Source organism: Gopherus evgoodei, chromosome 7 (assembly GCF_007399415.2).
Source record: "Gopherus evgoodei ecotype Sinaloan lineage chromosome 7, rGopEvg1_v1.p, whole genome shotgun sequence".
Classification (NCBI taxonomy): domain Eukaryota; kingdom Metazoa; phylum Chordata; order Testudines; family Testudinidae; genus Gopherus; species Gopherus evgoodei.
In genome coordinates, this window is record NC_044328.1 from 112232283 (window position 1) to 112520640 (window position 288358).

General features: G+C 43.7%; 8 protein-coding genes and 1 non-coding gene across 20 annotated transcripts; 5 read left to right on the top strand and 4 right to left on the bottom strand.

The window, feature by feature from the left end:
• Positions 1 to 1228: 1228 nt before the first annotated feature.
• PLXND1 (plexin D1) lies at positions 1229 to 131446 on the top strand. The gene is made up of 36 exons (XM_030569990.1): positions 1229 to 4015; positions 34536 to 34712; positions 38583 to 38714; positions 40932 to 41032; positions 41841 to 41970; positions 44238 to 44412; positions 45925 to 46033; positions 47895 to 47997; positions 58597 to 58701; positions 61915 to 62004; positions 63330 to 63423; positions 67047 to 67210; positions 69358 to 69509; positions 70747 to 70846; positions 77676 to 77815; positions 79146 to 79313; positions 81818 to 81908; positions 82335 to 82610; positions 83631 to 83780; positions 90320 to 90434; positions 91496 to 91603; positions 92525 to 92637; positions 94061 to 94168; positions 95140 to 95270; positions 96208 to 96406; positions 105721 to 105867; positions 108130 to 108286; positions 109980 to 110083; positions 111700 to 111763; positions 114697 to 114731; positions 116909 to 117013; positions 117846 to 118009; positions 119892 to 120039; positions 124698 to 124838; positions 127253 to 127327; positions 128833 to 131446. The coding sequence occupies exons 1-36, from the start codon at positions 2711 to 2713 to the stop codon at positions 128947 to 128949; spliced, it is 5793 nt and encodes a 1930-aa protein (XP_030425850.1). The 5' UTR covers positions 1229 to 2710; the 3' UTR covers positions 128950 to 131446.
• A 3700-nt stretch (positions 131447 to 135146) lies between these two features.
• Positions 135147 to 141195, bottom strand: LOC115654234 (protein B4). The gene is made up of 5 exons (XM_030568178.1): positions 141180 to 141195; positions 138365 to 138648; positions 137501 to 137639; positions 135989 to 136047; positions 135147 to 135611 (listed from the first exon to the last, which is right to left on the bottom strand). Exons 1-5 carry the CDS (start codon positions 141193 to 141195, stop codon positions 135147 to 135149), a joined length of 963 nt encoding a protein of 320 aa, XP_030424038.1.
• Positions 141196 to 148246: 7051 nt separating this feature from the next.
• On the bottom strand, positions 148247 to 153561 carry RHO (rhodopsin). Its single transcript, XM_030570330.1, has 5 exons — positions 153201 to 153561; positions 151504 to 151672; positions 151182 to 151347; positions 149444 to 149683; positions 148247 to 148369 (listed from the first exon to the last, which is right to left on the bottom strand). The coding sequence occupies exons 1-5, from the start codon at positions 153559 to 153561 to the stop codon at positions 148247 to 148249; spliced, it is 1059 nt and encodes a 352-aa protein (XP_030426190.1).
• A 7574-nt stretch (positions 153562 to 161135) lies between these two features.
• IFT122 (intraflagellar transport 122) lies at positions 161136 to 211270 on the bottom strand. 5 transcript variants are annotated; one of them, XM_030568342.1, is made up of 30 exons: positions 210549 to 210628; positions 208937 to 209003; positions 208152 to 208236; positions 207528 to 207606; positions 206438 to 206514; positions 205850 to 205916; positions 202321 to 202467; positions 200970 to 201137; positions 199226 to 199301; positions 197962 to 198153; positions 194588 to 194726; positions 193308 to 193510; positions 192676 to 192813; positions 190414 to 190578; positions 189323 to 189520; positions 188028 to 188168; positions 185000 to 185053; positions 180588 to 180749; positions 177502 to 177668; positions 176244 to 176415; positions 172289 to 172391; positions 170854 to 170994; positions 169710 to 169807; positions 168998 to 169098; positions 167603 to 167768; positions 166476 to 166587; positions 165609 to 165737; positions 164532 to 164611; positions 162454 to 162618; positions 161136 to 161697 (listed from the first exon to the last, which is right to left on the bottom strand). In XM_030568342.1, the coding sequence occupies exons 1-30, from the start codon at positions 210587 to 210589 to the stop codon at positions 161608 to 161610; spliced, it is 3723 nt and encodes a 1240-aa protein (XP_030424202.1). In that variant the 5' UTR covers positions 210590 to 210628; the 3' UTR covers positions 161136 to 161607. The 5 variants fall into 5 exon arrangements, 3 of the variants coding, with proteins under 3 accessions (XP_030424202.1, XP_030424200.1, XP_030424201.1); XM_030568340.1 differs by lacking the exons at positions 200970 to 201137; positions 210549 to 210628 and adding an exon at positions 211184 to 211269; XM_030568341.1 differs by lacking the exon at positions 200970 to 201137.
• A 77-nt stretch (positions 211271 to 211347) lies between these two features.
• MBD4 (methyl-CpG binding domain 4, DNA glycosylase) lies at positions 211348 to 220121 on the top strand. 4 transcript variants are annotated; one of them, XM_030568346.1, is made up of 8 exons: positions 211348 to 211572; positions 213538 to 213798; positions 214398 to 215287; positions 215875 to 215949; positions 216773 to 216907; positions 217234 to 217383; positions 217883 to 217986; positions 219804 to 220121. In XM_030568346.1, exons 2-8 carry the CDS (start codon positions 213551 to 213553, stop codon positions 219879 to 219881), a joined length of 1680 nt encoding a protein of 559 aa, XP_030424206.1. In that variant the 5' UTR covers positions 211348 to 211572; positions 213538 to 213550; the 3' UTR covers positions 219882 to 220121. The 4 variants fall into 4 exon arrangements, with proteins under 4 accessions (XP_030424206.1, XP_030424204.1, XP_030424203.1 ...); XM_030568344.1 differs by having other exon boundaries at positions 211348 to 211557; XM_030568343.1 differs by lacking the exon at positions 211348 to 211572 and adding an exon at positions 211587 to 211723.
• Positions 220122 to 223366: 3245 nt separating this feature from the next.
• EFCAB12 (EF-hand calcium binding domain 12) lies at positions 223367 to 244167 on the top strand. 3 transcript variants are annotated; one of them, XM_030570921.1, is made up of 9 exons: positions 223367 to 223523; positions 224510 to 225128; positions 226138 to 226332; positions 234147 to 234309; positions 236260 to 236489; positions 237562 to 237775; positions 238366 to 238531; positions 239735 to 239830; positions 240721 to 244167. In XM_030570921.1, the coding sequence occupies exons 2-9, from the start codon at positions 224616 to 224618 to the stop codon at positions 240965 to 240967; spliced, it is 1824 nt and encodes a 607-aa protein (XP_030426781.1). In that variant the 5' UTR covers positions 223367 to 223523; positions 224510 to 224615; the 3' UTR covers positions 240968 to 244167. The 3 variants fall into 3 exon arrangements, 2 of the variants coding, with proteins under 2 accessions (XP_030426781.1, XP_030426782.1); XM_030570922.1 differs by having other exon boundaries at positions 224603 to 225128; XR_004001395.1 differs by lacking the exon at positions 240721 to 244167 and having other exon boundaries at positions 223367 to 225128; positions 238366 to 239064; positions 239735 to 239822.
• A 549-nt stretch (positions 244168 to 244716) lies between these two features.
• RPL32 (ribosomal protein L32) lies at positions 244717 to 249321 on the top strand. Of its 2 annotated transcripts, none has more exons than XM_030568264.1 (4): positions 244717 to 244820; positions 246172 to 246272; positions 246573 to 246754; positions 249135 to 249321. In XM_030568264.1, the coding sequence occupies exons 2-4, from the start codon at positions 246177 to 246179 to the stop codon at positions 249262 to 249264; spliced, it is 408 nt and encodes a 135-aa protein (XP_030424124.1). In that variant the 5' UTR covers positions 244717 to 244820; positions 246172 to 246176; the 3' UTR covers positions 249265 to 249321. The 2 variants fall into 2 exon arrangements, with proteins under 2 accessions (XP_030424124.1, XP_030424125.1); XM_030568265.1 differs by lacking the exon at positions 244717 to 244820 and adding an exon at positions 245486 to 245581.
• LOC115655682 lies at positions 245966 to 246105 on the top strand. The gene has a single exon (XR_004001468.1). It is a non-coding gene; the product is annotated as a small nucleolar RNA SNORA7 (small nucleolar RNA).
• Positions 249322 to 250262: 941 nt separating the features above from the next.
• Positions 250263 to 284351, bottom strand: LOC115654261 (cullin-associated NEDD8-dissociated protein 1-like). 2 transcript variants are annotated; one of them, XM_030568262.1, is made up of 15 exons: positions 284094 to 284351; positions 279328 to 279471; positions 273426 to 273580; positions 271419 to 271542; positions 270507 to 270763; positions 269762 to 269867; positions 268807 to 268958; positions 265525 to 265817; positions 262315 to 262456; positions 259507 to 261009; positions 257683 to 257778; positions 256770 to 256939; positions 256375 to 256539; positions 253218 to 253325; positions 250263 to 251860 (listed from the first exon to the last, which is right to left on the bottom strand). In XM_030568262.1, exons 1-15 carry the CDS (start codon positions 284159 to 284161, stop codon positions 251633 to 251635), a joined length of 3711 nt encoding a protein of 1236 aa, XP_030424122.1. In that variant the 5' UTR covers positions 284162 to 284351; the 3' UTR covers positions 250263 to 251632. The 2 variants fall into 2 exon arrangements, with proteins under 2 accessions (XP_030424122.1, XP_030424123.1); XM_030568263.1 differs by lacking the exons at positions 271419 to 271542; positions 273426 to 273580.
• Between the last annotated feature and the right edge of the window lie 4007 nt (positions 284352 to 288358).

A 288358-nucleotide genomic window follows, 5' to 3' on the forward strand; every position in this document is an offset into this window, starting at 1 on the left:
CAGGACTGACCCTTGGGGCACTCCACTTGAAACCGGCTGCCAACTAGATATGGAGCCATTGACCACTACCCGTTGAGCCCGACAATATAGCCAGCTTTCTATCCACCTTAAAGTCCATTCATCCAGCCCATACTTCTTTAACTTGCTGGCAAGAATACTGTGGGGGACCGTACCAAAAGCTTTGCTAAAGTCAAGGAATAACACATCCACTGCTTTCCCCTCATCCATAGACCCAGTTATCTCCTCATAGAAGGCAATTAGGTTAATCAGGCATGACTTGCTCTTGGTGAATCTGTGCTGACTGTTCCTGATCACTTTCCTCTCCTCTAAGTGCTTCAGAATTGATTCCTTGAGGACCCGCTCCATGATTTTTCCAGGGACTGAGATGAGGCTGACTGGCCTGTAGTTCCCCAGATGCTCCTTCTTCCTTTTTTTAAAGATGGGCACTACATTAGCCTTTTTCCAGTCATCCGGGACCTCCCCCATTCGCCATGAGTTTTCAACGATAATGGCCAATGGCTCTGCAATCACATCCGCTAACTCCTTTAGCACCTTCGGATGCAGCGCATCCGGCCCCATGGATTGTGCTCGTCCAGTTTTTCTAAATAGTCCCAAACCACTTCTTTCTCCAGAGAGGGCTGGTCACTTTCTCCCCATACTGTGCTGCCCAGTGCAGCAGTCTGTGAACTGATCTTGTTTGTGAAGACAGAGGTAAAAAAATCATTGAGTACATTAGCTTTTTCCACATCCTCTGTCACTAGGTTGCCTCCCTCATTCAATAAGGGGCCCACACTTTCCTTGACTTTCTTCTTGTTGCTAACATACCTGAAGAAACCCTTCTTGATACTCTTAACATCTCTTGCTAGCTGCAACTCCAAGTGTGATTTGGCCTTCCTGATTTCACTCCTGCATGCCTGAGCAATATTTTTATACTCCTCCCTGGTCATTTGTCCAATCTTCCACTTCTTGTAAGCTTCTTTTTTGTGTTTAAGATCAGCAAGGATTTCACTGTTAAGCCAAGCTGGTCGCCTGCCATATTTACTATTCTTTCTACACATCGGGATGGTTTTTTTCTGCAAACTCAATAAGGATTCTTTAAAATACAGCCAGCTCTCCTGGACTCCTTTCCCCCTCATGTTATTTTCCCAGAGGATCCTGCCCATCAGTTCCCTGAGAGAGTCAAAGTCTGCTTTTCTGAAGTCCAGGGTCCGTATTCTGCTGCTCTCCTTTCTTCCTTGTGTCAGGATCTTGAACTCAACCATCTCACAGTCACTGCCTCCCAGGTTCTGCATGGGCGTTATGTCAGTTTCACTATATTGGTTTAACTTCACACTCTAGCTAATAGTGGTTTAACTTTCCTGTGTAGAAAAGCCCCCTGAAGGAGAGGGAGAATCACCGACCTGCATAATTTACTGAGTGATGTCTCACTATGGTGCCCAGTCCAAATAAACCAAGCACAAGGTGCCTAATGGAGCTCAAAGAACATGCACAATCATAATTTGAACACCTGCACAATCTACTGGGAGCAGCAACTCACAGAAGCAGAGCTTATTTTGTGGGTGAAGGTGGAAGAGTACCACCCCAATCTGATCCCTGCTGAGCTCTCATTCCTAGGTCCTCTTGGATAGGATTCAAGAACATTATCATAGCAGTGTCAGGGAATCCTGTACTGGTGCTTCCTGGGCTATACTTGCTCTGGGAATAAACAGATTTCAGTCTCTGGGGATGTCAGCCTTTCTTGAGCACATTAAAAAAAGAGCAGCCCAATGCAAACACATCTCCATTGGAATAGATGGAACTAAAACAAGCAGTGCATGGCGCCAGTGACTGAAATACAGTGGCACTGGGAGAGATTCCCCCCCCCCACATACTTGGAATACTTGTCCACTTAATTTATTCCTGACCCCCAAACCCCAGACAGTCTGACCTCCTCTTCTTTGTTATCCTTTCTTGTACAACTCTCTTTATGGAGAGAGAAATACTTCAAGAGCAGTGAGAGTTAACCTATTCTGACTGTTGGGGGTGGGGGACAATGGATGGGAGGGGTTGGCTGAAATTAATGTTGTTTGGTTAGTGCTATTTTTACTTTTGGTTGCAGTCTTGCTTTATGTCCGGAGGAGAAAAGTTCTTATCTCGCCTCTCCCCTTTAGTCCCATATTCTGATTAGAAACATGAAAAAACCACAAACACAAGAGTTATTTGTTAGAAGAGGAGCTGCTATCAAGGAACAAGGGCTGCCTCTTTGTGTGGTTGGCTGGTGTAAGGCTTGCCTTCCAGCTTTTGGAAAATATCTTTAACTTAATCACATTCACATGACAAACCCTAAATTAAAAAAAAAAAGAAACCCGTGAGTAATGCAGAAAGGAGAGAAGCGAAAGAGAAGTCTGAGAGCAGCGGATCGCTTCACAGGCAGCGCGGAGCTGTCAGAGAGAGAGAGAGGGGAGGGTGCAGCCTTCGCAGAGACGAGATCGGGGGGCAGTTTAACCCCATCCGATCTCCGGGCTGGCGAGGAGAGAGGCAGGGAGAGGAAGGTCCAGTAACCAGGCCAGGGCTGCGGATCGCAACGAAAGCTCAGGACTTCCCTCCTGGCGTCACTCAGTGCTGAGGCGTGTTGGCTTCGCAGGAAGCAGGTTTTCCTCCCCTGGCTTTGCAAAGCCCCCTTTTCCGTGGAGCCTCATGCACTCTGCAGAGCAGCAGTCCAGGCGGCAGGATGGCTCCCTGGGAGAGAGGCGCTAAGGTGCTGGCCCCCCTCCTGCTGCTGCTCGCCCTCCTCGGCGGCCCCAGCGCCGGCCTGGAGGTGCAGCACAAGTTCCTCTCGCCCACCTTGACCAACAACTTCGCCCTGGATGGGCTGGGCAGCAAGATCTACCTGGCGGCTGTCAACAGGCTCTACCAGCTCTCCGGCCCCAACCTGACGCTGGAGGTGGAGGAGCAGGTGGGCCCGGTGCCGGATAACCCCCTGTGCCACGCGCCCCAGCTGCCCCAGGCCTCCTGCGAGCACCCCAAGGTGCTGACCAACAACTACAACAAGATCCTGCAGCCGGACCCGGAGCAGGGCATCGTGGTGGTGTGCGGCTCCATCTACCAGGGCTTCTGCCAGCTGCGCAGCATGGCCAACATCTCCGCCGTGGCCGTGAGCTTCCCGCCGGGCGGTGCCGGCGGCGGGGGGGAGCCGGTGACCGTCTTCCCCAGCATGCTCAACATCGCGGCCAACCACCCCAACGCCTCCACCGTGGGGCTGGTGCTGCGGCCCGCCGGGCCGGCGGGTGGCGGGCGGCCGGACACGCGGCTGCTGGTGGGGGCGACCTACACGGGCTTCGGCAGCCCCTTTTTCCCGCGCAACCAGAGCCTGGAGGACCATCGCTTCGAGAACACGCCCGAGATCGCCATCCGCGCCCTCAACGCCCGCGGCGACCTGGCCAAGCTCTTCACCTTCGACCTCAACCCCTCGGACGACAACATCTTCAAGATCAAGCAGGGGGCCAAGGCCCGCCACAAGCTCAGCTTCGTGCGGGCCTTCCTGCAGCCCGCCCCCCCGCCGCGGGGCCCCGGCGGCGCCGCCTACGCCTACCTGGCCCTCAACAGTGAGGCCAACGCCGGCGACAAGGAGAGCCACTCGCACAGCCTGCTGGCCCGCATCTGCCTGGCCGAGCCCGGCCGCAACGCCAGCGCCGGCGAGACCAAGAAGCTGACCGAGTCCTACATCCAGCTGGGGCTGCAGTGCGGGGCCGGCTTCACCCGCCTGGTCTCCGTCTTCCCGGCCACCGCCGCCCTGCAGCTGGGACCCCCGGCGGCGCCGCAGCCCCAGGAGCTGCTCTTCGGGGTCTTCGAGAGAGCCGCCCCGCCGGGGGCCCGCCAGCTCTCGGCGCTCTGCGCCTTCCGCTTCGCCGACATCGAGCGGAGTATCCGGCAGGCCAGGAACTCGTGCTTCGTGGAGCCGGACTCCGGGCTGGTGACCGTGCTGGACAGCGTGGTGCAGGGCACCGGGCCGGCCTGCGAGAAGAGGAACATCCAGGTAGGGGGCTGCGGCTCGGGAGGGGGGACCCCCTCCGGTCGGAGGTTGGCTCCCTTTAGTGGGGAACCCCTCTGCGAACGGAGAGAGGAACCTCCCTCCAAGAGTGATGCTGAAGATCGGTGGGGGGGATCTCCGGTGGGAAGGAGATGCCCCTCTAATGTTGTGGCTGGTAGGGGTGAGAATAGAGGGAGTCCAGGAGAGCAGAGTTCCAGCAGCAGGGGAACCACTGAGAAATGTTCCTAAGGTGCCCCAGATGATGATGCTGCAGCTCAGTTTTCTTGGATTGGGGACACAAGCTTCTGGAGCGAGAGAAACTGGAAGGTTCCCTTGCAGGGCTGCTGTGCAGGGAGCAGGTTTGCCCCTATGGAGGACCAGAGTGCAGAGTTGGGGACCTCCCACTGGGGAGAACCCTAACCCTGATAAAGTGCAGCTCAGGGGAGCACATTTTGAAGTGGAGGGCACAGTAACCACCTGTTGGGGGAGAAATGTCAAGTAATCCCTGTGATACTGCACTTCGGTGGAACCAAAGAAGTAGATTTTACATTAGAGAAACCACATGCTGGGAGAAACCTGGCTGTTTAGTAGGTGAGAGACTGTAAGGCAACCTAGAGCTCTGCAGGACTGGGCTCAGCACACCCCAGAAAGACTGTGTGGCGAGTCCCTTCTGATATCAAACACTACATGGAATGGAATGCTTGGCTGGGGCTGGACTCTCCATGGTCCCAAAGTTCTTACTCAGGCAAAACTCCATTAAAGTCAACGTAAGGACTTTAGGATTAGATCTCAAGTTTGGATTAATAATAACCTTGGACCTTCATAACTAGCCGAGTAAGCAATAACAATCCCCTAGGCTGAAGGGGTTGAGAATCTAAGGATCATGGAAGTTAGAGCTGGAAAAGATGTATTAATTCGTCTCTCAGGATTGTTCCTGTGAGTCTATTCTCCAGTGCTTTATCTGATCCAGTTTTAAACATCTCAAGTGATACGGTTTTCACACCACTGTGTATCTGACAGAAGCTTCCTTGGCATAAATGCCAATTAGAGATGGGATTCAGTCAGAAGCTTGGATTTGAGAAGCACTGGACTTTGGGATGGTGGTGGTTGGAATCAGAACCAAGAGCCAAATCTGAATGAAGGTCAAAATCAGTTGCAAAGCTCCACTAACTTCAGTGGTGCAGATCAGGCTGTTTCTTTAATGGTCTGTCCTAAACTGCAGCACCTGAAACCCCATCAGACTTTGGGTTTGTGTGGTGGGTGAGGAGAGGGTGTCAGCAGCCAAACCCAGATCTCTCTCCAAGGTTTGCAGTTGAATAAGCCAAAAATCTGCCTGGGACTGACGTGGGTGTCAGAATTTGTATGTGTATTCTGCACTTCCAGGACCATCTCTACTCAAATCCAACTCCTAGCCTTCTCTGATGAGTGATTCTGGTTTACTTATACTAGACAGTACTTAGGAGGTTGGGGAAAACATGCTGAGCACAGTAAGCTTTTTTTCACAAGGATTTATATTCATGCAGTACCCATGTATAAATTTAGGTCCATTGTGAAAGTCAATTGGATTCCTACTTGGTTTACTATGAAGTCAAACATGCAGTGGTTTTCACACACATATATAACCGCCCCCTCTTTTATCAAGGAGTGTCTTTATTCCCACGTCCCCTGTTCCCAGTGAACCAGTGGTGACTCACAGACTTTCTTTTTCTCTTTCCTTTTGGTTGTTGCTCTCTGTACAGATGTGGAGGGAAGGCAGTGTGTTCGGTTGTAACTGTTCTCTTCTCACGTCCCTCTGTGTATTCCTGCAGCAGGACAGTGCAATATGTGTACAGTGCATGGAGAGGGGACACAGGCTGCATTGTTTCATTGCATTTGGGGTGCAAGTTTGACATTGTCACAATTTGTTACCAAGTGGACATAAATGTTAATAGAGACAAGGTGGGAGGGTATCTTTTATTGGACCAACTTCTGATGAAAGAAGAGACAGGATTTTGAGCTTCACAGAGCTCTTCTTCGGGGCTGGAAATTAACATCTCTGTCCACTTTATTTTAAGTGGTTTCTCGCAACATGTGTTTACCCCATATGCTTAACAATCTGTCCCACCTTGTAGTTAGCTTTTTTACCTGTTCTAGTTCTGAAGGTGAGCTCTGTGAAGCTGGAAAGTGTGTCCCTCCCATCAACAAAAGTTGTTCCATTAAAAGATGTTACCTCACCTGCCGTGTCTCTCTCTCATCCTGGGACCAACATGGCAACAACAACACTGAAATATAAATTTTGGTGCCAGATAAAGATGCCTATATCCCCCTTTAGTAAAAGTCACAAACTATTAAACGATGGAGCTGCTTTAGCACTATATCTTTTTTTCTTCCTCTGGAAAAGAGGCACAACTCAGCTCCATCAAAGATTATAAAAACATCTGTTTGATTTCACAGGCAAGACAGAGCACTTGGGTTTGGGCTTCCGTGCTTTACAGTGGCAATGATAGAAAAGTTTCCTACAGTAACCAGTGTGTCTGGCAACGGCAGCCCCACACTATGTTAAAATAGGTAGCCTTAATGGAATAGTTCACAGATCAGCTTTAGGGAAGTTGAATTGTTTTCCTCTGTGGCAAAGTACTAGCTGCCAGACATCAGGAAATCTGGTAACCATTGTGGCTTTTACGTTAATGCCACAAAAAGACTCAGTGCATTAAATCGTGTGGGTCCAGTCCTGAGGCAGTCTCAGCTCCCAGTGAAGTCAGAGGGAGTTGAGGGCCTGAGTTTCAGAGTTGCTGAACACACCTCCACTTTCGATGATTTCGGCTGATGTGCTGGGTGCTCAGCATCCCTTAAGTCAGGCCCTCAGCACTTTGCAGGGGCACACCCGGAGTAATCACTGCAGGATTAGGCACTGTGGCTGAGATTCTCCAAGTGTACTAGGGAATTAGGTGCCCAACTTCCATTGAAACTCAGTGTCAACAAGGCACCTAACTTCCTCAGCCTCCTTTGAAAATACCAGCCTGTGTGAACAGTATAGGTTTTTCTAACTTACAGTCACTTGGGGGCAACAATTAACAACAATGAATAAGCCATCATTTATCAGCACTTAAAATATCTAGTCTTTTTCTTCTCTAAAGCACTTTATAGATATTAATGCCTCCTCTCGATGGTCTGTGAGGCAATTGTGTAAGTATATGTATTGCTATTCATAGCGTGGGGGAACTGAAGCAGAGATGATGAGACTTGCCCTAGTCTGCAGATGGAGTCAGTGTCAGAGCAAGGATGAAAACTAGGGTTTATAGTGTAAAGCAAGTGACTTCTCTGTAGGGACTGACAAGATCAATCCTTTCTTTTTTTTTTTTTGGTAATTACTTTTTGTATTGATTCAATGATTGCAGAAATGAATGCTGTATTCAGGATCTTATCTATACGCAGTGATGACTAGGAAGATTGTCATTTCTATAATGAAAGCATATTAAGAATGGGTGTGTCATTAGAAGTGTTGTTAAACAGTGATGTATGTGGCACTGAGGGGTGGATGCCACAAAGTTCTGAGTCTCCTCTGCTTCCATTGAAGTCAGTGGGAGTTGAATGGACTCAGCACCTTACAGGATCAAACTCTTAGAAAATGTATATTTACACAAGGGGAGCAGTGTAAGTTAGTGATTATTATAGCATAGGGTTGGGAGTCAGGAGAACCGGCTTCTAATCCTGACTCTGACTTTCTGTATATCCTTGAGCAAGTCGCTTCCCTGTGCCTCAGTAAATTGATCTATAAAATGATCTTCCTGTCGTTACTGAGCCTACCTCATTGGGTATTAAGGATTATGGTTGTGAAGGTGCTTTGTGTTCCGTGCATGGAAGGTTCAGCAATACATAAATGCAACATACTATTAACATTTCTTCCTGCTTAATATTTGTTCATTTCCCATTCACTTGAAGTGCGAATCTCTAGAAACCTAGAAACGTTGATCTAGTCAGCTGGAAGCCTTCTTACCTGCCATTTAGTTGGAAGACGAGCTTTTCAATTCCCCCTCTTTTTCTTAATCATTAGAATTGCCAACAAGTTAACAAGCTGCTTTTATTTCCAACTCCCAGAGCAACTGTATCAAGATGAGGATTGTAATATAATGTTTCTTTGCACTGAAAAAAAATCTAACACCAATTTCCACTTTCGAGACAATGAAATATTCTAATACATTTTACGTCCCCGCCCTGGGAACACAGCAGGAAAATATATTACAGCAGCAGCTGGCATGGTGTTTTAGCTAAGAGTCTATCCATGTTTCTATTATAAGCTCCACTTTTCAGCAGTTAGTGGGTTCCCAGGTTTTGTTGGTGTTTTTTCCCCCCCACATATAACTCAAATGAGTTAAAGTATTTTTTTTTTAAAAGTGGTTTTGTAGATTAGGCTGTTGGTTTTTTTTAAAAACGAGTTTGAAAAAATATGAAATGACTGGCTGATTCATTACAAACACAGGTTAGGCTAAAGAGATTCTATATTACAGAACATGTAATGAGTAGCGTTATGGGGGCTGTTGTTTGGAAAGAAATCAAGGAACTCATCCTGCAACCCTTACTCATATGACTAATCCTTTTGAAGTCAGTGGGACTCATGGAGGTAAAGACTGCTTGTGTGTGAAGTGGATTGCATGATCAGGCCCTTAGTCTGTACATTCTTTTGGGGCAGGGACTGTGCTTGTCTGTAAAGCACCATGCACACCTATAGTGCTGTAGAAATAATAATGAATAAATAATATATGTTTGGGGAACAGATGTATTGCCCAGAGAGAAAAATAGACAGGTCCAGTGTGGGTAGGTGTTGCATATGCTTCCTCGACAGAGTACCTCAAATCTTAATAGCAGATCTTTGGTTATTTGTTATTAATATGTTATTTATGTTTTCAGTGTGTGCTCCCTGCTGTACAATGTGTTGAGGCCTTTATTTAGCACAGTGCTTTTCTTTAAGCCCCTGAATAGTTCCATTGACTTATTAAGCACAAGTTTAAGTGCTCTGCTGAATTGGGGTCTAAATGGCCAGACAAAATGCCTATGCAGATTCTCTAGATAAGCAGAGGAAGATTAACAGAGTTTTGCTATTATGTGTTTTGTTAATGAAAGGTTCTGTAAAAGCACTTATGAAAGAGGTGGGTTAAGACTGGTAGGTTTAGTGGAAAATATGTGTGTTAAGGAGGGATTTTGGAACAGAGAGAAAGTGGTTATTTTTTGCACCAAAGGCTAGTGGTGAAGTTCCAGGTTTGCCTCTCCTGAGCAGAGATTACCTGTCTATAACAACATGTCTCAGACTGCCCCCTGTGAAGTGCTAGAATGGGACCACCAATGTATTTTCATCACATGTAACCTCAACAGGATTTGAATCCATGTCTCCAAAGATGATGATGATGATGAATATATGTGCTCTCTTGAATGGGTACCTTCCAGGGTGGGGTGCTGTCAGAGCTTAGTACACACAGTTAAGTGTAAATGGGTCTATTGCTATATGGGATCAGATTCTGATCTCAGATACGCTGGTGTTAGACCTGAGAAACCCCAGTGGATTTACTCCATATTTACACCATTGTAACAGGTCAGATTCTGGACTCTCAAGTTTGATGCACCCTTAAACCTCATGCCATATGCCTGGTATGCCTTTTAATATCCTTTTTGAAAGATAATTAATTAAGGACCCAATCCTCCACTGTGCAGAGTACTTGTAATTTCACATGGATTTGAGTTGAGGGCACTCAGTAATTCCCAGGAGATGCTCTGCACCTTGGATGATCAAACCCAAAAAAGGAAATTAATGCCATGATATTCTGTTGTGGTGTGGCCAAGTGACACCACACAAGGGTCAGGTTGGCCTTAAAGCTGGTTTAATTGGCCTGCTGAGAATTGCCCTAGTACAGTGGTTCTCAAACTTTTGTACTGGTGACCCCTTTCACATAGCAGGCCGCTGAGTGTGACCCCTCCTTATAAATTAAAAACACATTTTTATGTATTTAACACCATTCTAAATGCTGGAGGCAAAGCAGGGTTTGGGGTGGAGGCTTTCAGCTCGTGACCCCTCCCCCATGTAATAGCCTCATGACCTCCTGAGGGGTCCCAACCTCTAGTTTGAGAACCGCTGCCCTAGTACAAGGGGAATCATCCAGAAGGGTACAGCCAATGTATGAGCTCTTATGTCACTCTCTATCTGTGATCCTGTCATAGCAGGGGGAAGGACATATGGCTGGGATACCTGTGTCCCACATTCACTCCTGGTTTTGTTTCAAGCCCAAGGGGCTGGAAGGAGGACTACTAGGCGGTCTGGCAGCACTCCCTGGATTGAAGTGGTTTCCATCATATATAGGTGTAACCCTTCTGCCCCTCTGAGTTGGCAGCAACAAGGGCCGGGTTCAGTATCCAGGGGTTCCGTTTCAGTAACACAATGCATTACCGGCTCGAGCCCCCACCCAGTGACCTGGGACACTCACATACCACACCCCCCTGGGTGCCTCTAGGAGGCAATACTTCCCCTCTCGCAAGCACGGAGTCTGAGTGTAGCAAAATCTTTTTAATAAAGGAAGGAATTAATGCGGCATCCCATTGGAGAAACACCACAAACAGGGTTATAACACAAACCATAAACAAAATCCCACCTCCAAGTACTTTTGGCACTGTCCTTTTTCCCCTTAGGGTTTTAAGTCCAATCACCCCAAAGTCCAACAACCCAAAAGTCTCTGGTCAATGCCACCCCAGAGTTCGAGAGTTCATCTGTAGAGGTCCCTCCCCCCAGCCTGGATAGAAAGGGGCACCTTACGTGGTCCAGGGCCAACTGCCCTGCCTCTCCGTGGGTTCTGCTTCCGCCTTCTCCACGAACTGCTCCGCTTCACCAGCCGCTCCACGCTGCTCCTCCAGCCGTCCTCAGAAACTGCTCCGCTCCACCAGCTGCTCTGCTCCATGAGCTGCTCCGGTTCTCTCTGCAAACTGCTCGGCTCCGCTCGCTCTGTGGGCCGCTCCACCTGTCCCACAGCTACTCTGCTCTGTCAGCCACTCTGCTGCCACCAGCTGTCCCATGATCCGCTCCAGCCGTCCCCACAAACTGCTCCACTCCACTCCACCAGCAGCTCTGTTCCACAGTACAGCTTTGGGCTCCCCACTAGTTAGCACCGTACTCAGTGCTCTCAGCTCAGTGATTTTAGCTTTTAGTGATTTTCAGCTCTTAGTGATTCCAGCTCATAGTAGGGGAGCCCCAGTGCTAGTGCACCATTAGCCCAAAGTGATTTCAGCTCACCAACCTGTATTTAAATTCTTGAGGGAATAAAAAAAATCAACTCTGACATTCCACAGTGGAGAGAGGACGAGGTGCAACTGGTGCTTCTGGCTCCACAAGGAGACTGCACCACCAGGCACAAATACCTGTCCCCAACCTCTCTCAATTCTCTGGGTTTTGGAACCCATGTCCCATGTCTAGCCAGTACCACCCAACTGAGGGTGAGCAATTTGTCACCAAGCAATCCCACATCTTGGGAGTCTGGGATAGGGTGGGCGTGCCTATGCAAATACACTCTCTGAACCTCTTTCCACCAGATGTCCGTGTAGGGCTTATCCTGACTCTGCTTACATAGGGTTTACAGTTTGGTTCAATGGCTCTCAGCACCCCCACTATAAAAATTGTTGTAATGCCACCGTTCAAGCCCCTGGGGGCTGTTTGCAGCAAAAGGAAATAGAGCAGTCTGGAGGCTGCTCTAATTCAGTCCTCATCACAGCAGGAGCAGGATTAGGGGAGTGCAGATGTGAACATTAAGCCATCTTTGTGCACCCACTTGTATTCAGCATGCTGCAGTCATCACTAAGGATCTGTCCCTAAACCATGAGGAGAAATAAATGTTAAAATAAAATTAAATATCTAATGCACATACAGAACAGGGGAATGGGGATTGAAACACCAATCTAAACCCAATTCTGTTGTGGGGACCTCAGGGATTTCTGATTTACTGTATTTTACATGCTGAAATACTTAGGCATAGTGGCATGAGATAATAATGGAGTTTCAGCATTAACTCTGAATTTTCTGGCTCTTGTGGCTTTATGTCAGACTCTGCATGTTAGCTGAACAGTATATTTTGTGGTTTAATGATCAGATAGCCATCAATGAGTTTTATGATAATGAGTTGTTAAATAAAATGTACTGCTTGGGTGAATTGTATAAACCATTTCACTATGTGTATATGTGGGTTTAGAAATGTTGTCTAAAACCAGTAAGAAAATGTTCCAAAACTAAAACTTGTATCCACATGGGAGTATGACAAAGCATCTACTTACTGACCAAACATACTGTAGCGTCTCAGTAGGACTGGGTTTTAAAGGAAGTTTGTTACTTTAAAGTACTAGTTTATACTAATTCAGAAACTCCAAACATGAAAATAAATCTCCTCTATCCTTACATCTATTCAAACAAATCCAGAGGACTAGCCACAAAAAGGAAACTTCAAATTTACACTTAATTTATACATTAAAAATAAAGCAAGTTCCTGTAATACATTTTAGTTTTATATAATCTGATGCTTTTGGAGGTTGCTAGCACTATCTGAAGCTGCAAAATATGGCAGTGTTCCAAAACTGCAGGATGTCATTATATCACATTAATCTTTTTTTCTTACTTTGATTATGAATATGGTTTTACAGAGAAAATAAAAGTCAGTGGAGCTCTGTACTTGTGTAGATCTGATTGTAAGATCAGGACTTAGCTGTCCAGATCAAAGCCCTGGCTCCAACCTGCATTGTTCTTTGGAGAAGTTCAGACTTGAATCCAGATCTGGATGCAATGTCCTAGACCCATCTCTAGTAAACAATTGGTAACAGTGGGCAGTTAGAGTAAAACACATCTATGCAATGATGAAAAACCTGTTAACAAGCTATGTGAAATTCACTGATCTTATCTAAAAGGGGTTCATGTTGCTTGGGTTCTTTCCAGCTGGTCTCAAACCACCCAAGAATGCCTCTTGTGCCCACACCTGCTTCAAGTTTCAAGTCCAAATGAACCCCAGATTGCAATGGGAAATTCAGTCTAAGTCAGTGAGGTTCACCTGGCTTCACACCAAAACCAGAAGTTTTGCCTGATTAAGAGCTTGTCAACATGGTGGATTCACAGGGTAGTTAGCACAAAATAGCTAGGGTTTAAATTTAAAGCTATTCTGCACTAACTCCCCATGCGGACACTCTTATTCTGCATTAAGAGTGCCTTTTTGTGGATTAGGTTAATCCACTTCCAGCTCTCTTAGGGACTTTTTAAAATCCTACTAGGCATCAGTCCAGGTCTTTAGGTGCCTAAACACCTATGCTGTTCTGGCCCAATAGCTTGTTGGAAAGGGTTATCAGAGACGTTAAAGCATAAAGCCTTGGCTGAGGTAATTTAATGACAACATTGAACAAGCAAGCACAAGAGAGACATGAAAACAGTTAATTAAAAATACCTGAAACCCATCACACTTACCTACTGGTACATGCTCCCAGGTAATAGTATAGTCAATAGTATTGATAGCATGTGGCTACAAGTAATGGTTCAAACCTTTAGAATGGCACACCTGGATAATTTGCTCACAGTTCTTCCAGCTGCATGCACAGCTGCACTAATTGTGTGCACAAATGAGCAGTCCGACATGTCATTTGTGCATGCAGTTACTGCATTAAGGATAGTATCAAACAATAGTAAAAGTTCTTGACACTGAGAAAAGAAAATGTTCAGCAGAAAAGAGCACGTGGCTAATGCCTGTATACTTTATTCCCTATGGGTCTTTGAAATGGTTTTTGTAGAAGGGGGTGGAAGAACAGTAATTAACATGTTGCATTTCTGTAGCTCTGTCCACCCATAAATCAAGGTGCAATTAACAAACATTCACAAATTAAGTCTCACAGCACCCACCTGAGTGGGTAAGAATTAATACCCTCATTTTACAGATGGGGAATCTGAGGCTCTGAAAGGCAAAGTGACTTGCCCATTGTCACAAAGTGAGTGAGTTGCAGAGTCAGGAATAGAACCCAAGAATCCTTACCGCTCAGTCATTTGTTCTACCACTAGACAATGCCTGTATAGCAATCACACTATAAATAATCCAGGATGCTGAGCAAAGTGTCAGGAGGGGAAGTTAGCCATGAAGTTAGCAGTAGAGTTGCTAATTTGCAAGTGTCGTCTGCTTTGCTGTTCCTCCCCATTTCTAGGTTGGTAATGATTGCAGCTCCCTGTTTTCATTACAAGTTGGGAAGTAACAGCTTAGAGCAAGTGGAGGAGGCAGCACACTGGCTGAAATGATCCCTCACTAAGGGAGGCCCTAGAATTTATTGACATTTTTCAGCAGAAAGAACAGTATTAATATCCAGCAGCTGTATAACAGTTCTGCTGGCAGCCCCCATTCTGACAGGGTGAGGTTGAGCAGAATCTCTGGGGCGCCTGCTTTAGAAGAGGCTGATCTCAGGCTGAATCTAGATGAGGCTGTTTTAGATGTGACAAGCTGATCAGAAAGGCTGATAGCGCTATTCCTGATAATCGTGTCTCATTACTCTTGTTCTGTCCATAATAATGCTCAGTTGGGGGAATATGCCATCATTTCTCACGCAAATCTCTGTCTACAATGGAGCCCAGAGGCACAGAGCACTGTAGGAGCTATGAGTAATCAGGCCACCTTTTCTTGAAACACAGTGGGCCAGCAATGGCCACAAGTTCAATGATAGTCGTGAGTGGTTTGAACAGGAATGAAGCTGCCATTTCCAGCTTTCTTTCCTGCCTCCCAACATTTTTATAATGTACAGCTTTTCAGGAGAAGGGGAAATAGAGTAATTACACACAGACATAGTCCCCGAAGCTTTACCCATGTAGTGAGGCAAATTCACACCTGCTGGATCTCCACTGCATTTAATGGAGATGCATGAGGCTGGCCCAGGATGTCTATCATGGCACCTATGCTCCCCTCACATGTTAAAAAAAACAACCACCACCTCTCCATGGCTGCTGCAGATCTGGTGTTTGAGAATAACTCATTCTGGATCATGGAGTTTTCAGCAGTGCAACAGGGACTGGGGCTGTGGCAAGGGATAAAGATGGAAAACAGGGATGCCCATGAAAACCTGTGCCAAACCCCACTGATACCTGGTGAACTGCACAGAGGGCCTCTCCCTCCATGCTCCTCTTAGCCCCACTCTGAGCAATGGTATTAGTGGCAGTGCTGTCACTGGGCCCTAAGCTTTGGCTGTGCTCTTTGACCCATCTGATCAGGGTTACAGAGTGTGGAAGGGCTGTTAACCTTCCTCTCTCTTACATGGATATTGGTTCACATAGAGGGAGAAACATGCTCCACAAAACAGCCGTTCCCTGAGTCCTCCCTGGGTCTCTGCCTCCTTGTATTTCAGTGGGGTGCTTTAGGCATATAGAGCTTCTCTGGGGAACAAGGGCAGAGTTATGGAACAGATGGGGAATAGTCTGCACATTCTTACATCTTTTCTATATCCAGGTGTCTTTTGCAGTATTGTTCCTCTGTGCACTACACAGTGAAGGGGATTATAGGGTCCATGTGATTTATTATTAGTCACACATGTTATTCCAATAGCTACTTAATATACTTCCAGAAACTTAGACCATGCACTGATAAACACATCAAGACTCTCCATGAGCTGAAAGGGTACTGTATTTTAGAGGTGGGCCAAGGAAGCATGATCAGATCAGATTTAGTCTACAAATCCAGGTTCAGATTTAAGCCCCAGCAAGTCTTGAATTACATGCCACCAAAATCTCACCAGCTATTGTTATGGCAGTGTGGGCCAAAGTGCAGAACAGTTGCTCTTGAAAGGTGGAAATCATGCACTATGAGTCCAGTTGTTCGATCGAAACTGCAAGTCACTCTTATGCAGTATGTTAACAAGATCTGCACTGAAATAATTGCTCTCTGTTAAAACTCTCTTTGCTGTTAAGTTTGAAAGTTTTGGGGAGAATCTGAAAGTTAACGTTACCTCCTATGCACCTCATGATGCTAATTTGTTTTTATTTTAATTGTGGTTTGGTACCACTACAACAACATCCAGTGGATTTCAGTATATTTACTAGATCTTTCCAGACACTCTTGGAAACATCTGTTTTCACAAAACTTAGAGACGGCAGGACAATGTGTGTACTGAGAAAGTAGAGAAATAAAGGACTTTACATCATCATGACTTGGTAAAATAGATCTCCAACTGCTGAATCCAGTGAAGTCAGTGTTTTTTCCTTGATTTGGATTTATATAACTACAGAGCTAATCAGCCTTGTTACTCCTGACAGTCTGGAGAATGTCATTTGTCTTGTACAGATGCCTTCTGTAAGAGAGAAAAGAAGAGTAATGTAGTGGATTGAGGGCAGGCCTGGTAGCTATGTATTCTTGAGTTCTAATCCTGGTGGCTTTTCTTATTCATTGTGGCCCTAGTTAAGCCATTTAATCTCTCTGTCTCAGTTTTCTCAATATTTAACATGCGGTTAATATCACTTACCTTAGAGGTGTGTTAAGATAGAGGTGTTAGAACTGAGTCAATGGGAGTTGCCCCAAAGTAAGTTAAGCAGGGTTTGGCCCTTAAAGTGCAGGGTTTGACCTTTTGAGCGCATTCAGTTATACTCTACCAAGTGACTTTATAGAAGAGGCATAATCGGATTTCATGTTTCTTGTCTCAGTGATTTACATATCAAGTGTGTGCGCAACTGTATGATGGGGTAACTTGTGATGATATGGGACAGGGCTCAACAGGGCTCACTTCCAGTTTGTGTCTTATGTTCCTAAAAGCACATGCTTCAAAGTTTCAGCCAGCCACCTGGAGTGGTCAGGAAGAGAGTGCCCCTCCCCGAGTGTATTCTGTTTTTTGTTATTGTGGGATGGCCATGGCTGAAGATGGGATGTTGGAGAAGGACGGCTAGAGCTCTGAGGTGGCACTGAGTAGTTTCTGTCTCAGATGCTTGGCTGGTTCTTGCTCACATAGTCAAGGTCTAACTGATTGTCATATGTTGGGTTGGGAAGGAATTTTCCCCCAGGATGGATTAGTAATGACCTTGGTATGGGAGTTGCCTTTCTCTGTTGCATGTGAGTGTGGTTCGCTTGCCAGGATTATCTGGGTATATCACACTTAATCATTTCCCTGCCATTGTGGGGGCCTCAGTTGTGAGGGCCTTGGGCACTAGTACACCTTGGTCCCTCCTATTCTCTGCCAGTAGCAGTCTAGTCTCCTGTTAGCTGTAATACTTTGGTTGAATTTCGTTTGTTGGGTTTAGTGTGTGGGTGTGGGGTGCTGTTTGTGATCTATATACAGGAGGTCAGGCTAGATGATCTGGTGGTCTCTTCTGACCTTAAACTCTGTGACTCAGCAAGTAAAAAAATTGTAGGGATAAAGTGAGAAAGGTCAAAAGCCATGTAGAGTTGGACCTTGCAAAGGGAATTAAAATAGTAAAAGATTCTATAGCCATATAAATAAGAAGAAGACAAAGAAAGAAGAAGTGGGACCACTAAACACTGAGGATGGAGTGGAGGTTAAGGATAATCTAGGCATGGCCCAATATCTAAACAAATACTTTGCCTCAGTCTTTAATGAGGCTAATGAGGAGCTTAGGGATAATGGTAGGATGACAAATGGTAATGAGGATATGGAGGTAGATATTACCACATCCGAGGTAAAAGCTAAACTCGAACAGATTAATGGGATGAAATCGGAGGGCCCAGATAATCTTCATACAAGAATATTAAGGGAACTGGCACATGAAATTGCAAACCCATTAGCAAGAATTTTTAATGAATCAGTAAACTCAGGGGTTGTTCCATACGACTGGAGAATTGCTAACATAGTTCCAATTTTTAAGAAAGGGAAAAAAAGTGATCTGCGTAACTATAGGCCTGTTAGTTTAACATCTGTAGTATGCAAGGTCTTAGAAAATTTTTTGAAGGAGAAAAGGACATTGAGGTCAATGGTAATTGGGACAAAATACAATGTGGTTTTACAAAAGGTAGATCGTGCCAAACCAACCTGATCTCCTTCTTTGAGAAGGTAACAGAGTTTTTAGACAAAGGAAACACAGTGGATCTAATTTACCTCGATTTCAGTAAGGCATTTGATACGGTTCCACATGGGGAATTATCAGTTAAACTGAAAAAGATGGGGATCAATATGACAATTGAGAGGTGGATAAGGAACTGGTTAAAGAGGAGACTACAATGGGTCATACTGAAAGGTGAACTGTCAGGCTGGAAGGAGGTTACTAGTGGAGTTCCTCAGGGATCGGTTTTGGGTTTTGGGAAAAGTACATGGTCATGCATTTAGGGATTAATAACAAGAATTTTGGTTATAAATTGAGGACACATCAGTTGGAAGTAACAGAGGAGGAGAAGGACCTTGGAGTATTGGTTGATCACAGGATGACTATGAGCTGCCAATGTGATATGGCTGTTAAAAAAGCTAATGCGGTTTTAGGATGCATTAGGCAGGGTATTTCCAGCAAAGATAAGGAGGTGTTAGTGCCATTATACAAGGCACTGGTGAGACCTCATCTGGAATACTGTGTGCAGTTCTGGTCTCCTATGTTTAAGGATCAATTCAAACTGAGAAGGGCTACTAGGATGATCCGAGGAATGCAAAACCTGTCTTGAAGACTGAAAGAGCTTGGCTTGTTTAGCCTAACCAAAAGAAGGCTGAGGGGAGATATGATTGCTCTTTATAAATATATCAGAGGAATAAATATCAGGGAGAGAGAGGAATTACTTAAGCTTAGTGCCAATGTGGACACAAGAACAAATGGATATAAACTGGACACTAGGAAGTTTAGACTTGAAATTAAATGAAGGTTTCTAACCATTAAAGGAATGAAGTTCTGGAACAGTCTTCCGAGTGGAGTAGTGAGGGCAAAAGACATATCTGGCTTCAAGACTAAGCTTGATAAGTTTATGGAGGGGGTGGCATGATGGGATAGCCTAATTTTGACAATTAATTGATCTTTGATGATTAGCAGGTAAATAGTCCCGATGATCTGTGATGGGATGTTAGATGGGGGTGGGATCTGAGTTGCAACAGAGAATTCTTTCCTGGATGCTGGCTAGTGAGTCTTGCCCACATGCTCAGGGTTTAACTGATTGCCATATTTGGGGTCGGGAAGGAATTTTCCTCCAGGGAAGATTGGCAGAGGCCCTGGAGGTTTTTCGCCTTCCTCTGGAGCATGGGGCACAGTTCACTTGCTGGAGAATTCTCTGCACCTTGAGGTCTTTAAACCATTATTTGAGGTCTTCAGTAACTCAGACATAGGTTAGGGGTTTGTTACAGGAGTGGGTGGATGAGATTCTGTGGCCTACATTGTGCAGGAGGTCAGACTAGATGGCCATAATGGTCCCTTCTGACCTTAAGTCTATGAATCTATGAATTTTTTCCCCTATCAGACCTGACAACTCCCCTGGGATCTGAAAGTAAAGCTGAGTGGTTTCCTTCTTGGACATCAACACCCGTAGTAAAAGTTCTTCACAGCTAACTATGTCCTCAGTGACACTTGTGCAGTACAGTTGTCTTTAATTGGTTTGCACCGGGGGAACTATTGGAATTCAATAAAGAAAAAGGACTAGAATGCTCGTTCTCCATAACTTTGTTGTTCTACAGGGCTGATAAGTAAAATGCCTCTTTGTTACTAGACTAAGCAGATTTGACTAAGCATGTGCAAAGAATGGCTCTGTTAAGTAAGAAGGTGCTATTTGTTAATGGCCATTTTTTAGAGCAGACCCACACTGAAATGCCTCCAAAGCACTTTGAAGATGTGAAGTGCAAAGTATTACTAGTAGTGTATAAAGAAAATAACCTCTGAAGATTGAGGAGCCAAATTTATTGTCAATCCACAATTCCTGCCTCTGGGAAGGAGTTAGAATATTTTGAAATCTGTTGCCAAAGCCAAAGCTAAACATAAATGAGAAACACAGCTTGAGTGGTGCAGGAGGGACTCTCCTGAGGAAATAGCAGCTAACAAAATATAGTCTGAACAGATCAGACGTCTTATTCAAAACAATTTTAAGAAGGACATTTTAGTATAGCTTTCAAAACTAGTGTGAATACCCTTGGAATGAGGCACTCTTGGACTGATATATTCTCTGCTTCCAGGAGAACACAGGCAGAAGAACAGCATTTCCAAGAGGGGTGATTTTTAAAGGACATACAGGACCTCATTGCTTAAATATACACTATTTTGGCTAGGATGGTCCCTTTGGAGCCTGTTATTCTTTAGTCCTTCATTTTGCCCATTCTTCAGGGATTTGATTGTATAATCTAGGCGTATTAAATTTAACACAGGATGAAGACTAACATAATAAGCTTGACCACTCTTCCTAGCAGCATGAAGGATGTGGAGTTTCTGTAAAGGGCAGGCATTTTAAAAATTTTTTCCAGCATTAATAACTTCGCTACTTCATTACATATAGATGACGTCCATTCCCCCAGCTCCTTTGCAACATAAAACACCTGCCCTGACAACACCCTTGGACCTTAGCAGTACTCAGAGAGGGGGGAACTCGTGTAATGTTGCAGTTGCAGTCCACGTTTGAGTGGGGGAGTAGGGGGGCATATGAGTTTCATGGTAACTCGGGGAGAGAGCTGTGCAGAACAGGTCCCATAATTCTCTCAAATTAACATTCACCTCTCTTTACGTTTGGTCTTTGGATCATGTTTTTCTCCTTCAAGGGAAATAATGAAAGACCTTTCTTTTAAAGAAACAGAAATTCAGATAAATGGTGGTCATGTGTTAACACAGAGCTTCTGTGCTAGCGCCATACTCAGGCCTGCTTTGAACACTCTCTTTTGAAATTCAGGCACCTACAGTGTCAGAGCTTGTCGCTGGCTTTTAACCACATGACTCCCCTTAACTTTAAGAGGAGTTGCTTTGCTAAAATCCTCCAGAACCAGTGGAAGTATCTGGGTTAGCGTGCATCCCTGTTAAGATAACTCTAGAGTCACCTATAAAGTGTTTGAGACTTGTGCGATTGATGGGTATTTGGGATTCTAACCAATTCCCATGAGAAAAGGTGGAGGAGACTGTCTTGCATTAGAGAAATAATGTAAGGTTGGTGGTGTGAAAGGCTTTGTTCTTCCTTCTCAGGCATCAGTAGGCCTCCTCATGCCTTTATGTTTTAAATACAAAACGCCTTTAATAGAAAGGCCTCCTGGTTGGTGGATTTCTGCAACCTTGGTACTTTATTCATTTAAGCTATTGCAGTTTGGGTTATTCCTGTGCCCTAACCCTACTGCGCCAGCTCTTGGACATTTTGGGTGGTTTTCATATAATCGTTGCACTTGTTTCCGTTGTCTCACTGCACTCTCCAGTTCAACTCATGTACTATAACATCTTGAACAAGATTGATGGGATCTGCCATTTTCCACTGTGACACCCAAGAGTTTACGGACATTTTCTGTCCCAGCTTTGGGTTCCTTCCTAGATGAAATCAGTATTTTGGACAGTAGGAGATAAAATCATTCCCTGTTTTAGAACAGTCAATAGACAGTATCTAGAGGTCTCTACGCACTGAAAACTTCTGGCCTCATGTGATCAAGCATTCTCCTGGTTCTCCAGTGTTAGTCTGAGTGCCAAATCCAGACACTTAGGGTATGTCTGTCTACACAGCAAAGAAAAACCCCCAGCTCAGGCTTGCAGAGCTGGGGTAGTGGGGCTGTTTCATTGCTGGGTACACTTCTGGGCTTGGGTTGGAGCCCGTGCTTTGGGACCCTCCCACCCCGCAGGGTCTCAGAGCCCAGGCTCCAGCCCAAGCCCAAGCCCAAGCCCAGAAATTTACACAGCAGTGAAACAGCTCTGCAGACCAAGTCTGCTGGCATGGACCAGCCATGCATTTTTCTTTGCTGTGTAGACATATCCTAAGGGTGGATGCTGCTGTTACTGAAGTCAACAAAGTTGCAGCTGCTTAATCTGGTGTGAAATTGGCTATGAGAGATATTTAGAGATTGCCTTTGATTTTTCTCTACGTAGAAATCTTGCTTCCAGGATATCTTGTTGGTTTAGGGGCGTGGATGGGCTCTGGTCATGAGTGCAGGTTCTGGCCCTGAATCCTAGTTCAAGGCATGGCAATTTGTCTAAGGTACGTATCTGGCCTCCATTGCCATAGTGTCCGAGCACCTCCCAGTCTTTAAAGTATTTACCATTATAACACCCTAGTGAGGTAAGGGAGTGCCATTATCCCCATTTTATGAATGGTAAACAGAGGCACAGAGAGGCTAAGTGACTTGCCCAGAGTCACAAAGGAAGTGTGTGGTAGAGTAGGGAATTGAACCCAGGTCTCCTGAATCCCAGCTAACCAGTGGACCATCTTTCCTCACTTGGTGAGGCAATTTAAATATCATTTTCACCCAGTGCATTCCCTGATTACTTTGGGGGCACTCTCATGGTTTGCTATGAGTGCTGAGCAATAAAGACAGCCTATTAGTTTTGGCAACTTTATTAATTATTCTTCAAACAAACAGTTCTTAAGCATTGTTTCTTTTGTCAGCAAATACTGAAAGTCTATAAATGGCAAAACTACCCCCTAGATGTGGGTATTCCAGAGCTGATCACAGAAGGCCTTCTGCAATCTTGCCTCTTTTATTGTCCAAAGAGTCATCATTCACTACTAAAATACTTTGATTGGAAAAAATAATTGCTGGTGACTTATTCAACTCTAGAATGTTTTGCATCCCTCTACAAATACCTAACTGAGATTGCTGCTGCTCACTCTAAACTTTGCTCTCTGTTTGCTCGGCTTACATCTAAGGTCCATATCCTGAAATCCTCCCTCAGTTTTAGTCAGGCAACCTCCCATCGAAACCATTAAGAAAGAACTTCAGAGTTTAGCCTAAAATGAATGTGAGTCAAAAGAGGGAAAGAAGGTTTTATCAGTGGAGAAGAAGCTCTCAAGAAAAAGAAAACTGAAGAGAGAGGAGAAAGAAAGAAATCCTAAGCTTGAGAAGCTCTATGGAAGCTGAAGGGTCCGTTTTCAGTATCAGGATTACATGAGTCCGTTATGGCAGATGGAAAGGGTTGGTGAACCGATGTAGTGGTTATTCTTCCCTTTCAACTGATGCTTCTATTCTGCTTGATGTCACTGGTTTTGGTACAGTGAATGCTCATTTGTAAACAAAATGATGAGTCATCAGGGTCTGACAGAGGAAATCTGTTAATGATTTTTCATTAGCAATTACATCCATTCAGTGAGCCTTTAGCTCTCCTGACTTGGGTCTGGAAACTCCCAGTTTAAATGACTATGGCACTCTTGCTTCTCAGTGGGGAGGTCTGCTCAGTCCAGGTTTTATTCGAAGTGTGTGTGTGGGGGGAACCCTGTTTGTTTTACATACAGAGGTGGCCAGCTGAGGACACTGGTGTTTTCTGCATTAAAAATGTCTAGAATTTCACTGAAAAAACTCACAGGCCCAGTGATGTTCCTGGCAAAGCTGGTCATTGTTCCAGAACCTTGATCCTGTTCTGTTCTCTTTTGCACTGCTCCAGTTGTGCAGAAATGGCCAAAACTCTGGCTTATGCAGCCAACAGGGGTTGATTCTCTTTCCATAATGGAATCCTGGGGGTTAAAGCCGGCACAGCTGGTTTTATGCTACCTACCCCCACAACATTCAGGATCATTACCAGCCAGCATGAGTTTTGGTTTAGCCCCCAGCTGCCTCTGGAACTGGTGGGGCAGAAAAAAGTATTCTAGTTTCACCTCTGCTCCCTTCTCAAGTCTTAGCCAAGCTGCGTGCCGGACACGCCCAAGCAGGTGGGCCATTCATTCTAGCACAAGCACAGCTGGCACAATAAGATAAATCCCATCAGTCTAAAAAAGATGTGGCAGTATTTGATGCTTTGGGTTTACGTGTTCAAAACTCCACATCATAAGCCATTGTGAAACAAAATGCTGGAGGCTACGGGCCCAATTCTGACTTCACCATCATCTGTATTAAACAGGAGTCACTCTGCTGAAGACAGTAGAGTTACACACTAGTGTAAAACCTGTGTATATGAGATTAGAATCAGGCTTAAAAAGTCCATTAAGATTCCTGAGATCAGAGTCAGACCTAAATCTATTGAGCTGTAAGTGCTGGAGACAAAACTGTTTAAAACAAACCAATTACGGATATGAAGCATGGAGTGACTACTCCCAAAATCTCTCTGGATCCAACTGTGGGTATTTTTTTTTATTTTTTTTTTAGGTTTTAAACCACCTGTCTTTCAATCTGCCAACTTTCCAGCAGTCGGCATTGCAGCAATTTAGCAAATGTGGCTTTAGACCATTCATTAATTGGATGTTATGGCATTTTTTTGGATTAATGTTTAACTAGAATTAACCCCTTGTTCTCCATCTGGAACAACTATGAGATGATAAAAATTGAGGGCAGTTCTCTTTATTGGGAAGAGTGAGTATTGGCGAGGGTCTTTTCCTTGGGGATTTATAGCAGTACTTAGCAGAATGGTTTTAACCAAGGTAGAAATCAGCAATTGAGATTTCATGCAGTTTCATTTACATTCCCTCCTGCTTCCCTAGAGCTACTGACCTATCCCCTACAGCTCTTTCAGTATTAAAACTTGCATCCTAGAAGCATTGTTTCATGTTTCTCTGAACAGTAACAGCATAGACTTGAGCAGAGATCAGTTGTTTCAAAAGGCATGAAATAAACACAAATGTTTATTAAAATGATCGTAACAGCTTCTCATAGGCAGTCGTATTTATTATTTGGACACTGAGTTGCAATTCTGGATCAGATCTCAGTTGGTGTAAATTGGCATAACTCCATTGACATCAATGGAATTATGCTGATTTAAACCAGCCAAGGATCTGGTTCACTGGTAGGCGTGCAAACACCCCCCCTCCCCCCACAAAAGACTATGATGATTGAGACTTGACCCATGGAGAGAAGTGATCCAGCTGGAATTGACAGTGGACAGTTATTTATTATTGATTGATTATTTGTATTATGGGAGTACCTAGGGACCCCAATCATAGTCCAGGACCAAACTGTGCTAGGTGCTGTATGAACATACACACAAAAACACAGAAAGACAGTCCCAGGCCCAAGGAGCTTAAAATTCAAGCATTTGTCTACACTTTCAGCTGGGGTGTAATTTCCAGCTCGAGGAGACGTACTCATGCGAGCTGTCATTGAACTAGCACGCTAAAAATAGAGCATAGCTGCAGTGGCAGGAAGGGCTAGCTGCCCTAAATACATACCTGTTCGAGATGCTAAGTGAGTTCTAAGGCAGCTAGCCCCTACTGCTGCTAGCGCTGCTGGGCTATTTTAATCATGCTAGCTTGATGAGAGGTAGTACAGTCTGTCTCCTGGAGCTGGGAATCACAGCCCCAGCTCAAAGTGTAGACATATTCTTAGTGTGAACTGGGCACAAGTTCCATTTAACGTCCTTTTAGAGGAAATTTGTTGTTCTTGTGAAAGAGTGGGGGTTGGTTATTTTCTGTTCACCGATTCTTGAAGAAATTCAGTTTTTTATCAGCGGTTTTCAGCCTGAGCGGAAATCAACGTCATAAATGCATCAAATGGTTGAGAGGACATGGTGACTTGTCTTCAGACCAAAACTGGTGGGATGTTACACCAGCTTTCTGATAATGCTTCCTTGTGCTGCAGCGCTATAATCAGAGTGGCTGGTTAGATTGCCATAGCCTACACATAAAACTTAGGTCGACCCTTCACTTAGGCTGTGAAAAATTCATCCCACTGAAAGATGTAGTTAAGATGACCTAACCTCCTGTGTAGTCACCGCTAGGTTGACGGAAGAATTTCCCATTGACCTAGCTACAGCCTCTTCAGGGGGTGGGTTTACGACAGCAACAGAAAACCTTCTTCCATCAAGGTCGCAAGTGTCTGCACTACAACACTCCAGCTGTGCCATCATAGCGATTGTAGTGTAGACGCACCCTGAGCAGTATAGTCCTCTTCTGAGGATTACATTTTCATCCAGACGTCCTAAAAGCCTGATTTCTGACAGCTCAGGTTGCAACACTCCAGAAGATAAACACTTGATTGTGTGTAAAAAATGCTAGCCTTACTGAGAGCCCTCCATAATGAATAGACTGGTCCTGGGAAGAACTCTGTGGCTGGGTCTGGGTTTGCTGTAAACAGAGGAGAGCTTGTGTTTTTTGTTTTTGTAATGTGGCTGACTCTGCCCGCAAGTATCTCTCATTTTGCCCATTTTGCTTTACTATCTACAACTCCTAGAAGAAGAGTATTTCCCTGGAGTGTATTTTTTAGCTTGAATTCATAGTCCTCTGTTCTCCCTAGACGAGTCTCAAATTATTTGGAATGTTCTGTCTGCATATCATAGCTCTTCCTGAGTTATACCTAAACGTTAATAAAAGCTAATGGTTTACATTAAGAAAGGCCAGAGATAAAGTGAGGGCCCTTTTATCACAGAATTAATGGCCTGAAAATGTCGGTTGTGTAGGGGCAACTGCCAAATATTGAGCCTCTGAAGATGATTGTAAGTCCCACAAATCAACAAGTTGGAGCGGATTATCTGATGTTAGCTGTGTCATTTTCCCAGGACTCCAGGCATGTTAGAAGCCAGCAGTTTAATCCACTCTGATAAGATGCATGAGGGAGTTAGACACTGTGTCCACTTACTGTTCCACTATAATGCTTTCAGAGGCAAAGGAAGAAGAAGCTTTGCTAAAGCAGAAGCATGCAGCCTGGTTTTGATTCATAAACCCCGGCATTTCAAGTTGCACAAGAACTATTTTTAAGGTCACAAACACAGGAAACAAAAATCAGTACATTTCATGGGTTTCCTGAGTGTTGCCTTACCAATCCTCTTCCTCCCTCTGTTTCCAGCAGACTTCCTTCCGAAGCTGACATCCTGCAATCTAGCTTCTCATTCAGAGCTCTTGGGGATGAAATAACTGTGATGGAAACTCTGGTAAATCATTTTTCAGTTCATGGCCGATTTTAAGGCTGAGATAAAGAAGAACTGAATTTATGACATATAATAGCTTGTAGTTTTAGATGAGTTAGGATTTTACATCTTTTATCTTTCTTTTTGAGATCATACTCAAGAGCCAATCTAACTAAACCTCCTCTTAGGCTTTATTTAGGACTTGAGTCAATTTGTACCATTTGTGAATAATAGTGAAAATACCTATTGTAAAAGCCCTGCTGGACAGAATGTATGTGTGTTATACCTCTGTCCTCAACTGGATCGAAACAGAGCTGCTTAGCTGGGCATGTATCATAGGTCCCATACTGTTAACTGATAGTGGAGATTTTCCTTTAGTTCAAGTAGCAGAGTGCTGTATTTTGGAGCTGAAGGATCCAAGTTCTATCCATACTACTCCTGTGAATGTCTGAGTGGCCCTGGTGTGTAGCAGAGACACTGATGAAATACAAATGGTCACAGATTTGTTATGATAGGTAAAAGATAAAATATTGAAGATATTGAAACAAATTCTGTGTTCAGGGCCCCTACCGTCTAGTCACTCTTATGTAACTGAGAGTAGAATTTGGCCCATGCTGTACCTAAAATCACTTTTATCCCTGTATTCATGACTTAAGTGTTTGCATGAGTGTGATTCAAGTTGCTAAAGTAATATTTCAATGCATGCTGAGACGGATGTAACTTGAACACTTCCAGTTTACCATAAAATAACAAAGCTAAAGTACATCTTGGTATTGCACTTTACAGACTGAAAAACAGAAAGGATGACCCCACCCTAGAATCCAAGTGAGGGGAACACTTCCTGTCCTTGATGGCTTCCCTTTGGAGGAGATGATGTAATCTGAAGAAAGGTGTTTTAGGGAGGAAGGATGTGTGCAAATCCAAATAAACTTCTGTCTATATTAGAATGGCCACATCCTGTTTACCATTAACCATTTGGCAACTATCTTAGCTCAGCAACTTACGATTTACAAAGATGTAGACACAGAAGAGAAAGGACCTTCCACTCTGCTCTGCAATGTGCAAGAGAAAAGACTGAAATCCTTCTAACTGGGAGTGGGTGATCTTTGCAAGAATAGAGATACCTATGATATTAGTGGACTGTTTCTCTGAAGAGGTGTGTGTCTGATTCCTTTTGGGACTTTGGTCAAATCACTTAATTGCTCGGTGCCTCAGTTTCCCCATCTGTAAAATGAGAGGATTACCACACTTCTGTGTAATAAGCTCTGGGTAGTTAATATTTGTAAAGAGCTTTGAGGATGAAAAATCTAAGGATAATTACTATCACTATGACAAATACATGTATCTGATGAGATATATTTTGGTAAAAGTTTGGCTGAACATAGAAAGGACTATTAAATAGGAAAAATGAATGGCTTGTCATATTCTCTGCATATTAAAAGGGAATTGTGTTGTCTAGTTTCAGGGAGAAATATAAACACTTTTTAGGAGATTGGGCTGAGATTATTTTTAACAGAACGTAATGGTGTAAAAATGCAAAATACATTCAGCAAAATCATTCATATTTGCAGCACTTCATCCCTTCGGCTTGGTTGCTCGCAAACTGCACCATAACTCTGAGTATATGTTGCCCCCTTTTTGGCACATGCTCCAGCAGAAAAGTTTTTCAGATCAGGCTTTGTTACTTCCTGTCTGATGTGACCAACAAAGCTAGTGAACCCATGGTGTCTGCCAGTGGGGGAGGGAGAACCAAGTATCATGTTGGTTTTCTTGGACAAAATTTAGTCTGTAGCTTGTGGCCATAAACTTGTGTTTGAACAGCAATGTGGAGATGAATGCTAGAAGATGTTTGCAAGCCTTTTACTCTGGACAGCAAATTAAGATTTCCCTGGATTATTCAAGAAGGGAATATGCTCCTGTGAGTGACATGTGCATGGACAAGACTGCAGGTCTTTGCCATAGAATTGCTAAAAGTATCTCTAAGCAAGAGTCTGCTCTGCAATCATGAGGTGCAACTGCAGAAGCTGGAGCTGACATACCTGAGCTAGCTGTAATCTAGCTATCTGGGGTCTTGAAGCAGTGAAGCAACAGCGGGCTGTACAGACTTGACTCGAACCGTGGATAATTACTCACAGGCTAGCCCACACGGGAGCTAATACTGCTGCAGATTCACTGCTCTGGTACCTGAACCAACAAGATTATGTCTACACAAGCTGCAGTCACAGTGTAGACATACCCTACGATTATGGCAGCGATGACACCAACTGTACAGGTGACACGTCTGCTCAGGATTCCTGACCTGGCACTTGGAATGATCAAAGAACAGACTGCTCCTGAGTCCCTAGAGAATCCATTCCAGCCTAGTGGGTGCTGTGCTACCTATGCCCTACTGCACAGCTATACATGGGAAGCACTAGATCTGTGACTGTAGATTCCAGTTGTGTAGCAGTGGGTGTAGGAGCTGTAGAGGTTACTGCAGGGCTGAGGCAGCTGCCACAGAGGGCACTTTTGCCTCTCCCTTCCCTGGAGAGAGTATTCCTTCCCTCCCTAGCTCCACATAGGTTGTAAATCCTCCAGGATTGTCCTGGAGTCTCCAGGACTTAAAGATTAATCTTTAATTAAAGGTTATGTCATGTGATGAAACCTCCAGGAATACATCCAACCAAAGTTGGCAACCCTAGCTCCACAGAGACCCCAGCCCACACAGCCTAGTTACTCAGCATGATAGGCTCAGGATTTGGCTGCTAGCATCTAGAGATGGGCCCAGAAGCAAAGCAAGATTGGGAATTTGAATTCCTCCAAAGTTGGAGGGTAACCAGACCCAGGGATCTGGTTTGGGCCCATTTCTGTTAATAAAGCCAAAGGAACTAATCTACAGTAAAGATACACTCTTCAGGCAGGAATGTTCCTAAGCAGGCTGATTGTCAACTTTTGCTATGTGGCACAAGCAGCTCCTTACACTGGCACTAAGGATTTCGTAATAAAATAATGGTAATAACCTGTCAAAGCAGCAAAGTGTAATGCACTTGTAAAGTTGCTTTTTTCTTTCACCCAGCATATTGCGGCTATTGAGGTTCATGTGTGTATAGAGTTCCATTCAGATTTGAGACCCCGATAGATAGCACTGAATGAGCTGCAGATTGTTAGGCCCAAAGCAGTATGCTAATAAGAGAGAGGTATCTTCAGACCCCTGCATTTGGTCTGTTTAAATCAGCACCACCTGATATTATTCTGGAGTTGTTTGCATTTAGGCCTCAGTTCAGTAAGGTAGTTAAACACATGTCCAGCTTTAAATATGTAAGTAACCCTATTGAAGTCAATGGGACTTTTCCCAAGCTTAAAGTTAGCCACGTGCTTAAGTACCTTGCAGAATTGGGACCTTGATTTCGTCTTCTTTTAGGCTACTGTAGTAGCTGGAGGTCACCCCCATACACCCTTCCTGCTGTTGTTATGGTTGGACATATATATAGCCACATAACAGTGAGCGGCAGAGGTGGGATTTCAGTGGCTTCTTGCGTCAAGATGAGCAATGGAAATGACACCACAGATGACATTATAATGTCTGTAGAAACATACCATTCATTCAAAAGGCTTTAGGTGCAGCCAGGGCATTGCATAAAAGCCTCTGTGGGGGAGTCTCCAGGTAAATTTTTAACAGCGTTGCTGTTGTGACATTTGAATGCTGTCAAATCCATCCATCTTGTCAGGGAAGAAATAGTAAGGAGAATCACTCAGGAGTCAGAGAGAAAAAGGCCATACATCTTGGACATGTGTTGGAGGAATCAGGCAATCTGTGCAAGCCCTGCCAGGCCTCCAAATACTGGTACTGTGTGGCAGAGAAAGAGCCTCTGAGGGCAACGTTAGTGAAGCTGGGGGAATTTGGCTGTGTTGGCTTGCTCTACAGATGGGTCCAGGTGGCCAAATTCCAATTAGGCAAAAACAAAACCATTTTTTGGAGCCAATTGTTCTCTGCCTTTGCTCATCTTATTGTTATTTGAGTGTAAAGCACTAACAAATCAGAATGGAAGCATTCCACACCCACTTTGCACAGCTGTAATCAGTGACACAAGGTGCAAAACAAGGAAAAATCAGGCCCAGTTTTAGTTTCCAATTAATCTGAACCACCAAATTTTTGTCTTTGTGGAAAAGGGTGTTTTGGTCCATCTCTGGTTTGCACAGATCTGTTCTTAACCTATTGCAGATTCAGCCCCTTGGCCTTTACTCCGCTCGAGTGTTGCTTTTAGTGTAAGGTTCAACCAGACTTGAAAGGTCAAAGTGAAACTCCATTGAAAATGCCACCCTTGTCAGTGAAACCACAGTTCAGCGTGGTTTCTGCATGGAGCTATAATGAGGGGATTCCCAGACTCCGAACTCGAGGGAGTTGGCCTGATGCTAGACTTGGGTGTTGGGCCCTTGCTTGCCAAAAGTTTTGTAATCCTGGCAGCTAAGGTTTTGTAGCAAAAGCTGTAACATGGGCAAGTCTCTCCTGGTTTAGGGATGTCCAGCTCAAAGCTTTAGACAAGGGTGGGGAAGTGTGGGTCATGTAAGTGACCAGACAGCAAGTGTGAAAAATCGGGACAGGGAGTGGGGGGTAATAGGAGCCTATATAAGAAAAAGACCCAAAAATCGGGACTGTCCCTATAAAATTGGGACATCTGGTCACCCTAGGGTTGTGTTTCACAAGGTGTCATGAAGAGGTGGAATTCCCCCCTGCCTTAGGCTAGCTATGGTGGGCAGTGCACTCACGTCACTGACTCACCGCTCTCCAATTATCAAACCCTGTGTATGGTGCTGGCCACCCCACCCCAGCATTGTTTTGGGCATCAGGAAGGACTACATTGTGGCTGCTCATGTCCACGTGCACAATGGCAGAGGGAGAGTGCAGGGGAGTCGTTTTCCAATCCTTTGCAAACCCATGAAATGTTGCCAACTCTTGTGTTATTTCTGGTTTTACTGAAAGCCCCAGCTCCTGGAGTCATGCTATGTTAGGTGAATCATAGCTACTTTTTTTTTTTAATTGAAAGTTTCTACCCATTGTGGTTGTGGAGAAAAAGTTAAAAACATTAATCCACAAAGGCTTTTGAACCAGGAGGTAAATATAATGACCCAAATTTATTATTTCTAAGTCAGTCTCATGATTTTTTTAGAGATTGACTTATAGTTTTGGAATGCTTAGGTCTGGCAATATTCCGCTTGCAAGGGGTAGCTAGTTCTTGGACTACCTGAGCACTGGGGATGGCAGGCAAGGCAGCGTGAGGCAATCCATGCCCCAGATGGGACATGGCTGAGGGGCAAGAAGCATGGCTAGTGGCCTGGCCATCCCTTTCTGCAACTGTACACACCTGTACTGTCAGCGCAGGAGGCAGGGGCATGCTTTGTGCCCTTTGAGAGGATGTAGCAGCTCCTGTGTGTTCTCCCCAGGGTCCCTGGAGCAGATCCACCTGCCTCACCACGTAGGTGCTGACTCCATGGGTGCACTGGGGCTGGAGCACCCATGGGGAAAAATTAGTGGGTGCTCTGCACCCACCAGCAGCCAAGCTCTCCTCTCCCACCCCGCCCCACCTCCTCTGCCTACCTCCCAGTGTTTCCCACCCAGCTGCCACCAAACAGCTGTTTGGCACTGTTAGCACACTCTGGGATGCGGGGAGGAGCGGGAACATGGCACGCTCAGGGGAAGAGATGGGGAAGAGACAGGGGTGGGGATTTGGGGAAGGAATTGAAATATTGGCAGGGAGGGGGCAGAGCTGGGGTGGGGACTTTGGGGAAGGAGTTGGAATGGGGGCGGGGAAGAGGTGGGACAGGGGCAGGGCCTCATGGAAGGGGTGGAGCGGGACCAGGGGCAGAGCGGGGATCGAGCACCCATGTGAAAGAGGGGAAGTCGGCGCCTGTGCAGTCTCTCCCTCTGCCACTAACCAGGCCATGCGCTCTGTCCCCAAACCTCATTCTAGCCATAAAGTCATATTGCCTGGAGCCATTCAGAGGGATAGAGAGCAGTGACAAGGAACCCAGTCTCTGACCTGGATTGTCTCAGATCCCTCTGTGACCCAGCCTGTCCTCCAGTTCATTATGTGCTCCTTCAGCACTGCTTCAATGCCAGCCACCCCCTCCTCCCCACTCAGTATCCCTGAGCCAAGAAGTTCCAAAGCTGATTCCTCTCCTTGCAGGGCTTTTTGCCATGTTGTGGTTAGGCAGCCACCCCAGCCAGGCAGCATGTGGGGGTTGATGAGAAGTAGCTGAGTTGTGTAAGACTCTTAAACTACGTGGATGGATTTCCCACACACACAGTTTAAAGCAGCAAGTCTCTCTGGCCTGTGGGACAGCAAAACAAAGAGGATCTCTAAAGATCATAGAGGATAACAAGCTTTGCAGACAAAGTACAAGGGAAGTTAATTTTTTGTAAAAGTATTTTTCAATCTAACTATTGTTAGCTGCCTGTTCTCTCTGGACTCAGACGAAGGAGGATGCTAGAAAATTCCTTGCCCAGGGCTCTAATATCCCCTTGGGCTGCCATAGGGCTACCAGGAACCCTTAAGATTTAAAATCTTCACTCCCTCTGCTCTGATCTAATTTTGTGATTCCAGTATCCTGCGGCCTGTCTGTGCCACTGTAGCCTTGGGCCCAATCCAGCTTCTGACACCCATACTGACAATGATCAGCACCTTACTCCAAAGATAGTCAATGGGCCATTCATGGAGTGATGTACTGCTAAACATGATTAGGGGTATCAGAATCCAGCCTATTAAAATCGGTGTAAACTTTGCCCTTGACTTCAGTAGGAGCAGGATTGGGCCCTGAGTTTACAGCCCTCAATCTCAGCAAAGTTTGCTCATCTGAAAATGCTATTCAGGGTCACTCTGTTTAAAAACAATCATGGCTACCCTTTCATTGTAAAGAAAAAGAGAGAGAATTGCAATTGCTTGCCAGCTGTCTTCAGGTCTGAATGATTCAATACATTCCACAATGGCAAACCCCAGGGTTCAACAATGCCTAACCTGGAGTTACAAATGAGTATAGATGCTCAAGCCCTAAATTAACAAACCTTGGGTCTGGTAACTTGAGTTCTGCTAACCCTGGGCTTACATTGTAGTATAAACATACCCTCAGGAACAAATCCTGTGAGCTGCGGGAGGGATGTGAGAGGTCTCAAAGGCCATGGAACTAATATCCCAATCATGCAAAGGCTGGACAGGGAACTCTGCTCTCTTGAGTACCTTGGGGCTCTCTCCACATTATTGCCACAGGGGATTGCATAGTAGGTTCAGGAATAAGGCTCTGGCAAGTGGATGTAGGGAATGCAGAGGCCTTAGGCACTTGTGGAGACCTGAAGCTGTAGTAATGATCTCCAAGCGACTCTGTTGGTGCCCTGCAGTGTGGGCAGAAGGATTCTCTTCCCTCAGCTCCTATGATGCCCTATAGCGCAAAGCTCTCTTTCTTGAGCCTGTGCAGTGGTCAGGATTTGGCCCACAGCAAGCAGATCTAATGAGTAAGAAGGTGCCACTATTACAGCCATTTTCTCAATTGTAACTACTCACTAATATTTCCTATTTACTATCTAATGGTAAGGCATAGAACCGTCAATGGGTTGTTTTGTTCAAAGGGTATATTCTCAGTGACAAGTATTTTATTTTGTTGCCATACTTTGACATTAATGTTTCTTTTCAGCTTCAGCCAGAGCAATTAGACTGTGGAGCAGCCCATCTCCAGCACCCTTTGGCCATCCTGCAACCCATAAAGGCAACACCAATGTTCAAATACCAGGGCCTCACTTCAGTGGCTGTTTCCAGTGTCAATAATTACACCGTTGTGTTTCTGGGCACAGCGAATGGAAGACTCCTAAAGGTAAAATTAGCATGTTACTAGAGAGATAAGAATGAAGCACTGAAGGGAGTTGATGGCTCAGGGATGGGTGGTGGGGTTCGGAGCCTTTCACCTCTCGCACCATTGGTTTGTATAGTACCCAGGATGGCAGTAACTGAAAGCTTTTTCTGTACCACCTCACAGTGTGTAGTTCTGCAGGCCTCCCAAAATAAGCGGGGATGGGTTGGCTCATTTCTTGGATGGGTGACTACTAGGTTGCTCCTAGATGCAACAGGAAGTGATTTCAATGATTCACCCCACATAATAATATGGGGCAGTGTGCTACTGGAAGTGTCTTCTTTCAGATGAGGCATAAAACAGAGTTTCTGACCCCTTGTGGTCATTAAATATCTCATGACATTTTTCATAAGAATAGGGTTGTTACTACTTGTGTCCTGGTTAAATGCCAACTTGAACTTGCACGCTGCCTACCTAAACTCCCCTGGCAATTTCAGCTGGATACATTTGCTTCCCATCCTACAAATGTTATGTCACATCATTGTGCGCGGTTAACTAGCTGATATATTCCACCCCAGAGCTGGCTGCAGGGAAATTGGGAGATTCAGGTAATGTGGGCAAATGGTGATACCGGGGTGAAAGGCACTAGAAAAGTGCTGTTAGTGTTGATCATCTCAGAACTGTTTGGTAGCCTGTGTGAAACAAGTTGTCAGCCCCAGTCAGGGGCGGCTTCAGGCACCAGCATGCCAAGCGCGTGCTTGGGGTGGCAAGCCATGGGGGGCACTCTGCCGGTCGCAGCGAGGGTGGCAGGCAGGCTGCCTTCCGTGGCATCGGAGGGTCCGCTGGTCCCGTGGCTTCAGCGGACCTCCCACAGGCTACCGCCGAATTCGTGGGACCGGGGACCTCCCGCAGGCAAGTCACGGAGGGCAGCCTGTCTGCCGTGCTTGGGGCGGCAAAATGCCTAGAGCCGCCCCTGGTCCCAGTCCGGTTTGCAGTAGAGAGATGTCCCTCTTGCTCAAACCAGCGTCACATGGCACCTTTGTTGGCAGCCTCAGCAGCGAGAGAGGACTACTGGACCCTGAGAAGTGGCCCTTCCCATGCAGGGCTGAGGCACGTTAACATAGCAATGTGAAGGAAGTGTGCACTGGTGCTGCCCACGCTGTAACTGCAGTGAGAATAAAGAGTTCAGTCATTCGGACTTTCAGTACAACCCACTTATCCATTACTGTATTCACAGTAATAGAAAAAAAATCATTTCACAAGCTCTCTCTGAGCACAGGCCTTCATTCTGCAATAAAGAAGTAGCTGGATGTTACTTTAATCTATACAATGATATACGTTGCCTGGTAATTGGCATCTGTTAATCAGTACATATTTAAGGCTACAATGTGATTGTGTTGTATTTACCGTAATATACTGTAGAAACAAAAGACTGCAGCTGAAATGCTATTTTACAGCATTTTTTATTAGCAGTGTCCTAATAAATTCTTCCCTTGATTTGATGGTTTTTAAAAGCTCCTTATAGACTGAAGAATCACTGAGTGATCATTCCCCAGTGCTAAACTCTGAAGCAGGTGTGAATCCATGCATATAATATTGTGTCTCTGTTGAAACAATGCACTAAAGGCAATGTGGGGCAATGCACTAGCCTCCATCAAGAGCCAAGGTGCAGGGCCAAGGTTTCAATATCCTCAATGCTTAGTGTTTGCCAAGGGAAGGTTTACGTTCCAGCCAATCACAGCAGTTCACTGAAGTCCCTGCCTCAGTAAGCCCATAGAGTAGAAAAAGACCATCTAGGAGAGACATGGCTGGAATCTGCTTTATCTCAGCCCGGAGCTAATAGTACATCATTTGGAATATTGGATCAAAATACTTGGAGAAGAGAAAATGAATCCAATTTCTCTCATTGCTTCCAAGTGCTCCTGGCAGAAAAGTGGGAAAGAGCTCAGAGAAGCTCTCTGGTTTCATTTTTGCCTAGAGGGGGAGGTAATCCAACAGGGTGGTAGGTAATTGACGTCATAGCCAGGTGCACAGGGCAAGGGTGAAAACACATCCCACATGCAGCTCCCGTTCACACAGTATTAACAGTTCTGCTTCCATTATCGTTTCAGAGAAAGCAGCCTTATCTGTTGAATGTCCATTAGAGAGAGGCTCCTGACTACCCGGGATAATTTGCTCAGATAGCTATAATTTAATTCTGCAACACAGCTGCGTAACCAGAAGCCTTTTTACCTTCAGGGCTCTTTGTTACTTGGCATGGCATACAGAATACTTTGTGCGGGTTATAATTCAGATCTTTGCTGTCCAAGAAAAGACGGCAGGAGGGCAGAAGTAGTGTTGGACCAGCTCCCCCAGCAGTGTTGATGGCTGCCAGTCACATGGGGAATCAAACACACTGCAGGATGGCATATCATAGGGACCATTATCTGTGCCACAATCAAGAGAGTTGTTACTGGAAAAATAATGCTTTCAAAGCTGCTGAGCTTACAGTGTAGTGTAAAGCATGGCAGAGCCTAGCACCCTCCCTGGGGATACAGGGATTTTCTGCTGAGTCATCTTGATGTCAGGTGCTGGAACCTAGTACACAGATGCAGAGGTATTTTTGCTGAATTACTCAGAAGTTAGACCAGGTTAGGTCTAATCAGCTCCAGTCCAAAAGCATAAGAGCTCCCTATGGCTGTATCTACACTATCCTTTTCCCTGAAAATTTCCCTCTGTTGCTAACACCAGCATAGCTGCAATAGGGGAAGCTCTAGACTAGGTAGCTAGTCTGCTGTCCATCAGCATTATTACCACCATGTCACCGAGCCCTGCGCTGAGGGTTACACAATGGTAACACTGTTTGCAGCCTTGTCTGTACTGGGTCTCCTGCCAATGCTTTCATTGGTGGAGCTACGCCAGTGCGTAGCATTGGTGGGAATTTTTTAAGGGCAAAAAGGCGAGTGTAGCAAGGCCTGTGAGGCATCAGGACCCACAGAGAGAGATATCTTGTGAAGAAAAACACTAGCAACAGCCAAGCTTATAGGAGCAGGGGGAAAATTAGCTGGAAGAGAGGAAGGATGGTGTGTGGTTAAGGCACCGCAACTGGGAGTCAGGAGATGTGGGTTAAGTTCCTGTCTATAGACTTCTGGTTTGACTTCAGGAAGTCATTAATCTTCCTTGACCCCATGTGTAAAATGGAGATGATAATATTTCTTCTCTTCCATGTTTCTTATCTATTTAGTTAGTAGATTGCAATGTATATGTACAATATCTAGCATAATGGGGCTTCAACTGGAGTTGGGCCTCTGAATGCTGCTGTCATACAAATAACACTTTTCTGAGCATAATTGATTCAATAAAGATTTGGAAATAAAATAATTTTCCAATATGATGATGGTGATAATAATGATAACAATGAATTTGCCCGTATATGTCTGAAGACCTAATTTTGAATTTATTTATACTGGTTTAAATCAGGAGTAACTCCATTGAGATGATCTGAATTAGACTGACATAATACCAGTGTGAGATCGGAATTAGGTCCTGTAAGTCATTTCGGTGGCAGGATTCTTCACCCTTTCATGGCAGAAAAAGGGAGTTCCATGCAACTTGCTAAGTAGGAGTCTTTGGCCTGAGACATTAAAAATGGAGATCATGTCACCAACCAATATTTCACTTCCCCTCACAAGTGTTCTGTGTTCCAGGCAGAATTGCTTCCCTCCACCCCATTGGTGGCTGCATTTCAGTAGTGCTGTGTTTGTGCAGTTTATGAAGCATTTTGGGATTAAAGCTGATGTGAAAATATAAGGCATTATTGGTCACCATTTTACTTCTGAGTTTATAAAAAAAGTGAGAAAAACATCTCCCCCATAACAATGTTTGATCTCAACAAATGGTTCTTTCTCACTATAGATTAATCTGAACAGTGCCACGAAGATTATTAGCAGGAAGTCAGTTTCAGTGGCTTATGGGGAATCCGTTCATCCTATCATGCAGTTTGATCCTTCTGATTCCAGCTACCTCTATCTCATGACTTCCTATCAGGTAGGACTTGTGTTCTCCATACATTTGGCAAAGTGCATTCTTATGATATTTACAATCAGCATTGGCTTAAGGAACAGAAGGGAGCAGAAATATTCTTTTAATACCAGTAATGAACAGACTTGTAAAGGTTAGGAATCAGTTCAAAGTCTAGATCAAACCTTTTCAGAACCATCCATACCTTTTGAGTCTATATAGCTGGGCTAGAAGTCACATAGGAACAAACTTCTTTGCAAGATTTCTGGTACCATTTCCTTCTGGCCAGACTAGAAATATTGTGAGAATAGCCTTTTGTCCAAAGTTTTGGTACGAGCACTTCTGAACAGAACTTGGAAATTCAGAGGGACGTGAAAATTAGAGGTAGGTCCTAGCCTCAAAATTCAGATCCAAATGTCACCGAATTTGGGGGTATGTGGATCTGGAGGTTTGCGTTGACCCATTACTGAGACCAGATCCAGCTGCAAAGTTTAGTTCTGGATCTGAACTTTCCCAAGTTTCAGGGGGTTGGATGCATGATTCGTATCAGTTTCACTCCTAGTGAAAATGAATAAAAAGTTACCCAAACTTTTTCAAACCTCATAATGATTATTTGAAGTTTGGGGCCCCGGTTCAGGTTGATTCCTGTTATCTGAACTAGTTCACCCGTCTCTATGCAACTAAAGGTGAAAGCTACAGTGAAACATGCCTTAAACAATTACCTACAGGGCTGGCAAAAATAAGTAGACGTTGGGCTTATCTGAAAGCTGGATAACATTGTACTAGAAATTTTGGGGATACTTTTAAAGGGTCACTCAAGAAAATGGTTTGCCTGTTGGAGCTGGTCCTCAGGGCAGGTTTCACTGTACCTAAAAATTCACACACCTCATCCCATAGGAGGGCACTATCCAGCATGGAAGGCTCTCTCTTTGGAGAGGCCTGAAAATTCCACAGCAGGAAGAAACAAATGGTGTCTCCTTGCCTTCTATTAAGTGAACAACTGAGGAGGAATAGAGTTCAATTCTTGCTCCAAGCTGTGGTAGTCTGTCCTGAATTACATTTTAATTTGTTGAAACAGACACACAACCTCTAATTTTATATGTTGTATTTATAGTTTCCAGCTGTAATTCCCTGTAGACTGGCCATTATCATTTCATATAACTCTCCCAAGGTGCCTGTCTAGGTAATATCTCAGACCTTTTAGACACCTCACAAACACTTCGGAGGACAAAAAGACACCAGCTGTGAACTTTATCCTGGGCTGACTAAAACCCCCGTGTGCAGTACTTCAGATCAGATAGCTTGGCCCTTTCCTTTAAATTAGACCAGATCAGTTCCTTTTGCCAATGGAATTTACGTCTTGGGAATCTTGACAAGCATATGTGGAAGCTGTGCACAGCATGTGTTTGAGGATAAGGAGAGGAGAAACTGGCCCAGATGACTGATTGTTTGAGATGCTACTCAGCTACTTTTGGGAAGTGAGGGCTCTCAGCACCTTGCATTGTCAGACTCTAAATTATCAAGAAAACCACGCAGTCTTCTTTTCCAAGTGTTTAAAAATCTAGGAAAGAAAGCATACAAATGACTGCATTCTCCCCTTCCAAGTGGTTCTTACAGAGCAAGTCACCAGAGGTACTGCTGACCTACTTGCTCTTCCAGGAATCATATTTCCCTACACGTGAATGATTTTGTACTCCTAGGTAAATTCTGGTCACTTCATAAATAGACAAACATTGTTCACCTCGTTCTAGAAGGGGTCTGGCAAGTATGAAATCTTGAGATACTCACACTTATCATGACCCAAGTAATGTGTGGGAAATGGTGACAAAAGCTGGTCCCATCTAATCCATCAAAGGGATTTTGTATTTTAGTAATGTTGCTGTTCCCCATCTTGCAGTTATGCCGAAGATGCTGGCTAACAAGAAACAGAGACATATAGTCTTCTGTTTGCAGCTAGTGCTCCCATTACTCACAGAACCATAAATTGGAGTAATGGAAAAATCTAGCCCTGCCAACACAGGATTGTTCCCTCTTAGTACATATCCTAATACATTATCTAGTCTATTATTCGAAGTGTTTCACCACGTGTGTGTCTCATCAGTACCTCCTTAGTGTCAGCTAGAGGTTTCCTTTCCGTTGTCAAAAAGTGCACACACACCAGAGAGTTTGGGGTTTTTTGTGGCATCTGAAAATGTTTGGATACCTTGGGAATGATAGTGACTTTGGGTTTTGCTTGCTGCACAGATGACCCGTGTGAAGGTGGCTGCCTGTGACCAGTATACAACATGTACAGAGTGCCTGGCTGCAGCTGATGCTTACTGTGGATGGTGTACAATGGAGACCAGGTAGAACTTCTTGTATCTTCTCCTGGGTGATTGTCTTTGGACTTCTTCCTCAGAGTTTCAGCAGACTGATGGTTTGCTGCACAGCCACGCTAGCTTACAACCTTTGCCTGATCTTTCCCAGTTTTTACCAAATACAGGGCAATCCTTTTAAAGATGTTTCAACCAAGTCTCAAGCTGTGAGAGTGCTCTTCTTTGCTTACACTTAATTGCATCTGCATTTTATGACTACAGCGTAATGTGAATGCAGATAAGAGGTGTTAGTCATCTAATCAATGAATAAATAAATGTGTTAGTCTCTAAGGTGCCACAAGGACTCCTCCTTTTTGCTGATACTGACTAACATGGCTACCACTCTGAAACCGATCACTTGACTGTGAGTGCAAACGGCTAGTAAGAAAGCTTAGTTCAGTCATTGGCGGCTGCAATTACCTTTGGGCACAATTCAACGCATACCTAGAAATCAGGCCACAAAATTAGACTTGTCTTCCCAAATCAGGTCCAGGATTTTTGAACAAACGCACATGTACATGTACAGCTATTTCTCTTTTGTTCTGCACTCAGTCATTGTGATGTAATCTCTCTCCATCACATACACATATGTCCCATTGATGCTAACAGGAGTGGTATGCTGATATCGTGATAACTGTAGCCATTAACTATAGCAGTAGCACAATAGGCTGATACACAGAAGTTGGAGAAATGGGAAGAAGTCTCCAGATTTCTACAGGACCTTCTTCGTAATTGTCACAACAGTTTATCAATATTTCGATAGGCATCCCACCATAAGTTGTGCCTCTGTTTGTTTCAGGTGTTCTCTGCAGCACGAGTGTGTTAATTCCACTGAGCCAAATTTCTGGACAAGTGCGAGTGAGGGAGTGCAGCAGTGTCCTTCAATGACAATCATGCCATCGGAAATTAATATTGACAATGACAACAAGGTACACCTAATGTGGATACAGGTTAATAAAGTGCTGTAGGCCACAAGTCACCATCTGTTCTCGGTGTCCACAGATGTCATTGCTCTAGCTAGAATAATGGTTCTAAACATTTTGGGGGCAATAATACCAGTTTGCTAGACTCCCACTTCATATGTTCCAGCTGGTACCAGCTACTGTCCACTGCTTCCCATTCAGTGGTGAGACTGGTCATTGGAGCAGCCCAAGCGCCATTGTGTATTACAGAGCTGTGGCAAAATTTTCAAAAGCACAGAAGTCCCATTTTCAAAAGGCGCCTAAGTCTCATTGAAAATCAATAGGGCTTGGGCTCCAAAATGCCTTTATGTCACTTTTGAAAATGGGACTTAGTCTCCTAAGTCACATGAATGCTTTTGAAAATTTTACCCATTAAAAAAATGGGAAAAACAATTTTGAAAAAATAAAATAAAATTTTGAGGTCGTTCCCTTTCCTGGGGTTCTAAATTAACTCATCTGTTTTTCATGAATTTTTTAATAATTTTTTTAACCAACATTTATATCAAAATCAACTATTTTTGAAGTTTGTATCAAAATGGTTTCTTTACCGAAAACCAAGTTTCTGGTAAATGAAAAAATTTGCTAAACTTTTTGATAATGTCATAGGTTTTATAGAAAAAGTTTTTGTTTTGAGAAAAGGGAATTTTTCAACAAAAAAAAAAATCTTTTTCATCTAAAAGACTTTGATCAGCTCCAGTGTGTTGGAATGAGCTACTGAGTGGGAAGCAGGCAGCAAAATGGACCAGTGCCCAGCACAGGTGGGGAGAGGGAACCCAGCGTACCAGTCCCTAAAACCTGAAACACAACATCTGGAAACAGCAGGGTTAGAGGGTCCCTGACTATGTACTTAGTTTTCTTCAGCAGCAAACTTGTATTTTAATTAAGTTTCAAGATCTGTGTGAGGCTCAGAGTTTGGCTGCATCTCCAAACTTCTCCAGAGCTCAGGGGAGATGTTCAGTTCAGAGTCTGGGTCTATCAGAACTGGGACCCACAATCCTAGCCACAAAGCCACAGAAAACTCTCATTTGGCTCTTTTGAAGCAAAGGCTTGGTGCCAAATGATCTGCTGGCATAACCCTATTGACTGTGCCTTGGAGTCACAACTGCAGAGAACTTAGCCATTGGGGTTTTATTTTAAGATCATGTACAAAAGAAAAGCCAGTACCTCAAAACCTTCAATTCCTGCAGCTGCTTAGGCAAAAAGTTTCACTACAAAAAATAAACCACCAAAAATGCATTTGAAGTTCCCTTTGGGGGAGTGCAGAGCTATATTTTCTCCACCAATCACCCCTAGCCCTTCAACCAGATTGGCCCTTTTCATACACACTTCAATAAATTAGAGCAGCTACCCTGCCCCTTTCCTTGAGTTCCTGAGAGGCGCCTCTCTCCCAGGCGGGGTGGAGGGCATCAGGATCACATGGACTCCTTACTGAGGCAGAAGGGTTTTCTTACTATGGGCCTAGAACACAGCTAGTCATCGGCCTGAAGGTTTGACTACAGACTAGAATTTATCCAAAGTTTAAGAATTTCAGATCCAGAAGTTTGCCCCACTCTCCTCTTGCTGTTTCATGGGCATAATCCCACCCTGGCGGTATTTGAATTCCACAAGGAGCTGCTGCTGCAAAGGGAAGAGGTGTGTTCCAAGACAAGGTGGGGATAGAACCAGTAAAGTGCTTAGGTTGGAGTGGGCTAGGTGGCACATTCCAGATGGAAAGGAGCAGTTCAGATTTGTGTAGTGGGGCTCTTATGTTGGCTTTGTCTTTGGACGACCATCTGAATAAAGCACATGGGTAGTTCTGAGTGTCAAACTATAAACATTCCCTATATATTTACTTACGGAAACAATGGAACTCAGTAGTGACAAAGGTGTATTACTGTAGTAATTTCTTGTACACCATGTGACGCATATGACAAAATAAATACACCTCTACCCCTCTATAACGCTGTCCTCGGGAGCCAAAAAATCTCACCGCATTATAGGTGAAACTGTGTTATATTGAACTTGCTTTGATTCGCCGGAATGCGCAGCCCTGCCCTCCCAGAGCACTGCTTTACCGTGTTATATCTGAATTCATGTTATATCCGGTCGCTTTATATGGAGGTAGAAGTGTATTGAAAAAATCAGCTGTCAGTGGACATTTTTGCTGAACTGGTTAGTCCATATGCTTCACTCACTTTGTCCACTCTGTAAATCACTTTCTATGGCAATAATTGAACTTTTTGTCCAAATTTAAGGCCATGATAATCCAAATAAATGGGAACATCCCGAGCCTCAGTGGAATGGAGATGTCTTGTGATTATGGAAATAATATCTACACTGTCGCCAAAGTCCCTGGAAATGATGTAAACTATTTTATTTATTGTAATTTTCTTCCAAGAGAAAAATATCCTGCGTTCCCACCCAATCAAGGTATGTAATGGAAAATGGACTCAATTTACATTCCAAAACTTCTTTTATGGAATTAATTTTCTTAATTGTTGTATTGATTCTGGGGCTAAAGGTCATTTTTTGTAAATAATACTATTTATAGAAAACATTGGAAAAAAGGAAAGCTGAGCAGCTTCTCTAGTATATGAAATGTCACATTATAATCACTGCTGGAAGTTCCTGAAATCTTTTTACCATCCTAACATGAGTTGTCAATCAGTATTTTCAAATCCATCTATTGTTACTGGTGGAATTGAAAAACCAGTTCAGGTTTGTAACTTACTGGGTTTTGCTTATGTTGCCCAGATAAAATTTGTTTTTTAATTTTCTTTTAATGAGTACAGAAATCTACAAGTTTAAGCTCTTTATAAATAATAGCATTATTGGTATTTCTAATCATTACTATTTTACTTTCCTTTCAAAAATACATTTCGGAAAAAAAAATCCAAAAGAAAAAGTGAAGTGTGGTCTGAGACAGCTCTGGAATGCTAATACTATTATCTGCATGCTGCTCTTTCCAAAATACTAAGACTGAAATCTTCAAACCTGCCCACTAACTTTGGATGCCTCCAAAATTGGATGCTCAGCATGAGATACGTGGGACCTGACATTCAAAGGCACATTTGCAGTCCCACTTGAAGTCAGGGGAGATGGACACCCAATGCCTTTGGAAATCAGGCCCAGATTGTGTCATGCTGGGTACTCAAACAGTGAGGCATCCAGAATTGGTAGACAATTTTGAAAATTTTGACCTAAACATTCTAGACTTCAGGATGGAATTTTCATAAGTCTTCACCATTGGTCTAACTGCTCCACTGAAGTTGATGGGGGTTTAATCATTGACTTCAGTGGGAGAAGAGTTAGGCCAACACTCTGAGCACTTTTGAAAATCCCACTCATATTAGGCAGTTTTAAAAGATTTCTTTGATGTTCTCCCCAGTTGTAGGAAGAATGGTAGTGATTGAACTGCTTTGTTATTGTTGTTTATGGTAATGTCCAAGCCAATTTCTGGAAGCCTATCTTTTGATTTTTATGCACTTCTTGGAAGAGGTTTTGACTCTCATCCCAGGGGTGTTTATCATAAGATTTCAAAAAATTAAGCAATTAAGCAAACAATAGGAGAAATGTAGTTTACAAATGTTGGTAGCCAAAAATGGGATTTTTCACCATTCTCTGTTGGTTTGTCCACACTGAGAAAATTAATGAAGTTTTAAAACATATTGACTAATCGGATTTAATTAACATCTTTAAAAATACCACTTAGGACCAAGAGTAGATAAAGATACTAATTTAATTTTGGGGGCAAGGGGTTTAAAGTTAGGGGAGCTAAATGAGAAACATATGAACTCTGTGAGGCAACCCAGAGGAAGCCCCAGAGAAAAAAATTTCAGCAGCTGGGATATTGTTTACTCAGAAGTTTGTCTTGCCCTCTAAAATTGAGCAAAAAATAGAAACTCTCTTGTGATCCAATCTTCTTTGGCTTGCTTGTTTCAGACCATGTGATTGTTCAAACTGCAATACGGGTCAACGGGAAAAATATTGTCTGGGCCAATTTCACCATCTATGATTGCAAAAGAACTGGACATATTTACCCCAAAACGGCGTAAGTGATCTCACCTTCCATAAATTACAGGAGCCAAAGCAGTTTGGGGGGAGGTCAGAGTGAGGGGAGAAGGCAGGGTGTTGACAAATAGTAGCTTGCTCTGCAGTGTCTCACTTTAGAACCTGGTGCTTGAAACTCCCAAATCTTTTGTGCCAGGGGAACAGATGTAAATTGAGCAATTCAAAATGGTGCATATGCATCATCTGAGGGTCCTTTCTTGTGGGGTTAACTGAGCCGGAAAAGCCCTCCCTGCCAGCGGGACATTTGAGTCCTGGGCAGGATTTGGCAGGACTGAGGATGATGATTGCCAGGGATTTATACAGGAAGGTCCTAGCAGCCTCTCAAGCCATCTGGACATTTTGATAGAGCCTGGCTTATCTTTTTCTTTTAAAAAAAAAACATGAACAATATTTTTATTTGAAAGTTTTTTGTGTTAACCCTTGGTGTGCTGGCTAATCTCCAACTCTTTAGCACTCTCATGCTAATCTGTGTGTGCATCGAATGTATCTAGTCAGTCTACTGCATTTAATCTAATCTAAAGTATTTATAGAGAATCCATCTCCATAGTATCAGGGGACCTTGGAAGCATCATACCTTGGGGACTGGACAGTTTCCAAGGGTTTAGTGGAGGTATCTAAAGGCTGCTGTGCCAAGGAGAGGGAGGGTTTCTGGCTGCAGGGAAGTGAGGACAGATCTGTACTCATGCCTTCAGATTCCCAAATGCCCTGTCATCATCCCACCCCCACATCCCCCAGAAACAAGCCCATCATCTAGTGGCTGACCTCATGATGTATTCCACCGCCTGTTTCTGACCACTTCCTCAAGCTAGAAACCAGCAGGGTCTGAGGGGGAATCACAGCAGGAGGTGAGAGTTGGAGTGCAGACAAACTGGCCTGGAACCCAGAGCAACCCTGTGCAGTGATGTGGACCAGCAGCATGTGGCTATGGGCTGCTGGATGGGGCAGGGCTACAGTGGTTCTGGGAGGGTCCAAAAGAGGACTAAGAAAGCCAGAGGAACCTCATTGGAGAGAGAGGAGGGAGTTAGGAGCAGGGAGCCAGACAGCTGTCAGGCTAGAGGGAGAAGAAGGGATTGAAGAGAAGCCAGGTATACTTGGCTCCCAACTCTCTGCTGAAAGCCATCAGGCTAGGTACATTTGTCTTCTGATTCTAAGGGTTAAACAACAGAAACAGACAAATAATCCATGCATTTGACACGCTGAGTCCCATCCTGTACATTTCCAGAACTGCTTGGGAATAGCTATGTATCTCTCATTGGATATAATGAGATTGTGATCCTGACCCATGGAACTCTATGCACATTTACAGGATATAATGATGTGACCCAATGACCCAGTCAGTGCAGGATTCCACAGCCTCTACACAAAGCCATTGAAAAAGCCACCAGAAAAATTAGTATCACCTGATTTAAAGGGAAAATTTACTGGGTCTAAAAGACATATTTTAAAAAATGGAAGAGGGGCTCAAATACTCACTGGCTGCCTAACGTCATTCTGTAGTCTGGAAGCTTTGACTGTGTGAGCCAGGGTGAACTTACTAATGGAACTGACACCTTTATCTGCTTGTGGAGAGGTCATTCCCCACAAAGGGCCAGCCTGATGCAGAATCAGGGGAACAGCCTCAAGAGCTTTTGGGCCTCAGCATAGCCCTGACAATAAAAGGAGGGATAGAATGACCAGAGCCTTCTCTGAATGGATTTGTCCTAGGGACCATAAAGTAGAGAACACAGAATCTACGGGTATGTGAAGAACTATAACCTGACACTGACGTTGGGCTCTGAGGAGGGGGCTGAAATCGACATGGCCTTTAAAAATTAAGTGCACCTGCTTTTTATGCATTTCAGATGTACCAGCTGCCTCTCGACCAAATGGAAGTGTTATTGGTGCTCTAAGAAATACATGTGTGTCTCCAATTACTCTGATTGTGACAACTCACTAAAGATGAATGTAAGGCACATTGGGCTTTGTGATTTTGCAGATTTTGTAAGCTGGCTGCATTATTGTTATTATATTCTGTCTTTTCGTGGAGGAATTTCCTGTGTTGACCAGATCCCATTGGGTTTAGAATACTTTACTGAATATATATGGGGTCAGCTATGGGGCTGGGATTCAGGAGACTGAGGCTTTGTTCCTGGCTCTGTCACTGACTTGCTGTGTGGCCTTCAGAAAGTCTCTTCTCCACTCTGTGCATCAGTTTCCCCAATTAAGATAATGTTCCTGCACTTTTTAAAGAGCATTGAGATTTTGAAATAAAAAGCTGTGTGTTAGTGCACAGGAGTAATGGCTTTCTAGACACTAGAAAGCTCACAGGATCTGAAAATGCTTCTGTCTGGATTGGTGATGGGATACAGAGCTTGTCACCATTTTAATCTCTCTCCAATTAGTAGCAAGAATACTTAGCATTTATGCAGTATTGATTAACACCCCGTGAGGTAGGTAAGTAAGTATTCTTGCCTTCTCTTCACAGATGTGGAAACTGATGCTAAGATTGGTGAAGTGACTTACCCAAGAGCATGCAGAGAGCTGGTAGCAGAGCCAGGGTTAGAACCGAGCAGTTGCTAGTTCCCATATGTGTGCTTGATCACATGGCGTCTCCAGGTAGTGACTGAAAGTGGTCAAAGTGAAAGGCTATTCAGTGAGCTGTGCAAAGTGGTTCTGTGGTCTCAGTCCTGCTTCTAGTAGATAAGTGTCAACATTACATAACCTGTTGGTCCCAACTAGCACCTACGTTAGCAGCTTCAGCAGAAGGCATAAAAAATTGTATTGAGATGGAGTCTAGTCTGCCCTCTCCATTCTTCAAGTGGTCCCTCTATTGAGGAAGAAGCATTGTGGGGGAAATGGACACTGAGCTGTACCTGTTCTCAGGGCCGGGTCCAGGCCCCAGCATGCCAAGCGCGTGCTTGGGGCGGCATGCTGCAGGGAGCGCTCTGCCGGTTGCCAGGAGGGCGGCAGGCGGCTCCGGTGGACCTCCCGCAGGCGTGCCTGTGGAGGGTCCGCTGGTCCCGTGGTTCCGGTGGAGCAGCCGCAGGCACGCCTGTGGGAGGTCCCACTGGAGCCGCGGGACCAGCGGACCCTCTGCAGCCACGTCTGCGGGAGATCCACCGGAGCCGCAGGACCGGCAAGCGGCAAAGTGCCCCCCGTGGCGTGCCGCCGTGCTTGGGGCGGCAAAATGGCTAGAGCCGGCCCTGCCTGTTCTACAGCTAAAAAGAGGACTTCAGTTTCCTGGGTGGTCAGTCCAACACCTTTCGTCAGTTTACCTCTGGTTTTCTTGTCGTTGACACAGCTATGTGTGTCTGTGTATCTTGTAACAGAGTAAAGAATTCTTCCTGTGTGGGATTCTTCCAATGTACATGTTCAGCTTTCCTGGTTATTTCAGCAGGCTTTGTCCCTGGGTTCTTTATTACCATTCAAACTGGAGCAATGCCTTGATTTCCACACACCTTGGGATGCCTGGATTTAAGCAATAAAATAAATCTAGCAATACCTTACAATTCATTTAGCTTTTACTAGGCTGTTGTGGTACATTAATGAAATGGCAGCTAACTTACTAGAGCACCACTGGCGAGTGCAGAAAATCGCCTTTATCCAAATTACAGCTCCGAATAACATAGAAACTTGGCATACTCAAGCTTCTGAAATTTAAACTGAAGCTAATTTAAATAAAATTGGCCTTTAGCAATCAATTTATTGAACCTCGAAGCCAAGCTTTTACATTTTAAATTGAATATTTCTTTGGTGCTAGCACTCTGAGCCTCTTTCAGGCTCATTCAGACAGAGATTCCCCTTGCTTGTTACCTTTATACAAGGACCTTGGCCATATATTAGATTTTCCATTCTCTCTTCCAGACTTGACCTCAGAGATCTGATTGCTTTCCATTCATGCCCTTTCATACCCTGCCTCCCTTTGTGGAAATCTCTGGAACTCATGTAATTCATTAAAGAAGGCAGGCAGATATGACCGATACATTGCAACTTTTTATCATATACAGTTCTTTCCATATAAAAACAGTATGAAAGTCTTCATGCATCTGTTGAGTCACAGCCAGTCAAATCATTCTTTGAGAATAATATTCATTGCAGATTTAACCTTCTTCTCTGCTTGTGACTCATCTGTGAACAGATTTTCCAAATCTCTTAGCATTTTATAATTGTTAAATGAACAGTATAAATCTGTAGCCCCTGCTTTGTTCATGAATCATTCACTTTGGGCCAGATTTTTAAAAGTTCTCAGCACCTAACATGCTGAGCTCTTTTGAAAATCTGACCCTTTGACTCTTTGCTATTCTGTGTGTGGGACTAGTCACTAAATCACATGATGTTGTTACTGCTGTTTGAATGAGTAGAGTCCTGAAAATCTGCAAATACTCAGTTTATATCCCCAGACCATTTTTGCAGATTGTGGATTGGATGCAGATACAAATTTTGTATTCATGCAGGACTCTATGGATGAGAGAAGCTTTCTAAAAAGGAAAATAAATACATGTAAACAGTGACTGAGGCCATGTCTACACTACCACTTACGTTGGCAAAATTTATGTCGCTCAGGGATGTGAAAAAAACATACCCCTGATAGACATAAGTTTCTCTGGTATAAGTGGTAGTGTGCACAGCACTAAATTGGCGGGAGAGCTTCTCTCACTGACATAGCTGCTGCCGCTTATTGGGGGTGGTTTAATTATGTCAACGGGAGAGTGCTCTCCCAACAGCATAGAGCAGATACATAAGAGATCTTACAGCGGCACAGCTGCATTAGTACAGCTGTGCCACTGGAGGGTCTCTAGTGTAGACCTAAGTTCCCTGTAAGCTGCGCAGCAGCCTATTCAGCGCTGCGCAGGTGCTCAGGGAATCCTCCTGGGGACCTGCCGCGGCCAGGGGAGGGGCACCCCTTGCCCAGCCCCAACCTAGCCTGGCCCCCTACCTGCCGCGGCTGGGGAGCTCCTCCTGCAGTCCAGACCTGCCACGTCCCAGCTGCCCCAGCTGCAGCCAGGGCACCGCAACTGGGGCACCTCGGCCTGGCCCCAGCCAGGGCAGCGCAACCCAGCGCAGCCCCGTCCAGGGCCAGGGTGGCCCAGTCTGGACCCAATCGTGGCCGAGACAGCCCGGCCTCATGCTGCCCCTCCCCTGGCCCAAACCCAGCCCCGGCCTGGACCTACCGGGACCGGGGAGGGGTGCCTATCTTGTGGCCCCAACCCTGGAGCTACTGCAGCAGGCAGAGGCGCATCTCCCCACCAGTCAAGGTGCTGCTGCAGGGAGAGAGATCTGGGAGGAGTCCCTGAGCCCCTCATCCCCGGTCCCACCCCAGAGCCTGGACCTCCAGCTGGAGCCCTTACACCCCCGCATCCCAACCCTCAGCCCCAGCCCTGAGCCCCCTCCCACACTCTGAGCCCCTTGGCCCCACCTCGTGTCACATGTCACCTCTATATTGGTGCACATAACAAAATTCATTCCACACATAGGTGGGAAAAATTAGCCGGAACACTGGTGTAGACATAGCCTTATTCTTGCTCCTGTACCACTGGGTAAGTGTGTCATGTCCCCCTTTAGTGGCTGGTCTACACAGATAAGAGTCTGCTACTGCTCCAGTAGGGCCAGTGCTGAAGACGCTGTGTTCTTTTCCTACTGGTGATTAATGGTGAAATTCATTACACTCATGAATATCCTTCTTTCCATGTGAATGCAGGTATTTGAATAAACAGTGATCCCCCCAAATATGCATATGAACAAAAACTTCTCAGTCAAGGGCATTCAAGCAGCTGGCACAATGGACTCTTGATATATGCATCAAATGAATTCAGCTCCCCAAGCCAGCTGATACTCCATTTTTCTTTAAAAAAAAAAAAATTAAGGACCTTTTTTCAACAATAACTAGGTTGAATTTAAAAATAAACAGGCCAGAATACCAGCCAATACACTCCAGGGAACAATCCTGCACAGACAGAGAGAGGCTGACAACATTTAACCCAACAAAGTCTTTTCCATGGCTAATGTCTGTGGGTCGGATCTTGATGCTCTCGTTCGGTTTTTAACCCCTGAGAGTTTTGCCTGTGCAAGCACTATAAATTAGTCTCAGTCACTGCTGTGATGGATACCTTAGAAATAACATAGCCAGACAGCCTGTGATTCTAAAATTAACCCTCAGTGAGGGATCCATGGCACATCTCTCCACCCAATAAGAGATGCAAGTCACTTCCAAAATAATAAACCATTACACTGTGTTCATAATTTTGCCTGCGTTAGCACTAGGGTGACCAGTCAGCAAGTGTGAAAAATTGGGCCGGGGGGTAGGGGGTAATAGGAGCCTATATAAGAAAAAGCCTCAAAAATCAGAACTGTCCCTATAAAATCGGGACATCTGGTCACCCTAGTAGCGCACAGTCACATATACTGTCCCACAGAATATATCCTGGGTGTACAGTGTATGACAATCTTCTGTGGTCACAAAAGGAATCCACAGATAAGCTAAGTGTTCATCCTGAGCCTGTCCCTCATTCACAGGCAAATTCTCTTCTGTGGGCCACATTCCACTCCCAGTGTAAATCCAGAGTCATTGGCTTCAGTGGACTTACTTCTCCAGATTCACACTGCCTTGCTGGGAATGAGAGCAGAATCCAGCCCTGTATCTCCACAAAACCTGAATTGTACAGCCCTGAATGCACAGGGGAGGGAAACTCAAAACCCCAGCTTCATGCTCCCCCCCTCGCCCCCCATTTCCTCCAGGGAAAAAATCATTCACAGAGCATGTTACACCTACTGCCTGATCGTTTTGATTTTGCTTCTCTAGGGAAAGTATAGCAGTCTCAGTGACCCCTTGCCCACAACCTCACCTCACAGCTTTTCAGCCTCTAGAATCCTTGGACTATCAAAGGAACAAACTGCCTGAACCACTGAGGATTAAAGTAATCAGATGAGCTCAATGCTGCCAAAGACAATCACCTCCAGAAGGCTCAGTGAGATGGATCCTGAGCTTCTTACACAGGCAAAACTCCCTCTGGAGTCAATGGGAGATTTGCCTCAGTAGGGACAGAATAAAAGCTGGGTAAGAACCCTGAGGATTTGTCTCCAGATTTGGATGCATCTGAGAATCACTGAGTCTCTTGAGTTTACAGCTGTTACTTACTGAAAAATTTAGAGCAAGTTTTTGAACGATGCTTCAGGGATATGAATTTAGTTTTAATTAAGGGACAAATCATAAAAAAAAAAGTGTGTGCCAGTGTGTACCCACATTTGAGTGCACAATTGCACATGAATATCAGGCTATTGCATGCACATAAATGCCCTTTTGCACACACAGTTACCTAATTTGTGTGTGCAGATAAAGACATACACTCTGCTTGCAAGCTATGCCCTCTTTTTTTCAATTACATGGGCCCTTTTCATTGGCTCACAATGCTGATTAATCATGGAGAATGTAAGAAGCTTTGCCCAGTGGTGAGAGAGAGGGATTAGGAATTAGACCTCCTGGGAGCTGTACCTTCCCCTGACATTGGTTTGCTGTGTGACCTTGGGCAAGTCACTTACTTTTTTCTTTTGTGATTCAATTTCCCTACCTGGAAAATGAAAATAATAACATTACCTACCAATGAGACTTGTTTCATTTTTGTAAAACTCCTTGACATCCTCAGATGGTAGGTGCTGTATAAATGTGTAACAATAATTTAAAAGGTTTATGAAGGACTAAACCCTAAAGGTAAAATGTTCAGAAGCACCTAAATCTGATTTTCAAAAATGACTTAGGCACTTAGAGCCAGATATTTAAAGGTATTTGGGCACCTAACATTCTAGATAGGCGCCTAGTAGAATTTTCAAAAACACCTACCTCCAATTTAAATACCTTTTAAAATCTGCCCTGAAGAGCCTACATTTCACTGAAAGTCAGTCAGACATAGGCTCCTAAGTCACTTAGATGCTATTGAAAATGTTATCCCAAGTGGAAAAGATACATCCATCTCTGATCTCCTTATTGGTGCTGAATATTCCAGCTACATTCAGGTAGAATGCATCTGCTGTGCTGCTGAATGACCCAGGTACCCGGACATACTCCTGAATGTACCAGTGTAGATCCTAATATCCCATTGATTTCACCGGCCTGGCAGTGGATGACAGTAGTAGTGCAGAGAAGATAACTGAAAATCAGCAACCAACAGATTAGTCCTTAATGTTTTTTAATGATCACCATGTATTTGTACACAGGATATTTCTACTTAAATCCAAAGGAAATTCCTGGGATATTAGAAGGATTAAAAAAAACCCAAAACATAGCATTAGTGGATTGACTTTTTTCTAAGAAATCACTGCATGGAACCTGCAGCTTTGCTGACAACTGTAGAATTGCACTGAAACTAGGGTTACCGTATTTGAACTTTCAAAAAAGAGGACACTCCATGGGCGGGGTGTAGCCCCGCCCCATCCACTCCCTCCCACTTCCTGCCCTCTGACTGCCCCCCCAGAACCCCAACCCATCCAACCCCTCCTGCTCCTTGTCCCCTGATTGTCTCCTCCAGGACCCCTGCCCCTAACTGCCCCCTGGAACCCCACCCCCATCTAAGCCTCCCTTCTCCTTGTCCCTGACTGCCCCCTCCTGAGGACCCCACCACCCTAACTGCCCCCCTAGAACCCCAGCCCCTACCTGTCCCCTGACTGTCTCAACTCCTATCCACACCCCTGCCCCCTGACAGCCCCCCCAGGAGTCCCTGACCCATCCAACACCCCCTGCTCTCTGTCACCTGACTGCCCCAACCCCTCTCCACACCCCCACCCCCTGACAGGTTTCTCCCAGAATCCCCAACCCATCCAACCCCCCTTGCTCCCTATCCCCTAACTGCTACCTGGGACCCCCTGCCCCTTCTCCAACCCCCCAGCCCCCTTACCATGCCGCTCAAACCAGCGTGTCTGGCTCTACGCAGCTCTGTCAGCCGCGCCGCGCTCTGCACTGGGAGGGAAATCCCAGACCTTTTTAGATTTTTACAAAGTCCTCCCGGATGGCTATTTAAAACCCCAAAATCTGGACATGTCCGGGATAATCCAGATGTATGGTAACCCTAACTGAAACTTGTTCATTGACATGACAGTAGTTGCTTCTTGACACAAGGAGAGCAGGCATTAGTTTGCAGAGAAGTGATAATTTTGTTTTCTGTGGTTTGGGATGAATTTGAAGCTGAATAGCAGTGGTGGCTCTGCCAAACCACATCCAGAAAGAAATTGGTCATCTTTTTTATTTTTTCCTTTTGATTGATATTTTGGGAACAGACTCCCTTTGAGTCCTTATGTCTATTCCTCTCCTGCCTCTACAAGGCCTCATGTTTGTTCCCATCCAGTACTTAACTTGCTCAGAAAGGGAGAGCAGGAAATCACTCTTATGGGTTGCTCTTCAACAGCCTTGCAGACTCATGAGCCACTGATTGGAAAGTATTGTTAAGAGATGCCAATGCCAGAACCTCTGACATTTTGGTGCATCAGATAAAATGGGACCCAGATCCAAACCATGTCTGGGTTTGCTTTTGCTTTTTGCAAAACCAAACCCCTTTTTCACAAGCTGATGTCTAGTTGGCCATGATGAGTGAGCGGGGGATGAAGGCAGAGAATTCCTGAGGGGAACATTATACAGGACGAGAAGATCAGGACGAGAAGCTTGAATTTGATGAAGTGGAGGAGAGGAAGCCAGTGGAGAAATATAAAGAAAGTGGAATAACATGGTCAGAAGGGTACACAGGGTAAATGGTTGTCCTAAACAGTAGGGAACAAAATAAAGACACTTGTCTTACTATCATTATTGTTATTTATTAATCACTAATTTCTAGATTAAGGTACAAAATTATCGTGATGGACCTGGAACTCACTGAGGTTTGTTAAGACACTTGGTGAAGATTTCACCAAGTCCTTCCCACTCTGGCTTCCGCCACACTTTTCTTGTATCAAAACCAAAGGAACTGAGGAAGTGTTATCCTATCTGACATGGGTAACTGCATGGAGTCTAGAACTAGGATCCTTAGTTCCCCAGAGTTCAAGTAGATTTAGATCTTCTGTCCAGTTCAGGCACATCTCTAATTCTGCACCCCTGGAATTGCTGCTAACTAGGGGACTCAGGTTCCCATTGATTTTAATAGAATTTCTTGCAGAGCAAGGCACTGTTCAGGCCTGAGAATGAGGCCCTCAGAATTGAACCTGAGGAGAAATAATTAAAATCAGCGGTTCTCAAACTGTGGGTTGGGACCCCAGAGTGGGTCGCAACCCCATTTTAATGGGACCACCAGGGCTGGCGTTAGGCTTGCTTGAGCCCGGGGCTGAAGCCAAAGTCCAAGCCTCACCGCGTAGGGCTGAAGCCGAAGCCCAAGGGCTTCAGTCCTGGGTGACTGGGCTCAGGTTACAGATCCTCCTCCCCAGCCAAGGGCTGAAGCCCTCAAGCTTTGGCTTTGGCCCCACTGCCTGTAGGCAGCGGAGCCCTGGCTTCGGTCCCCCTTGCTGGGGTTGTGTAGTAATTTTTGTTATCAGAAGGGTGTCATGGTGCAATGAAGTTTGAAAAACCCTGAATTAAACATTTACAAATCTTTCCACATTATGTAAAAACCAAGCACCTGTGGCATCGCTGCTGAGAAGAAAATTCCACATCGGCTCCACACAGGAGCATTTTAAAAATTCAGGCCCTTCTCCCTGATCCAGCCACAAATGAGCTAATCAGCTGGAAAGTTCCCTTTCCAGTCATTGTTGAACAGCAGGAGAAGGGACTGCGGGACAACGAGTTAATCAGCCCTGTGAGAGTATTTATCTGGCAAGCCAAGCTGGTTGCTGTGACATGCAAGGACACACAAGACCATAGGAGCTTTCACATAAATTTTCAGTCCCCAGCTGCATTCGCTTTAACTCTTTTCACTCAAGGAGACTTTGGACTGAAATCTCCCTCAAACCCTTTTCTTTGTTGTTTTTACTTCTCCCCCCCTCCCATGTGTCTGTTATTTAATCTTCATGATGAGGCAGCACTGACTGTGCTTGGTTAAGATCAGTGTCCTGATAAGAACTGAAACAGGGTTTTCACAGTCAAACAAACACTTTAAGATAATTCATTGACCCTGAAGCCATGCTTAGAAGAGCCAGGAGAGGCACTTTAAGTGCTAAGAGTTCCCAGTGCACAGAGAGCTTCCAGAAATATGAAAATGTTCAGCTGTGTGTCTTAGTGTTATACAGCCTGATTCTCATTTCACAGTGGTGTAAGTCAGGAATATCTCCACTGAAGTCTGTGGAGTTCCACTGGTAACTACGGTAAGTGAGAAGAGAATCATGCCCTTTGTTATAAATTATTCTGCATATCAGATCAAATATTCTGCTGTCATTTACCCCAGTGACTCCACTGTCAAAGGCATTACTCTAGATGTCCCCTGGGGTAACGGAGAGAAGAATCTGGCCTAGTTTGCTGCTGCTGTTTGCAGAGCAGTTTACATCTCATGAAAGAACTGGATGGGTTTGTCATAAAGATCTGGGTTTAGAGTCAGACCAGTTTCTGAGCCATCACACCCAAGTGAGAAGAAAAGTGGGAGATGACACAGAATGGATGACTTTTAAAAATCATTTTTCAGTTTCACTTGGATCTTTAAATTCAGCGATTCTGCTTTGGCTGCTCATTGTCTAATGCCTCTTACAACCTTCTATAGCCCCCCCACCCTCATTCACACATGTGCACACACACTCTCACACTGTCTTTCTCATGTGCATATACACATCTGAAATGCCTGTGTGCAGAAGAGACCACTGTAAAGTGAAATCTCTGCAGGGGCTTAAAGAAATGTGCACTGCAATTTTCAAGACATTTTGCTTTCTGCTGACAAGAGAGGGTCTTGCAGGAAGCTTTGCCATTGTTCATTGCAGTGTGTCTTTTGAGTGTCCCTCTGGCACTTTCCCCTAGCACTTAAGTGACTATAATAATGGGACTGTAGTTACAGCCCCAGAGTGGCACCTGTGAGAGCATATGGTTTTGCTTTTGATTTACAAACAATTTTTTTACTGTGCAAAGTGAAGAGTCCCAGATTGACAGCCGTGTCAGGGGAAGACTGAAGTCCTCTATATAACCGCTGAACAGGTACTGACAATGAAGCAGCCCTGCAAGACAAGGCGAGAAAGTTGTTCAGTTTTCATTCCCATTTGGTCTTAGACTGAGACCGCCAGCAAGGGTGCCAATTAGTGCTGATAGTGGTGGGGACAGCTGTCTGCTGGGAACTGGACTGAGGCGACCATCTTGTTGCTATCACACAGCCATCAGACGGTATTGATTTTTGGTCACCACCTTCCTGGGCTGGACTTAAACTGGTGACCCAGAGGTAAAAGGTTAGGGTCACATTCCCAGTTCTACGAGCCATGCAGTCTCCCTGACATCATGGGGTCAGCTTGTGTTTTAACTTTGTTTAGAAGGCTTCAGGCTGACTTTAAGGTATGACTGAAGGTGACTTTATCATGACTTTTCAGTGTTTCCTTCTGTCTCTGTGTGATGAGAAGGCTCAACATGTTCTCAGCAAAGTTTCCCATTAACCTCTCTTTGTTTTCTTGTCTTCTAAATTACAGAGCACCACTGACTGTCCACGGATTGTACCTGCCTCGCTAGAACCGATGCCCACGGGAGCTTCTCAGGACATCATGATCTCACTGGCTAATGCTGCTTTCCCTAAGGTAATTGAATTTGTAGGCAAAGCAAAAAGGTTCAAATGAGCTAACCAAGTGATCCTACTGTGGCACATAACAAGTCCAAGAGCCAGACTACTGGATTCTGCTGAGAGAGTGCCACCCTCTGCCCATACAGGAGTGAAGTCCCAGATCCTCAGAGGTATTTAGGTACCTAACGCCCATTAAAATCTAATCCTAAACAGTTTACCCATTTCCACCTTCATTAAATGCAGAGATAGCTGTACTAGCAGAGGACATTCATGAAAAGTAGCCACCTGGGTGGGTGGGTTGAAATAGAAAAAGCAAAGGGAAAATTAAGCTTGCATACAGACATTCTCTAGGGACCTATTATAGTTCATGCCAGACCTTTCATGGCATGCGTGCAGTATGTGGATTTATGCACATTGTAAAATATCCTCTAGAACAAAATGTTTGGGGGAAATAAAATTCACACTTTTGGTGGATATGTTTTCCATGTTCCATCCTGTGAGCGTGCAGGTGCCTGGCTCTCACAAGGGAATGCTCACCAAGCAGTGCTCTGGGCAATCCCCGGGCCCTTGCTTCTGGAAAAGAAAGAAACACTGTTAAAAGGGAAAGCTAGCATGAAGACCAAGTTAAGTCCAGAAATATAGGCAGAAAGCCCTGCACTAACCAGACCGGCACAGAAATATATTTTAACTTTACTTTAAAAGAATGATATCCCTTTCTGTGAAATGCTTTGGCATGTAGGTGGTTGCATGGGGCAAATGCAGATCATAGCCGTGGCCACAGAGTGATGCATTCTGGGATGTGTTTTAGAAGCCAGGAAGGGACAGAGGAAATAACAGAGGGGTGGGGAAATATAATAAATGCTGGTATTTATGGAAAACTGTTTTGTATTGTTTTGGGTCAGGTTCTCAAACCTTCATGTGCAGTTGTGGGCCTAATTAATCTACACGGTTACCACAAAAGCAGATGCCAAATGGGGAAATGTGCACACCAATGACCACTTATCTTGTCTTTTATTCAGAGTGATGAGCAGATCTTGGACATGTCTTCAGGCGTAAAGGGCTTGGGCAGCAGGCAAGCAGGATCAGGCTGTAGGGCTCTGATGTTAACAAAGCTTTGGGAAAACCTTGTTCTGTACATTACACCTAGGGTGACCAGACAGCAAATGTGAAAAATCGGGACAGGGCTTGGGGGATAATAGGAGCCTATATAAGAAAAAGACCCAAAAATCGGGACTGTCCCTATAAAATCGGGACATCTGGTCACCCTAATTACACCAGCAAAGAAAACTGTTCTCTGCTGTAACTTGGTTGCAGTTTCCTGTCTAATGTCTGGCATTTGTAAATAAGGATGTGCCCCTGTATTGTCAGCAAAATGGGAGAAAATCCGGCTTCCTCTGTGGAGCCACAAGGTGGGTAAAGAGGAAGACACAGCACATGTAACCTGATCAGCAATGGAGTAAACAGGAAGGTTACTGAGGCACCTCAGTTCCCACAAGGCAGCCCAGACGACTACCTTGCAGTTTGATTTCCTCACTCCTCCAGTCTGCAAAATCCTCCTGGAGCAGCAGAGCAAGATTAGTTCTGCTGCATTTCTCAGGGGAAACTCTGTAACTCATGATCATTCCCAGCACAGAGGGGATCCAGGAAGCGAGATCCATTGCTGCTGCTATTGAGACTGCTACTGTGTTAACGAAAGAGGGAGAGGGCATGGATCAGTTTAAAGAGCATACGTTACAGCAGGGGCTGGCAACCTTTCAGAAGTGGTGTGCCGAGTCTTTATTTATTCACTCTAATTTAAGGTTTCGCGTGCCAGTAATACATTTTAACATTTTTAGAAGGTCTCTTTCTAGAAGTCTATAATATATAACTAAACTATTGTTGTATATAAAGTAAATAAGGTTTTTTAAATGTTTAAGAAGCTTAATTTAAAATTAAATTAAAATGCAGAGCTCCCTGGACCGGTGGCCAGGACCCAGGCAGTGTGAGTGCCACTGAAAATCAACTTGTATGCTGCCTTTGGCACACCTGCCATAGGTTGCCTATCCCTGCATTACAGATTGGTGTAATGATTAACAGTGAAAGGATTTCAGCCTCTCTTGCTGCTGCACGTGTGCTGTGTGAGTCAGTTGGCTCCTGCCATGAATCCTGAGCTTCTTTCACGTTTCAGGCTGTTTTATCAAATCTGTGCTGTGGTTTTTAGGGTATATTTAGTGCTCATTAAAAGTGCTGCATTGAGCCTCAGAGACGGGATTTATTCACACAGGATGTGTACACTAGGAAGACCGGGAGCAGAATTTGGTCTCTGCTGTTATTAGTAACATAGTGTAGGGAAATTTATTTTTGAAAAATACTGTGTGCTAGATCCTTAACTGTACCATAGCTCTGCTCAGCACAGTTGACACTAGGGCAGGGATTCTCAGACAGGGGTCGCAGGAGCTGCTGGAAGCGTCAGAGGCTGAGGGACGTACTGGCCACCGCTTCCAGCAACTCCCATTGGCCCAGAGCAGCAATCTGTGGACAGTGGGAGCCACGATCAGCTGGACCTGCAGACAGGGCAGGTAAACACACCGGCCCGGCCCGCCAGGGGCTTTCCCTACAGAAGCGGCGACCCCTGTTTGAGAAACCCTGCACTAGGGGGACAAAAGTGGCTTTAAGCCCAGATGACTGGCCACATTACAGTTCATCTTAACCAAGACAGCTAGAGACCAGTTTGGCTCTTGCTGTTACTTAGAGCAGCCTCAGAGCAACTCTAAATTCCACCCTTATAAAAGCCCCCTACAAGTCACTGTGCTGGCTGAGGATCTTCAGAGTACTATACACTTTGGTTATGCCACCTCCCACCCCTACTCAAGATGTGGATTCCCTCACTCCAAGGGAAATCTTCAGTTGTCCTGCCAGAGCAGCTTTCCTGTAGCAGACAGGGGCCAGGATCTGTCCCTTATGTGATTTTTAACGTGGTGGCGATTAAGCGGTTACTCCCTTTGTTATTTATCATTAACCAGGGTTAATCAGGATCTGTAATCTCCAAATTCAAAACCTTGGGTCCTATTCCAATCTCTGACTAAGTTATCCCATTGGTAACTCCACTGATCTATGGAGTTACTTCTGATGTTCACAGAAGAAAGAGGTCAGAATAAAGCCCTGTAGCTCCATTCATCTCTGATTCGGGTGGAAAAAATAGAAAAGTACATTGTTGCAAAAACTCTCTCCTCTCTTCTCTTGCTTTTAGGATACTGTTTTGGAATGTCATTTTGGAACTGACAGGATGTTTGAAGCCAGATGGGTGAACACCTCCACCGTTCAGTGCAACAGTGTCCTGGTAAGTATCTGGGCAGAGGGTCTGCAAGGCAGTCAAGGTTTTGTTCCACACAGGGGCATTTGGATAGGGCCCATCTCATCCCTCCAGCTCCCTAACATACAACAAATAAAACACTCCTCCCCGCCCCCCCAAACAATGCCGAACTGGAAAGGAAACAAAGCGGCTTTTAGCATTACCAGAAAGATGCCCCGAGTGCTCTTTGCATATGCTGATGACTGGGGAGAGCATTCCAGAGTCACAGGCACTCTGCTTCCTGTCTTCTCTGCCTTATCCCATGGGACTGTCTAGCAGCTCTCACCCTACCCAGTCTCAGCGTTAGTACATTAGTTCCCAGCATGTCCCAATACACTTCACTGGCCTCGTTTAGAGAGTTCCTATTACAGGGTTCATCTAATCCTGTTGCTTCTAATCTGCCCATAAGCAATGCTCAGTATTGCAGGAAAGAGCATTCTGTCACTTGGGGCTCAATCTTGCAAGGTGCTGAATCCCCTCAACTCCTGTTGGTGTCAGTGTGAGATGAGGACCCTCAACATCTTGCAGAATTGAGCCTTTACAAGGCCTAATCATATCGCCACTGCAGTCCATGGCAAAAATCCCCTTAGCCTCACTGGGAGCAGGCTTCTGCCCCTGTATCCGCTGAACATATGTCAGAGATTTGTGGAGAGACTGTATCAGCTATCAGGATGGTGGGGAATTTATAATAACCGTGAAGAAAAAGATGCTGTAGCTGTCGCCTGAAGAATAATCCCTTATTTACATACATTGATCTCAGTATCCGTTAGTAATGTCTCCAAAATATTCAAGTTCCCGTAGTGTCACTGTAGAGTTAGGTGCTACCCCTGCAGAACAGGGTTCTGACAGAAACATTTTAAAAAAAAGGTCGAGGGGAAAACTTTTCCCTTAGTCATATATTTTGGTAGAACATTTTAAAATATGTAGACGGCAGACTGCTACATTTTCTTGCTCATTTCCACATAGAGATCAGCGGATACAGGCCCCTGTGTTAAATAATACCTCCACAATGGATGGTTCTGCTTTTGCTGAGGTCTCTGTGAAAATAATTAAGGAGGACAGAAAAAATACCCCTCCTTTCCTTTTTCTCTGCTTCCTCTATTAAAGATTGGAGCCTTTCATTCTGAGAAACAATGCTATAAAGTATATGAGCACTATTATAATGAAGGATGTTAGTCATCGTGTGTGTGTGTGTGTGTGTGTGTGTGTGTGTGTGTGTGTGTGTGTGTGTGTGTGTGTGTGTGTGTGTGTGGGGGATAATCTGCTATTTTAGTAAATTTCATTAGAACTTGTACATTTCTTTCTTCATGCAGCTCCACACATCAGAAAAAAGCCATATCTTCCCGGTAAACCTTCAGCTGAAGGATAAACCAGACAGATTCATTGACAGTCCACAGATGATGACAGGTTTGGGCTGAAGATATTTTTCACTCTGCTTTAATTTGGTTAGGTTAAAGGCTCCTAGAAAACTACAAAACACTAGAGTCATGAGAGAGAGAGTGTTCTAAGTATCATATGCAAGCACACAACTCACACAAATCTTATACATGCAGCGTAACATGCACGAGCATGTGTGCACACAGACCACATGTCAGATACATTTACACCCCCCAGACAAACATGCATACAAAGCCGTAGACATAAATCTTGCACACAGACACAGGATCACCCTCAGGCTGACACCCCAGTTTAGACTGCTTGCTTGTCAGTAGTGTATAGAACAGAACATTCTGAAATAATAGATCTCAACAGAAAATGTGAAGTGTCTCCCAGGGTCAGTGAAGGAATTTAGCTCAAAGGAGATAAGCATAGATAGGGGAGGGCCCTTGCAGAAGCTTTTATGGGAACTGGGATCAACATTTAATGCATTTTAAAAATTCACTTTTAAAAAAATCTTTAGAAGGAATAGAATGTATAAACATAATTCCCCCAGACCCATGCTGCATCTCTGGGAAAAATACAAAGGTTCTTTGAAAATCTCCTTGCTCCATCAGCAAACTAAACAAGGAGCAAAGAAGTCAGATTAAAAGCGCACCCAAAGAGTGGGGGAGTAGTGGAGCCCTACTGTAGCAGCTTGTGCACTCGGTGGGGTAATGCGCGCCACAGGGGTCTGGTTTCTAAAGTGCACTAACATGTTGCACATTAATTGGTCCATGTAGACCCTGCTGGTGTGCACTAAAAGTTCCCTAGAGAGCTTTAGTGTAGCACTGAAACAGGATTATGTTAAAGCACACTAAGGAGCTTTTAGCATGTACCTGCAGGGTCTGCATGGGCCAATTAATGCACAGCCTGTTTAGTGCATTTTAGAAATCACACGTCCCCCAGCATTATGCATTACCCCATATGTAGACAGCCCCTAGATTAGTGCAGAACAAGCTCAGTAGACTGGCCTGCCAAGCCTTAATGTTCACATGCTGACCGCCTCCTCTGTGCTGCCTTTCTGCCTTTGCCATGCTTTGAACTCTCCAGCTAAACCTGCATGTAGCATCTATGAGGCAGGTTCTCCTCTCACTTACACCAGCTTTACATCATTGTGACTCCAATGACTTCATTAGAGTTACTTCTAATTTATATTGGTGTGAGAGGAGAATCAGGCCGTTAGCATGAGCTATAGTGAGAAGATCCTGACTAGGCTGAGAAACACTAAAGCACATCTATTATAAGCCCAGACAGACAGGTTTCCTGGTAGGTTATGGCAGGATGGAAGGAGCATTTTGCAAGGGAATCAGGCAGTGGGGAAAACATTGAGTGAGAGGTTCCCAGGGGCAGAGAAGTACTGGTGGAGGGGATCAGGATGAAGGCACTTTGATTTCTTGATCTAATCTAGGTGACGAGTAGCAGAGGGAAAGGGGCACTGGGCTGGGGTCACTTCTCTTCATAATAGAGGATACTTGAGTCTCAAGATAAGTTGGGATCAGAAAAGACAGAGAGGGGAACACCTGTAGCCTCTTAAATCACAGAGTCCATCAAAGAGCGATGTGACCGCAGTAGGGAGCGGGGCGGACTGACCTGGGAATGTGGCCTAGTTTTACTGGGGCTGTCTGCATGGGGGACGGGAGAGCAGGGGATGACTTTAGGTGAGGGACAGGACCTGAGCCTGTAACCTGAGCCAGGAACGGAGGTGGGGAGAGTCAACACCTTTGCCTGGGAAGCTGGATAAAGGAAGAGAGACTTCTGGAGAGGTTTTTAGTTTCAGTTTTGGGCTGTCTGGGAAGGGAAACCCACGTCTGGGGTCTAAGATCCGTGCCCCCCAGAGGGACCTGACTGAGGGGGTCCTGGCTGTACCTACAAGCCCTGCTTGGGATTGTGTTCCTGTTGTCTAATAAACCTTCTGTTTTACTGGCTGGCTGAGAGTCACGGTGAATAGCAGGAAGTGAGGGTTGCAGGGCCTGGACTCCCCCACACTCTCCATGACAAGCATTGAATTCACACCCATAGTTGCATGGAGGAGTGATTAGTTTATGTGAACGAAGTTTGGATTCAAGTTTGCATAACTCTCTACCAACTTCTCTGGTTCCACTCTGCCTTAGTCAGATTGGTACATTTGAAAATGTATGGGCCAGTTATATAACAGTATAACTCCTCTATTGGCCTAGGTCAAGCTACTTTTGATTTTCCCCACTCTTGCTGGTTTTCCCTAGCTTTCTTTAACAGTCTTTATTCTAAACCATGTTTCAATCTCTGAAAATATCGAAGCACGTGTAAGCCTATTACCTTAGTATTAATAGTACCCAGTGTAACACACTAAGTCAGGGAGCTAAACCAGCAATTCTTGCATGGAAAATAGAAGATTTTCATGCATAATTGTGAAGACTCAATACCCTAAGCATAGGTGGATTATTGCATTATGTGGGGAGCTGGGAAAGGGCATTGGACCCCAGACAAAAAATTGACAACAATTTGATTAAATGGTTAGAGCAGGGAGATAAGATTCTTAGGTTCTCTTCTTGTCTCACCTCTGACTTGCCCTGTGACTTTAGGCAGGTTCCAGGGGCCAATGTTTTCAAAAAATTTCATACATTTTAGAGATCTCCATTTCAGGGTGTTCAGTTTGAGACAGCCAAGGTCTGATTTGGCGACATGCTGAGCATACATAATTCCAGCTGAAGTCAGTAAGAGCTATGCATGCCCGTGGAACCAGGCCCTACATCTTTCAAGTAGGGTGCTCCAAAGCAGAGGAACTCAAAATCAGTGGACACTTTTGAAAATGTAGCCTTTTGGTGCCTCAGTTTCACCTTCTGTAAAGGGGTGATGGATCTGCATATGAAGGTTTGGAGGGATTTGTTAATTGTGTGATAAAGTTCTTTGAGATTCCCCCGGTGAACAGTGCAAGAGAAATGCCATTTCTGAGTATGATTATTTCTGTGTTTTACACATTCCTGCAAACGTTTGGATTTGAGGGAATGGGGAAGTGAAAATAATGTTTCCTGAACATGTCTAACTAGGATACCCACATTTCAACAACTAAGGGCCTGAGGGTTGAGAAGGTTATGTAACCCAGGCATCAGGTAATAAAGAGGTGAAAGCACTGTAGGAAAATCATTAGGAAGCAGGGACAAACAGACCTAATGGGAGCAGTGAGTCAAGAGAGCTCATAGCTGCTAAAGGGAAGGAAGGGGAATGTAAACATTGTACAGAGCATTGTAGCTATTAGATTTTTGTCCCAGAAAATGGAAGCAATATGATTGCTTTGCAGCAGGATGGAGTCAGCTGTGCTGAGCTGCTTCCCATGTGGATACTGAGAATTAGAAAAATGTAATATAAACTGACAAAAGGGTTGTTTTTTTAATGCTAAATCATATTGTAGTGGGAATGAGTGCCCAGTACTGCTGGGAAATCCTTAGGATCGCAGCCAAGACCCCTTCAGCTTGCTCTATGTGCAAACCGTCCTCCTTGCCTGTTGGATTTCATATGCTATATGGCTTAATATAGATATTTGGTTTGGTGTGGTTTGATTGTATAAAGCTAAGCACAGTCATGAAAGACCCAGGCTTGGGAACTCACACTCTCTTTTGTCTCTTGTGGTTTAGTGGAGGTCTATAACTGTGCCACTGGAAGCACAGACTGTTCTCAGTGCCTGGGGAGAGAGGACATGGGGCACCGATGCATCTGGAGTGAGAGCAGCTCCATTTGCAGACTAAACACTGAATCCCCACAGATCCCAGTCATTTGTCCTGCTCCGGAGATTAGGAAGGTAAGACTTGAATGCAGCGGAGAGCGCATTCTGTTGGTGAGCATCACTCCATATAATATAACGAACAACACAGCCTTGAGTTTCAAAACCAAGGAGAGGGTCACAGGTGTAGCATCTACTACCAGTCATTCAGTCAGAACAACTGAGAAATCCTCTTTTATCCTTGGTGCAAGACAAGCTAAAGACTGGCACCATTCTGTTCACCAATTTGTTATGCTACCCATTCACCTGAAAACTCCAGACTCACTGCAGATGATATCTAGGTACGATAGGATCCAATCGGATTCACTCTAGTGGGAAAAACAGAGCTTGTCAGACTCTCCAAGGCCATGTGTTGTTTGAGGAGATGGGAAAATCAAATGGATTCATGCTGAGTGATTTTTCAGAATCAATCAGAAGATTCATTAGCTAGGAAGAGACATTAGAGTGGGTACAGATAAAATAATAACCTGTACCCAAAACTCCATCCAGACATGCCCTGGAGCTATAGTGAGGTTCACAGTGTCTGAGTGAACTTTATGTCAGTGTGTTTTAGAGATGGTCCAAAGTCTAGATCTGGATCCCAACTTTCCCACTGTCCTGAGATGTCCTGGAATCCTGCGTTTTGATTAGAGATAGGGGACTAGCCACGAGCTTCCACTCCAGATGCAGAGTCCCAGAGAAGAGTGTGTATTCGGGAAACACCATGATCAACTTCATGGGAATGGGCAAAAATCTGGAGAGCAAAGATCCTGTGGAAACCAGCTAATGAATCCACCAAAGCAGGGATGAGCATACAGCTATCCACTCACAGGCTGAGTGCTGTAACATTGTGTGTATGTATTTTGTGTTTCCCGTAGCCAATTCCTTCTTGTCACTATCGCATGGCCAACAGTGGGAAGGGAATGTTCTCTGATGAGCCTCCCCCCGCCTGCATATAAAATATTATCAGCTCCTTGCCAAAAAAATAATGGAAGCAAACCACAAGAATTCAGGTTTCAGGATGTCACAGGATTGTGATGCTATTTCCTTAGCAGACACTGGGCATTGAATCTAAATCCTCCATCACAGAAACATGCCAGCTTTGCAGTAGTGTTTAGAGAGTCGTCCTCAAGAGAAGGAGAACAACTGTATAGGGAAGGGGCACCAAGCACAGTAGTGGAACATTATCAGCTGTAACCAGCTTGGCGGAAGAAGGAGCCTCCGTTCTTGACCTTCCACCCCCTGGCTTACGTCATGTTGTGTTGGCAGCAGTTACAGTGAGTGGCAAGCTGCAACCTCTCCAGATACGCTCTGAGAAAGGCTGATGTTACTAGGCAGCTTTTGCTGGCTTTATTTGTTGATAGGCTTGTTAAATGTAAAGGGCCTTTTCTAAAGACAGCATATTTAACTGGACCAGATGAATAACGAAATCAAACAGCCAAGTGGCCCATTGCAAAACAGACAGTAACAAAGCAAATCTCCCATGGATATGCAGTAAAATGGCATGACAGCCTGCAGCATTTACGCTGTTTGCAATGGTGCCATCCCAACTAAGCAGGGTGTAATATTCAGATGCGACAAAGTAACAAAGTAATTCAGTAGGAGGCAGCCTGCTCTCTGACTCATTCAAGGGATCAGTACCCCAGCACGATATTAGGGGAGGAGTACTTGTGTCCTGGCAAATGTTCAACTCATTATTTATTTGTTTGTTTATTTGTTGAGCCTAGAGGCCTCCGTTCAAAGATCAGAACCCCATTGTGCTAGGCATATCCACACATATAATGAAGAGATGGTCCTTGCCCCAAAGAACTAACGGTCTCAGAAGATTCTGCTGCTCCACTCTGTCTCCTAAATTGTTGTGCAGAGTTGCAGTGTTTCTCTCCAGAGGTGGCTGTATTTTCAATGGCAGATGCAGTGATCTCTGTGCCCACAGAGGAAACCAGAGTCACCCAGAATTGTAAGGCCTTTTTGTTGACAAAGCTCCTGCAGGAAGAGCACGCCAAGGAGGTGGCCTATGCATGTGAAGCTGGAGCGTGAAAGGCAGGACAGAATCAGATTAAACGGCGTGTACACACACGCATATATACACACACAGAGGAACTAGACATTACTTGGGAATCAAATCAAAAAGATTTTTCTGCAGTTCTGTTTTAACCCATTCCCCTTTTCCTTTGTCTCCTTGGCAGATTGAGCCCCTGAGCGGGCCCTTGGAAGGAGGAACTCTGCTCACAATAAGAGGAAGGAACCTGGGCCGTAGGTTCAGTGATGTTGTTAATGCTGTCAAGATAGGGAGTGTGAGATGTGCACCACTCTGGGACAGATACATGGTCTCTGAGGCGTAAGTAACTCAGGCTGAGCCACTGAAAAGCAGGAGACTGTGCTTAAGGATTGTTTATTTTTTCCCTTTTTCAGTTAACCAATTCCCCCCCCGCCCCTGTGATGGGGAAATGGATGGGGAAATGGGTCATGTTGATAGTGACCCATTCAGTTATGCATGCATGCACCCACTGGGGACTGATAGTTACCAGCATTGAGCTGCTTTTCAACCTAATGAGACAAGTTTGGTGGGGGTCTCAGTTTTGCTTCCCGGTGTCTAGATGACACACAACCCCACCCGTACAATAGGCACTAACTGGCCACTCCTTAGTAGTCTCCACCAAAGATTGAATGGGCCAAGGAGACTCCCAGAGAAGGGCTGAGGCCCCTTGGTGGGACCGTGTGGGGGATGTGTGCACAGCTGCTGCCTGTGGAGAACCTGTTCAGAGACTGAATGTAGAACTTTCCTTCTCCGAGCTGTCAAACCTTTCACCTTCATTACGCGTCACATCAGTACTGTCTCACTACATTATTTTCTAGCCTTCCCCATTATCACTTCCAGACAGGCTTGAGAGGAAAGCTGAGGTGATTGTCTCCAGCCTCCTTGGGAGTGAGAACCTCCACGAAAGCCTTAAAACTCCCCTTCCCCCAGCCAGTTTCCCAGAGATGGTTATATTAGACTATGAACCAAGGTCAGACAGTCCAGAAGGCCCATGCTCTGAAGCAGAGTCTCCTGGCACCAACAGCTCCATGCCTGCTTGACAAAGAATTAGATTTTGCCCCTCATGCTGGAATAGCTAGACAATACTAGTATGAAGCTCAGCCCACGCTCTGCTATGCAGCTGAAAGCGAGAGCAGGTACTGGCTAAATAACAGTGTCTTCTAGGGATCCCTGTACAAGACCACATATATCTGTGAGACCAGTATCGTTTGTTGAACCTTTGGCTGTGTCTCCACTGAGCTTTTCCTTGAAATATCCCTCTGCAGAGCTATTGTGGGGGCAGCGCAGTGGCAGCTGCAGCGTAAACAGCATGCAGCCATTCTTTGCCATTGTTGCCTTACCTGTCTCAAAGCACCTGTAGACAATGTGGTAGTAAAAATGCAGGTGGCTGGTCTGTGCTAGCACTGCCACCATTACTAGGCCCACTGGAGCTATGTATAATGCAATGAGGGCGGATGCAAGGAAAAGCTCAGTCTTACTTAGCTCTGGTCTTGTGCTGTTCTGACCTCCTCTCTTTTTCCATCTCTCTCTTCTGCAGGATTGTATGCCAGACTGGAGAAGCTCCCTTTATATTTTCCGATGTAGTGACAGTTAACGTGAGCAGGGAAGGGAAATCAAAGGAGCGATACTCCTATGTGGTAAGTTGCCACCATCTCATTGAGCCCAAATTCATCTCTGGTGAAGCTCTGATGCTCCACTGGCTTACATGAGGGAAGAATCTAGCTCATGGAGTCAGGAGCCATCAGCGAAGCTTTCAGCTATTCACTTTATGAGCCTCAGTTTGGCTGACTTTAGCTACCTGTTGTCATAACCTAGTCCCAGACTTGGACCTTAGCGTCCAAAATATGGGGGTTAGCATGAAAAACCTCCAAGCTTAGTTACCAGCTTGGACCTGGTACTGCTGCCACCACCCAAAAAATTAGAGTGTTTTGGGGCACTCTGGTCCCCCCGAAACCCTTCCCTGGGGACCCCAAGACCCAAACCCTTGAGTCTTACAACAAAGGGAAATAAAACTTCCCTTCCCCCCTCCAGGTGCTCCTGGAGAGATACACAGAAGCAACCTCCGTGAATCTAAGCAGAGGGAGTCCACCCTCTGTAATTCCAGTCCAGGAAACAAAAGCACTTTCCTCTTCACCCAGAGGGAATGCAAAATCAGGCTAGTAAATCTAACACACACAGACCTCCCCCTGACTTCTTCCTCCCACCAATTCCCTGGTGAGCTGCAGACCCAATTCCCTGAAGTTCCCCACTAAAGAAAAACTCCAACAGGTCTTAAAAGAAAGCTTTATAGAAAAAGAAAGAAAAATACATACAAATGGTCTCTCTGTATTAAGGTGACAAATACAGGGTTAATTGCTTAAAAGAACATTGAATAAACAGCCTTATTCAAAAAGAATACAATTCAAAGCACTCCAGCAACTATAAACATGTAAATACAAAAGAAAAACCTACTTTGTACTCACAACTTGGAAACAGAAGATTAGAAAGCAGGAAATAGAAAAAATCCTTCTCTAGCTGAGAGAGATTCAGGCAGAAGACAAAGAACTCAGACACATAATTCCCTCCACCCAGAGTTGAAAAAAATCCTGTTTCCTGATTGGTCCTCTGATCAGGTGGTTCAGATTATTCCTTTCCAGGTGAAAGAGACGTTAACCCTTAGCTATCTGTTTATGACACCTGTGTCAAAACAAAATGCCAAAAAATGGCTTCTGCTTCTTTCCACTCTGAATGTTAGCCCTCACATCACCATTTCCAGCCAAGAGAGAGGTACATGTCTGAAGAAGTTTGCCAACATTCCCGTCATTCTCTGTCCATATTCTTTCCTCCTTGCTTTCAACAGCAGCCCCACAGTATCTGTACAGTACAAAGTAGATAGTTTTGGGGAGCATAGGATCTCCCAGTTCTCTTCCTCAGCTTCTTCCTGGTTTCCATTTTGTTACTGTCACCATAGCCCTTGCTGTACTTCCTGCTGTGAATTTCAGATTTATACACATAGGTCAGATTGCACAGCACTTTATGCACAGGACTCATTATGTATTCCCTTCTGGAAAAAACAATGTGCCCCACAAAGGATTTAGAAAACAAGATCCATGCCAAAAAGCATCAGATAGCCCCTACAGCACAATTTAAATGGGTTCTCCCCGTTATTTAAATGAACACATGTCAAATAAATCCAAGACTGAAAGTAAGAACTGCAGCAGTTTTGCATCAGGGTCTCTTGTTGAGGCAGTGTGGATGTGTGTTTTGAATTAGACTGTTGATAATTGTATATTCAATTACTTGACCACCCTTTGGTTCATTTATGAAATATATTCAAGAGACCAAATAACCAATGTCAGTGTCGTTTATTGCTAAAAACCAATAATAATGCAGTACAGGAAAAAGGTTCAGTACGATACCAATCTCTGGGAAGCTGACTCTCGCAGCTTTGTTACTTTCACCTTACAAAGATAGTGTGCTCCCAAAGTTGTATCCCTAAGGCAAGCTTTTTTTTACTTATTCTGTTTACAAATAAAAGGTACTGCGTGTGTCATCTGAAATTAGATTTAACCAGCTTTCTATCTTGTTTTGCTGATACCATAGTGTTTCCCTTATCTCTGTTCTGAACACATGCATTCCAGGTACCAAGGAGCATGAAGATGCCTAGGTTTTTACCAGGATAGAACAATATATCTAGTGACATTCCAGTACTGGCCTAGGAGAGTAACTCTTTACCTGTTGCTATGGCAAAACACCCATATGTCCTGATCCTGACATTTTCTCCATCTACTTAAGCCTAAGCCTTCTTCCGCTAATGCGAGGAGTTACAGGATATTTGACACTGGTGAACAGAATTGTTTGAGAATGTAATACATTCAGTTAAGCTAACTTCCCAACCCTTACATTAATACTAAGCCTAACATGTGTTGGGTAACAAGACCTGGGTTCTAATCTCAGCTTAGTGATTTGCTATGTGTAGGGCCCTACCAAATTCACAGCCATGAAAAATGCATCATGGACTATGAAATCTGGTCTTTTGTGTGCTTTTAACCTAAACTATACAGATTTCACGGAGAGATCAGCGTTTCTCAGCTTGGCGGTCCAGACCAAAAAGGGAGTTACAGGAGGGTCACAAGGTTATTTTAGGGGATCACAGTATTGCCCTACTTCTTACTTCTTCTCTGCCTTCAGAGCTGGGCGACCGACTGGAGAGCAGTGGCTACTGGCCAGGTGCCCAGCTCTGAAGGCAGCGCCCTGCCAGCAGCAGTTCAGAAGTAAGGGTAGCAAAACCATACCATGGCATCTTTACTTCTGCGGTGCTGCCTGCAGAGCTGGGTGCCTGGAGAGTGGCAGCTGCTGACTGAGGGCCCAGCTGTGCACACAGAAGCACAGAAGTAAAGGTGGTAATATCATATGCTATCCAGGGCCGTCCCTAGCCATTTTGGTGCCCTACGCAGCCCCCCTACTGGGGGGGGGGCAGGACTCCGTGGGACGGCAAGAGCAGGATTGGTGTTTCTCAAGACCTCTTTTGGTTAACATTGTACAGTAGCCCATGGAGATGCTCATCCTTCTCTAGTGGTCTGAAAGAGACCAGTGCTTCTCTTACCTTTATGACCAAGTGTCATGGTTTAATTCCCCACTCTGAACCTTAGCGTCCACAAGATGGGGTACCAGCATGAATTCCTCTAAGCTTAATTACCAGCTTAGTACTTGTAGCGCTGCCGCCAACCAGGAATTCCACTGCCTGGTACACTCTGGTCCCCCCAAAACCTTGCCCGGGGACCCCCAAGACCCAGACCCTCTGGATCTTAACACAAGGAAAGTAAACCCTTTCCCTCACCGTTGCCTCTCCCAGGCTTCCCCTCCCTGGGTTACCCTGGAAGATCACTGTGATTCAAACTCCTTGAATCTTTAAACAGAGAGGAAAATTCACCTTCCCCCCTTCTTCTCTCTCCCCCTCCCAGACTCTTCCTGAGAGAGAAGATAATCCTAACACAGAGAGAAAATTAACCTTTCTCTCCCCCTTCCCTCCTTTCTCCCCACCAATTCCCTGGCGGATCCAGACCCAGTCCTCTGGGGTCTCACCAGAATAAAAAAACAATCGGGTTTTTAAACAAGAAAAGCTTTTAATTAAAGAAAGAAAAAACAGTAAAAATTATCTTTGTAAATTTAAAATGGAATATGTTACAGGGTCTTTCAGCTATAGACACTGGGAATACCCTCCCAGCTTAAGTATACAAGTACAAATTAAAATCCTTTCAGCAAAATACACATTTGAACTCCTCCCAGCCAAATACACATTTGCAAATAAAGAAAACAAACATAAGCCTAACTCGCTTTATCTACCTAGTACTTACTATTTTGAATCTATAAGAACCTGTATCAGGGAGATTGGAGAGAAACCTGGTTGCACGTCTGGTCACTCTCAGAACCCAGAGAGAACAACAACCAAATTCTAACAGCACACACAAAAACTTCCCTCCCTCAAGATTTGAAAGTATCCTGTCCCCTGATTGGTCCTCTGGTCAGGTGACAGCCAGGCTCACTGAACTTGTTAACCTTTTACAGTCAAAAGAGACATGAAGTACTCCTGTTCTATTAACCCTTAACTATCTGTTTATGACACCAAGTCTCAGGTCAAACCCATTAGTGAGTAGCCCAATGCAGTTTAGGACAAGTCCACTGGACTGATTCGTATACCAAGTACATGCTACTTTACTATAATTCTTTGGGTTTGTGCTGTGGTTTTGATTGTCTTGAAAAACACCTGCTATACATCACACAGGTTAGCTGACAACTACACCTGCACGCAACTAACCTTTAAAAATCTGGGCCTAAGTACTTGCCTGTGAGGGCACATAACTAAGGACTCACCAATTTCATGGTCCATTTTGGTCAATTTCACAGTCATAGGATTTTTAAAACAGTAAATTTCATGATGTCATCTATTTAAATCTGAAATTTTATATAATTGTCCCAGCTTCTAGAGGCCTGAAATAAGATGTCACCTGTCATTACTTCCAGCAAGTTGATTTTGGTTCCCCTCCAGCTCAGTGGAAGTTCACTGGGATCCTAGCGTCAGTAGGTTCAGGTTCCGGTAGGTGTTAGATTTGTCACATCCAAAATGTCCCACAAGGGCAAAGCTAGCTGGCTTAGAGTCATATCATAAAGGTAGTGCAGGCTTCAAATGCTGGTAAGATCCAGTTGCTTTTCCTGCAGAGTTTGAGATTTCTAGAGAATCATGAATCTCCAGGATGTGTCTGTTGTAATCCAGAAAATTAGACCTCACAGCACATCAGCTGTGTTGGTGACACAGAGGTGAAAGAGAATAAGGATTGGAGGCAGATGTGCTCTTTTTTTTTTTAATTGTTTTTGGTGTGGGGGGGAAGACATCTTGGGAAACATCTGAAAAAGCAACACCAACGAAAGAAAGAAAATCAACTGCCAGCGCCTTGAGCTGGAACCATGCATTCATGAGAGCTGTACATTTCTAGCCACTGACCAGCCTTGTGTCTATGGCCACACCGCTAGGCAGAGAAAACAGGAGGAGCCATTTTTCTGTTCCTCTCACAGGAAGGAGGCTGTCTCATCATCGGCTGCTTCCCTCAGCCTGGACTAGGAAATGGAACAAAATATATGGAGACTGAAATCGGGGGGTCAGTACCGGAATATATATAAAGAAAAGATTGGGTTAAATAATGTCCTACAAGGTGCAGGGTATTATGACTGAAACAGCAACCATGTCCCACCCCAGAGGTAGCTGCATTGCAGAGCTGAGTGATTTGATTCCTCTTTGTCAGTTTTGCTCTCACATATGCTAGGGTGAATATGGTGTGTAAAACAGATCTCACCATGTAAAACTGGCCTAGGTGAGATCTGAATGCCAGAACTGCTAGTGATCTACCTGACAATGTCTGACTCCAAGAAAATCCTTTGTAAGAAGCTAAAATGGCTTCCACAGGTATTGTTCTGTTCTGGGGGTTTCAAAGTCATACTCAGGAACGCATAAAAGAGGGGGAATCCATCTCTACTGTAACTCCATTGCACCAGAGATAAATTTGGCCCTTCGATTGTGCCAGGGCATTCCAGCCAGGTCTCTGTGAGTAGAGTTGAACTTTCAAGAGTTACTATGGAAAGTAACAATGCTACCAGCTGGTGATCAAGCTGCAAGTGACAGACCCCAGCTAGTGGGGTGGGATTGGGCTGAGAGCTGAGGGTCTTGGTGGGCACAAATAATCCTTTATATTTTGTATTATATATTTTAATATATGAGGGAGGGGCCCCATGCATGGGTCAGCTGCCTAAAGGCTTTGATCCATTTAAATTAACAAAATAAATACTGTAGAAATGGAAGGCAATCAGAAACCCCAGGGGAAATGGCCATAGAGGAATACAATCCATCCCAGTGTGTGACAAGGTCAAGAAGAACTTGTAATATAGCAGGACAGTATGGCTGGAATTGACAGAAAAAGACATTTCTACCATGGGACAGTAAGCGGTTTAACAATATTTGTGGCTATCAACTTGCATGTATTTTTCTCAGCAATATACAACAACTGTAGTAGGGCTGAGGTCTCCACAGTATCGTATATGCTCTGCAACCCTGCACATCTGGTTCCTCAAGGATGTTGTAGCTCTTTTACAGGGAGCCACAGAATGCTCTGTAAAAGGATTTAAAACTTATTTTTCATGCCATATGTACTGTTCATGCCAGGGCAGGGAAGCTACCCAGTGAACTTGCCTTTGGAACTTTATTTGGGAGCCACATGGCATCCACTGGGTTCTCAGAATTTTATTGGGCACCAAAGCCTTGAACCTTGAATCTCAGTAAAATTTCCAAGGAACTGCAAATATAAATAATGCACTTGGTAATTTCAGTAGCTTCCAGTGGGGAGAGAGGAAGGCACAGGGAAACACTGAGGGGCAAACCAATACAGTAGCGTCCCTGCTAGGAGCTGAAGATCTGGCTTTCAATCCTGCCTCAGGGAAATGAATTTGATGTTTGATTATCCAGACCCGGATGGATGCAGGCCTAGCTCACAAAACCGCCATACAACATGGCTTTACAGGTAGCCTCCCACTCAGGTGGGAGTTGGACCAAGGGAGATGTTTTCCTTATTGATTGGACACACGCCATTACATTCAGATCTGGATCCACATAGTCCCAAGGTTCAAGGGGATTTGAATTCAGGGTTCTGGTTTGGGCCTATGTGTGGTTTTTAGATTAGGACTTAGGTATATCTGTAGATTGGAGGCCTGGAGGGTGGCTCCGCTCTTCAATTCAGATAGGTGTAAGTAGCCTGTGTTATTTGGTCTCTCCCTTTGTTTGGAAAATGAGCCAGATAGATTTCTCTCTCTGGTGGTGTTACAGCACTGGCAACATCTGACTCTAAAATGGAACTTGTGTCCAGATTACCACATTTTGGGGTTATTGGGGTTAGGAAACTGCTGAAAAATCTCACCTTTCTTTCCCCTTTCTTTTTCTAGCTCCCTGAGGTGCAGTCCATTGCTCCAGGGGCTGGCCCTAAAGCCGGAGGGACCAAGGTAACCATCAGAGGGAGTAATCTCAGCGTAGGATCTGATCTCCGCGTCCTGGTCAATAGCACTAAACAGTGCACAGACCTCACGTAAGTGCTGTCTGCAGATGACCTGTGTTACTGTTTTATTGGACTAGTACTCAGGACTTGCTCTAGGTGCACCAGTGAGCAGGAATCTGAGAGCCTCAGCTAGTAGGAAGGATCATATTGTTACAGCAATTGATAAGAGAGTTAGCATTTAGAGGGAGTCCATTGAGCACTGCTGCCAGTTGGCATGATGGCTTACAGCCAAGGAGCCAATGACACCTTCCTAAAAGTAGCATCCAAATTTATCCACTGAGCTGCCACCTCCTCCATCCTAATTGTCATGAGCAGCCTTGTGCTTTGCCAGTGTGGTAACATTGAGTTGTCATGTGGCCACTTGACTTAAGGAGCTAGTGAGTTTCTCCTTTAGGACAAATGCAGGAAGTTAAGAGTCATAGTTATTACTGAGGTGCAGTGGCTGCATTCCAGCAGTAGCAGAGGTGATACGTACAGTTGGTAAAGTACTCTGGGTCCTATGTAGTCTTGTGGTTATACACACAGCCCTAGGAGTTAGGTGGTCCTGCTTCTAGTTCCAGCTCTGTCAGATACTTGCGATGGGGCGTTGGTCAAGCTGCCTAGGCTAAAAAAAAATTTTAAGCGGCCAATAATTTTAAATGTACTTATTTTAAACAAATTCCGTATAGAATGAAATAAATTTAGCCATTCTTTTCATGCACCCTTGTTGAGTAATCATGTATCTTGTTACAGTGTCCACTATCTGTCCTTTGCCATCCCCACCCCACCATTTTCTTGTCTTTGTGTCGCATCTTGTCATTTCAATTTAAGCTTCTCAGGGCAAGGACCTTATGCTATTTATTGTACTGCAAGGCACACTATTTGATGCTGTAAAAAGTAACAATGTCGGGTACCTCTGTTTTGGGGTGCCCACTTGGGAGTGCCAAGGTGTCTCATGTCAGGTTGCCAAAAGAGGAGACATCCCAAATCAGCTGCCAGTTTTTAGATCTTTGGCCTTAATCTCTCTGTGCCTCAGTTTCCTCACCGGCGAAATGCTGATGATAGTACTTCTCCCATGGGAACGGGAATTATGAGACAAGATCCATTGTTGTTGGTTGGTGCTTTGAGATCCTCCAGTGGAAAGCATCTAGAGTGCAAAGTATTTCCACTGTTAAAGGCACTCTCAAAAGACAGAGCCATTGTTGGAGGTGTGGAGAAGCTACATGGCTTTGTGCTGCTTGCTGCACCCGAATGCCAAACCTGAGGCTGTTCACCTCACCTCCAACATTGGGGCTGTGGGAATATGTCTCTGCTGCCTCATGTCATGCACTCTTTGTTCAGCTGTTGTGCTCTGCAGCTGGCTATGTCTTTCTCTTTCCAGTCGAACTGCTACCACCATCACATGCACCATGCCGGCCGTGGAGTTCACTATGGCAGTGCGACTCTGCGTCCAGTTTGAGAACAAGTCTTGCATCAATGATAACATCACATTCAAGTATGAGAGAAACCCGACTATAACAGATATCAACCCGACAAGGAGTCAGATCAGGTGAGATCCCTGCACTGATGGAGAAGGCAGAGTCTCTAGGGACCCTCCCCTTCCCTGTGTGGTCATTGAGATGTGTTGTTTATTTTACTGAATGCAAATGTGAATGTAGTACTCATCAAAGTGAAGAGCTGGCAGGACTGGAACATCAGAGGTGCTGCAGATCTGAGTGAGGGTGCATAGACACAGCTCTTTGACCCTGAGATTGAAGTGAGGGTGCTGCTGGTCACACTGAGGTGCACAGCTGAACAGTGACCTCAGGGGAAGAATGTCTGAGGATGTTACAGGTCAGGACTGAGATGCTTTGGCAGAGCAGTGTGGTGTCCCCAGGGTTGGAATACTAGGAGCTATCACAGCTCAGGACTGCAGTGCATTGGCAGAGCTACGTTGAGGAGTTATGCAGACACCTGCTGTCTGTGGGCCTAGTTCTAGCGAGTGTCTCTAAAATTCACACAGACAATGGAAGAAAAGCATTGACTGTCATCCTTAGTAACTTTACTACCTGTCTTCCTCTACACTGCGTAGGTGCCTTATGGAAGTTCAAATGGGGGCCGACATCTATACTGCAATAAAACATCCATGGCTGGAACGTCAGCTTGCTCAGGCTGCGGGGCTATAAATGGGAATGTAGATGTTTGGGCTTAGGCTGGAGCCTGGGCTCTGGTACCCTGCGGAGAGTGGGGAGGGTCCCAGCCCCCTGGGCTGCAGCCCAAACATCTACACTGCAATTTTATAGCCAACAGCCTGAGCCCTGCAAGCCCAAATCAGCTGATATGGGCCAGCCACGGGTGTTTTATTGCAATGCAGACATACCTTCTGAGTCTTCGGATTTTGACTGGCAATAACACTGCAGGCCATCGGCTGAGATTTGTAATTTTGTGTTTAAATGGCTCCTAATGCCACCACTTTACACTTTAAAGCATGTTACTTTGGTTTTATTTGTCTCCCCGGAGCCTCTAGACGTCCTGTTGCTTTTGGATTTCTCTGTGAAATCCCAGCTCACTTAGCAGTAGAATCTGAAAATGCAGAGCCTGAGTCTGACCACAGAAATCTGAGAATCCAGCACCTGAGCCTCCTCTCCAAAATGCCATGAAAGCAACACTCTCAGAAAGTAAATGCAAGCTACTAAGACTACAGTGGTCCAATGCTATCTACAGCCTGCCTAGCAGAGCCATGACTCAGATCACAAGTGCAATACCAAGGGTACAGGATGTGTGAGAATGCGCATCAGTGACACACCCAACCCTCAGTTTCTCACGTGGAGTTTTATCAGTCTCAAGACTGGTGAATGGCAATAGCTGTATCTAAACACAGAGTGACAGCTACAAAATGTAGAGGCTCATATCCAAAAAGGAGCCCACCCGGGCATTTCTCATTCAAGTGGAAACTGTTTTTTAAACTTCCTTTGGTTTCCAAATAAGAGAATGTTGGAAACTTGATGGAAGTTGTTTTCTCCTGGTGCATACACACCACTCTGTTAATGCAAAGCTACTCACAAGGGTTGGGCTGTGCATAGTGGTTTGTTTTGTGGGGTTACTTGTGAATATTGTTCACACTGAATCATTATTGTAGGGTTACTTGTGAATTCTCTCAATACTAATATGTTGCTGTAGGTGTGATCATGAAGTACCGCTAACTCAGCAAATAGTTAGATCTAATTTGGTTTATGGCATATGATGAGGAGTAAAGTTGTTTTAAAAGGCCGTAGATCCCAAACAATTACACAGACCTGGCAAGAGCTTAACAGAGACAATAAACATGTGTAACAACAATATACTATGATCTGTAGCAGTTTTAAGGGCTTAAGAAGGCCCTGACTATAAGGACACTAGACACAAGGCACTGAATATATTGAGCCTGTTGGAGATTAGGGGATAAATCACTACCCTCCCCCGACTTCCCAGACTAGTTATTTGATATCACCATATCATTAAAGCAAATAGAACATGAAATGGGGAAAAGGAAAAGCCACATGCAGGGCAAAGCCTGGGTGCAATTGCTGTTCAGCTGAAGACACGAGCCACTCCTCCCTCCCTCCCAGTGAGGTGTGTGCCTCAGCAATCTCATTACTCTCTTTAATTGCTTGTACTTTGACAGCGCCTCATGCCACAGGCAGCAGGTCCAAAACACAAATGAATTGTCACAGGTTTTTTCCCCTAAATTAAAAAAAAACGGTTTGAAAAATGCAGAATGGCCATTAATGCATTAATGGGCTACTTGGCCCACCCAGGACTTAGCCTTTCTTTGCTGAGCTAAAAAAAAAGAAGAGTGAATCCTAATTCATCTAAGTATTGAGCTAGTTGTGTGTTAACCCTTACATTACTGATCCCTGGGTAACCTGCTCTGCTGTAATCATTACATGTCCATTACTGAAACAATATGCTATTCCCTGAATATTCAGCCACAGCACAGGTGCATTTTTCCTGCCTATATCTGGTTAGTCTGGCAGCATAGATGTTGTCAGTGATACGTGCACTTCCTTTCTCACCTCTTTCTTATTTTCCCAGTGGAGGCAGGATCATCACTCTGGAAGGACACGGATTTTTGATGGTTCAGAATGTGTCAATGGTGGTTCACAGCATCGGGAAAGAACAAACAGTAAGCATCCTGCGTTAATGTAGCACAAAGACACTGAACCAGGTTGTCTGCCTGGTGAATGGGGACGTTCTGAATAATAATCTACCATCTATAAAAGCCAGGGACCTGGCCTGTAACCGTCACTGATGGGGCTGTAACTGGGATGAATGTTATGTTCCTTAGCTCAGAAGAATGACAGACCTAAGTTATGCCCATGCACTGTAATTATTCTTATTAATGTTTACAGTGCCATCAAGGTGCCTGGTGCTAAATAGTGTCCAGCTGTTGGCGCACACAGTTGCCTGTCAATCAATGACTAAATGAAGCTGTCCTATCCGAGGTAGCTGCAGCTGCTTGAGGGCTCTGTGCCTCTCAGGATACTTGATGACACATGACTGAGACTTAGGTTTATCCATTTTTGATGCGCATGCTCTTTCCTGCTTTCAGAACTGTAAGGTTCACACCGACACTATGATTACCTGCCCCTCTCCAGCTGCCTCTAACCTCACTGTGGGGAGTAAGCCAGCGCCGGTGGACTTCTATATCAATGGACGCCTCTACATGGACGACAGGCTGGCTCCCGATGAGTTCATGTACCCTGAGGAGGCCCAGCACACCAGCAAGTTTGGCCTGGAGTACTATGCTGACCCCCAGTTCTTCACAGCCAAGAAGGAGAAATGGATCAAGCACCATCCTGGGGAACCCCTGACTCTGGTTATACATGTAAGAGACTAACACAGGGCATCCTGGATTCTTGGCAGTAAGACTTTACACTAGGATGTCACCAGTTTCTCACTGTGAGGTTCTTCACGGTGCCTAGATACCATAGCGGGTGATGAGTGCCTTATAAATGCAACAGAGGAAAGGTATGAGGGCTGAAAGGAGGGATGGGTGTAGGTAGGGGCTAAGGAGGAAGGAACTCACAGAGGAGTGGACAGCTCATTCCCAAAGGTTATGCTAAGTTCTGATGAGCCTGCAGTCTCCTGCTGAACAGATTAGGGTGTTGGAGTATGTAGTCTGACCAAGTGATACTGTAGGGGGATGAATTATGATACCCTTAGTACTGTATTTGAAGGATGTAGCAGCAAGGAGGGAAATAAAGCACTGGATATGGTTGGAACAGACCAAGTGACCAAAGAGTCTTTTCCATATCTAATGTCCATGATTGTGGAGTTTGGTTCTTGTAGAAATGGGCTCTGAATTCATCTTTGATGGCTACTGTGTTAATTTAACAAGGATGGCCGGGCGAACGAAGACTCAGTGGTTTGGATAATGTACAAGTTTAAAGGCCCTTGTCCTCACTGAGTGAAGCATACTTCAAAAATACTCTCTGCCTCTCTCTAATCTCATGCAGCCATCCACAAGCTGTCTAGGACCAGCCACCCCATTTCTCTCCCTCTCCATATACTATAGTCTCTCTGATATGTATTTGCCATGCACAACCAGGGCAGATCAAAGACAGTATTTGCCAGGCTTTGTCAGGGCATTTATCCATTCCATGCACCACACTGAGAGACAACGAGGGACTGGGAACAGGAAAATGAGGAATGGGCGGAGGTTGGATTTCCCATAGAATGTTGGAAAAATGGAAGATGTCAGTGGGAGGGCTTTCCCAGAGCTGACTGATGGCAGGAGGTACAGGAAGTTTACTAGGGCTTCCACAAAGGAGCCATTGCAAGTGGGCCTGGCGCTCTGGGGACTGACTAATTCACTTTGTTGTCCTGGTTTTCTTTTTGTAATTAGAAAGAGCCTGACAACCTAAGCCTGGAAAATGATGAGTACCAAGTGAAAATTGGCCTCATTTCCTGTGAGATACAGATTGTTTCAGACAAAGTCATTCACTGCTCAGTCAACGAGTCACTGAGCACATCGGAAAGACAGCTGCCCGTGACGGTGAGTGCCACAAGCCAGGATGGTCTGAGCTTGCAGGACGAGAGCGCTCAGTGTGTTGAACTTAATATACCAGAGAACCCTCATGTTAGCCTCAGGATTCCCTTAGCACTCACTGAAGCACTAAGTGAACACACCGCTGGGAACAATTCTGCAATGGCTGAAGAGGGGTGGACTGGATGAATGGAGAGGTCTTTTCCACCTCTCCTCTTTGTGGATGAAATACTGACCAGTGCTGAGCATCAGCACCTTCCATGGGAGTTACTGGGACTGAGCACCTCTCAAGATTGGCCTAATGATTCTGTGACATCTAAAGGATGGAGAAGGCAGCCAGGTTCTGGGGTGCTGACAGCCAAATGATGGCACTTGGTCCTGGTGGGTTCATTTGAGAACTGGCTGTTTTCACTATAAGCTGTAGCGGGAAGTCCCACAGTTCCAGCAATGAGTGTAAAATCACACTATCACTTGATCCTTCTCCACTGAAAGGTTTTTCTTTGAATGGCTCATGTGAAATGAGTTTAATGGTTCCCAGTCCAGTTACTAGTCGTCAGGCCCCCTTGTTATCAGTGTCAGCAGACGAGCAAGGATTGAATGGGAATACAGACCTGAATGCCCCTCTCAGTCCTGTAGTGGCAGAGGAGTGCAGTGGAGGGGGCAACGCTGGGAAGCTCACATTGCCACTGCCCATCTGCAGCTGCTTTGCAGATAAAAAGAGGAATTCAGTCGTCCCCAGGGCCATCGATCTGGCATCTTTCCCCAGCACTAGATCATCTCACTGGCCCGTCTCGGTCTGGTGGAACTCTAGGGACAGGATCCAAGGCCGTTCTGATGTAAAAGCAGTTCTTGACTGTTCTTGGGAGGGTTTGCGTTTGTGGCTTTGCTATTGTTTCTTACTCCTTTTTTCCAGAGGGCGTCCCTAATTGTACGCCTTTTCCTTCAGCTTTCACTTCATTTATAGCCCTTGGCTCCTCAGGGGTGAGATTAAAGCTGTTCACAGTTGGAGACAATGTCTCCACCTGTCTCAACTGCCTGAGAACATGTAGCCTCCATCCCAGCTGATTCTTTTTCCAGTAAATGTGTTCATAATAAATTTGCAGGAACTTGTGGCTTAGAGGGTAGGAAGAGCGCAGAGGGATTTGAAGAATGTGTGGCCTGATGTTCCCCAGAAACAGAGTACTTCAGAAGAAACCCCACTGCTTCTGTGGGGAGAGGCTCCTTATTCATTGCTTATGGCCTTTTTGCTTTTTCTACGCAAAATCAAAACAAACAAATGCAGAAGTAGCAGAACCTAGGATTTCCTAAGGCATTGTTAATGAAAACAGGGAAATTCTTTTATTTTTATTTTTAGTGGGAACTGAAAAACGGAAAATCCTTATTTTAGAAAAACCTGGTTTTGTGATACACGTCTTGCTAGCTTTGGTTTCAACAGCAAACTTTTTGTTTAATGCCTTGGAGGTGCCCAGAATGTAGATAAAGAAGGGGATGATACATGTTACTGAAGTCACAGCTGGTTATTAATAGCGTACCTGCAGTAGAGGTGCAACTAGATACTGGGGCAAATCCTTCCATTTGGATGGCTAAATATGAGTTTCATACTGCTGTCTAAATGGTAAGACTTGCACCCATAATTAGTTGTGAGTGCAGCTGTTTCTGCACAAAGGATGGCTGCCCTTTAAAATTGTGGCTCAGTATGGGTGAAATTCTCCTGATCCTGATGATGACCCTTCACTGCAAGTCTCCCATAAACTCAATGGAAGTTCTGCCCAGGCAAGGAGAGCAGCATGTCAGAGATGTTGCTCTGACAGCAGAATTTTGTCCTACAGCAGAATCGTACTCTACACCCCTACTCTGTTGTAAAGTAAGGAAACCACAATTTAACCCTGATTCAAATGCACTCTTGCCAATAGTTTGTGCCTATAAAATGGATTTTTAATAGATCTGTACAAAAAATCCAAAAGACCTCAAGGGGCCTTCAAACCCATTTTAGTTCACTGCAGAATCATTTAAACACTGCAACTGGTATTTCTGCTCCTGGCAATAGTGCAAATTTGGGCCAGGTTGGCTAGAATAAAAAATCCAGAACGTAAAATGCAGATTTATCTTTCCTCATTAGAACTTTTTTAGACAAAACACATGAAAACCTCAATACAGTGTGCATTGCTTTATAGTGGCTGTCTGATGAACACCCTCAATAGATGCATAAAGCCTGTAAAGAGGGATGTGTGTGTGTGTGTACATACCTGTGTGCTCAGGGAATCTCTGCCTTCTGTAAACAGTTTTTCTAATATAAGCAATAAAGCCAGCTGTAGAATCCCTTCCTTGCCAGCTACAACAGGGCTATCATGTTACTCAAGAACATTTTACACCACCAGGGTACTAGTAAAATTCCTACCATCGAAACCACTGATTTTTGACATCTTTTGACATTGAAATAAATCTCAGCTAAAAAACTACCTGGTGGCACATTGGATTCAACAGGTGTATAGATAAGAGGGTTAAATTCACTCAAGACAGAACTAAGTCATAACTTAACCATCCCTGACAAGTGTTTGTCTAACCTGTTCTTAAAAACCTCCGATGATAGAGATTCCACAACCTCCCTAGGTAATTTGTTCTAGTGCTTAACTATCCTGACAGTAAGATTTTTGTAATGTCCAGCCTAAACCTCCCTTGCTGCAATTTAAACCCATTGCTTCTTGTCCTAGTCTCAGAGATTAAGAAGAACAATTTTTCACCTTCTTCCTTGTAACAACCTTTTATGTACTTGAAAACTGTTATCACGTCTCTCCTCAGTTTTCTCTTCTCCAGACTAAACAAACCCAGTTTTTTCAATCTTCCTCATAGATCATGTTTTCTAGACTTTTAATCATTTTTGTTTCTCTCCTGTATACTTTCTCCAGTTTGTCCATATCTTTCCTGAAGTGTGGCTCCCAGAACTGGACACAATACTCCAGTTGAGGCCTTAGCAGCAGGGCCTGCTTTAGGAAGTGCGAGGCCCAATTCGAACATTTTCAGCAGGGCCCCGGCAGGGATGACTGAAAAAAAAATGTAAAAAAAAGCCTTTCATTTCTTAGCAGACAGTTCCCTATAAAAAGTTCTGATTTAAGGGATGTGCCACAGTATGTATTTTTTGTACCAATAGGGTTACCATACGTCCGTATTTTAAATTTTAAAAATTCCTCCCAGATGGCAATTTAAGAAGCAAAAAGCCAGACATGTCTGGGAAAATACAGATGTATGTTAACCCTACCTAAAGTTCTTTTTTAAAAAGAGGGCCTGAACTAGAAATGAGCTCCGTTTCACATGTGTGGGTCCCCGCTACTCCCTGGGGGTGTGCTAGGGTGACTAGATGTCCCGATTTTATAGGGACAGTCCCGATTTTTGGGTCTTTTTCTTATATAGGATCCTATTACCCCCACCCCCGTCCCAATTTTTCACACTTGCTGTCTGGTCATCCTAGGGTGTGCACATGTGTGGGTCCCAGCTGCTCCCTGCCCCCCTCATTGAAGCAGGTGTGCAGGATTACTGCCCTGGGAACTGCAGGGCACCAGTGGACATGGGGCTGGCTGGAGGTAGGGTCTGGCTGCAGGCAGGGCAAGAAGTGTGGGCTGGCTGGCTTCAGACAGGGCCACAGTGGGGTGCGGCATAGGTTGGCAGGGCTGGAATCAGAGGAGTGTGAGACTGGCTGACTTCAGGCAGTGGGGTGCGGCAGGGGTTGGCTGGAGACAGGGCAGCGGGTGCAGCAGGGGCTGGCTGTGGGCAGAGGGTGCAGGACTGGCTGCAGGCAGCGGCGGGGCAGTGTGGGTGGGGCTGGTAGGGGCAGGACGGGGGTGCAGGTTGGGGCAGGCAGGGCAAAGGGTGCAGGGCTGGTGAGGGCAGGGGATGCTGCAGGGGCTGGTTGCAGGCAGGGCAGGGGGTGCGGGGCTGGCTGGAGACGGGCTGGCTGCGGGCAGGGCAGGAGGTGCGGGGCTGGCTAGAGACAGGGCAGGCGGTGCGGGACCGGCTGCAGGCAGGGGCTGGTGCGGGCAGGGCGGAGGATGCGGGGCTGGTAAGGGAAGGGGTGCAGCAGGGGCTGGCTGTGGGCAGGGGGTGCAGGTACAGAAGGGGTACAGCCCACCCTGTACGGTAAGTGCCCCCTCCTCCGCCCTCCCCCACGGGGGTAGCAGAAGCAGCCCGGGGCTTGGGGACTATTTAAAGGGCCTGGGGCTCCCCTGCTTCCACCGGCAGAGGCAGCTGGAGCCCCGGCCCTTTAAATAGCCCCCAGAGTCCCCTGCTACTCCAGGGCTCTGGGAGCTATTTAAAAGGCCCAGGGATCCACTGCTTCTACCGCCCCGGCCCTTTAAATAGCCATGGGAGCCCTGGGGAAGCAGCAGGGCTCCAGTGGCTATTTAAAGGGCCAGGGCTGCAGAAACAAGGGGAGCCCCGGACTTTTTAAATAGCCCCCAGAGCCCTGCAGCCCTACCTCAGGGCTCCAGCAGTGGGGCCCTGGTGGCAATTTAAAGGGGCTGGGGCTCCAGCCCCTGCTAGGAGCCCCAGGCCCTTTAAATTGCCCTTGGGGAAGCCGGGCTACCCCGGTACGGTGCACCAGCTCTTGCCAGTACGCCGTACCAGGGCTTGGGCTTCGGCTTGGGCCCAATTCAGGGGAATCGGTGGAATCGATGGAATCGGCCTAAAGCCGGCCCTGCTTATCAGTGCAGAGTAAAGGGGAAGAATTACTTCTCATGTCTTTACAACACTCCTGCAGATAGATCACAGAATTATGCTTGTTTTTTTGCAACAGTGTTACACTGTTGACTCATACATTTAGGTTGTGATCCACTATGACCCCCAGATCCCTTTCTGCAGTACTCCTCTGTAGGCACTCATTTCCAATTTTGTATGTGTGCAATTGATTGTTCCTTGTGGAGTACTTTACATTTGTGCTTATTGAATTTCATCCGATTTATTTCAGACCATTTCTCCATATGGGTTTGTTCAGTGGATCTTCTTAAGATCACTGCATGCCGCCCTCCTCAAGCTCACTTGGTTTTTTGCTGGAGTTTCCTGCTTCTCATTCATTTGGAGAAGTGAAACTCATTTTCCAGAAGTGAAACCATGGTATGAGCCTATGTTTCCTTTCTTGTAAAAATGCTAGTTTTCCGTTTTACCCCGTAAACATTAATGAGTTAAACCCCACAATCCCCCGTGAGGTCAGTGTTTGGCCTCTCCATTATACAAGTGGGGAAACTGAGGCACATGGGGATTGCCCATGGTGTCACAGGAAGTGTGACATATGACCAAGCAGTAGAACCAATGTCTCCTAACTCCCTGTCCTGTGCCACAACCACAAGACAAGCAGCCCCCTCTTAGTACTGATTAGTTATTTTCATTTTTAATTTTATTTTTGTCTCAGTATCTTTCTATTCTCCTTACGCTTCTCTCACTAACTGGCAGCAGTTCTGCATTTATGGCAGGTCTGGGTGGAAAGTACAGTGGAACTGTACCTATTTGACTGGAAGTTCTTCAGGGAAGGACTGCCTTTTATTTTGCACTTATCACAATGCAGTCTTGACCCTGATTCAAGCCTGAGGGCCAGGGGTCAGCAACCTTTCAGAAGTGGTGTGCCAAGTCTTCATTTGTTCAGTCTAATTTAAGGTTTCACGTCCCAGTAATACATTTTAACGTTTTTAGAAGGTCTCTTTCGATAAGTCTGTAATATATAACTAAACTATTGTATGTAAAGTAAGGAAGGTTTTTTAAATGTTTAAGAAGCTTCATTTAAAATCAAATTAAAATGCAGAGCCCCCTGGACCAGTGGCCAGCACCTGGGCAGCATGAGTGCCACTGAAAATCAACTCACATGCTGCCTTTGGCACCCATGCCATAGGTTGCCTACCCCTGCTGTAGGGCACTACCACAATATAAATGATAACTAATGCAGATGAGGATGTTGGGTGTTGGCCTCATGAGCAGAAGCCTCTTTAATAAGGCTGGTCTATTGTGTAGGTTTCACTGTATAAAGTGAATGGGTTTGTGCGTCTTAGCCGCATGGACCCCTGCTGGATAGAACCTATCAAATTTTTATAAAACCTAATGGAGCTTCTCCCTGACTGCACTGCATAGTGGTCACTGTCTGTGGAATCCACATGAGTTTTACACCCAATATTGCCTGGTAACCAACAGCCTCAGCGTAACATGTATGTGTCATTGCGAGTTCGCCAAACAGAGGCAGGAGGCCCAAGTCTGCTCTACGTCATGCCCATTTACACCAGTGTGACTCCAGTGACACCACTCCTTTTTCACATTGATGTGTGTGGGAGAAGAATCAGACCTGTTAGGTCACACCCTTTCCACGCACAGAGCACCTGCAGGCCTGGCCATGAAAAGCAGCTCATGGGCCCTGATATTGGACCTGCAATAAGGACTAACGATGTCTGAGCCAGCAAATTGCCGGTTCTATTCTTTTGTTGTGATCTTTTGCCCCCTGTTGCAAGTTCCTTCTGATCTCCTAGTTACTTGTTAACTTACTGAGTGACTTTTTTTTCCTTTGTATTCTTCTCTAGATCCAGGTTGGAAAATTCAACCAGACAATTGCTATCCTGCACCTTGGGGGAGGCGAGACAGCGATCATAGTCTCTATAGTCATCTGCAGTGTCCTGCTGCTTCTGTCTGTCGTAGGTAAGGGAATGGAACATCTCCAAACCACACTGGTCCCTTCAGCTCTGTGACATTGCCTGTACACATGGAAGTTCAGATGATTTACACTCCCAACTTTATTTTATATGAGGATGGGCTCCACCCCAAGCCACACATCCAAAAACTCTGAGATTTGGGGCTGTTTAAAGTCTGAACCCAGATCCAAATTTAGGAAATTTACAACAGGTCAGGACTGAGCCTTGAATTCAAACTCCCCTGAATTGTGGAGTGTCCATAAGCTGGATCTAGAGCTCAGTTTTGTAGTCTGAGCCCTTCTTTAATTTTAAAGCCCCTTTCTCTGTTACACAAATTCTTCACAAAGTTAAATAAAATATAATAATCGAGGGAAGGAAAAAATCAAGAGAGGTAGAATTCAATCATGGAGACCTTACTAACCATAGTAAAGGATGTATATCCGGAGCAGACACAACAAAGTCTGCCAGCCTGGACATCATTCTTGTTGCAAGTTGTTTAAAACAGATCTGTGTCATCTGGCTAGTTCATCTTTACATCACATGCCAAGAATGACTGCAGCAAGAAAAACATTGGGTCACTGAAAATGAAGTGTTTCCAATAAGGATTTCATTTATTTTTAATAGATGTTATTATATACTTTATTTATTAAATAATCTGCTGATCATTGGAAACATATTTCTGGAGGCATAAGAGCGCTGGAGGACACACACGTTACAAAACAGGTGTTAAACCTCTTCACACATATTTTCATTAATCAGATGGAATTTATTAACATACAGTAAGTCTGGTAATGTATGTAATGTGCAGGCCTAAATTTAATATGATAGTCAAGTGATCATTTAATTCTGTCTGGTTTGACTTATTTATAGATAATCAGCAGCTGTATGATCAGATGTGTATTTATTTCATAGTTGTTAAACCAAAAATGAGTATTGTTTTTTCTCTGTGAAGATGTACTTTCACAGTGTGTGTTCTGCTGACCTAAACTACTCTCTATTCCCAGTTTCAATTTCCTACAGTATTCTTCTTCACTTCTGGGCCTAACCTTCTAAGCTTTTCTTTCCTAGGCTTGTTTGTGTTCTGCACTAAGAGCCGCAGGGCGGAGCGCTACTGGCAGAAAACCTTGCTCCAAATGGAGGAGATGGAGTCCCAGATCCGAGAGGAAATCCGCAAAGGTCGGTAACTGCCACTGGGGAAGGAGGAGGAGATGGGGGCGGGAGTCAGGAGGCAAAGGAGCTCCGCTCCTGGAATTTCCAGATTTATTTGTCTTTTGCCACAAAACTGAAATTGGACTTGTAAGAACCCAGCAGGGGTGTGTACAAGGAAAGGAGCTCCCTTCATCTTATACTCACACGCACAAAGATAGGGATGCCCAGCCCATTGAGTGATCTGATTGAAACAGCCTCTCTTAGTGCTTTATACTAGTGTTAAAAGCACAGGAGCTACAATCTGAATTTCTGTAGCTTCCTTTCTATTGCCTGAGCTGTGTGGGACTTGTGAGCAAGGTGTACTTCTCAGTGGGAGGAAGCATGGCCTGGTAGTTGAAATACAGACCTGGGAGTCAGGAGATATAGAGCTAGAGTTCTCAGCTCTGCCACAGTCTTGCTGTGTGGCCTTTGGCAAGTCACTTAATCTATGTGCCATCCGTTTCTCTATCTGTAAAGTGGGGATAATGATATGTATGAGATCACAGTAATGTTTATAAAATGCTTTATGAGCCTCAAGTGCAGGGAGCTACAGAAATGCCGCATGCCGCTGCTTGGAGAAACAGTGGACAAGAGCTTCAGGTGCCTTCACTTACTGTCTTCTCAGTCTGTGACTCTCCATAGAAGACATTGGAACCTTTGTGCTATAGACCAAACCCTGCAGGACCTGTGTTTTGGAGGTAGTGGGAGTCTCGCCTCAGTAAGAACTGCAGGGTTTGGTGCATAATGCTGACAGCTAAGCCCCATATACAGTTCATTGCCTCCCAGGGAAAGGGGTATGAGGAGGCAGAGTTGCTGAGTATATTGTATGCAAATACCAGGCTTGTCACTCAGCTGCCCTGGCTGTTAGATTATTTCAGCCCTTTCAGTTTGTGGGTCTCTTTGGATCAGGTTTTGCTGAGCTTCAGACTGACATGACAGACCTGACCAAGGAGTTAAACCGCAGCCAAGGGATCCCATTTCTGGAGTACAAGCACTTCGTGACACGGACGTTCTTCCCCAAAGTAAGACAATCCCACATTTCATGCACACCTAATCACTCAAATTCCTTCTCAACTAAATCATGGCTCTGCCTTCTCCCAGTAAAGGTTTACAGTACAACACAGTTATTCAGCTGCTATCATTTATTTCAGCCTTAATTATCATAAAAACCGTAGCCACAGCACTTCGGGCTATGAAATTGGGTCAGGCTTTGTCAGTACTTGGATGGGAGCCTCCGACTAAGTGGGTATTCACCCACTAAAGCTCATGCTCCGATACGTTTGTTAGTCTATAAGGTGTCACTGAACTCTTTGCCACTTTTATAGATCCAGACTAACATGGTTACCCCTCTGATACTCGCTTTGGTGAGACACTCCCCTCTGAGTCAGTACTGAACCAGTGCACCAGCATGGTGTAACTGGGTGCTGCCATGCTGCTGCAGGTGCTGTCTCTCAGATGAGAAGCAAAACCAGAGTCTTCCCTAGCTGTGCGGTTTGAGACACCCCTACTGGTTCCAGTTGCACCCCACTGTGCCAGGTGGGACTAACTGAGCCCAGGCATGATTCCAGTCCCAGGGGAAGAGACTGAGGTGGTGTCCCACTATCATTCCGTCTGGGGAGGGTCCTGCAGAGGATGTGGACAACTTGTTTCACTGAGATGCCCCTCTGGGCACAAGCAGATAGTGCTCACTGGCCTTAAAATTCCCTTGGCACTTTTTCACAAGTGCAAAAACAATATCCCCAGTGTCCTGGCCCAGTGCCAGTCTGTGTATCTAAATTGCCCCCTCCAGTTTCATATCAGACACGATGCAATCCTTACTTCCAGTCATCAGCTGCTGTGCAGTGTTGCTGTGCACTGTTAAGTAGCTGCCATATTTCACCCCAGAAATAATTACATTTCAGTGACAGAGAGTGAAATGATGATTTTTGTTTGCAAAGGGTTTGTAGCCAATTGCTGTTCATGTTTCTAAGATGTCCACCCCTGGGTGTATCTGGGCACTACACTCTTTAGGATGTAGGCTGCTATGTAAGCTATTTATGTAAGATAAGAATGTAAGATATTTCAGTATATTTCCATTCTGCTTCAAAAGTTACATATGTCTAAACACCCCATAGTGCTCTACCTGGACTTATTCCCATGTAATTCTTTCTCTACCAAGATTCTGTATATGTTATATTAGTCTGTTCATAATCTCCTTATTGTAACAATCTTGTTCTGCTAAGACATCTGCCTACCCCTGACTTTTGTGATGTCTGTTCATTCACAAGGCTCTGGCCAAGTGTTTAAAAGCTCTATTAAAACATACCAAAGTGTTCCTTCCTGATGGGTGGCCTCACAAGCTGATGACATTACTGTTCATGTCTCAAACACTGTTGCCCTCTCTGAGTATGGTGAAGAATCCGATCTTGCTTACCCGTTTCTCTGCATGTCTCTGTTTTATTGCAGTGTTCTTCGCTCTATGAGGAGCGTTACGTTCTGCCTTCCCAGCAGCTCAACTCACAGGTTGGGTGTCAGGTCCAAGAAACTCATCCCTTGCTGTCAGGAGAATGGAAAGTGAGTAACCCGGAGATAAACAACTGCTATTAACTGTCACTACAATAGTCTTAATTTTTTATATCAAAGCTAATGAATAACAAATTTTTCGGTCTGCTGGTGATTCCAGAAAAGGGGGAGGGGCGGAAATTTCAGGTCAAACTGAAAACAATTTTATTTTTTAATTTTCAGCTAATAGAAAAGTCAAGAAAAAAATTCATTTGGGGTCAAGCAAAAAGTGTTTCTAGACTCAAAATGAAACGTTTTGTTTTGATTTTGAGCTTTTTATAATTTTTAAAAAACAAAGTTAAAGGAAATTTTTAAACAAACTGTCATTTTGAATACAAAATCTAAATATTTTGTTTTGTAAATGTTAAACCAAAATGTTTCAAATTTTTCAGAATTTGATTTTCATTGTTTTTCCAACCTAAACAATTCTGCTAAATCAACCTGAATTCATCAAATGTTTTGGTGTCACCAAATTTGCATTTTTTGCCTCCCAAAAAGTTTCAGTTGAAAAATTTCACTCAGCTCAGGCTAATGTCCTTTTTTGTGATACTTAAAAAGTTGTTTGTGTACACCAAACTGCCAGAAAAACAAGGCGTGTGTCAGATGATCAGCTTTTGCTGATGATAGGAGACAAGAGCTGCTGAACTTCTGCTCCATGGCTGCAGAATCACAGCTGGCAAGATCATCCCTAGGCTTTCCTAGTTGAAGGTTTGCCATATTTTCCCAACGTCAATCTACAGTCTATTTGTAAATGAGTTTGAGAGCGACTCCTTCAGGCCCAGATGTAAGTGCGGTTGCTGCACATTTCCCCACAGTCAATTCTTATCTGGATAAGAAACATACATCAGATGGGGCTCAGGGAGAGGGAACTCCAGCCTAGTGTTTTTACACTTGCCAGGCACATCAAAGTGTGTCAGATAAGATGAAGGTTGATAAAGCAATGAACTGTGGCTTTCTCACCCAAGTCCCCACTTTTTCTTTAGATTCCTGAAAATTGCAGGCCCAACATGGAAGAAGGAATTGCGTTATTCTCCACCCTGCTCAACAACAAGCACTTCCTCATCATATTCGTCCATGCACTCGAGCAGCAGAAGGACTTTGCTGTTAGAGACAGGTAAGAACTTCCTGGGGCAAGGGCAGCATTGAAAGCGTCATTGACAGCCAGCCCTGGAGGCTGAAGTCCTGTGTGTACCCACAGAGCTACAGCAATGCCTGCCTAACCCTAACCCAGAAGAAACACTTCCAGGCTCAAAGGGAAATTCAGGCTCCACGGTGTCCCTGGCTTATCTGCTGAACTACCAGAGAGGGTGCCAGTTAGTGGCAGTTTTGGGATATGGACACCTGTCCTACCAGGAACTTAACAGAGATCTATGAACACATTTCACATAGGCCACTGTGCACTGTATTTTGCCGCTGCTGACCTAGATTATACAACCTGGGAGATGAAGGTTCTGTAGTGTGTTGCCAAACCCAAAACCATCTGGGGTCTCTGTAGTTACACCAAAGTTACAAACTGACCAGTCAGCCACATACCTCATTTGGCACCAGAAGTACACAATCAGGCAAACAGCAGAGTCTAAAAAAAGAAACGCAAATACAATACAGTACTGTATTAAACATAAAGGGAAAGCACCATTTTTCTTCTGCATAGTAAAGTTTCAAAGCTGTATTAAGTCAATGTTCAGTTGTAAACTTTTGAAAGAACAACTATTACATTTTGGCCAGAGTTACGAAATGTCAGAGTTACAACCGCCATTCCCAAGGAGTTCGTAACTCTGAAGTTCTACTGTAAAACTGCACCGTTATACAGGGGAGCGCCAAAAAGTACAGTGGTTAGTTTAGTTTTATATGATTTGCATCTCATACCGCTAAAGAGTGGCGTTATCCAACATGAGAACCAGGAGCACTGAAAGAGTTTGAAACTTCAATGCAGTTGAGAGGTGTCATGAAGAAGATCTGGCATATTGCCATGGCCTTGAATTCTTTTGATGCCAATTGACTGTATTGTCTTGTATAATCAAACCTAGAATCATTTATAACTCTTCTTTCAGGTGTAACTTGGCTTCCTTGCTCACCATTGCATTACATGGAAAACTGGAGTACTACACCAGCATCATGAAGGACCTGTTGGTGGATCTCATAGATGCTTCAGCTTCCAAAAACCCTAAGCTTATGCTGAGGAGGACTGAGTCTGTGGTGGAAAAGATGCTCACCAACTGGATGTCCATCTGCATGTACAGCTTTCTCAGAGTAAGAGAAATAAGTATGGATGCTGTTCTAGCTATGAATAGCCCACCTGAGTGTAATATGGGAGACACAGGTCAGCTGGTGATCCAAGTGTCTACAAGTTTGGTTAAACCAAGTCATTGAGATGACTTCTTATAGCCTAGTCACTTGCAGTGGGTGAACCTCAATAGACTCCAAGGTTCAGTTTGAACAGGCAGCCAAAAGTTCCACTGTTTTTCCACTTTTATCTGTGTCTCCGGGCTGGGAATCTCACAAGATCAAATTTTACCTTGAGCTTTCTGGTACGGCTTAGTTTTTCAGGGCCAGAATCACCAGTGGAACAGTTTTTTCACCATACATTGGGAAGGTGTGGAGCAGAGTCATGAGGGAATCATTTTTTTTTAAAAAAAGCTAGTTTGCCAAAATGGTTTGAGTTTTTGACAGAAGTTCCAGTCAATTCTTAGTTTCTTTGAGCCAGTTTTCATGGCCCCATCAATCACTCTTTGATGGTTCAGTGCCTCTCCGTTTTGAATGCAAGGGCACAGAGTACTGAGGAGAAGCCTGTAACACCTGAGGCAAAACATTGTTGAGTTGCTTGTTGATATTCTTAAGCCCAAAGTGTATTTTTCAACCAGAGCCTGTCCTGAGAGGCAGGAGAGGCTGGAGACTTGGATTTCCATCCCTGAAAGCGTTCTTCCCTTCCTGTTGTTAAGGATCTACCCATTGTAATATAAAAAGAACATAACTTCAATATCAGAACACACCAGTGGTCCCTGTGCTCCATGTTCTGTCTTCAGCACTTGCCAATTCCTGATGCTTCAGCGGTAGGATTTTCAGAAGAACTGAGCAATAACCTAACTCTGATCACATGGAAGTAAATGGGACTTTGACTTCAGTGGGAGTCGAGTTAGGCCAATAACTAAAGGTTTTTGAAAAGCACCCCCCCAGATTTCCTCTAATTGTTTAGTAATTATAATTACTGTGTTCACCATGGGATCAGTACTATAATATGCCCATGCATACCATGATTTCTTTCAGTCCTAGCTGATGATCATTTTATGTCCTGAAGCTAGGGTTGCCAACCCTCCAGGATTGTCCTGGAGTCTCCAGGAATTAAAGATTAATCTTTAATTAAAGATTATGTCATGTCATGAAACCACCAGGAATACATCCAACCTAAACTGGCACCCTACCTGAAGCCTGAGGATTGATAGTCTGCATAATTGCAATCAGAAAAAGTACTGGATTGAATAGGGATGGCAGTGCATCAAGATGAGATTATTCCCCTGAAAATCTCTTCTGGTGGTCTTTAGCCAAAACCATGGGAACATTAGTGACTCAACTAGAGAGGCACCAAAGATGAAAAGGTTAGATTCAGCTCCAGATCTGAACTTCACCAAAATTCCAGGTGTTTGGCTCTGAGATTTCAGTCGAGAGTTACTCAGATTTCATAATATTGATAATTGAGGCCATTGTCATTCCTTGTTCATTTCCAAGAGGCTTCAGCCCAAACTGCAAATTTGCTGGACTAATTTTTCAACAGTCCAATTTTTGTGTCCACAGAAGAAACATAGCCTTCTGCATACACACTGCATCTGTCCATACAAATTGGCTCGATGGCTAAATACTGGATTTCCATATACAAATGCTGCCTGCATGAACAAATCAGGGATTTTGACTGCACAAACTTTAGCCATGAAAAACTGTACCTGCAATTTTGTAGTTTGCTTTTGAAAACTTGTCCTAGATAGTTTTCTAACATAGTTCAGTATATGTAAAATATATTGTTGATGATCTCACATACTTGGATGTAAATCAGAAGTTACTCTACTGAAGTCAATGAAGTTACACTGGTGTCATACTGGTGATTCAGACCCATAGTGTAGTTACCTATATTTTGAGTGTCATCATCAATTGTATTATTTTAAATCAGAGAGGCTCAGGGCACAGAATCCAAAGCTGTATCTGGACTAGATTTCAGGGGTTGTTGAGATATAGGTCCCGTATATACATTACCTACTAGCCACTAGGAAATAATTTAGAACAGCTCTTTCATTTGCTGAATTTTGGCCTCTTTTTCCATTCATAAAATCCCTGTGAACAGATTGCTCATTTCTCAGATTTATTTGCCATTCAATGTTATTTAATGACTTTTTCCCCATATTTCTTTACGCTATAGCTTGCTATTCATAATTCAAGCTCATGCTTAGTTGGGATTGGTCAAATAAATCAGATGGTATTGTTTCTGATCGCTGATGGATAAGCTCTTAGCTGATCCATTGGGTTATTGATGTGAATATCCACAGGAAGCAAATCCAACCTGTGCTCAGGCTACTAAAACTCAATGGTACAAATGTTTTCAATAAGTGAACGCTAAAGGAGCAGAAAAAAGACCAATATGAATTTGTTTAAAATGCCAAACAAGTTTGAAAGACATACCCAGGATGTGAAATACACCTCTACCCCAATATAACCAACCCAATATAACACAAATTTGGATATAACACAGTAAAGCAGTGCTCCGGGCAGGTGGGGCTGCACACACCGGTGGATCAAAGCAAGTTCGATATAATGTGGTTTCACCTATAACGCGGTAAGATTTTTGGCTTCCAAGGACAGCATTATATCGAGGTAGAGGTGTATATCACAAATTTAAGGAAATTTGAACTATACCTGTGATTGGTGATGGAAGTCCAGAAATTGTAAAGTGCAAACATTTAGGTTTTTGGTTTTGTGCATATAGTTAAACCATATGCAAAAAATTACTGCTCTCTCCTTTTGGAGAGTGAAGGCCACATGTGAGACTAAGAAAATGTGCCGGTGTCTGATACAACCCAGAGCAACTGCCTAATTTCTTCTGGAAATGGACATTGTGCAAGACAGTTTTCTCAGAAAAAAGCTGAGTTTTATCATATGGGACTTGGGTCTTGGATGGCTTACAAAGGAAATTTAAAGTGCTTGCGGTTCTTAAGTGGCTTGTACGTTCCTGTGTGTCCGGTACAAAGGGTGAGAGAGCTACCAATTGAAACCCGTACGAATTGAGACTACTGATCACACCTTCTGCTCATCAAATGGGACTGGAAGCTTATCTCGAAGATAGTGCTTGGTCCACAGACCCAGCTCTTTGTAATAGGAGAGCCACAGATTGTGATTCATAGATGTTAATATAAAACATGAAGCTGGCTTGTAAATGATTTGTTCCTTCCATCTGCACCCTGGCTTTATCCCAATACAGAGGAAGATAAAAGACAGATGTTATCGGTAGACACATACTGAATGAGGACTGTGATAATGCTATAATTGTGTGGAGCTCTGGGGAGAAGACCTGACCTGGTGGAGTTTGGGGAAAACCTGCAGATAGCAAGAAACTGAAGAGCGAGCTGCTTTGGTTGAAATGGGATGGTACCACCTCATCTGCCCAATAGCAGGGCTGCTGGGGGAGAGGGGGGAAGTGGGGCATTTCTATAGTATTGCAACTTTTTTTAATGGAAGGAGCCCCCGAAATTGCTTTGCCCCAGGCCCCCTGAATCCTCTGGGCGGCCCTGCCCAATAGCCATCCTTTAGCTGCAATATAGCTCTTGGCTATTGGGCAGATGAAGAGAAAGAAAGGCTAGCAAGCCACTGATGCTGTCCAGTCCCTTTACATGTACTATTTAACAATATAAATGTGAAAGATAGCTTCCATTGTCTTCAGCTGAATTTGTGGATGCTCAGCACATCTGAAAAACAGGCAAACCATCTAAGTAGTTATCACAGTTGCTGTACATTTTGTCTATCTGGTGATTAACACCTAAGTGTGACATCTCATTAAAAATGTGGCCCCTCCAGCCACACAGTACCCTTACCCCACACTGTGGCAGCGACTCTGAAGAGCACCACCTAGTGACCCACCAGCACAACTTTCTGCAACATCTAGGTGTCTTAGCCAAGTACTGATCTAGCTTGAACCTATGAAATCTGACAGGGTCACCACCTCACTAGGCTGAATACTGCAGGCCATGTTTAGGAATACTGTACTAGAGGTTTGGTTTAGTCTCAGCTATAACAACAATCAATACCTTGGCCAAGAAGATTTTCAAAGTGCTGAGTGATTTTAGATGCCTCCATTTTTGGGTACCTGACTTGAGATACGTTAAAGGGAGGGCACTCAGCACTTACTGAAAATCAGGCAGCTTTAAGGTGTCTCAAGTTGCGTGTCCAGAATCACTGGTCACTTTTTGGGAGCTTGGCCCTTAAAGTACTCACAAATACAGTACTTTCAAATGCTGCTTATTTAACTTTTCTTTTGAAGCCTCAGATATAACAGCCCACTTGACCACTGAAAACCAGGTATCCATGCCCTAGGACACTTACAAAAAATAAACCTGTTTTGTGTCCGTTTCTCAATCACGGGGACATTGGCATTTAAGAAAGAGAAGGTGGTGCTATGCTAGACGCTTTTTTCCATCTGCATCATGCAGTCTTGAGGCTGGCTTGCGGTGTGTGTATGTTGGTGGTTTGGACGTTCTATGCACTAGCAGAAGCTATTATTTCTTTAAAGGGTTTAATACCTTGGTACCAGTGAGTTCAGTAACGAAGTGAAGGTTTGGGCCTACTTGTGAGAACTGACTTCCAGCATGAAAAGATGAAAAGTGTTGAGTATGCTTCATAACGCAAAAGGCTCTGTGATGAGAAGTAGACTGACCCTTTTGGTTTTCACTCCTTTGGGACAGGCTAACGTAATTCACTTGTGGCTTTGTTCCACCACTTGATCTATGTGGTGTACCTGAACCTATGAAAATAAAAGCTATTGTTCTACTTTTCACCACAGAGTGTTTTCCACTTTCTGAAAAATAAACATTTGTGGTTACAGTGCAACACAGCTTTGTTCTACAGTGTCTTTCTAATCATCTCCCTCCCAGAATGCTTTGCAGTGGGAGACAGAAGTTAGGAGACAGTCAAAGGAAAACAGTGAGTTTCCTGCAGAGATGTGAAAAGAGAGACGAGATGGGGAGATCTAGGGAGTCCATTCTAGGTGGCAGGAGTTCCAAAGGAGAATGCTCCCACCAGGGCCGGCTCCAGCTCTTTTGCAACCCCAAGCAGCAAAGAGGGGGAAAAAAAAAAGCTGTGATCAGCTGCACTTGGGTGGCTGCTCTACAGCACAGCTTCATTCTTCGGCGGCCAGTCCTTCCCTCCAAGAGGGACTGAGGGACCCACAGCTGAAATGCCACCGAAGAGCTGGACGTGCCACCCCTTCGCCTTGGCCGCCGCAAGCAACAGTTTGCTGCACTGGTGCCTGGAGCTGGCCCTGGCTCCCACACCAGCCTTGGCCTGATTGTGGCAAAGGACAGAGGGGAACCCAGAACCGCACAAGTAAACTGTGTAGGGCAGGAATAAAGGAGAGTCTCAGGATCAAATCCTGGCATAACTGAATGCAGATATTCTGAAGTCAGATGAATTTACACCAATGCTGTTTTGGCCCAAAGTCTGAGATTTAAATTACCAGTGATAGACAGACACCTCCATTGTGCACCTAATGTCTGTGAAACAAATGTGCTTCCCTTTACACAGCTGGTCTTTGGTAAAGAAATTTACCAGCCCCCTTGTAGCACTGGGCCATGAGACTTATGTGACGATGGGTCTGTTTTTAGTTCCTGAATTATCCCCATTAATCACAATGTCTATTTGAAACAGCTGCTATAAAAGGCCCCTTACACTGTACAGCGGAAAAATTCCAACTGCTTGTATTTTCCCTCGTAAGTTAACATTACACGGTTTAAACATTTGTTTTATATTAATGTTCTGCCAAACAGCCCATCCATTTGAGTTGCAGCAAAGAAAGATTTGAGAAGTTGTCTGCAAATGGAGAAGAGATCCTTACAAAATTCAGAATGACCATAATCACCAGTAGCCTAAATTTAAGGCAGCACCTCTGTAGTGAGTGGAGTTGTTATTGTGATAAGGGGGAATTCGTCTTGGTAGATTCGGGACATATGATGGCAAAATCACAGGAGGTTTGGATGAAGGTCAGAGAAGTATCTAGAAGTTTGGATGTGTATGGAAAGCTTATCCAAATGATCTGAACTGACTGCAGAACTGAACTGGCGATCTAGATGAAATTATCCGTGTCAGTACTGCATACTTATGATTATACAGGAAATATGAAAGAAGATCCTTTCCCGGGTGTTATTTCAGCACTTTGCTGTCTAGTCCCTGACAGACCCAGGAAATGTGGAGAGTATGTGAAAATGAAAGTTAATGTCACAGTAATTAGCTAGAGATGGACCTGGAATAAAATGTTCAGATCTGGGTCCCGATCCCAATTTCCCCAAAACCTGTAGGGATGGATGGATCTGGGCTTTGGTTCTTTCCATGACACAGATAGGGAGTCAGTACAAAAGTGGAAATCCAAAACAGCATGGGGTGTCTTTAGATCTGGGGGTGGGGGTTGGGGTCCATCTCTAACATAGAGTATCCTCTGTCCTCATATGGCAAGCACTCATTTAGCCTGAAACTTTGGTGGGAACTTCCTAGTACTGGGCACTTGGAATAAACAGGAGTTTTCCATTGTTCTGCTCAAGCATTTTGGAAATGTCTGTAATATGTTCCCAGGAGGACATCTCTAATGACACATCAGCTCATTAATGCGGGAGTAACATGTGAATCCCGTTTGTGCTCTGAATCTTATTTTTTTTCCAAGTCACTTTTGAAATCCAGGCATATAAAAACTAAGCCCCATGCATCATGCGTGGAACAGTTCAAATGATGCCAGCCTTTACTGTGCTTTGTATTACTGTAAAGTTATTTTGGTGCCCAAGGTAATTTTAAGAGCCCATAACACTGCAGTCAGAAAATTTTTTTTAAAGTCTAATTAAAATACATTCCTAACTGGGGAAGGAGGGGAAAATGTGCTTTTTGAAAAAAAATCTATTTTTTCTCCTGAATCAGCACTGATCTTTGCTAGTTCATTTTCTTCCCCCAAAAGTAGCTGAGTCCAACAGCGGTTTTTGACTCATTTCCAAACTGGTTTCCCAGCAATAGTCCAGATTTCCAAATTAGCCATATTATCTTCAGTGCCTGCCTGCCAGCCTCCTTTTCCCATCTTTGAAATTTTCTGTCTGATTAATGTTTTTGCAGATTTCCACAACAGCCCATGGTTTCTGGATTTTAAAGCTTAAGAGCCAATCACAGTAATAGAATCTAACAGGCTGAGCATTGTAGTTTATTTTCTGTGTTATTACTCTTGGATGTTAGACCATGATCTTTTATGCTAAAGCAGAATCTGATATACCATTTCAATTTCTTGGGCCATTCTCCCTCCATGGTATATTCATGTACACAAAAATTTGCCACATGATCAGCTTAACTCAACACACTATAGTAGGTTGGAACCAAGTAGTAAATAGCTAATCTACCAGTAGAACTCTCACACAATAAGCTTTTGCTGGCTTTGGAGGCAGCTTTATGACTAAGATGTAATTTAACTCTAGCTGAGGTTTTTGAAGAGCCTGAGAAGTGGAAGCAAGATATGCAGTCATGATATGTGGACAGAGATGAGTCTTGAACCAGATCGAACCACCTGTCCTAAACTTTGGCGGGAGAGGAGGGTTTGAATCTGAATCAGGATCCAGATGCAGCTTTCATGACTGGCCCTTCTTTCTGTAACAGGCTGAATCTAAATCCAGGGTTCAAGCACCTTCCACCTTTCAGGGGATGGAGTTCAAATCCCAGATCTGAACTGAGCACCTGTGACCATTCCCTATAAATACATGATCACATGCTGTGTAAAACAGAGGAAGTCCTGATTCACAATAGCAATGCCAGCTTTAGGAACACTGAATGCAATGAGGTTAATTTATAGGCCCCCACACAACCCCAAATCATATAATGATGCAGGCAGGTGACATTTGCATGTTCCTGTCGAAACTCTCTCAGCATCAATGTCATCCTCTTGCATGATGGCTATGAATTCTCCTTTCACCAAAGTCCTCTCCATGCCTTCTCATTTTCACATCTCTAGTCAAGCCCTGCAACTTTTCCCAATCCTTAAAAGCACAACCAGTTCCTCCTAAACACCTTTCCCAGTGCACAGCCATGCATTCCTGCATGTGCCTTTAGGATAACTAGCATGTTACCCCCCCATTCAGGAGGAATGTTACAGAAAGTTGTTAAACTTCCACAGCAGCCCCAAGTAAACTTTCCAGCTTCATTAGAAATGTCAGCCTTGGAAAGTTAAAGATATGCACCATGGTACAGATGGTGTATGCCCACCTACACCCATATTGTAGTGTCGTATCATCAACTGTACTGAATGCAGCAGAATCAGAACTGACATCAAACTAATTGCTTTAGCAATTATAAGGCATTTGGAATAGAAGACTCACCAAGTCTTAATTAAGAAGCAGATTGAACAGGCTGTAGCATCTCATGGTTCAGAAATGTCAGAATAATCAGATATCAGTTGTCTTGGGTAGAGTTTCAAATGGCAGGGTTGTGCATATGTGTATGTCTGTGCGTGCATGTGTATATGTGATGCTTAGAAAAACATAAGTGCAATAATTTACACTTGCTTCATTTGGAAGAACTAACACATGAACGTTAGCGTGGATGGGATGTACTCCAGCACTGAAATTTTTTTTAAGGAAATAGATCATCATTCTCTAGTGCATCTGTGTAGCTGGAGTAAATGGATCAGAAATGTTGCTGTAAATATGTTCAGATGAACTGGCTTGAAACTAGCAGGAAGGTATTGCTATTTGTTGTTAGGATACTACTATAATGAACAGGGTTCCATTGTGGTAGGGACTGTACGAATGCATAGTGAAAGTGAGTCCCTGCCCCGCAGAGCTTATATTTGTGCTCAATGTGCTATATTATATACTATTTTGTCAATATATTTTAAACCATATAAATACTGCATTCTGGTTATGAGACATAAAGCCATGTCCCATTTGTGGCAGCACTTCTTGTAGGAGTTAGTCAGCCTGATTTGGGGTATCACATCCTGCCTCTCTAAAATTCCCTCCATGTGACTTCAGCTGGGTGTGACATCCTTCTTCACTTCCTGTCCTAAACTGATGCATTGTGTATTGTTGCCAGGTACTGTTACTGTGAAGTGCAAGAATTCATTGGGAGTTGAGGGTGCTGAGCTCTTTCCAGGGATTTCTCAGCACCTGGCATGGATCAGTCCCTTAAACAGCAGACACTTCCAACTCCAGAGGTGTCTGGGACCTTGCAGGGTGAAATCACTATGTTATCTGGTGCATCTGTGCAGACCCTGTCTTCAAGGACCATGTAGTTTGAAGGATTTAATTTAATTGATTCCTGGTTACCCACTTCCTTTCCTTTTCTTTCCCCAGGAGACAGTCGGAGAGCCCTTCTTCCTGTTGCTCTGTGCTATCAAACAGCAGATCAACAAGGGTTCCATTGATGCCATCACGGGAAAAGCCAGGTATACTCTCAATGAAGAATGGCTGCTGAGAGAGAACATTGAGGCAAAGCCAAGGGTAAGTGAGTCTTGAACCCCTCACGTGATACCATGTCAGGATTCTGCAAAAGCCTGAAAGGCAATTTAAAAATGTTTGACCAAGAAAACTGTAGAGGCTGATGTTTAAAAAGAGATAGCTGTTCAACTGTACTCGCAAAGTATGTGTGTAATTTTGCACCTTCAATTGCATGTGTCATTCCTTTGATCGCACAGTCAGATCAGATTATTGGGTGTGTAAATGATTCACCCTCCTCTGCAAATGCTATTACCCAGTTTGCACATCTAATTGTGATAATCGTGCATGTTAGACATGCAGTGGTGTAGGCACGTTTCATGTGCAGTGGTGACCCTGCCTGTTTCAAAATCAGGCATGCAACAACCTAGACAAGGAACATATTGAACCTGGCTCTTGCAGAGTCCATCTGATTGGCCCAGATCGGGGGTGATGCTAAATAGATAGATATTGTTCTCTGGCAGTCAGAGGATTAAAGAACAAAGAGTGTCTCCTCTTTACAGTTTCTGGCAAGTCAGTGACTTCATTGCCAATGAGAAGTTGCTAGCTATAAAGTTGCAGGTTTAGTATGAAGGCTTTTATACAGGATGATATAGGAATCCTGCTGAAAAGTAATCCTGTAAAATGCCTCTCAGGAATAAGTCAGACAAAAGGTATATTCAAAAAGACTTTGTTACCACCAGTCTGACAGAGAATGCAGGAGACAGGCCTATCCACCCTGGCCCAAATTCTGCGTTTGATATCAGTGGGGGAAACCTGGAGCAGCTCCACTAAAATCAGTGAGGCCACAGATGTACACCAGTGTGACTAAGAGCAGGTTTTGACTCTATGTCCTTAGCTGCATCTCTGCAGGTTACTTTTTCAATTGACCTGTAATTCACTGCTCAGACTAAGGAGGATTAGCAGCAGGACTCTGGCTATTAACTTTCTCAGCAGAGATGGTAATGTCATGAGTTTGAGTGGGGGAGTGTTGCTGACCCTTTGCTTGCAAGTAACAGAAATAAGCCAGAGCAAGGTAGGCAGCTTGAAGCAGAGTGAGTCCTGGATTAGTTCATACTCCCTGCCAAGCCCCCAAATGATGGTAACTGAAGCTGGTTTGAAATCTGGCTGCACATTTCACCTTGAAAAAAAACGACCTGTCATTAGATGCCAGGGGCAAACTTTTCCCTTTGACTCTGCCTATGTATTCACGTATTCCATGCTCTTTGCCATGCATTCTTGGTGTGTATGCTTCCATTGACACATTAGGCTGGGACTTGCAAAGGAGCCAAAAGAAGTTGGGCACCTAACGCCACTGAGCTCCTGTGAAAATTCCAGCTGTAATTGTCAGGCGTGCTTTTAAGTGGCCTGCTGTTAACAGAGATACAAAAACAACACCTATAACAGTGTGGTGCAAAATGGGAGGTGGTGCCGAAGCTCGTTTGAAATCAAGCTGATGGTATTAGGGGGATGAGGGAGAGGCTGGAGCAATTTTGACTGGAAGTGGGATTTGAATTGGAATACTGGATCAGCCCAGCTTGTGTTGGGAGGAGCAGTGTGATTGGATACCCAGAATGTGAGCCGGTGTCGCTCTTCCTTTGACTTCATTGGTAGCTTCACCATGGGGGAGAATAGGATACGCTCCACACTGTCCTGTTCTCCCAGAAGATAGCCGTCACTTTTGCTGTCCTGTGATTGGCTGGTTTTCACTATGTCCTGCACAATGGGCCAATTTACCCCTTCCATAAGGTAGCACAGCTTCATCGACTCCTATGTCACTGCCCCCACTTACCCCAGTACTAAACTTGACCCAACGGCTGATACAACAAAACCTTTATGCAACTGAGAGAGTCCATTCATAGTATTGCAGGAAGTCACAACAATGGGCACTGACTGTCTCCCTTGTCACCAGTCTCAGCAGGACATGAATGGCCATGGAGACTGAACAGCCCTCTCACCCTTAGAGGTGGTCCCTGTGGAGCAGGGCTAAGGCCCTTTAGCAGAGCAGAGTGGGGGAAGCTTGCACTGTTGCTCCTCATGCACCCCTAGCTCTGTGAATAAACAGGGGCCCTCAGTCTCCAGGGCTGTAAATCAGCATCTTTCACCAGCACTGAGACTCAGACAGAGATTCTGTTCAGTGGGATTTGTAGCAGCACGATGCATGGAATGTACCTATAAAAACAGTACGTGCCCTGCAACCTCTTGGTGTCCTTGGGAATCAACAGCCCATTATGGATCATCCCCATCCATTACAGATCACCCCAACTCTAACTCTGCCTCTCCCCACAGAACCTCAATGTGTCCTTCCAAGGCTGCGGCATGGACTCTCTGAGTGTTCGGGTCATGGACACAGATACTCTAAGTCAAGTTAAAGAGAAGATCCTTGAAGCTTTTTGCAAGAATGTCCCATACTCCCAGTGGCCAAGAGTAGAAGATGTTGACCTTGGTAAGGACTCTTTTCCCTTGAGAAATGCCAGTCCTTATTTTAAGGGTGGAGGAGCTCACTGTGTACAGGATGGTGCCCACTGTCAGGCAGAGCAGCTATCAGCTCTTGGCATTGGCCAGTTGGGTGGATAGAGAGGGGGCATACCCAGAGGAAGTAGAGCCCGTTCCAGGGGAACAGCGATCCCTGGGAATGAGTCATAGGGCCAAATTACAGTTGATTTGACTGTTGTGTGAAGTGCTGTACATTAGGACAGGAGAAGCTGGTGTTATGTACACAGCAAGTGGACAGGAGAAAAGCCTAGGACATTGGAGAGGTATTTTAACTTGCACCTTCTTAAACCCTGCCCTCCTCTCGTCTGGCCCCTGTGTGTATTGCTCAGCCCAGCATGGGCTATCTTACTCTCAATTCCGGACACTGTTATCTGCATACTAATGGGTAACATTCATCGCCTTACCAGCACTAGTCTGGGCATAGACTAAGACATTTCTTTTATCTACCTATGGCAGGGTTTCTCAAACAGAGGTCGCCGCTTCTGTAGGGAAAGCCCCTGGCGGGCAAGTTTGTTTACCCGCCTTGTCCGCAGGTCCAGCTGATTGCGGCTCCCACTGGCCGCGGATTGCTGCTCCAGGCCAATGGGGCCATTCCAGCAGCTCCCATTGGCCCGGAGCAGCGATCCACAGCCAGTGGGAGCCGCAATCGGCTGGACCTGCAGACGGGGCCAGCCAGGGGCTTTCCCTACAGAAGCGGCGACCCCTGTTTGAGAAACCCTGGCCTATGGGCCATCTCTTTTTCCAGGGAGCCAGGTGTGATCCAGGCCCTAACAATGAAAGGGAAAGTTAAGAAACAGCTATGTCCTGTTCAGCTCTTTGTCAGTAGATGGCCAAGGTGTTGCCCGGCCCTGCTCCCCATGCCAATTGACTTGGAATGGTGAGTGTGGCCATGGGTGCCACACTAGGCAAGTGCACTCAGGGAAAAATGGAGACGTTTACATGGCCCTTGGAATTCAGTGTCACAGGTAGCCACAAAGGGGTGACATTCACCATGGCCAAAGCCTCGCTAAGCAATGCCCATGCAGAGGGCAAGATGTGCACCAAGTAGCAATCCTGCCCCTCACTCTGCTCTCCACTAGCTGGTGCCCCGGTACATGTCTCCTGGTAATCCTGCAGAAGGCGGGAACACTTTGCTTTTTCTCCATTGGCTGATGCACACTGGCATTCGGGTCCGGAATCTGGTAAAATGAAGCCCAGGCACAGCAATCCCCACTCTCTGCCCACACCGCACAGCCCTCCCGCTTGTGCGCTGTGCGGAGTGGGTCAGATTACTGTGCGCAGTGGAGAATTTATGTCGGATGGAGACTGACAGGGCTGCACACTTGCAGTGTCTCTGAACACCTGGTGAGATGGTCAGAACCCTCTGCACCTCCCTCAGTCCAGTTGGGCTCAGCCCCAGTTCACCTTCCTGCCCTAAACCAGGAAACTGCACTGCCCACTTCTCGAGTTAATCCTGAACACTTTCCTACCACAGACCTGTGAGAAGCAGCTGTGTTCCAGTCACATGGAACAGCAGAGCCCCCAGCACCTCCAAGCACCTGTTCTCTACATTGAATGTGGCATCTAAGCACACATTACTCCAAGCCAAGGTACACGTGCCCTGCTCAGGCTGGCTTTGCATTAACTCCCTTGTCTGTATTTAGAATGGTTTGCCACAAGCACTGACAGCTACGTCCTGCGGGACCTCGATGACACTTCAGTGATGGAGGATGGCAGAAAGAAGCTCAACACTTTAGCCCATTACAAGGTAAAACTGCAAGTGCTCACAGAGGGACTTCACTTCCTTCCAGCCAGTCTGTCCTCAGGGACTTTCCCTTTCCAAGGAGGATTAGCAGAGACAAGCAGGAAGGTTGCCATGGCTCCATGAGAGCTTCCGGGGAACAGACATCAGCCCTGGCAAGAAACTTATTAATATTGCAACACACTGAGATTAATTAAATGCTCTTCATGCAAAACAAGTTATTACTAACAACATAAAAGGCTCCTATTCCCAATGGCCACCATCCATGCTGATTAACATCATAGCACTCCCGTTCCCTGCTCCCACTGAAATCTATGATAGAGTTGCCATTGACTGTCCTGAGAGCAGGCTCTGGCCCACAAATGGGAGCAGTTTGTTTTTGTAACAGGACGTTCCACTTAAAGTGACACTGTCAAGGAGCTGAAGCCTAAAATGTAGGTTACATGTGATTTCATCAAAAATGGATCTGAACGGAGATGTTTTCTTGGCCCTTTTTGCTTTTAAAACTAAATGAAAACTGGAGTTTTTATTGGATTCTTGATTTCCACGTAGCCCTGGAATGCTGGAAGCACAACCCACCTGCACTGCAGCACAGTGCATGGAAAACCAAAAGTGAAACATTTTGATCACTATTACTGAGCTAGTACCTCCGTGCACCATTCAGGGACCACGGCCCCATTGTGCTAGGTGCTGCACAAAAACAGAACAAAAAGACTTGCCCTGCCCTGAAGAGCTGACAATCTAAATTTGGTGGCATTCTTCCTTGGGAGTGAAAGCATCTAAATGTGAAAAGCCATTGTCTTTTCTTTTGAATAATCTGATGTGTTGTTACTTTAATACATAAATCTGAGGTGTCCATCACCATGGTTTCTAGAACCATTTATCTATCTTAGATACTTATATGGCCTCCAGTACCATAGTATTGGAGCACATCACTGTCTTTAAGGTGTTTATTCAGCGAAGAAGGGACATACTGTTATCCCCATTTTACAGACAGGAAACTGAGGCACAGAGAGCCCAAGTGATTTGCCCACAGTCACAGGAAGTCTGTGGCAGAGCAGAAAATTGGACCCAAGTCACAGATTAGCACACTAACCATCCTTTCTCTCTTTATTTAGAAATAACAATAGTTTCCCCACCAGAGGAGCTTGCACTAAACACACGCATGCACACACAAACGCACACACACACAGAGCATTTCATTTCTTGCTTGGCATCAGTCAAATCCAGATAGTGTATTGCTTCACGCTTCTAGCGAAGACTATTCTCCCATCCGTCTTCTTAGCCTGGAGAAAGAGATGAAGTGTGAGCCTTGCCCTGAAAGTGGCAAGGCACCTGTGTCATTAGTCACTAGGGCCCAGATGCTCAAAGGTATTTAGGTGCCTAACTCCCGTTGATGTCATTGAAATATTGGGAGTTAGGCACCTAAATCTGGGGCTAATGTCAGAGCATTTTATTCCGTGAGGTGTGGTTGTCATCTTGAGCATGGCAGTTTATGTTTGCTGCTCAAACACAGCTGCATCACCAGTACAAGGCTGCCCCAGCTACAGAGCTACCTTGCTTACCTATAATCCCGAGTATTCCTTGACATCCCTTACCTTTGTTCTTCTCGTCCTCCTCAGATTCCTGAAGGTGCCTCTCTGGCAATGAGTTTATCAGATAAGAAGGACACCACGCTAAGTCGAGGTAATTTGCTTTTCTCTCTCTTTCACAGTGATTTCACAGGTGACCTTTGTTTTTAGTGATGGGAAGTGGAATCAGGGTTAGCTCTGAGGAGGTGCAAAGAGCCTGCAGCCTGCACATTTTGGACCTCTCGCTGAACAGATGAGTGTGGGGTTAAGCTTTTCATGGCTAGCTAGAATATTGTGGTTCCCATCATTCCTGGAGCACCATCCCTGGAAATGCATCAAGCGTTCAATCAGTGATGATAATCAGCTTCAGCCTATGACACACCTCCTCTTTGCCTGGGAATGCTGTAAACACATGGGCAGCCCCATCAGTACACAGGGCAGATCTTTCTGAGATGCCTGCAGCCCAGTACTGGATGCCCTCAGTTTCAGCTTCATCTATCTCTTTTCTGTGGCGCTGCACAGCATAGCAGGCTATCAAGCTGTGATCCTCTCTAGGACCCAGAGCTTGAGGTAAAACTCGATGGGAGTAAAAAATGAGGATTTGGCCCCACAGTCGTAGTATGATGTCAACTTTGCTGGGCAGGGTGGCCTGGCTACTTCTAAGTGAGCTTGTGACAATGGAGTAGATCATTGTGTCCTTTGGAAGCTATCAGAGCTCCAACAGGATCTACAATTGTTCTTCTTCGAGTGCTTGCTCATGTCAATTCCCTTGTGGGTGTGCACACACCCACGTGCTCAGCTGTCGAAGACTTATGCCTCAGCGCTACCAGTAGGGCTGGCTGTGGCGCCCTCTGGAGTGCCGAGCTCATGGCACAGTATATCAGGATCTCCAATTGTTTTTCCAGCTGGTGCTCTTTACCCAATGGGGCTTATGATGAAACTGTGTCCTACATTCATTGAAGAGGCATTCATGGCACTGTGGCAAATATATATAGAATAAGCAATCAGCTCTTAAATGCCCCCTCCTTTCCATTGAATTCTTTACTACTGAGATACAACAAGCCCCAAATGTCTTGAACTGGTCACAGAACACTTATGCTACAGGAACTTATGTGGCTGAATCCCGCCATTTATATATGAACGGTGCAGTGCCCTCAGCCAGAATTGATGGCTAGACAAAGAGACAGAAAGACAGAGCAGAGACACTTAGTGCTCTATTGACTGCAGTACACGACATTCTCTGTGTGGCGGCCAACAGTCTGGAGGAAAAAAAAAAAAGGAATCCAAAGAGCTGGGAGCAGTGTTGCTGCAGTATTTTGGCAGAGCTGGGGGTGGGGGGGCAGGACCAGAGACTGCCGGGAATATAATACATTGGTCATCAGGCTGGACAGCATGAGGTCATCTCCATCAATGTTGCTGAATAGGCCCATTTGTCACGCTTTGTACTTGAATGGCTGCTGTTTAGTGTTGTGACAGCGCAGCTCCCAGTTTCTGCTGAATGCTTCACATCAGGCACAGGGGGGAAGAGCTTTTAGTTGGATGAGTGGTGTACAAGTAGTAAGTAGATCAAGGTTTTATGGTCGATCCTCATGTGTCACTCTGACATTCTGAGATGAAACATCCAAACTTTTCATTCCAACACTAAGGATTTTAGAGGTCACTTGTAAAAAGGAAAAACGATTGATTTTGTGTCCTTTTGTGTTAATCCCCTTTTTAATCTGTTTATACAGCACCTAGCACAATGGAGTCCTGGTCCATGACTGGGGCTCCTGGGCACTATAGTAATACAAATAAGAATAAGAATAATAATTTCTTAAACATCTGGATTATCAAGTCTCCTCCTGTGTTTGCTCGAGTACTGTGTAGAAAATGAGGCCGGGACCTGTCTATCCCTCAGTTTGAAGGTGTTGGAATCTTTCACAAAGAAACTTTCTCCCAGATGTTTTTTGGAGGTTTGAATTGAATAGGTGTTTACAAAAACAAAACAGAAAAGGAGGAGTTTGAAACTCTCTAATCAAAGATCTCTTCCACTTTCAATTACGCAGGGTTAGTCTCTTTTAATCGTCAGGATTCATCTACGTCTCAAGTGCTGTACAGAGTCATCCAGCAAAGACAGGGTAGAAAATAATTTCATATGAAGAAAAAAATCAAACATAAAGTTTAAAGGCTGCCAGGTTTTTTTAGGCCTTCACACGTGCTAAAGAGGAAAAAATGGCACAGCTCCAATGTCATTTGCCTTTGAGATCACTTTAGAGCCACAAGAATGTTGAAGGTCATTGCACTGCTTTGATGGAGGAGGAGGGTTGCGTTGGATGGGGCGGAGGGTGGAGGGAAAGTGTTGCACTGCCATGCAAGAGCAAATTCAAAGAGCAGCTGAAGCAACACACCTACCCACCCTCTCCCCCTCAGAGATGCTACCACTCAGAGTGACACTCTCACAGAATAAGTGGAGTAGATTCAGGATGGTGCCCCAATCAATGTGCCTTTGCAGAAATGTATGTCTTGTTGGGTCTTTCCCTGTAGCTATTGACCATCAGAGTCTGAAAGCAAAAATCATTGTCTGCAAACAAACAGTTACAGCAGCTTTTGGCCGCCAGTTTTAGTCAGCATATAGAAATCAGTTTCCTTTCTGAGATCGGATGATAAGAGACTTCCTGAAATCTGAGTCAAACAGTATGTTGTCCAGTAATGATAAATGCTGGAGTACAGCCCAGACAAGGCCAAACATAACTAGTGAACAGAGTGCAGGACTGGAACTTGGCAACTCACGAGTTCTAATCCTGGCTCTGACACGGTCTTCAGGCAAGTCACTGTGCCTCTCTGCCTCAGTTTCCCCATCTGTCAAATGGGTTAAATACCAAATTCACAGAAGGTTTGTCAGGAGTAGCTAAAGTGCCTTGTACAGGAATCACTAAGTGTTGTCCTGGCTGCTCCTTCCCCCAAACACAGCAGCCATATCCAAACTTTTTCATTAGCTGATTCTGTATGAAGGTGTCTGCATCACAACATAGCAAACTAAGCTGTTCTGTTTTTCTTTATTTTTTCCAGTGAAGGATTTGGATACCGAAAAATACTTTCATTTAGTAAGTATCCCATTCCAAAAGCAATCAAGGCTAATGACTCTCCCACTGTGTGTGGCCAAGGCTGTTTTCCTTTGGGGTTACTTCACCCATCTCCCACCTCCTCCCCCTTTCCTTTGTAGGAAATGTCTATTTGGGAACTGGACCCTCTCACCAGGAAATTGCCTGAGAAAGGAGGTACTGATAACTTAAGGAAAAGGCAATCAGTGCACACAAATCCCAACAACAACTTCCCTGGAGCCCTGTCTTGTGGCTGGGAAAAGAATTACTTAGCTAGAGGAGTGTAGTGGGTGGGAAGGAGGCCTGACCAGATGGAATTTGCAATGTACAATTGTTACGGAATGAACCTGCCTTGCAGCAATGTATTAATGTGCACTCAAAGGGCAGTAATGCTGTGCAGAGTTTCTTTGTCAAAGGCAATGCTAGGAATGCTTTCCATATGTACAGTAAATGCAGGCGGATGCATTTGTCACCCAGCTAGCTTGTTGGCTGGTGATCAGACCTGCCCAGGGGGTTGGCTGACCCCCTGTGCTTACTGCGTTGTTTGTGTAAGAAGGTCATACTTGAACATACGGTATGTTTGGCAGAGAACATTCAGTTTTTATCTTAATCGTGATCATAGTCTCAAACATATTTCACCTTTTTGATGGCAGCCAACTAACAGATACAGGAAGAGCAAAACCCTGCTAGTCGGGGATGTTTCAAAAAATGGAGTGCACTGCAAGCCTATCAACTTAATCTTTACAAGGAAGTTGTTTCTGCCATATAGAAGGATTCCAACCTTTTTATTCTGTTGCTCAGTCGTGAATTGTTATAGCAAGAGATCTTCATCTGGCCTAAATCAGCATAGCTCCTCTGATGTTGATGGTGCTGTTCCGATTGACACCAGCTAAAGATCTGGTCCAAAGAGTTACATTCCAAAGTAGGGGTAGGTAAGTTCCAACGGTATGAAACACGATGGGAGAAGAGAATCATACTCAGTGTGACTATATTATTATGATATTCCTGGTAACCTTTTCCCCCCACGGTATTTCTGCTTTTGGACACATGTCATTTCCATGTACGTGATGGAAGAGGAGAGAATGCTCTTTCAGCATTGATTATGTTCATGTAACCTAGCTCCATGGGGCTGAAACACTATGTATGATAGTGGCAGAGGAATCTCTTTACACTGCACTCAGTGAGATGCTGGCTCCCCATGATACCTCCCCTTCAGAGAGACCAACAGCGGGGGCGAGAGGCTGCATAGAGGACAGCCTTACCAGCATGGAACATAAAACCGGTGCTGCAATGGAAACAGAGCAGAGATCTGTGACCTGCTCTATCTGCCCGTTACCACTAGAGAGTTCAGAACAACAGCATGGACTGAGCAAGAAGATAGGAGAGAGATGCCTTTTTCCTAATCCCAGCTTTGCCACTGAAGCCTTGGGCAAGTCACTTAATAAATAAATATTGTTACTCACCCATCTCAGTGGGGTAGTGAGGATTTACGAGTTCATGTTTGGACAGCACTCTGAAAGTCTGAAGTGATGTACTGTTAAAAGTTATAAGGGGGAAAGGGGCTTTTCAAGCATCAGGAAATATTTTCGGAACTTCACATCTTTCCAAATAAAAAATATGTGCTCTAATAAAAAATATTAGAGTACTGCAGGAGAAGAGAGAGAGGGTGAAAGTGCACATAGAAAATAAGAAGAAGAGGTTCATCAGTGACATGCTAGGGCACTGCCGGGGCATTAATTCAATGATCTGAACAATGGAACATTTAGATTTTGTTTTTTGTTTTAAAGGTAGCAGGGGGTTTGTTAACAAATCAAACAATGTTTTTGTGCTTTTTCCACATTTCAAGGCAGGTTGCTTTTTCTGGCCTTGTGTTGTTGGTATCCCAAATTACAGCAGCACTGGGGGAATTCAAGAAGTGACACAGAGCAAAAACTTAAATGAAATTGAGCGGTTCATTTTTGTTGTCCAAGTTAAGAGAAATAGAACAAAAGGCACAAATAGCAAAATAGTCAGTTTGAGCTTTAAGTTTCTTTCAGTTGTAACTAATCTAATTGTGTGTTTAGCAGCATAGATAATGTTTTATTTAATATATAAATTGTATGTTGTTACATCCCTTTTTACTCAGTAAAAAGATTTCCTGAAGGCAGGAATCATGAACATTTTTTTTTATATTGACTCAGGTTCTTCCAGCTGATGAACTGATTGAACATAAGAAGTCCCATAGACAGAGCCATAGGAAAAAAGTCCTACCTGAGATCTACTTGACCCGGTTATTGTCTACAAAGGTAAGAGAAGCTGGGGCAGTGTGAGAGTTTTGTTTATGGCAAATAGGATTTCTGTTGGTAGCTCTGTCATAAAATGTGACTTGTTATTTTTAAGCAAGGTTACATTATGCCCTAAGTAGAGATCGGTGCTGTAGCATCCCTCACTGTAGAGAGGAGATGGGACTCTGCCATAGCAAATATAAGGAGGCTGAGGCTGCTGGACATAAGCAGACCCTATAGTTTTCTCTGACTTTCTATCTGGTAATCTGCCTAATGAAGCCCCACTTTACCTCCCTGTGGCCTGGCCTATACACTTAGGAAAGGATTCGGACTACGACACAGGCTCAAGACCCAAATTAAGATTTGGGCACAGACTTCCCCAAAGTTTGGGGATGTTCAGATCAGAGGAGGGGGAAGAGCATTGGTTCAATCTGCATTCGGTTTGGAACTTCCCTACACTCCAAGGGTATTTGGATCCAGGGCTTGGGCTCAAACCCATCTTTAATCCCAGTGTGATGTATAGCTGGACCAGAGATCATAAGAATGGCCAACAGTCTCTAGTTTTCTATTTACTGTGCAGAATAATCACAGATGTGCTCTGAGATCCCAGCAGTAAGAAAAAGCAACCTCTATGCCAAAAGAAATTAAATCCAAACTGGATCTAATTATATCACCAGGCACAAAATTAACCTTTCTCTCTCCTGTTTTGCATCCCTCTCCTCCCTTGATTTACTAAACTGGCAGCAAAGTCTCTTCCACTTGTGAAGAGCAAACCCAATCCCCTTAGAATAGTAACTTTGTTTTAGTTGTTGCTGCTTCACCTTGATCAATGCTATGTACGCTTGTCCCCTAGGGAACACTGCAGAAGTTCCTGGATGACCTATTCAAAGCCATTCTCTGTATGCGAGAGGACAAGCCGCCTGTGGCTATCAAGTATTTCTTTGACTTTCTGGAGGAGCAAGCAGAGAAAAGAGGGATCTCTGACCCTGACACTTTGCACATTTGGAAAACCAACAGGTTTGGAAGATGCAACCCATTATTTCCTTCCTTTCCAGCTCACAGAACAAGTAGATGCAAAGCCAAAGTGCCCTGAAATAATCATTAGAGTGATAATGCAGAGAGCTGGTAATGAATACAGGATTTAGAGTGCTTGGTGGGGCAGAGAAGTGGGGTGGAGGCAGAAACAGAGAGCTGAGGGGTACAATTAAGGGACAGAGGAAAAAGGGGCAGAAAGGGGGACAGAAAAGCAGAGGGGCAAGTGGGGACAGGGAGCTGGCAAAATTGCCAACGACAAGTATTCAGAAATCCTGAGTCTGGCCCACAAAAAGTCATGAGATTGTCTTACAAATCACAAGATTTTTGAAGAAATATATTTGGGTTCTGTTCATTTGCCTTCTGTCTTTTGAACCTTTCAGGGGTCACATTTTCAAGCTTCTCTCTGCAGGCACTAATGCTAGAAAGTTACTGTTTTTTTAATGACTGCTGAGATTTTGGCATTATTACATGACTCCAGGAGCTGGCATTTCAAGAACACCATATAGTGGGAGACAGATGATAAAAGTGGCAAGAGTTGGCAGCACAGAGCAAGAAGAAAAGCAGAGAGCTGGGGCCAGAGTACTAAGGAAGATCACAGAACACAGAAATGAGGAATGAGCCAGAGGGCCACGGCAGAGATAGGGAAGAAACTTGAAGGAGGTTCAGCCATCTTCAGAGAAAAGGAGCAGAGAGAACTAGGGGGAAAGGGGAGGGAGAGCTTGAAGAACAGGCTCAGCACCTCTCAGATGAGAGGGGCAGCTGGCCCTGTAGTTGCCGCAATGGGACCAGCTGTTCCAACCCCAATACATGGAAATTAAGAACATACTTTGGGAGGGAAGATCAGTGGGTGTGCAAATTAGCATAATTGTTTGGTTTAGGATATGGAACTTTTATCTCCAGGTTTTTGATGTGCCAATAGATAGGGCTGCTAATGGGCTACAGAGCTTTTCCCTCCTTGGCCTCTGGTTCTAATCCAGTCCAAGTTGGTTGTGAGCCAAAGTTGTTACCATCAGATGCTCGGAGTTCTGGTTGGTGGTCTCAGTAGAATGCCTCGTGAGCAGGCCTCTCCATCCCCATTTGCACTTGAGCTGGCAGCCTCAGGAGCAAAGCTAAGGAACACATGAGACACAGAACTGGTCCATCTAGGCCAGGGAGGAGCAGGTGAAGAGAAGTTTGCACAGCTGCTGTCTGTGCTGTAGCCATTTCGTGGCAAGTTGTGTTTGCAAGGCAATCTCAGCAGTAGAGAAATAGCTGCCACAAAGGTGTTCAAAACATCTGTGCTAGGAAAATAGGCTGAAAGCGACAAAAACGAGCAAGACAGCAATGGCCGTCTGGGCTCATGCCCTTGGAGAGAGAGAAAACGTGTTGAAGGTCAGACACAAGGGATGTTTCCCAGGACTATGCCCACCCATCAAGCCCTAGTTACATTCTAACACTGGGACGGATGGACAGGGATCAGCACCACTTATAGGAAGTTAGTTCTAAATTTACAGGGAAAAGCACAGAGATCTTTCATGGACGATGCCAGGCTCAGTGAATTACTCAAGGTGTAATGCAGCGATCATACCTAGGTAGGGATACTCATGCATACTCCATGCCTGATCCTCACACTGCACCCTAGGGGAAACACCCCGTCATCTGTGAAACAAATGCCTGCCCCTTCTAGCCAGGGTGAGGCAGGGCAAGGGATGATAACAACAATTAAATAATAACTTTGTCTCCATATTTTTCCCTTTTTTTTTCTCTTGTGTTTTTTCTCCTCCATCATCCTGTCTGCTTTTTTCTTTCTTATTCTCAAATCACTCTGGAGTGATCTGGGAATGACGAAGTTCATCCAGTCTGTTTCTGATGCTTTCCCTTGCAGCCTACCTCTGAGGTTTTGGGTCAACATTCTGAAGAATCCCCAGTTTGTCTTTGACATCGACAAGACTGACCATATAGACGCCTGTCTCTCTGTCATAGCCCAGGCCTTCATCGATGCCTGTTCCATCTCCGACCTACAGCTGGGCAAGGTAGAGATCTGCAGCTCCCACTAAGATGGACCTTTCCCTTCACCCCACTCTCTGCTCAGGGTTGGCCTCACAAGAATTGAGATTGGGTGATGGGAGTGCATGGTTGTAGGCATGCTGGAATGATAGGCAACATGGGGGGAGGGATAGCTTAGTGGTTTGAGCATTGACCTGCTTAAACCCAGGGTTGTGAGTTCAATCCTTGAGAGAGCCATTTAGGGAACTGGGGTAAAAATCTGTCTGGGGATTGGTCCTGCTTTGAGCAGGGAGTTAGACTAGATGACCTCCTGAGGTCCCTTCCAACTCTGATATTCTATGGGAGCCAGAGTCTGGGAAGGTAAGGAAATTGAGGCCTAAATGGTGACTGGATTGTTCTGGGACCTTCATCAGTAGACCAGGTGGTGGGCTGCCCTATGTATTGTCCCCATTGCAGGCCCCACCCCCCCAGCCCTTCTTCCTCAAGAGACACAGCTATGGTGGCAAAAGTCTTGGGGAACACAGAATGATACAGACCAAAACAAAAGTCCTTTTGGCAATATTACCTATTCCATTCAGGGAACTGGTAGAAGCTATACTGACAAAATCCATATAAACTGGTCTCCACTAGCAGGGTTTGCTGGTATAGTCCTTTTTCTAGTGTAGACAAGGCTTTAGTGAACTGAGCACAAGACTGGGAGCGAGAAACTACTGCAGTCTCATCTAAGCTCCACCTCCACAGGTATTTAGACACCTAATTCTCACTGAAATCAATAGATGTTAAGCTCCTAAATAACTTGAGATTCTGGCCCTTGGTCCTAAATTTTTGACGTGTGCGCATGGGCAGTGGGTGAAGGAGGCTGGGGGAGGCTAAGCCTTCCCAAACCTCCATTAATACTCCCTGCTGCAGCCCCGAGGCTGGACCATGGCAGGGCTCTGAGCTCTTCTGGGTGGTGTAGGCTCGGGCTCAGTCCTGGCCAGCCGGGACTCCTCCAGACTGCTCCGGGTGCTGGCAGGCCAGCCCAGGCTTGAGGCTGCTCCTGTACTCCAGGGGCCGGCCGAGGTTTGGGATAGCACTGGTAGGCTAGCTAGCAAGAGCTGGGGGAGCGGAGCATCAGGCAGAAGGGGCAGGGTAAGGGGCTTGCCTCCCCAAACTGAGGGTGCATATGCCACATGTGTGTGGTCCTTTTTGCACACACCTCTGACCATGAAATGCCAGGGTTGGGTACAAATAGAGCTGTGCACACAGAATGAACTCTAACTGGCATGCGTGCATCGGGCATAGCCCACAGGCAGATGAGGTCTACATGGCAGTTCACTTGCACTTTTGAGAGTTTAAGCTTTAACCACTCAGGTTTCCTATCTGTGAAATAGGGCTAATAATATTAACCTACCTCAGGAATTAAAGGGTTACCCAATCCACTTATATAAAGTTCTTTGGAAATATCAAGTGCTAGATAAGTACTGTTAATATGAGGCTCTCATCCTGCCCCTAGCACATATTCCAATATTTATAAAGCAAGATCTCTGTGTTGCTCAGCCCAACAGCATGAGGTATTGTTTGTCCTGTATAGAAAAGTCCTGTGGAATCAAACAGGTATGAAATCTTACAAGGGCCTATCGAAAATACTCTGAAAACATGACAGCAAGAGAGAAATTATTTATTTATGCCCCAAGCCTGAAAAGCAGTTACACATGTGCTTTATTGTACACAGGAGCAGGGACATTAACTTCTGTTTTAAGCACATATGTAATTGTTTGCAGGATCAGGGTCTTATTTATTTTTATGATGATAGTAGCCAGAAATCAGGATCAGCTCCCATTGTGCTAAGAGCATTACAAACATATACAAAGACACAGTCCCTGCCCTAAAGAGCATCCAGTCCTTTTAACAGGTCATTTGATTTCTGGCAGGGCTATCATAGGGTATTCTGGTCTCTAGGCAGTTCAACCATACCTACAGAAAAGCGATCATTCTTTATTAAGTCCTGGTGGTGTTTCCAGAAGGGATCATTTTCAGTGTTGTAAAACTAAAAGCTACATGTCCCGGTTTGTTCAGGTGAGCAGTGCTCTGATTATGTAACTCTACAACTACATGTGGCTAAGCAGGAGTGAGTGCTTTTGCCTCAGAGACCTTGCCAAGATCAGGTGGCGGATCTAGGCGCCATCAATTCACATAGGATTAATCAGTTTAGTTCTACCCTAACTATTTTGAATATGCCCATCACCCTATTATCTAGGCATCTGATTCTACTCAGTCAGTGATTTTACCTCGCTGTAACACCATTGACTTCAGTGAAGTTACTCTTGATTTGAGGGAGCTCAGAATCAGGCCCAAGCATCTAGCTTCCTCTTGGGATTTTATGTTGCTGAGGCTACCCTCTGCACTTTACCACAGATAAATGTTAGTATTTCAGAACAGTTATTGGTCCTTATGGACCTAATCCTGCAGCTCTTTATCCAACAAACAGTCTAATTGAAATCATGGAAGTAAGGACTCAAGGAATAGACTGTAAATATACAGCAGTCTAGAAAGTATGGGCCTGAGTCTCCTCACACTGCTATCTGTTTTATCCCCATGTAACTCACATCATCCTCAAACGCCATAGCTCAAGCAGCTAGAAGGAAGAGAGGTTGTGTGTGTTTTATTGTCCTCCCTTTGGCTCCGCTGAGTTTGGTGTTGACATCTGAAACTTCCTGACATAAATACGTTTTATGCATGAGTGCTGTAAATCATGTCCTCATGGTGCAGTATGTGACGCAGAGCACACCCTGTGTGGGGCTGGGTGTCGGAGCAGCGCATTCCACCTAAATTAAAAGCATCAGGAAGTCTTTACTGGGAGAGATTTAATACTGGAGGAAGATCTAATGAGTGCTTGATTTTTGTTTGTTTGGGTTTTGAACATTTTTAAGTCTGTTACGAAACACCTATCATTTGTCCTTGTCAAACTGTCGATTAGAGAAGGGGGGGGTCAGCTGGGGTCAGACAGCAGATGGAAATGTTTTCAGAAACACAATAGCATAAGAAAGGAATCGTTGAGTAATGTGGGAAGAATAAATCTCCCGCATAAAAGTAAAGTGGCCTGTATATACAGTATGTCACCAGCCTTGCACTGCTGTAATTGCACTGCTTTCAGTGGCGTTACTCCCAGTTTAAATTGGTATGAGATTAGAATCAGAGCACATATATCTGTATTCCTTGTATGTAATAAACTGTAACATGCAGTCCCTGTACCAACACACAATTTATAATACATATGCATACAGAAACTGAGAAATAACTAAGAGGAAGTTTGGTTCCCTGAGCTTTGTAAAGGAAATGTTATAAATAGGCTATATAAATATGCAGGGCATTGCACGAACGCAGTCTGTAGGGTTGAAACCACTCAGAGCCTACAGCTGATGCTGAATGCTGCTACCCATTTAGTAAGGGTATGTCTCCACTTTGAGTTGACAGTATAAGTTCCACCTCCAGGGAACATGCCTGCACTAGCTAGTTCCCTAAAAACAGAAGCGCTACCACAGCAGCATAAGTGGTGGAAAGGACCAGCGGCCCCAAGCGTTATCCCATGGGAGATGCTAGGGATGGGTAGCCTCTCCCACCACAGCAGCTACACTGCCATTATATGCCACCAGAGCTAGCACAGTTATGTTTCCTCAAGCTGGAAATTACACCTCCAGAAAAAGTGTAGACATACCCTTACTAGTGCTAGCCACGCCCCATATTGCAACAGTGTCCTAAGTGCTTCCCTGGCTTCCTGGTTATGGCCCAGTGCATATCAAGGTGCTGATAGCAACCTTGAAGGCCTTACCTGGTTTTCTAGCTGAAGGACCCATCCCCTCCCTGTGTAGCTGCAACATTTGGGGTCAGCTGGTGTGCTGTTGCTAACGGTCCCTGGACTTGTGTGTCTAGGGGCTGGGACAGGCTAGTCTCAGTCCAGCGTCATTCAGTCTAGAACTTGATCCCTTCCTTGTCCCAACAGACAGTCTTGACCTGCAGGGCACAATGTAAAGGTAATAGGCCCAGGTCATTCCCAGGGTAATGTTATTGAAAGGAATGGCATTACCTGGAGGATCAATTTGATCCCACCAATTTGCTCGGACTTTTGCCTGAGTGGGTGCTGGTGAGGCTATACCATCCCTGATAGCTGGGCAGGGAGAATGAGATGATTAATGTCCCACTTGGACAAAACAAAGTGAATTTGGTATTTTCCCTTTATTAATTGACATGCACTTGATCAGACACAATGTGAGCTGGACACATTGTTTTAGACAACTAAAAATAAATCAAACCTCTATTGAAAAAGAATCCAAGGCCAATATGTAAACATGCAAAGCTCAGTCCCTCCCACCAACATGACATAAAGAACTTGATTTTTAAACAGTCTGCATGCCCAAAATGAATGTGTAAACTTGGGCAACACCTCATCATGTATGTACCCAGTACCCTGATTTACATGCAGTCTTAGCAGTTGTGTGTGCACATTAGTCATGCAATAGTGCACACATTTTGTGCATCTTACTAGTTAAACCCAGAACCCAAAAGTTTAGCTCTTTCCTTAACACAGTTGAAGTTCTTGTTTTAAAAACTTTATATTAGCCTTCCAGTGTGAAGCCCAGATGATCAGGGAATAAGCCGTGAGCCTTGGAGCCAATGAAGTATCCATCTCTCTCTCTCTCTCTAGGACTCACCTACCAATAAACTACTGTATGCCAAGGAGATTCCAGAGTATAGGAAAATAGTGCAGCGCTATTACAAACAGATCCACGACATGCCGCCTCTCAGTGAGCAGGAAATGAATGCACATCTCGCAGAGGAGTCACGGGTAAGAAATCCGCAAAGCCACAGTAGCTTTAAAGGGGGTCCACTCATACACCCACTTGTGTCTGCTGGAGTTGGAGCAGCCCCACAGAATCTGTTGTGGGACTGTGGTGGTGTTCTCCAAGCTACTGAGCATGTCTTTTCTGGCTGCTATAATGGTCACAAGATTGGTAGGTAACTTATGGGAACAGCAGGCAGAGATCAGCTGTCTGCAGTACAGGACATGGGGTAGTGCAGCACAGGGCACTGGTGTTCAGCTTGCTAATGCTGAAGGAGGAACAGAAAAGGACAAATCATTTCTCCTCACTCTGTATAAACTTACAGCCACAGCCACTAACTCCAATTTCTTTGGCTCCAACCTTCACATTGTCAGGCATTGGCCCAGTTTATTTGCCCTAAAGAGGAGCATGGTAGGAATGAGCGATGTGCTGCTGTGAAGACAGGAGAATTCTGATGAACCAACAGGCAGTTATCTCTGAAGCTAAGGTTCTTTCTAGCACATCAGGGTGGACGAGCGCTTCCCTGCACTGGGAGTGAACAAACTTGGGTTCTGTGCCCAGGTCTACCAGTGTCTTTGTTTGTGATTTCACTGCTAAGAGCTTCAGTTTCCCCACTATAAAATGAGGATAATAGAGCTGGTCTGAGAACAATAATTCCAGTTTGCAGATGATTTGAAATGAAAACAAAATGTTGATGTTCTCCATGAAACAAAAAAAAATTGATTTGGAAAACTGAAACATTCCATTTAGATTTGTTTTTAACAAAACTCTGCCTGGCAGGCTGCCAAGGCGCTGGGAACCAGGTCTCCCATGGCTCTGAGGCCAGCTGGCTACCCAAGCACCCTGCTCTTTGGAGTTGGAAGCCGAGAGAGCCAGCTTCCCAAAGAGTCTAGAAGCCCTAAGACCCCAATTCTGAGGCAATCTGTCTGATGAGCTACTGGGACGCTGAACTAGGAAACTAGGCATGTTTCAAAATCTGCCTGACAGTCAGGTTTTCTGCCTGGGTTCCATCGGCGCGGCATCAAAATAGAACCATCTCCACAAAAGCATTTCAGTTAACAAATCTGCAAATTCCAGTGAAAGGTATTTTGTCAAACGTTTCCCAACCAGCTCTTTCTGACCCACCTCTGTGATGTGGTTGGAGATTGTGGAAGGGTTGACACGCGGCTGGCATGCGGCTTTTTCCTCCCTAGCACTTCTGCCAACAGAAACTCAGGTCTCACTGTGAGCTGTCTCGTCTCACAATTCAGCCCTCTGGCCAGGTCACCATTAAGTTCCACCCTTTTCGGGATAACAAGAAGTCCAACCAGGGTCTAAACCTTTCATCTGGCCTTTGGCCCTTGAATGTGCGTCGCATCATCTCTACAGCCCTTCACTCAGAGTTTTCAGTCATCCTTTGCCCCTTCTCCGGGGCCTCATATCACCTGCCCAGTGACTGGTAGGGAAACCCAGTCCAGGGACCCTATAGCCCTATAAGCCAAAGTCTGCTCCACCAGCCTCCTTGCTGCTGTCTCCCTGGACCTCTTCCTACTATAGCCTTTTTTTCCCCCAAGCTTTCTCCCCAGTCCAGCCTCTTTGCAGGCTCTAATAGTGCGAGTGCCTCTCAGGGCTCGCTCCCTGGGGATCTGGTTCCTGCTCTTGGCTGTGTTCCCGATCCACTGCAACCCTCGCATCAGAGCTCTCTGTAGCATTAAACTCCCCAGGCCTCCATGACCGTAAGTTTTATCCCTGCTAAGCTGCTTCAGGTCACCTCCTGCTCTTGGGTTTGGCCTCTCCCTGGTGGACCCAGTTCTTCCCCTTTACCTCCGGGCCCAGCTATCCAGGAGGGGCACCCAACACCATCAGAACTGCTACAGCCAATTGCTGCATCCTGTTCCTCTGCTCTCTGCCACCAAAAGAGTGACTACAGCATTCTTCCTTCACTCCCTCCAGACCTCTTCTGCCCTCGACTTGCTGCCTTTATAGAGCCACCCAGCTCCTTCCCAGCTGCCTTCAGCTTTAATGAATCCTGGCCCACCCTTCACATGCAACTAGGTGGATTAATTGGGATATACACCTCAGGCTGGGTTATACTCCCCATCACAGAGATCTACAGGTGAATGGTGCTGTATAGGATTATTAAAATAGTACCAAATTCATCCCTAGCATAAATAAATGCCACTCCCACTGTAATCTATGGAGGTGGGCCCTGTTTGTGCCAGGAATAAATTTTGGCCTTTGCCTCTGAAGTCACTGAACAAGTATAACATATATCTTGAATAACGTAGACGGGAACAAGAGTCCAAGGATTTTGATCCAGTGTTAACTTACAGCAAATGAGATCTAAGCCTTTTATTACTCCAGTTGCTTTCTGTGGAACGGACTACATTCCTGCATTTGGATTAATATTCCTCCCCTGTTTGTTTTATCTTTTATGAAGAAATACCGGAATGAGTTTAACACCAACGTGGCCATGGCTGAAATATACAAATATGCCAAAAGATACCGCACTCAGGTAAGCAGCTTCATTTGTCTGGAGGTGAAGTCAGTACTCAGCATTCCAGGTAACTGTGGGGAAATATCTGATGTTCTTTTATGTGCAGCATTGGTATAGCCATATCAGTCTCAGGATATTAGAGTGACAAGGTGGGTGAGGTAATGGCTTTTATTGGACCAACTTCTGTTGGTGAGAGAGACAAGCTTCCAAGCTTCAGAGAGCTTTTCTGCAAGTCTGGGAAAGGTACTCAAAGTGTCACAGCTAAATGTAAAGTGGAAGAGATTGCGTAGCTTAAGTAAATACATATGTCAAGGGACTATTCAAGGTGAAGTGGCACATTAATACCCCTCCAGATGTAGTGAGGGGAAAGAACCAGGAGGGGTGAGAGAGATAGTGGGGGCAAGGTGTTAATGGGTTATAAATTGTTTTAATAAGCCATAAATCCAGTGTCTCTATTCGATCCATGATTTTTCGTGTCCAACAGAGTTATGCTATAAACTTTAAATTCATAACTTTGCTAGATTCTAAAAATCATGGACCGAATAGAGCCACTGGATTACAACAGTTCTAGATCTGAAGAAGAGCTCTGTGTAATCTCAAAAGCTTGTCTCTTTCACCAACAGAAGTTAGTCCAATAAAAGATATGACCTTCCTTACCTTGTCTCTCTGATGTCCTTTTGTGATTTATCAGTCCTCAGTCCCACCAAAAAGAGTCCGAACAAGGAAGAGACTGTTCTTCGTTACTGATGGAATGGCCTTAGCTGAGGAGCTAGGATGTCCGTATCTGTCTGGTGTCTCTCTCTCTCTGTCTCCACTCAATCCTCTCCCTCTCCTTCCTGTAAAGTCAGTCACAGATTTTTTAAAATCTAGGTGCATTTTCAACCCTTTTGTCAGCTCACCAGAGAATTCAGAACAGATCTCAATTTACAAGTCATTCTCCCTTCTTCTGGCCTGAAGTTTGCTCTTGCAAGTGTTTGTGGATGCAAATGAGAGCATGTAGGTAAGTCCTTGTTGCACCCGCAAATCAGATAGCCAGATGTCTATGTGCCTTCACTTCTACCCACAGTTAATTGTCCCCACAAATCTGTGGATGTGGAAAAAGAGGCCTTTAAAGAGCAGTCCTAATTCAGTCCTATTTGTGTTATAGTGAGCTGGCCGAGCTCTGAGGTGGCAGCCTGCACACGTGCACACACACACTCTTTTTCTCTCTCTCTTTCTCTCTCTCCAATCCCTTGGCTGCTTGGAAAACCAGTAATCTATTCTCTTCTGTTTGGCAAGGATGGTTGAAAGTGAAATGTAGCCTGGATTAGTCAGCAATCTGTGGCTCCAAAAATGCTTAACGAAAGGCCGGGGTGAGGGGATGCTGAAAAAATCCAGTAACAGGGCAGATAACCCCCTCCTCCACACCTCATCAGGACACTACACCTGGATGGGTCATCCTGTCCCCACACCACTTGTTTGGAACACAGAAAGGTCAAGGCTGGCACGTTGCATTAATCGCCTCACTGCTCTTGCTCCTACAGATAGTGAATGCCCTAGATTCCAACCCCACCACGAGACGCACGCAGCTGCAGCACAAGTTTGAGCAAGTGATCGCGCTCATGGAGGACAATATTTATGAGTGCTGCAGTGAGGCTTAGGGGATGCTCTGGACCGAACCAGCTCCTGGAAGTGACCTTCTCTGTAGTGCACTGTCCACTAGGGAACATGCCTTTAAACAAAATATATACATGTAGATATATATTTGATTGTGTCTCTTACGGTTACTGTGTCACCACATTGTTGGTGGGCATGGCCATTGGTGAGATGAGCCAGCAGGGGATGAGAAGCCACCAAACAACGTTTCAAATCACTTCAAATCCCTTTTGTTGATCTGCACTGCGTGGTGCCTATAATTTATTTGCTCTTTCAAGAACTAGAGATGTGCCACTTTCTATTTTCCTTTAACCTGCGTGTGAGCAGCCGTCATCTCCCTGCATTCCTGCTTCCAGAGAGACTCCTTGCGGCCTAGAGCCCATGCTAGGCAAGCGATAATGATGGATGCAAAGCAGCGGGGAAGCCTCAGGGAGTGATGAATGGAGATTTCAAAGGCTATTGGAGCAGCAGCAGAACTTCCTTAATTATACCCCTCTTCTGTATGTTTTAAATACCAGGGACTCTGTTTACTGTACACTATCTGCTGCAGTAGATGTTTTTTGTGCCTTTTATTTTTGTACTGTATGTGTAAACATAACCACTCCATCTGCAACTTGTGCCAGGTGGGGAACTCATGGACTAGACAGTGAGATTGCTTCCGAAGTAGTCAAGACATGCGAAAGCACTTTACCCCTAATGGAAATGGTAATTACCTAGCTGGAAGGAGTGTATTGTCCATTTGATAATGTCAGAGAGGAACAAATCGGGGCAGCTGTTCCCACTTCCCCAAGTTTCCCAGATGTTTGTGCACACACTGAACTGGAGTTGACAAATATCCCCTAAATAGTCACGTTTCATCCAGCTGGTCACAGGAATACTTTTACCTAGAAGTAAAAGGAAAAGATATATTAGGGGTCCAAGGGCAAAGTTTCCTTCCCTTTATACCACCTTCCCTGTCTTCCAGCATGCACAACCCACAGTTGAATTCTTCTCAGTGTAAATCTGGAGTAATGCCAGGGCGTTCAACTTGTTATTTAGTATCTACACTGGTGGAACAGTACAGAATTGACCAAAGCTGTGCTCCAATGGCAGGTAGTCCCTCTGAACATCTTTTGGAGCTCACACGGTGCTCAGCAGCTGAGTTATACTCATGGGACTGGTGAAAATGTAGGATGTTGTGATGGAAATAAACTTAATCAGGGCCAGTATTATGGGTTTGTTCCTAAAACAGCTTCTGGGCTTGCTGTGTCTGGCATGCTGTTGGCCGCAGCTATTGACTTAAAATGAATAGAAGGTTATTGCTGTATCAGCCCAAACAGCATCAAAGAAAATGTAGTGTGACTCCAGATGCCTATCTAGCAATCCCTGCAAGCTGGAATGACTCCAACTATTTTAGGCTATTGCGGGACAAAGTCTGCCCTCAGTTAAGCCAGTGTAAATGGAGAGTAACTCCATTTAAGTCACTCCAAGTCAATGGAGTTACATGCCTGTAAAGCTGGAGTAACTGCTGTGACTTGGAGCAACTTTTCTACATTGTCTCTGGATTTACACTGGTATAACAGAGAAAAATGTCACCCGAATGGCGCTCTTGCCGATTCCTTTATGCTGCTTGCAGAAAGGCAGCACTTTAGAATACAAGCGCTCTTGCTCCCTTGTTGTCCACTGGTGCAGGACTACACAATTCCATGGCTCCCTTTTAGAGCTGGAGCCTTCGCTTGCTGCACTTACCAGAAGCAAGCACATGAATGCAAGAGAAGCCGAACTGCCCATGAACAAATCCAGTTTGGCACCAAACTTTCATAGTACCAAAAAAAAAAAAAAAAAAAGCCACTACCTCACCCAAGGCAGGGTTTAAAGGGGACTCTCCACAATGCACATGGCTGCCATCTGAGCACTTGGCTAAGAATCAACCTGGCAGTGAGCTATTTTGGTTCAACCAAAAAAAAAATATATACACACGTTGGATAGATCATTGCCAGGGCCTCTGTCACAAACGTTTTAGAAATGCCTATGGGGATTTGGAGCAGCACAGCTGATTTTATATTCTATAGATTTTAAAAATTACTTTATTGGGAGGGAGGGGAGAGGGGAAAGAAAAGCTTAACTAGAACTGCAGAAACGTACATACACTGTGGAAGTCTGACTGTAGTTGCTGAATAAGTGGCTTCAGCCTAGCAATGTTACAAATGTAGCTGGGCTACATTTTATTTTGAAAGAGATTTTTTTAAAAAACTTAATTTTTCTTCTTTAAAAACTGTGAACAGCTGCCAGATACACACAGGGCCAATGCGGGGACGCTGAAGGTGAGACATGTCAGAGCATAGGGCAGTGGGTATGATGAAGGGGTGCAAGGGGATGGTCCCATGAGATGGTGATCCCTGTGTTGAAACACTGGGAAGGTAACAGGCTAATTAGTGTGAGGCTATGGATCTGCTCCAGGTGCTGTGGTTGGCAAGCTTGCCTTATGGCCTGTGCTTATTTAATCTTTTTTCCAAAGCAAAACAAAAACAAAAAAGGAAACATGCTCTTTGCTTCAGCCCTTTGGAAGCAACAGAGTTTGAGGGTTGGCTGTATTGTCTTGACCCTGACCCTTTGTAATATATTTTTAACTTTGTCATGTATTTGTCAGTGTGGGTCTCTTACCTGCTATTTGGTGGAATCTTTGAAAACTTATCTTTGTAATAAAACATGGTGATCAAACGTGTGGGAAAGTTTTTGGCCAACAGCATTTGGGGAAAAAAAATCTGTACAGTAGATACACCATAACAGTTGCCTTGCTGCATGGCTGATTTCAGCCCCAGGTTTCTCCTACACCTTCATGGAGGAATTTATTTGCACACTGGTTGAGTGAAGAGTGGTGTCACATACAGTACTACAGTATCAAGCCTGGCTCAAAAGTAGAATCTCACTGTAGTTTTTTAAGCTAGGGTGCTCAGACATCCCACTGTTATCAGGACTGTTGCACTATTAATGGCTATATTTTATATATGCAACTGTAAATGCTGGGGGTGGGGGGGGCGGAATTGTGTCTTGATTTTTCACATTTCCTCTCTGGTCACCTTATTTTATGCTTCCAAATGTGAGAAGGATGGCTGCATTCTACTGCACAGGGCTGGCTACTTTCATCATATCTGAGGATTTATATGATGGCTAAGTTTAGCTACATCCATTTATAAACACTACTGGGTGCTCAGCTCCCACGCTACAATGAAATCTCATGCAAACATAAAAAGGTGACGAGCCCCTCTACCATGCATTTCCTGTCAGCTAGGGCCGCCCCACACCAGGGGCCATCTCTACCCAAGAGCCTGCCTCCTGAGTTAAGCACCCCCCCAGTCTCCACATACACCATGGAGGAGAGCTAGGTGCCTAAGGCAGGGCACCTCAAGCACCCAGGCTGGGTGGGGAGATAGTTAAGGTAGCCCAGAGTGAAATGCAGAAGAACAAAGAGGAGCTTAGACCTAGATCCTCAAAAGGTAATCATGACCTGGAGACTGCACCCCTTCTGTACCCCAATCCCCTGCTCCAGCATGAGCCCCCTCCTACCCTCCAAATCCCTCAGTCCCAGCCCAGAGCATCCTCCTGCACCCCAAATCCCTGGCCTCACTCCACAGCCCCTCACCTCTCCCACATCCCAACTCCTGGAGCCAACTGGTGAAAATGAGCAAGTGCATGAGGGTGAGGACAGCAAGTGACAAAAGGAGAGCAGGGAAATGGAGTGAGTGAGGTCAGGGCCTCAGCTGATGGGAGGGGCAGGGCATGTTCCATTTTGTGTATGTAGAAAATTGGCAACCTTAGCTGCAGCTGCCTGATGAAAGTAAAGTAGGATGTGTCCTGCCTAAGTAAGGGCTGTAGCAGGTGATGACCCAGCACCTCCCTGCCTCCCCCATTCACAGTAACCAGACTTTGAGTGTCCAGGCAGCAGACCCAAACACCGTAAGGTCCTTTTGTCAACTAGATTTCCTGGTCAAAAACCAGGCATCTGGCCACCCTAGAAATGCCTTTGGCCATTAGTAACTAGCTTGGTTTACAGTGACAAAGAGTCCTGTGGCACCTTATATCATCCCTAGACTGATTCTTGCCTGCATATTTATACCTGCCTCTGGAAACTTCCACCACGTGTCTTACGAAGTGGGTATTCGCCCATGAAAGCTTATAGACTAACAGAAGTATTGGAGCATAAGGTGCCACAGGACTCTGTCTCTTTTTACAGATCCAGACTAACATGGCTACCCCTCTGATACTTAGCTAGGTTTAGTGACTTCAGCAGGGGTCAGTCCCCAGGACAAGGGGCTAGGGTGGAGAAATCAAGACACAGGAGAGTTGCTCCCTAGAGTGAGTGGCCAGGGTAAATCAGGGCAGTCCCTGGAGTGAAGGCCTGGGGAGGGGAAATTGAGGTACAGCAGGATCAAGAGGCATAGCAAAGGGCTGGGGAAATCAAGGCACAGTAGGGGACATCAGTCCCTGGAGAGAGGGGCCAGTGGGGGAGGGAAATCAGGTCTCTCTCTGAGGCTAGTTACGGCAGGTAACTGGAGTTCTAGCATCTGGTCAGCTGCGCACTCCAGTCAGAAACCAGACACCTGGAAACCCTCCTTCCTCTGGGTCCTTTCTGCTCTGGTCATTGATAAGCAACCTGATACTAGAACCTGCTCCACTTGCACTGGGAGCAACAGCGAAGGAGTTAAGGGTACCACAGGCAGGGGGCAGAAGCAGAGCCCATTTGGCTTCTGTTGTTTGGGTGGCTGGCCTGCTCCACTAGGACAGGCTGGAGTGTCTCATTCACTGGGCTCAGGCCCCACACCCCCAGGCATGAGGAAAGGAGATGGGGGCTGTTCCACCTCTGTGGTGTGACACTGAGACATACTAAGTACAGGTGTAAGCACAGCAGAGGGTAAGGAAGAGCAGTGGCTGTCATTACTGCTATGGAGTTTCCCCACAGAGAATACAAATCCAGTTAAAGATTTGTCCACATGCCATTGAGTCAATTGGAAGGGGTGGGAGAAATAAGTTCTCATCTCCCTTGAGCCTTATAGCAGGACAAACAGTTATTCTGCCTGAAGGTGGGAGTCTTATGGGGCACTGACCAGGTAAATGAGTCTATCCAAAGCCCCTGGGGTAGGGGGAGGAAATGCCAGGTGCACAGCTAGATCCACCCTACCACTGTGATCCATCTAACCATCACCAGCTTCGACACTCTACACACACTGGTGCAACAGGCACAGATGAAGAGGGCCTAGGACATCTGTAGCTACCTGGTGCTATTCCTATTAGAAATTACAAGCCATATAGTGCCAGCATCCAGTGGTGGCCTTGCTAAGAAGGGCACCATACACACAGCAGTGCCAGAGTTCAGACCTTCTAGCAAGTGGGATTTTTAGCAAGTGCTAGTTTGCAAGTCCTTAGCCTCCAATTAAATCCTAGCTTCTCTGCCCTAATCATTAGCACTAGACCACAGAAGTTCGGAGGCTGAATGTCACTACAGTTGCGATTGATGGCTTGGGCCCTTTCCTCACGTTCATATAACTAATGCAACCCAGCAACCTATGGGTTCATGAGGGCTGGACACCCAACACCAGCTGGAGCCAGAGGGCATGTTTGCAGGACATGGCTGCAGTTCCCATTATGGAAATCCAGCCCTGAATGTATTTTGTTCATTAGCTCTATGCTATTCTCCCCACCCCACCCCCAGCCTGGACTGCTGCCACACTAGCAGTTTGCTCCCTTTCACCCAACTGGCATTTATCACTGTCCTGATTATGAGGCTGGAATCCACCACAGCTGGACTCAAGCTCATGTTTCAGCCTAGCTAGGTTTGCTGAGGGTGGGAGGGAAGAGGCAGAAGGAATTGATGCTTCGCAGTTTCCAGGGTTATGACAGGGTGGGTCAAGATGACCTGCCAGGTCCTTAACCCAGGCAGGAGGAACATGACTCCAGTAACAAGGTTTAGTTATTAGGATGCAGTAACTTTATTGAAAAAAGACACAAAAGATTAAAATCAGTTAGCTTAGTTCACCAGAGATTAAAAGAGATGTTAACAGCAGTGACTGGAGCACACTTCAGCATATATAGTTTAAAAACACATTGTTGGACCCCATCTGGAACTGGGAGACAGAGCTGCCATGTTCCTCAGGCTGGGGATGGCCATTTTGCACATGTGCCCCATCCCCCACCCAAGCAGTTGTCCCTTCAGGGCAGAGGAGCCCTAGTTTGCTTTCTTGCCAAGCTTGCTGCCGGTTTTAGAGGCTTTACCTTCTCTTGCATCCTTCTCTTTGCTGAGCAGATAGCCTGAGGCTGCCTCAGGCTTCTTCCCCTTGCCTTTCGCAGGGCCCTTTGCCTCAGGCTTCCCTTTGGCAGTGGTTTTCTTTGTCCCACCAGCGGCCTTTGCTTTGGCCGGCCCATTTTCACCTTTAGCCACCTTTGCTTTTGCAGCCCCCGTGACTCCAGGAGCTGCCCCCTTGGCTTTGGAAGTGCTGATCTTGTCTCCATGCGCTGCCTCTGCTTTGGAGGCACCATCTGCTTCTGAGGCCGGCTTCCCTTTGGAGGTGGCTTTCTTGGTCCCAACCGCCCTGGCTTGAGGTGCCTGTTTCATACTTGGTTTCCTGTCACCTTTCACAACATTTCGAGCATCACTGGGTGTCTTCAGCTTAGCAGGAGCTTTGGGCTGGGCCTATGAGAGAGGAGGATGAATGTCACTGTGGTAGCATGTACTAGGTCACCCACAAGCCTGTAACTAAGTTAGTTTATTATTCTCCTAGACAGCGGCTTTGAATTCAGAAGCATGGCCTTTATTCTGCATGGCAAGACGTGTTTTAGAAACAGCCGATCAAGCAGGGCCAATTTCCTTCTCAGTCTGAACAGAGTTAATGCTTCAGGACTCTGGAACAGGAAGCTGTTTCCTTTCCAATATTCCCCACAGAGTCAGGCAAGTTCCTTAAAACAGGAACATACAAGAGTGGCAGCTCCTAAAGCCAGTTACAAGGGAAGAGCTCACAGAGCTGAGCAAGGTAGACAGATGGAATCCTTCATTTGGCAACCAATACTTACATTAGTGGATTTTGCCTTGGGTTTCTTGCTCACAGGTTCTGGTTTCTCCTCCTTCGCATCTGTTGAGAAGATGGGAAAGAAACGACATGGATGAGTCAGTTACTTATGTTTACAAGATTGTCAATTCTGTACGAGGATGATATTTAATGGTTTCTGGATCTGCCTGGCCTAAGCTTCCAAGCAAAGCTCAGGTATTATTAGTGCAGACCTAGAAGTGCCCCTGCTAATTTAATGGGAAAAATGCCTCGTATGGGATCACAGTTATGACATATACCAGGTATCAAATAGCACCTACAAAGCAGTCGCCCTGACTCCACCTTGACGATAGCTAGAACAAGATACTTGAGCACTGGACCATTGATTTTGGGTCAGATTTTTAAAGGAGGCGTTTAGGTATCTAACAAGCACCACTGATCTTTGTAAAGCTCAGGTGCTGCTGCCCAACCCCCACCCCAGTGGGTAAATGCCCCAGGCACTTAAGTTTCCACTGATCTGAATTTCCAAAGCAGCCCAGTTGCAGCGCAGCCAATGAGATGCTTGGAGCTCTCGCTTAAGCCAAAGTGCCAGAGTCCCTGAAGAGGGAGCTCAGCCTAGGCACAGGAATGCTTATATAGCAAGCCGGTCCCAATCCTGTGGCTGTGTTCTGAGCATGCCTAAGAGCAGTCAGACCCCACAGCAGCAGGGCTGGAGGCAGGCCAATAGGACGGGGGCAGCACAGCACCTGCACAGAGACAGCTGGGGGCACAGGGAAAGAAAGGAAAAGTGAGCAGTACAGAGCGTTTCAGCTGCTAGGGGATGGGCAACGTAAGCAGCTGACCAGGCGTCAGCGTCTCACCCAGGAGAGGAAAGCACTGCTCTCTGGGCCATCAAGCAGGCGCACTGCGTCAGCTGCTTGGGCACCTAAGCCCCTCTCCTCAGCATTTCATTTATGACTAGTTTAGGCAGCTCCCCAGCTCTGAGAAATCCATTTCTCAGGTACTTAAGGCCCAGATCCATAAAAGGCACTTTGAAGTCATGGGCTTTAAATATCACCACATGTTCTTTAGGAAGACTTAAGGTGACAGACTAACCCGAAGCAACTAGGCAGCAGGCTTCTGGGTGTAATGTGCTGCTCAGCTGAGCGACTCATAAATCCAGCCATGTTCTCAGAATTGGGCACTGATTCTGGCTGCCAATCTTGATCCTCATATTTCCAAAATAATGAGGCCCCTTTGAAGTCAGTGGCTGCTACAGACGTTCTGCACTTTTATAAGATCAGGCCCACCATAGACACAGAATACATGGCTAATTTTCAAAGCAAGGCCATCTTTCCACCACTGTTTCCTGCAATCAGCAATTTGGATTCTAGTTTATATACTTAAAGTTCTCAGTCAAGTTCATGGCTGTAGAGGGACCCCTGAAGCATGGACCTTTGTCTTTTGGGTGGCATTAAAATTCACAGGTCTGACATCCTTGCACGCAGCTGATCTCAGCAGGGAATATTAGTTTAGGGGAAGAAGGAACAGCCCTTACCTTTACTTCTTGCTTTTTTGTCAGCAGTCACCTTGGCTTTGGGTTTCTGTGCCACATTCTTTTCTGATGTAAGAGCCTTTTCTCCAGCTGGATCCATCTTCCTAGAGGTTTTTTTAAGCTTGGACCTTTCTGATGCTAGCTAGGAGTACAAGAACAGAACAGTGAAACTGCTCTGCTCCAGCACATGCATTGAGGCTTGCTACCAAGCAACTTAGTAGTGCTAATACCCAGGGCCAAACAAGAACAGAAGCTCGTCTGCGGGCATTAGAAGTGTTGACTGAATTAGAGGCAGGGGGCTTACATGAGCCTCTCCCTTTGGCTGTAAGAATTTGTGTAGCATCCTCTCATGATGTCATGTTACGGACTTCCATCCCAATTGCTCTCCAGCCTTGGCAGCAAGTCACTTCCTATTGTCCCATTCATCCAGCTGCATTGTAACATCTAGTTGTCCCAGGCTATCCCAGAATCCAAGTCAGGAAAGGAATCAATATTTTCAGGGCAAAGATACCACATCCACCTTTAGCTAACAACAAGCTCCTTTACAGAGCACTCACTCTTCAATGATTAGTACTGTGTTCTCCCACTCAGAGATGACGGCACCTGCTCACAACCCTGCCTGTCCATTTAAACAAACAAGACAAACAACGTTCCCTAGCCCAGAGTTGTCACTCATCCAGCCTCCTCTTTGAAATACTGCTGTAGAGGGCATTTGAGGCACATCCCACAACGCAAAGTGGGCTGCCACCCAGTTATCTGTAGAACAGCCCTGGCCCATACAATTGCTATATTGTTGCCTAAAGCTACAGGTTCTTTAGCAGAAAATTTCCTCTGAAGGTTGTCTTTGTAGAAAGCCAATTCACTTACCTTGAACCTTCCAGTTGCCCCTAATGCCAAAGAGTTCTGGGGTCTGATCAGGTACCCATGGTCAAGACCTTTAGTCAGGGCCTTCTTCAGCAGGTATTTTAGCCTTATTGGGTCAACAGCTGGGTACTTGGCAAGGATGTAGCGCTTGATGGCTATGACAGAAGTGCCCTTTTTCTCATTTTGGGCCTTCAGAGCTTCAATCACCATGCTTAGGGTTGGCGGGTGGTTAGCCCTAGCCTTATGGTGAAAGATCCTGGATATTCTGGCCACTCGTGTTACTTCAGCTGAAAAGTAAATTGAAGAGGTTGTTTACTTGTAACCAAAGCACCAATATGAATCTCCTTTTTAAAACTCACCGTAGTTATCAGGAAAGCTAAAGTTAATTCACAGGTGGCGAACGGACAAACTAGTTTTTAATAGTAGCATCTATGAAGTCCAGCATTCCATTGTGCTAGGCACTGTACAAACACACAGGGTATGTCTACACTGTAGCTGGAGGTGAGATTTGCAGTTTGGGAAGACATACTTGTGTTAACTTTAACCTAGCAAAATGTGGCTAAAAATAGCTGCAAGGACGTGGTGGTGCAGGTGTCAGCCTGAGTTGGCAATGCAGGTAACTTCCAGAGTTCCAGGCAGCCTTATGCAGGCCACGCTGCCATGTCATCACTAGTATTTCCAGGATGCTTGCTAGATGAGCTGCAGATCACACCTCCAACTGTAGTTTAGGCAGACACCTAGTGAGACACTCCAGCCCCAGAAGCTGAAGGCTAAATAGACAAAGGAAGTTACATTTTACAGGCGGGTAACTGAGGCACACAGAGTGATCTAGGGTCACACAAAAAACCTAAGGGCAAGCTAGGAAGAGAACTCAAGAGTTCCAGTCCAGTGGGAAACCACACAGCTATTCTGCTGCCTATCAGAAGGTACCACTAGTCAGTGGCACTGCTATGGGTACCCCCATGGTCCCACAGTATGCCAACACTTTTATGTTGGACTTAGAACAATGTTTCCTCAGATCTTGTCCTCAATGTAGCACAAGTAGAGGAGGGTCTCTAAGGGACATCATATGGACCCACAGAAAGGAGGCCCTTGAAGAATTCCACCTGGATTTCAACATTTTACACCCCACCATCAACTTCAGCCTGGACCAGTCCACACAAGAGATCCACTTCCTGGACGCTACAGTGCAAATAAGTGATGGCCACATAACCACCACCCTATACCGGAAACCTACTGACTGCTATACTTACCTCCATGCCTCCAGTTTCCATCCAGGAGGCATCATACGATCCATTGTCTACAGCCAAGCTCTAAGATACAACCAAATTTGCTCCAATCCCTCAGACAGACACAAAGGTCTACCAGATCTTTATCAAGCATTCTTAAAACTACAATACCCACCTGGGGAAGTGAGGGAACAGGTTGACAGAGCAAGACGGGTACCCAGAAATCACCTACTACAGGACAAGCCCAACAAGGAAAATAACAAAACACCCCTGGCCATCATGTACAGCCCCCAGTTAAAACCTCTCCAGCGCATCATCAACTATTACAACCTATCCTGGAAGACGATCCCTCACTCTCACAGACCTTGGGAGACAGGCCAGTCCTTGCTTACAGACACCCCCCACACACACACACCCTGAAACAAATACTCACCAGTAACTACACACCACAGAAACACCAACCCAGGAACCAATCCTTGTAGCAAACCTCGTTGCCTACTCTGTCCCCATATCTACTCTAGCGACACCATTGGAGGACCCAACCATATCAGCCACAGCATCAAGGGTTCATTCACCTACATGTTATTTATGCCATCATGTGCCAGCAATGCCCCTCTGCCACATACATTGGCCAAAACAGACAGTCCCTTATAAAAGAATAAATGGACACAAATTGGACATCAGGAATGGTAACATAAAAAAGCCAGTAGGTGAACACTTCAATCTCCCTGGACATTCTACAACAGATTTAAAAGTAACAATTCTTGAACAAAAAACTTCAGAAACAGCCTTCAAAGAGAAACAGCAGAACTAAACTTCATTTGCAAATTTAACACCATTAATTTGGGCTTGAATAGGGACAGGGAGTGGCTAACTCATTACAAAAGCAGCTTTGCCTCTCCTGGAATTGAGACCTCCTCATCTATCATTGGGAGTGGACCACATCCATCTTGACTGAATTGGCCCTGTCAACGCTGGTTCTCCACTTGTGAGGTAACTCCCTTCTCTCCATGTCTCATTATATAATGCCTGCATCTGTAATTTTCACTCCATGCATCTGAAGAAGTGGGTTTTTTTTTTACCCACAAAAGTTTATGCCCAAATAAATCTGCTAGTCTTTAAGGTGCCACCAGAATGCTTGTTGTTTTTGTGGATGCAGACTAACACAGCTACCTCCTGCTGCCTTAGTAATGTCATTTATCAAAGCAGCATGAAGATGCTGAAGAGCCTCTTGCACACTAGCCAGACTCCAGGAAGTTTAGACCTTTTCTCCCTTAAGCCCTCTAAGCTCCGTACACACCAGCTTCCCCACAGACTACCCTAAGTGGAGCCCAGAGCTTTTCATCAAGCCAAAAGAGTTCAGGAGGTTAAATAAGTTCCTTTAAATAAACCAAGAGAAGCCAAGTTCAGCCCCTTCCCAGAGAGGCTACAGTTTAGTAAGAAAATAAGAATGATACAGATTGATACCCAAGAGGATTCATTTGTGCCAAAGGGGATCAGAACTTTGACTTCACATTCAGTGGAGACAAAAAAAATAAAGGAGGAAGAGGCATGCAAATTCAGAGCATTGGTTAAGTGTCTTTCCTTACCTGGCTTGAGGTCCATTACAAAAAGCTCAAATACTAACACTAAACTTTAAAACAAACAAAACTTTATCTTAAAAGAGGCCTAGCTAAGCTGGCTGCAAAGCAGGCTTTATTGACAGGTTCATCTCACTTTCCTGCTAATTCCTCTGATTAGCATCTTAATTGAGAGGGCTGCAGTTGGCAGCTGCTAATTATTCTTGTTCAAATCCCAGTGCCAACAAGATTGGGAACAGGTGGCAGCAGTGCTGAGTTTAGTTTGCCAACTCTTCGCAACAGGCTGGTGGGCACTGGGGAGAATATTCAGGGGAAGGATTCCACAAATGAGAGAGTTTCTTCTGAGTTAGTCTAACAATTGCTTTCAATTTACAGATTAAAGTAGCAGCCCCTCATTTGGGAAATGTAATTTACGAGTGAAACCATGCACTGTGTCAGCTCATGTGCCAAAGCGGCAGTAGACAGTGGGATGTGGGTGACACATCACTGATTTTAATGGAATGGACCATTCCAGTTGTTCAGAGCATACAGGTGATGGGAATACATACATGGCTGAACATACTGAAGCCATGTTCTTTGAGCACTTACACCTTCCAGGGACAGGCGAGGGTTGCCAACTTTCTAATCGCACAAACCCGAACACCTTTGTCCCTGCTCCTTCTCCGAGACCCCAGCCTGCTCACTCCATCCCCCCTCCCTCCGTCGCTCACCTTCCCCCACCCTCACTCACTCGCACCGCCTGGGGAGGGTCCCTTTTCACCCGGGTGTTCTGGTTGAAAACTAGACACTTGGTAACCCACCTGGCATTGCGTGACTGAGTCAGCCAGCAAAATCAAGGAAATGGAGCATGAGCAACAGATTGTTTGTGAAAAGGCTTCCCTAGGCTGGATGAAGCCACAGAGTCGAGCACCAAGATTCATCACACATTCCCGGTGGTCTGTGTTCTCATCCTGCTTTAGGGCACAAGGGATCTGAGCCTGCTGAGTAACATTTTCTACCACTAACTTCAGCAGACATGCAAGGTCCTGGGCACCTCGCAGGAGACACTCAGCCCCACACAGGATTAGTCCCCACATGAGCTTGCTAGCCTCATTGTAATGCATTTTGGCAAGCTATGTGCTCCAGGATCTTGGATTGGAACAGACGGGGTGCTGGAGGTCAGGGCAGAGGTACACTGGCAGGATTGTGAGAGAAACTCTTTACTGGGCCAGGCTAGTCTTTAACTGGCTCGAGCTAGCACTCTTCAGCCCCTCATTTTCATAAGCACTAACTTCACTCATCAGTTTATAAAGGAAAAACAAAGAGGTTCCATAAGTCAAAGAGGGAAAAAGAAAAGAGTCTTTGTTCACTAATGATGGATGGAGCAAATGATTCTTCCAAGCTGGCATTCCCAGGTGTTTGTAAAGGAGCCAGGGTCTGCTCCCTAGAGGACTCACCTGCTGCACAGAGAGCAAAATAATGGCTTCATCCCTCACTTGGGTCTTTCTGCCAAAATTAAAGAATAAGCTCTGCTCGTCCACAGTAACAAAGTCAGATGTTAGTATCTGAGCGGTTCTGATGCCTACAACAATTTGCTCTAATTCTTTTCCACTAGGTGTTTCTAGCTCTCTTCCCTCTGCCTGAGCTAATTCTGCAGCAGAATGATGGGGGAACAGTGCTGTAGGAGGTACTTACTGTTTTGTCAATGAGATATAAAACTGATCATTTGTGGTCACTAAAGAACCCTTGGCAGTGTTTTGTTTTGTTTTTTTGTAAGGGTTCTGGGCTTTAATTCCAGTTTCTGGCCAAATTCAAATTGGGTCATTACATTCTCCCTACACATATTCCCCTCCCCATCACCCCAGTTTCTGTGCTTCTTCACTTTCTGGTTTAAATTGTTATGCAGTGTTGCTGTTAGCTGTTAAATAGACTCAGTGTTTCACACTAGAGATGGCTGCATTTCTGGGATTGATAAAAATATTCTTACATAATCCTTGGGGAGTTTTTACAAGAATGGTTGTAAGGCTTTAGCAAAGTGCTTTTACAAGCAGTAACTAGCTAAGTTTTATTTGACAGAACTGTTGATACATGATGTAATTAGATATCCTTGCTATAGCGCCTAAGAACTTGCAAAAATCTGTCTGGAAATATCTTATTTTTAAAGTCTGCAAAGAATTAGTAAAAGTAGAAAACAATTGAGCTGATGTAATCAAAAGTAATTGAGTTAGATTCCCAGCCTTCGCTCCAGCAGCCAGAAACCAGCAGATGTGGCCTCTTCAATTAATCATAGTTCAGAATCTTTTGTTCAGAATACAGGTATAATTCTGAAGAAATGCAGGCTGGAGAGAATCAGGGTGACCATCTTCAACCAGCATTGGGAGCAGGTGTCCTGGTTCTGCTTCAGACCAGGTTGGAATGAGGATGGCAGAACTACTCTCTCCATGGCAGTGAAGGAAAGACTGACAAGAGAGCCATTCAGCTAGTTTTACAGTAGTATTTGAGCTCACATATCAAAACTGGAACTGAACATTGCTAGGCAACAGCTGTTTGCATTTCATTACTCACCGGGATAAAGCCCGAAGCCCCTCTCTCTGGAAGGAAGGTGTAAGAACTGCAGGATTAATGCCAGGGCCTACTCACTATGCCTGCTATGCAAGCGTGCTCGTTTTACTGTTACCCCCTGGTGCCTGCCTGCCTCACTCAGTCTCAAGCCCAGGTTATCACCTACCACTGAGAATGTGTGACCTTTCCATGTGTGCATGACAGCCACCATCGTGGCTGGGCTGAGCGTGAACCGGGGAATTTCCAGAACCAAAGCAATGAGCTACTGCTTGAGCTTAAAGAGCCAAGATGCTCTCTTGGTGGAGCTGCAGCAGTGTTGTATCCTCCACAGATTGGGCAGAGAGGAGCAGGGCTGGCTTTAGGCCGATTCGCCCGATTCCCCAGAATCGGGCCCCATGCCTAAGAGGGCCCCACGCCTTAGGTGCCTTTTTAATTTTTTTTACTCTCCCCGGTGGCGGTCCGCTCCAGCGTCTTTGGTGGCCCAGCTCCCCTGGCCAGAGCACCAGTTGGAGTGCGGCAAGTCCCGCGACACCACTCCCCTGGCCGGAGCTCCAGCCAGAGTGTGGCAAGCCCCACGGTCCCCCTCCCCCGGCCGGAGCGCTGGCTGGAGCGCAGCAAGCCCCACGGCCCCGCTCTCCTGGCAGGAGCTCTGACCGGAGCACGGCAGCCCCAGCCAGAGCACAGCAAGCCCCATCACTCCGTTCCCCTGGCAAAAGCGCAGCAAGCCCTGAGGCCCCGCCCTCCCCTGGCCAGCAATTCGAAGTGCAGCCAAAGACTGGGAGCGCCGCCCAGTGAGTACAAGCCCCAGGAACTGGGCCCCACACTTGCTAAAGCCAGCCCTGCAGAGGAGGCCCTGTGGGTTGCGTGTGTACAGCCCCTAGTTCAATGGGGTACCACTAGAGAAACAACAAATAAACTCTCATGCTCACCCATCACCATAGTGTCAGTGTCTTACAAGGACTGACGTAACAAAAGAGCAGTGTCTCACTTTTGCTTCCCCCCTTCATTTGGATGAGTTAATTCTTCTGTTTTGAATGGATTAGAGTAATTATTTTAGATTCCAGGATAGCAGCATTCAGTCAAGTCCAACAGTTGTTTTTGTCGGGGCAGGAATTATGTGACTATATCAGGATTTGATGGAGGACCTTTCACTGCACAGCATCTCTCATGCATGCTCTCCACAGTCATTGGAGAGCTGTGTGACCAGGCTCAGGACAACGTTCGGTGGCGGGAAGGTGTGCAGAGAGTTAGTGCCTCTCGTGCAGGTCACGGGGTTTGAAAAGGTAAAACATTTCAACAGAATGCTCAACCGCTTCTCCCAGCTGGGATTTCGGCATGAATAGTGCTTTGTTCTCAAAACCCTGGGTTCACCACAGCTCCCAGTATGGGCAGAGGCATTTCAATAAATCAAAGATGCACCTAAAGGAGGCATTAGATAGCTTAGGAGCTGATACCATCTCCCCTTCAAATCACTGAGCAGTTTAAACCTTTCACATCTGGTCACTGATTTAAACCTGTGCTGGGTCAGGAATTACCATCTGATGTCTCGTGGAGGCCTATATGACAAAGAGGTGATGGTCTCAGTCAAATTTCTATTGTCCACATCACAAAATCACCACCCTCACAACTGGAAGTGTCATCAACAGAGAAGCCTGTAATTGTATGAACTATGGTGATTGAATTGCTCTTTTACCCCTGGCAGCCGTCCTTCCAGACCAGTGCCAGGGCTCATATAGAGAGAAGGCTGCACTGCTGTGCCCAGGTGGTTCCGTGGATAAACAAGGTGGTGAGCTGGCTACCTGATGCTGTTGCTAACTTCACTCTGATTGGAGGAATAAACTATTTACCTGAGAATTAGGGCAATATCATCTCTGTATTTGCTAGTGCATCAAAATATTTGTCTGAAGCTGAGCAAAAGAAACAAAACTCTCCAGTTAACATTGGGGCAGAACCACTTCATGAAATCAGAAAAGCAGAGTCACAGCAGAAAAAGGTATGCTGGTTGGGAAATTATTAATGAATTTTTTTTAATCAAAAAATGCTGTTTCATTGAAGCCAAAACTTCCCTCAGGAAAGGATCAGCTTAGATGACTTTTTCAATTAAAAAATGTTTGGAAAAGACAAAGTTTCCAAGTTGTTGGAAACTCCTGGTTCAACATTTTTTAAACAAAAATTTCCAATTTCTTGGTTTGAAATGGCTTTTTGTGTCCAAATTTAAGCTAATTAAAGCTAAAAAAATCTTGTAAAAATTTTAAAATGGTCAAAATAGAAATAAAATGCTTTGAAATTATCAAATGAAATATTTCAATTGGCCCAAAACTGCATTTATCTTCAATTTTCAGTTCAGAAAATGTTCGAGAGTTTGACTTTTTTGGGATAGGAAAATTGTTCGAAATCTCAAAAAGGTTCATGGGACAGGAAAACTATTTCTCATCCAGCTCTAGGTGTGATGTGTTTAATCAGACACTAAAACAACTCCGAGTAACGAACCCCTTCCCCCTCCACATACTTGGATATATCAGCAGCCACATGACTCTGCCAAAACTGCAATGGTTTATTATCAGCCATCCTAAGCTCTTCCATTATTCCTGTAGAGGAAAGTACAACTGGACAACTGAAAAAAAGAACCTTCCTTTTCTTTCCTAGCAAAATTTTTTTTTCAGATTCTGAGCATATGAATGAGCCTTCAGCCTAACCACTGAATGATTCATGAACCTTTGATCTTCAGATTTAACTGAATATGTAGAAGTATCAATTAAAAATAAATAATGAGACACTTGTACTTGCAAATTGCTCTTTATTAAAGGTTTAACTTGCATAGTTTCTATAGACCTTCTCTATCAGATCTTGCAAAGCTGCACAGAATTAGAAATCGGAGAGGATAATACTGTACAAGAATAGTTTCAAATGTTGATAACAGAAGGGTGAGAAAAACATCTTAGTTGTATTACTGAGCTAAAAATAAAAATAAAGAACATTGGTACAATTGCACAATGCCGTCTTTTAGTGCTTTAAACATATGTTGAAGTCTCTGGGCCATATGCTCCCATGGCTGGCTTGCTGTGAACTGATGAAAAGCGTAGCAATTTGCCACCAATCAATCCTCAAAAAGCACAAGCGTTGGCCAAAACCTATTACTTGGTGTGTGCCAAATCAAATTACAGCTGAAAATTGGTAGGTGAACCACAGGAGAACCATAAAGAGCTCAAACTATAGGGGTGTGGTCTATGGACATGTAGGAGGAGTCAGGAGGAAGCCAAATGACTATATATGTTACCATGGAAATATAATGTCACATGCTACGGAAAAGACACTGCAAATCAGCTGTTGCCTACGATTCAAATCCTATCCCTTGTGCACAGCATAGCTAACTGGTTGTGTGCAGGGGAGTTTGGTGGGGGCAAGGGAAAGACCAGAATCCTCCCCAAGATTACTCTAGAGATGCTACTAATGGTCAAATCTTATCACACTGTAAACCCTTAAATGTCACTGGCACTAGGGTTGCTACCTTTCTAACTGCTGGTAACCAGACCCCTGAGGCCCTGTCCCCTTCTCCACTTCTTCCCCCAATCCCATCGCTGCCTCTTCCCCCCAAGACCCCCACTCCTGCTCTGCTTGTTCCCCCCAAAGCCCCGCCCCTGTCTTTCGCTCCTCCTCCCCCTTGCTGGATCATCTCCACCTCCCTCTTCTTCCCTCCCCTCATCTCCCCCAGCTGGGCTCCCTCAGCTCTAAGGCTGGGACGGGAGCTGCTGCAGCCTGAAAAGGAGCCTCCTGGAGGTAGGAGACGGCCCCAGCTGAGCAGGGGCTGGTGTGGGTTAATGAGCTGGTGCCTCCCTATGCCTTACAGTAACCAGATTTGTGGTGTCTGGCCAGACACTGCCTGGTCTCCTTTTTGACTGGACTTTCCAGACAAAAACTGGACAATTGGCAAGTCTAAATGGCACCCGGACACAGAAGCCAAAAATCAGATTGTCCAGATAAAACCCAGGGAGGTGACAACCTTAGCCGCTGCTCACTAGGTTTCATGGACCCCCACTGATCCCAGCTTTGTAACACCTCATCCCTCGCTAGATCGCTGTGTCTTGGTTCTTTGTGGTGGACTTTCCTAACCATGGCCCCTGTGGTTCACATCCAGAACAGATGCCATGGTAGGGATGAATCCACAAGGCTGCGGCCTCACTAATCTTTTCCATTCTGTGAAAGGAGAAGATTCGTCCCTCTGTATGAAGCTAAGGTTCATGACTCAGATACTTGGTCGGTGTAAATGGGGATAACGCTATACAAGTCAATGGATATACGCACATTTACACCGGCTGACTGAGGAGCTAGCCCTTTGTATTTAATTACAAAAAATATGTACAGCCTTGTTCAAATGATTTCTATTGTCAGAACTGAAAAGTCCATTCTGCTGGGTTACTGTGAATCACATGCAGGCGGTCGTGATGGTGGACAGGACTACATGCATGCAAATGGGACTTGCGCATCCTTGCTGACAAGGCATGCCAGCTCTGAGATCAGCGGCTTCCATGAGGAATCTATGCAGGAGAAACCTGGCTGGTGGAGACTGAAGAAGTCTCTGTCTTGGTGCCAGCAGAAGCGTCGTCATCACCCAGCAAGTTCTTTCCACAGCAAATGGTGGTGATCATGCAGTTACGGAACTAGAGAAGAAAACAAGGTCGGCAGAGGTAACCAGCCGATGCAGACACAGTGACACCTGCCAGCCAACCCTACGCATTGTGAATACCCTTACATTACATGGGTCAGTAATGCACCTGGAGGGATTTCTGACTAACACAATGAAGGAGGAAATTCAGGGAACTATGGCTAATGAAGATGCTCCCTTGTAAAAGTCTGCACACCTTGGGAACAATCTAACTCCCGCTGAAGTCAATGGAAAGACTCTCACTATCTTCAGCGGGACTTGCATTGGATCCCTTAGCTGAACAATCCTATTGAAGTAATGAGGCTTCTCATCTGAGTGAGGCAAGCATGGGTTTCTCTTGAGAGATCACAATTTAGTCAATTCACATATTTAGTCAATATTTGACTAAAATAATAAAAAATGCTAAAACTAACTAAATAAATAGGTAACCAAAGCTCATGTTTTGCAGTATATTAGATGATCACACCAGAGATCTGGAAGGAATTTCTGCTCCTGATGTAGCATTGCACAGATGGCCAAGTGCATTTTGGGGAGGTTTTTGTGGACTAAGTGGCCCTAAAGACCCAAGTGCTGCTCATTGTTGGAGGTAGAATACTAGACTTGCTACACCAATGGTTTATTCGCTCTGCCAAATCTTATGTTACTAAGCCTTTCCCACTTCCTAAAACTAGCTACAGCTTCTATTCAGGATTACCTTAACCTTACTGAATATTCTTATTATTGGCTCTGTTAGACTAGTGCATCTCTACTGAATCAAAATGCTTGCACCATTGTAACTGAGATCAGAATAGGGTCCTAGATATTTAACAAAATCAAGGCATTGATCATTTCAAAGAGACAGTCCTGATGACTTCCAGTAGCGTTCAGTGGATTTAGGTAATAAAAAAAGACAGCAAGACAATGATTCGATGTCCCTTTTTATTACAGAAACAACATTGCCTTGAAAAAGTCCGACTCGTGCCACATTGAGCAAAAAAGAGCTTTAAAAATATGATCTAGGTGCTATAACTCTGTAAGCTATTAAGAAATTAAATACAATAAAGAAAAAGACCAGAGATTTGTCACTTACCTGTTTGTTCATTACAATGTAAATCACTGGGTTGTAGATAGCAGAGCTCTTGGCGAAGAAAGCTGGGATAGTCATGAAGACAGGGCCAAAGTCAGATCCCTGGTGGGTGAAAATGTAGAAAGCCACACTGGCATAGGGGACCCAGCAAATGAGGAATGAAATAACCATGATGATGACCATGCGAGTAACTTCTCTCTCGGCTTTCTGGGTGGTGGCAGATTCCTGTTGCTGAGCTGCAGCCTAAAGAGATAAGACCACTGAAATGACGAGGGTGCGGCGGGGGATATATTGGGCACTCCTGAGGGAATTCTGCACCAAAAAAATAAAAATTCTACACACAATATTTTAAAATTCTGCATATTTTGTCAATACATAAATGTGGAGGCTTCAGCATGGCAGTGGGGAGCACAGGCCACTGGCTGCATGGAGGCAGAAGATCACCCTGCAGCCCCTGTTGAGGCACGGACTTGGTGGTGAGGCTGTACCTGACCCTGACACAGCGCAAGGGCTGGGCCTGCCCCAGAAACACTCCGGAGCCCTCCCCTCCACGCCAGGTGAACCAAAATAGTAAGGGAGAGGGATAGAGTCTCACATGCATGCCCAGCCTCGGCCCCCGATCCCAGAGTGAGTTGGCAGACTCAGCCAGGCAGGATCCAAGTGTGGAGGGGCTTAGTGTGGGGGGATCCAGATGTGAGGTGAGAGGGTTCTGTGTGAGGAAATCTGAGTGCAGGCAGCTCAGTGAGGGGTCTGGATGCACAGGGGCTCACTGGAGGATCTGGGTGCAAGGGCAATGGGACTCTGCAGAGGAGTCCAGGTGAAGGTGGCTGGGGCTCAGCGGGGTTGGGGTCTGGGTGTTGGGGCTTGGAGGGGGGGGGTCGAGGTGTGGGAGTTCATCAGGGGGATCTGGATGCTGGAGGAGTGGGGCTTGGTGGGGTAGAAGTCTGGGTGCAGCTGGCTGGGGCTCAGTGAAGTGAGGGGGCCAGGTGTAGATGCAGGGGTCTAGATGCAGGGAGGAGGGTCTGGGTGGCAGTTTGAGGGGTCCAGATGCACAGGGAGCTGGGCAGACAGGTGAGCAGCTCTTCATACAGTGATCCCCCCTGCTTCTGAGGACCAATAGGGGCAGGAAGCAGGGGGAGGGTCCAGAACTCCGGCAGCCTGTGGAGGTTTCTGAGAGTGGGTCTGACCCAGACCCAGTCCTAGCCCCGGCTCCTTCTTGCAGGGGAAGAAGTAGGAAGTTCTGTCCTTCATCACTCCCAGCCCAGGCAAAACTAGCAGCTGAGCCCGGCGCAGGGTAGGAGCACCCTCACCCCCATGCAGGGATTTCTCTCTCCACTGGCTGCTCCAGGAGCCCAAAATGATGCATCCATGCTGCTGGGGAGGGCATGTGACTGCTCTGGAGGCTTCTGTTTCTATGGGGAAACAAATAAATCTGCGGAGGATATGAATTCTGCTCGAATGGTGCAGAATTCGCCCAGAAGTAACTGGGGGACATGCTGAAACTGACTGTCCAGGGAGTTTGTGAAGGCTTTAGGGGTGGGATGAGCTGCAAACATCAAATTCACATCACCCTAGCTCCTCAAATCTCAGGGCTGATTGGCTCTGGGGTTATGGTTCATTCCACCACAGGAATCGAGCCAGCTGTGGAGTTCAGACCTGATCTGAAGTCTCCCAGCATCTGGGGTAGGGGAGAATAGGCTTCAGATGCAGGTTTTTGGTCATCTCTAACAGGTCTTCCTACCTCTTTAACAGTGCAGACCAGGCGCCCATAACAGAAGGAAATGATGATCAGTGGAATGAGGAAGTGAACCACAAACATGTAGATGACAAAAGATTCATTGTGGACCTCAGGTTTCAGAGTGTAATAATCAATTCCACATGAGCACTGCAAACCCTCTGGGATGTACCTGCAGTTAAACCAATGAGATTAGTGTCTGCTCTTGCGCTGGCAAATGAGGTTGCTTTACTTGGTATGCTGCTAGAGAAATATGTAAAACACCTCATTAACTGCTGCTAACACCATGCTAGCTGGGGCATCATTTCAGAAAATGTTCAATCCATACCTAGACCATCCAAACAGTGGAGGAGCAGCACAGGCCAGGGCCATGACCCAGGTGAAAATGACACCCATGAGGGCATGGGTCTCACTAAATCGGAAGTTGCTCATGGGCTTGCAGACAACCACATATCTTTCAATGGCCAAGACTACTAGGGACCACAGAGCTATTTCACCTGTAAAAGGGAGAGAAAGAGAGAGACACACACACATAGACCATTACCAACAACAGAAGAAAAAGAAAACATTTAGCCATGTAAATGAGTCCTTTTAATAGATTCTAAGACTAGAAGGGACCATTGTGATCATCTAATCTGACCTCCTGCCTAGCACAGGCCATAGAACGTCTCCAAAATAATTCCTAAAGCTGGTGACTGAGGTTGGATTAATTTTTACGTTATGATTTCCATTGAAGTCTCTAAATGGCAAAGAAATCTAGGTAAGGTTTCAAGGAACGTTAATGTCACAAATCTGAATTAAAATATAGTAAGGAATGCACAAGTATCTTAGTCTACAACTGATCATTGTACCCATCATTTTTCTAGTATTTTGTGCCCTACTGCATCATCGTATCACATGGATGAGTTCAATCTCGCCTCTCCACATTTGTATCTCTACTTAAAAATTCATGAGCCAGATCCCAAGAGATAATAAGCACTGACAATTCCCACCCACTGCTCAGTACCTCTCAAGATCAGGAGCTCGGTTAGTAAGGGCATTTTAAAGGTGACCTATACAGGAAGGGAAATTGGGCTTGTGCCCTTTTTGCCTTCTTTATATGGATAAAGAAGGCTGAAAAGGTTGTTGTCACAACAGCAGTATTTCTTTTTCCTGGTTGTTTATTTTGTCAAAATTTAGGTCTACACATGAAGACTGTATGGTGGCTGGAGAACTAATGAAATGACCTCACAAGACAGATATCTGAAAACTAAATTGAAGTGAGAGGGGAAGGGTTTTTCAGTCCCACAGTTTAGCCTAAAGCCTGATTGATATTGAGAGAAAGGATGACTTTGTTAAAGGCTAAATAACCCAGCGTCTTCAATGAGAGTGTAAGAGTTCACAACAGACATGAGCTGAGAGTCTCAGAAAGTCCTCAGGCAACACCAGGGAAAAGCAGATTTGTTATTTCTAAGGTTAAAAGAACAAGGCAAAAAGGATACACACCGAACATTTTAAAAACTGTTGCAGATCACTTGTCAATCCTACACTCTACATTTTTCAGGATACTCAATAGCTAGGCTTCCCCCAAAGTGCTAAAAGAAGGCAGAAAATAATGGTGCTTTATTTCTTCTCCCCCATTTATTTCCTACCTTGAAATATCACAACTTTAACTTAGCCCAAATTGCAATGTAATTTCTCTATTCCAGCTGCCTTTTAGGGTGCACATCGAGACAATCTGATCTCTCTCTCTTTCCTAAAATCTTGGGGGAAACCCAAAAGGAGGAGATTTTAAAAATGCCTCTTGGTTATTTACACCAAATACCATCCCTGAATGGAAACCAGAAAGACAGGAAGACCAGGAATAACGTGGAAATGAACAGGTCTGAATGACATCAAGCACCTCAACATGAAATGGGAAGATTTGGAGAGAAAGGCAGTTGAAAGGCAGGGATGGCAAATGTGAGTAGGCCAATGTGCAGCAAAGCACAGAATGGACTATGGTCTAAAGTAAAGATTCGGTATTTATACATGTAGAAAACTTACCACCCAATGTAGCAAAGAAACCTTCAACGTTGCAGCCTGTTGTCCCAAAGATAAAATAACCATGCATTGAAGTGTACATGGTGGTGGTGAATCCTCCAAAGATCATGAAGTGGTTAGCAAAGGCCAGGTTCAAAAGGATGTAGTTGAGGGGCGTCCGGAGTTTCTTGTGCTGGATGGTGACATATAGAGTCAGGAAGTTGACAGGGAAGCCAAGAAGAATCAGCAGAAACATGTAAGCAGACAGTGCAGAGAACTTCCATGGGTCAGCAAGGTAGTACTGAGGATACTCAAATGGGCTCCGTACTATCCCTGTCTTGTTGGACATGGGCACATAGAAATTTGGACCCTCTGTTCCATTCATGGTTGCAGTTCCAGAGGTATTTTTGGACTTACAAGTATGTTTTGCTTCCTTTGTGGCCACCCTCTTGAAATTCACCTCCTTCTTAACATTTGAGAAGAAGCTGGCTATGCTATTCTCAGCACTGCAGCTTTTATAAAGTGCCACCTTGGGTAAGCTTTCAACATCAGTGTCAGCATGATTAAGGCTTATGGCATTATTGATCATAATAATCCAAGCTAGGATTTCAACTGTTAATTGGCTTTCCCAGGAAGGTGTTATGGTGACACCTGTTTCTGGGCTGCAAAATGGTTACCAGAGAACATTGAACTCATATGGCTAAATTCACAAAAGGACTTAGGCACCTATCACTTCCATTGCCTAAATTTTAGAATGAGGACCCACTGGGATTTCCCAAATCCCCCATCAGCTGCCACCAAACCCTAAACTCACTTGGTGCCTAAGTTTTTGCAATAAAAGTTCCCTAGCCATCAATGTTTCCACCTCTGGGCATAGGCACTGCAGACCCATGCCAAGTGTCCCAACACCTAAGCCCCAGAGCCAAGCATGAATGAGGGGGGAATAGGCATTTCTCCCTCTAACTCACTTGCAGGACTGGACCGAGTAAGCATGCCCTAAGCTCTTCTATGGCTCAGTCCCTCGATAGATGAGCTTACACAAGATGGCAGCAGAGGAAGAACCCCCTCATGACTTTTAGTCCACTGGAGGGTACTCACCTGGTTGTGGGAGACCCCGATTTAAGTCCCTCCACTTGCGGGGGAAAGAAGTAATCTGCCATCTCGCAGGTGAGTGCATTCGCCACTGGACTATGGGCTATTCTGAGGTGGAGATCTCTCAGACTCCTGTCAAAGCTGTTCCACTGTGGATAAATAATTTTAAGAAGTCATTGGAAGAGGGGGACTGGATCCTCAATCTCCTTTGTGCTAGGCTACAGAGTCTTTCTCATGCTTGTGTGCTGTCTTTCTGGCCCAATGGGCCATTCATTATTTATCAAAAGTGGAATCTCTTCAACAGGAAGACTGAGGGAGTTCCCTCCCCCCGCCATCTGACTATCCCATTACCCAGTGGTTCAAACACTCACCTAGGAAATGGTGGATCAAAGGTAATCCCTTCTCCCACTCAGGTGGGGAAGGGGGACAAACCAGGGGTATCCCACATCCCAGTAAGGTTGCCGCCTTTTTTAAGGTAGCTGTCCTGGGAAAGCCATAAAGAGTGCTCAGTACGCACTGCCAGATGTCCAGTTTTATAGGCTCAGGATCATCCTGGCGGTCTCAATCTCTTGTACCTCACAGGTGGCAACCCTACAGGTGAGTAACCTAGCCACTGGGCTTATAGTTATAACCCCAAGAAGGGGTTGGCAGCTGAGAATCCCAACCAGAGGGAGCCCGGATTTACGTGCCTAGCATATACCTCTAGGCTCAGTGTCTCCCATTGGCTAGCTTAAACAGGAGCCCCTAGTGTGCTGGCTTTTGTGGTCCCATTCCAAGGTGCTGTCTCTCTCCATTCACAGTAAAAGGAGCCTAGGTGCCACACACAGGCTTTGTGAAGCCCAGCGATTTCGTAGGTGCTTAAGAGTGTGGTGTGGCAATGCTCAGCATCACCACACCTAAGTCCCTTTGTTAATCTATCACACACAAAGACATCACGTACAGAATAGAGGGAAAACCAGACAGCAAGTATAACCTCTGCTTCTGGCCCCAGCTCTGCCCCATGCTTGCTGTGTGCTCTTACGCAATTCACTGAGGTGCACATTTTCAGAACTGATCACTAGGATTGGGTGTCTCCATTTTTGGGTTCCCCATTTAGAGATGTAGAGCTGATCATCAGTAGCTTGCACTAATTTCTTCTGAAAGCTGGATCCCACATGGCTAAAGCTGGGCAGCCAGAAAACAGAGGCACCCAAATAATAGGCCACTTTCATGGGCAGTAGCTGCTCTCTCTCCCGTTGCCCCATCTGTGCAATGGGGATCATAATATTTCTCTACTTCCCAGAGGCGTTGTGAAGTTTAATTTGTTAATAGCTGTAGAACACCTTGGGTTGCTCTGGTGGAATGCACTAGAGAGGGAAGAAATATAATTATCAGCAGGGGTAGGTGTGTAGTAATTATTTTTGATCGTAGGCATGTCCAGTACCCGTATTGTACTTTCTTAAGTGCTAGCATGGTGGAGGCAGGTTGCAAGGATGAGCTTTGAACTCTTTTTCCTCCTCCTCCTCCTCCTCCAAGGAATGTATAACTATGATGTAAAAACCACATTAAGTAGGGTGGGATAGAGGCTGGATGACTCGGGGAACTGATAATGGGATATGCAGCCTTTGAACTCTAGATCATCATCAACTGGAGCTTGGCCCAAGCCCTGTTATCATCTGAAAGCTGGTCTGTGGCCCACGTGAAATGAATTGGCGGTCTCAGTACAGTTCCCAGCAGCCAGATATCTGCTCCATAACTGGCGTCCCAGCTGGAGACTTGACAGGAGAGGGGCCAAGGACTGAATGAGCTAGTTGTTCTATGATGCCTACAAGCTTTAGCCTACATCAGCTACATGCCTTGTCTGCCCTAACATTGTGCAATAATGGGAGAAATGAAAAAGTGAAACATTAACACCTGTCTCTGGGTCTCCTGTTGTGTCATCTTCTTAACTTCTTCTGGCAAAGCTTGTCTTTATTTGCTATTTCTCCAGCACCAGTGGCAGTGCTTAGCAAATAATAATTCCCATCTCCCTCTTGCTCAGTGGGGAGGGGCACATTTGACAGGGCCACGCAGCAACTCTCACAGAACTAATGCTAATGTTCTGTTTGCTCTGCAGGAAGTTAGGGGACTTCAATCTCTCAAGCTGCCACTCAAACTTTTCTGAAGCATCAACTTACTAAATCAATAAGGCAGCAATAGATACAGGGGCATCTGCTGTTTGAAACTCCCAAATATTCCATGCTTCTGTGTGTTCCCTCTCAGTACACTGAGAATCATTTTAAAGTAATTACTTTGACTGAAAAAATTTAATTGGACATTGGTTGTTTTAAAGTCTATAGAGTCCATGGGTTGAGTACGTACGGGGGATGAAAATACTGAAGGTAACAGTAGAGAGAGAATCTCTTATGGAGAACGCGATTCTCTCAAGAATCACATCACCATTATTACTATTACTTAAACTCCAAATCTATTTTTCCTCTGCCTTTTAATTACATTTTGTTAGTGATAAACAATATAAACTTAGCATGTAACACACTCAGAGTGCTATATAAACATTCACTAACTCTCACCACTCCAGTCAACTGGGAAATGATCATCTCCCCAGTTTTACAGATAGGGAAGTAGAGGCTCAGAGGCCAACTCAAGTCCCTATAGCAATTTTGGCTAGAGCGAGAATGCTGGGCAATGCTTATGTCCCATCTAGTCTTATTTCTCCAGACCAGGCTGCTCCCACGCCTTGTTAACCTAGTATATACAGCAGGGGTGGGCAACCTACGGCATGGGTGCCGAAGGCAGCACGTAAGCTGATTTTCAGTGGCATTCACACTGCCCAGGTCCTGGCCACCAGTCCGAGGGGGGCTCTGCATTTTAATTAAATTTTAAATTAAGTTTCTTAAACATTTTAAAAGCCTTATTTACTTTACATACAACAATAGTTTAGTTATATATATTAGACTTATAGAAAGAGACCTTCTAAAAATGTTAAAATGTATTACTGGCACGTGAAACCTTAAATTAGAGTGAATAAATGAATATTTGGCACACCACTTCTGAAAGGTTGCCAACGCGATATACAGTTTAGTTACAGGAAAATGGAGTAAACTGACTTCCTCCTGCATCAGCCTCAAACTCAAGCCCTTATGTTAAAGAGTCAGTAGAGGGATTTTGCTCAAGTTTTATATCCAGGGGTGCACAAACATTTGCTCAAGAGACCATGTATGGAAAACTTCAGTCCCAGAGGGGAATGTCCTGTTGTCATAAATGTTTGAAAACAGATGTGTTAACTATTTATGCTAAATAATCTGTTCCACCTTGTATTTAGCTGACACTTTCCCCAGACCTGAATCATAGACTATCACGGTTGGAAGGGACCTCCGGAGGTCATCTAGTCCAACCCCCTGCTGAAAGCAGGATCAATTTCTAACTAAATCATCCCAGCCAGGGCTTTGTCAAGCCTGACCTTAAAAAGTGTTTCCTAATATCCAACCTAAACCTCCCCCACTGCAACTTGAGACCTTGTTCTGTCATCTGGTACCACTGAGAACAGTCTAGATCCATCCTCCTTGGAACCCCCTTTCAGGTAGTTGAAAGCAGCTATCAAATCCCCCCTCATTCTTCTCTTCTGCAGACTAAACAATCCCAGTTACCTCAGCCTCTCCTCATAAGTCATGTGCTCCAGCCAATCATTTTTGTTGCCTTCTGCTGGACTCTTCCCCATTTTTCCACATCCTTCTTGTAGTGTGGGGCCCAAAACTGGACACAGTGCTCCAGATGAGGCCTCACCAATGTCAAATAGAGGGGAAATGATCACGTCCCTCGATCTGCTGGCAATGCCCCTTACTTATACAGCCCAAAATGCCATTCGCCTTCTTAGCAACAAGGACATACTGTTGACTCATATCCAGCTTCTAGTCCACTGTAGGTCCTTTTCTGCAGAACTGCTGCATAGCCATTCAGTACCTAGTCTGTAACAATGAATGGGATTCTGCACTTATCCTTGCTGAACCTCATCAGGTTTCTTTTGGCCCAATCCTTTAATTTGTCTAGGTCCCTCTGTATCTTATCCCTACCCTCCAGCTATCTATCACTTGTCTCAGTTTAGTGTCATCTGCAAACTTGCTGAGAGTGCAGTCCAAGCCATCCTCGTGAAGAAGAGCTCTGTGTAGCTTGAAAGCTTGTCTCTTTCACCCATGGAAGTTTGTCCAAGAAAAGATATTACCCCATCCAGCTTGTCATTGAAAACAGTGTCATACCATCATAGGAACTGGAATGCCTCACAATATCAAAGGAAGACTAGGCTGTATAGAATATAGTATTTACACTAGGGAAATGGGCACTTGTGACATTTGTATAGAAGAGGAGACAGTCTTTCTGCACACTTATATGCAAATACCATACTCTGAACTAAAGTACCATGTCCTCTCTAAAAAATTACCCATTCCAAAACTCCACCTCTATTAACTTTTTTTGTTACCAAAGCTACTTTCAAGTTGTATTGCAGTTATCTAAGCACCAACGTAGTTGTTAGCACATATACCTGGGCACAGAGTAGGATTAAAGGTTTATCCTTCCAGATATTCAAATTTGTCACATTAAGCATTGATGCAGTAAGCCACTGCTGATATTGCAACTGCTGTCCACAGCTTAGAGCCTGAAGCGCGTCACAGATAAAGAAGGCAAGTAGTAGTACAGTAAAAGCACAAGCATAGGACAAGTTTCAGGAAGTGGTCTGTGCTGCTATCCCCACCAGGTCTAGTGAAGGGTAAGTGGCTGAAGGGACGCAGAGCAGGAAAGGCCATTTTTGGTACCATCTTGTAAGCTGATAATTCTATTTTAAGAGTTTTATTCTATCATGATGTTGTTGTCAGAAGATGCTGAAGTTACATAAGAACAGCTTCAATGTCACAGGGCAAATTGGGACTATTACAGGATTTGTCCCTAACATTTATTTACACATCATGACTTACTTTTATACAGCATCTTTCCTCAAGAAAGCACCAAAAGAGCTTTTCAAATGTAAAATGCACCTATGGTCAGAAAAGTGGGTCTGTAAAAAACGGAAACCTCTGTACTCAATACATTTTGCCTGTCTGTCATTACAAATCATAGCGATTTATTTTTACCGCTTTTCACTCCTGCTGGCTTTGCAAAGCCAACACAATTATGGGAGAACGAGCTAGAATCTAATTCTGGCTCCTGTATCAAACAGAGCTGTTCATTAATTCCAACTGCAGTCTTCATTGCATACAGTAATTTACGAGTAAGAAAGCAAGAGCAGAACTTTTAGATCAGTATGTTTACAAAGCTGGTAGACAGAACACCATATTTTTTAAATTGTCAAACAAAATTTGATTCAGAATCACTGAGAGAGATGGAAGCCCATTGAAGCTATTTTTTCACAGTCACTTTATAGAGCAATTAAAAGTATACGTAGGAATCGTTCCAATCACCACTGAAATTCTGTGGTAGCTGTTTAACAGCATGCAGAAACACTGTCCAATAGTTTAGGACAGTAAGCAAAGATGAATATCATATTCCTTTGAAAACACAGGGAAACCTGTGGTAGGCATGATTATAATAATCATGCATGCCGTGTGCATACTCTTGACTGTTATCTACATTTGACTAAAAATAATGAAGAAACCTGTCACTTCTAGGTCACTAGCTCAAATTCAGCCCAAGCGGTTACCTACCCATAGTTGTTAACAGCTAACTGCTTGTTCAATGGCCTATTCCAAAGTCCAACTATTAGTTTAGTGCAGTATAAACATAATGAAAAATCATCACTTCAGTTAGCATCCTATAGGTCAGTATTAGCAGAAAAGCAAAGGACTGAATAGGAATGCAAGATGAACAATTTTCTCTCCTCCTAGAATTGCTCCCCACAGGTGAGGGTTGAAACATAGTTGTGGAGAAAGATTGCACAGAAACTACTCCTAGGGCACATCCTCACTGCAGAGTTAACTCAAGTGATCAGCATCTGGGTTAGCTTAGCCCAGATGTGAGCAACCGCACTGCGTAGTCATGTCTGAGTTATTGGTCCACCCTGGTGCACATACCAGTATGAGGCTCTAGGACTTCTGGGGTCATATCACATGGTTCTTAGTGCTACAGTAAGTTGTGCTGCTCTATGATTCTTTCCCAGTGGATTGTGGGAGAGCTTGTCTGTCCCTCTGGGCACACAGGGGAAACTGTAGGACGGCACTGGAGACCTATCAGTACCTGATTGGTTTAGTTTATGCAGTCTCTGAAAGGTGGGTGGATTACCAGCCTGAGTGTAAAATGCGCTCAGGCTATATCCTAGGATAGGCCAGCTAGCCTGAATTATAAACAGCACCATACTCAGGCCCAAGGTTGTGTGTTCAAATGAGAGCCAGGTTAGGAACAATACCTGAGCAAGAGCCAGAGTTAATTTTGCAGAGAAGACAAGCTTATAATGTACCAGTTCTGTGGATAAATAGAGGCCAGCCTTTACCTTCCATGCCTGCCAAGCTAGCATGTTTCATGAACCATCTGATATATTCATTACACCTGATAAATTGGTGGCTTTTATTTTTTCACTAGGAAAAAAGCTGCGTTTTTAATACAAGTTGGCTAACGCATACTAAAATCCTAGTCAACACGGTGACTTGTTTTGACATGTGTTAGCTGCTCTATGTCAAACTTGGTGGGGAGGCTGGGGTTTACCTTCACCTGTTAACACATATTAAAACTACAACTTGCTTTGTCCACACTAGGGTTTTAATCATGTATTCATTAATGTGTGAGTCAATATGTGTAAGAGCTCCTAACTATAATGCTGAAATGATATAAAAGGTACATTCCCATTGGGAAATTCCATTTCAGAGAAGGGCGACAGCAAACACTCTCAAGAAAATAGAACACTGATGCAAAAACTTCCCCTGTTTATTTCGAGTTCTGTCAACAACCAAGTACATATTAGTGACCAAATTCAGCCCTGGCATAAAGAGGGGCAAAATGAATGAGGTCAACTGAATTATCTCAAGGCTGAATCTCACCCTAAAATGTTCCTATCGAATCTGTGGCACCCTGGCAGGTTGCCATGATAAACATAGGACACTTGAAAGTAAAAGCAAAATTTTCCTTTAAAATATATATGTACATTTTTTTCCCATTTGGCTCCGTGGTTATATACAAAACAAAGAGCAATAAATAGAAATTCTGTGATTACATTGCTCATAAAAATAAAATTTTGTTTGGATAGGACACATGACACATTTAACGGTTTCTCTTTTTCCACTGCTTATGAAACATACAGAGAGTGAGAAAATATATGTAACAACATAACCACACTGCTAAGAAAGCTTGATAGCAGAAAGATCTCTTGGATAGATCTTTTTCACTGATTTGACTCATCAATTCTTCTCCGACAGTATGGACAACAGTTATGCTGGAGCACCAGGAGCTCATAATCCTCCGAATGAAACATCTGTGAATTAGGAACAGATTTAGGCATGTCTATTACACTGTTACTGGCTCACATCTAGGAAAAGGAAACTGAGATGGAATGGTTTTGCTAGGGCTCAGAATATCTGATGCTACTGTTACAACAGTTAATGTTTCCACAATAACAAGTTATTTAAAGCTGTTTGTAACCGCTCTAATTTGGAATATAAGAGCAAATATTTCATTAAATAAGCATGGAGGCTATGGAAGTCAGTTTACCCAACCAGTGAAACCCAAGTGCTCTGTGAGAAAGGAGAGTGGACTTTAGGATGCTCTCTCTCCTACCACATAACCAAAAATAACCAAACTATTGAATATTTTGAAAAAAATATTCCTGTGGTGAGGGAAACTACAATGAAAAAAAATTTTTTTTACTTGCTGCATGCCCCCACTAAACCAGGCTATAAGGTTAGAAAGGCAGAGGAAAAAAAATTAGTGTTTCCCTTCTTTTAGTTCACTTTAGGACTGCTTGAGTGGCTACAATTCTTGTCACCCCTGCAAAGTCCCCAAATACTTCATTCTACAATCTCAGCTTGCACTAGCTATTCTGAAGCCAGCCCTTCTGGCAAGGCCTATCATCTCTGTATGTAACACAGGGTATTTTGATCTCTTTATTTACTATTCAGGACTTCAGAGCATATATATCGAGGATTAGAAATTAACGTATCAGGGTCATTACAATTTGTTTCTCACTAGGAACAAGTTTTTAAAGACCCCAATGAAAACGTTTTACTTATACCTGAAAGCATGTTGGACACATGGTAATAGAAGCATCTGGTAGCAGGGACCGGAAGTACTGCCACTGTAATGGCTTTGGCCAGCGTTTAATCAGGACATCCCTCCGGCTCATTGACCGGAGAACTGCACGATTCACTATCACAGGAACAAATTCTGAGCCTCCTTGCTGCAGCGTTTAAAAAAGAATGAAGCTTAACAATTTCAAAGCATTTTAAAGATGACATAAATATAAAGAGTGGAGTGTTATTACTCAGTAGAAAGTGCTAACACAGAATAGATATGGATTCTGCTCCCACTGAAGTCAATGGCAGTTTTGTCACTGTCCGCAGTGGGAGTAAGCCAGGTGTGAGCAAGGTATTTTCACTGCGCTTCACTCATTCCCATTAACACAATTCTTTATTTAAAACAAAAAAAAGCCATTTACAAAAACTTCCCTGAAAATGCCTATTTTTAACTGAACCCACCCAGACCCCGAGCTGTCTAGGGGACAGTCCCCCTGCTGCTTGCTGGGAACACCAGAGTCCAGCTGGACTTACTCGTGCCCCAGCCATCTGAAACTGGGGTATAAAGAAACTCCTGGGAGTCAACCAGAAATTCAAGCTGGGAGAAACAGAGATAAAGAAGCTGAACAGGGACATTATGTGCACAGATAACACCAAGGGCCCACTGCTGTCTACAGCTTTTTCTCCAGACATTCTCTCCCATGCTGACTGGCTGTTTGCTCCAGCTCTACTGAGTTTCTTTGCCTCACTCCACCTACTCTTAATACTGCTCCCTCTTCTCCTTCCTCCGTTCCTCTTATCCCTCCCCTGCCCCTTTACCTCCCCTCTCTGCAATGTCTGTTCTCCCTTTCTTTGCCTCATCTCAATCTCTTCCCAACAAATGCCTATCCAAATAAATACACCCCGATATAACGCGACCCGATATAACACGAATTCAGATATAATGCAGTAAAGCAGTACTCCAGGGGGAGGGAGGGTGCGCACTCCAGCGGATCAAAGCAAGCTCGATATAACGTGGTAAGACTTTTTGGCTCCCGAGGACAGCGTTATATTGGGGCAGAGGTGTAATAAGGATATAAAAATATTGTGGAACTAAAATGGTATTTACGGACTATCACACTGATCATCTGCTCACGTTATATTCTTTCCCCTGCATCTTCATCTGTCTGGTCTGTTTAGACTGCAAGCTCTTCAAGGCAGTATCTACTACTTACATTTGTAAAAACACGTAACACAATGGAGCCCTGATATTGTTTAGGGCTCCCTAGGCACTAATATAATACAAATAATAATAGTAATAATACCACCTGGCCTTATTTAACAATCTTGGCCAGCTGATGTTCTCTGTTACATCAGTGTAAATTCAGAGTAACTACTGTTTTCAGATTTACAGTATGGTAAAAAGGAACATGGACTGCCTATATATGAATATCCTGCTCATTTTATATCCTGGATGTCTTGCTTAGAGGCTCTCTCTTGGGCATGTTTATATCTCTGTGTTATGTAAATCCTCTGCTATGAAAAAAGTAAAGGGCTGTTCAAACTAACTTCAGAGTTTGATTTTTTAAATCATGCCACATAACAGCAGCATGCAGAAAACATAGTAATTTTAAAATCTGTTTCTGCAGTGGGTGGGTAGGCACCTCAGAAGTCTATTCTTCCACTGATGATGATGAAGCCAAAGAGAAACAGTTTTCTTGAAAAAGACATTCAGATAGAATAAGTGGTTCTCCAGGTTTTTCTTTTCTGTGGACTCATCACTTTGTATGAGAAAGATGCCATTCTCCCTCAACTGCTGATCCTAGCCTCTCAGTCATCCACTTTCCTCCATTTCTTGTGGGGGGTCTGCAGAACATATTAACACTTCGTAAAGGAATCGGAGAGGCTGTGGTCTGTCGAGACCTACTTCTGATCACTAAATGGTGACAAAGAAGGAACTGTGGATGCCAGCTCAAAAGGAGATGTGATAGCATGGCAAGAACATTTGCAGGTCGAGTCACCTTGGGTTTACTTTCTCTTCAACAATCTTCAGCCTCAAGGGCAGCAACATTTGAAAACCCAAATGATGTATCCTCACCTCAAAACTCAGTTTTGCTGTAAAGGGATCATCCTCTTCAATAATGTCTGTGTTGTCATCAAATCTCAGCGTCTGCGCTCCTAGAGACGTTTGTTACGGAACAAACAAGAACTCCAACAAAATCAAATCCTTTTACCTTAGCACTTACTTGTCTTATGGCTTGGTCGTAGGGCTCTCACTCCTTGCTTCACCCAATGCCCATCACGTCAGGCAAATAGAGTACTCAGATAAAACTGGAGTAATCTCTAGATTATATTAGAAAGTGCTGCAGAAGCAGCTTAGTCTGGCCCAGGAAGACTGGAGTACCACACCTCACTACGCAGCAATTGCTGTGGAACGGCAGAGCTTAAAACCACCAAGTTACTAGCAGTAACTAATTTACATAAACGCATGTGACCTTAGTAGTAGCCTCATCCTCCATTTCCCCACCCTCCCATAAACATTGAACACCTCACTTTGGGCAATCTATTTTAAAGCTCTCTGAGGCAAAGACCATATTGTCTTGTGTAACTGTATTTCATCTGTTACTATCAGGCCCCAAGAACAATTGGCACCATTGTGTGCCACAGCAATATAAAATGCTAGGATTCTATAAAATAGACAACAACAATAACGACAGGCTTCAAAGGGGGCCCAATCCAGTTCTTCCTTAGCAAGAAAGATAGAAAGCTGTGATACAAGAGGAGAATAATGGATAGCCAAAATACCTCCCATCCTTTATAGAAAGTAGAAGAGAATTACAGGAAAACAAGTGAACTGTATTATTTTTTAACCTAAAAATTCTTGACAAGATTATGAAACTGACTTTTCTAAAGAAATCCTTTTAAAATTACTAGGATTGGTTAATAATCCTGTACTTTTTTAGTTGCTACAGCAATTGAAAAAGAACACACACAATGGAATTGTACCCACTTACGTCAACAATGAATCTGTCCCCTAGTCATAAAAGAAGATTAAAATGCAACAAAAGTATAACAGATCCAAAAAACCCCCACAACTCACAACCAAAAACTCTGTCTTCCAAACTGCCGCTCTTTCCCTAAGAAAACCAGAGTGTGTTCTGGATTGAAAGGATACCATCACTTGCCATCTCTTGCCATTTATCTTCTCTCTTCTTTAATCTTGGTGCTTCCAGATCAATAAGAGCTACAGCTTCTTCATCAGTGATCCCTTCTTCCAAATAAAACTCCACCAGATGCAATACTTCTAAAGGACACAAATGAAAAAGGAGAGAGCAGTTACCCGCAAGAACTCAGAATATCTATAGCAGGTCTTGCCTAAGTCTTTTAAAGATTTACGTGTCCTCAGATCTCTACAGTGGCATTCTTCCACCTCCACACTCTCATTATTCAACTTAATATATCATATCCAGAAAATAAAGCTTTTTAAAGGATGGATTTTGGGTTAATAAAGTGCCTCATATCTTCTTGGTGCCTCACCACGAAGTAATACATTCAATACTGCCAGGACTGTGACATCAGAAGCAAAACAGTGGCCATTTTGCAGCAAAAAATCTCACACAGTCTTGGACACCAGAATGTGTTCTATTCAGAAAGCGACTAATTGCCTAGCAAACTGGTGTTCTCATCCACTAACAAAATGCATCATCTCTGGGGTGGGATGTGGCACTAATTCAGTGCCAGCAACACTAAAGAAAAAAAAATATTTCTCCGAGTGACACTACACAGGACACTCCATGCATCTGAAGAAGTGGGTTTTTTACCCATGAAAGTTTATGCCCAAACAAATCTGTTAGTCTTTAACGTGACACTGGACTCCTTGTTGTTTTTACACAGGAAATGTTAGGGTTAGCAGCATTTATTGGGCACCAACCTACTGATTAAATATTGATAATGTACAGTTAACACCAACTAACTGAGCCTTTGGAGAAAGCACATATTTATCTGCACAGAAAGTACAACCAATTTTTATTTTCCAACGCACCGTAAGATGAAGCAGAGAAGACGAAGGGCTGTCTGCAGTTAATGCATACATTCCCCAGATTATTTAGCAAGGGGTTGTTGGTGGAGCACCTATAACACAAGGGCACAAGCTCCTGCAAAGACACACACACAAAGCTGCGTAATGCAAACAGACCATTCTGAACACACAGGGTCTGATTACACACTGCACTGCTCCAGTTTTACACCAACTGAGTTCACATAGCAGCAAAAAACTGGAGTAACACAATGGTGAAATCAAGCCTTTTAACTTTTGCAAATATTTTTCCTTCTCTCAATAAAACCACAAGTTTTCCCATTAAAAATAGCTGTTTTACCACTCTTCTGTTGCAATTTTGTTTGCTTCTGCTGCAGCAGAGTCCTGGGCCACATACACATTGCCAAAAGGATGAATAAAGGTTACTGAAGCAATTCCTTTTGCTCAGAAGTTCGATCAAATTTAGGTCCTTTGATTCATGCATTTCTGTTTTCTCTAAATTGCACAATTATCGTAGGCAGTTCTATCGATTTCAATGGTCTTTCTGTGTTTATATTATTGCAGATGGCAAGATGCGTGTTCATTTGCAGTTAAGCATTTTCACAGTACAATTTGTTTTAGTGAGCACCCCATCAAAAACAGTTTTATAGAACACTGCAGGCACTTTTCACCTAAGAAAAAAAAGCATGTTTTAAAGCAAAATTTGAGGAAGGAAAGCCATTCAAAGGGTTGGAGAAAGGGAGCTCTCGTAGTTGGGGCAAGCACAAGTGACCTCCAACTGTAGACGGACACAGAGAAAGACCCAAGTAAACACTCTGTGGAGTAAGTGCATATGGAACTGAGGGATGGTGCAGCTTGAAGGAACAGAGTGAGTAGACACGGAAATAGAGGGATATGAGATCAGAGTGAAGAAGGAACTTGTCCATACAGAGAGGTCTCATTTTCATTCAGAATGAAGAGGGAGAGAAAGTCTTGACATGGCGAATAATGGTGAGAGGATTTTGTTTCCTGCAGAAATGTAATTACCGCAAATCTGTGCAAAATCCATTTTAAGCATCTTTGTGCATATGACAAAGTAGCCTCTTGTATCAGGTCAAATACTAATAATAAAAATAATACATATCAGAACTTACTTCACTGTCATGGAATGGCTTGGATCGGATTGTCAGGCTGCCCAGCTCAATTGATTTTTGAAATCTAGCTGGGATCTGCAGTCCCTGCAACTTTTCATAGGCATGACGGGCCAATTTATATGCACCCAAAGCTTTACTCTGCTTTGCTAGTGCAAATAATGTATTGCTATAATCAAATTAAGGAACAAACATATATGTAGCATTCAGGAAAAAACACAGTTACTTTTAATCAGAGAAGTTATGCATGCAAGCACAACAAATGTCAATACTTTAAAAGGCCTTAACTAAAGAAATCTGTTCACATAAATGTGTTTACATAAACAAAATGTGAGAGGACTGCTCAAATACCAAAGTGGATGATTTTTAGAGAGATAAGGAACTGGCCCATGGACAATACAGCTTCAGGTAATATTCTGACCCCACCAACATTAATGCTTGTAAGGACCATCCCCCATGCCGATAATCTGAAACATCAGAATCCTGTTGGCACCATGTGGATATTTCAGATCCCATGGCACTATTCCAGGAACTTTCTCCCATGTCTTATATCAAAATGTCTCCTCCCCTTTATCAGTGTGCACCCTAGGGGGGAACAAATAAGCAGAGACGTATGGATAAAACACTCTAAATTCTAAGTACTTTGGGAGTAATACTGTTCTACATCATTTATAGATGAGAAAAGAGAGACACAGGGAAAGAAAAAGACTTATCCAAGGTTACAAAGCAAGCAGATGGAAAAGACAAGTGGAACCCAGGTGTCCTGAGTCCCACTTAACTGCCCTGACTCCTTTTAACTGCTATTGCCAGTTCAGTGGGACTCATATGTAGTTTGTGAAGGACTTTGAAGAGATGCAGCATATCAATGTTAATGAAACCATGAAAAAATCGGTCTTGAACATGGCACACAGCTACATGAGACCTGAAAATGAGAACCAGTATTTACCATTTAGAAACACACAGCTACATTAGCCTGAGGAGAATCAGAATCTATCAGTTAGAAGCAACAACATTCACAGTTTCTCTCCAATGTCTTTCAACCTGTGGCTACTGCCCTGTCAATATTTACAGCCACACATCTTGTTTGGAGACTGGCATCTTGGAAGGGGCTCCTCTTACAAAGGTGAGCAACATGTTTCATAGTTTATGATAGCCTCTTCTAATGTATGCACATATGGCTAGATGTGCCTAAGTCTGTGATAGTTTTGAGGTGTTTATTATCATCTCAGGGATTAAAGACAGCCTCACATTTATTTTCTCTAATAGATGAATAGCATGGGAACCCCTAAAACCAGGAACTAGAGTACCCTAATAGTAAGACTATACACCACTGACTGGTGCCAAGGATTCCCTTCAATTCATATAATTTTTGAATTTTGCTTTTCATTGCAAGGATACACTTTAGAGATGCCCAACGGAGTCTCCTTGGTTAGGCTGTGAAGCAGAAACCTGGAAATATTGAAGAGTGTTTCAGGCAAATGGAAACTGAAGGGCTCTTCCTGTGGTAAAAAGAACATTAAAAAATTTCTAAGCTAGAAAAACAACACTTCATTATCACTAAGGTTACTTCCATCATCTCTGACACTACACTGTGCTTTTCACACAGCCACAACAATGGGAGAGATGGACAAAAGAGAGCACTTGGATTTTGCATGCCTCTCTTGCCAAAGCTCATCTCTGCCACTGAAGAAAAAAGGGAAGGGCTTCACCTAGTAAAGGGAAAGCACTTAAAGGATAATCCAGTTCCAACCTCCTCCATAGGAGTAGTGGGCCCAGAGCACAGTGGAACCAGTATGCAGATGGGGTGGTGAAGGAAAGCCTTCAAGTCCACATCCACTGTGTGCTGCAAAGCATAGCTCTGCAGAGGCTCTTTCTGTGTCACAGAAAGGTGGTTTTAGGGGTGCAATGGTGGTAGGTCCAGTACAGTGCAACACAGGGCAGAAAAAAAACACAAAAAAAACCAAAACCAAAATTACATAATTGCAGTGACATCAGCCTCCATTCAATATTTAGTTTAAAAGTAATTAATTGTTTCTAATTATTCCTGAATTATTTGCAGAAAATGTGCCAGCTAAAACAAACAATAAAACTGCTAGTGAAAATATCTTACAGTGTATCTGTGAATAGAGTGATAAACATGATAAAGTTCTGCCAAATGCTGGAAGTGGTGAAACTTCTGTAACATTTCAGTCTTCTGCTGTTCGTTCTCTGTGGGAGGGAAAGTCATTACACCTCTGGTCATTCTATACTAAAACATAAGAGTATTACTCAGCTAGAAAGATCACAATACAACATGGTTGCAGCGTTACCACTTCCAGTAGATTAATATACCTGACCAAGTGTGCTAGAAAATACGGGTTATGTAATTTTGCCATTTTATGTGCAATTTTCTGCTTTAACATAAAGCATATTAAGATGCAGGATAGTATGGCAAGTGGTTTTAACACAGCCAGAGGTTAATGGCTTAGCTAGAGGTGGAACATATTAGCCTTCCACCACTAGAAACCTGATCCACATCTTTTGAGGATAAAGTAAAATGAGTTTCATGTCATTCCTTTTATCCACATTAACACATTACTAAGCAATCAAACCATTTGCAGTGTTTGCACAGTGTATGAAGAGCTATAGATCAGCACTATCATGCATTAGCAAAACTGAAGTGATGCTTACACAGTGCAAGGCACTAGGCCATCAATCTCTTTTTTCCATGATCACTCATCTATATCTCATCTCCACTGGCTTCACCTCTCCTCCAGTGCAATTGATTTAGAAGCCAGTGCAATTGATTTAGAAGCAGAGAACTAATGAACACTAACTTTTTTCTTTGGCTGGCTAAAATAATTCATGAAGTGTCTCCCCAGTTAATCTCATTCACATTTAAATATTAGGAGTAGCCTACACTATAGGATCATGTTTTTTTTTATTATTTAGCCCTCAAGTCATCACTCTATCCAAGGTGTGAGGCGCAGGAAAGGGGCTAGGGGATATATTGTGGAATTAGGAGACATGGTTATGACTCCATTTTGATTTAAAAATGAGACTTATGTTGATTTTTTATGAGCACATAAAGACTAGAGAGATAGAATTACAGCACAATATAATGTTGGCTTACAATACAGTGCAGTATATAAGTATTAGTATCTAGCACAATTAATGAGTGAGCAAGAGGTTTTAATTAAGCCATCACGGTTCATTCAATGTTTATCTGCATGCATGAGCAGGTAACAAATTTGAACTTGCCTGTGTTTACTTACCTTGGGCTATATCTAAACACTGCATGGAGAGCATCCAGTAATAATATGCTGCATCATTAAATCGGCTTTCTACCACAGCATTGTGAGTTAGCTGCTCCAGCACTTTTACGGCCTCACTCTGTCTGCCAGCCTTGTGGAATGCTACAAAGGAGACCAAAACAAAGATGATTTTACGGTGTGATTATATCAATTAACTGAAATTATTTTCTTAAATTAATAACAGGATATTCATCAAAGCTGGAACAGGATGAAAAGGACTACACTCCTATCTGTCTATTTTTGAAAGTGGTGACACTAATGGAAAATAGAAGTATCAGCAGGTACTTTGTGGCTTTTGTATTGTGTCAGGACACAATATAGGAAATACAAGTACCATGTACATAAGTAGTGCCAGGCTAGTTGCTTTTTTTTTTTTTTTTTTTTTTTAAATTTGCACAGAGAAAAATCATCATCTTGATGATCAGACATTTGTGAACAGGGGAAACTACTGAACACTGTGGGATCAAGTCAAAATTCAAGGCCTGGTCTACACCTAAAACGTAGATCAACCTAGCTGTTTAGGACTGTGAAAAATTCTACATCCTCTTTGATGTAGTTAGGTTGAAGAATTTTCCCATCAAACTAGCTACCACCTTTCGGAGAGGTGGATTAACTACACTAATGGAAAAACCTCTTCAGTAGATGTAGAAAATGTGCTGCTGTAGCCACTAAAGTACACACATAACTTAAGGTATTATTTCAAGGCAGAACTTTTACAATGATCAACACTGTAGTATCAAAGAATCTTGAGAGGCAGAAAAACCACAGTATATATTATATATTAATAGGATTTCTTTACATTGGCTCCTGTGCAGAAACTGAAGTTCAGTCCTGAATTCCCACTTGGTAAATGTATATTTTACAAATACTACATGCAGATAATATTTTATGATAGAAATCCGTAAGAAGCAAGGAATTTCATAAGCAAGGCCGATGTTCCATCTTGTATGAACTACATACTGCCTAAATATAAAGGCCAGCCTCACCGCTTCTTTTGGTGTTTGTTCAGTGTCCAGTACATTTTGGATGCCACTTTAAAGGAAAACACTGATAATAACACAGTGTATATAGTGTATCAGATTGCTTTTCAAAACACTTGCTATACTCAAGCACAGAGTGGGAAAGAAAATCCAGAATTATAACCTTTTTTATAGATGCTATTGCTTTTGTTAAGTTTGTTATATTTCCTTACCAAATAAATTAAGACCTCTCCGATAACCAGAATATAACCTCCTGTGATCAGCAAGAACACATGTATTCTCCAGTTATCTCACCCTTTAAATGGTTTGTGTTGTACAGATTGACAGTTCTCCAGGGCAGAGATTGCATTTTCAGCTTTGGAAAATGCTTAGCACATTTTGCATGCTACCAGCATATAAATCATGTACAGTCCTACCTTTTTGGGCCTCTTCAAATCTATCATTCTCTGCCAGCCACTGAGCATAAGGGACATAGACATCATCTTTAAATTCAGGATGCTTTTCACTCAAAGAAAAGGCCTACGATACAGAATAAATTCATTAATAAAATATTGCATGGTTTAAGGTAGTTCAGAACACTGCATGAGATAAATCCTTTAGTTAAAATAAAATTTACAATATAAATATCATTTATACAGAAGTATGAAAATTCCAACCAGTGGTTTCTCCAGGAAACTCAAAACGAATGTATTTTAAAAGAAAGGCAATCAACATCTGTGAAGAAGCAGCTATACTTAGTCCTGTTTCTGAACTGCAGAAACCTGTGGAAAACCTGGAAACAATCAATTATTTAGGGGATAGAGTAGGTTTCACAGCACAATACAATGTATTTATTTTTATTGAATATATTTTCTAAAAAAGCAGTATTGACATGTGCACTGAACAATCACAGATTAAGCATAAAATTTTCAAAAGCACCTATGTGACTTAAGTGTCTAAGTCCCACTGAGTGTTTCAGTGGGATTTAAGTGCCTACATTTCTTACAGTAAAATTTTCAAAAGCACCTAACAGCCTAAATCCAGCATATACTTCATGTTAAAAACAAACAAACCCATAACTAAAAACAAGACTGCCAGTACAAACCATGGCCCCCAGTCCTGCAATGCATGTGTGTAGGCAGACCCCTGTAACCAAGTGTTGTCCTAATGAAGTTAGCTGGGTTTTGCCTAAATATAAATCTGATTATAGGATCAAAAGTCCTCACCAGGAAAGTGTGAATTCACCAGATCCAGAGTATACATAGGAAATTTCACTGAAATGGCACTTTCAAATTACTAAAACAACACAGCCCAAAATAAAAATCCACATTGTGAAAGTTCAAAAGGACATTCTTTAAAAACTGGAAGTCAAATCATACTGAGGAAAACAGACAGGAGCATACACTCTGCCAAGTTAAGTGTGAAAGTTTAATTAGGCAGACCAAAAAAGAATTTGAAGAGCAACTAGCAAAAGACACAAAACTAATTGCAAACAATTTTTGTAAGTATGTCAGAACCAGGAACTCTACTAAACAATCAGTGAGGCCAAATATAAGTGTTAAAGGAGCACTCAAGGAAGACAAGGCCATTTTGGAGAAGCTAAATGAATTCTTTGCATTGGTCTTCACCGCAGAGGATGAGAGATTCCCGTACCTGAGCCACTCTTCTTAGTTGACAAATCTGAGGAAATGGCCCAGATTGAGGTATCAATAAAGATGGTTTTGAAACAACTGATAAATTAAAGTCATCAGGACAAAAAAGTCATCATCCAAGATTTCTGAAGAAACTCAAATATGAAATTGCAGAATTACTACAGTAGCACCTCAAAGTGTTATGGACGCCTCAGGGCAGCGAGGCAGCTTCCTTCCCTGGCCTGGACAAGTTTGTGTCCCCCTCTGGCTAGGGTAAAGGGGGTGGTGAAATAGCAGGTTCCCCTCCCAGCAGGGAGGTGTGTGTTGAAAATAGCACCCCTCCTCCTTCCAGCACCCCGGCTTACAGGAAAGCAGCACAGACCCCAGTGCTGCTCCTACTCTGGTTGCCTTGGTTTGACAGCGGGGGCACATAGCTTTGCCTACTAATCTCAGTATCTTCACTTCCTAGCTGTATGTGGGTTGTGGGTCCCTCACACATGGTGGAGTAGGGGTGGGGACAGGCAGCCCAGATGTGCCTACCTTTAAGACGCAATACAGGCACAGTACTTGCTTCCCACCCACCCCCCCTTTGGTCTCTGCTGCTGCCTGATTCGTTCCAGTTTCACATGGTGTCCGGTCGATCCCTCAGTCTGTAACTCCGGTGTTTGTATCTTTGAGGTTCTACTGTAACTGTGGTACATAACCTATTGCTTAAAACAGCCTCTGTACCAAATGACTGGAGGATAGCTAATGTAACGTTGATTTTTAAAAAACAGGCCAGAGGCAATCCAGGCAATTACAGGCCAGTAAGCCTAACTTCAGTACCAGGCAAACTCGCTGAAACTACAGTAAAGAACAGAATTATCAGAGAGACTGATGAACACAGTATGTTGGTAAAAAGTCAACACAGCTTTTGTAAAAGGAAATCATGCCTCACCAATCTTTTAGAATTCTTTGAGGGGCTCAACAAACATGTGGACAAGGGTAATCCAGTGAAAATAGTTTACTTCAACTTTCTGAAAGCTTTTGACAACGTCCTTCACCAAAGGCTCTCAAGCAAAGTAAGTAGTCATGAGATAAAAGGGAAGGTCTTGTAGTAACTGGTCAAAAGATAGGACTAAATGGACAGTTTTTACAATGAAGAGAGGTAAATAGCAGGGTCACCTAGGGATCTGTACTGGGACCAGTGCTGTTCAACATACTCATAAATGATCTGGGAGAGGGGGGTAAATAGTGATTTGGTAAAGCTTGCAGATTATACAAAATTACTCAAAATAGTTAAGTTCAAAGCTGACTGACAAGAGTTACAAAGAGATCTCACGAAACTGCGTAACTGGGCACCGAAATGGCAGATGAAATTCAATGCTGATAAGTGCAAAGCAATGCACACTGGAAAAAACATAATCCCAATTATACATACAAAATGATAGGGTCTGAATTAGCTGTTACCACTCAAGAAACTTCTTGGAGTCATTGTGGATGGTTCTCTGAAAACATCTGCTCAATGTGCAGCAGCAGTCAAACAAAACTAACAATGTGAGGAACCAATAGGAAAAGGATAGATAATAAGACAGAAAATATCATAATGCCATTATATAAATCCATGGTATGCCAGACCTTGAATACTTCATGCAGGTTGGGTCACCCATCTCATAAAAGATTTTAGAATTGGAAAAAGTACAGATAAGGGCAACAAAAACAAGTAAGGGTATGGAACAGCTTCCACATGAGGAGAGATTAAACAGTCTGGGACTGTTCCTCTTAGAAAAGAGATGACTAAGGGGGAATATGAAGAGGTCTACACAATCATGAATGATGTGAAGAAAGAAAATAATAGGCAAAGAAATTAATAGACAAGTTAAAAAACAAAACACGAGGAAGTACTTCTTTACGCAACGCAGTCAACCTGTGGAACTCATTGCCAGGGAATGCTGGGAAGGTCAAAAGTACAACTGGGTTCAAAAAAGAATTAGATACATTTATGGAAGATAGATCCATCAATGGCTAGTAGCCAAGATGGACAAGGATGCAACCCCATGCTCTAGGTGCCCCTAAGCCTCTGACTGCCAGAAGCATGGACTGGATGACAGAGGTGGATAACTCAATAATTGCCCTGTTCTGTTCATTCCCTCTGAAGCATCTGGCACTGGCTACTGTCAGTGATTTGCTCAAGATCAGGTTGAAAGTCTGTGGAAGAGCATGGAAAAGAACCCAGTGTCCCAATTCATAGACTCATAGACTTTAAGGTCAGAAGGGACCACTATGATCATCTAGTCTGACCTGCACAATGCAGGCCACAGAATCTCACCTACTCCCGTTACAAACCCCTAACCTATGTTTGAGTTACTGAATTCCTCAAATCGTGGTTTAAAGACCTCAAGGCGCAGAGAATCCTCCAGCAAGTGACCCATACCACACGCTGCTTGTCTATTGTCCCAATTCCTTGTCGTGTGCTCTAATCACCACACCATTTTCATTACTGAAACACTAGAGAAGAATTATTTTAAAGTAAGATTTTTAACTGTGCTTATTTAGGTTATGAAAGAGTTAAAAAGCGTGGAAGGAAACCCTGTAGCTGATGATGTATGAAACTAATGTTTTCATAGCCCACTCTCCTAAAAATACCACATTAGCGTATTTTACAATGTAGCTTACCAAATACTGAGTAAGCTGTATATAAACCTTTAAGACCAGATGCATTCAGAGGCAATATGAAATAGCAATTCTAAACATCTAAGCTTGGATATCAGGGTATTCTTACTTCTTCCCAATGCTGAGTTTCCACATGGAGATGTACCAGGGCCTTTAGGTCACCTATCTTCATGTAGGTTTCTGCTGCATAACCATGGTTGTCAAGTCTCTTAAAATAGTAGGCACATTTTGACAAAGGTTCACGCTCAGCTTTATCCAGTTTCCGAGCTATATCAATTAACCTAGAGACAGCAAAAGAAATGCAGTTGCTGTAGTAGCAGTATTTCTCTCTACATACTTACTACATTGAAAAAAACTGAAATATTTCAATAGGTTATCATTTAAAAGTTACCATATTGATGATATTATACTATGAACTTATTGGGAAGCATTCAATCGGTGTTCAAAAGGCTTTGCAAACACAAGACCAATTCCTGCAACAGTGTGTAATTCCTTACTTCTGTGAATAGTGACTTCAGTTGGACTAGACTACTCCATCACACAGTCATATGAACTGGGGTTGTGGAACCAGTTCCTGTACAAACCTCAAAAAACATCCAAATCAGTATGCAATCAATATTACCCCCATTTAATAGATGGATAAACAGAGAAACAGGAAGGTTAAGTGACTTGTCCAAGATCACAAAGCAAGTCAGCAGCAGAGCTGGGACTAGAACCCAGGGGTGAAATCCTGGCTCCACTGAAGTCAACGGATTTTTGCCACTGACTTCAAAAGGAGGCAGGATTTTACCCCAGGAGTTCTAAATCCTAGATTATTATCCCTTCATAGTTTAAAATAAAAGAAAGAGGCAAGTTCACATGAGTAGTTGTGCGCTACTATGAAGGTTATTCTGAAGAGACCCAGGATGTGCACATTTGGGAACAGTCTCATCTCACAGATAAATCCTTGCATATCCCTGCACTGTTTTATCCACTCATTTTGTAATGTATCCATGTACTTATCCTCTATACCCAAATAACTTTTCTAACATAATGGAAGTTCATCTACTATAACTATAGGATAGGTAAAAAGAACAGGAGTACTTGTGGCACCTTGAAGACTAACAAATTTATGCGAGCATAAGCTTTCGTGGGCTATAGCCCACTTCATCGATGGGGGAGCCATGGCCATCAATCCAGCGCCATGAGGACGGGAGGTAAGCCGAAATAAGATACGCAACTTCAGCTATGGCAATAGTGTAACTGAAGTTGACGTATCTTACATCAAGCCCCTCCTCATTGTAGACCAGCCCTAAGATTCTGCAGAATGCACTAAACTTCACATTAGACACTGTGATCTGTATCTCTGAGACAGAGACAAAACATACATATCAACCCAGCCATGGTCTCCACTGATTTCTATGGCCTTCATGTGTTCGCCTGCAGAAATGTACATCTCCACTGCTGCTTTTGGTTCATTGATATTCTTGGCCCAGTCTGCTTGTTTTGTGATTAGCATCTTAGTGTTTTTGGGATCTCCAGACCCAAGGAAATCCTAAGGAAGTACAACAGATAACATTCTGGATTAAGCTTTCTGTAGCAAACATTGTGTTATGGTCCTAATTCTAAAGCATGTTAAGCAAAAATAACTTGGTATGGAAAAAACAAAATTTAACACAACTTTGCCTCTTCAGCTAAAAATCACAGTACACACAGGGCTAGGCACATATGTGAAGGCAGGAATGATTAATCATTAACTAATGCACTTGAGACTGTATAAAACAAGTGAAAATACATCTCTAGTCCCAATCAGATTCAAATCAGAGAAGATGGGACACCCTGGGAAGACCAAAGGAAGGATTACATAGAACTGTGCCTCTGTTCAGAGGTACTATATATACACCCATTTGCTTTCATGGAAAGTTCTCTCACTCTGCTGACCGACCTTCCTCAGTGAAGGAGACATAAAATTTGATTTTTGCCTGTTCTTCAGGAACCTGCCAGAGAGACTGAAAAAGAAGTAGTATTGCTCTCAAAACAGTTCAGTCAGGTCAAATCCAAGAGTTCCCAAAGTCTCCTTTGCTGGCCATGAAGGCATACTTTAATTCTGTTGGATTAGTAATGGCACATCATCTCAATCACAGGTGCTTAGCCTCGGGATGACCAGTCACAAAGCCATCAGAGGTTAGAATCTTCTCTTCAACAAATATAATTGATAATCTTGCAATGACATACAATATTTAATGATGACCTTTTACAAGGACAGCATTTCAACTGCTCATAAATTAGTTGGGACTCTGAAATACTAGTCTAGTTGAATCTCTTACATAATAATGCAAATGCCATCTCTAGATACTACAAATAGATACTATGATGATGACCACTCTAGAAATACTTATGATTGATTGATGAATCTCCTCTGCTAGGAATAAAGTCCAGGCACCAGGACCCTTTACAACAACATTTGTTGAAATTAATGTGCCACATAAAGCATACCTGAACATTGCAAGACAAATTAAGGCAACTTCTGGCTGTTAACAAAATAGGCTACTGTATATTACAACAGCCCTCTAGTAATCATAAATATCACTTGATATGTAAAAAAATTAGGAGCATGTAGGTGGGCAAGGAAGGGGGAGAAAAGACAAAACAATCCTCTGGCAGATCCTGAGGCAATGGAAAATCTGAACCACCAAAAGAGAACTTTACCAGAGTCAGAAGACCAACTAAGTATCTTTCCTGAGCAAGCCATCCAAAAGGGGCAGAATTAGATTTTATATATATTTTTGCATGTGGAACATAGGCCAGTAAGATTTTGCACAAATTGATTCTGCTGAAGATAAAGAGCTACAAAGATCAATTGATCTCGTTTGAATATTAAAAAGCCAAAGCACAGAAATGAGTAAAACAATATTTTGTCCTGTGTATTTTTTAGTTCTAGCTCAGATCACTGAACTATATTAGAAACATAAAGTTCAGTTTCCTGAGCTGAAGTTAATTATTTGTGAATTTTCAGTAATTTGTGATCTGACATTCTGATGAAATGCCTATAGCCACATTTTCAAAAGTTTTCCTGAATTCCACCCATAGTACTGGTTTTCTAGCTGTAGCCAATCAATGGTCATTTCCAGCCATAAGGAGCCAGACCCTACAAATACTTAATAATGGCAGGCATAAAAATCACATTTTCATGGATGGCAAGCAAGGAAGTTCTCCATTCAGAGCCCTCGTCTTTGTACCATCATCTATGGGCTTTCTTCATATGCTGTTAAGTACATTTATTTTCCTCTACGTGGAATTACTCTTGATAGGAGGGACAAGACTTTTTATTCTATACTAGTTAAGTGGCCAAGAATCAAAAAGATTCATAGGAGCAGCGATGGGAAACTTTTAGTCTATGAATTAGATTTGTTTCTGAAGAGCCAAAACTGCAGCCAAAAATAGTAACAGTCAGACTTCCATGAGCAAAGCCCTACACAGTGTTTTAGTGTAGACTCCATAATCTGTTACAGAGAAAAAAATTTTCCATGAGCTTCATATAGTTTATGTGTGTGTCATAGTAAAGTCTTTGTCCTGTAGTGTACAGAATGAGGCTGTGATGAGTGACGAATGAGACTAAACAGTGTACTCATTCTCAGGGATTTGATAAGAAAATACTACATAAAACTTGAAAGCCTAATAGTGCTTTCTTATCACCACATAAAAATGCCACTTTTTTCAAAGTGTGTACAATTTATTTCTGTATGGGAATGCAATTTAAAAAACATGCAAAAAGCAGATTTAATCTCAGAAAGCAAATTTTCGGGTAAACAAAGATGAACTAAATTAGTACACTGTGCCCTTTGCAAAACATGTTAGAGAAAAACAACCATAAGAGCTACACGTTAACTCAAGATCAAACTGAAAGGAAAAAAAGATTTAAAAGAATTTTCTTAAAGTACAAAGATGAATTAGTGACAGCTAGATTCATTAATTTCTGCATGTAACAAGTTTTCTTAAAAGGAGAAAACTAGGATAAAGGGCTCTTTCCAGTAAAGTAACATGAAAGAAAGCAAGAGATATAAAAATTAACTCTAGGCCTTAACTACATAATTTTCTATTTATCATTCCATCCAATCATATGGGAAAAACTCACCCATGGTAACATCCAGGGAATGTGACAAAATTACCCACTGAAAAGCTAAAACAGCTTCATGGCAACATATTGGAGAAAATACAGAACACAACACTGCTGCATCTACAGATTCCATTTTAGAAAGGGGTCATGATGTACAGAGTTTTTATAAAGGAGAGGCCCATCTTTTTCACTTGTAAACCAAACAAATTTGATCTGTGGCAATAAACATGGACCCCCACACTTAAGTTTTTACAAAATGCTTTTCAGAGTAGAACCATACTTTGTAAAAGTTTATAGTTGCATTAGCATTACATTAATATTTCTGTATTTAAATACTCAGTTGAAAACATTCATTACCTTTGCATAATCAAACATGCGTAAATCAGTGTACATATCAAGAGCAAGGCTCTCATGTCCACTCTTTCTGTATAGTTTAGCTGCCTCATGGAATTTTCCCTGGTAGGCATAAACATCTGCTAGAAATAGCTCATTGTTACTCTCTCCACGCTTCTTCCTCTCCTGGAAAAAATTAGGACAGGAAATATTCTAGATAGCTACAGGCAGGACACAGGTTGGAAATAGCCACTGAAAAGTTAAACTATTAGGCTGACTATTTTAACTATTAATAAAGATACAGTAATTAGGTCGCACCTAGATTTCTGGTTAATTCTTTATAATTAACAGATTAAATCCCATCAGAGTTAAAATTAAGGACAAACAAAATAAAATGGAAGGAAAAAACATGATGGAAACTAATTTTTACAGATTTCATATGGAAGTTCAAAATACTTCTATTCTTTTTTTTAAAATGAGTATTTGATACAATCCACCATTTTCTCTAGTGGAAATTTACTAAATCAGCTCAAAACAAAATCTAGCCGAACTAGCAATATACGCTCAGAAAAGGCACAACAATGAACAAACGATGGTACTGTAGGTCATAAACAGCCTCACAAAGTATGACAACCTGCCAGTGAATCAGAAATGCCCAGTAATACAGTGTGCCCATCATACATAAAAGCCCATTACCAGACACAGATATGTTCAATAACTTTGGAAACAGCTGCATATATTGTCCTGCCAATTAAAATGTCAATTCAGCAAAGCATTTAAGCCTATGTTTAAATCCATACAAAACCATGAAGAAATTTCTGGAGGTCAATAACTGTCTGCTTACATTTTAGAATATATTCAATATTTGTTCATCAAGTATTATAACTGGAAACAATAAAAAAGTAGTATTTTCTATTCCTTAAAATGAAGGCTCACTTTCTGTATTGCTAGTGGATTATCACAGCAAATACCATAAAAATGCCAATTTAAAATAAAATTAAATACTTCATGCTTTGCATCAGGCCTACCCCAGCACACTTAATTGATACGTGGCATTGGGCATAACATACAAGCTGGCTGAAATCCTATTACCTAAGAGACAAAGACAAGAAAATTTCAACTAAGAATTTCAAAGTCAACGCACAGTATAATCTAAAAAAAACCAAAAACAAACCACTCCAACAGTTTGAACAAATATAAATTAAACCACAAATGTATCCAATGAAACAGATTCAAGCTGAGAGATGAGAGTTGTTATAATTGATTGCCTCCTACCATGAAACATATGTCATAGATTCATAGACTCTAGGACTGGAAGGGACCTCGAGAGGTCATTGAGTCCAGTACCCGGCCCTCATGGCAGGACCAAATACTATCTAGACCATCCCTGATAGACATTTATCTAACCTACTCCTAAATATCTCCAGAGATGGAGATTCCACAACCTCCCTAAGCAATCTATTCCAGTGTTTAACTACCCTGACAGTTAGGAACTTTTTCCTAATGTCCAACCTAAATCTCCCTTGCTGCAGTTTAAGCCCATTGCTTCTTGTTCTATCATTAGAGGCTAGGGTGAACAAGTTTTCTCCCTCCTCCTGATGACACCTTTTAGATACCTGAAAACTGCTATCATGTCCCCTCTCAGTCTTCTCTTTTCCAAACTAAATAAACCCAATTCTTTTAGCCTTCCTTCATAGGTCATGTCCAACTACCAGACCAAAAAAACTGGTTTTTATACTACAGATCATAAGCATTGGGGGTTAGGTAATTAGGTGGGTGGGTGAATGGCTGAGTGTACACTACTAGAATACAAATAACATCTACATTTTATTATACCTACTCTAGGTATCTCAACTGCCTTTAAATACAATGACCATAGCAACACTGTACACAAGTTTCACCATTCAAAAGTTATTCTGATTCAGAAGAAAGGTTGGCTAGAACACCTTGGTTATCTTTAACTCTTCAATGTCTTATTTTATCTCTCATTTCTGCAGAAATAGATGGGGGATTTACGTGTATTTAGGTCATTTAAAACAAATGCTCCACTTATAAACCTTTTATCCTTCGGCAAATTGCCTCTCCCTATGCTCATGGAGTCACATGTAATGTACACAGCATTCAGTGGGGGCAATTTTCAGTGCAGTGCACAAGACTTTATTCACACAATTTCCTTTATGCATACTATTATGGATAAATCTCATTACAGTGATGAAACTGTACCTCAGTACAGTATTTCCAAAAACAGGCTGTATGGATATACTAGATAGTGAATCAAATTGTGATCCTTTAATTGGAAGTCATAACATAGTTAATGCAATTCCCTTAAATGGCTTTCAGAACTTTTTGTGGGTCCAAGGAAAGGTATGTAGTTTTCTATTTTGTCCATTTCTCTTTATCCATTCACCTGAACCCATTTTTTTTAAATCATGCCAATTCAAGTTAAAGCATGCCTACTTTTTACATAAAACAACTAGTTAATACCTAGGTCCCCAAATTTTGAATAGAATTAAGCTGCATTCTGTAATATATGTTTCACGTAACATAAGTTGTGGGGAAATTTATACCACTCTGAAAATTTAGGGTGTGGGCATCTAGATTTATAAAATTATAATCCAAACACTCAGCTAGGGATCTGGCCTCCACTGACTTCAATGGAGATAAGCCAATTTACTTCTGCTGAGGATTTAGCCCTTGGAAATGTACATTAGTCTGTTTTGTATAACATATAAGAACATGACTTCCGTAATAAGATACATTATAGGGGGCAAAATCCTTCATCCTGTTGTATAAATTCAATCCAGCACTGCCAAAGCAGATACAACCAACATCTTTAAAGATCACAGTTATTAACTATGCTGATATTTATTTGACTGGTGTTGAAAGTTTCGTTTATACAATTTGAGTTAAAGGAATAATCAATCAAAGGAGTTTTTACACATTAAGTCTTTTGGAATTCAGATCTTTCAGAATTCTTCAGTGAGTTTGCCAGGTTTGGAGTTTGGCACTTGCATGACCTAATGTCCCCAGTCAGACAGAGTAACGTGTCATTGGTGTGCGGAATGCTTCATATTAATCTGCTCAGTTACCCCCTTACTAACCTGTACTGGAGTCCTCATAAACTACAAGCAGGAGTAAGCAGTGATGCAGCATACCAGAACTATTTCTATGAAGCAGGGCTGCCCTGAGGGGGGGGACAAGTGGGGCAATTTGCCCCAGGCCCTGAGTCCCGCAGGGGTCCCATGAGCCCTGGCTCGGCAGTGGTCCGGGTCTTCGGTCGGCATTTTGGCAGCAGGGGGGCCCTTCAATGCTGCCAAAGACGCAGAGCAACTGAAGGGCCCCCTGCTGCTGAAGACCTGGTCCGCCACTGGGTGAGTACAAGCACCGCAGCTTCCCCGCTTTGCCCTAGGCCCCCTGAATCCTCTGGGCAGCCCTGCTATGAAGGAACTATGTCAAGGACACTAAAAGGTAAGCCTATGTTTATTTAAAAGGGAAAGATTGCTAATCAAATAAATACAAAACTGCAATGCTGCAATACTCTGGATAGGATCAGGAACAGCATCTATAGAAAGGAAAGAGGATGGGGGTGGCCAGAAAGCGTTTCCACTTCTCCCATGGATTCAGAAAAAATTAAGGTTCCTAGAGCGGCACTTCATCCTGTATGCCAATCATGGGGATTGCGATAAACGTTTAGCTGGCACTCTGATGGAAAAAGGACAGCTCTGCAATACTGGAAGAAGGGATTATATTCTTCTACAAGGGGCATGCACCTCAATTAATATTTGCATGAGAAATTCCCTTTATGTCATTTCACTTTGTATCATCATAATATCCAAGAGGAAAGTCAGAACATTGCTGAGATTCTTTTATGTATGTCTATATACATAGTTATCATACAACTGAATTCTATCAAGTAGCAGAGGGATGAAGGTGGCCTAGTGGTTGATCACAGCATGGAAGTCAGGAATCCTAAATTCTACTTCCAGTCATCACTGACATGTCATGTGACCCTGAGCAAGTCATTTTACCTCTCTGTCAGTTTTCCCATCTGCAAAAGAGAGAGAATAATAATTACCTGCCTCCAGCAGGTGGTGTATGGTTTAATTAATTCATGCTTCTAAAGTGCCATGAATAGTGCTGCAGCAGTCTACAGTAGTACACCAGTTATTAATTGGATATAGAAGTTTTCTCTGATTTTTCTTAAGAAGTTTTAAATATTCTCATATAGTTCACTTTCCTCGTCATATTTTTTCAACAAGTTTCAGTCATATGATTGGGAATTTGACTTAACACTTTAAGTCAGCATTTTTCATATATCCATCATTCCTTTAATAATTAGGAATACTGATTGTACAGAAAATCTTTCCAAAAGTAGCTTACTTAGGCTTAATTTATGTTTTTACATTTTATATTATATTTAACATTCTTTGTTTTACCTCAATGCTGCTGATCAGTTCTAGATACCGAAGATCTCGTACTCTGGTAAATGCCTGTTAAAAGGAAAAAGCAAAGAAAAAAGTAGCCACTTTATTGGCCAGTGAGTTAACTGATTTTGTGTTTTATATAAATCAAGTTGTGGAAATAACATCAGAATAGACAACCAACAATATATTTATCTTTGTGTATATTGGGCAGACTGAAAACATGTCTTACTTTCTGTTTGTTTTAGTGCCTACCCAATGGAGCTCTGACCATGATTGGGGACCCTCGGCACCACAATAAACAACAACAGGGCACTAGCCAACCATTTATTATTTAAAAGAAAGAGCATAGAAGGAGGCCAGCAGGCATATGCAGGTCAGTCCCCTCAAGGGACACAAACCATCAACTAAAATGTTGAACAGTTTTATTCTATTTTAGGACTTTTCACTTTAATAGTTAAGCATGCCACACTTTTAAGCAAAATAAGGAAAACTGTTCTGTTCATATGCTACAAGGCAGAACACAAGTAAGTGACAATGCTGATCAAGTATTCTATAAATGCTTAAAGTTTTTCTATCAAAGACAATTTATTGGATCATTCTCAAAATTCAGTATGAAAGTAGAACAAACATATTACGATGCAGAGAGAGAAAAGAAAGTTAGGACAGGATAAGATAAAAGTACTGTGACACAGCGTAATATCCTTTGCCAACTAAGATAAATGTGCAAACAAAAGTCGCCAAGTGCCAAAGTCACCTATGGTTACAGCCATTTAGCACTTACTTTTGACATACAATAACCCAGAAATTAAACTCTTTGGACGCTGGGATGTTCCAGACCTCTAACCAATTAAATGCTTAGGAGGAATACATATTCTGTTTACCCAAGATCAGATGAGGAAGAACGAGTCTTTAATGTCAAATTTTCTATAAATTGCCTTTGTTCAGGTTAATCAGCTCTAACTAAGAAGCCTGGTCTACACTGGGGGGCGGGGGGGGGGAGGAGGGAGGAATTGATCTAAATTATGCAACATCAGCTACGTGAATAATGTAGCTGAAGTCGATGTACTTAGATCTACTTATTGCGGTGTCTTCACTGCAGTAAGTCGACTGCTAATGCTCCCCCATTGACTCTGCCTGCGCCTCTCGCTCCGGCGGAGTGTCAGAATCGACGGGGAGCGCTCAGCAGTCAATTTATCGCGTCTTCACTAGACGCAATAATCTACCCCTGCCGGATTGATCAGTCCGGAGGTAAGTGTAGATATGCCCTAAGAAGATGACAATACTCACCTTCCACAGGGCACTGAAAACATCTTCATTTTAAGAACTACTTGCATAAAATCATCTAAAGTTGCACAGAAAAAGTATAGTCCAATGCCTCCATTTATGAGAAAATGAAAAATAAAAATGTTTAACTTACTATGAAATCTTGTGTCATTACGTAAAGGATGCCTATGTATTTTTAAAATAATTTTGTATTTCATATTATATTGATGGCACTACATTTCTTTTGACCTTTTGTTTCACAGATGGTGGTACAAAGACTTTACTCCAAGGAAAACACATACTGCAGCATCTCCCATTCCAGAGGCCATTCCAAAACAGGGCTAGTCTAGCAGGAAGAATGGAAATATGTGACAATGTCACACTATCTGCAAAGAACTGAGTGATGAACCAACATAAAGAAAGTACAGTCTCCACTTTCAAAGTGACATGCTCTAAACAGGAGGGAGACAAAAGAATAGGAATATTAGCAGCAGAGTATTATAGGACAAAAACTAGGAGACAACAGATATATTTCAGCTAATGATTCTTTGCTGCCACCTAGTGAAAAAATATATGTAATACAACACTAAATCAAAAGTATTTTCTTGTTGAAATACTTTATTCTAATTTATTGGAGTCATCGTGGATAGCTCTCTGAAGATGTCCATGTAGCGTGAAGAGGCAGTCAAAAAAGCAAACAGGATGTTAGGAATCATTAAAAAGAGGATAGAGAATAAGACTGAGAATATATTATTACCCTTATATAAATTGATGGTACGCCCACATCTCGAATACTGCGTACAGATGTGGTCTCCTCATCTCTAAAAAGATATACTGGCACTAGAAAAGGTTCAGAAAAGGGCAACTAAAATGATTAGGGGATTGGAATGGGTCCCATATGAGGAGAGATTAAAGAGGCTAGGACTCTTCAGCTTGGAAAAGAGGAGACTAAGGGGGGATATGATAGAGGTAAATAAAATCATGAGTGATGTGGAGAAAGTGGATAAGGAAAAGTTATTCACTTATTCCCATAATACAAGAACTAGAGGTCAACAAATGCAATTAATGGGCAGCAGGTTTAAAACAAATACAAGGAAGTTCTTCACGCAACACACAGTCAACTTGTGGAACTCCTTGCCTGAGGAGGTTGTGAAGGCTAGGACTATAACAGCGTTTAAAAGAGAACTGGATAAATTCATGGTGGTTAAGTCCATCCTGGCTAATAGCCATTAATGGGTAAGGAATGGTGTCCCTAGCCTCTCTCTGTCAGAGGATGGAGATAGATGGCAAGAGAGAGATCACTTGATCGTTGCCTGTTAGGTCCACTCCCTCTGGGGCATCTGGCATTGGCCACTGTCAGTAGACAGGATACTGGGCTAGATGGACGTTTGGTCTGACCCGGTACAGTCGTTCTTATTAAATTCATTTCTAGAGTTGAAATGGAATTTTTTTTAAAGTTTTTTTTTATGAGTTTAAATAGCCAAAAATATAAAATCAATTTCTCTTTATTGTAGGCATTAGCTATTCTGCATGTTTTTGACAAGAAAAATGAAGCATGATAGTTTGGCTTTCATGATGTGCATAAGATCTTGAGTTGATTCTTCATATTTAAAAAAAATAGAAAAAGTATGTTAGATACATGAACCAGAGCTCCTGGTGATATAAGAGAAAGGTTAAATATGAAGAGGTTACAATGTGTGTGTGCTACTTTTCACTTCAATCATGTGTTAATACGAAATTTCAAAATTCCTGTTGCACAAAGAAATAAATGCTTTACCTTTTTAGCAGTTTCAAACTCTAGACCTTCTAAGGCCTCCATAGCCAGCTCTTTCCAGTCAGTGTCAGTTACTCCTAAACAAGCAATCTGATAGGCTTCTTTGAACATTTTCCGTTCCAGGTATTGATACATAGGAGCAGACTGAGGATTTCCATTAAGAAACATTTATCAAAAGCAAAATATTGAGATATATTAGTGAATGTATTTAGTGCATAAATCTGCTCACTTTCCAACCCCAGCAGTTACAAAACCCACTATGTAACCAATCTACTTTCTGAATAATAAACAAGAGAGTACAAGGTATGATAGTTTTGACATTACAGTAATTTATTCTGTGAATTCAATCATCCCGCTCCAACGTAAGTACAATACAGAATAGGATAACTGAATTCCAAACCCATTTGTCTGGAGGCACTGTTTGCTAGGGTCTGAGATTCTACCATTCAGTACAAGTATTGATGTAGTGCATTCCTTACTCATCCACAACTCCAAATGATGCTGATGATAGTTTTGGGTACATAAGAAATGCAGAATAATGTCCAGTGCTTACACTGATTCTCACATTCTTTGGTTTTGTGTTCATTTTTAAACCATTGTTAAGTAGATGAAAACATGAAAAAAGCAGACTGAATTTCTAGTGTCCACAGGCAAATCGATTATACCTCACTAACTATATTAATACTTCCATTGTTTGTGGTCCTTCTCATAATGCAGGGAAGATCGCTCACCTAATTGACATAGAATCTACAAATATATTACAAACTGGATACATCTACAGCCTAGAACATTTTATACCACTTAAATATTGCCTAAACATATCCAAAAGGAGGAACAGCAGGCAATTAATAAGAGGGTATATGGCATAGGTAGAACATGGACATTTGAAAAATAACATGAAAAAATTTGGGGGGGGGGAGCAGGAGGGGGGAAGATGTGCAGAAACTGTAGGCAAAATAAGTTTGTACAGAACCACATTGTCACTGTGGTTCAGTGCCTTTAAATTTAATGAATTTGTAAACAAAATGGGGGGACGACTATAATAATACGAGAGCGCACTTCAGCAAAAGAGAAGGAAAAAACTCAGACACAAAGTTAATGAGTCCAACAGTTTTAAAAACTTTGCACAGCTCACACAAAAGGAACTACACAGTGTTGACAGATCTGAATACACTACCAAAATCAATGTAATCTGAACTCCTAATATGAAGCAGACAAGTTTCAGAAACATTCTTTCATTTTTTTAAACCATTTTGTTCAGAAAACATAAAACATGGGTTAGTTAGATTAAAAATTACCTGAGGAACTTCAACAGCTGACATAGAAAAAACATGAAGACAGAAAATCTTGGAGCCATTGTATCCCACAACGAAGCCTTGAAGTTTTTGCTGATGGACAGGAAAGTTACTAGCTTTGATGTTGAGGTAACCCCCTCCGGAAAAGCAAAGCATATCCTCACACTGTGTATTCCAAGCCACGCTATTAGCATTGGGTTCCTAGTGAGCATATTTATGGTGATTAAATTACAGAGCAACAAAATTAGATCTGTTCCCCTAAGCAATACATGGCCTTCAGCTAGGACAACTGATTATGTTATAACCTGTATAAGTTTATGTATTTTTTTACATTAATTCTTTATGTTTAGGAATATATTGGTACTTAAAAGTTACAAATATTGCCACATTTTCAAAGCACTTGCTTTATTCTCATTAAATTGCAATATTTTTGTCTATATGTTTCTTATTTATCTTGCTCATCACCTTTACTCATACATTAAATTAAAATCCTTCCACAAATGGACACTGGTTCCCAGCTATCAGAATAATTTAACCTTTAGTTCTGCTTTCTGGCATAAAAATAATCTTATAGGTCCTATCTTAATAATTACTTCATGCTTTCTATCCAAAGATCTACCTGAAAATACTTTACTAACATTAATGAATTAAGCCTCATAGAGGGACTATGTTAAATTCGCTATGAGGGAAGTATTATCATCATCCCTTTATATTGGGCAAGACTGAGGCACAAAGTGATTTAGGGTCCAATCCTGCTTCCACTGAAATCAACAGCAAGAGCCCCACTGACTTCGATAATTCAAAGGGAACATTACATGGACCCAAGTGACTTGCTAAAGATCACACAGCAAGTGCATGGACAAGGTGAGTAAAAAAACCCACAAATCTCCTGGCTCCCACTCCCTTCCCTACTCATCAGACAACACTCTCTGTAGGAGGCATAATGTATTAATATCTACAACATTCCACGGTTGATTTATATTTGTATAAATTATTATGGATCTTATCTAAATGTAAGAAACAAAAATCATACTCTGAATCCCTAGTAAGTTTCTCTCATTTTTTACAAACATTTAAAGGTTTTGATTTCTTACCTGGAACAGCAGCTCTTTGGTGTGAATATCATATACGAGGCAGGTGTCATTTTCATCTACCACTGCCAATTTGTTTCGGGATGCACTCATATCCAGACAGCGCACAGCTGTGGATTGCTTCAACAGGACAATTGCGAAAAGATTGTCCACAAATATCTTCAGAATCTGGACATATTTGAAGTCAAAGTTAGTCAGTCAAAGTTGCAGTTACCAAAATTAGCAACAGAATAGTGGATATTAACTCTGCTGTTGAAAACAGAACTGTGATTACATATTATGAAGAAGAAATATTAAAATATTAAATATATGTAAGAACTAAAGCAGCTTGAAAATGCTTTCAAAGGCTTATGCCCTTGCTTCTTTACATTAGCTTGCAAGCTAGCACACTGTAAACAAAATATATGAGACAACCCAGATTCTGTGTCTTTCTACTTGTAAAACAGTTACATTAATGCACTTATACTATGGTGATGAGCAAAGATATAACTAGAACAAAGACTACATAGGGCAACAACCTAAATATGTAAATAACTGCTGTGCTGCACCCTCCTTGTAACTTCTGCTGTATGTAACTCCAGAACTACAAAGAAACTGTCACTTGTGTTGTATGACAGTCTACAGTCTGGATACCAGTTTCCCCATTAACTAACTGAGATATGATATTATTCCATTTTTTAATAACTGTAATTTACTAACATTAGAACACATATAGTACTATATAAACATTCATTAATGATAATTAAGGCTAAGATTTTGTCACAGATATTTTTAGTAAAAGTCACGGACAGGTCACGGGCACTAATCAAAAATTAATGGAAGTCGTGACCTGTCAAAGACTTTTACTAAAAATATCCATGATAAAATGGGTTGCTCAGCTGCGGGGTCTTCACATTGCCTGCAGAGGCAGGGCAGCTCCAGGGTCCTCCCACTGCCCACAATTTCCAGGGTTCCCTCTTGAGCTCTGGGGTCTCCCTGCTGCCCACAGCATCCAGGAGCTGCGGGGGGAGCCCCACTGCTCAGGGTGGCTGGGAGCTCCAGGATACCCCACTGCCCATGGTGGCAGAGATCTGAGGGGTATCCCCATTGGGTGACAGGAGTACCCTGCAGCTCCTGGCTGCTGTGCGCAGCAGAGGGACCCTGCAGCTCCCAGCCGCCAGGGGTGAATTCACAGAGGTTGCGGAAGTCACGGAATCCATGACTTCCGCAACCTCTGTGAAAAAAAGCATAGCCTCTGTATTTTAGGCAATTAAACTACTGAAAAGCCTTCAATAGATGATAAAACTTTTCCTGTATCAATTTCTGCCAGATTCTTTCTTCTTCCCTAAATCTGGTATTCAGAAGGTGGGATGTAAAGTTTTGGTAATATAAGGGTTTGGATATCATCAAACTTTGTGTGTGGTTTGTACGGAAACTAAATCCAAACACGCTACATACACTGCTCCATTTCTTTTAATATAATCATTACTTTAAAACATTAAGACTGACGGAAGTTCATTGACTTTCAAAAGTGTGACAGGGGATCCCATTAAACAGATAAGTAGTGGGACACCAATATTTACCACTCTCGTATTCTTCTGTTTGTCCTGAGGCCCAACAGCAGCTACTAACTGCTTTTCAGGAAAGCTCTTAAGTCACAATGCCATCTGCCAGGCAATTTTACTATTGCATGGTCACATGGCTATCCCATTTATTCTCTACTGTATTAAGTAGAAACCCATTAAATGGGTACTCTGCAAGGAAGTATTAAATGTATGCTTAAATTTACGAAGAACCTCAGCACCTTTATATAGAAATATCTTCTGTGTTATTCTCTGCATTGGATATGGTTTCAGTGTAGAAAATTATGCACAAACTTGTCTGATTGACAGCGATAGTCATAAAATAGCTATATGACAAATGACAAAGGTCCATTTCTTATTGGGGGAGTCAGCTGTAATGGGTTTGTCAGCGAATTGTAGAGAGCCATTTTCTGTATATACACTTCTCTTGAGGTCTACCTATGAAGCATGGGCAATGGGGAGCAATGTTTTTGTCTTCCAGGATAACCTACAAGTGAGCAGCTAAAAAGAAAGAACATGAAAAAGATACAAATAAATGAGTTTTTTTGATTCAGGATTAGGCTCAGCCTGGGCCCATGGAATTCAGGTTATAAAAGTCTTTGCTGCTTCTGTGGTCAGCCCTATGTATTTCTGTTCTCCTCAAAACAGTAAAACAGATTTTTCTCTGTATTTAAAAAGAGGTAAGTCAGTCATAAAGCATCACCTGGCCATTCTTCAGACCTACTAGGAGGCCTTCTCTTCCTGAAGGACCTCCAATTACTTTAATGTAACGAATGAGGGACTCCATCAGCCACTCCCGCTCTTTAACACCATTAAATGAAAGGCACTGTAGTCTTTTCTCCTAAAAAATAAACAGTTCTGTGATGTACAATAAACTACATACTGGTAAACAGAAAATCATGCCATTTTAGTGAAATGTGTTCATATCTATCCAGATATGCCCGTCTACATATATGTACATAGAAAACAAAAGACTGCAAGATACATGTCACATCAATCTAGCAAACAAAATACATTTTTAAAGATTTCTGATGATATCAAGCAGAATATCAAAAACCCCTTTTCTAGCACCTTTCAACCCAAAAGATCCCACAGCACTTTATAAACAGATACGCAAACTACATACAAGGATCATTTCACTAAAACACAGCCATCAGTGAAATGAGAGACAGCAGCAGTTTAACTGGTTTGAGATTACGTTACAGTACACATTCAATTGTATAATTGCATAATCCATTACAGTTTTTTCTGTATGCTAATCTTATTCTGCCATTCCTCTCACACGTGTACCCTTCTCTTACTTATCAAGACTATGTTTAACTTTCAAGTACGTACCTGGCATAAGATAATGTGATCTGAACATACAACCAGCAAGTTGCATTCAAATTTCTTTGCTATCTTTTCCTTCACACGGTAATGCATGTCTGAGGAGTCATCCGAATATAATTCATAAATCAGGATTTTCTCTGGCAGCTGGATTGCTAATCTGTTTTTGTAGATTGCAATTTTCTTTACAAGCTCTCTGCATTTTATTCTAACTGAAAAGAAAGAAAATAAGAAAACATAGTAAGGTGCAGGGTGAAACTGAAATAATTTAATATGTTAAACCATGATTACAATTTAATCCTTACAAAACATTTCTACACTGAACAATCAACTCTACTGGAATAGAGTCTGTGGCTCCAGGTGAAGTACAGGCTACCCAGACATGCTACTGGTTAGCAGTAGGTCACAAGTTATTACCATTCATTACCTGTGAATGATGTACTATGATGCACGTTCCAATGTCTCTTCCCTGTTAGAAAACTGGGTGAGAATATTTTTTAAAATTGTGCTTAGAAAATGTTAGCCCAAGTCTTTGATGCTGTTAATAAGAACAACCTTTACAAACATAATGGACTATACAGAATCTCACAATTTCAGATAGAGATAGAGAGACTTTATTTTAATAGCTTTTCCCTCTCCTAATGAACTTTCAAATCCCCACTTCTTTCATTAAGTTTTTCCATGCTGATCCTCAAGCAGAGCCGGCTTTAGGAAGCGTGCGGCCCAATTTGAACAGTTTTGACGGGGCCCCAGCAGGGATGACTAAAAACAAAAAAAACCCAAATCACGCATGTAAAAAAATCACATGGGGCTTGTACTCACTGGGCGGCGCTTGAAGTCTTTGGTGACACGTCGGTGGTGGGTCCTTCACTTGCTCCAGGTCTTTGGCGGCACTGAAGGACCCACCGCCGAAGACCCAGAGAGAGTGAAGGACCTGCCGCCGAAATGCCGCCAAAGAACCAAAGCGTCGCTAGGTGAGTAAAAATTAAAAAGGCACCTCTAGCTAGGGAAGAGATTCTAACTGTGCGCGGGGCCCTCTTAGGCGCAGGGCCCGATTTGGGGGAATTGGTGGGAATAGGCCTAAAGCCGGCCTTGTCCTCAAGAGATATTTTCTCTGCCTCATGTTTGCATTTTCAGATCATAAGTTGTATGCCTCAACCTTACCATCAGTGTGTATCAAAGACAGGAAGTTCCACGAGACAGGGAGCATACATTTGAACATGCTAACAGCTATGAATAAAAATAATAATGAAAATGAAACTAAGACTTCAACGTAAGAGTGACACTACCTTTTTGCTCAGTAATTAGGTGCTGGACAATAACATCAGTCATGCTGTCTCTGTAAGCATAACGATCTTTATAGAGTCCGTGGACTGTACTGAAAATCAGCTGATAAAAGGAAATTGTTCCATCCTGGCATCCTATTGCCTGAACATAGGGAGAAAGATCTCAAAAACTCATACAATCACCTATATGTGTCAACCAATGATAACATATAGGCAACTACAAAAAACACGCATAAAAATTAGGGCTGTAGATTAATCGCAATTAACTCATGTGATTAACTCAAAATTAACCGTGATTAATCGCAGTTTTAATCGCACTGTTAAATAACAGAATACTAATTGAAATTTATTAAATATTTTTGATGTTTTTCTACATTTTCAAATATATTGATTTCAATTACAGCACAGAATACATGGTGTACAGTGGTCACTATATTATTTTTATTACAAATATTTGTACTGTAAAAATGATAAAAGAAACATTTTTCAATTCACCTCATACAAGTACTGTAATGCAATCTTGAAAGTGCAACTTACAAATGTAGATTTTTTTTTTTGTTACATAGCTGCACTCAAAAACAAAAATGTAAATCTTTAGAGCGTACAAGTCGACTCAGTCCTATTTCTTGCTAAGCCAATTGCTAAAACAAACAAGTTTGTTTACATTTACGGGCAATAATGCTGCCCTCTTCTTATTTACAATGTCACCTGCAAGTGAGAACGGGCATTCACATTGCACTTTTGTAGCCGGCATTGCAAGGTACTTATGTGAAAGATATGCTAAACGTTCATATGCCCCTTCATGCTTCAGCCACCACTCCAGAGGACATGCTTCCATGCTGATGACACTCATTAAAAAAAATTACACGTTAATTAAATTTGTGACTGAACTCCTTGGGGGAGAACTGTATGTCTCCTGCTCTGTTTTACCCACATTATCCCACATATTTCATGTTACAGAAATCTCGGATGATGATCCAACATGTTGTTCAGTTTAAGAACACTTTCACTGAAGATTTGACAAAATGCAAAGAAGGTACTAATGTGAGATTTCTAAAGATAGCTACAGCACTCGATCCAAGGTTTAAGAATCTGAAGTGCCATCCAAAATCTGAGAGGGACGAGGTGTGGAGCATGCTTTCAGAAGTCTTAAAAAGTAACACTCCAATGCGGAAACTACTGAACCCAAACCACCAAAAAAGAAAAATCAGCCTGCTGGTGGCATCTGACTCAGATGATGAAAATGAATATGCATCGGTCCACACTGGTTTGGATCATTATTGAGCAGAACCCATCATCAGCATGGACACATGTCCTCTGGAATGATGGTTGAAGCATGAAAGGATATAGGATTCTTTACCACATCTGGTACATAAATATCTTGTGACGCCGGATACAACAGTGACATGTGAACGCCTGTTCTCACTTTCAGGTGACACTGTAAACAACAAGCAAGCAGCATTATCTCCTGCAAATGTAAACAAACTTGTTTGTCTGAGCGATTGGCTGAACAAGAAGTAGGACTGAGTGGACTTGTAGGCTCTAAAGTTTTACATTGTTTTATTTTTGAATGCAGTTTTTTTTCTGTACATAATTCTACGTTTGTATGTTCAACTTCCATGTTAAAAAGTGATTGAACTACAATACTTGTAACGGCAGAATTGAAAAATACTATTCTTTTGTTTTTTACAGTGCAAATATTTGTAATCAAAAATAAATATAAAGTGAGCACTGTACACTTTGTATTCTGTGTTGTAATTGAAATCAATATATTTGAAAAGGTAGAAAACACCCAGAAATATTTAAATAAATGGTACTCAATTATTAACAGTCCGATTAATTTTGTGATTAATCACAATTAAAATTTTTAATCGCTTGACAGCCCTAATAAAAATGCATGATATTTAAATCAACACTAAATTGCTTACGTTACATTCTCCAAAATAGCATACCAACTTTAGCCCTGATCCTGCTCACACTGTATTCACTGGCAAAACTCCCATCGACTTTAATGATCCAAGATGAGGCTCTATATGATCGTGGATAAGGCTAAGTTTTTATCATGGATGTTTTTACTAAAAGTCACGGACAGGTCACAGGCAATAATGAAAAATTCACGGAAACCCGTAACCTATCCTTGACTTTTATTAAAACTACTCAATGACAAAATGAGTAGTCTGAGGTGAGACTAGGAGCTCCAGTGGTCCCCTCCACTGGTAGCTTCAAGCTGTAGGAGTTCCCCCTGACTCCTGTGGGGGCCGGGAGCTCCAGGGATCCCCCCTGCCACCACTGGTGGATGGGAGCAGTGGGGATCCCCCCTATCAAGGGCCCCCCCTGCTGCCCATGCCAGCTGGAAGTGGCGGATCCCCTTGCTGTCCGCAGTGGCCCAGAGTGGGTGGAGATCCCCTCTACCGCTGGGTCCCCCCTTGCCTCCCACAGCTGCAGCGGGAATTGCCCCCTGCAGCCAGCAAGAAGCAGTGGATCCCCACTGCTGCACGCAGGGGCAGGGAGCACCATGGTCCCTCCTGACGCCCTTGGCAACCAGTATCCCTCTTGATGCCAGTGGTGGCCGGGAGCAGTGGGGATTCCCCCTATCCCCTGGTCCTCCCTGCTGTCTGCAGGGGCAGGGAGTGTGGGTGGGTGCCCCTTGCCACCCACAAAGGCTGGGAGCAATGGGGGTCCCCTGCTGCCTGTGGCGGCCCAGAGTGGCAGCAGGGAGCCGTGGAGCTCCCCTGCAGGCAGCAGGGGATCCTACAGCTCCCAGCCAGCACTGGCTGGAGTCATGGAGGTCTTTGGAAGTCACAGATTCCATGACTTCTGTGACCTCCATGACTAAATCACAGTCTTAATAATGGACACTTACTTTTTTTTAAATTACCACTCGTGGACTGCTGATTTCAAAAGGAGTTCTGCCACTGACAGATTATAGTATATATTGCCCAAAATGGTAACAGCACATTCTCCACAAGGCTCTTTAGTAGAAATTCTGAACCAGACAGGCTACTTGCACATCTACTTCCACTCACCCTATCGCATAGCCTCTACAGTCACCCTATTTCATATATAACATCAAAATTATTTTTAAATAAATCAACTACCATTTAAAAAATAAAATGTAGTAAATGCCTTACGTAGGCCAGTAAGCTTTATCCCCATTTATCACCTTCTTGTAGCCCAAGATACATTTCTCCATGACTATTTTTAACTTCAATGGAAGTTGAATGTGCTTATTCAGCAACATCTAAAAATTGGGCCACTTGTATTTAGCTGCCTCAATAAGGATTTGGGTGCCTACTTAAGTACCCAAGTTTGAAAATTGTGGTCCTACCATATGTATCTAAGGTCTAAGAGAAAAGTAATAAAATGTCCCCTCTTACCACATAATTGGAGTCTGGTTTAACTTTACATGTCCACACCCAGCTACTCTGATCCCCTATGGTACCGAGACGCACTCCATCCTTTGTGTAGAGAGAGACTTGCTTATCTGAGCCTCCCATTAATACATATTCTCCTTTGGAAAAATAGCTAACACAGCAGGGGTCAAAATTCAGCACCCTGTCCTTCCCAATCTACAAGACAAAATACAGAGATCAAAGAAAAGGGTCATTTCGTGTTTTCTGAGTCATGAAAAGTAGCTGGAAACTAGCAAGAGGATCTCCCCAGTGTACAAGGATCCTCAGGTGCCAAGTTCTATCATACAGGCTCCTATGATACCACCATCCCTTCAGCTAGTGGCAAAGACCTTCCTACACCCAGCAACAGCTTACAGTTGTAACAGCCCTCAGAAGCTACTCTAAGTTGCATCTGAGAACCAGCCTAGCCCAACACAGGTCTGCCCAGAATCAGGATGATTTAAAACACACTAATGAGTCTCCCTCTCATGAACTGTGCCAAGGACTCCACAGCTGCAACTCAGGATCTGGGCCAGTAAACTGTCACAAACAGAGCTGTCCTTACCCATACGCAAAATACACAGCTGCATAGGGCACTAGGAAATTTCCAGATTTCCTGGTGCCCTGTGCAGCAGTGTGCTGCTCCAGCCCCTGCTCCAGCTCTTCCCCAGGGACCCCGGTCTGCTCCGACCCCACCCTGCCCCTTCCCTGCCCCAGCCCTGCCTCTTCCAGCTCCTGCTCCGCCCCAGTCCTGCCTCCATGCCCCTGAGGACTGCAGCATGGACCAGCCTGCACTCACTGGCAGCAGCAAGTGCAGACCTGGCCCCAGCTGCACCGCCAGTGAGTGGTTCCCCACTCCAAGCCAGCCCCGCCCGTCCTTCCCCACGGAGGGCCTGGGGACAGCCCCTGCGCTCCCTCCCCGCAGAGGCCTGGGCCCCCCCACACACACACTGGGGGGGGGGAGTTTGGGAGCTGCATAGGGCCCCAGAATAGCTAGGGACAGCTCTGGTCGCAAAAGTCTGCAAAACTAGAAGAAGTAACAGGATGTGTCTCTGTTGCGTTGGAAGACACTGGAGCAGGAAAAAAGGATGGTCAAAAGCAGCCAAACAAACAAAAAGCTTTGAGTAAGTATTCTAATAAAACAGCAGTATACAAGACACAATATATATACAGAATATGATCAAAAATATTCAGCTACTCCTGAGGGTAAATATGAATGCACTTTCCAAAGCATTAAACTTCAACTTACCTGTTTGCCACTGAGCTGAAAAAAGGAAAGCCTTTGACCCCAGTCTGCTACAGCTAAAATGTCATTGTGCTCATCTCTAACATGTAGAAGAAACAGACAATTAAGACATGTGGTGCACTGCAGTGATTTCTGTACAAAACTCATAAAAGCTACTGACAAAAAATAAGTACGATGTCAGACTACATTTAGCAAGTAATGATTTTTTTAAAGAAGGCACAAAAATTGAGAGAAAAAGCAAACATATGCATCCTAACTAGAATATTAATGAACTTTTGCAGCCAGAGAACAGACAGCTGGTGGGGGGTAAAGGAGTCCACTATTTCCTCCCTATACATCACTATGTCATGGACTGTTTGCCTCCAAAGACTTAATACATCACTTCATATACTTCCACTGCAGTTACGATCAGCCAAGGCTGATTAGCTAAGAGTCCCTGGACTTAAAGATCTGTGGCCACATTCTGATCTCAGCTTCAGTGGTGTAAGTCCAAAGTCAATGGGCCTGAATGGAGATGCACCTGATTTACATAAATATAATCAAGAACAAAATGTTGTCCTTGGAAGCTGGCACCAGAGCATTCTCTGAGAAGGGCCTCAACTCTGGAATGTAGTAGCGTACTCTAATGCAGAAAGCCCTAGACTCAAACTCAGGAAACCTGGGCTCTATTCCCATCTCTGCAGCAGGCCTGCTGGGTGTCCTTGGGCAAATCACTTCTCTGTGCCTTAGTTTCCCCACCTGTAAAATGGGGGTGATACTCCTTTGTAAAGTCCTTTGAGATCTACTGATGAACAGTACTATATAAAATAGCTAGGTATTATTATTACTGCTGGTCCAGGGGTACGTCCAGACTACTCGCTGTATCGGTGGATAGCAATCGATTTTTCGGGGATCAATATATCGTGTCTCATCTATATCGCTCCGGTCGACTCCGGAACTTCACCAGAGCGAGCGGCGGTAGCAGAGTCGACACGGGGAGCAGTGGACGTCGATCCCGCGCCATGAGGACCCAAGGTAAATCCATCTAAGATACGCAACTTCAGCTACATGAATAGCATAGCTGAAGTCGAAGTATCTTAGATCAATACCCGCCCCCCAGTGTAGACCAGCCCTAAGAGTCTGTTCACCTTAGGACACCACATAAAGACCATCACTCCTCCCATTCCTTTTCCTGCAGGAGAGCAAAGATGGTATTTAAGACTGATAAGGAGCAGGGATGGGCAGGAAGTAAAATTATTTATTATGGTTTAAAAAATTATGGGACTAAATTCACTGCTGGCACAAAAAAAAGGATGCAGCTCCATCTGGTCAACATAAACCCACACAGATACACACCAGCAATGAATATGGCCCTATGGGTTTTGTGGTTCTTTAGGTTTTGATTATTTGTTTTGGTTTGTTTCTTACATACACTATGAGTTTTTATAATCTATAAAATGTGTTCAACAATCTGAAAATATTGCTGCACAAGCCTGACACTCGGGGGAAAAAAAAAGAAATCAGTCTCATAAAAGCTCCTGCTCTGTATTACTACTGTTGCATTTGGCAGTCTCATCAGAAACTCCGGGCTCTAGAGACTGAGATATCTTCTCATTCCTAGAGGTGTTTTCTTCAGGTAAGGGCTGAAGTTCATTGGTAGAAGACAGAGAGGAGAAATAAATAATTACATATATAAATTGGGACATAAATGTAGATGTCTATTTTGTCTGTAGAACAGTAAATTTTATTCCCTTGAAGTTACACTCACAAGCTGGTGTCCCTAGGGCTCTCCTCTTCCTCATGTTCTTCTTCTTCTGTCTCACTACCCTGACTACTGCACGTGCTGGACTTCAAAACTGGTATTTCCTCTAAATAGTTGTGGACTGACTCCTCCTCTTCCTCACTTGCTCTATGATTCCAGAAATTCTCCCACCTACTGTAATATTAATTGTTCATTCACATTCCCTATAACTACAGTGAAACTGTCATTTCAAAATCTATTACTCTAAGATAAACTTCATTGCATAAAAATATACAAATGAAAAACCACACCATCTTTCCTGGCATCCAATCGGAATTTGCACCCAATTTTTCCATTTATCAAAAAAGACAAAGTACAATTGCTACATATAGCCACCAAAGAGATGCACCCGCCATTCGTGTGTTCAGCTTCTCAAAACAGTGCAACTCTATAATTGAAAAAACAGGCAGCCTGGTAGGAGGCAGCTGATGTCTAGAAAGAGGTGTAGCTCATCCCACAGGAATCTCAGTTTATCCCAGATACAAATCTCAGGTTGCCAAGTTGCCAATTATCCATCTCTTAGTCAAAATGAACTCCATTTTGGACTGTAGATAGCAGTGAGAAAACCAAAAGGTGGAAAAAGAGAAATCTGAACCAACGAAGTTTGTGAAACCCTCTTGGGTCAGTCACAGAGCGGTATAAGCCTCAAAAGACGGGGCAAAACTTTCTTTAAGCCAAAGTAACATATGAGGATTTTGATGTGTCATTGAGGGATTCCTATAACAAAGGCAACGTGAAGGAAGAGGAGGATGGGGAGAAAAAATGGACCTAATCCTCATCTCATTTACACCAGTCTAAATCCAGAGTAACTCCATTTTCTTGGAGTAATTCCAGATTTTTTCAGATGTGAAAAGCTGGTCACCAGTGAAGAGCCTGAGGACTCTGAGGGCTTGTCTACACTACTAGCCGGATTGACGGCCAGCGATTGATCCAGTGGGGGTCGACTTACCATGCCTAGTATAGATGCAATAAATTGACTGCCGATCACTTTAGCATCGACTCTGGTACTCCACCTCAACGAGAAGCGTAAGGGGAATCAACGGGAGACCATCTCCCGTTCACAAACAGATCTAATTACTGCAGTGTCTTCACTGCAGTAATTAGATCTAAGTACATCGACTTCAGCTACGTTAATCACGCAGCTGAAGTTGCATAACTTAGATCGATCCCACCCCATAGTGTAGACCAGCCCTAAGTAAAGTGCAGAATAAACCAATTTAAGGAAGAAAGATAATGGCCTGGCCATGCTGTGATGTCAGGAATCACTAAAACAAGGATTATCTGTTCAGCACAAAAAGGATGGACCTAAGAGGTTTACCTTGATGGATTCCAGCAAATTGACCATACTGGAGATAAAGAGCCGCCTGGACGTTCTATTTTGACTTTCTCTTCACCATTTTTATTCCTTATACTGACAATGCCATTGAACATCCCCAAAGCAAGGTATTGGCCATCATTTGTCCAGCTGATAACAAAATAAACAAATGAAAAAGCAGCACGACATAGAGGAAACTACTAAAAATAGTGTACTGACCAGTGGATGATAGTTTAGAATACGTCTCTAAGTAAGGAGAAAGAGTACTGGAATTTAGACATTTACCCCAAAGCACTGTACAGTCACATTCATATTTATAGCAGGAACATGCAACCTAGGGAGAAACTCTTTGTTATACCTAAGTGAAAAATAAGTGCAAGAATAAAGAGAACAAAATAGATATACTCTGCTAACACATGACGGAAAATCACATCTACACTATTTGTGAAGATTGTGTGTCCACATACCACACCACTGTATAATCTTCATTCAGAATAGTGATCACATAAAATAGACAATAGCGATGTTTAGCATACAGAGCTCTGGACTGGAACTCAGGAGGCCTGTATTCTACTCCCAGCTCCACTACTGGCCTGCTACATGACCTCAAGCAAGTCACTTCACTGCTCTGTGTCTCAGTTTCCTCATCAGTAAAATTGAAATAATGATACCTCCTTTGTTAAGTGCTTTGAGAGCGACTGATGAAAAGCACTACACAAGCACTAGATATTTTATTATTTCCCCTGACTTTATCAGTGAGTATATTCTTTTGCCCCTACCCCCATCAAATATATCACTTCTTTAAAACTGACAATGATGCTGCCCCTGCACATAGAATAGTTTATCTGTTTGCCAATTGCCCTCCTTCTACTCTTTCAAATGCTTCCTTAAAACACACTATCATCAATCCTTCCTCTCTCTTTCTCCTCACCTTCCCTTACTTGAATTGTAGTGCAGCATTTCTCAAACTGGGGTCCACGGACCCCACTGAAACTCCTCTCCTTCCCTCCCAAGGCCTCCTGCATGCTAAAACTCTGGCAGTGCAACAGGGCTAAGGCAGGCTCTCTGCCACTCTTGGAAGCGGCGAGCACATCTCTGCAGTCCCTAGGGGTGGGAGCAGGGAGTCTCCACGTGCTACCCCTGGCCCGAGAGCCGACTCCACAGCTCCCATTGGTAGGAAACTACGGCCAATGGGAGCAGCAGGGGCAGTGCCTGCGGGCAGGGGCTGCACGTGGAGACCCAATGCCCGCCCCCGCCTAAGAGCCGCTGCCAGAGTGATGTGCCAGTCACTTTCAGGAGCCACCAGAGTTAACCGCTGCCCGGTCAGAGCTCATACACCTCACCCTCTCCTGCACCCCAACCCCTTGCCTAAGCCCAGAGTCTGCACCCTGCATCGAAACTCCCTCCAAGAGCCTGCACCCCAACCCCCTGCCTGGTGAAAGTGTGTGAGGGTGAGGGAGAGTAAGCGATGGAGGGAGTGGGGATGGAATGAGCAGGGAGCGGAGCCTCAGAGAAGGGGCAGGGCCTCAGAGAAGTGGGTGGGGCAGAGACTCAGCAAGAAGTCTGAGGGTCCCTGGAGAATTTTAAATCAAAATGGGGGTTCTCGGGTTGCTAAAGTTTGAGAACTGCTGCTGTAGTGCATGGTCTTGTCTGAGATCGCAAGCTTTTGGAGGAGATATGTCTTAAACCATGTGCATATTTATAAATTTTCATGTTTTACAGTGCTCTATAATACTACTCCTGAGGGAATTATGTGACAAAAAATTAAAAAGTCTGTGCCAAAAAAATATAAATTCTGCACACAATATTTTAAAATTCTGCAAAATTTGGTCAATAAATAATTGTGGAGATCCAGCATGGAAGCAGGGAGCACAGGCAACCGGCAGCATGGAGATGGGAGATCACCCTGCCGCACCTCCAATCCCCAGGACATGAACTTGGCGGTGAGGCTACACACAACCCTGACACAGCACAAGGGTTGGGTCTGCCTCAGAAACACCCTGGGGCCCTGCCTCACCATGCCAGGTACACCAGGTGTGGGCAGGGAGGCTCAGCTCGGCAGGATCCAAGTCTGGACAGTTTTAACATGGCGGGGGGGAGAGCCAGGTGTGGAGTGAGAGAGTCCTGTGTGGGGCAATATGGGTGCAGGTGGCTCAGTGGGGAATCCAGATGCATGGGGATTTGGATACACAGTGGCTTGCTGGGGAGTTCTATGTGCAGGGACAATGGGATTCTGCAGGGGGGTCCAGGTGAAAGTGGGCTGGGGATCAGTGCAGTTGGTTAGAGGTCAGTGGGGTGGGGGTCCGAGTGCAGAGTGCTCCTCAGGGTAGTCAGGGATCATCAGGGTTGGGGTTCCAGTGCAGAGGGCTCAGCGGGGCCTGGTCTGGGTGCAGGATGGGGGGGGGGTCTGGATCTGAGGGGATTCTGGAGGCAGGGGATGAGGGTCGGCCGGGTGGGCTCAGTGGGAGGGTACTCCGTGTGACGGCCTGGGTATGGAGCATCTCTCGTACACTGACCCCTCCCGCCAGCGGCTGAGGAGCAATGGGGGCAGGAAGCAAGGGGAAAGGGAATGGTGCAGAGCTTCCTGCAGCCAGGAGAGGTTTCTGGAACTGGGTCTGACCCAGCCCGGCCTGGCCGCTCCTTGAAGAGGAATTACCGTCCTTCCCCACTCCCAGCCAGCACTAGCAGCTGAGCCTGGCACAGGATAGAAGCCACTGGCCAGGGCATCCCCAGTCCTCCTCTCCACCCGCAGAGATTTGTCTCTTTGCTAGCGGCTCTGGGTCCCCAAAATGACATGCCCACACTGCTGGGGAGGGATACATGGCTGCTCTTGCGGCTTCCCTTTGATTCCTCATCAGAAAGTCATTTTTCTGTGAGGAAGCGAAGAAATCTGCAGGGGACATGAATTCTGTGTGCATGCAGTGGCACAGAATTCCCTTAGGAGTATGTGTAAGTGTTTTTGTATTATTATTATTAACAGAAAGTTAACTTATTGGCATCAAATATCAGGATTGGGCTTTATTATCTAGTTGCCCCACACACCACAAAAAAGTCTAATTTATATATAATCTTTAACCTGAGGATCACAAAGTACTTTACAAATATTAGTAAGTCTCAGCAGCACCTCCAGGAGGTTATTACTGTATCAATGGATAAAGAAATGAACAGAAAGGTTAACTGACTTGCTCAAGATCACACTGCTTGCCACTGCAAGTCAGAAACAATACAATTAAAAAAAAAAAAAGTATATTGCACGCACATACTGGGAAGAGGATGAGAGAAAGAAAAAACAGTATGTAACAGATGCTGCTTATTGCACCAGTGGAAGGTGCTCAGATACTATAGTGATGAGGATGGCGTGATATCGGAACCTTTGGTTCTGTTGTAATCTGTTCTACAAACTCCCAATTTATGCCCCTAGTCATGGCTTCTGCATACATTTAATTACATATACTTTTCTCTTTATTGTCATATTTGTATTCATAAAGGAAAAAAAACAATCTGAATGACACGTCTAGTGCTTAAAACTTACCTACAGCAGGTAATTTTACTGCTTGATTTATGTTTGGAGACTGACTTCTGCTCAGGAGACCACAAGCCTTAAAAAACAGAAACAAAAACCCAAGAAACTGACTAAGTTCTTCATTATTACAAGCAGCATTTAGATTAGAAAAAAAAGGTGGCTGGTTTTAAAGGGCCAGTGTTGGGAAGGGTCAATGTTTTGAATAGGTGCTGTTTATTCATATATGGACAGCGTGGGGAGTAAACATCTAAATATAACAATTATAATGAAATATTTCTTAAAGTGCGGCAAAAAAAATAGTACTATTGAAAAATCATATCACCATAAGATACCACTTTAATGCACTGGAGTACATAACTCTTTTCCAATTGAGGGGGAGTGATTTTAAAAGTAAAATATTAAATTATGCTAAACAAGGTATTTTCTAAATTTTCATCCGTATACTTCACAGTGGAGGAGTAACATTTTATTTCTCCATTTCTTCATCACAGAAAAGAAAAAACTGTACCTATACATTACTGGCTTAGTAATGTTTAATTCTCTCATTTTAATAATGTTTACTTGCTCAATGAAAAACATCAGAGGAAGAAGACATACCAAAATCGCTGGAGGAGCAGGATGCCAGTTGGTGAGTAACAGGATTGTATGAAACACACTGTATAGAATCATTATGCCTAGAACAAAGTAATCATCACATTTCAAACAAATATTTTGTTTGTTTTCTATCTTTTATAACAAGATATCTTAAAGCTAAGCTTAGAGGACAAATACTGCATAAAAACAGATCGAGTTACACTATGTCAAATTAACATGTAATTAAACTAAGTTAAAAATAAACTTTTTTAAATTAAGCAGTCTCTGAATGAAGGCTTCATCAGATTTCATCAAGAACTGGCTGCATTGGTATGAGGGCATAGGTGGATATTGGTTTGGGAAGTACTGTGAAAGAAATAAATGTTATTAACCAAATTTTTCCATAATTTGTATGCGTGCGTATCTCTCAATAACTTCAACAAGAATAATGCAAACTTATCAAAAAGCAGAATTAGAATTTGAAGATGTAAGATACTAGCAATTACATATATTTCTTAATGATTTGTGGAAGACTGGTATTAATCCAATGAAAAACACCAAGAGAATTCCGTATGCACACAAATAAAGCAGGGCAGAAAAAGATGAAACTTTTTGGTGGAGGCAAGTACCAGCAACCACCTTTGGATTGGGCTTCAAACTACAACTACTCTAATTTGGCTTATTTTACAAGACCAGGCTCATGTCTTGTATATACAGTACACACAACTCCTGTTGAGACAAAGGCAGAATATAGCTCCCAAAACTCTCCTGACATTCCTCTGCTCTTCTTGAACTCCTGCACCCTCTTAACACAGTGAGAGAGGCTCTCTGGTCCTCCTTCAGCCCTGCAATGTCTTCACAAGAGTAACACCAATGCTTTATCTAGCCCTCCAACTACTCCCCCATTCTCTTAACTGCTTTCCTAACCCTCTCAAATATCCTTCTATATTTTGACTGCTCTCCTCCATCATTTCTCCTCTCTCTACTAATTTATTCTCTGACCCTAGTTCACATTCCTTCAACTCTCCTAGCATCACTCACTTATATTAACAGCAGAAGTCCATAATCAAAGTATGTATTTAAAGGAACCAGTGAAATGAATGGGTTCACTTACGTGTATTTCAGAATGCCTTCTAACTTTGAAGTCCAAATTATTACACTTTTGTCAGCAGAGCCAGATGCAAAACGCTTGCCTAGGGATTAATAATAATTTAAAAACAAAACACCTGTTTACAAAACACCCCAAATTATCACCTTTACTCCAAAAACACTCATCTTAGCAAAACAGAAAACAGGAAGTACTTTGTAGATGTCTGAGCTCTACAGGATCAAGTATGGGTCCAGCCCTGCTACTGACTCCATATGGTAGCACTTCTGCACCCGCATGAAGTACTACTGACTTCAATGGAATGCTGTACAGGTAGACCTCTGCTTTCACACAGATGCCCACTAAAATTCATGGGGTGCATGGGTCTCTGTTTGTAGTATCAACTGCAGGATTGGGGCCTATGTTTGTAATATCCAGAGAACGGTACTTTCTTCTGCAGCTAATATTTGTAAAGTGCTTTGAGACCCTGAGATAAAAGGCAGAGTTTAAATGCAAAGTATTATTATTAAAACTACCTTAACATTCCCAATTTTAAAATGTACAACAAGAAAGGGATGAGGCCGACTACCATGCTTTCTACTACAAACTAACACAAACAAGGAAGCTAAGAAAGCCAGAGGTGTCACCTACCATCTTTAGCATAAGCCACACAGTACACTGTGTCCTTGTGCCCTTTCAAGGGCTGAATTAAGGTTCCATCAGATGTATCATACACCTGTATCAATAAAAGGAAAATGTAAAGACAACAAGCACCACAGGAACTAGAATAATTAGAACTAAACAAGATTGGACGCAAAATAATTGTTTGTATACTTTGCTTATTTGACAATACTTAGTACATAGTCAATGTCACTATTTCTCATGGATGGATAGTTAGTTTCCCCTATTTAAGTCCGCACAGGAAAAGGAGACAATTTTTAAAAAAAGGAAAATGCAATTATATGAAAAAATTTGGCAAGTTGACTTTTGAAACAAGTGTAGTACCTGAAACTACTTTTTAACTTGTCTTTTAAAAATGACTATAGTTTAAACTGATGGTATCTTTTTAAAATACTAGAATATACTTATTTCTTTCTGTGCACGGAGAAGCAGGCATTACATGTAAGGACAATAGAGGTTACTCCATTTATATGAAAGTCATTCAATTCATATGCTGTTTTCAGACACCCACTTGGCCTGCCTGTTTCAAAAAATCCCATTCCCTCCCTATGTCAAAAACTATCTTTTTAAACTGAAGAAAAGGTCACATGAAAGAGCCCCCGTTAAAGAGAGCAGTAAGAAATTTTAAAAGACCCCAAAAATATTGCTATAGTTTATATAATGTTCCATAGCTATACTCTGGGGTCTTTTAAAATATATATTATTATTCTCAGATTCAGGTGGTATGGTGTGGAAAGGAGTAAACAATCTCCTACCAGCAATCTGTTTCCTGCTGCAATTATTAGCTGAGTTCCATCAGGTTTAAAGGCAAGATCATATATACTGGACAATGAAACAAAAAAGAAAAATTAAGGACAGAACACTAAATATTACAATTCCCAGAAAACATATTTTCTATTTCCAACATTGTTTAAATGCCATAAAAAAGGAGTCAAGATTTAATTTAATAGAATTAATTATACACCTCAGAACATATCTAACTTTGAGGAAAATTCCAGAAGCCAAACAGCTTTACGATGCTTTCCCCACATGCAATAAGAAGTTCTCCAAACCAGACCACCATCCTGCAATTGGCTTTGTCCAGGCACAGAAGTATGCTTACACAGATCCAACTGTAGGACCACGCCACTAACTTGCAACTGCACCCTTGCAGATAGACCCTTGTGACCATATATATGCAGTTGCAAGAGCAGGGCCATGGGTGGATGAAAATTTAAAAAAATAGGGAAAACCTTGCATTATTCAGACATTATTATTGACATATTACCTATAGTTCATGAGAACCAACTATATACAAGCTGTAGTATGCATTTTGACAGTTATATGGATAATAAAAACAAATTCTTGTTCAATGACATGAAGAAACAATCAAAACAGAAAGGTGGCACCATACTGAATCTTGCTGTCACTTGGTGTTGGGAAGGGTAGGGGCTGGAGAGGTGGAATAAATGGTCTATATTCATTCCTCAGTAAAGTTTTCCTGAGATATACAATTGGTTTCCACGAGGACAATCTTATCATAGCACAGTTCAGTAGAACACAATGATAAAGAACACCAAAAAGTTGCCAAGATACAATAAAATAGTATTGGCTGTGGGCGGGAGGGCATTTTCTCCCAAAGCACTTCCTATCACTTGTATATACAGTACTGGAGAAATTAACCACTTATTCGTTTAGCAAAGCCTCCACAGGGAGGGTAAAGGGTTAAGTCTGGTCAAGCACACCGGAAGTACTCTTAGAAAAAGAATGTGGAGTGATCTTTAACATGCACACAGAGCAAAGAGAACCATAGTTTGGAAAATCACCCACAGAGTAAACTACCTGGAATGCTATGTATCTATTTTCTTTAAATGAAGGACTAAAGTTACATCCTCCCACTTTTCACATCCCTACCCCTCAGGAACCCCCAACTCAGGATTCTGGGAACTCTGTATATTCCATATTTAATGCTTAATTTACTAAACCAACCCCACTGGACTCATATTTGATGTTTCTCCCATTGACATTAGTAACCCTGGTTATAAACCACAGGCTTCTGCTCTCCTGACCCCAATAAGAACCCATGAGACATTACCAGTTCATACAGACTGTGAGGTTTTAAATTGATAAGAAATTTACTATTAAATAAAAACGGGCTGACAAAGATGCAACATGCCTGATCAGATTATCAGCATGCCCATACTGCAGTGACCCTCACTCCAAACCCTCCCCTGGGGCAAATCAAAAGATGGGTCCCTGCCATCCCCCCTCACTAGACCATGAGTTCCCCAAAGCAGGGACCACATCTTTCCATTTGCCCCATAAAGTGCCCAATGTGCTTTGGGATGCTGTGAAAATAGCAAACAAAAACCATATTCAGCCTCTTACCATTGCTCGGCCTTATCCCTCCAGGTCAGTGCGGCCCTCATCCCCCCCTCTCCTACTAACACTCCCTTCCCCACCGCCTGCCCTGCCCCGCACCCCTCCCCCACCGCCTGCCCTGCCCCTTCTCCCCCAGCACCCCTCCCTCACCGCTTGCCCTGCCCCAGCAAACCTCCCCCACCGCCTGCCCTGCCCCCTCCCTCACCGCTTGCCCTGCCCCAGCACCCCTCCCTCACCACTTGCCCTGCCCCAGCACCCCTCCCCCACCGCCTGCCCTGCCTCCTCTCCCCCAGCACCCCTCCCCCACCGCCTGCCCTGCCCCTTCTCCCCCAGCACCCCTCCCTCACCGCTTGCCCTGCCCCAGCACCCCTCCCCCACCGCCTGCCCTGCCCCCTCTCCCCCAGCACCCCTCCCCCACCGCCTGCCCTGCCCTCTATCCCTAGCTACCACTTAGTCCCCTCTCCCGGCCCCGCCTATGCCTGCCCGTGTCGTGTTACTGCCTCCCTCTCGCAGCCCCCTCTGCTGTCTCGCGGCACTGCTGGCGCTGGCGCTACCTCTCCCCCTTCCCTGGCTGCTGTTTGTTTATTTACACAAGATTAAAGCGCCCCCAACCTCCCCGGGCAACGCGCATGCGCACTAACCCCAAAGCCCTTTGCTTAGAATCAACGGGCACGACGCGCGAAGGGAAAGGATAGAAACTCAAAAACGTTAGATCAGCATTGCGCATGTGCCACGAAGCTGCGTCCCATGAGCACTGCGCTTGCGCGAGGGGGAACAGTACTGCGCAAGCGTAAAGCGCGGGACTGTGCTTGGAATACGCATGTACAAGAGGCGGGCTGTTCTCTGTTGGGACTGTTCTCGCGGGAGAATCTCTGCGCGCCCTTGGCAGTATCGTATATTGGCGAGAAGCTCTACGGGTATGCTAGGTGTGCGCATGCGTAATACAGCTAGGAATGGCGCACACACTCACGTAACATGGGAGGCTCTTCAGAATGGCGGCTCCGGAAGTACGGGGGTAAGAAGAGGGCAGGTAAAGTTACTATAGCAACAGGAGGTCCAGAGGCCTTTCAGAAGGGCTAGGCCGCGGTCTGTTCCCTCAGACTGGTCCTCCATAACATTGGGTGGTGATGTCACAGGGCGTGCTGATGTCACATGCTGGTGACATCACGGGGCATGGTGCGGTATGTGAAACCCTGTACTGCGTGTGTGTGTGTGTGTGTGTGTCGGTCGCTCTGGGCCCTGTTTACTTCCTTGCCAGCTTGGCTCTTGGGATGTTGTGTGCTGGCCCCAAAGCCTCTGGAACTAGAACTGCTCAGCTGTGTGTCATACGCTCCACAGTGCTGCGCTCTGGGAGGTTCTCGTTTAGCTTGAATGGCGGGACCTGGAACTGGAGGATCTGAGTTCTAGCCCTGCTGCTGGTGCTGAGCACTGGGCTGGGTTTCAGCTGGCTGAGGGCCCTGGTGGAGGATTGGAACAGGTACAAGGTTCTGAGGCGTACTGCTGTGGAGTCATTTTCTAATATGTTGCACTGATTTAGCAATCATAACTCTTAAGTGGCCCCAGACATATAAACAACTTTATGATTAAACTGAGATACAGATTCACAAAAGTAGCTTCATTATTCTCCCTCTGCGGTGGGTGAACCTCTTCAGTCTTTTCAAAGCTCAGTCACTGTCCTTGCACAAGGCTCCACTTGGGCATTCCCCAGTTAAGTGGTTTGAGGAGTCGGTGTTGAGCACGTGAGGCACTCCTTCTCCCTCAGACCATATGAGAAGAACACGTTTAATATAGTCAGATAGTAATGTATAGGGTTGTCAACTCTTAGATATAGAAAACTAATCATTAACCACCTCTGCCTCCCTGAGCAAAAAGGGTCCTACTCTAGCTAATTATTACTAAAATGTTTTAGAGAACAATTTTACACAAAGGTGTATTTTTTGAGTTGTTTTATCATTTTCCTTATCTTATCCTAACATGGTGCCACAGTTCAGACAATTGGGGTTGTGAATTGTAGAGCACTCTAACATGTCCGTCTCCCCCTTTCCCCACACATTAAACTGATAAGACAGTACAGTACAAAAATCAGCCAGGGCAGTTCAAAACCTGCCAAGTGGCAGCCCTAGTAATGTATATGTTATGGTATGTTACTTATGTATGTGGGCTCTAATTAAAGTGACCATTTATGTTTCAAAGAAATAAAGAATATGAAAAATGCATTTGGAAGCTTACTTTTAACAGCTAACATCCTACTGTGGTTTGTTTATGGCACGAGATTATATATCAGGGATCGGCAGCCTTTGGCACTCAGCTCATCAGGGAAAGCCGCTGGCAGGCTGGGACGGTTTGTTTACCTGGAGTGTCCACAGGTTCGGCCGATCTCCGCTCCCGCTGGCCGCGGTTTGCCATCCCTGGCCAATGAGGGCTGCGGGAAGCGACGTGGGCCAAGGGATGTGCTGGCCGCCGCTTTCAGCAGCCCCCATTGGCCGGGGACTGCGAATTGCGGCTAGTGGGAGCTGCGATTGGCCGAACCTGTGGACGCTCCAGGCAAACAAACAATCCCAGCCTGCCAGCAGCTTTCCCTGACAGGCTGCGTGCCAAAGGCTGTCGATCCCCATTATATACAATGCAAAGTCACACATTTATATTCCAGACTATGATCCTCTGTATGCTTATTGCTGAAATACAAGACCAAGCACTCCTCATGTTAACTTGAAGTCCAATATGTAAAACATAGTATAGATTGCAAATACTTTTGTTCCACATGGAAGAGAGGCTGATCATGCTGTTTCCATAGCTCTCCCAGCACCTACTGTCCCAGTGAACAAGAGGCAAGGTCTCACACATAACAGTGCATAAATATTTGCAACAGGCCAGCTAATACCTTCATATTTTCACTTATTTTTTTCCCTAAATCTCTGCAAGTCTTGAAATATTGTAGTTATGAATAGTTCCAGACAGGTCTATTTCTATCATTTTATTTTACATTTACTTTCAGTGACAGAAGTAACATGCAAATTGGAAAGAACACAAAAGAAGAGGGGAAAGAATTAGTGACAGAGACAAGAGAATATTTTGGTCTACAGATTGAAGGTACTGAGACCATAGCAGAAAACACACTCCAGTGCAAAGAAGATGCAGCTGCTGTGTCAGAAGTGGCTTCTAGATGTCTCAAAAACATTCCAGATGGATGGGAGAAGATCACAAAGCAACGACAATCAGGCAAAACTGCAGGGAAATATGATGTTTATTTCATCAGGTAATATTTGATGCAACTTTTGAAATTAAATCTGTATAGTAAGTAAAAGCAGTGTATGTCACAGACTTATTCTACTGGTTGCTTAGTGGAGAGTAAGTGTTACAGAGCCTAGGAGTCAAGTGTCCTTGTTCTCTTCCAGTCCTCACACAGATTTAGTCTGGGACTGATCCAAAACCCACTGAAGTCCATAGGCTCCTGTTGATTTCAGGAGCCTTTGAATCTGACTTAGGGCAAGTCATTTAACTTCTTGGTACTTCATATTAATAATATGGAAATCTATAAATAAAAATAGTTACATGCCTCATAAGGGTAGCATGAGGCTGTAAAATACTTTAAGATACTTAAACGAAAGTATAAAGGATTATTACTTGCAAATTAGTTCTTTGTATGAACATTTTTGATCAAATATTAATAGAAGGCTTGTCTAAAAGATATTATTCAGCCTTTTTAAAAAAAATTGAGCTAGATTATTTTTTGGAAAATGCAAGTAACATTGTTAGCTTTTTTTTTTTCCAGAAATATAAGTTTTGTTTGCTTTGTTTTAGAGCAAGAAATGAAAACTGTAACCACTGATCATTTAACTTTCTTTCATTTCATAGTCCTCAAGGAGCAAAGTTAAGATCCAGATGTGCACTTGTGGCGTATTTTAGTAAAAATGGAGAGACTGTTCTTAAACCAGAAGATTTTGACTTTACTGCTCCTGTTCAGAGCAAAACTCGATCAAGAGCCAAAGGATTCAGTGCAGAAGCTGTGGGACCAAGATTACAGAATAAAGAATGTAATGGTAAAGCGCAAGATCTTAGTGTGCAAAGTAATAAAGAAGAACTTAAAGTTTTGGAGTTACAGACCAGTAATGAACAACTGGAAAACATTTCCATCCATCTGCAGGGCAGGGAGGACTTGGTCATTAAAGACATTAAGCCAAAGGACTGTTGCATAAAGGCCAAAGAAAAAAGAGCAGTTGGAAGAAGGGCTCAAATTAAGAAAGCTAAGAAGGGCTCAGAAAAGAGGAATCCAGATCACAGCCAAAATAAAAGGCAGAGAAAAGCATCATGTAATAATCAAGAGGCTGAGGGCAGCCAAATCAAAAAATTCCGGCGAAAGAAAGATATTTGTGTTTCTGATAGAGGTAGAATAGACAATCAGAACTTAAAACCCACAGATATTGGAAAAGCAAACACACTTTCAAAGGATGAAATAATGACTTCAGGATCACAATCAGAGATGCCTCTTGGACCAGTAACTGCTCTCTCAGAAACAGAGTCAAGAACCATGGGACAATTAGGATATGCAGAGAAGAGTTCTGATGATGCAGCTGCTACAAACTCTGACAAGAACATTGCAGAAAGAGAAGGATCAAGTGTGTTTGCAAAAGAGAAGGATTGGGTGCATTCGGATAACCAGGATTTCAAACCTAGCACTGAAACAGACATTAGCATTTCACAGCCTTGTGGCAAGAAAAGCTTTACATCAGTGAAAATTCTGCAAGGTATATACATTTCAGAGCAGAGCACTGTTCTAAAATTCCATCAGGAATACTTCCAAACTAATTACAAAAAAAGAGTGTTTGTTTCAGGCCTGCCTACTCCATGACTAGGTATGGTTAGAACTTTCTAAATCTACTTGCCTGGAGTTGGTCTAATCTGTTTATCATATTTACCATACAGAGCATGAGATATTATAGTAGCTGAGTGCTATGAACCAACCAGTTCAAGCCAAGGAAGTGGATTTATTCACAATTAGAAATCACACCATCACTTTCTCTGATTTAATGTAGCAATGATCACTACTCTCCATATATCGATTAACTTAAGTTACTGCAAAAGTGGCCAGGTTTTGATTCAAGAAATACAACTAACCTTGTTTAGCTTCATTCTGAGGTTAGTATAATAGTTCATTGATTCTGCCCTCAATTATACCTGTGCAGCATCCATTGACTCACTGAGATATGATTACTTTTGTTAAGGGTTTGTCATTTGAAGATTTATTTTTTTTTAAAAACAGATGCTGAAATATTGATAGATATCAGAGTGGAACTAATTCTCATTTACATACAGGTATTTTTTTTCTTTTTAGAAGACTGTGTCCCAAGAACACAAGTAGAGAGAAGGAAAACCAGTCCATATTTTTCTAGTAAATACAGTAAAGAAGGTATAGTATTCTCTATGGGAAAGAAAGCTGTGTTTTGACGGGATTGAAAGGCTTAAGAGGTTAGCAAAGGGGTATGGAGCCTTTCTCTTGTATATCAATAGCTCAAATCCATACCTGGTCATTACTAATCTGAGAGGGACTATCACCTGATGGCTGCATTGTGGCCTGTGTGAGAGGATTTTTGTTGTCTTACTTTAAACCTAGCAGACAAGTGTCCATATTGCACAAACCACCATCACATTTTGCATTAACTGGCATTCTTGGTGACTACCTCAGCAGGGAAGCTGCAGATTGAATGGGCTCTGAGAATGAGCTACCTTTTTACCCATTAAGGGTGTTATTCTGTGTCAGAGGTGAAGCCCACACATCTGCTGCCTGCTCTGTACTTAGTTGATGCAGTGGGAATTTATGGTATCTGTAAGGCCCCTTCTTCCCAGAGAACAGCCCCAGTTACAGTGAACCTCTACATCCAGATGTCAGGCTAGTCCTATACTATCTTCAGAATGAACCCGGGTGCAGGAGGCATTCTGGGATTGGAATGAGGGTGAGTATGGCTTGGGCAGACCTTTGTCCTGGCAATTCTGTACCCATAGAAATACAGGAGCAAATTACGGCAGCCCATGGGGCTAGCCTAACCTGTGCCGGGGCCCCAGTGGCCCCTGCAGTGTCATAATACAAGAGTAATAAACTCTCTACCCTCCCTCCATGCGCTAGTGGGAGCATGGGGGTGAGTCTGCTCCAATGTCTCTTAAAAGAATGGGGGAGGGAGAAATCAACCCTTTACTGCTCAGTAAAGTGTTGCATATTATCTTTGTGTATGTAGCTCCAAGCCCGCCAAGAAGGAAGGCCTTCAGGAAATGGACTCCTCCTCGGTCTCCATTTAATTTGGTCCAGGAAACACTCTTCCATGATCCGTGGAAGCTCCTCATCGCAACCATATTTCTCAATAAGACCTCAGGTAAATAGGTATACGATATGATATGAAGCTTAACCTCTACATACTAGTTTCATGGTCTGTGAGTTGCATCGGCTTATGTAAATGCTGAATTTGGATCTGATGTGGCTGTTGGGGATTGTTGCTGCAAGATCAGGGCCTTAGTTACTAAGTTTTTCATTACAATATTGAAAGGATTAAATAAACTATATCTAAGGTATATTAGTATAAACAACTTTAAATAATTTGCATCTTCCTCATCAACAACATTCAGAATGCACACTTTGGATAGTCACACAGATGAAGTTACTGTACAGCCTTTCTGTTCACAGCATATTATCTCTGCCTAGGTAAGATGGCAATACCTGTGCTCTGGGAGTTTCTGGAGAAATATCCTTCCCCTGAGGTAGCAAGAACTGCAGACTGGAAAGAAATGTCAGAGTTGCTTAAACCTCTTGGCCTCTACGAACTCAGAGCGAAGACCATTATCAAATTTTCAGGTAGCTTCTTTTCAATATGTCTGTAGAACGATCTAAACTGATGTCAGTTGAGAAAGTGGCATTATAAACCCCAGCTCTGTGATTTTCCTTCAATGTTCCAAAGATGGAACAATGGAGGAGCAGGCCCTGGTTTGAGATGACTATCAGAATTAAAAAACTCATTAGTATCCACAAGGTCAATTGTTTTGCAATGAGATACTACAGTATTTTCTGTATTTTAATGTTTAAAATAAAAACATTACTGCGTAGATTTTGCTCTGTAGTCATTTAAAGCTGCCTTCCACAGTGAGATTTGTTTAGAAATAATTCCCTTTTCACCTGTTACTAATGTAATACATTTAGTTAAAACTGTGGAGTTTAAAAGACTCTAAACTGGTGATTTGGATGTTTTAATGTAAAAATCAAGATTTTTCCAGTTCTGCAGTGAGTACCAATGTTTTCTTGTAATATTTTCTGTGGCACATTTCTCTACATGTTAGTATGGGGTTATATTCTCTAGATGAGTATCTGACCAAGCAATGGAGGTATCCTATTGAGCTGCATGGGATTGGAAAGTATGGCAATGATTCATACAGAATCTTCTGTGTCAATGAATGGAAGGAGGTAAGTGATGCTCTCATTCTCTAAGGGCCAGATTCAACGCTCATGGAACGCATTGGGTTCCACTGACTTTGTTAGACCTTGGATCAAGCCCTATATAATCGTGGATTAAAAATGAAATGGAGTAGAAATAATCTGTCAACTTTAATTAAGAAATGTTCATGGACTGTATTGTTTATGGGCCTGATCCTGCAAGTCCATATTGATGTGAATAGCCCCAAGAGCTAATCCTACAATTGTGCCTGGGTGTGCAAGGAGGCACCTAAAGGCTAGCGACAGTTGTCTCATTTCAGGGCAATTGCACCTGTATTTACCCGTCAGTGGTCCAACAAGAGCACCCACTACTCAGGCTTCCAGCTTCCCAACCATTGCCTGTCTTGGATGGAGACCTGTGTCTTTCTCTCTCTCTCTCTCTCTCTCTCTCTCTCTCTCTCTCTCTTCTGACCAGAATATTTCCAGGCTGCACAGTTCCCTGCCTTTCGCTGTGTTATTGCCAGCAGAGGCAGGCTGCCCAAGCACGCCTGCTTGCTTTTTCTTCAGAGACTGATAACAGAGTGTTTGTCAGTAGTTACAAGTTACCACACGGTTCTATGCAAGCTTATTTTTTTTCCTTAAACTAAAAGCACTATAGAGAAAACAGTAAAGACCATACAAGAACCTACATGCACGCTAATAGGCTTACCACAGACCACGCCAACACTAACATGGGTTCTGGCTAGAGTAGACCTTCCAAACCCCATCAAAAGGATTTCTTTTGTGATCAGGTTCATCGCATCTTCAGCTCAAAGAGCACACGATCATGTAGGGCCTCAATAGACCAAGTCCTTCCACTCCTCTGAGGATTGGGACCCTTCACGGACTAGAGATCCTGTCCTTTTGCTGAAGAAGGCTGTGAGCCAGTTTATAAACAGGATATTTATCTAGAAACACTTTGTCTGTTTCATCCATGGAAAATCAAGTTTGAATTAGTATATGCATACTTCTCCCAGGGGAGTCAGGACTGGATTCATACCTTACACATCCCTAGGCACAGCATCTTCAGCGCCCCCCTGCCTACAGCTGACCTTTCTCTTGCACACAATTTTAGAGAGGTAAGTCTCCCCTAGAATGCCAGTGCTCCCAGCTACATGCCTACTGTGCCTAATTGGAAATTCAGCCCTGCGGGGAGTAGCTTCAAAGAGCTACTAATGAAGGAAATACGTTAGCATCTTCCTCCTCTTAGAGAAGGTACATACATTTTAATTTTTAATGGAGTCCAAAAGGTATTAAGTCTTATTCAGTAAAGTTTAACTTAATCCCATAAGGTTTATCCAGGATATTACAGGATGTTGTCAGTCTGACACAACAGTCACCCCCTTTAATTTCCTTTTACGTTTCTCTTCCCCATCTTGGTAATGGTAGTGGTCTTTGTGATGTGTCAGGGTACCCTCTATTTTATTTGTCTGCAAGAGCATAGCATCTGCTCTGACTTGCCTCTCCTCCCTCTACTGCAACCCAAAATCCTCACTAGGCTCTTCTCTTGTTTACAGATTGTTGAAACAGCAGCTGTACTCCACTTAGCAAGGTTATTGTGTGACTTGCCTTCTCAGTTGATGCAACTGATGTTTCATGCCTGATCAGTACTACTTTCTGCATTTCAGGAGCATGCACGTTTAGGTCTTTTTTTCGTATCAGCATGCTGTAATAACCCTAAACTATAAAGTAGGGCCCAAGCTGGGGGTGGAGATATTCCAGGCAGTTATTTCAGTACTGCAAGAGGTTTTTTTATAGAAAACATTTTTAATAAAAACAATAGTTCTAATGCCTTCCTTCTCTTTCAGGTACATCCACAAGATCACAAGTTAAATACATACCAAGCATGGCTCTGGGAGAACCATGAAAAAATGAGTCTTAATTGAAAAATGCAGATATGTTTTTATATAACTTCACTTTTTTGTACTTACCACCTCGCTCTTGGCTATGTTCACATGAAATGGAAACATCCTATTCTCTTTACACATTTGTAGTTCTGATCATTGAGTGCTTAATTCCAATATTTGATTGTGTTTAACGTGTTTTCAAGCCCTCATAATCATTGTAATTAAAAGTTGATAAACACTGATATTTTACAATAAATTTTTAAATAAGTTTTATTTTAATAGTTGGCCATTCCTCAGTGCTGCAAACACTAAAGTGATATCATACTTTCACCTAACTAATACCATGCTACCTTACCATAGAAATCTGAGTGTTATCAATTGTTTCTTTTGCCACTTAAGTATTGCTTCTGACCTTCTATCTAGTGATGGGATAGAAACACCCAACTCCCTTTGTTTGACTACTTGTGAGTAATCAAGTCAAAGGATCCCAGAAGAGAACAGGGCAAGTCCTTAGAACTCAAACTCCCATTGCTAACTTTGCAAGCTAAGGGCTTGACCCTATACAAGCTACTAGTTTATAATCTAATCCAGAGATGGGCACACTTTTTGGCCCAAGGGCCACATCTGGGAATAGAAATTGTATGGAGGGCCATGAATGCTCACAAAATTGGGGTTGGGGGGTGAGGGCTCAGGGTGGGGCCAGAATAAGGAGTTCAGAGTGCAGGAGGGGATTCTGGGCTGGGGCGGCGGAGTATGGTGCGGGAAGGGGTGCAGGCTCTGGGGTGGGGCTGAGAATGAGGAGTTTGAGGTGCAGGAGGGTGCTCCAGGCTGGGATCGAGGGGTTTGGAGGGCGGGAGGGGAATCAGGGCTGAGGCAGGGGGTTGGGATGCAAACTCAAGGCAGCACTTACCCTAAGCAGCTCCCAGAAGCAGCAGCCATGTCCCCACTCCGGCTCTTACGTGGAGCTGTGGCCAGGCGGCTCTATGCGCTCCCCATTCACAAGCACTACCCCTGGCCAATTGGAGCTGAGGGGGCAGTGCTTGGGCGGAGGCAGCATGCAGAACGGAGTCCCCTGGCTGCCCCTACACCAGTGGCTCTCAAACTTTTGTACTGATGACCCCTTTCACATAGCAAGCCTGTGACCCCCCCCCTTATAGATAAACAAGTGTTTTTAATCTATTTAACACAATTATAAATGCTGGAGGCAAAGCAGGTTTTGGGGTGGAGGTTGACAGCTTGTGACCCCCCCATGTAATAACCTTGTGACCTCCTGAGGGGTCCTGACCCCCAGTTTGAGAACCTCTGCCCTACACATAGGAGTGGGGCCATGCTGCTGCTTGCCAGGAGCAGCCCCTGATCCTGCTCCCTAGCTGGAGCACTGGAGCAGGGTAAGCGTCAGACTCCGCTCCCCAGAAGGAGCTTGATGGCCAGCTTAAAATGGCTGGTGGGCTAGATGTGGCCCACAGGCCATAGTTTGCCCACCCCTCGTCTAATCCAATGTTCACTGGAGTTAAAGGAAAGACTTCAATGGATTTTGGATCAGTTCACTTCTGCTTTACTACTGACTAACCTGTAGTAACAGAACGATTCATGGAAGTATGCACTAGGCTTGCTGTTATGTTTGCCAGATCAGACCCTAACTTGCTTAACTTTTAAAGAGCTTCCTGCAGCTGACCTGTGACAATGTATTCATGCTGAGCAGGACTTTGACAGCTGTGCATTCTTACAGCCCTGCTAACTACTCTTCCTTTGATGTTTTTTTGTTTTGTTTTTACTGCTCACTAGGAATTAACTCTCTAGACTAATTTTCAGCATTTCTTGCTACCATCCAGGGAGTGCCTTTCTTTTAGTATATTGTGGGCCTGATCCTGTAGAAATCTGAGCACTGTCTAACTCCCGCTGCAGTCAAACTCTTTGCAAAATCAGGTCCAGAACAAGATTTCAGTGGGGCCCAAACTAATAGGATATTGGTTAATGAGCCTTATTTTTCAGTAACATTTTTTTTTAACATCTGAGCTGCTGTAAAATCCTTGTTTCTGAATTCATATTTGCCATATTTAAAAGAGTCAAACAGGTCCTAAAGATGTATCTATAATTACAAAAGCATGTAAACAACAAGTAAAGGTTAGTGCAAGGACTGGGTTGAAGCTCTGCATTTGAATCTAATCCATAATGCCTTCACCCTGTGAAGCACCTAATGACCTATACATACAGTGCAGCTTTAATCTTTGCATCTCAAACTGGATGTGTATTTTGACCCATTTTACACATGGAAAGAATGAGATGGAGAAAGGTTAATGTTCTGACTTTCAAAGGTGCTGGACACATGCAGCTCCCACTGACTTCAATGGGAGTTGAGATGCTCAGCACATAAGAAAATCGAGCCCTTAATGATTTACCCAAGGCCATAGCATGATTCCTTAATGTACAACAGAATGGTATCCTCTTTCTCCTGACTCCTGGTCCCCTGCTTTAACCACCTCTCTAGACTTCCACATCTGTTGCATACTTGGTAATTGTTTTATTTAGTAGTTTTTGCAATATCTGAGTGTTTGTACCTTCATATTATATGGTGTACAGTATCAAGAAAAGCAGGATTAATATTTAAGTGAGGGATATTTTAAGAATATAATATGAAAAATGTGGGGCTCTTTTAAAGATTACAACTAACTCTTTAAAGCAGCGACATAGCAATAAAATACACGTTTTTATTCAAAGAGATTCTGGTGCCCAAATGTTCTGGAGATGGAGACCTTAAAAATCTGACTAACAGCGCCCAGCAATACATACAATAAAATTATAGTAGGTATTTGGTCCATAAAGTTAGCAGATTTAGCATCAGTTGAGAAGCCTTACGCAGGCAAGAATGAATCACCCCTTCAGACTTGGTCATTAAATTAACATATCCTGGAGGTCTTCACTAAAAGAGCACAGTATGAAGCGAAAACAACTGTTTGTAACGGCAGGGCCTGCCTGCCCCCTCCTCTTTGGCGGCCATGGGGGCTTGGGGGAGAAGCTATGCATTATAGATATGAATAAAATGCCAAATCCCTCTGCTGGGAAAAGCTTTTGACTTTGTGCTCCTCGGTCATTATAAACAAGGCCCACAAACATCTACATGCAGACAGCAGGACTGCTCGGCCGCGAGACCTGGAGTCTGATGCCCAGTCCCGGGCTGGGGCGATACTCGGAGTGCTCTAAAGGGGCCCCTCTACCATGCCTGGGGCAGGGAGCGTAGCACCTGAGGCCTCCCAGCAGTCGGGATGCCCCAGGCAGGGGTCCCCTCTCCACGGCCGTGGGGGGGCTGGCTGAACGGAGGGTTCCCAGCCCAGCGGGGTCCCTCTGCCCTGCCCCGGGCACTGGCTGCTCCCGGCCAGCTGGGGGGCGGGGGAGATGAGCGCGTGGCCGACCAGCAAGTGTCTGACTTCTCGCCCACCCAACATCCAGGCCGATCCCGCCTCAGCCAATCAGGAGCCAGGACGCGGGGCCGTTGCTATGGTCTCCAACAGCAACACTTCCCAGACTCTGCACCAGCGAAAATGCAAGTGGGAGAAGCCGGGGCGGCTGCCTCGCGTCCCGTGCCCCTGCGAGGGGCAGCCGCAGCGCCCTGAGCTCCCCGCCCACGGGCTGGCGCGGTGGAGCTGGGTGCAGACTTGGCCCGCCTGGTCCGGGAGCAGCCAGGTAGGACAGGACTCTGCAAGTCTCCGCTGTTTTGCAGCTGCATGCGGAGGCGAAGGCGCCAGCGCCACGCCCATTAGCAGCCCCTTCTCGCTAAGAACTGGTCGGCTTTGGCTTGACTCTGCTGAGACTGTTTAGCTTGAGAGGCTGGGTCTGCTGGCTGCAGCAGGGACCTTAGCAGCTGTCACTCACTCCAGCCTCAGCATAGTAATGCCTACTCTCCAATCAAGCGTTTTAAACAATTCCAGCATCATCTTGAGGTTGTCAGCTTGGCATTAGGAACACCAAACTGGCTGGTCTGGTTTTTAACGTAGTGACTAAATATTTTATAAAATGCAGCAAATTAGATTTTGCGGATGGCTGCAGGAAACGCAAGAGGGATGCTACCACTTACACTCGTTCTAAAGCAATGTGAAGCATTAGAAAATTAGCATGATAAACTGAGCCTCTTCCAGGGCTGTGATAGCATGCCCTATAATTTGTGAATACTAATAAACACAAATGAGGACTAGAGAGATCCCAGAGTTCACGAGCCTGTTGTGTGATGAATTATTGTGTTTTTTACTGTCTTTTACTGGACCACAACTAAAGAGTAATACAAGATCAGCCCATTTCTAACTTCATATTGACACTCCTCCCCAACCACTCTTGTGAGGAAATAGTTATAATATCAAGCTTTCACACTGCACTTTTCATTCCTAGATCTCAAAGTGCTTTACAAGTAGTTCAGAATCATTATCCCCATTTTACAGGTGTCACCCAGCAGGTCAGTGGCAGAGCCAAGAATTGAACCCAAGTCTCTTGAGTCCCTGTCCAGTACTCTGAAAGGGGAAATTTCACATGATTAATTTCTTATATTTTATTATAAAGGAGGCTTGCACTGTCTGCACAGTAGTGTCCATCCAGCTTCCTTTTTATTGTATCATGCATTATTTCATTTTAGCTTTGGAAAGTCATATCTGATTTCAGCTCATTGTCATTTTTTTAAGGACCCCACAAATATTTTGAAGCAAAATTTTGAAGCAAAATTAACACAATTGAGTTTGACACACTGAATTTTGAACCAATTTATCTGGTTTTAGTTAAGGAGACACCATGACTGGGGAAGATTTGCTCAAAGACACTACCAGCGTCAAGCCGGAACTGGTTTTACGGCACTGTTTTAAACAATACAAACTCAGAGATTTGTATCCAAAGTTTTTCTTTAAAGTGAAACCAAGTACATTTGGGCCACCCAAATCCAGACGTCGCATTATTATCGCACCTCCAATGGTAAGACCAGCTTCTGATGGTTCAAAACTCATTCAGACCACTGCCATCGATGAAAAGGAGGAAGCTGCTGCCTGGCAAGTGACCCCTGAGGTAGAAAGCTGTCCCCACACTCCAGAAGAACCTTCAGAAGCAAGAGATGATCTACTAAAGCTGGAAGCTTGGATAACGGAAAGGAGAAAGCTCCGCTCTCAATTGGATAGCCTTGTGGATGTTGAAAAATGGCTAAGTCAAAAACTTTGCACCACTGAGCAAGAAGATAGAGTCCTGGAAAACTTACAAAACTGCAGAGCAGTGAGGAAGGCTGAAAGGAAGTTAGCTGCGACCAGAAATCTTGAAGTAAGTGTATGCCTCATTCCTCTGCCATTTGAATTACTGCACTGCAGCACTTGGAAGTCACACCTCACTATTACACTGATCATTTGAATTTAACAATTGTAGCTAAACAGAGGGAGAGTCAGGTAAGTTTTCTTTCTATGGGTGCTAGTATCAGTCATGTATCCTTGCAGATTCTCATCAGTAAAATTACAGAAAGTGAGATAATTATACAACCAACCTATTCAGATTGTTCCCCTGAAGACAGTTACTTCTGCATATGAAGAGGTAATTCAGCCAGGCTGCATTGGAGGAGTTTCTCTGAAATTCTACCTTTTGGGGCAGCAGCTGCACTCTCCTGGAATTAGCTGAATATTCCATCCCTTAAAGCTGCAGCTTGACAGGGCACAGAGCATCTGAAGTTCCTCTGTGTACTAACTCCCGGCTCCCCTGATGCTGGGCCCTGGCAATGCAGCTTTTGCAGTAACTATAGGGAAAACCCTGTGGTGAAAGACCCTGCAGGCTGGTGCTACTGTATTCCTCCCCAATACAACCTCTGGGCATCCAGGAAGTTCAGAGCTGTCTATTGCTGACCCTCCCATCCAGTCCCTACATCTCCCATCAGCACTGCCTGCACTATGCATAGTCCTCATGGAGTGACTTGGGCGGTGTAAATGTGGAACAGTACTGCAGAGGCAGCACTTCCGTCTTATGCGTCTCCAGGAAAAGCCTCCTGGATTCCAGTTCCCGCTGACCATGGAGGCAGAGGGGATTATATGGCCTTTGGTCAGGGTGAGGAAAGACTGAATCCAAAATAAGGTCATCTTGAGGGGTATGGAACATTCCAGGGCAGGTCTTTTACTGGTGTAAATCAATATAACTCCATTAATGTCAATGGAGCTGTACCCATTTATACCAGCTGATGCTCCATCACTTTACAGTCCTCACACTTCTATGTCCTGAGTCAGGAAACCTGACTGAATTTCTCAGTAGGATGAAACTGATCTCATGATTATTCTTCAATCTCTTCCAGAACCTGCTGCCAAAGCACGACCTGCCTCCTCAAAGAAGAGTCATCCCCCTTATCAACGCTCCCTATCCCCAGTCCCTCATCACACTGCATAACCTTCTGCACAAACAAAAGCTCAAGATGGTGGACTTATTCAGGAAGGCGGATAAGGACAAGAAGCAATTCATGAGATCAGACTTCATTAAAGTTATCAAGGGGGTATGCAGAAAACAGGTTAAGAATATAAGGCTGAAATTCTCCCCTACTTCTGTCGGTGTAACTCCTCTGAAGCCAATGATAAGGGCTGATCTCACAACAACAGGTCCTCCTTTCACCGTGGTTACACTGATTTTAGAAATGATCTATGGGGAATTAATCTTCAGAGATTTTACTCCACAACTTGTGAAAATCTGTAGGGAGAAGAGAAAGAGAATTTAGCTGCATATTTAGATGACCCAAGAGATAGAGTGAATCCCAGCTGAGGACGAAACCCACAGTCACATTGTCCAAAAGAAACTCACAGGCCAATTCGGATTCTGCCCCGTGTGCCGTTGATTTCCATAACAGTGATGATATAGCTTTCTTCAGTCTGAGAAAGCTCAAGATGCTTTACAGACCATTAAATAGCCTCACAACTCAAGCTGTAGGTAGGGGTGTATGAATGGAGAAGCAATGTGGTCAGTGAGGAGGGCCTAAGTTCTATTCCTGGCTGTCTTGCGGGCCTTCTGTGTGACTTGAGTAAGTCACTTCACCTTTTTGTACCTCAATTTCTCCTACCACCCTTGTCTGTGGACTGTCATTTACAATTTCTGTGTATGGTGCCTACCACAACACAGCCTTGATCTCAGTTGGTACCTGTTATAACCTTATTCCCAGATTTGGACCTTAGCGTCCAAAATATGGGGGTTAGCATGAAAGCCTCCAAGCTTAGTTACCAGCTTGGACCTGGTACTTGCTGCCACCACCCAAAAAATTAGAGTGTTTTGGGGCACTCTGGTCCCCCTGAAAAACCTTCCCTGGGGACCCCAAGACCCAAATCCCTTGAGTCTCACAACAAAGGGAAATAATCCTGTTTCCCTTCCCCCCTCCAGGTGCTCCTGGAGAGATACACAGACACAAGCTCTGTGAAACTACACAGAGTGATTCCCCCTCTCCGTTCCCCAGTCCTGGGAACAAAAAGGACTTTCCTATTCCCCAGAGGGAATGCAAAATCAGGCTAGCCAATTCAACACACACAGACCTCCCCTGATTTCTTCCTCCCACCAATTCCCTGGTGAGTACAGACTCAATTTCCCTGAAGTAAAGAAAAACTCCAACAGGTCTTAAAAGAAAGCTTTATATAAAAAAGAAAGAAAAAATACAAATGTTCTCTCTGTATTAAGATGATACAACACAGGGTCAATTGCTTAAAAGAATATTGAATAAACAGCCTTATTCAAAAAGAATACAAATCAAAGCACTCCAGCACTTATATTCATGCAAATACCAAAGAAAAGAAACCATAGAACTTACTATCTGATCTCTTTGTCCTTACTTAGAAACAGAAGACTAGAAAATAGAACTACTTCTCCAAAGCTCAGAGGAAGCAGGCAGGCAGACAAAAGACTCAGACACACACTTCCCTCCACCCAAAGTTGAAAAAATCCGGTTTCCTGATTGGTTCTCTGGTCAGGTGTTTCAGGTGAAAGAGACATTAACCCTTAGCTATCTGTTTATGACACGCCCCCCAAATTGCAGACAGTGGGGAAGCTCACTGGCGGCAATTTCCTTCTAGAACTTGAAAATAAACAGATCAATACAACACATGCACCTTTACATATACTACTAAGTATATAACTAACAGACTTTTACATGTTAAGAACACTTTTTAACTACTGGATTCTGGGAAACTCTCACGGGAGAGTGCATCAGCAACTTTGTTAGAAGCTCCTGTGATGTGTTGAATTTCAAAATCAAAATCTTGGAGAGCTAAACTCCAACGAAGAAGTTTCTTGTTGTTCCCCTTGGCAGTATGAAGCCACTTTAGTGCAGCATGGTCAGTTTGTAGTTGGAACCGCCGTCCCCAAACATATGGGCGTAGCTTTTCCAGGGCGTACACAATGGCATAGCATTCCTTTTCACTGACTGACCAGTGACTTTCCCTCTCAGACAGTTTCTTGCTGAGAAACACGACAGGATGAAAGTTGTGATCTGTTGCTTCCTGCATGAGCACTGCTCCTATACCACACTCAGATGCATCCGTGGTTACTAGGAATGGCTTGTCAAAGTCCGGGGCCCTGAGCACAGGGTCAGACATGAGCGTTGCCTTAAGCTGGGTAAAGGCTTTTTGACACTCATCAGTCCACTTAACGGCATTTGGCTGGGTCTTTTTGGTCAGGTCGGTCAATGGGGCAGCGATTTGGCTGTAGTGTGGTACAAATCGCCTGTAGTATCCGGCCAAGCCTAAGAAGGATTGGACCTGTTTTTTTGACCTTGGGACAGGCCACTTTTGGATAGCATCCACTTTGGCCTGTAGGGGGTTTATGGTTCCTCGACCCACCTGGTGCCCCAGGTAAGTCACTCTGTTTTGGCCTATTTGACACTTTTTGGCCTTAACAGTTAGTCCTGCCTGCCTGATGCGCTCAAAGACCTTTTCCAGGTGGAGTAGGTGTTCGGGCCAGGAGTCTGAAAAAATGGCCACATCATCGAGGTAGGCAACTGCAAATTCTCCCAGTCCAGCTAGTAGACCGTGTACCAGCCTCTGGAAGGTGGCGGGTGCATTTCGAAGGCCGAAAGGAAGGACATTGAATTCATACACCCCCGCATGGGTGACGAATGCTGACCTCTCCTTGGCAGGTTCATCTAGCGGTACTTGCCAGTACCCCTTGGTTAAGTCTATTGTAGAGATGAACTGGGCACGTCCCAACTTCTCCAATAGCTCATCGGTACGTGGCATTGGATAGTTGTCCGGACGAGTTACAGCATTTAGCTTACGGTAGTCCACGCAAAAGCGTATTTCCCCATCTGGTTTGGGTACCAGAACCACTGGAGATGCCCATGCACTGGTAGATGGGCGGATTATACCCATCTGTAGCATGTTCTGGATCTCCCGTTCTATAGCAGCTTGGGCATGAGGAGACACCCGGTAGGGTGGGGTTCTGATTGGGTGAGCATTACCTGTATCAATGGAGTGGTATGCCCGTTCAGTCCGTCCTGGGGTGGCTGAGAACAATGGGGCGAAGCTAGTGCACAGCTCCTTGATTTGTTGCCGCTGCAGACGTTCCAGGGTGGTTGAGAGGTTCACCTCTTCCACGCCACCGTCTTTTTTCCCGTCGTAGTAGACACCGTCAGGCCACTCAGCATCATCTCCCTGGACTGTAAACTGACAAACCTGTAAGTCTCTGGAATAGAAAGGCTTGAGAGAATTAACATGGTACACTTTAGGCTTTAGAGAGGAATTGGGAAATGCTATGAGGTAGTTCACAGCTCCCAGGCGCTCTTGGACCGTGAATGGCCCTTCCCATGATGCTTCCATCTTATGGGCCTGTTGCGCCTTCAAGACCATAACCTGGTCTCCTACCTTGAAGGAACGTTCTCTGGCATGTCTGTCATACCAGGCCTTTTGCTCTTCTTGAGCATCCTTTAGGTTCTCTCTAGCAAGGGCTAAAGAGTGTCGGAGGGTGCTTTGTAGGTTGCTTACAAAGTCCAGAATGTTAGTTCCTGGAGAAGGCGTAAACCCCTCCCATTGCTGCTTCACCAACTGTAATGGCCCCTTAACCTCGTGACCATACACAAGTTCAAATGGTGAAAACCCTGAACTGGGATGTGGTACAGCCCTGTAGGCAAACAGCAACTGCTGCAACACTAGGTCCCAATTATTGGAGAATTCGTTGATGAATTTTCGTATCATGGCCCCCAAAGTTCCATTGAACCTTTCCACCAGGCCATTGGTTTGATGGTGGTACGGGGTGGCAACCAAGTGATTCACCCCATGAGTTTCCCACAGTTTTTCCATGGTCCCTGCCAGGAAATTAGACCCTGAATCTGTAAGGATGTCGGAGGGCCAACCTACCCTGGCAAAGATGTCTGTTAAGGCCAGGCACACAGTGTTAGCCCTGGTGTTGCCTAGAGCTACTGCTTCTGGCCATCGGGTAGCAAAGTCCACTAAAGTCAGTACATACTGCTTTCCTCTGGGCGTCTTTTTTGGGAAAGGGCCCAGAATATCCACAGCTACTCGCTGAAATGGGACCTCAATTATGGGGAGTGGCTGGAGAGGGGCCTTGACCTGGTCTTGAGGCTTACCCACTCTTTGGCATACCTCACAAGACCGGACATACTTGGCAACATCCTTGCCCATCCCCTCCCAGTGGAAGGACTTCCCCAACCGGTCCTTGGTTCTGTTCACCCCAGCATGGCCACTGGGATGATCATGGGCTAAGCTTAAGAGCTTCTCCCGGTACTTAGTTGGAACCACCAACTGTTTTTGCGGCTGCCATTCTTCCCGGTGTCCACCAGAAAGAATTTCCTTGTATAAAAGTCCTTGGTTTATAACAAACCGGGATCGATTAGAAGAGCTGAGAGGCGGTGGGGTGCTCCGTGCCGCCGCCCACGCTTTCTGAAGGCTGTCATCTGCTTCCTGCTCAGCCTGGAACTGTTCCCTTGAGGCTGGGGTCACCAGTTCTTCCTCAGACTGTGGACTTGGGCTTGGTCCCTCTGGAAGCGATGTAGGTGATGGGGTTGTTTTCGTTGCTGGTGAACCGCTCTCCGCTGGTGCACCTGAGGGTATTTCAGGCTCTGGCTGAGCCTTTTGGGTATGGCTGTCTTTTGCTTCTGCCAGTTCTGGCTCGCTGGTGCCCTCTGGCGTTGAGTTTGAAGATGTGGTTGCACTTGCTGGTGCTGGTTGCTGTTCCAGTTCCGGGCCTGGGACTGGAGATGCTGTGGCTGTTTCAGTGGTAGGCATGGAATCCGGGTCCACTACCTCTGTCTGGGTCTCTGGTAACACAGACGGGGCCTCTGTGGACGGCTCAGGAACAGGAATGGGTCTGGAAGCTTGCCTGGTTTGGCTACGGGTAACCATTCCCACTCTCTTGGCCCGCCTCACCTGGTTGGCCAAGTCTTCCCCCAGTAGCATGGGGATAGGATAATTGTCATAGACTGCAAAAGTCCACATTCCTGACCAGCCTTTGTACTGGACAGGCAGTTGAGCTGTAGGCAAGTCTACAGCTTGTGACATGAAGGGGTAAATTGTAACTTTGGCCTTTGGGTTGATGAATTTGGGGTCAACGAAGGATTGGTGGATAGCTGACACTTGTGCCCCCGTGTCTCTCCACGCAGTAACCTTCTTTCCGCCCACTCTCAAATTTTCCCTTCGCTCCAAGGGTATTTGAGAGGCATCTGGGCCTGGGGATCTTTGATGTGATGGTGGTGTAATGAATTGCACTCGCATGGTGTTCTTGGGACAGTTGGCCTTGATATGTCCCGGTTCATTACACTTAAAGCATCTTCCATCTGATGGGTCACTGGGCCGAGGTGAGTTACTGGAGACTGGTGAGGTTGAAGAGTAGGGTATCTGTGGCTTTACTTGGGTGGTATGTAGGGTCTTTGGCTGTCCTCGGTTGTAGGGTTTATGGTCTGTGTGCCCCCTGGGGTAATCGTTCCCCTTGACAGTAGCTTTTTTGCTTTCTGCCAGTTCCATCCATTTGGCTCCAATCTCCCCCGCCTCAGTGATATTTTTGGGATTTCTATCTTGTATGTACCGTGTGATGTCTTCAGGAACACCGTCCAAGAACTGCTCCATTTGTATGAGGAGGTTCAGTTCTTCCAAGGTTTGAATGTTGTTTCCTGTTAACCAGGCCTCATAGTTTTTTGCAATGTAGTAGGCGTGTTTGGGAAATGACACCTCTGGTTTCCACTTTTGGGTTCTGAAGCGCCGACGGGCATGATCTGGGGTTATCCCCATCCTGTATCTGGCCTTGGTTTGAAAAAGTTTATAGTCATTCATTTGCGGCTTGGGCATTTCAGCTGCCACCTCTGCTAAAGGTCCACTGAGGTGTGGCCTTAATTCTACCATGTACTGGTCTTCGGGGATGCTGTACCCAAGACAGGCTCTTTCAAAATTTTCCAAGAAGGCCTCGGTGTCATCACCTGCCTTGTAGGTGGGAAATTTCCTGTGCTGTGGAGCAATAATTGGCGCCGGGTTGTTAGGGTTGGCCGGCACATGCAGCCCAGCTTTTGCCAACTCCAGTTCATGTTTTCTCTGTTTTTCCTTCTCTTCATTCTCTTTTTGTTGTTTTTCCATTTCTTTTTGGTGTTTTTCCATTTCTTTTTGGTGTTTTTCCATGTCTCGGCGGTGGGCCGCCTCATCTTCTGCTTGTTTCCTTCGGTAGGCCACCTCTTCTTCTTCTAGTTTTCTTTTGTGTGCTGCCTCTTGGGCTGCCTGTTCTCTTTGGAAGGCTGCCAGTTTGATGCTTTCTTCCTTTTCTTTTATCTCCATCTCTTTTTGTTTTATTTCCAGTTGTCGCCTGTGTTCAGCTTCTTTTAATTGGTCTTCGGCCTCCATTTTTGTCCTGGTAGACATGGTTCCTGTTTTCTTGTGTTGGGGTGCCCTCCGGTGTTTCTCTTTTGAACTGCAGGCTCTGTTGCCTCCTGAAGTCTGCCTAGCAACAGTGCTTTTTTCCTTTTCTCTCTCTAGCTAATGTTCAATTAAGGGAAACCAGAAAAACCACTTTATTTGCATGCATATAAGTGCTGGTACTTGCCTCCTAATGGGAGGGCTATTGCATGACAAAAGACCCTTAACAGTTTCTTGCTTAACATGCAAGGCACACACTGCCAGAGAAAGCAGAAAAAAAAATTCTCTCTGGTTCCCTTTTAAAACCAAACTGTTTCTCTCTGCTAAAAAGCCCTTAGCAGAGAAAAGAAAAATATAATATTCCTATTGGCTTCTGGATTCTGTCTATATCCCGCCACTGCCACTCATGTTATAACCTTATTCCCAGATTTGGACCTTAGCGTCCAAAATATGGGGGTTAGCATGAAAGCCTCCAAGCTTAGTTACCAGCTTGGACCTGGTACTTGCTGCCACCACCCAAAAAATTAGAGTGTTTTGGGGCACTCTGGTCCCCCTGAAAAACCTTCCCTGGGGACCCCAAGACCCAAATCCCTTGAGTCTCACAACAAAGGGAAATAATCCTGTTTCCCTTCCCCCCTCCAGGTGCTCCTGGAGAGATACACAGACACAAGCTCTGTGAAACTACACAGAGTGATTCCCCCTCTCCGTTCCCCAGTCCTGGGAACAAAAAGGACTTTCCTATTCCCCAGAGGGAATGCAAAATCAGGCTAGCCAATTCAACACACACAGACCTCCCCTGATTTCTTCCTCCCACCAATTCCCTGGTGAGTACAGACTCAATTTCCCTGAAGTAAAGAAAAACTCCAACAGGTCTTAAAAGAAAGCTTTATATAAAAAAGAAAGAAAAAATACAAATGTTCTCTCTGTATTAAGATGATACAACACAGGGTCAATTGCTTAAAAGAATATTGAATAAACAGACTTATTCAAAAAGAATACAAATCAAAGCACTCCAGCACTTATATTCATGCAAATACCAAAGAAAAGAAACCATAGAACTTACTATCTGATCTCTTTGTCCTTACTTAGAAACAGAAGACTAGAAAATAGAACTACTTCTCCAAAGCTCAGAGGAAGCAGGCAGGCAGACAAAAGACTCAGACACACACTTCCCTCCACCCAAAGTTGAAAAAATCCGGTTTCCTGATTGGTTCTCTGGTCAGGTGTTTCAGGTGAAAGAGACATTAACCCTTAGCTATCTGTTTATGACAGTACCATTAGATGTTACTCTAATATGTCTAGTAACAACACTTATTTGACAGATGGAGAAACTGAAGGCCAAAGATGCAAAGTGATTTGCCCAAGGCCACCCAGCCTCTCAGAGTTCAAGAGGCACATGGAGCAACTTCAGAACTGGTCCTTAAGGCTTTATGGCAGCCTTCAATCTTCTTATGATCACATTTGAAATTTTTTCTTTTTACAGGCCAAAGTCCCTATCAGTGACAATGACCTGGAAGATGTGATCATCTTCCTTACTTCTTCAAAACGTGGGAATTTTATAACCAGTGACGATCTGGTTGAATGTCAAAATATATGGCTGGATACAATGAGAGATCAGACAAAACAACCCGGGGAGGCAAAAACAGGTAAGAAAAAGGAACCCGCGGTAGGAAAATGATCTTCATTCTTAGGAGCATGGGAATTGCCACACTAGGTCCAACTCCAGATCCATTTAGTACAACATCCTGTCTCCGACAATGAGCAGCACCAGATGCTTCACATGAAGTGTAAGATGCCCGCAGTAGCAGATGTGGGATAACCTGCCCCCCACATTAGGTCTCATCCTGCTCATTAATAGAGAATTGTTTAAACCCTAAGTTTAATAATATCCCTTCCAGAATTTGGTTGACATTTTTGGCCCCCTCCAGCCAGATGTCTGGAAACTGGAACCTTTGACACAAATGCCCTTCCACTCAAACTCTGGGGGTTTGGATAAAATGGATCCAAGATTCAAGCCACCCCTGATTTTGCAAAACCAAAACCCAACCTCCTTGGTTCATCTCTACGTGAAAGCTTGTCCATGTACACGTTACCTTATGCTACAGTCTCAGCAGTCAAGAGGTGAAAGGAGAACTGCCTAGAAGTGCTGAGAAATACGTAGCACTTTACAGCTTCAAAATGCCCTGCAAACATTAACTTATTCCTCAGAGCAATTAATTGATATTTCTAAAATGCTTAGAGAGCCTCAAAGGAAAGACACTAGAGAAAGCCACAGTATTATTAAAGTATTAGGATTAAAGACAAATATCCCACTGGGGTAAGCATCATTATTTGTATTGTATAGCTGAGTAAACTGAGGCACAGAACGCTTAAGTGACTTGCCCAAGGCCCAATGGTGAGTCAGTGTTGGAGCTAGGAACAGAACTCAGGGTGCCTCACACCAAGTCCTCTGCTCAGTTGTTTCCTACAAACACTTATTTGGAGGGTTACAATTTAGTTCTCCCCCAATTCAGGCCTATCTCTATCACTGTTGTTGGGAAACAAAGACCTGATTCTGAAGGAATGTGAGAGAAGGCAGCGTTTGTCAAGTACTTCCAAGTTGAGCTTCCATTTAGGAAAATGAAATCAGACACCACACCACTCTCCAACTCTGCCGGGTGTCATTAAAGGGCTCCCCTTATTTTAAGTCCTCATAATATGATGCTTTGAAATGGTTAATGCTGTTGACATTTAAAGCACCATCCTTGGCTTCTGAGCGAGCAGCCATTGAACTGAACAAGGCAGGTCATGCAGCAGAGCTATTGTTTCAAGCTCCCTGCTACTTCAGGCAGATACTGCTCCCTTGGTTATGTTCGGGTCACATTTTGATGATGAAACCGTAACAGTGAGAGACTTTATTTTTTTCAACAGAAAGTTGCAAGTCAGAGTCTGGAGAATAATGGAGAGCCCTTGCCACCCTCTGCCTCACCCCCGCCCAAAGTTGGTTCTGGTCTCTCCACTCCCTCTGCCCCCATCTAGTCCTCCTTGCAGTGGGCACTTTGGGAAACACTGCTGTATGATCAACATTACCTAATGTCAAACAAATTCTCTCTCAAATAAAGGTGGGAGGTAACATAGTCCAGCGGCAAGATAGGGAATCAGAGGATCTGGATTTTGGCCCTGGCAGAGATTTACTTGTAAAAGTCAGTCTGCCGCTCTGTATCTCAGTTTCCCCATGTATAAAATATGGATAATGACACATCCTCTTTTGTAAAGCTCTGTGAATCAAGTGTGATCATTAGTAAAGGAGGTGGAGGGAGGAGGGTCAACATAAACCTAGGAACTCTTTAGTTACTTTCAAGACTTTTCAATAAAGCGCTTTAAGGAATAATTTCAAACTGGAGGTGGGTTAAGCTGTGAAATGCGGGTCTGGCTACAAATCTGGATCCAAAGCTCGAGGCTGTTGGTATCCAGAGTTCTGGTCTAAGCCTGTTACTAACTCAAATTTGCACAGAAAACAAAGCCTCTTGTTCATTCTTTCATGAGTTCTGATCAGTTCAGAAGTTGATTTTCTGCCAAATGCTAAAATAATGTCTTCGTTTCTTGTGATTCTACAGCATGTCCCCGATTTCACACCCAAAAAGCTGTTTCTAAAACTGTTAGTCGTCCAGCATCTGCTGCTGGCAAAACCAAAGAGATACAGCCACTTGCTCCTGGTGAACCTGGAGCAAAGTTAACACTGTTAGAAGTTCCCCCTATCGACACCGAACCGGATCACAGACCTCTAAGCTATGAGGAAATGGAGGAGATTGGGAAGAGATGCAGAGAGAGGAAACGATGGGAGAAGGTACTGGATATCTGCAGTAAAATTATTCATTAACTTATGCTTTGCATTTCAGGCCTTCCCATGGGTGTGACAGATTGAAGATGAAATAGCAGTTTAAAAAAAACAAACCAAAACAAGGGCTTTTAATGAGAATATTATTGATTAGTAATCTTTTGCACTTCTGTATATAGCACCTTCTATCTGACACTCTCCCTTTATAAACAATTAATTGTGCCTCCAGCACTCTGAGTTATAGATATTTTATTCCCTTTCTTACAGAGGGGTGAAGAAAGGCACAGCTAAATGTAAGTAGTTTACATACCCCAGAATGGAAAGTCCATCAAGGTCATCTTTTCTACTCCACCTGCTCACAAAAACAGGATTAACCCCTATGGGATATCTGCAAGCACTTTGTCCTGTCTTGTTTTCTGTATATCCCGCAGCAGGACTCACAATGAGTCAGCAGCAGAGCTGGGAATAGAACTCAGGAGTTCTGTCTCCCACCACTCAGTGCTCTAACCACTAGGTAGCACTGCTGCTGGGAGAGGTTCTTTTTTAAAAAAAAAAATCAGGATGCATTGGTCCAGCTATTTGCATCTTCTGAAACTAACAATCTCACCTCCCAGGGTTTGATGAATCTACATTGCACACATTGTAATGGAAATTAATGCTAAAGACATTCCAAGAGCAAGGGGAACAAAACTATAAGGCTCCGTTTTTTCAAAAGATCTCTGAAAAAAACAACTACACTGTTTTCTAGTGCAAACTTGTGCAATTCACTGCTGTGTAGACAACTAAGGCACCACTCGAAATGGGGTTTATGCGGGATATGAGTGTGCATGGGCCTTGTACTGGCCCGCCACACAAGATGGATTTCATCCACAAACCAGTGCCTGTGCTCATGAAAACACAGTTACCCATTTTGCAGGCACAGAATTCCATTTGTACACACAAACAGTGCCTTCTGAGCCACATTCATTCCTGGCGTAACTTCACTGAGGTGAGTGGAATTACACCAGGGATTCATTTAGCCCTTTGGCCATGAAAATGTTCTATCCAGCTACACTAATGGAGGCCTGCCCTTTACTTGCAGGCCAAGGTCAATCCAATACAATGGCTGGAATGCTGTCGACTGGTGAGATCTGGAAACAAGGCCATTGATGAACACTGCTTGCCATCTACAATGGAGAGTGAAATGGGGGAAATAATTGATCAGCATCGAAGGACCTGCTACATGGTTTATCTGCAGTGTCTCAAATTATGCAAAGAATATAACATTCCACTTACCAAAAAGGTCCTGGAAAAAGGTAAAGCAAAACCTTGGGCTTGGTGTAAATGTACTACCTCAGAACAATTCAGGCTAAACTTTGCCCCCCAGCCCAAATGCATGGCTCTTATTTTAGCATTTCCTATGGGTGGGAAACAGACGCTAAGTAGATGGGTGAAGAATGAGGTGTATTTGTAGTTCTGTGTATAGCAACAGGATTGGTCTAGCAGTGGATGCTGCTGGTTAGGATTAAAATACATTGAGAGCGCTAGGGAAGGACTGGAATAGCAAGCAGTGCTCCAAATCAGGATTGAGGCTCCTAGGGTAGAGCAGTGTTAGGTGATTTCGGCTCAGCATAGCAAGAGATACTGCAGGGGAAGACAACAGATGGACCGGCGCATGTAGGATGGAGCAGGACTGGAACAGCAGGAGTGCCGCAGGTCAGGATTGAAGAGCATTGGGAGAGCTCTGTAGATTAAGCTTGCATAGGGTCTGCCTGCACTACGCCAGACTCAAACCATTTCTGTTAGTCCCTCACTTCACTGAGCTCATAATCCATTGAAAACGTTTAGCAGGTCATGTGTCATACAGTTATTACTGCTTTCTTTTTTTTGCATTCTTTGCTAACAGCCCTGCTGTACCCAGGAGACAAAATAATCAAAGAAGGAGCATATGTGCTGAAGATCAGACAGCCGGGGGGTCCCTATACAACAATGGACGGGAGTCACCACCAAAGACAACTGCTTTTAAGCAGACAAAGATTAAAAAATGCATTAAAAAGGGATGCCAAAAATGGGTTTGTTCAAAGAGTTTCTACTGTAGTGGACAACTTAGTGGGCTATAAACCTATAGTGATTTATCTCCAAGCAGCAGCACGGCCTAGGAGACCCAGGAGACCAGGGTTCTTTTCCAATTTCTGCCACTGATCTGCTGTGTGACCTTGAGCAAATCACTTCTCTTTTCTGTTCCTTTATTTCTCTTCTTGCCCTTTGTCCATTTAGAGTGCAAGGTTTTTGCGGCGGAGACTTAGTGTATGTCAAATGCTAACACAATGGTGCCCCAGTCTTAGTTTAATAATAATTAAAAGGGATGCTGGTATAACATCAATAGGCAGGCTTCAGGCTTTTTTTTTTTTTTTTTTCTTTAAGGCAAGCAGGCAAAAGTTGTTGGTTTTGGTCAGGGGTGGGAATTTTCCTCCACTAGCTCAAGTGTCTCTTCCAGGCAAGTGTACACTACAGCGGAGGACCATGTTTGCTTTAGGTATGGAGCATACAGTTTCCAGTGCTGGCCCTCTATTCCAGTGTCCATGAGACACAAGGGAAAGTCACGGTATGCCCAATTCTCCTGTTACTGTCACTGGTGTGACAACAGTGTAACTCAGAGTAATTCCACTGAGGTCAACTATTTACATGGATGAGTGGAAATGTTCCTGCTGCCATCTTGTGATTCATTCCTCTTTGCCCAAACCCCATTTTGCTGGTCCTTCTGGCAAGACATGATACTGCATCCAATATGGTGTGTATCTGTATTGGGATGAAATACATTCGGGGGCAGCCTCTGATAAGATCATGACAGTGAACGACCCAGATTCTACTCTCAGTTACACTGACACTGTTGCACTGGTGTCAATGTGTGTTGTCATCTGTACAAAGGGGCTAGTGCTACTTACCCACCTACCTCACGGGGCATTGGGAGGATTGCTTCATTGATGTTGTACAGTGCTGTGAATTTACCAAGTGCTATACAGATGTTAAGTATTCTTATGTACCATGATGATGGTGAAAACCTGAATGGAACATCTAGCACATGTACAATTACTTATTCAGCATCTTTCCCCACTGCATTAGTATGTATGTAGCTTCATAGATACCTGATAATTCATAGACATGTTGAAAGACAAGGGAATTTTCCCCAGTGAGCTTCCAGTCTGTTGGCTGAGATCTCTACCAAAAAGTGTATTAATAGTTTGAAATGATTCCTGTTTGATCTTCCCTGCCAGAATGCATGATACAGGGATTAAGGGGCAACTACATGGAAAGCAGAAGGAATACAGAGGCAGCTGGATGTCATTTGAGGATTATGAACAGTTAACAAGGTCTGTGCAGAGAACGGTTTGCTCCATATACAATATGGAAGCAGAGGCAACCAATGGCCAAGTTGGCTTCAAGAACACTCTTTCCCAACAACCAGTCAGACACAGCTTTATTCAGAAGCTCCTGGAGTTCTGAAGCCTTGTCAGTATGGTAGAGTTTTACTAGTTATACTGATATAGTTTTACAGAGTAGGTATACTGGTATAACCGCATATGTACACTTTTACCAGAATACAGGGGGCCATATGGTGGGTTATAAATACATATAATTTAATATAATTTTGCCTGCATTTGTACTGTGGTCATGGGTGGCCAGTGACCCGGCCATGGGGGGAAGCTAGTTCCCTCTCCCTCCTCTTCTTCCTCCCTTCCCCACAGGAGCCCAGAGCACCCCCAGCACTCGGTCACTGGGCAGCACAGACAGAGTGCCCCAGCCCTGGAGTGCTGGGCGGCACGGACACAGCGCCCCCAGCCTCTGGCAGCCGGGTGGCACAGTCCGAGCGCTAAGTGGGCAATGTGGCCCCAGCGCCAGCTGCCCCAAGTCCCCACGGCAGGCTGCCCAGGGCCAGGGCAGAGCGCCAGGAACTGCAGGAGGGGGGCTGAGGATGGAGCGCAGTCATGGCCACGCCAGGCAGTTTGAGGAGGCACAGCCTCCCCCAGTCTATGATACCTGCTGCCCATGACTGTGGTTTCATTTCAGTATGTGGCTCTCTGCCACTTTCTATCCTGAGCTGTTCTGCCATGTTCCTGTTAAACAGCTGCCGCATTCCACCCCACAATTGGCTGCTAAAGAAATCCCTGGACAATTAATATAATTAATTGAGCATTTTGGTTTCTTTAAGTGAAAGGCATTATATAAATGTGTTACTGATTATTTAGCTCATATTTTTCAGACGTCTGCACACGAAGTGGTCCAATCTGAACTACAAGTCTCACGACAATAACTTCTGGCCAGGTCACCTTCTGGACAAGCTGCGTATTTACCTCCCACAGATAGCACCTAATCAGGAGCATGCCCTGTTCAGCTATGTTCATCCAACACCACCTGTCTATTCTGGCGTCTACAGCCCACACCGCAGCTGGCCAATCAGTGACCAGGGATACGTGACCTATGGAAATACTGAGACTCAAAAGTATTGATGTTGTCTGGAACAGTAATGCTATGCACAATGAAAGCTTTGTGACCCCTCTGTCACCTCCATGGACTTAGGCAACCATCATAAGCAAAATAAAGCTATCAAAGTATGCATTCCCAAAGTTATGGGGGACTTGACAGAGCAGTTGACTTCTAGATTAGCAAGTTTCTGTTCCTTGTGACTCATAACACAAGACCTGGGGACATTCAATGAAACTGAAAGGTGGCAAATTCAAAACTGATAATATCAGACTGTGGAACTCGTCACCGTAAGACATTGTTGAGGCTGAGAATTTAGAAAGATTCAAAAAGGGATGGAGCATTCATAAAGATAACAAGAATATCTAGACTTATAATAGTTAATGCTAATAAAAATTCTGGGAGAGATATTAATCTCATATTTCAGGACAAAAAACAAACTAACTATTAAGGATCAGGATAAAACCTAATTTGGGGGTCAGATTATTCCACATCCATCTATCGTAGAGTTTCTTGCACTTTCCACTGAAGCATCTGGTGGCAGCCACTGTCCAAGACAGGATACTACACTCAGATCTGATTGAAGCTGGCAATTCTTCTGTTCCTGTGATTCCAATCCAGCTCTTTGGTGACCCATGTAAAATGCACTTGGCAAGTCTCAGTCTAGTTTCTACCAGCAGATAGAGCCAAGTCACAAAAACTGCCATCACAACTAGCTGCACTTATTGGCAGCCTTGGGATGGAAGAGTGAGTGGGCCATGATAGTGACTAAACTAACTTGTCACACTTGTAGAAATCAGGGTCAAGGCACATGGGTGTGGGAAGGCAGAGGAAACTTGCTCTACTGCTGCCTATGCTGTACCTGTTCACAAGGATTTTGATTTCCATGATAAAAATGTCTTGATGGACCAACACTTTAAAAACCTGCCAATTCTCACACAGCCTGGGGATACTAGACTACGAGAGTAGGAACACTGGTTGTTGGGACACTGGTCTTATCCTGGCCCCTTGAGCAGCATGATGGGATCTTTAACTGCCACCTGCTCAGCCAGAGATGGGGGGTAGTTATCCTAATTTAATTTAACAGGCTGATGAAAAATTTAAATATAAATATAGATATAAATAAAACTTACCTTTCTCCTCCCCTTGCCCCCTCCCCTGCAAACAAACAAACAAAAAGCAAATATAGAGAAGGGAATTTTATTTAAAAACATTTTTCAACAGCAGGTTCTGACGCAGAGTTTTCATACTATACAGAAGGCATGTTTTAGCTATTCATTTTGAACTGTATTATCTTTCTTCAAAACACAGTACATGTAGCAGTCAAACAGAATTTATGGAGATCTCTCAGTAACATGGATTATGGTTATTTAGCTATGCTGTATACAATTTAACCAGACAGTTCCAGGCATAAAGATCTTTCCTTGAAAATATTTATGAACAGGCTAGTTAGTAAATAGAAAAACTTCAGAACACTGAATGTTATGTACCTCACAGTACTGTGAATAGCTGGTGCCAATCAAAAAAGTGTAGTTACAAAAATGCCTCAAAAAATAAAAATCAAGTTTGTTTTTCACATTAAGTTGTGGCTTTATTCATAAAATACAATGTACATGATGGATTTTTTTTTTTTAAATCTGCTCTAGGAATTACCTTGGGGAAGTTCACTGTCCTGTGCTGTGTAAGAGGTCAGAGTAGATGATCACAATGGCCCCTTTTGGCCTTTGAACATATGAAACAATAAATGGCTTTATTCAAATTCTTAAATCACTAGTCACATTGGAAACTTTCAGAGTTTACAATTTTAACAGTGATGTCTGCTGAGCAGGTTGAACGAACCTACTTCATTGCTGAGCAACCCAAGTGAAATTCAAGAGAATGCGCCAGCATGTGTTAATACTGATCAGGCTTGAGTGGAACGTTAACTGATGATCAACAGCACGGCTGGGCAGATGTGCGACCAGGAGCAAATGACCAGCGGTGTGCTGCTATTTTAACAAAAAATTACAAAGTATAACATCCCAAGAGATCCCAGAGTGCTTTGCAGGCATCATCTGCTACTACTGAAATACACCAGCAAGCAGGTTTGTGTGGTAGTCTTTACAACTTCTCAGTCTGTGCTCCTCTAATAACCCCTGCTCCATACGGAGCTTAAAGCCATAATTAGGGTCCCCCTTATGCAGATACTTAACTTTAAGCGCATGAGTAGTCCCATTCACTTTCAAGAGTCTACTCAGGAGTTTAAAGTTAACACAGTTAAAAATAGGTGCTTGCAAGACTGGAATCTAGAACTAGAATATCCCTACGGGAGAGGCTAGAGATAGGATCTTACAAAAATATGATAGAATCCTCAAACATGCTTAGCAAGGGTATAAATGGGATTCTGAAGGAAAAGGTATAAACATAAAATATGTTCCTGAAGATGTGATATACCATTGAAAGCTTTAAGAACATTCTAGTCCCAGGGTTCTCTAAAAGTACATCCACTTAACAGAGCCCCACTTGGGTCCCTGCTTAGAATCCATTGAGTCATTTCATTTTATGGTTCAGCCCTATTAGGGTAGATACCTGGACCTCCCAGGTGCATCCTATAAAAGGGAGGCAGCAAACAACCGCCTATAGTGCTGTGGACTTAATCCCAGGCATATAGGCTAACCTCACCCTAAACAGGGCCACCTGGGGGGGGAGCAAGTGGGGCAATTTTTCCTGGGCCCCACAGGGGCCCCCACAAGAATACAGCATTCTATAGTATTGCAACTTTTTTTTTATGGAAGGGGCCCCCAAAATTACTTTGTTCCAGGCCCCCAAAGTCCTCTGGGCAGCCCTGGCCCTAAAGTAAAAGTATTAGAAAAATACCAATGTATTCCTTTGCTAGTAACCTATAGTGACTGTCAAATTCTCCCAAAGCCTAGAATGCAGTTACTGTACTCAGATTTGGTTAAATCCTCAGGGCGAAGAGCTAGTCTTGCGATAAGTGCCAGGTGGTTTCTAATTACCAGGGCAGCCAAAACTTCCCAGATTAGTTTTACATCCTATCAAAAAATATCACTAATTGCATGATCCAACTAGATCCTGTTGCAGGAGGACTGAAACCAAAGTGAAATGCAGAAAATTAAACATTGCGTAAAGGATGAGCTTTGAGAAAAACACCAACAGTTTGCTTCCTGTGATAACATAGCAAAAGTTGACAACACTAGCAAGAAACAGACATTTAAGAAATATTTGATCTGGAAACGTCCCTAAAAATTAAGACAAATCCTTAATATTATTAGAAAATACACTGTAAAGAGTTTATATAGGTATATTATTATAAAAATATTGATTTTTGTAAAGCAACATTTTATGCAACCAACAATTAATATTTGAAGCTTTGTTACCTGACAATTTCTCGTGAAGACCCAGGAAAAAAAGTGTTAATAAAATGAAAAAAGTAAATAAATTAATACAGCCAAAACCTCAGTAATCTCTCCTTAGGTGCCATGTGGCATCAACGCTGCAGTATCCGAAACCTGCCACTAGATGGCCCTCACACAGTGGTATCAGTGCTGGCGGAAGTAGCTTCATTCTCGCTCCCCTGGCTGTTGCCTACGCCGTTAGCGGAAGTTGCTTGGGATAGGTCCTGGCAGATTATAGTTGCTATTATTGTAGAAAAACTACAAGTCATTTTAAAAACTGTTATTCTCCTAAATAAATGCTCTCTGATCTTCATCTAACCATCGTAGTTACTAAGGGTAGGAGGCAGGTTCAGAGTCCCCCTTTCTGGGTCCTGATCAGGGATCTGGCCTGCCAGGACCTTCAGGATTACCTCATCCGCCCGCGCGCTCGTCCGCTCTCTCTCTCAGCGGCGCTGCCTCTCAGGGTGGCCGCCATTAGGACCTGGTAAGTGCCGCGCCGCTCCGGATCTGTGCCCATCGGTGCCCGGGGGCCCGCCAGCTTGGCCCTGCCGTCTCCCAAGGCCCGTTGGCGGCTCCCTGCGTTAGCGCTCCGGGGTATTTCCCGGCGGGGGTGGAGGATGGTGGCCGTGGGGCCGGGGGTTTGCCTGGCGGCCGAGCCGGATTCGGGAGCGGGACCGGGGAAGGGGGAGGGTCAGGCGAGCTGGGGGATGTGTTGGGCCGCTCCGGGAGGGGCGAGCTCCGGGCTCCCCGGTTGAAGGTGGATTCGTTCCCCCGCCCCGGAAAGCGGTGGGGAGCAGGAGACCCCCTGGCCCCCAGCGCTTGCTTCCTCCTCCCGGCTCCGCGCTCCCCGGGGGATGGGGGCGGGGGGTCCGTCTCCGAATGGTGGGGGCGCTGGGGCTGCAGCTTGGGGAAACGGGGCCTTGTCCCCCATCCCGCAGGGGCTCCAGTGTCGCCTCGGCTGTGCGCCTGGAAACCCAGTAGCAAGAGAACTGCTTGGGGGGAGGGGAGGAGCCTGATCAGAGGGAACCTACTAGGGATCCCCCAAATGCCCTTCTCTCGCTGAGCGGTTATTGACTCTCACAGTGATCGCGCGGACCTCGCTAATTTCTTTATACTACTGTGCTGAACCTCTTAGTATCTGAGCGTCGTTCACTTCTAGTCAACCAAGATCGCACTGGAAATCCCAGTTTAAAGTGGGTGCATAAGCCACTGTGTTGGCCAGTGGAAGTGGGAGCCTTGCTGTAGGTAAGGGAAGGGCCTTGAGGGTTAATGCTAGAGGGATTTACTGCATTGCACAGGGGAAACCAGTTCTTTAATGGACACACAACTCAAATTGAAATAGCATCTGCTGAGGCTTTATCGGAGAGATCTAGCTGGGATGGGGAGCAAGATTATAGTTACTTTTCTAGTTTCTGTGAACTGGAAACTAGTACATGTTGCAAGGATGGCTTTTTAGACTCAGCAGTTTGGGCACAAACTGGACGGAGTCCAGCAGCAACCACAGAACTGGGAGGATGGGTGGGATCATTTGGGAATTGAGCGCCTAAAAACATCTTGTGCAAGTTCTGTGATACCACTTGCAAAGACATTTTATTCCCAAATAATTTTGACTCGTGTGGGGAAAAATGGGACCTCCCCGGGACCGCCTCTGGAGAGCTTTCAGTACTCTTCCAGCTTCGGAAGCAGGAGGGAGAACAACTGCAGAGGAATACCCATTCCATTACTAACTTTGGAAGTGGCTAGTTAATGGAAGGCAATCTGCTACAGGTTTGAGCGAGAGAACTTATTGCCATCTTGTTTCGTGTCCCTTCTTATCTGTGTTTTATTTATCTTAGACACCATGCCTGCCCTCAGACCCCTGGTGAAACCTAAGATCGTCAAGAAGAGAACCAAGAAGTTCATCCGCCATCAGTCAGATCGTTATGTCAAGATCAAGGTATGCGTCCCTCTGAACAAAAAAAAAAAAAAATTGGAAAGGTGTCTAAATCTTAAAGCCTGAGAAGTGACTATATTTAGGAACTATTATGAGGTAAAACATAAATTACCTTTAATTATCAGGGATCAGAAATGTGGATTTTCTGTAATAACAGTACAGTAGAGGTTCCTTGCAGATGTGCTTGTAATGTTGTAGGATGTGAGAAATTGGATTGAAAAAGACCATGTCCACCCTGAATCTTTAGATTTATTTTTCATGATGGTGCAATTGTATTCTTAAAACTTCCTTGCATTTCCCTAGCGCAACTGGCGTAAACCAAGAGGTATTGATAACAGAGCTCGCAGGAGGTTCAAGGGCCAAATCTTGATGCCCAACATTGGTTATGGTAGCAATAGAAAGACGAAACACATGCTGCCCACAGGATTCAAAAAGTTTCTTGTCCACAATGTCAAAGAACTTGAGGTGCTGATGATGAGTAACAAGTAAGTTGGGAAAGATCTCTTTAAAACTCATTCAGAATGTTTGTCTTAACCTAACCCTGGTATTCTGTGATGCAGGTTTATACTTCAGTTATGTTGTGATTTTGATCACAAAATTACAACAAGATTTTCAAGGGGTGGGGTGGGGGGCAGGAGGGGAGAGATAAGTGAAATGGTTAGAAGCTGCTAGATTTTAAGCCTGAGTGAGATGCTGTATTCTTTTTCTCCTGACTTTACCTCTCACTAGAGCTGCTTCATCTTCTTGCCCCTCTATACCATGCTTTGTGCCCAAGAAGTAGCATGCCATTATTCAGGGCCTTAGCTCATTGGGGCCTCAATCATGTTTGGAGGCCTTTGGGCACTACTGACATATGCATAAGAGGATAAACATCCAGTCCTGCCTGTCAAAGTATTCAACTCCTTGACATCTCTAAGTGGAACCTTCCTGGAGCAGAATGCGGAAGGGGATGAACTGAAACTAGCCCTAGCCCACAACTGCTCTAACCACCCTCGGCAATATCAGCTTGCTGACCAGCCTGTACCCTCCAACTCCAAACCAAGCCATGATTTCTTGCTGTTCCTGTAATAGCGTAGTTTTTTGGGAACAACAAAAGACTGTAAGATGTGACCATAAAGGGTTTTGGAAATTGGGGTCAAGAAACAAGGCTGTATTTGAGTTTTGGGGTCTGAGCTGAAGAGAGCTTGAGAGCACCTGGCTTAAAAGAACAGTATCTTGGCTGTGCCTGCTTTCCTGTTTCCCCTTCAGTTGTGTCCTCTTCCTGGGATGTTAAACATTCTATTTAAGTACAGCGCATCATAATCTTCAGCCTTTAGGAGAAGATCATTTTATGATCAAATATTCAAAGGGTAGAAGTAATTTTGAACTTTGATTAAACAAACCCTAAACTTTGCTTTGTATAGGTTTTTGTAGATTGATCTTATTCTTGTGATACAGGCTTCCTGAATAACTTCATTATAGAACCATAAAAATGTAGGGCGGAAGGGCCCTGGAGAAGTCATGTTGTCCTCCTTAACTCTAATGCTGAGCAGGACCAAGTATAACTAGGCCTTTCCTGACTGGTTTGTCTAATCTGTTCTTTTAAAAAAATCCAGTGATGGGGATTCCACATCCTCCCTTTAACTTAAGTATCATGATTGGTCTTAATATCACACTAAATTCAGGGTCTGATCTGGCAATGTGCTGAATACCTCCATGTCTGCAAACTGCTGCAGCAGCAGCATCCTAGAAAATAGTACTAGGCAGACGGATTTGCTTTCATCAACTTGACGTTTCGGTGCTATAAGGACAAGGTGGAAACACAGTAATGATTTAGGAATAATGTGTTTTTAAGATTGTTTTTTCTTAATACAGTATTTGCTAAAAATTGTACAAGTAGAAGATCACAGGCATATGTAGTAGTTAATAGAGGCTTTATAAAATGTCAGACTTAATTCTTTAAACAGTAACCTTTTATCCTTGTAAATGCATCTGACTTGTGTATTGCAGGAAACATATTTGGTCCCTGGTATATTTTGTAATACAGTTAGAAATGCAATTCATTTTGCTGTAACTAAACTGAGCCCCTCAAGGAAATGGAATTGGAACTATCAGTGGTAGGGCATGAGTTACTACTGACATGAGTGGAGGCAACCTAGCTGTTTTCATTGGATCTGCGCTGCCTTATTCCAGCAGTAACTCGATCCAACGATGTTAGAGAATGCAGAGAAGTGGGATCAGGAGAGGAAAATGCAGTTGGCATTTGAAGACGAGAATAGCAGACAGTTTCCTAGCAGAGTAGGGGAGTGTGTTGCTACTTGGGAGCAGGAAGCTGGTACTAATATTTTGTGATTTGACACACTGTCCTACTGCAAGAGTTAATCTTCTACAGCAGTGGGCAGATGAGAAAGGAAATGAAGTGCAAGTGGAATATTTGTGGAATGTTGTAGATTTTGCTAAAATACCAGTTAAAACCTAAATTTATCTTTCAACTAACATGGTGTGTTCAGAATTTAGATTTAATGTTACATTCAAATTTAAGCCTATTTAGTCCCAGTTATAAATAGTCTAGAAGAAGGTTACAGAGGAGTTTTTTGCAAGAGGCACTATGTGTACACTTTTTAATAACTTGTTTATTTCTAACTGCTTAAATCATGAATTCTCAGTGGACACCAGCTAATACTGTATTTAGTTCTTAAGGTATTTACTTTAGCTTTCTTGCAAAAATACTTTATTAGCTGCTTGCTTGTTCTTTCCCTACACAATGCATGCACACTTAGCTCAATATTTCCATTCCTGTGCTGCTTAAAAGGGAGGAGGCTGTGAATTGAATATTGGCCTGCTTTATGCTGCTGAAATACTGATTCTTTATCCATATTTTAATAGGTCTTATTGTGCAGAGATTGCTCACAATGTTTCCTCCAAGAACCGCAAGGTAATTGTGGAACGAGCAGCTCAGCTAGCTATCAAGATCACCAATCCAAACGCCAGACTGCGCAGTGAGGAAAACGAATAAATGGGCTCCTCCTTTGTGTAACTGTATTTAATAAAATACAAAAAAGCCACCATGTGATGGTGTGTGTTGAATGGTTATATTAAGTCTTCTTCAGACCAGACCTCAATGAAGATTATCTCCCTATGAAATACTAGTGAAAAAGTGAGACTAAAGGCAGACTGGGCACCTGAGTTTTCCTTCTGTGCTGTTCTTAAAGGTGGAGGGAAGGAACTGCACTATTGCTTTGGTGTGAAGCTGCACTGGTACTGAACTAGCCTTCATTTTCCCAGTGTAAGTCTTCAGGTCCTTATTTCATGCATAAGTAACCGTAGAAAGCTCATTGAATTCAAAATGAGGCCTTTAATGGACTACTATAGTGAATACTGGTACACTTTGTCTAGAGCATTTCTAAACTGCCTGTTCACTTCCTGTTCCATTGGGGTGGGGGGAACTATACCATGTTTGAATTTAAAGACTCATGATAGGAAGCTGAAAGGGGAATGGGAGTATAGCACCCCTTGAATTGCCCCACTGCTACTTCTGTTAAGGAACACTAATTCCAGGAAGGCGCGTAGTACACCATGCTGCACAGTTAAGACTAGTAGAAATCTTCCTGACTGGGACACTTGCCCATTATCTTAGCAAGTTCTTGTAGTTAAGTGTAGGGTGTTTGGTTTTTTTAACTCCATAATGCTGCAACTCAATACTCTGTATAGATGACTTGCATCAGTTAGCAGGTACTATTGTGCTAGTAGTAAATACCTAATGCTTTAGAGCAAAGGAAAGCTTTGTGCTATAACTGTAGGAGGGTATACCTGCACCTGAAGCTTGCAGTGTTGGAGCATAGCATATGGAATGCAGTCTTGGGAGAATTAATAGAATAAACTTAAGTCTTCTGAAATGTCACGAGTTGATCTCCCTACAGTAGTTTAAGGGGCAGGGACTAGGAGCAGCATAGCTGAAATGCTGTGGCTAACCCAGTGTTTTACTTCTATTAAATATTGAACCAGAGGACGAGATACAGCTTCAAAAATACATCTTTATTTTCCTAGGATGCCACTCATACCAAGTGGAAAGGTCTCTCACTCTGCACTATAAACAGGACAGTTAAAATGTTTCACGCTAACCACTCAGTCAAAAACAGGAAGCAACCTGAAATGAAAGATTACAAATCCTTGTCTGCAAGAAGTGTTATGGCTTCATTCTCTGGTTTGCCATTACTCCATCTGTCATTCCTGTTACAAAATTTTCCCTGTGCAGGGCAGGATTTGAGCAAGACAATGAGTGACACTAAGTTGTAGTATGGTGTGCAAAAGAGCTCATTTACATTCATGCAACTTAGTAGTTGCCTTATACTATTTTACTAGATATGTGATACCAGAATACTGAAGGCAGGTCTCTTCTACAGCCATGTGCTGTATTTTAGTTCTAATGACTACAGTTTGGAATACATCAATGCTTTGGTATCGGACAGTCACAACCACAAGTCTCATTAGCCAATGTAACACTGCTGGCAACTTAATACAGGAAAAAGCTTCTGTAGATATAAAAAGATTAAAGAAATACTTTCTGTGGAAAATTAAAATTACAATTTCAAACAGATGCCATTCTATTTTGGAAGACACTCACTTCGTTACTTTATCCGGTCAAACTTAAGAAAAATCAAGAGTGAGCTTTATTTGCCTTTTGCTGCCATAAATTCCTAGAATATCAATTAAGAATTTAGCTACACTGAAAACTAGTAAAGCTCAAAAGATAAATTCTGCTCAAGTGCAGTTTATAGTGAACATTAGCTAATATCTTAGTGTGGGGTGTCTTTTAATTTTGAAAACGGCTGTGGTACTGCCCCTTAACTGGTTCTGAGTTTCAGGACATTTGCTCTTAATTTTTAAAATAGTGTAGTCTAGTGAAAAAGGTAGAAAGACCTTCTGCAGACAAGTTATTTTGGATAGAAATGCATGTGTAATGGCAAAAATGAAAACTAAGTTGCCTTTAAACTACTGTCCTTATTCAAAATGGTAGTGCAAGAAATGCTACAAAGGTGGGAAACTTCCAAGTGACAGTTTCTATTCTTCAGTCATGAATTGTAATAGTAAATTCAGATGGCCTCACTTAAGCCCTTTAATAACATGCTGAATAATTTAATATACTTGTTTTTCACTCCCTCTGCAGCACACAGCCCTTTTAACCTTAGTCTCATTGCCAACTTATTTAATCAGAAGTCTGACTCATGTAGCTGACCTAGCTGTCATTTTCTTAAACAGCATAAACCTTTTTTTTTTAAGCTGAGGTTAGCTTTGAGAGATTCTTCTGGCTGCCTATGCAGCATCTGTTTCACTTATAGGTGTTGTGGGGGGAGGAAAGGGATAGGGGAAGGATACAGAGAACTTTAATTCATGTCCATTGATTCTGTGGTAGGTAATGAAGCTGAATCCTTCTGAATACTTTCATAGAGTGAAGCCATTTCAGGATTGGCTCTGATTTGAGAAGAAAATTCAGCCATCACTGGACTTTTCTCTACTTCTGGGATGGTTAGTAGAGCAGCTACTGCCCTCATTGCTGACCGTTTCAGTTCATCCTGCTTTTCAAATTCCTGTTTCACTGAACCAGCTTTTACCTTTAACAAAAAACAAACATGGCCCTTAAATGGGATTTGGAAAAGGAAGAACATACACAGTCGAAGTGGGAGGGAGTCAGAGAGGTGGGATATTTTCTAACTGGAGAGGAATTTATGGTGATTTTTCAAAAGCAATCCACATGGACCTAACTGATTCAGAGAGAGCAGAATTAAACAGACACTGAGCATTGTTGAAAATGCCCACAGTAGTTGTACTTTATCATTAAGATGATGAACAAGCTAAATTACGTACATGTATTCACAAAAGGCTATTTCTGCTTTGATACTGACACACGTCTCCATTAGCAAGTGCTACATATACATCCGTTTAAGTTACACATGTAAAATAATAAATTCTAGGTACAGTACAATACACCTGACTAAACTAATCAACAAAACTAAAATTTCCTATTGGCAGCCAAGGTGACTAGGTAGTCATGACCTCAATTATAATTACTCTATCAATATGCGAAGTTAATACTATTACATGAAATCTAGCAGCTGTGGGGTTGCTTTCACTGCTTGGTTTTAATATCTCTTCACCATAAAGTCTAGAATTAGGTAAAAATGGCAACTAAACATCACCCTGCTATATGCATGCTGAATACTTTCCTGAAAATAAAATTTGCTTTGTATTAGTGGTTTTTTACACCTGCAAAGCCAACACAGCTATGGGAGAGGGAGCTGGATTCTATTGTAGCTTGCACATCAGAGTTGTTTTAGTTCATATTATAGAATATTTGTTACTGTTTGCAACATGCAAGCTAACTTTGCAGGGATGGCAGTTTGAAAACCCATCCTTTTATTTAGTAATTGAGCAAGTCTGATATAGAAATATTTCAAAGCCCATAAACATGGAACATCACATTTTTAGAGTCATTTTTTCAGAGCAAAACCATAACAGAAGTCTCAAAACTCACATGATCTTGAGTGCTATTTACTGCAAGTCTGGAAATGAGCAAACTATGATTTAAGCAGGTGGAGTTTAACCTCAAGACCACAGTACCATTTATTACTTTAAAATATTTTCTGCAAAGGTCTAGTTTTTAAGAACTTGTGACTAAAATTCCATTCCATAACAAATATTTCATATATTGTAGGCCCCAAATTGGCTCATTTTCAGCAAGTTCTGACAAATTGTCTAAGGCACCAGACTTTTCAGAAACATTTAATTTTTGTTTTATTACAAGTGTGAAATTCTTGCTTTCACCAGGGATTAAGACCCAGATTGCAGTACCAAAGCAGTGGTGCTTGTAGACTTTCCAGATCTTGGAAAGTCTCTATTGCACACAGAAGCATAGTACTGACTTTTTTCCAAAATTGCAGAGACTCAACTGAAGCTTTCATTTAATCTTACCTTAGTAGAGCAAGTTGCCCGCAGGGGTTCAATCAATCGCTCTAGCCTTTGTAGAATTGCATTAGGACACAGCGTGGAGAGTCGAGCCAGCATGATGAAAGTCAACATCTAGAGGATTTTTTTTAAAAGGCCGATTTAAAATACTCTCAGATCCCCCTCAAACCTAAAACCCTTCTATCAAGTCCCCATGCACTCTACTGCAACAACTTCAGACAAATTACTGCATCACATTGCATTGTTCTCTGTTGGATGGTTTTCTTTCCACTCATAAAGGAGTATGTCTTTTAGACAGGGGCGGCTCCAGGTAGCAGCACACCAAGCGCGTGCCTGGAGCGGCAAGCCGCGGAGGGCAGCAGTCAGGCTGCCTTCGGCAGCATGTCTGCGGGAGGTCTGCGGGTCCCGCAGTTTCAGTGGTAGGTACACCGAAGGCGCGTTACCGGCAGACCTCCTGCAGACATGCCACCAAATCTGCATTACCAGCGGACCTCCTGCCGAAAGCCATGTAACTGCTGTGTTTGGGGCGGCAAAATACATAGACCTGCCCCTGCTTCTAGACAAAAGAAAGGCTTGGAATTTAGAAAATAAGTACGCATCAAATTCCAAAGCATTACAGAATACATGTGGCCCTTCTGAGTATTTAAAAACAGAAGCCAAATCCTGCAGCCCTTAAGACGTCTCTCATGCAAAATCTTTTTGACATCAGTGAGTGTTTTGCCCCACTGAGTACTACAGGATCTGACCCTCAACAAAAGTCAAATTTGAAGGGGGCCAGAGGGAAAAGATGATAGTACTCGTACAAGCTTTGTCAGTCATGCCAGTGACAGTAAATTGAGTGTATACCAGCCCTAAAAGAATAACAGGACTGAAAACTGTTCAGATGTTCATATGGTAAAATTAATGTGGACGGAGCTGAACCAATACACAAGTATTTTCATAAGCAGAGCTTATTTCTAAAAAGCTGTACCAGTATGAACACTTAATTCTAGTGCAATTGCATCCACACAAAATTCATAGATTTCAAAACCAGAAGGGACCTCTGTGATCATCTATTCCGACCTCCTGTATAGCCTAGGCCACGGAACTTGCCCAGAATAATTCCTAAAATGTATCTTTTTAAAAAAAAAAACATACAATTTTGATTTAAAATGGTCAGTGACAGAGAATCCACCACAACCCTTGGTAAATTGTTCCAATAGTTACCTCACTGTTAAAAATTTATGCCTTATTTTCAATCTGAATTTGTCTCGCTTCAACTTTCAGCCACTGGATCGCATTGTACCTTCCTCTTCTAGATTGAAGAGCCCATCATCAAATATTTGTTCCCCATGTAGGTACTTATAGGCTGTAATCAAGTCATCCATTAACACTCTTTGTTAAACTAAATAGATTGAACTCCTTGAGTCTGTATCACTATAGGCAGGTTTTCTAATCTTTTAATCATTCTCATGGCTCTTCTCTGAACCTTGTCCAATTTTTCAGCATCCTTGAATCATGGGCACCAGAACAAAACACGGTATTTCAGCAGCACGTCACACCGGTTACAAATACAGAGATAAAACAACCTCTCTGCTCCTACTCAAGATTCCTGTTTATGTATCCAAGGATCACATTAGCTCTTTTAGCAACAGCTTCACACTGGCATCTCATATTCAGCTGATTATCCACCATGACCCCCCAAATCTTTTACAGAGTCACTGCTTCCCAGGATAGGGTCTCCCACCCTATAAGTAAGACCCATATTCTTTGTCCCTAGGTGTATACATTTACGTGTAATTGTATTAAAAAACACGTTGTTTACTTGTGTCTAGTTTACCAAGCAACCAAGATCACTCTGAATCAGTGACCTAGCCTCTTCATTATTTACTGCTCCCCCGAATGTCATCTGCAAACTTCATCACTGATAATGTTATGTTTTCTCTCAGGTCACTGATAAAAGTGTTACATCAAGTATGGCCAAGAACAGACCCCACTGGAACCTCCTACTGGAAACACACCCACTCACCAATTCCCTGTTTACAGTAATATTTTGAGACCTATCAGTTAGCCAGCTTTTAGTCCATTTAACATGAGCCATGTTAATTTTAAATTGTTACAGTTTTTAAATCAAAATGTAATGCAATACCAAGTCAAATGCCTTACAGATACTAATTACCTTTATCAACTAAACTGGTAATCTCACTTAAAAAAGTATCAACTTAGTTTGACAGGTTCTCTTTTCCAGTAATTCATGTTGATTGACAATACATTTTATTACTTTCCTTTAATTCTTTATTGAGTTCCATATCAGCTGCTCCATTATCTTGCCCAGGATCGATGTCCAAGGCTTATTGAAAATCAAATTACCATCCAGTGAGCTCCACAGCCAGCTCTTTAAAACTCTTGGATACAAGTTATCTGGGCCTGCTGATTTCAAAATGTCTGACTTAAGAAGCTGCTGTTTAACATCCTCCAGAGATACTAGAGGAAGGGAAAGCGTGTCAGCATCATCGTATGATGAGACAATCTGGTTTTTTCCTCAGATACAGAACAGAAATATTTATTAAACACTTCTGCCTTTTCTGCATTATTACTGATAACTATCATTTCCATCTAGTAATGGATCAGTACCATTGCCAGAATTATTTTTGTTCCTCATATACTTAAAATAGTCTCTCTTATTGTCTTTACTCTGCTGGCAATAGATTTCTCCTGCACCTTTGCTTCCTTTATACATTTTCTACAATTCCTAGCTTCTGATTTATATGCATTACTATCAAATTCCTCCTTCTTCCATTTGTTATATATTATATTTCATAGCTGCTTTTACTTCTCCTCTAAACCAGATCAGGTTTTTAAACCAATATGGTCTTCTTCCTTAACTGTGGCATATCACATCTTTCAGAGCCATTGTTTCAGGTTTTGCAAACTGATGCAGACATCAGTTGCATGTGGGTTATGTTTTCAAGGCCAGCACAGCAACTGTAACAGCTAGTAACTTTAAAAAATAAATAAATAAAAGGAAGCCTAAATACTAGAGAACAAGAAAGCAGCATGAAAAGGGTGCTGGGCATTGCACCACCACACATCGGCGCAATCTGAGCCCCGGCCTTCACTATAGTAAATAAGATCAAAACCAGTTACTTCCACTACTCTTGGACAGATAAGGAGAGGAAGTTACCCTAATGTCATAATGATCCTTAAGTCCATCCTCCACATGGTTCAAATATTCATAGATGTCCAGTCGGTCAAGGCAGCTTTCCAACAGTGAATACATGCACTCGAAGGCAGCTTTCCTCACATCAAGACCATCATCCACTGTGTGCTTGAACGGTCCCATTTCTACCTTAAAAGGAAAGAATGATACACCTGGTCACTATCAGTGAGGAAGGCTCCTTACTGCCACATCTTGGCTACCAAGTTAATGCCTACTAGATGTTCTCCCACCCACCTAAGCCCCAAGGGTTCCACCCAACTATTTGCTCATGAGAGCATCACAGCATATTCCTGTCAATTCCACGTTGATCAAGACATTGACATACAGAACTCATGAAGCAACAGCACTAGTCTACGTACCTCCCGTATCAGTTCCCTTCTGATTTTAGTTTCATTGTATAAGTGGGGTAGGACAGTGTTTAGCATGTCTCGGATTAAAGAAGGCTTATTGTGAGCAGCAGAATTAAACATGGCTAAAGCAACACGTCGAACATTCAAGTCAGGATCCTGAAGAGTCTTTAAGAAGTCACCTGCAGGACAATAGCATAACATTTGTTTGACAGCATTAAGTGCAATGTTTTAGTAGTTCAAGATCTATCTACTGCTGACCCTCAGAGTAACATATGATATTTGAAGGAGCCAGGATATGAAGAAATCTTAGACACAATTATTAAAAATAATTCTAGAGGCAAAGCTTATACATAGTGGTGCATTTAGATCTATTGTCCCTTCCTTTTTCTGGGATAGGATTTAAACTATTTGAGGCAACAGGCTACATCAGGGGTATAGAAATACCAATGTGATGCTAGCCACCAGTGACTTCATCTGAGAGTCCAAGTAGAAGCCTTAGTTTTTGCAGAGGAAGTTTCTTTTCGATGCTCAGCCTAGATGTCTCCGAAGTAGAGTTTTTGCAGTTTCTCTTTGATAGCTCTGAGATGCAGAGACATGGTTGTCCAACTTAAGAAATATTTTACAAAACACTTGGCTGTGAAGCCAGAATCACAGGAGTTTCATTCTCCACTAAATTCATAGTTTCCATTCATGAGTGACACGCATACCTGAAGGAGGAAGGCCAGAACATACACTAACACTCTGCAACCGTAGCGTGGAAGTCTAGATCTTTTTCATCTACATTTCTCTGGGGTTAAATTAGTCAAATCAATTTGAAAAGTATCTTACTTGCAATACAAAATAGGGCAGTGGTAGGGCCATTGATAGTGTACCAGACCTCATGTGCAAAGCTCACAAGATTTCTATAGGAATTGAAACTCACCTATGCAACCTTTCAGAAGTAAGTCAATAGGCTGTGGCTGATCTGAAATAGTGAATTTGATTGCGGTTACTACAGTACTTCGTGCATGTGGGGAACCTGCAACAAAGAGGGAACATAAAAACAAAAATGTGTGTACATTCACACAGTATGATCTTTACTAGGGCTGTCAATTAATCGCAGTTAACGCACGTGATTAACTCAAAACAATTAATCACATTAAAAAAAATTAGTCATGATTAATTGCAGTTTTAATGACAGGTTTCAGAGTAGCAGCTGTGTTAGTCTGTATCCGCAAAAAGAACAAGAGCACTTGTGGCACCTTAGAGACTAACAAATTTATTTCAGCGTGAGCTTTCGTGAGCTACAGCTCACTTCTTCGGATGCACAGAATGGAACACACAGACAGGAGATATTTATACATACAGAGAACATGAAAAGATGGAAGTATGCATACCAGTTTCCTGTTGGTATGCATACTTCCATCTTTTCATGTTCTCTGTATGTATAAATATCTCCTGTCTGTGTGTTCCATTCTGTGCATCCGAAGAAGTGAGCTGTAGCTCACGAAAGCTCACGCTGAAATAAATTTGTTAGTCTCTAAGGTGCCACAAGTGCTCTAGTTCTTTTTGCGTAGTTTTAATCACACTGTTAAACAGAATACCAATTGAAATTTATTAAATATTTTTGATGTTTTTCTACATTTTCAAATATATTGATTTCAATTACAATAATAGAGTAGACAGTGCTCACTTTATATTGTTTTTTATTACAAATATTCGCACTGTAAAAATGGCAAACAAGAAATAGTATTTTTTCAATTCACCTCAAACAAGTACTTTAGTGCAATCTCTCTATTGCGAAAGTGCAACTTACAAGTGTAGATTTTTTTGTTATATAACTGCACTCAAAAACAAAACAATGTAAAGCTTTAGAGCCTACAAGTCCACTCAGTCCTACTTCTTGTTCAGCCAATTGCTAAGACAAACAAGTTTGTTTACATTTACGGGCAATAATGCTGCCCTCCTCCAATTTACAATGTCAGCTGAAAGTGAGAACAGGAGTTCGAATGGCACTTTTGTAACTGGCATTGCAAGGTATTTACGTGCCAGATATGCTAAACTTTCATATGCCCCTTCATGCTTCAGCCACCATTCCAGAGGACATTTCCATACTGATGATGCTTGTTAAAAAAAAAAAAAAAAAAAGATGCATTAATTACATTTGTGGCTGAGCTCCTCGGGGGAGAATTGTATGTCTCTTACTCTGTTTTACCCACATTCTCCCATATATTTCATGTTATAGCAGTCTCAGATGATGACTCAGTATGTTGTTCATTTTAAGAACATTTTCACTGCAGATTTGACAAAACACAAAGAAGGTACCAATGTGAGATTTCTAGAGATAGCTATAGCACTTGATCCAAGGTTTAAGAATCTGAAGTGCCTTCCAAAATCTGAGAGGGAAAAGGTATGGAGCGTGCTGTCAGAAGTCTTAAGAGAGCAAAACTCTGATGCGGAAACTACAGAACCCAAACCAGCAAAAAAGAAAATCAACCTTCTGCTGGTTGCATCTGACTCAGATGATGAGAATGAACATGCGTCGGTTTGCGCTGCTTTGGATGGTTATCGAGCAGAATCCATTATCAGCATGGGGGCATGTCCTCTGGAATGGTGATTGAAGCATGAAGGGACATATGAATCTTTAGTGCATCTGGCACATAAATATCTTGCAATGCCGGCTACAACAGTCCCATGCGAATGCATGTTCTCACTTTCAGGTGGTATTGTAAACAAGAAGCAGGAAGCATTCTCTCCTTCCCATTACCTGATGACAGCTGCTTTTTCAGCCTGGGCAGCAGCTGGGACGGATTCACTAGGGCCAGTTTTCCCAAGCATTCGGCAACTACATTTCGTGTCCCCTCCTCTGTGCACTCGCAATGATTGAAAAGCAGAGCCCAAATGTCTTCCACATAAGGTTTGAGGCCATCTGCTGGGGAGGAGCTGATGACTTCTTTTAGAGAATGGAGTAGTAAGTATTGTCTCTTGGGCTGGCTTCCAATTTCTTTCAGCATAAAGGGAAGATATTCCTTAAGATTTCCAGCACTGATGTTCCCCAGAGCATAGGAAGCTGCTGATTTCACCTCTTCGCTAGGAGAAGCAAATGCTTCCAGTATTACTGTTTTGAGCTCCTTCTGAGCACTTAGGTTCATGGTGCGACCCATCTCTGCCAGCGAAAGGAAGGCTAGCATTTTAACAGCAGCACTGGACTTGGGGTTCTTCACATCTTGAATAAACTGGCTCGCTACCCTGGTGGCTTCTTTTGGACATGCTGATGAAAGGGCTGCCACACACTTTGCTACAGAGTAATAGGCTTGTTTATGTAAAGTCACAGCTGCCCCACCAGGACTTGAGTATATGGGGCTCGTTAGCTGTTTCATCAGCTCTGCATAACCCATGCTGGCTGTCTTTGTTATAACCAAAGCTTGAAAGAAGTCTATTATGGCGTTCAGTGCTCCTCCTTGTAGCAAAGGGGAATGGACAAGCTGAAAGAGTTCACAAAGAACTGACCCACTTATCTTGGATAAGGAAGCTGGATAAACCTTAGCTAAGGTAGTAAGGAACACGATAGCCACCTGAGAAACATGCAAATCATTCTCACTAATTAAAGCAGGAAGCTCTGTCAGCACAGACTCAACCATAGCAGGCTTGAGGCTATCACTGTAGTTCTTAATTAATATGTCCAGAGCTGTCAGAGTGCTCAGTTTCAAGGCACGTTGATTCTTTCTCAAGAAGGAAGCTAGAATGGGGAATCCTTCCCCTAGAATAGGCCTTAAGTCTATCTTCAGTGGAGAACTAGCAATTAAGGTTAATGCTTTGACGGTTGTTAGTCTGGTTATTTCATTTTTCAGCCTTTCTAGAAAAATCTTCAAGGTTGGCGGGAGATCACCACTTAAATGGTCTCCAAGATTGCAGACGATTTGTCCCATGCAAGAGATAGCCCGTTCTTTCACCTCCTGATCAATATCAGCAGCTTTCAATCTCTTTAGAGTACCAGAAAAAAGGTCTTTCACATAGGGCTTGGCATCAAATGCACAAGATTTGTCCAAGGGCCGAATAACTTTCACAAGCTGCTGAGTGACCAGCAAAGCTTCTGATGTGATCTTATAAAAGGGGTCTCCAATACAGGTCACAACTGGAGGTAGCAGTGCCTTAATATGGGGATGAAACACTTCTGGTTGGTGATTGCAGAGAAGAACATGAAGGAAAGACAGTGTATCAATCCTCATGCTGGAGGAGCTGGATTTATCAGCCAAGGAGAAAATAATACCTGTTCAGGGGAGACATTAACATATATTATCTTATTACTTCAAATGATTTCACAAAGATTAAAAGACAAATTCTAAAATAGTTGGATACAAATCCAAAGAGTTTCCTTTGCTCCACCCCACTGAGACCATGTCTACACTAGGAGTGCTTCACCAATACAGGAATCCCAATATACTATATTCACAAAGCACTACTATTGTGGACACAGTTATACCAACAAAGCTATGCTTTGTACCAATATAGTAAAGCCACCCCTGACAAGAACAAACAAACAAACCAACCAATCTATACAGGTAGAATTAAGGGATTATACCTCATCACACTCCTGACCAACAGAGCTCTGCTGGCAAAAGCTCCTAGTGTAGATGTAACTTGATACACATGCATTCCCACAGTAGCTGTTGATGTTTTCAGCTAAGTGACAAGTCAGAATATAGCCAGTCCACATGGCTGCACTGGAGAGCTACAAAAGTATTTTACAGGCACTTTAACTGGATGGCTAAAAAACCACCTGTCAGTATTTGTAGGGTGGTCCGGGGAGGAATTGAGCTATGGAAAATCTCAAAGAAAGGAGTGGAAACAACTGCTTGGTTTTTGCAAAATTAGACTGGACAAAAATGCTAGAAAAAATGTACTTTAGAGAATAATCTTGCATTGGCAGAGAGCTAGACTGAATGCACTAGTGGGTCTTTTCCATATTTAACTTCTGTGATATAGACTGAAAACTGTTTTTCGGATGAGCCATCAGTAAGGTATTTCCAAGAGTCCCATTTACCACCCCCAACGCAATTTATTGTTCATATTTTCTGTTGTCTCGTGTAAACATACAGAAGTTGAAGGTCATGGGATGATCAGGGCCAGGGGGCATTGAAAAGGCAGTTTCCCTAAACATTTACAGTAAGGACAAGCCCAAGGTCTTGGTAAGACCTCAATGTTATGAGTATTTCAACATTCTTGGATATTCACCCTTCACTAATTTACAAGGAGGGAAAGCTAGATGGAAAAACTTGTGGGCCTGCAAATAAAACCCTCCCCCAATAAACATTTGTAAAACGTTCCATGAGATTAAAAGAGAAATAGAAAATGTCACTGCTATGGCCCCAATCCTGAGCTCAGTCAATTGACTTCTGACTCCAGTGGCAGCAGGAGCAGACCCTGTCCCTTTTTAGTGTTTATACATATCCAGAAATTAAAAAAAGGCAGGAAAGAGAAACACGTCATTTAGAAATCTTATAGCACTGAAAGTGGAACCTTTAAACTGAGACAACCGTTCCCTACCATCTCCCAGCCAACAAACCAGTTTTACCAGACATTAACGCCGGGATGTGATCTGCCAGGCAGCCAGGAAGAACATTGGCCAGTTCTGTAAGGAGACTGAAGCACCCTTGCCTCGATTTGATGCTTTTCTCTTTGAGCTGCTTGTGCAAGGCCTTGATGATGTTTGGAACCTGCAGTTTTAGAAAGCAAAAACGAACAACAACAAAAAGCCTCATAGGTAACCCTGGCCTTTTTGACACAGAGCTATGCTAGCAAAGCAGTTTACCCAGCTTAGCTACATACATTAATAATTCAGTGTGAGAAGAGAGAGCAATCAAAAATGAATACATTCAATGGTTTAGTAAAGGGAGACTCTGGAGAGTGAATTAGGGACTGAGTGAATGAGTGAGAAAGAGAGAGTGGAACGAAGGGGTGGCTATTTAAATTCTTCTGTTCATATATTTTAAGTTTTTTCTTTTTAATTCTATGAAAATATTTTAAGGCAAAGCTTCTCCTCTAGTGCCACAATCTCAAAACACAGCGGCATTGCTTAGTGATCAGCTTGGATGCTTCTCTAACAAGGAGACGGAAGTGAAACTGACCAGTCAAGTTTCAACAGTCTTAGTTGAACAAAGGGCAAAATTAAACAAACTGGTGAAAAAGTAGGCTAGAAGTTAGATATTAATCCTGAAAGAAATTTAAGGACCTGATCCTGTATTTAGAACTGAAGAACTGGACCTCTGCAGAGCTCCAGCAAAGCCCACCCACACAGAACCAATTACAGGACGAGGTATATTAGCCACACAGATATTTTCTTTTTTAAATATTGAATTTATTTACATCAGTTACATTAAATGGGCAGAAAACTACATTTTGGAAAGGATCTAAATCCCTCTGCTTCAGGGTAAAAGACAACCGCTAACTGATGTGGGCTAGCAAGAGGTTCTCATGAGCACCTTATTCCCTAATAACTGATGACAGTATTTCTTTCATCTTCCTCTGAAGCACCTGGGACTGGCCACTATGGGAGACAGGATACTGGCTAGATGGAGCCCGGTCTAGTCTGGGGATTCCTACATTGCTACATTATGTTGACAGTAGCCCGTTAGCGTATCTCAGAATTTAAAAAATTGGTAAAAAAGCCATGGCTTCTAACTTTTTAGTTCAATTAACTGTGAAGTATGTACCCTGCATAGTTACAAGAACACAAGCATACAAAGATATTATGAAACACTAGCTAATGGCTCCTGTAATGATCAGAGCCCGATACAGTGTTAATGCTCTGCCACAGCTATACATTGTATCCGAAATTTATCTGACTTCTAATGGCCTAAATCTGATATGTTTGTGCAGTAATTTATTCAATGAGTTCCTGAACAATGACACGTCTGCTAAACTGGAGCAATTGCCACAACAGCCGATGGATTTTACACAATGACTGAGGTGGTACACTAGTGTCTGCAAATCCCTTCGCAGCAGTGTGCAGGTATGACTCATTATCCCACTCAGTGGCCCTGGGTTCACTTCAGGACACTCTTTTGGTTTGTTGTCACTGCTATAGGAGTCAAACAATTATAAAACATGCCACCATGCTTCAGCTATGGCTAATTTTAAAAGTACACATTTCAAGAGTTAACATTCTTCCAGCACATTTTCCTCTTGTGAGCTACCAACAGTCACGGTGATCACTAAGGGAGTGGCCACACTATGATTAGCTTAGTGTTAACCATCCTGCTGAAACACAATTGAAATGGCTGTTGGTACAATAGTTCTAGCATGGCTTCCTTGTCTGGCATGGATTGATATTTTTCTGAGAATCATAGGGTGGGAGTGGTGGAGGTGGGTCAGATAGCTTTCCTAGCATGGATCACATGAGGGATAGGTCCCTGTCTACAATGGTCAAGGAAACTGTCGCTGAGCATGCTAGCATCAGCCATTTAAACATTGTGGTCCTATCTACACTATGAAATTAACCAAGTTTAGCAACTGTTAAGAAGCTGACATAATGGGGTTTGAAGGTGCTATAATTCTGGGCTGGGTGGCCAGAGCCAAATTGTAGAACCATGCGGACAGTTAAAAACAGTTTCAGCACATTGAGTTTTTTGTTTGGTGTTTGATCTAAAAATCTGGTTACACCAGGATTTGCCCCCTCCTCCAAGACCTCATCTACTCCAGTTTTTGTTTTTTTGACTGAGAAACTACTCTTGATGAGGCTTTAGCATTTTCTAGACGTTTTCTAGACCTGCTCTGAATCATTACACCAACTCCACTTGCACTCCCACTCTTACTGTCACCTGGGGAGCTGCACTAGAGGGAGATTTCTCGAAAATAGTTAATGTAGACACAGCCCTGTTGTAAAATGGATCTTTCATTCATTCATAAGTACAATTCCAGATAACTCAATTGTTTTAAAAAGTCTCACTCTGTTGGCACTGGCCAGACAGTGTCTGAAACCAGTTTAGCTGGAACAGTGCTGGAACCGAATTCAACACCCAGTGTAGTCCAGCTACTAGCATGGATTTCAACTGCATCCAGACAGAACTGGGATACATTAGGTATAACCAGGATGTGACATGTTCATGGTTACAGCTTGTGTACGTGATTCCACACATTAAACAGAGATGTATTTTTCCTGGCGCAACCCTATAAGTCTGTCCTCTCCTGCCATCCTGCACAATATGAGCCCATTCTGGGTAAACCTGGGCAGATATCCCATTCTGCCTCTGTTTCTGGCACAACAGAGGATTGTCAATATTTTCACATGGCATAATGCACTTTGGGATGTTCTCCCACACAATGACCTGTGAGATAAGAGGACTGGCTAACCCTTTTATGCAGACACAGTTAGGCCATCCGATCTACACAACAAGACCATCACACCAGAACTCAGTTACAGCTTGAAAATTGTGTTACAGTTCTGTCTGTGGTAGAGTTCCTCCACATGGCTGGAAAATACATTAACCGTTCCATGTGTAGACACAGACTATGTGATGTCAACAATTTTACAACCTTACTGAAAATCTGGAGCGGACACAGGACCTGAAAACAACAGATCTTCTGAAATATGTCTATAAATCCAAGAATCAAACAAGCAGGGGGGAAAAGCTTTCCACCTTCCTTATACTACTCTTACTAAGAGACAAGATCCTTCTGGTAGCCATGTTGCCTGGCTCAGCTATTGCACATATTTGTTGATGACGTGTCTTCCAGTTCTTTTCACTACTATTCAACTTTATCTGCCTACCTTTTTCTCACTCACCTGGTTCTTAAGCATGGTGAGGGGTATCTCTTCCTTGCCTCCTGCATCTGAAGCATGTAGCCAGCTCTGTATGGGCTGGGTTTGCTTCAGCAAAGAGATATATGCACAGAAGATGTCGGCTTTGACATTCTCCTCTCTTTCCTTGAATCTGCCAATCAAAACCGGGGATAGAGTCTTGTAGAAATCCTGGAGGAGGTCGTGCCGGGTACTGACAATGGCTTCCAGGCACTTAGCTGCAGACCTGCGAACTTTCCAGCTAATGTCATCGTCATCGCTGTACTCGTCATCACTCTCTGGAAACAGTGAGTGGGAAAAAACACACCACATTACAAGAGAAACACAAGTAGAGAATCACCACATGCCCCCGACTTTCCCTCTCGCAGGTCATTTCTCCTCCTATTGAACTCAAAAGTGAACATGAGATAAACAGATGCCAATAATTAACATGTTTCTGGGAAAAATCAGATTTGGGTTATTCTGGACAATTTCCACAGCCAGTCATCAGAACCCAGTGCATTATAGTGGCTCGTATGTGTTACCGCTGCCCTGTGGTGGATAAAATGTCTGACTGATTCACTATGTATCGGATCCCATGGACCTCTAGTGCCTGAAGGTCTCCCTGTTAACTACAGCTATTGGAGAGTCCACTTTAGCTCATGTTGTAAGGGCTTGTGTTTTGAAGGGGGGATAAGGTCTTGAGTTCCATTTATTTTAAGGACAGAAGTAACCATTAGGGCAATCCATTATGAGGAATAATACAGGTCACAGAACTTCACAATTTCTGCATTTTACCCCATGACTTGTGGATGAGCAGGAGGAGCTCTTTTAGAAAGGCATCCGATCTCGAAAAGGTATCACATCCCGTCAGATGCTGTTAACTCCCCTCACCGTTAAACATTTGTGCCTTACTTTCCATTTGAATTATTCTAGCTCTACTCTGAGTCATGACCAGGGGCGGCTCCAGGCACCAGCAAGCCAAGCGTGTGCTTGGGGCGGCAAGCTGCGGGGGGCACTCTGCCGGTCGCCGCGATGGCGGCAGGCAGGTTGCCTTCGGTGGCATGCCTACGGAGGGTCTGCTGGTCCCACGGCTTCAGCGGACCTCCTGCAGGCTGCCGTCAAAGTCGCGGGACTGGGGACCTCCCGCAGGCAAGCCGTCGAAGGCAGCCTGCCTGTCGTGCTTGGGGCAGCAAAATATCTAGAGCTGCCCCTGGTCATGATACCCTGTGCAGCAACAGAACTGGCACATTGTGGAACTCATTCAATACCTGAAATGTATTAAGTGCACAACTGATGCGACCTGAGCCTAGAGCATGAAACGTGTTCTCTCCACATGCCCACCTCGATCTATCCCTTACCCCCCTCATTTAAAAAGAAGCTACTGAGAAAGACCTGGATCAGAGGTGGTGGCAGTTGTAACCAATGTCAGCCCGAAGGTAGCAAGACCTTTTTTATTTTTTGGATTATATTAAGTTTCACTATTTTACATCAGGGCCGCCGAGACGAGGGGGCAAGAGGGGCAATTTGCCTCAGGCCCCGGGCTCCGCAGGGGCCCCCACGAGAGTTTTTCGGGGCCCCTGGAGCAGGGTCCTTCACTCGCTCGGGGGCCCCAGAAAACTCTTGCGGGGCCGGGCCCTGGAGCTTTTTCCGCTCCCAGTCTTTGCTGCCAGGGGAGTCCTTCCGCTCCGGGGCGGAAGAACTCCCCGTCATCACATTACCGCCGAAGTGGGACCTGCCGCCGAAGTGCAACCCGGTCTTCGGCGGTAATTCGGCGGCAGGGGGCCCTTCCGTTCAGGGACCCGCCGCCGAAGTGCCCCGAAGACCCACGGCGGGGGCCCCCCGCCACTGAATTACCGCCGAAGAGTGGGCTGCACTTCGGCGGCGGGTCCCGCTTCGGTGGAAATTCACCGGCGGGGGACCCCCGCCGCGGGTCTTCGGGGCACTTCAGCGGTGGGTCCCAGAATGGAAGGGCCCCCCGCCGCCGAACAGGGCCAGCTCTGGACATTTCACAGCGCAGGGGGCCCCCCCTGCCGCTTGCCGGTCCCACGGCTCTGGTGGGCCTCCCGCAGGCATGGCTGCGGAGGGTCCGCTGGTCCCGCGGCTCCAGTGGACCTCCCGCAGGCGTGCCTGTGGATGCTCCACCGGAGCCGCGGGACCAGCGGACCCTCTGCAGGCACGCCTGCGGGAGGTCCACCGGAGCCGCCTGCCGCCAATGGCCCCAGGCCCCCGGAATCCTCTGGGCGGCCCTGTTTTACACTGTTCTGTTTGGGTATGAGTTTGGTACACAGTGCCTCAGCAGGATGTATTCAAAATCTGCATATTGGCTACTAGGAGTTCCCCTCTTCACACATGACAGAGCTGCTAGCACAGGCAGGAATACAGGCAGGAATACAGACACGCAACTGCATTAAAGTCACCAGTTCCAGCAGATAAATAAAAGACCATCAGGGGAGGGTCCAAGAGCCCCAGGAAATGTCTACAAAGCAACTGTGAGGATGCTTCCCAGCTCAGGTAGGAAGACGTGCACTATTCTGCTTGAGCTAGCACTGAAAAATTGCAGTGTGGTTGCAGCAACATAAGTGGTGCCTGAGGCTGGCCCCCTGAATACAATCCCACCTGACTGGCCTGAGCTGCTGCCTATGCCACCACTGTCACACTGCTATTTTTAGCACACAAGCAGAGGTAGCACTGTCTGTCTATCCATGCTGGGAAGTACCCTCCCAGCTGCTGTGTAGACAGAGTTGATGCCTGCCAGCTTGCAGTATGCATATAAAATAGCCTCACTCAAATGCAGGAAATGGAAGTCTGAGGATCATTTAGCAGACTGCAACCAGCACTGGCATTTTGGGGGGATTCTTTTGAATTTGGGCAATCATAGCAGCAGAGCAGCAGCTAATCGAGATACACCAGCGCTAGGGCTGGTGAACTGTGGGCATTCTGTGCCAGACACCTGCATTCACTGACAACAGCAGATGCAGCATCTCTTCAGTTTTGCTCTCTGCCAGGCTAGTTTATGGTGTCAATTCTAGCAAATGCCATCCTTCCATGAAAAGAGATGCCAGTGACACGTGGATCAGGAAAGACACAACAGTCAAGGCCCAGGTTTGGAAATCATTATAATTACAGCACTGAGAGAACTAAGCAGCTGTACTCTAATTTGGGTCAATGCAGACATTGTGAGGAAGAAGGTAATGCCATATAGTGTGAGTGGGGAGGGGAGAACTGGACCCCTTGGATACTGTATCAACAGTTCTACTAAGCATAGTCATCCTCACAAGCAGGCACCTTGGTCTTCATCCTCCCCATTTTCAGTTTCCATCATTTCCTCCTCTTCCTCCTCCTCCTCATTGTCATAGTTGTAATTTGGGTCATAAGTAATGTACTTCAGGCACAATCCCATCACACTAGGGATGTGAGGGCCAATTTCCTTTGGACACCTAGCAAGACAAAAACAAAGCCTAAGATTAACTGGAAATATGTAATTTTTATATCGATCAGCATAATTCATCCCACAAGATCCCAAAGTTTCACACAACTATACATATATATTACTGAAATGCATTCAACAGTTAAATTTCCCTTTTGCCATAGTGCATGAAGCAGGGTCATGTACCCACATGAGACTCCAAGAAGTGAGCTTCAGACTCTCATTCTCCACTACCTGGGATTCTCCCTTTAAAAGAAAACAACAAAAATGCCCCCCACAAGTTCAGTCCTACCTCTCCTCCTTAGGCAGCTCTCTAACTCTTCTCCTCAAGACCAGCCATCTCATCAGAATTAGTGTATGAAGACTGCTGCACAGCAGTCCCTTCTCAAGAGCACCATTCCCACTTCCCACCCCTTCTACAGACATCAAAAGTCTGAGCCAACTCCTTCCCAGCCACCTGAAGGACTCAAATGTTCTCCAAGAACCAGCAGAACGTGAAGTTCAGTCAGAGTGGGTATTAAACAGCCACTTACGATACCTGTATCATTTAGAAATATAGACTCCTGGATAAGAACCTATTCTCTCACATATTTGGTAAATACCTCGTACATTCAACATGCTAGATGAATAGCCCAACTTTGTAGGGATGGATTTTGTTCCTGGACTGGTATTGTATCTCTGTCTTTCCCACAATAATGCATTTAGGAAAATATGTCACTCAATTTAGTTTTTCCTCAGACCCCTTTGCACATGCACTTCCCAGAGAAGGGCAATGAAACAGAAATAAAGCACAGATTACTCAAGGGCACACACCTTCTCACAAAAGACTCGAAGGCCTGAAAGCAGTATTCCCTCAGCTCATCATCTTCCACGTTACAGTAACTAACAACTAATGGGATGATCTTCTCCAGATATTCTCCTGAAAGAGACAAAGTAAACAGCAAGGGAAATTGCTCCCCCCTTGAGCGGACTGGTAAAGTGAGAACCTAGTTACCAGCCAGTCAGTTCCAGTGCTTGGCAGAGGATTCTTTACCTGGATCTCACTGGTTATGCATCGTGAACAGCCTGCCAAACAATTTCAACAGAAGAACCACCCTGTTTTCATACAAAAAGGTTTTTTGGAGAGACAGAGATGATCTAATGGTCTGAGGAACTCCGGGAGTGTAATCCCAGATCAGCTAATGCCTCTGGCAAGTCACTTGAATACTCTGTGCCTCCATTTCGTCATGTGTAAAATGAGGTTAATAATGCTGAGCTTCCAAAAAGGGGCACTGTGAGGATTAATTAATTAGTGTTTTGGAAGTACTGCAAGATCTTGAAATGAAAGATCCTATAGAAGCACAGCCAAGCACTGAGATCCAGTGTGCCTTACCTTAGATCTGGGTGGAGATCTGAGAACCAAAAGCAGGAACCCTGCAAAGAATTGCAGAGTGCTAACTACTAGCACACCAGAAAACCAAATAGGTATGTTTCTTTTTATATCTAAAAAGGAGCAGCTTTAAAATGTAACATGCGTGCGTGTGTCTTTCTAGATATCATTCCAAGCTACTGGACCTACCTGTGCGGTGCCCAGCCTGCCTGCTGATACCCGCGATACACTGAATGTACGTTCTTGTGGTAGAAGTAGACTCATTCCTCTTCAGTTCAGCTAGCAAGTGCTCCATGAGTTCTGAGAAGATATTCCCATTGCAAGTCAAAACCAGATAGCCTAGAGCAATGATGGCTCTCTTACGCACAGCCAATCTGGGGCTTGTGAGCTGAGGAAGGAGGCAGTTCAGGATGGAGGAATGAAAAGTGTAAAGCATCCCCCCTAACCTGCAATGACAGAGGCAACACACACAAAGGAATTAGATCTTCAGCATGAAGGCTCTCTTAGCTGGTATAACTGAAATGCAAAAAAAGCAAGCTACATAAATGAGGACAAGCACATTTCTAGCAAAAACAGTGTGTGTTCTAGATTAAATCTAAAGTTGCTTTGGTTAAGACAGGGAGTGACTATTTTTCCCGTCCCTGAAACAAGAGTTTGATTTTGACAACATGCCTTTGCATGGCCCAGTTTTTTTGGTGATAAAATTCTGACTGCAGCTGACAACTTTACCTACTGTGCTGTCATTCTGAGTTATGCTTGCGTTATGTAATAAGAGAAACTGCTAGCCAAAAAAAAAAAAAGTGTGTGTGACCAAGTCATACGTGCCAAAATATATTTTTCCTTCTTTCTGCCCTTCCCTTCCCACCTCCCCAGGAGTCTCTTATGATCCTGCAATGCTACCAGTATCCTTCCAAGTTTGGAAAGATACATACGTACATTCTCTTAGCTCAGCTGGGTAATCAGACCTGCCCAGACACTTCCCAACTGGCACCAATCCCAATCCTTCAATGTTTTAGTCCTCAAAGTAGCACAAAAATCACAAACAAACACACTGTGCAGCCCCCTGCCACACATAGCTGCTTGGAGGAAATCCTTTCATACCTGCTCAACATATCTGACAGGATGTCAAGAGCCTCTAACTGCACAGATACATCCTCTTGTTTCCCAATGGCTCCAGTTAGCTGGGCCGTGATCTTTTTGCACACATTGGCTGTCATGGTGGAACCTAAGAACAGAGATGACCTTTGGTCAACTTTTTGTTTTCAAATCCACTTTTTCCTCCCTGATATTCAGAGGTCATAATGCACAGCAGCATACATGTGGACTTGTCCACAGCAGGTGGCTAAGTTCCTATGGGCCACAATGGTCTCTCCCAGTCAAAAATCACCAAAGGAAAGCAAAGGGAGTGGAACTGTCAAATAATGCTACCCTTGTGGAGAAGAGAGGAAAGAGTCTGGGATGTTGGAAAAGGCTGCTTCTCCCTGGTGATGTCTAGGCTCCTCCATTTCCTAGTAAGATGGCTGCCTGAAAAGCAATACTCCAATTGGTTCCTCTGCCCAGGCAATACCATGACCTCCCTGAGGTGGGTGCAGGCCCAGAACAGAAGTAAATGCTGCTAGGAACATCATTAACTTCTGCATTAAGAGGAACGTGCTGCAGGCAGACCTGCTTCCTGGCTCCACTTTTTCCAACCCCGATCACCTCCCCACCTCAATCCAACACGGGAGCACCAATGTCCACATGGAGTGGAGTAAGAAGTGAAAGAAGCAAGCAATGAAGTCTCCCCTCCTCCCTCTTCTGTCCTCACACATGGAGTACTAGGCCCAACTCTTGGGAAGGCGGCTCAGATGATCTATTCCCAGTTACATCTCTACCTGGATAGTACACGAATTCGGATATAACGCAGTCAAGCAACAGGGAGCCCACGGCCCTTTAAATCCCTACCTGAGCCCCGCTGCCAGAGCTCTGGCAGTGATTTAAAGGACCTGGGGTTCTGGCCACTGCAGGGAGCCCCAAGCCCTTTAAATCCCCGCCCAAGCCCCGCTGCCAGAGATCTGGCCATGATTTAAAGGGCCTGGGGCTCCCCACAGCAGTTGGAGCACTGGGCCCTTTAAATCAACACTAGGGAAACCAGTCTGGCACGGCATACCAGACCAAACCTGATATAACACAGTCTCACCTATAAGGCGGTGAGATTTTTTGGCTCCCAAGGACTGCGTTATATCAGGGTAGAAGTATACTACAATAGGACTATTTCAGTTCATGTGACATACACCATGAAAGGTCTCTAAAACGATGGCTCTCAAGTATTTAAAATTTAGCAGAGTTTGTAAACAGAGCTTGAAAGCTATCTGCATGAAAAATAATTCCAGCGAGTACAACTGCCAGCTTAAAGTCAAAGATAGTAATGCTGCCTTGGGGGAGGAGGGGAAGTTGTCAGATGCATGAGAGATGGCATCAAAGCACAGAAACGGCTGAAGAGACAGCACAAATCTCTGTGCACTTAAGAGATATATTATTGAAGAACTACTATTGTGTTTACTGGAAACCCAGCTCAATTCGTTGTTTTGTCCCATGGCTGTAGAAACTGGGCAGAAGAGGCAGCCTGGAGAGGCTGTCAATAGTAAAAAGACACAGGCAGTGAAACACTGTACATGGAGGTAGTGAATGTATCTGTGCTGCTAAAATCCAGAAGACATTAGATTCACCATTTGTGGAAACCAGACAGGGAGCAGCCCTGCTAGACTTTAGTATAGTCTCTCTGAGTGATGGCCCCAAGCAACAACATTTGAATCCAGGGTTTATGATTTCGGGCTATTATGCAGATAGGGGTTATTTGCAAACATTAGAAGATGAAGGTTCAGATTTCAAGCACCCCCATTTTGCGGGTGATTAGATCTAGGGTTTTGTTTTGAGTCCTATCTTTAATCATCAATTTTATTACCATCTTCAACTCTTTATTCATTACATAGTAATGGTGGGCACAGGGCTAAGGTATTACAAACAGCACTGGGCAGGGGAAGAGGGAATCCCATCAAACTCCAGGTTCTGTATTCTGCTTCCTAAAGGCTGTAGTAGATTTTACCGTATTTCAGGGAGGGATTTTACCTGTAGATGCTGGAGGCAGCTCTGAGATGACTGTTTTCAGACCAATGCTGGAGATATCCCGAAGTTGTTCCTTGTCTGATAACATGTTTGTACACAGAGAGTCCACAATAGTTTCTACCTGATATTCTTTCACTTTGCTGACCAAAGGGCCCAAACTACAGAAGGAAAAAAAAAGACAGACCAAATGTGAAGAATGCTATTCTCTAGAAACTACACTTCATGTCAAACGAAGGATGATCTGGTTGGTCTTGGATTTCAGATGTATTCCTTCAGAATTCTTTAAGATAAAGAGGGCACCTGATCTATTGTTGCAAACACTGCCATCATTACTGAAACATGTTTAAAATCCAAAAAACTTATGTGAAATGGTCTGTCAGAAATCTATACTCATCATACTTTGTATTCCAGCTAGTTAGCACATCAGATAGCGTCTGATCCAAAGCCCACTGAAGTCAATGGAATAATAAAAGATTAGGATTGGAAGAGATCTCAGGAAGTCAGCCAGGCCAACCCCCTGCTCAAAGCAGTACCAACACCAACTAAATCACTAGAGACTCACTGAAGTCATTATTAGATCCATAGTGGAGAACATCAGTTAGTCTGTTGGAAATATGGAGGGGGACACCAAGTTATTTATACCAAATAAGATTTTCTTAATTGAATGTGCAGTTTACTAACTAATAGACTGAATTATGACAAGGCAGCCATGTTAGTTCTTTTAACACCAAAATCTATAGTCATGTTTTAAAAGGTGCCAAAAAACTGACCAGTCTAAAAAGAACATTAACATTTCCATGTGTAATTTACCTCTTGTTGCCCACTGCTATGTGGGCTGAGAACTCTGCCTCTGTACAGTGTAAGAACAAGAGTTGATTAACCAAATCCAGTATTAAATTTCATCTCTTATGTTGGTAACAACATGAGATTTTCTCTAATGAATCCACTATTCAAAATTACATGTGCAATAACTGTCAGTAGGGTGTTTACAAGCAGTTAGTTTCAAATATTTGATATTCAAAGATTGAGCTGTGTTAGTTAGTTTTGATTAGACAAGTAATGTCTCAGTTCTCTAATCAGATGAATGTAACTCTTCAAATCAGGTTTCAAGTTTCTGAATTCAAAATTCATTCATCTTCCATGAATATTTTATACAATGTCATGGCAATTAGTTGTTTGCACAAACATTCCACTAACAAATTTGGTTGCTAGAACATTCAGAAAATACAAACACAAAGGAATGCAAACACAGGCAAAGAAAATTCAATTTTTTATTGAAATGAACATTCACAGAAAATATGTTTAGCCCAACTCTAATAGTAATAATACATTGTACTTCTATAGCTTAAGTGATTTGCTCAAACTCACACAAATCAGCAGCAGCATCATCAACAACAGAAACCCTTAATCCTGTGCCTTAACTGCATTCTTCCACCTTCCACAGGTCTCACTGGGAAAGTAACTCACAGAGTATCTTGCTTACAGAGAAACACCGTGAGCCAGATTCTGCAGGCTTTATTTGGGGAATGACTTCAATCTGAGTTTGGCCTGAATACTGGCTAAACTATCAAGTTCTCCAACTATTTTCTACTATTTCCTGTGGGCTGACCCTGCCATCACATAGTATGGGGACTTAATCCATAACATGCCCCTTTGTGTAACCTGTTTATCAATTAAGAAATCTGTGGTATATGAAAGATGATGTCATACTGTTTTCTGGGTATGCATCTTTAAATGTGAAGGAGTCTCCCAGTCTGATGCAGGAACAGCAACTGCCATTTTGAATTCCATTTTAGATGCAGAACGTTAGAGGGAGTCACTGCATTTGTTTGTGCTCACCATCTTCCATGTAGAGACTAGACTTGTTCTCTTTCCTCTGTTATAAACTAAGGCATCCAATCTGAATAATACATATGATACGTAACGTATCTTGCACTTTCCATATGGAAAAGTTATCAGAATTTAGCAGCTGACCGAGGGAGGGAGCCATCTTGCTCAGCAGGATTCTAAAGAAACGCTGCCAAGCTGTTATTCCAAGGTAAAAATACATAGATGACCAGCTCCCAAAGATTTAACACTCAGCAATAGTATTCTCTCAATTGGCTACAAACCTAACTATGTGAACATGGTGACAGAAAGAGGATTCCTTTGCCACAATTTTTGCTACTGTCGATAATACCTGTAAGACAAACTCAGTTTTCAAGAAGGCTAATGCTTCATATAAACCGGGACTGGAATTTTAGGCTTAGTATCCCGTATTGTATTATGGTAAAACCATATGACTGCTGTTTCCTTGGGACTCTTATCAAAGCCAGTTGTCTATCTAATTCATGAAGAAAGAATGCCAATTGTTCCGGAGAGTCCAAAACCCTGTGCAGCACCATGTGGCCTCCATCAACATATTCCAGTCTTACTAAAGTTTACTGAGATACACAATCTGAGCCAGATCTGGTTCCCACTGAAGCAAAAGCAACATTCCCTTTGATTTCAAAGGCAACTGAATGGAACCCTTAGATTAAGAATTCTTCATGTAAACAATTTGACTATTAAGAATTTTTATATTAGAAAGTGTCACTGTTCTGTATTTTGTTACAATATTTATGACTGTCCATAGCTGATAAAATCCTCTGAAAGCCTAAAAACAACAAGTATCTTTACCTACAGTGTTTTATCCTTGTCTATTTGGCAAACCTTGTATTTTTGCTTGTTGTGATGCTAATTGTGCAGAATCTGTATGAACCTACATTTATTTCCTTTTTGGTGTATCAGAACCACAACAGAGTGAGGCATAGACCTGCTGACAGAATTTAGCATTTATTAAAGTTAACACTGTGAGCTCACATGTAATCTGGTTTTTGGTAGGAACTTTTTTTTTTTTTTTAATTCCGTGATCAAGGCAAAAATAGATATTTAAAATCCAAATGATTCTTCTGAAGTACAAAAGTTTGAAAACTAATATAAGCATTAAGCACTAATGTAAGCGTTTTTTGTCCATGAATCTCAAAGTACCTGTTTATCCTTATTTTACATATAGCAAACCCAAGACACAGAAGTTAAGTGATTTGCCGGGATCAAAGAAAGAGTTATGGATGATCCAGGAATAGACGAAGGTCTCCTGAATCCCAGTCCTGTGCTCTATATAGACCAAACAGATCAGATGTTGGGCCTAACCAGACTGTCAGCATCCTAAGGAATCTCTTGTTAAAGATATTGACCATGTGATCATAGAATCCTAGAATCGTAGGACTGGAAGTGACTTTGAGATGTCTTCCAGTCCAGTCCCCTGCCCTCCAGGCAGGGCTAAGTATTATCTAGACCAGCGGCTCTCAGCTTTTCCAGACTACTGTACCCCTTTCAGGAGTCTGATTTGTCTTGTGTACCCCAAGTTTCACCTCACTTAAAAACCTGTGCTTCAGCCCCACGTGGTGGGCTCAGGCTTTGCCTTTCTGCCCCGGGCACCAGCGAGTCTAAAACTGGCGACCCCATTAAAATGAACTTGCCCACAAGTTTGAGGGAACTGCTGATATAGTATATAGAAAAGTATGAACAAGTCATTGTCTGTATGAAATTTTAGTTTGAACTGACTTTGCTAGTGATTTTTATGTAACCTAGGCAAATATCTAGATGAGCTGATGTACTCCATGGAAGACCTCTGCATACCCCTGGGGGTACATATACCCCTGGTTGAGAATCACTGATCTAGACCATCCCTGACAGGTGTTTGTCTAACCTATTCTTTAAAATCTCCAGTGACAGAGATTCCACAACTTCCTTAAGCAATTTATTCCAGGGCTTAACTACTCTGACAGGAAGTTTTTCCTGATGTCCAACCTAAACTGCCCTTGCTGCAGTTTAAACTGATTGTGTCTTGTCCTATTCTCAGAGATTAATGAGAACGATTTTTCTCCCTCCACCAGGTTAGCAACCTCTTACGTACTTGAAAACCGTTATGTTCCCCACCAGTCTTCTCTTCCCCAGATTAAACAAATCCAATTTTTTCAATTGTCCTTTATAGGTCATGTTTTCTACACCTTTAATTATTTTTGTTGCTCTTCTCTAGACTTTCTCCAATTTGTCTACATCTTTCCTGAAATGTGTCACCCAATACTGGACACAATACTCCAGGTGAGGCCTAATCAGTGCAGAGTAGAGTGGAAGAATTACTTCTTGTGTCTCGTTTACAACACTCCTGCTAATTATTGGTTCTCAAACTTTTGTACTGGTGACCCCTTTCACATAGCAAGTCTCTGAGTCTGACCCCCCCCCCATAAATTAAAAACACTTTAAAATATATTTAAACACCATTATAAATGCTGGAGGCAAAGCGGGGTTTAAGGTGGAGGCTGACAGCTCATAACCCCCCATGTAATAACCTCAACCCCCTAAGAGGTCCCAACCCCCGGTTTGAGAAGCCCTGTGCTAATACATCCCATAATGTTTTCTTTTTTTGCAACGGCGTTACACTGACTTATATTTAACTTGTGATCCACTGTGACCCCCAGACCCTTTTCTGCAGTAGTCCATCCTAGGAAGTAATTTAATCCTATCCTCCAAAGCATTTGCAACTCCTCCAAGCTTGGTATCGTTCACAAACTATTTTTTGATCTGGACCCCTCTCTGAAGAAATAAAATTTTAAGGATGCAAGTTTAGATATGGCAAAATCTACAATATAAGCCTTTCAATAGTTTCACCTACTGTTCCTACAAAACTATTATACATGCATCCCTACAATTCACCCCTTTCCACACATCTCTCACCATAACTAGAGACTGTCTCTGCCTTATATCAGACAGCAAGTATTCATAAGAAAGATTCAAGGAAGCCAGGGCCAGACTAACCTTTTGTGGGCCCCCATGGAGGAAATGGAGCATGGCGCAGGGAGGTCAGTCCCCAGACCAAGGGGCCAGCCAGGGACATGGTAGGGGGAGCCCCGCTCTGCTCCGCCTAGCCCATTGGGAGGGCACTAATCACAAAGCAGCAGTTGCCAGACCCACCGTGGCCCTGTGATGCCAGCATGCCCCTTCCCCTCAGGGAGTGGGCCCATGCCACGCCACAGAGTTCCCTGCCCAACACCCCCACCCCTCAACTCCCTATGACCAGGCCCCCCCCCCAGACCTTCCCCAGAAATGCACAGCACCCTGCACAACACCACCCCTGCCCAGGACTCCCCTGCCCACAGCCCCACAACTGCCCGGCACCCCCCACAGAACCTCCACTCCCTATTGCCCCCTCACAGCCCAGCACACACACCCACCCAAACTCCCTAGAGACCCACTCCCCCATGCCCTACCTCCCGGCTGCACTCACCGGCCCTGCTGGGAGGTGACTGTGTCTAGTGGGCTGAGCCAGCAGTGCAGTCAGGGCTGGCCCGGGGGCCGGGAATCGCTCTGTCCCTTCAGGAGTGGTGAGATCAGCCAGGCCAAGGCCTGCCCTGGCTGGGCTTCCTCAAGACGCACTTGCCTGGAGGGGCCCAGACAAGCCCTCCATATCCCCCAGGCTGAGACTTGCCAGGCTTCTGCCCCAGTCCCAGGCGGTTCAGCTCTGGGGAGACAGGCAGGGCCCCACAGGCCTGGAGCCAGAGGTGCACTGGGGTCCTGCCAGGGAGCAGAGAGGATCGGGGGGTGGGGCCAGGGGGAGTAGAGGAGTCCTTGGCCACCCAGCGGGCAAGCCACAAGGAGCAAGTGATGGGCGGGAGGAAGGAGCGGGTGGTTGGGACGCAGTGCAAGTGCAGTAGGCTGGGGCCTCTTCTGAGCGTGGACCTGGCTCCATGGAGCCACTGTAAACCTGGCATTGTGGAAGCTATAAGACACTGTATACCTAGGGCTCTATTCTAAAGATTTTTCTGGATTATTTGACAGTTTCATTGCTGCTAACATGCATATTACCCCATACAGAGGCTCTTACCACTTGACAGCCAAGTTCTGCACCTCCCCGTTTTTGTCCTCAAGCAGTTTTAAAAGCATTTTCACAACTTTCTTCTCACTGTCTTCATCCAGCTTTATGGAATCCTTCTGCAGTTCCATCATCAGGTCATTGGTGGCCATAAATCTGAAACATGGAACAACAACAATAGGTTGACTGGTATGTAAACAAAGATACATTTCACAGCACAGAGATCAGTGTGGAGGATAAAATTTAGTATTCACATGGCACAAATATGGAAAGCACTTAAACACTAATTAATCCTCACAACCTTCCTGTGAGTCAGTTAAGAAAGCAGTCCCCCTCCCCCCTACAACCCCGGTTTGGACAAGTAGGGGAACTCAGGCAGAAGGAATTGGTGGCAAGAATTCAGCTAGTTCAGAACTAAGTGAGCTAAGACACAGGAGAATTTTAAATTATTCTCTCCCCTCAAATCTTCTCTGAAAAATGACTCTATAAAAATGGTATCATGGCATTTCACATATACTTTGTCTCAATTATTCCAGAATGAATGGTCTCAGGTTACTAGAGTAAAATGTGTTTTCTAATTGCCAGTCCTGCAAAAGCCAACTTGGGGTTTGAAAATCCAGATAGGTTCTTTCTAGCTTACTCATCTAGCTTACTCATCATTACTAGTCAGGGCCGGCTTTAAGAACTGTGGGGCCCGATTTGAATACTCGGCAGCAGTCCAGGTCTTTGGCGGCACTTTGGCGGGGGGGGGTCCTTCCCTCGCTCCGGGTTTTCAGCGGATCCCTGGCCACTGAAATGCCACCAAAGACCCAAAGCGAGTGAAGGATGCCCCCGCTGCCGCCGAAGTGCCACCGAAGACCCAGACCGCCAACAGGTGAGTAAGAAAAATTAAAAAGGCGCCTAAAGTGTGGGTCCTCTTAGACGTGGGTGCGGGGCCCGATTCCAGGGAATCGGTCTAAAGCTGGCCCTGTTACTACTAATAAAACTTCTGACAGACAGATTCTGCCTTCAGTTACTCTGAGGCACAATTATAAAACTGAGGTCAGAATGTGGTTCAACAACTATACCTTTGCTAACAATTCTGTTGGTAATGCACGAGACAAAATAAAATCTAGCTCACTCTCTTGCAAAGTTGACAGAGTAAAAACTTATTTTAAATCACTCAAACAAGCAGATAGTATGTGGATTACACAGAGAGAAAATCTGTTGAGAAAGAAAGTGCCACTTTTACATAATCACTCCTCAGACTAGAAGTGCACTTTAAAGTTATCTAGGCTAGTGTTTCTCAACCTTTTTGATACCAGGGACCAGCTCGCTGCCTTCCTAAACTGTGTCAAGGAGATCTCAGGGACTGGCGCCACATGGACTGGTCATTGAGAAATACTGATCTAGGCTATATTTAAACTTCTATTGTTCAGTCTAGTCACTCCGTTGTTTATATCCTTCTGGAGTTTCTTGTATTCTTCAAAAGTCTGAACGGTTGCATCATCAGCAAATTTAACCTCCTATCTTGTTTACTTCCTCCTTAGACTCCTTTTCTATACTGGGAAAATGTGTGTTTTTCTGCACCAGTGTAGCCTCACCAATGCTACTAATATTGAAAGCTGTACTGTAGTCAGGATGTAGGCACTTTTACCATCCCGGCTTATGAGATACAAGGCATACTACCTATTCTACAGCTTCTACTGTTGCTTGCACTAGTGAAGCTGCACTAGTGCAAAAGAGACATTTTTCCAGGTTACCAATACCCCAAATCATCAATATCTACATCACAGTTCCCAATATTGATCCTTCTCATATCCCACTTGTGGAGAAGCAGTCATTCATGATGATTCTATTCCTTATTGCCACTAGCTAATTAGATTTGTTTAACAAAACTAACATTCAGCTAGATGGATGACTTTCAAATGCACATCTTTTCACAAATGATACCAAATATTTGGCCTCCAAGTTCAGAAAATCCTTAGAATTGCAGCTCCCTATTAGTGAGTGTAATTTTATAATACAGATAAATATCCAAAAGGGAGTAAATGGAAATAACTCTCTCTCGTTTTACAAGCTGCTACAGCTACATTTTAAAATCAATCTTCTGATCAGCACGTTCAGCATTTAAAAATCCTACCACAATAGTTTTGCCATGTCTGTGTGTAAGACTGTGCTCGAGTAGCAAAATAACTATATCTGGGATAAGAGATGGCTGGACTCTTCTATCACCAGCCAGAAACTGAAGATGAGAGAATTAGAGGAATTACTGATCTACAATTTAAACAATATTTGACTTTATTTACGATTAAGCAAGGACTATTTAGCTCCACTTTAAATTGGAAGTCTGCACAAAGCTGGAAAACACATGTAAAGATCCTGAATAAGAGGTAATGAAGCTGCTCTATCATCAGCTTCATTAGGAAAAAAAAACTAGACGATATGTCTGGTTTTTTTTAATGACAAAATAGAAGTTATACTGCTGTAAACAAAAACAGCAATATACTATTTTATAGGTACTCTTTTATAAACCACCTCAAACCTTCCTATCTGGCATAAACATTACCCATCCTGGCTGGGGGAAGGGGTACAGTTTGCAGAACTGCAATAGAGTAAAATTTTTCATAGTGAATCAGCAAATTTTTTAAACACGCCTATTACGTTTTATTTATAGAGCACCTTTAATACCACTGACTCCAAAGTCTAACAAGTTTTATTTGCCTTTCCAGAAACATGTATACCCAAAAGAATAAAAGCAGTAGAGCATCTTGGTTCATTTAGAGAAGTATTTTGGCAGAAACAAAAGATTTCCTCAACATGCCAATATAGTTTAAAAATAAAGGATCTGAGAACAGCAAATACCTGTAATACTGTACCCAAGGATGTGGATACATGTGCTAAACTTTACTAAAACTTCATAAAACGCTTTTCAAAGGCAAAATGCTGCACATAAAACATGACAAAAACATGACCAATAAAATTAAAGTACTCCTTAAAGAGGCATTTCAAAATCCAACTGCATGCATGGATGGTATGATGATACATACACAGGACAATTACCACTTAATTTAAAGGACCTCTAATTAAAATAAAATCTTTAAAAAAAAATCAGAATAAGCTACTAGTAATATTTTAGGATCAAATTCTATTTTAAGATCTGCTCTCTGATACTTTAGAACAAATCCCACTGATGCCAACAGAAGTCACTTAGGGCATAGTTTTGGCCCCGAGATTATTAAAATAGAAGTTGTTTTAATTTACTTATCTCATTATTAAACTATTTGTTCAGTTTGGGCATTTCTCTCTTTTTGGACAATTGAGAGAGAATTGCATGTTTCCTTCTAGTCAGTTTCACTTAGGGTTCTCTAGCACAATGCTGCAATGTTTAAGTTGCAGATGCATATTTACAAAATATTAAATTCTGGTTTTTCTTTGAACATAAAAAAAATCTATATTTTGGGCCCCTAACTACCTGATAATAGTATCAGAGGAGTAGCTGTGTTAGTCTGGATCTGTAAAAAGATCACCCATGAAAGCTTATGCTCAAATACATCTGTTAGTCTATAACAGGGGTAGGCAACCTATAGCACACATGCCAAAGGCGGCATGCGAGCTGACTTCCAATGGCACTCACATTGCTCGGGTCCTGACCACTGGTCACGGGGGTGGGGGCACTCTGCATTTTAATTTAATTTTAAATGATGCTTCTTAAACATTTTAAAAACCTTATTTACTTTACATACAACAATAGTTTAGTTATATATTTTAGACTTCTAGAAAGAGACCTTCTAAAAACGTTAAAATGTATTACTGGCAAGCGAAACCTTAAATCAGAATGGATAAATGAAGACTTGGCACACCACTTCTGAAAGGTTGCCAATCCCTGGTCTATAAGGTGCCACAGGACTCCGTTGCTTTTTACCTGATAATAGTGACCCTTAGTTCCTCTTTAACAGGTTAGTATATCTTACCCTTTTACTTAATCATTTACTCAGGCCAATAGAAACTACATGTGTTACTCCATATCAACTTTCCCCTTCACTTTCGTGGCTTATGACTGATGCTTCACCTACACTATTACTTTATTTGAACTCCAAGTGGGTTTGTTTACCCCTCTCCAAACACATACAAATAAACCAGCCATGAGGGACCGCCACCATCCAACTTCTTTTAAAAGACCTCATATGCCTTTTTATATTTCTTAAACAGCACAGAAAACACAGCAGATATTTTCCCAGATAATAACAACTGATTAGGATTTTTCTCCCCTGGCTGCCGCTGTCCAGTGCCCCTCAGACCTCATTTCTGGCGGGGGGTGGGGGGGGAAGAAGAGGGTACTATAAAATAAGAGCAAAATCCCTAACCACTTGTAAGATAAACTTAAAAACAAAACAAAACAAAACAAAAACTTAGCTTGCTTCCCTATCACCAACCACGGAGCCCTTAGTTTGGGCTTTCATGTGTTTACCAAACAATCCCGGAACATGCAGCAGATTCCTCACCTTTTGGGGGGCGGGGGGGTTGCACTGATTGCAGCTGACCCTTAAGGAATTTTGCAATTGGCATCTCCTCTTTTTTAGGGTTTTGTACTAGCTGCAATTAATAAAACAACCCCTCTCCACTCTAGGAGGGTTGAGCTATTTGCAGTCAGCATGATCTCTCCCTTGTATGGGTTTGCATATATACATCTTTCTACCCCTAACTAGAGTGTTGCGATTAACAAGATCTCCTTCCTCTTAAAGGTTTGCAATTAACATCTCCCCCAAACTAATCTCAAACAGCAGCTGGGATCCTACCTAAAATCTTTGTCAGTGGATGTCATCTTCTCCAGGAGGTTAGAGATGTGATACGACACGTTAGTCATCTTGCCCTGCAGCTCCTGGAAGGTGCTCCCCTGGATTTTTTAGGGGGTGTTGAAGTTTCGTGCTGCCCTGAGTCGGGGTGCTGCTTGCTGGAGATCTGCATGGAGAATATGGCGACAGAAGGGACACAGTGAGGCGGGGAGGGGAGTTTCCTCTCTTACCCCCCCCTTAGAAGTCGCTGGAAAAGCTGAGCCCCTGCACTGTAATCATGGGATATAAATAGTCTGGAGCCCAGGCTGCTGAGTTAAGGGCGCCACCTGCTGACAGTTATTTGTAGCCTCTCAAGTTACAGCAGGGAGCGGAAAAGGGACAAGGTGCAGAAGCAGCTGCTTGCTCTCTCACCTCCCTCCACCTCTTTTTCTGCATTCCCTCTCCCAACACTACCGATTGCCAAGCTAGCTATTGATAGGTGAACAGAATCGTTCTCCTTTATGATTAACATTCTCCTGCTGGCATTCCTGTTTCATTCATGGCATTCATAATCTTGAGTTTGGTGAAATTAGGGTTGCTCCATTGTGCTGAAGTGTGACACTCTACATGCTGTTTTATGTGCTATTATCACTAAGAGAACAGGGCTGACTCAGAAAACAGAAGGATTCTGTCTACCCCAACACCTTGGTTTACAGCAAAGAAGAGGCAAGAAAAACTTAAAAATGTACATGATGGTTTAATACGTCCCTTTGTAATCTACTGGTCCATGTGTATTACACAGCCCCCTCGGTGCCCCATTCGCAGAGGATGTGAGTCTGCTACAACCCACAGAACCTGGCTCTTTAGATCAAGCAGTGGCAGCTTTTGCATTTAGCTCTGGAGGTCCTAGTGGTTGGGCATGCTGGTGGCTGTCACACTAGCAAAATATTATAATCTATTAAAGTTTTCATAAGGAGATTGGTATCAAAAGGGTGGCTGTGTTAGTCTGGATCTGTAAAAGCAGCAAAGAGTCCTGTGGCACCTTATAGAACTCTTTGTTGCTTTACATAAGGAGATTGTTTCTTTATTATATTCTATAATCACTTACTGGTACCAGCATACTACTCACTTTACTTACACTAAGACCGATCTGGCCCCAAATAATTCTGTAAAGACAACACAGTTAAGGATGGAAAGAAATATTAGTATTTCCATTTTACAGATGTGGAATTGAAGCACAAAATTACTTAGTCAAAGTTACAAGGGAAGTCTATGGCAAACATGAGAATTAAACCCATCAGGTCCCAAGCCTTATCCACAAACCATCTATGATGAAGTAGGACTGTTCTTAATGTTTCCTCTGCATACTGTGTGGGTGACTCAGTTTCTCCTAGGCATTTCTTAAGTCTCTAGGGAGTGAGAGTATTGCAGTGCAAAGGGCCAGTGTGCATAAATGACCAGCACTCTGTCTCCTGGCAACTAATGGCTGGGGCCCTTCTCCCAGCAAGGAGATAGCTAAAGGTGTTGGAGAACAAAGGAATCAGGTGACCTCCTGGCCTGGGAAAGGAACAAAACCCAGAGAGGAGAGGCTGGAGGGTGAGTCAGTTTGGGGCTGGCTGCAGACGAGAAGTGAACGCAGATGGGGTTGTCTGGCTCACTGCCCCCTCCCCGCCCCCAGAATGGACCTGGCTGAGGGGTCCTGTTCTCTGTACCTACAAGCTCTGTTTTAGACTGTATTCCTGTCATCTAATAAACTTCTGTTTTGGTTGGTTGAGTCACGTCTGACTGCAAAGTGGGAGTGCGTGCAGGACCCTCTGGCTTCCCCAAGACCCCACCTGGGTGAACTCGCTGTGAGAAGAACACAGAGGGGCAAAGGATGCTGAATGCTCCAAGGTCAGACCCAGGAAGATGAACCCGTGTGAGCTTCTTGCCCTGAGGGCAGTCTGCTCCAAGAGAGAGGAGGCTCCCCAAAGTCCTGACTCGCTTTGTGGGGAGCAGTTCCAAAGCATTGCCCGGGGACTCCATGACACCATCCTTCTTTCTTTCAGGCTCAGCAACAAATAAATAATTTAAAAACAGCATTAGCAACCTCAAACAAGCTTTAGAGCTTTATAAATGCTAATGCTATAAATGTTAAAGCCTCGTGTCAGATCATTTTAGGCCCAAATGTAGGTTTTCTTTACAAACAAAAATTTCAATAAAAACTTTTGTCTTCATTTCATGAAAATGTTAAAAGCTTTTAGTTTGGATTTAAACCTTGGACAAACCCAAACACTGTGTTATTGCATGAGAACCAGAAAGAGAAACCTACATGTAGTTTTCATTGTCCAAACTGAATGAAATGCAAAAAGTAAATAAAATTAATGGTGGAAAAAAAAGTTAATTTAAAAATTTTCACTTATAATCTCAGGTGTTGTTAGCAGCTTTTTTTAAATCTACATTCTACATAATTATTGTTTATTTGTACTGTGATGATGCCTAGGGATTCCAGTTATGGACCAGGGCCTCACCTGTGCTAGGCACTGTACAAACACATAAAATCCACAACAGACTGAGGTTCATTTTTCCAAACTGTTGTTTTGCTGGTCTCAGAGCACTGCAGAGACAGTGACCTTAGCTCTGGGGATGCATGGGTGGGAGTACATGATGAGAAGATTGTCTTTGCAAAGCACACTCAGGTGGCCTTGCTGTACCGTACAAGGAGCAGGAGGCTCAGTTCCTCTAATTCCCTCCTAATAGATCATCTTCACTAGTAACCTGTCCAGAATGGAGAAGCACTGCTTTCCGCAATCTACAATCACGTTACCCTTGCCCTGCAGTCTTCAGGTGTCTGTAGAGTTGAAGATTAATATAAAGAGGTCTTTGGGGCTTTTAAAGCTTGTGGGGTACAATATTAGCTCTTAGATATCATTTTTCATCTGAAGATCCGAAAGCACTTTACAAAGGAAAATAAATATCATTCTCAACACTTTACAGATGGAGAAATTGAGACAGAGAAACATTAAATGACTCACCCAAATTCTCCAAATTAGTCAGTGCGAATGTCAGGATTAGAAATGCCTAACTCCCAGTCCATCGACCTCTTCACTAGGCTGCCCTGTCTCCTAGGGGCAAGGGGTATTCTGCAAACATCATCTTAAGGTCCCATTGTTGTATCTTAAGTTGTTAAGTAATTGCATCTTATCCCTTCACATCCATCTGAGACTTTCCCTCCTTGTAACTGATAACTCAAAACATTCTCCCTTCCCTACAAAAGGATTTCTGCTATGACCACTATTTGCCCCAACATTTATTCCTTCTCCCATGTATATATTTTTGGAGTTAGATGCCCAGTAACATTATATTTGATTATAGGAGGGAAGTGATTTTATTATATATTATTTCTCCCTTCTTATTATTGCAGTGCTCTGAGCCCTTTGAGAGTAAGGATTAAAAATTTAGTTATTACAACATGACAAATCTGTGACCATCTAAGGTTTCACATTTGCAATTATTCTGCACACAATGGCCACAGAAATCCCAATTATTGATTGGTTTGAGATGCAAAAGGGTAAAAGCCTGTCTTAGGGACCAGCAGACTTTAGGTTTATTTAGAATCCAGGAGACTTTTCCTCCCCTGAGCTCTGTGTGGCTGCATGGAAGCTCATTGCAGGATGGGGGCCGTACAGGTAGAAATTTTGAGAAGCTAACCTTTTAGATGCTAACTGTGGTGTCCTAACAACTGGAAGAAACTTTCAACAATTATTTAAAATATTGGGATTTAAGGGTCTCTGGTTATAGTCATGGTTCCCAAACAGTAGTATTAGAGAATAGGGTGACCAGGTGTCCAGTTATCGACCAGAACACCCGGTTCAAAAAGGATCCTGATGGCTCCGGTCAGCACCGCTGACTAGGCTGATGACTGTTTTGGTTGGCAGCTCCACACAGGGGGCTGGCAGGCTCCCTGCTAGCCTTCATGCCACGTGACTCCTAGGAAACAGCCAGCATGTTCCCCCTCCAGCTGCTATGTGTAGAGGCAGCCAAGGAGCACTGCATGCTGCCTCCGCCCCAGTCATCACCCCCACAGCTTCCACCGGCCAGGAACCACAGCCAATGGGAGTTGTGGGGGCGGCACCTGCAGAAAGGGCAGCACACAGAGCTGTGCCTCTGTGTAGGAGCTGGAGGGGGAACATGCTAACTTCTTTTGGGAGCTGCTTGAGATATAGGCTGCCTAGAGCCTGCCCCAGCCCTGATCCCTCTTTCTGCCCTCCAAACCTCTCAATCCCAGTCTGGAGCACCCTCCTGCATCC

Excerpts from the sequence above, each read along its gene's own strand:
- PLXND1 (XM_030569990.1), top strand. The coding sequence starts at position 2,711 with ATGGCTCCCTGGGAGAGAGGCGCTAAGGTGCTGGCCCCCCTCCTGCTG. Across the intron at positions 79,314-81,817 it reads CCGACAAGGAGTCAGATCAG|TGGAGGCAGGATCATCACTC; the intron begins GTGAGATCCCTG and ends TTATTTTCCCAG. Across the intron at positions 124,839-127,252 it reads ATCTCGCAGAGGAGTCACGG|AAATACCGGAATGAGTTTAA; the intron begins GTAAGAAATCCG and ends TCTTTTATGAAG.
- LOC115654234 (XM_030568178.1), bottom strand. Across the intron at positions 136,048-137,500 it reads CAAAAAAGCAAGAAGTAAAG|ATGCGAAGGAGGAGAAACCA; the intron begins GTAAGGGCTGTT and ends TCTTCTCAACAG. Across the intron at positions 135,612-135,988 it reads CCAAGGCAAAATCCACTAAT|GCCCAGCCCAAAGCTCCTGC; the intron begins GTAAGTATTGGT and ends CCTCTCTCATAG.
- RHO (XM_030570330.1), bottom strand. The coding sequence starts at position 153,561 with ATGAATGGAACAGAGGGTCCAAATTTCTATGTGCCCATGTCCAACAAG. Across the intron at positions 151,348-151,503 it reads CCACTGTTTGGATGGTCTAG|GTACATCCCAGAGGGTTTGC; the intron begins GTATGGATTGAA and ends GTTTAACTGCAG. Across the intron at positions 149,684-151,181 it reads TGGTCTGCACTGTTAAAGAG|GCTGCAGCTCAGCAACAGGA; the intron begins GTAGGAAGACCT and ends TTATCTCTTTAG.
- IFT122 (XM_030568342.1), bottom strand. The coding sequence starts at position 210,589 with ATGAGGGCCGCACTGACCTGGAGGGATAAGGCCGAGCAATG. Across the intron at positions 188,169-189,322 it reads CAGCTGTTGAAGTTCCTCAG|TCTGCTCCTATGTATCAATA; the intron begins GTAATTTTTAAT and ends GGAAATCCTCAG. Across the intron at positions 185,054-188,027 it reads AGTTTGAAACTGCTAAAAAG|GCATTTACCAGAGTACGAGA; the intron begins GTAAAGCATTTA and ends TCCTTTTAACAG.
- MBD4 (XM_030568343.1), top strand. The coding sequence starts at position 211,695 with ATGCTGGTGACATCACGGGGCATGGTGCG. Across the intron at positions 211,724-213,537 it reads ACATCACGGGGCATGGTGCG|TGACAGAAGTAACATGCAAA; the intron begins GTATGTGAAACC and ends ATTTACTTTCAG. Across the intron at positions 217,987-219,803 it reads GTGTCAATGAATGGAAGGAG|GTACATCCACAAGATCACAA; the intron begins GTAAGTGATGCT and ends CTTCTCTTTCAG.
- EFCAB12 (XM_030570921.1), top strand. The coding sequence starts at position 224,616 with ATGACTGGGGAAGATTTGCTCAAAGACACTACCAGCGTCAAGCCGGAA. Across the intron at positions 238,532-239,734 it reads AAAAGGGATGCCAAAAATGG|AATGCATGATACAGGGATTA; the intron begins GTTTGTTCAAAG and ends CTTCCCTGCCAG. Across the intron at positions 239,831-240,720 it reads GATTATGAACAGTTAACAAG|ACGTCTGCACACGAAGTGGT; the intron begins GTCTGTGCAGAG and ends CATATTTTTCAG.
- RPL32 (XM_030568264.1), top strand. The coding sequence starts at position 246,177 with ATGCCTGCCCTCAGACCCCTGGTGAAACCTAAGATCGTCAAGAAGAGA. Across the intron at positions 246,273-246,572 it reads ATCGTTATGTCAAGATCAAG|CGCAACTGGCGTAAACCAAG; the intron begins GTATGCGTCCCT and ends GCATTTCCCTAG. Across the intron at positions 246,755-249,134 it reads GTGCTGATGATGAGTAACAA|GTCTTATTGTGCAGAGATTG; the intron begins GTAAGTTGGGAA and ends ATATTTTAATAG.
- LOC115654261 (XM_030568262.1), bottom strand. The coding sequence starts at position 284,161 with ATGACTAACGTGTCGTATCACATCTCTAACCTCCTGGAGAAGATGACA. Across the intron at positions 268,959-269,761 it reads TTCGAGTCTTTTGTGAGAAG|GTGTCCAAAGGAAATTGGCC; the intron begins GTGTGTGCCCTT and ends TTGTCTTGCTAG. Across the intron at positions 261,010-262,314 it reads CATCCCGGCGTTAATGTCTG|GTATTATTTTCTCCTTGGCT; the intron begins GTAAAACTGGTT and ends TCCCCTGAACAG.